We start from the raw sequence: 251,379 nt of genomic DNA on the forward strand, positions 1-251,379 counted from the left end.
GACTAATGGGATAGCACAGCAAGATGGGCAGAATGGCCTCCTCCTGTGCAGTTGGCTTCTATGATTCTCAAATCTCTCTTTGTAACTGTGGTCTTTCTCCTAGTGAATATGAACAGCTCCCTTCCCAGCCCCCGTCTATAAGAAAATGTCCCAAAGTGCACAAAATGAGCCTTTGTAGGTACTGTTTGTTTCGAGATTAAAATTTAGGGAAAAATTGCAGGTTAAAACGAGGACCGAATTTCTTCTGAAGTTAATGAAACGAATGTTGAGCTCCTTAGATTAAGCTTCTTTCTACATACAAGTTGTTCGATTGAGTCTTTGGTCCTAAAATTATCGAAGTTTAATAACAACAACTTGCATTTATATAGCACCTTTAACATAGTAAAAATAGCCTAAGGCACTTCACAGGAGCGTTATCAATCCAAATTTGACGCAGAGCCAGACAGAGAGATATTAGGACAGCTAATCAAGAACTTGCTCAAAGGGGACGTCTTCAATGAGGAGAGATTGGGAGAGAAATTTAGAGAGGGAATACCAGAGCTTGGGGCCCAGGCAGCTGAAGGCACGGCCTCCAGTTGTGGAGCGATTAAAATCGGGAACGCTCAAGAGGCCGGAATTGGAAGAGCGCAGAGATCTCGGAGGGTTGTGGGGGTGGAGGAGATGGCAGAGATAGGGAGGGACTGAGGCCCATGGAGGGATTTGAAAACAAGGATAAGAATTTTGAAATCGAGGCGTCGCTTAGCCGGGAGCCAGCGCAGGTCAGCGAGCACAGGGGCTCTGGTACAAATTAGGATACAGGCAGCCGTTTTGGCTCAGCTCAGGTGTAGAGAGGGCGGGGGATGGGAGGTCACCCAGTGAACATCGGAATAATTAGAGTCAACAAGGGCAGGACTGAAAGGCTCAGCAGTAGCGCTGAGGCAGTGGCAGAGACAGCACTAGAATCGAAGTATAAAGAGGGCGCTGTGAGACCGAAGCCCCCTTCAAATCCCTATCTTGCTCTCCCACAGAATGGTCCCTGTCTCATTCGAACACTCTCATGTTAAGTTGCTGTGTATCAGTTTACAAATTGCACATTAAGCACTTGTGACTGAAGGTGCTAAGAGATGAAGTTGCTTTGAACCAGGTGTTACTGCAACTGAAATTGGGTTGGAGAGTACTTGATTATTTTGCCAGTGTTAGCTCCGCTGTGTTGTGTGTGCCATTGCCTGCAATGTGTAACTGGTTTGTGTTTAAACTGGTTTGCTGCTGTTAACTTGCCGCTATCTCTTTCGTAAGGGCAGAGTGAGTTGTATATACATTTTTAAAAACATTTAGATCGATCGCAACATACCCTTTAAAAAGGGAGAGCTGAGGAGATCTCCCCTCATGCCTGTACTGGGCCTCTCTGAAATCACCAGCTCTTGGCCAGTTTTCTACTGAATTCCCATCCATCAGCTCAATAGAGCCAAATTAATTCACTCCCATGTGGTCAGATCTGAACTAGTCTGGCTGCCTCAGTCATCTTTCTACAACAAGCGGCTCTTGACATTTTATCCTGCCGGGTCTTCCTCTATCCCTTGTTCCACAGGGCTCTGTCTCTGTCTACAGGACCCAGGAGAAGTATTCCAGCTGTTCCCATCCTCCAACCGCCACACATCCTTCCTCGGATCCTCTGGATGAGCCTCTTTTCTTGTCTGAGCTATCTTGGATCTGGAGATCTCCTGGTAATTGTGTCACTGTCGCCCTGAACCCCACCCTCACCACACCCCACGCCCCAATGAGGGAGTGCTCGATTCCTGCATCTAGTCTTCAGTTGGCTGTTGCATATGAAGTCTCAAGTCTCAGGGCAATGCCCAGATGTTGAATTCACTCAGGCACCTGAAGGAGCCACTGGCTGGTGCTGTACCACATTTGGCTTTGACTTTCCCAATGTCTTCTCAATGAGTTGAGGAGAGGTTGGAAGTCAAAGACATTTGAGGGACAATAACCAATTTGGGGGCTTGATAGTTGTTGACCCCAGTGCTTACTTTGAGTTTTCAAAATTTTTTCATGGGATGTGGGTATCACTGATAAGGCCAGCATTTGTTGCCCATCCCTAATTGCCCTTGAACTGAGTGGCTTGCTAGGCCATTTCAGAGGGCAGTTAAGAGTCAACCACATTGCTGTGGGTCTGGAGTCACACAGGCCAGACTAGGTAAGGACAGCAGATTTCCTTCCCTAAAGGGCATTAGTGAACCAGATGTGTGGACAATACAACACCATTACTGAGACTAGCTTTATTTTTCAGATTTATTAGTTGAACTTAAACTCCACCACTGCCCTAGTGGGATTTGAACCCGTGTTCCCAGATCATTAGGCTGGCCTCTGGATTACTAGTCCAGCGACAACACCATTATCACTGTCTCCCACCCCTCATTAGCAGAGCAGTAATCTAATCTTAGCAGCCAGGAGGACATAGCCATGTTTTGTGGACCTAGTGAATTCAGGAGTGGGGTCTGTTATTAAGGGCTTGGGGCAAATCTAAGAGTCAGTTTGGGTCATTTTTTTCCCAGAGGAGTGCAAAGGACTGAGATCTCTCAACCCCACAATCAAGAGACAACCATAAGGAGGACAAAGTCACTTCAGTTCAATTCTAGGTAAGACTAGCGCAGGAGGTGAAGTAAGCCTCGTCAATTCCAACCCAACTCCGAGTGGGGGCTCCCTCCCTCTGGGGGAGGGAGCTTAAAGGACATCTGTGACGTTCTTAGGACAGCAACAGTTGTATATTTAGCCAGAGACATTTAGTATTAGACATGCATGAGCTGTTAAACAGGGATCCTTTTTTAATCCTTGTAGTTCAACCTTCATGCTTTTCACAATGTCCCAAGCCTCTTTATTAGAGAGTTAATCACTTTTGAAGCACAACCACTGTTGCACAGTCAAAGGCAGAGGGGTCAATGTGTGCACAGCAAGATCCCACAAAGAGTGACTGAGTCAGACGACCAATTTTTTTTTTCTCTCTGTGTTGGTTGAGGGAGGATCTTTGTTCAGCCCACACCAGGAAGACCCCCCACTGCTCCTCTCTGAAAGGTGCCTTGGAATCTCTCACACACAACAGCGCTCGATCTATTAAGCTCTCATCCAAAAAAAAAAGAATCGGAAGGGAATGTTGTGAGGCTGACTGGGTTAAGAATTCAAAGAGCCAATGAGAGAGATATGGACAATTTAACAGCAATTTTTAAAACATTAAAAACAAGAAGAGATGAGTAAATAATTGCTGTAAAAATGTTAATGTTGTAAAACCAATTTCAACTTTCTCTGTGGAAGAAAATATGTAAACTTTTCAGACATGAAATTATTCCTTTATTATTTTTTTTGATAAGCTCCAGGTGCCTGAAGCTACAATATGTTAGAGGCATGTTGCCAGAGGGGGGGTCAACCTCATGAATTAGGAGTGAGCCAGGTTTCAGAAGAGGGAGGGCCTATGTTTGGGGGAGAGGCAACGAGATGGTTGTGGGTTGCAACCATGCTTTTGGATGACAAGTAACCAACCTCTCCTCTGGGACAAATTACCTCGAATATTTGATGAAACCTCTCCCCCGCACCCCCACCGAAAAATTGATAGAAGCGTTTTCGTCCTTTGGTGAAGGGGAATCGCTGGCCCTGAGGTCAGTCGAAATGTTGGTCACCTGGTCGTGGGCCCTCCCGCTCCTCATGTTGACTGTTTGAACTCATTGAGTTTTGCCCGTGCTGTCCGTCTGCCCCCACAAGAGAGGCAAACACCCTCAGCTCCTCACAGCCGGGCCAACCTAGGACCCTCCTGGGGGCCCTCTTGGTTGTGGGTTCCAGGCAAAGTCTGGAATCCTGCATCCTGGGCATTTGGCGATGGAGCGAGAGATAGACTGGTCCGCCCAGTTGACATCCAGAATTAAATAAGTGACATTCCAGGATCCAACCAACCAGCCTCATCCAGTCAGAAGTGTTCTTGGTTCAAAAAAGTTCTCAAAATATAAAGCACAAATGTGGAAAGAATATTTTCCCCTGTGCTTTCACTTACCCATTGCTTTGTAAACCAATATCCAGATTTAATAATAGTCCTTTAAGCCACGGAGACCCCATGATGTAGCTTCCAGGCACATTCTACTCTCTACAAAAACCTGAGCACATGATATGAGCGGGGTTAAAATGCAGAGGAAGTGAATCAAGACACAGTGTGGAGTTAAGTCCACATTTGTATTTTAAAAACCCCATAGATTGATGGAATTATACAGAAAGGAGGGAGGCCATTCAGCCCATCCTACCTCATTCCAGCAGGAAGAGATGAGGAGGGTAGGTGCTGAGACCCTGGCTGGAGAGTCTAGATCATGGGGTCAGGGTCTCAGCAAAAGTGAGTGGGGGGGGTGGGGTGACTAAGATGAGGAGAAATTTCTTCACCCAAAGGGTTGGAATTCTCTACCCCAAAGAGCTATGGAAGCTCAGATGCATTTTTGGACACTAAGAGAATCGAGGGATATGGAGAGTGGACAGGAAAGTGGAGTTGAGATAGGAGATCAGCCATGACCTTATTGAATGACGGAGCAGGCTCGAGGGGCCGAATGGCCTTCCCTGCTCCTATTTCCTGTGGCTGGCGGAATGAGAACACAAGAACTTTTACTGAGAAAAACTTGCGAGGGCCAAAGTTGTCTTTTTCTGATTGGTCATCAGTCTCACCACTCCCTCCGAATCCCTCTCTCCACCAGGAATAAACAGCCAGCAAATCTCGGCAAACCCATATTCTGCCTCATGGCGAGGAGTGGGAACCAGGCTCCCTACGACCTTCCTACGATGAAAGCAAAATACTGCGGACGCCGGAAACCTGAAATAAAAACAGAAAATGCTGGAAAAAGCTCAGCAGGTCTGGCAGCGTCTGTGGAGAGAGAAACAGAGGTAACATTTCGAGTTCCGTCTGACTCTTCTTCAGAGCTCTGAGGAAAAATCACACGGACTCGAGACCTTAACTCAGTTTCTCTCTCCACCATTGCTGCCAGACCTGCTGAGTTTTTCCAGCATTTTCTGTTTTTATTCCCTACCTCTCGGGGAAAGGGTAGTTCCTGAGGCCGATCAGCACGCACTAGTAACTACTGTCGCCTACACAGCAGGGAACTGGGACATCCAAATTCTGCTGAGCTCGCGAGAGTCTCAGCGATCTACAGGTCCCATCCCGGTTAGGGGGTCAGGGGGGAGCATGTCGATTGATACTTTGCGCTCAGCTCATCTGTGAGACGTGGCAGCCCAATCCAGCTGTCGGCTTATCTCCCTTGGGCAGGAGGGGTTGTGGGGGGAGGTGTGAGCCAACGAAAGGAAATCATTTTCTCTTCATTGTCGTGTTAAACAAAAAAAGCCGTGATAACATGCTGTAGCTTCAAGTGATATTAGCAGGAGAATGACTGTACCAGTTTACTTGTCTTTGATAATGTTATTGCTGTACCTGTGTTGCGTAGGTGATGTGTCTGTTAAACTTCGGTGTGCCAGGCAAGTTGAAGAATAAAAATAAAATTTGGATTTGATTGTCACTGGGGAAGCAAGCCCCACAGGATGCCCTAGGTCTTGAGTCTGTGAGTCCTTATTTTAATCAAAGCAGGAAAACTTTGCCGAGGTGAAAGCAAAATACTGCGGGTGCTGGAAACCTGAGATGAAAACGGAAAGTGCTGGAAAAGCTCAGCAGGTCGGGCAGCGTCTGTGGAGAGAGAAACAGAGCCAGCGTTTCGAGTCCGTATGACTCTTCTTCAAGAAAACCTTGCATTTCTCTAGCGCCTTGTCAGCGCTTTAGGATGTCCCAAAGCCCTTTACCGCCAATGAGGTACTTTTAGAAATGTAATCACTGTTGTAATGAAGGAAAGGCAACAGCCAATTTGCACAGAGCAAGCTCCCGCAAACAGCAAAGTGATAATGGATTTGATGATCTGTTTTTGTGGTGTTGTTTGAGGGATGAATATTGGTCAGGACACCGGGGAGAACTCCCCCACCCCCACCTCCCCACCCCCCACCCACTCTCCTTCAAAATAGTGGCCATGGAATCTTTTCCATCCACATGGGAGGGCAGATGGGGCCTTGGGTTTAACACCTCACTCAAAAAACAGCACCTCCAACAGTGCAGCACTCCCTCAGTACTGCATGGGGAGTGGCAGCCTAGATATGGTGCTTAAGTTTCTGGAGTGAGGTTTCACACTCCAGGGTGCTCAGACTCAGCGGTGAGTGCGTTTACCTACTGAGATGCAGCTCTGATGTAACTGCTACAGTTAAAGCTCTGAGACCAGGGTTCGAATCTCGCCACAGGCAGATGGTGGAATTTGAATTCAATAAAAATCTGGAATTAAAAGTCTAATGATGACCTTGACAATTGTTGTAAAAACCCATCTGGTTCACTAATGTCCTTTAGGGAAGGAAATCTGCTGTCCTTACCTGGTCTGGCCTACATGTGACTCCAGACCCACAGCAATGTGGTTGACTCTTAAAATGCCCTCTGAACAGGGGGAATTAGGGATGGGTAATAAATGCTGGTCTAGCCAGTGACACCCACATCCCGTGAATGAATTTTTTAAAAATCCCGTTCTAATGTTAAGCACTCAGGGTGATTCTCAGCCATGGCACCAGGCGAGGAAAGGGTGTGAATCTCAGCCCAGGAATGATCTTCCAAAGGGCAGTGAGTGCGAGAAGGTCTCACACAGAACACCAGGACCCCTCCGCCTCCAATCCCTGGCCTGGGCTCAAGGTTCACTTTACCTCGCCTGGGAGGATGGCGTGGTAGGGATGCAGTTGGCCAGAGGGCAACCAATCACAACGTGTGGGGGTGGGAGGTGCCTCAGGTAAGCGTTAGGCCCCTGCTTCAGGCCTGTGCACCGCATGTCCACCTTATTGGGCCTTTACCAACACCAACGATTTCTGGTTCATAACAAGTGTGGCCTTCCGCCCCATCGTCTTGGAGGCTGAGTAGGCAGTTGCCTGAGAAACAGCCAAATTTACACATGGAGCCTGTTGATTTATTAACTACAAAATGGTAAAGCTTTAAATGTTGTAAATTTAAATCTTCCCCTCCCTCACTCTCCTCCCCTTCACTCCTCTCCCTCACTCTCCTCAGACACAGACTGTATACGAGTCACTTAGCAATGTCATAAAGATGAAATGAAATTCATTTTGATTGTTTCTTTAACCAACCGATAAGTGCTGCTTCCCATCCTGTATTAAGCTGATCTTAAAATAGAAAAAAGTTGACATATCTGGGAGGCTGCGACCTAACCAACCTGCTGGCAGGAATATGGGCTTTAAATTGATTCATTCACAGAGCGTGGGTGTCGCTGGCTGGGCCAGCATTTATTATCCATCCCTAATTGCCCTTGAGAAGGTGGTGGTGAGCTGCCTTCTTGAGCCGCTGCAGTCCATGTGGTGTAGGTACACCCACAGTGCTGTTAGGGAGGGAGTTCCAGGATTTTGTCCCAGCGACAGTGAAGGAACGGCGATATATTTCCAAGTCAGGATGGTGAGTGACTTGGAGGGGAACTTCCAGGTGGTGGTGTTCCCATCTACCTATCTGCTGCCCTTGTCTAGATGGTAGTGGTCGTGGGTTTGGGAAGTGCTGTCGAAGGAATAAATAAGAATTCCCTTCATATCTATGTCAACCCCCATCTGTAATCTTTGCCCCCTCATCACCATAGGGAAGGAGAGTTTCAGGAAATGTTACCCCCTATTTTATCACATAACGAAGTTGCTGATGAACACTGGGGTACAGGCCTCTGGGGCATTACCCCTTTTCACATGTCAGCCCACACAGCGAATGTCAGTAGGCTATTGCGCAATGAAGGCTTCACAGATGAACTTCCCCTTATTTCACACCCACACATGTGAAGGGGTCACAGGTCAGGGGTTTAATGCGGGATCAGTTTTTCATTGGCCAGGATGATCATGGGCAACACCAGGGGCCAATCCCCATTGCTGGTTGTGATCAGCTGACTCAGCGCCAAATGGGGATTTTAAAAAAATCACTCACAGTTGATGGGCATCATTGGCAAGGCCTACATTTAGTGCCCATTCCTAACTGCCCTTGAAGAGATGGTGCTGAGATGCTGGCTTGGTGGGTGGGTCTCTTGTTTCTGAGTCAGGAGGTTGAGGGTACTTGAGGCTGAGCACCAGACACTCCAGAGTAGCACTGAGGGAGTGCTACATTGAGGGAACACGGCACTGAGGGAACGCTGCACTGAGGGAGTGCTACATTGAGGGAACACGGCACTGAGGGAATGCTATACTGAGGGAGTGCTACAGTGAGGGAACACTGCACTGAGAGAACGCTATACTGAGGGAGTGCTACATTGAGGGAACACTGCACTGAGGGAACGCTATACTGAGGGAGTGCTGCGCTGAGGGAGCGCTGCACTGAGGGAGTACTAAACTGAGGGAGTGCTGCACTGAGGGAACGCTATACTGAGGGAGTGCTGCGCTGAGGGAGCGCTGCACTGAGGGAGTACTAAGCTGAGGGAGTGCTGCACTGAGGGAACGCTATACTGAGGGAGTGCTGCGCTGAGGGAGTGCTGCACTGAGGGAGCGCTGCACTGAGGGAGTGCTACATTGAGGGAACACTGCACTGAGGGAGCGCTGCACTGAGGGAGTGCTGCACTGAGGGAGTGCTGCACTGAGGGAGTGCTGCACTGAGGGAGTGCTACATTGAGGGAACACTGCACTGAGGGAACGCTATACTGAGGGAGTGCTGCGCTGAGGGAGTGCTATACTGAGGGAGTGCTGCGCTGAGGGAGTGCTAAGCTGAGGGAGCGCTGCACTGAGGGAGTGCTGCACTGAGGGAGTGCTACATTGAGGGAACACTGCACTGAGGGAACGCTATACTGAGGGAGTGCTGCGCTGAGGGAACGCTATACTGAGGGAGTGCTGCGCTGAGGGAACGCTATACTGAGGGAGTGCTGCGCTGAGGGAGTGCTAAGCTGAGGGAGTGCTGCACTGAGGGAGTGCTGCACTGCTGAAGGTGCTGAGTTTCAGAGGAGAGGTTAAACTGAGACCCTGTCTACCCTCTCAGGTGGATGGAAAAGTTCCCACGGCTACTGTTTTGAAGGAGAGCAGAGTTCTCCCCGCTGTCCCGGCCAATTTTTATCCCTTAACCAACATCACTGAAAGTAGCTTATCGAACAATTACCACATTTTTGGTTGTGGGGGCTTTCTGTGCACAAATTGGCTTTTGCATTTTCTACTTTACTACAGCAGCTACAAATAAACCCAAAGTCTGAAAATGCTGGAAAAGCTCAGCAGGTCTGACAGCCTGACTCTCCTTCAGAGTTCCCAGGCTCTGAAAAAGAGTCATACGGACTCGAAACGCTAACTCTGTTTCTCTACCCACAGAGGCTGTCAGACCTGCTGAGTTTTTTCCAGCATTTTCTGTTTCTGTTTCAGGTTTCCAGCATCTGCAGTATTTTGCTTTTATCTTAGTGAATAAATCCAAAGTACTTCGTTGTCTGAAAACTCATTGGGACCTGCTGAGGTCGTGCAAGGTGCTATAGAAATGCAAGTCTTTCTTTCTCTGCGGCAGTCTGTGGCTGTTTGCTAGTTGTGAGTGTCTTGCCCAGCCATTTCAGGGGGTAGTTAAGAGTCAATGACATTGCTGTGGGTCTGGAGTCACATGTAAACAAGACTGGGTAAGGATGGCAGATTTCCTTCCCTAAAGGACATTAGTGAACCAGATGGGTTTTTACAACAATTGATGAAATTTTCATGGTCCCTAATGCTGAGACTAGCTTTCAATTCCAGATTTTATTAATTGAATTTAAAATCCACCAGTTGCCATGGTGGGATTTGAACACGTATCTTTGAATCATTGTTCCAGGCCTCTGGATAATTAGCCCTGTAGCAGAATCATGATGCTTCCATATGCAACAACCTGAACTTGAAATCTTTCTTGCCTGTGTGGCTCATTATCACAATGAATAGTGCATTAACCCTCAGTATCGCAGTGAATGTACATTAACCCTCAGTATCACAGTGAATGTACATTAACCCTCAGTATCGCAGTGAATGTACATTAACCTTCAGTATCACAGTGAATGTACATTAACCCTCAGTATCACAGTGAATGTACATTAACCCTCAGTATCGCAGTGAATGTACATTAACCTTCAGTATCGCAGTGAATGTACATTAACCTTCAGTATCACAGTGAATGTACATTAACCCTCAGTATTACAGTGAATGTACATTAACCCTCAGTATTACAGTGAATGTACATTAACCCTCAGTATCACAGTGAATGTACATTAACCCTCAGTATCACAGTGGATGTACATTAACCCTCAGTATCACAGTGAATGTACATTAACCCTCAGTATCACAGTGGATGTACATTAACCCTCAGTATCACAGTGAATGTACATTAACCCTCAGTATTACAGTGAATGGTACATTAATCCTCAGTATCACAGTGGATGTACATTAACCCTCAGTATTACAGTGAATGGTGCATTAACCCTCAGTATCACAGTGGGTGTACATTAACCCTCAGTATCACAGTGAATGTACATTAACCCTCAGTATCACAGTGAATGTACATTAACCCTCAGTATCACAGTGAATGTACATTAACCCTCAGTATCACAGTGAATGTACATTAACCCTCAGTATCACAGTGAATGTACATTAACCCTCAGTATCACAGTGAATGTACATTACCCCTCAGTATCACAGTGAATGTACATTAACCCTCAGTATCACAGTGAATGTACATTAACCCTCAGTATCACAGTGAATGTACATTAACCCTCAGTATCACAGTGAATGTACATTAACCCTCAGTATCACAGTGAATGTACATTAACCCTCAGTATCACAGTGAATGTACATTAACCCTCAGTATCACAGTGAATGTACATTAACCCTCAGTATCACAGTGAATGTACATTAACCCTCAGTATCACAGTGAATGTACATTAACCCTCAGTATCACAGTGAATGTACATTAACCCTCAGTATCACAGTGGATGTACATTAACCCTCAGTATTACAGTGAATGGTACATTAATCCTCAGTATCACAGTGGATGTACATTAACCCTCAGTATCACAGTGAATGGTGCATTAACCCTCAGTATCACAGTGGGTGTACATTAACCCTCAGTATCACAGTGAATGTACATTAACCCTCAGTATCACAGTGAATGTACATTAACCCTCAGTATCACAGTGAATGTACATTAACCCTCAGTATCACAGTGAATGTACATTAACCCTCAGTATCACAGTGAATGTACATTAACCCTCAGTATCACAGTGAATGTACATTAACCCTCAGTATCACAGTGAATGTACATTAACCCTCAGTATCACAGTGAATGTACATTAACCCTCAGTATCACAGTGAATGTACATTAACCCTCAGTATCACAGTGAATGTACATTAACCCTCAGTATCACAGTGAATGTACATTAACCCTCAGTATCACAGTGGGTGTACATTAACCCTCAGTATCACAGTGAATGTACATTAACCCTCAGTATCACAGTGAATGTACATTAACCCTCAGTATCACAGTGAATGTACATTAACCCTCAGTATCACAGTGGGTGTACATTAACCCTCAGTATCACAGTGGGTGTACATTAACCCTCAGTATCACAGTGAATGTACATTAACCCTCAGTATCACAGTGAATGTACATTAACCCTCAGTATCACAGTGAATGTACATTAACCCTCAGTATCACAGTGAATGTACATTAACCCTCAGTATCACAGTGAATGTACATTAACCCTCAGTATCACAGTGAATGTACATTAACCCTCAGTATCACAGTGAATGTACATTAACCCTCAGTATCACAGTGGGTGTACATTAACCCTCAGTATCACAGTGAATGTACATTAACCCTCAGTATCACAGTGGGTGTACATTAACCCTCAGTGAGATCAGGAGGCTTCCCAGTCTTGAGGTTGAGCATTTGGGCTCCTCCTATGAAGGCATCAGCACAAGATCAACTTCCAGTCCAGTCCAGCATTTGAACACAACAGGTGATCTCCGAGTAAATTCCCCTGTTAAACAGCAATGATCAAAATCAGATCTTTCCGCGCTCTCTGCCTTTCTAAACCTGGGTACCATTATTCCCCAAGTTCATCCTGATCCTGCACCACCTCTGGAATCTCTTATTCCCCAACCACCATTTGTTATCCTTCAAAGTATCTCATTTTTTCCATATCCCTCAGCAGACTGGCCTTTCTATAGAGGACCAGAATACCAGAGGGTAGAAGTCAAGCTTCAGCCTATACAAAGCCCTGGTTAGGCTGCACCTGTGAGCAGTTCTGGGCCCCACACCTTAGGAAGTTTCTATTGGCTGTGGAGGGAGCACAGTGTAGATTTACCAGAATGAGTCCTGGACGCCAAGGATTTAATTACAAGGAGAGATTACACAAACTAGGATTGTATTCCCTGAAATTTAGATGATTAAGAGGTGATTTGGTTGCATTTTTCAAGATATAAAGGGGAACAGATGAGGTAAGTGGAGAGAAACTATTTCCGCTGGTTGGTGGAACCAGGACTAGGGGTCACAGTCTCAAAATTAGAACCAGACTTTTTGGGAGTGATGTTAGGAAAAGCTTCTAACACACAAATGGCGGGAGAAGATTGGAACTCTCTTCTGAAAATGGCAATTAATGCTCTATTGATTCATTTTAAAACTTGAGATCGAGAGATTTTTGTTAACCAAGAGTACTAAGGGATGTGGAGCAAGGGTGGGCATGTGGAGTTAGGTCACAGGTCAGCCATGGCAGTACAGGGTCAAGAGGTCAAACCACCTCCATGTTCCTATGTCTCCCTCGCCCCCAACTAACTCTTAGTTGCCCCTTTTTAAAGCTGGAATTAATATTCTCTTTATTAAAAGCCCTGAACATCATCCTCCCCACCGCCACCCATGGGAACAGCATTTCTTAGTGTCCTAGTTATCCTGGGACACTTTACCAAAGCCGGGTAAAATATTGCCAGGCAGAAGCGAGCGTTCTCGGAGTAGCTTCCTCGCTGTAAGAGGTGTGAATAAGTGTGAAGCAAGAGTGCTGAGGCAGCTAAACTCCTCTGCCAAGTCATTCTGCTCCCTGCTGGGCATGTGTGAAAGATCAGAAAAACCTACGCAGCCATCAAAAAGAGCAAGTGTTTAAATCCAATCCTGGGGTAAGGAGTTGGCCTATGAGCAGAGATTGAGTAACTAGGCCTATTTTCCCTGGGGTTTGAGGTGATCTCATTGAAACAAATAAAACTCCTGAAGGGGCTTCACAGGGGTGGACATAAGGAGGTTGTCTCCCGCCGGCCGGGGCGTCTACAACATGGGGTCCCAGTCTCAGAATAAGGGGTCGGCCATTTAGGGCCGAGATGAGGAGAAACTTCTTCACTCGAAGGATTGTGAATCTTTGAAAATTCTCTCAGTCATCGAGTATATTCGAGGTTAAGAATGACAGATCTTTGGGCACTAAGGGATGTAGGGAGTGGGCAGGAAAGTGGAGATGAGGTGGAAGATCAGCCAGGATTGTATTGAATAACAGGAGCAGGCTCAAAGGGCCAAATGGCCTCCTCTTGTTCCCTATTTCGTATGTTCTTATAATAAACATCTGTGTGCATCTGTCGGCCTGCCAGCTCTTTCAGGGCCTACCCCTCCTCCCTTTCTGAAGACCCTGACTCTCACTGGGTTAGGTCACAAGCCACTTTCGACCTCTGCAATCCTGAAGGAGACTCGCCCTGTCCTCGAACGTTGCCAGAGCAAAACTCATACTAACCCGTACCAGATCAGCCAAATATTCCACCTCCCACTTATGTTGAAGGACAGAATCTGGAATATGTTGAGCACTTCCCAAACCTTGGCAGCCGCCTCTCTCAAAAAGGCCACCATCGATGAGGAGGCCCAACACCAGATCAGCTGCTCCAGCTCAGCCCCCTGCAAAATACGACAGTGAATGTTTAACAACAAAGACCTCCGCAGGTCAACAAACGTTACCACACTCCCGTGCCTGGACTATGTATCAGCGACACATAAGAGGGCTGGAGAAATTCCATCAGCAATGCCTCCGCTGCATCCTCCGGACTGTTCAACAAATGCTGGCTGCCAGCCCCATAAGCGTTCAGGCAAAACTCCTGCAAAATCAACCACGATGGACGGGACATTGTGCCTGGGTGGCCAAGAAGCTTCTCCCCCTCCAGGTCCTGTTTTCTCAACTCTCAAATGGCCAGCGCTCCAGGGGAGGACAAAGAAAACGCTACAAAGACGCCCTGAAGCGCTCCTTGACGTGCAGCAGCATTGACATTAGTGACTGGGAGGAGCTCGCTACCAGCCATCCAAAATGGCGGCAACTCGTCCGTCAAGCTGCATCACCCTTCGAGTCCCAACCCCTTAACGATGAGGCGGAGAGGGAACGAGAAAGAACCCTGCAGGCTGGATCCCAATAACTCGTGGCCATCCTGCCCCACGCACCCAAGGCTCTGCAGGTCGAGAATTGGGCCTATTCAGTCACAGGAAGACCCTCAGCAGACAGTCGCAACCCTGATAGACGTCATCCTCAAACTGAGGGGCAGCTGAAGGTGATGACTCTCGCTGGGGTACACCCCTCCCTTCAGCGCCTCCCCCCACTCCGCAAGAGGCCTCCCCACATCGTTTGGCAGTCGAATCCTGACCGTGAAGGATGACACCACCTTTGGACAAGTCCAAAAGGAGAGAAGGCAGGATGAGGTTCATTTTTCTGAATAGAAACAGCAGCAGAGGTACCCAGTCGGTTTTAGTGATGAGGTGATCTTCCGATACTGACCATGGGATCTTCTGCCTCCACCTGAGAGGCAGCTGGGGCCTCGGAATAACATTTCTACGAAAGGCAACACCTCTGCACCCACTCTGTACTGCACTGAGAGTGGCAGCCTGGAGCTGGTGCTCAAGTCACTGGAGAGGGACTGAACCCACACCCTTCTGCCTTAGAGGCAAGAGAGCTACCCACTGAACCACCACGGGCCATTCCTTCACTGCCTGAGCCAAGGATCGCCAACCCTCCAGGATTGGCCTGGGGTCTCCAGGAATTGAAGATCCAATCTCCAGGACATAAGAACATAAGAAATAGGAGCAGGAGGAGGCCATTCGGCCCCTCAAGCCTGCCCCGCCATTCAATAAGATCCCGGCTGATCTGCCCCAGGCCTCAACTCCTCTTTTGTGTCAGATCCTCATAGCCCTCAATTCACCAATATTTTAAAAATCTAACCACCTCCTCTTTAAATACTTAGTGATCTAACCTCCACAACTCCCTGGGGTAGAGAATTCCAGACATTCACTACCCTCTGAGAGAAGAAATTCCTTCGCATCACAGTTTTAAATTAATGTCCCCTTATTCTGTAACTATGTCCCCTAGTTTGAGATTCCCCCACTGGTGGAAACATCTTCTCAACATCTACCCTGTCAAGCCCCCTCAGAACCTTGTACGTTTCAATAAGATCACCCCTCATTCTTCTGAACTCTAATGAATAAAGCCCTAACCTGTTAGCCATTTTTGATAAGTCAACCCCTTCACCCCAGGAATCAGCCTAGTGAATTTCTTTTGAACTGCCTCCAATGCCAGTATATCCTTTCTTGAATACGGGGACCAAAACTGTACACAGTACTCCAGGTGCAGCCTCACCAACACCCTGTACAGTTGTAACAAGACTTCCCTATTTTTAAACTCCAACCCCCTAGCAATACAGGCCAAAATTCCATTTGTCTTCTTAACTACTTGCTGCACCTGCATGCTAACTTTTTGTGTTTCAGGCACCAGGACACCCAGATCCCTCTGTGCTGCACTTTTTTGGAGTCCTTATCCATTTAAATAATAGTTTGTCTTTTGATTTTTCCTTACAAAGTGCATGAGCTCACACTTTCCTACATTAAACTCCATCTGCCAAGTTTTTGCCCACTCACTCAACCTGTCTATATCCCCTTGCAGATTCCTTATGTCCTCATCACAACATGTCCTCCCACCTATTGTTACATCATCAGCAAATTTGGATACATTACAGTCTGCCCCTTCTTCCGTCATTAATATAGATAGTAAATAATTGAGGCCCTAGGACTGATCCTTGTGGCACTCCACTAGCTACATCTTCCCAACCTGAAAAAGACCCATTAATCCTGACTCTCTGTCTTCTGTGTGTTAACCAGTCCTCAATCCATGCTAATACATTACCCCCAATACCGTGAGCTCTTATCTTGTGCAATAACCTTTTATGTGGCACCTTATTGAATGCCTTCTGGAAATCCAGATATACTACATCTACTGGTTCCCCCTTATCATCTCTGCATTTTCCCAACAACAGATGTTAGGCTGACTGGCCTATAGTTTCCTGCTTTTTGTCTCCCCCCCCCTTCATGAACAGGGGTGTCTCATAAGTGGTTTTCCAATCCACAGGGACCCTCCCAGAATCCAGGACATCGCTGTGTGCAACCCTGGAGAAAAATTCAAACCCTGGAGGGACATTCAAAAAGATAGTTTCCTTCTTGTCATTTTCTTTGAACATTTCTCTTTACCAGATATGAAAATATTGAAAATTGGGGAAATAAAGGCTGTTTGGCTGACAGTCAAGCATCATCCAATTGGGTAATGAGTCTTTTTGCTTTCCGATTGGCGTAGGAAGGCCATACGTCACAAGGATGGACGTGTTGGCCGACTAATGGCTGGAGCGTGGGGACGAGTCATGTGATGAAACCTCCAGGAACACATTTAATCAGATTTGGCAACCTGACTGGTCCCTAAGCTCTTGAATTCACTCCGCTTCTCTACCTCTCTCTCCCTCCTGTCCTATCTCCTTATGTCACCTGGTGTTGTTGATCTGATTACGCTTCTCTGAGACAATTTGGGACATTTCACTGCACTGACGGCGCTACGTCAATGCAGCTTATTTTTGATAAAAGCAGAAAACTGCAGATGCTGGAAATCCAAAGCAAAAACAGAAACAGAAATACCTGGAACAACTCAGCAGGTCTGGCAGCATCGGCGGAGAAGAGCACAGTTGACGTTTCGAGTCCTCATGACCCTTCAACAGAAGGGTCATGAGGACTCGAAATGTCAACTGTGCTCTTCTCCGCCGATGCTGCCAGACCTGCTGAGTTTTTCCAGCTTATTTTTGAACCAAGTTGACACCTAGCACTATTGTTGGAGAAACGGGTGATTTCCCTCTTAGTAAACAGGGATGTGAAAGAAATGTTTAATAAAATAGAGAGGGCAGCACTCTGGGGAGGGTAGAGTCCAGTGAACCTGAGGGAGGTGTTGGAGTGACCTGTACCTACTCTAGACTGGACTAGACCAATGTCTGACCACCTCTGGGGGCAGGCGTCCCACTTGACAAATTTCTGCATCGCACCAAACCCAGCAAAGGGTTAAAAACAAGAGAAGGCATGGTTGCACAGATTGGATTCCTGATAACTTCAAAATACTGCTGAGGGAGGGACTAAGGAATGGATTCCTCTGGTTTTAATTTGCGGAGGTACAAGGTACTGTTTATATAGAGAGAGAGAGAGAGAGAGGGAGCAAACCGCCGAGCCATTTATATTAACTCTCAACTTCACTGCCTGAAACCTTCCAACCAGCTTCGCTCGGAAGACAAACCACAACGACGAGAAAAAAAGAGGAAAAAAAAATCTCTATGGAAGTCGAGAAATAAATTATAACGGTTTCTCGCAGTAAATTCAGCTCACAGTAGGAAAGGGTTGTCATGGGAACCACACTCGAGCTCACAGTTGAGGCATGAATGATTGATGTGCACTGACACTATTACAGAACTCAATATGAAAATGGAAAGAGGCAGCAGGTATCGCAATTTAATTAGGCTTTGTCATATTGCACATGGTAAAAGATGAGCTTTTCCATTTTGATGGTTTCATTATCCTGGGCTGGGGCGAAATGAGTGTTCGCTGGGAGTGCGAACCGATGCCTCATTCTCTTGCAATGCCTTGATTGCTTACCTTTCCATTTCTCAATAAAAAAAACACACACACACTCGTCTTTCCCCTTTGCTGAATTCCATCAGTTGCCATTTGCATTTGACAATGAACTGGATCGAGGGTGTCAACGGATGGAGGTTCCTGGAGTTAGATTATGGATACACCTCCCTGTTTGGCACCCCCCCAACACACGCCCACTCCCTCCACAAACCCTGTTGCTACAATTATGCGCAGTGTCTCAGCAATTTAAGAAAAAACCTGCTCTGTCATAACAACCACCATCATCTCCGATTGTAACTGCTTAAGCCGTCATTTAACATCCAGGAAATGGAGAAGAAAGGTTTGCATTTCTCTAGCGCCTTTCACCACCAGGGGATGCCCCAAAGCGCTCTACGGCCAATGAAGCACTTTTTTGAAGTTGTATTGTAGGAAATGCAGCAGCCGGTTTGTGCACAGCAAGCTCCCAGACAGCAATGCGATAATGGCTTGATAATCTGTTTTTATTGATGTTGGTTGCAGGATAAATATTGGCTAGGGCACCAGGGAGAATTCCCTGCCCTTGTTTTTATTCGTTCATGGGTGTGAGCATCACTGACAAGGCCAGTATTTGTTGGAATAAAAACAGAAAATGCTGGAAAAACTCAGCAGATCAGGCAGCATCTGTGGAGAGAGAAACAGAGTTCACATTCGGAGTTGGTATGACTCTTCAGTATTTTACTTTTATCTCAGTATTCGTTGGAGATGGTCATTGCCTGGCACTTGTGGGGTGTGTGTGTGGGGTGAATGTTATTTGCCACTTGTCAGCCCAAGCCTGGATATTGTCCAGGTCTTGCTGCATTTGGACATGGGCTGCTTCAGTATCTATGGAATCACGAATGGTGCTGAACATTATGCAATCAGCAGTGAACATCCCCACTTCTGACCTTATGATGGAAGGAAGGTCATTGATGAAGCAGCTGAAGATGGTTGGGCTGAGGACAATACCCTGAGGAACTCCTGCTGTGATGTCTTGGAGCTGAGATGACTGACCTCCAACAACCATAACCATCTTCCTTTGTGCTAGGTATGACTCTAACCAGTGGAGAGTTTTCCCCCAATTCCCATTGACTCCAGTTTTGCTAGGGCTCCTTGATGCCACACTCGGTCAAATGCAGCCTTGATGTCAAGGGCAGTCGCTCTCATCTTTACTCTTTTTAAAATTGGTGCCATGGGATCTTTTACAACTGTCTGGGGCTTCACTTTAAGATATCATAGAAACATAGAAACTAGGAGCAGGAGTAGGTCATTCGGCCCTTCGAGCCTGCTCCGCCATTCAATATGATCATGACTGATCATCCAACTCAATAGCCTGCTCCCGTTTTCTCCCCATAGCCTTTGACCCCTTTTGCCCCAAGAGTTATATCTAACTCCTTCTGGAAAGCGTACAATGTTTTAGTCTCAACCACTTTCTGTGGTAACGAATTCCACAGGTTCACCACTCTCTGGGTGAAGAAATTTCTCCTCATCTCAGTCCTAAATGGTCTACCCCATATCCTCAGACTGTGACCCCTGGTTCTGGACTCCCCCACCATCGGGAACATCCTTCCTGCATCTACCCTGTCTGGTCCTGTTACAATTTTATAGATTTCTATGAGATCCTCCCTCATTCTTCTGAACTCCAGCGAATATAATCCTAATCGACTCAATCTCTCCTCATATGTCAGTCTCGCCAACCCAGGAATCAGTCGGGTAAATCTTCACTGCACTCCCTCTATAGCAAGTACATCCTTCCTCAGATAAGGAGACCAAAACTGCTCACAATATTCCAGGTGTGGTCTCACCAAGGCCTTGTACAATTGCAGCAAGACATCCCTGTTCCTGTACTTGAATCCTCTGGCTATGAAGACCAACATACCATTTGCCTTCTGTACCGCCTGCTGCACCTGCATGCTTACCTTCAGCGACTGGTGTACGAGGACACCCAGGTCTCGTTGCACATTCCCCTCTCTCAATTTATAGCCATTCAGATAATAATCTGCCTTCCTGTTTTTGCTACCAAAATGGATAACCTCACATTTATCCACATTATACTGCATCTGCCATGCATTTGCCCACTCACTCAGCTTGTCCAAATCACACTGAAGCATCTCTGCATCCTCCTCACAGCTCACCCTCCCACCCAGCTTTGTGTCATCTGCAAATTTGGAGATATTACGTTTAATTCCCTCATCTAAATCATTAATATATATTGTGAATAGCTGGGGTCCCAGCACCGATCCCTGCGGTACCCCACTAGTCACTGCCTGCCATTTGGAAAAAGACCCGTTTATTCCTACTCTTTGTTTCCTGCCAACCAGTTTTCTAGCCATCTCAATACACTACCCCCAATCCCATGCGCTTTAATTTTACACGCCAATCCCTTATGCGGGACTTTGTTGAAAGCCTTCTGAAAATCCAAATAAACCACATCCACTGGCTCCCTCTCATCAACTCTACTAGTTACATCCTCAAAAAATTCCAGTAGATTTGTCAAGCATGATTTCCCTTTCATAAATCCATGCTGACTCTGTCCGATTCTGCCACTGTTTTCCACGTGCTCAGCTATTAAATCTTTTATAAAGGACTCTAGAATTTTCCCCACTACCGACATCAGGCTGACTGGTCTATAAATTCCTGTTTTCTCTCTGCCTCCCTTTTTAAATAGTGGGGTTACATTAGCTACCCTCCAATCTCTAGGAATTGTTCCAGAGTCTATACAATCTCGGAAGATGACCACCAATGCATCCATTATTTCTAGGGCCACTTCCTTGTGTACTCTGGGATGTAGATTATTAGGCCCCGGGGATTTATTGGCCTTCAATCCCATCAATTTCCCCAATACCATTTCCCTACTAATACTGATTTCTTGCAGTTCCTCCCTCTCACTAAACCCTGTGTTCCCCAACATTTCTGGTATGTTATCAGTGTCCTCCTTTGTGAAGACAGAACCGAAGTATGTATTTAGTTGGTCAGCCATTTCTTTGTTCCCTATTATAAATTCCCCTGTTTCTGAATGTAAGGGACGTACATTTGTCTTCACCAATCTTTTTCTCTTCACGTAGCTATAGAAACTTTTACAGTCAGTTTTTATGTTCCCTGCAAGCTTACTCTCGTACTCTATTTTCCCCTTCTTAATCAATGCCTTGGTCCTCCTTTGCTGAATTCTAAACTGTTCCCAATTCTCAGGTCTGTTGTTTTTTCTGGCCAATTTGTATGCCTCTTCCTTGCATCTAATATCATCTGCATAGCAGCATCTCTGACAGTGCAGTGTCAAGAAGATATAATAATTCTCAATGTTATTGGAATTTATTGTAAAATAGAGTAATAGTGGGATGTGCTTATGGATATGTGTGTGTGTGTCTGTGTGTATGAGATTTAATTGAATTAGAGGCAGCTAGTTTGGGTGCTTTGATCTAAGAAGAGAGGTCAGGTTTGAAATGTTAATTAGGTAAACATGGGAAAGTTTAGAAACATGGAAGTCATGGGAACATTTGCATTTTGAAATAAGCCAGACTAGATTGTTTTCAAAGGAGGAGCTAGGCGAAGTTTAGAAACGTGTTTATTTTTCCCAAAGTTTACTGGTAAAACTTAGAGCCATGAGAGGGTTTTATTATCAGGGAGATAAAGTCCAAAGACATAGTGAAGCAATAGGTATTTGTATTCAAAGAGGAAGATATGTATAAAGAAGGAGCAAGGGCTGTATGTAAGGGAAGGCATTTTTAAGATCTTACATGTGTGTGAAAAAGCCTTCAGCATCTATCCCTCAAGCTACTGTCCTCAAAGGACTGGAGTTAAGAAAACTCATTTGGAAGCTAACTTTGTTTCTTTGCCTGAGTCTTTTAAAATTTATGTATCTTACTGTTGCCTTAACGAAAGCGTAACTGTGAGTTAGATTGATTAAGGGATTTAGAACTTATCATAATAGTAATATGTATTTAAAATCATTTCTTCCATTAATAAATATTTAATGTAGTTTTATAAAAACCTATAAGACTTGGTGGTCTTATTACTACTGAATTCATGGCACGCATCTCGAAATTTATACAAATTGCAAAACAAGTTGTGGCAGTTGTTTCAAGTTTCCCTTTGGGATTTGAACAACTCAGCTTTTGCCATCGGCTGTGCCATAACTTGCAGCACTCCCTCAGTACCGCACCGTGAGTGTCAGCCTCGATTTGTTTGCTTAAGTTGCTAGAGCGGGACTTGAAATCACAACTGTCTGACTTGAAGGCAACTGAGACAGGATTTGACAAAACTCTGTACGAGGGACTGAAAGGCCAAAAATACTTTGAAAAGGGGGATTGAACACTTACCTTTAAGGGCAGAGAGCGAGTGGGAGAGTGGGATCAGACCAGATAGATGATAGGGAGGAAAATATTGGCACGATGAGTCTGTTCCCTTTTGGGAATATTCCATGTGGGTGAAGCTGTCTGGTGTGTATGAAATATTCTGCCCTGAGAGGCAGCACCTTCGGGAGAGGTGGAGATGGGAGAGATTAAGGGCAAGAAAGAAAATCTCCATTTTGAACATTTTATTTTTGCTGAACTTAAGTGAATTTAAAGCAATTCTCTTGTAAAGAATACGGTGACAATACAGGTCAGATGTTGATGTCTAGTCCTGTCATATTTACTACAGCATCTTTTTTTATTCTTTCAGGGGTGTGGGCATCGCTGGCAAGACCAGCATTTATTGCCCATCCCTATTTGCCCTTGAGAAGGTGGTGGTGAGCTGCCTTCTTGAACCACTGCAGTCCATGTGGTGTAGGTACACCCACAGTGCTGTCAGGGAGGGAGTTCCAGGATTTTGATCCAGCGACAGTGAAGGAACGGCCGATATATTTCCAAGTCAGGATGGTGAGTGGCTCGGAGGGGAACTTGCAGGTGGTGGCGTTCCCATGTGTCTGCTGCCCTTGTCCTTCTAGCAGCCACGGGTTTGGAAGGTGCTGTCGAAGGAGACTCAATGAGTTACTGCAGTGCATCTTGTAGACGGTACACACTGCTGCCACTGTGCGGCAGTGGCGGAGGGAGTGAATGTTTAAGGTGGTGGATGGGGTACTGATCAAGTGAGCTGCATTGCCCTGGGATGGTGTTGAGCTTCTTGGGTGCTGTTGCAGCTGCATGCCAGGCAAATGGAGAGTATCCCATCACACTCCAGACTTGGATTATCACAAAGGCTGGGCCCTTCCTGACAGCTGCTGCTTTTATAAAACTTGCTCTATTACTAGAGTAAGGGAAGTAACTCTGCAACCTCCTCCATCCCGCAGAGATCCCAAAAAACCCTCACAGATCTCTGCACTCCTCCAATTCTGGCCTCTTGAGGATCCCCAGTATTAATTGCTCCACCAAGATGAAAGCAAAATACTGCGGATGCTGGAAATCTGAAACAAAAACAGAAAATGTTGGAAAAACTCAGCAGGTCTGACAGCATCTGGTGGAGAGAGAAACAGAGTCATACGGACTCGAAACATTAACTCTGTTTCTCTCTCTCCACAGATGCTGTCAGACCCACTGAGTTTTTCCAACATTTTCTGTTTTTGTTTAATTTCTCCACAATTGGCAACTGTGCCTGTAGCTGGCTGAACCCTAAACTCTGGAACTCCCTCCCTAAACCCCTCTGCCTCCCTCTCCTCGTCTAAGCTGCTCCTTAAAACTCTACCTCTGACCAAGCTTTTGGCTACTCACTCTAATATCTCCTCATGTATCTTGCTGACTAACCTTGCTTTAAAGCCACTCCTGTGGTGTCTTGGGACGTTTTATTACGCTAAAGGCGCTATAGAAATACAAAGTTACTGTTGTTGATCCCTGCCTCAGACGGGGATCTGTGCAGCTCCCTCTTGAAAGATTATCCTACAATGAATTACACGCTGGTGCAGTGATTCATCTTATAGACAGAGACGATTGCCAATTTATCCCAGTAAGACCCCAGAGAGAGTAATTAGATGAATGCAGCATCAAACGAGATTTTTGGCCGTGTTGTCTGAGGGAGGACCCTGGAGAGGGTCCAGAGGAGGTTCACGAAAACGATCCCAGGAATGAAAGGCTTAACATATGAGGAACGTTTGAGGACTCTGGGTCTATACTCGATGGAGTTTTGAAGGATGAGGGGGGATCTGATTGAAACTTACAGAATACTGAAAGGCCTGGATAGAGTGGACGTGGGGAAGATGTTTCCATTAGTAGGAGAGACTAGGACCCGAGGGCACAGCCTCAGAGTAAAGGGAAGACCTTTTAGAACAGAGATGAGGAGAAACTTCTTTAGACAAAGAGTGGTGAAACTATGGAATTCATTGCCACAGAAGGCTGTGGAGGCCAGGTCATTGAGTGTATTTAAGACCGAGATAGATAGGTTCTTGATTGGTAAGGGGATCAAAGGTTACGGGGAGAAGGCGGGAGAATGGGGTTGAGAAACTTATCAGCCATGATTGAATGGTGGAGCAGACTCGATGGGCCGAATGGCCTAATTTCTGCTCCTATGTCTTATGGTCTTATGGAGGGATGTTGCTTCTGGATTGTGATAGAACGCCCGCTTCTCGAATAGTATTATGAGATGCTTAACTATCCACTCAAACAAGCAGATTGAACATCTCAGGCAGATGACAAACAACTGAAAAAAGACATTAAAGCTGATCAGGACCAAGTTAAAACTTATCCCTGGGCCTTTGAGATGAGTCCCACCAAGGCCAGAACCCAACTTCATCAACTCAAACCTACTATCTCCCACCTCCAAAATGAGGGGACGGTTTGAGTGGTACACAGCTCCTCCAGATTTCCAATATCTGCAGCCTTTCCTTCCTGTGAAAAGAAAGTCCTGCACTTCTATAGCGCCTGAGATGTTAAACAGAGTCCCCACCAACTCTCCCTAGTGAATGTAAAAGAGCTGATGGCGCTATTTCAAAGAAGAGCAGGGAAGGGGGGTTGGTGGGTGGGGAGAGAGTTCTCCCCTGGTGTCCTGGGACCAATATTAATCCCTGAACCAGCATCACTAAAACAGGTTATATGGGTCATTATCACACCGCTATCTGTGGGAGCTTGCTGTGCGCAAACTGGCTGCTGCATTTGTCATGAGGACTCGAAACGTCAACTGTTTTCTTCTCCGCCGATGCTGCCAGACCTGCTGAGTTTTTTCAGGTAATTCTGTTTTTGTCACTGTTGTAATGTAGGAAACGCGGCAGCCAATTTGTGCACAGAAAGCTCCCACAAACAGCAATGAGGTAATGACTAAACAACCTGTTTTAGTGACCTTTGGCTGAGGGATAAATATTGGCCGGGACACTGGGGCGAACTCTCCTTTCCAATGATATCCCCGGGTGCAGTGACACCCCAGACTGTCCACCACGTCCATGATTTTGGTTTGAGAGGGCCCTGTCCACACAGGGATCTCACCCCTGAGGGGGGTCGTCCGCTGCCGAAATCCCAGATAGAATCGGGATTGCTTCCTTTCATCTCGGTGTGGACTGAATCAAAGAGTTGAAGCTTTCACTCTGATGGAGGAGGGAGAAATCTCTTTCATCTGAACCCAAGGTATGTTCGGACCGACCTGAAGGCCTGGGATAAAACATCTGCTCTCCATAAAGAGGGAAAAGTCTTATTTCTTGCTGCAGCCATTTATTATAAGAATTAACCGTCTGCTGCCGACATCATCATTCACTCTGATGTCGAGTGCATGAAACCAAATAAGCAGGTTCACTCACTGCAGCCGCTCAGAATGCTCTTTTCCAGAACTTTCTCTGGAGAAATGGGTGGAGAATGGAACACAGGAACAGGAGGAAGCCATTCAGCTCCTCAAGCCTGCACTGCCACTCGACTAGATCACCTGTATCTTAAGTCCATTCACCCGTCTTGGTTCCCTATCCCATAAACCCCTTACCCACAAAAATCTATCAGTCCCAATTCTGATATTTTTAACTAAACCCCAGCCTCAGCAGCTTTCTGAGGGGGGAGAGTTCCGGATTTCTGCTACACTTGAAGAAGTGCTTCCTGACCCCTTAACATCCTGGCTCTAATTTTAAGGTTCTGCCCCTTTATTCTGGACCCTTCCCCACCCCACCCCACCGACCTGCAGTGGAAATGGTTTCTCTCTATCGACCCTTTCATCATTTTAAACACCTCAGCTGGATCACCCCCTCAATCTTCTGTGCTTCAGGGAACACAAGCCTCGTCTAGGCCAAACTGTCCCCTTTTAGCCCTGAAATCATGGTCCCCCTCCAAGGATGATGTATCTTCCCTGAGGTGCAGTTCCCAGAACTGACTGCAGTGTTCCAGATGGGGGTCTGACCAGAATTTTATACAACAGAATTAGGTTAAAAGTACCTTTAAATTCTCAGGGTGTTGCGGGGGGGGGGGCGGTGGGGTCACTCAGTGCAGTCACTGTTGTAATGTAGGAAGCACAGCAGCCAACTTGTGCACAGCAAGATCCCACAAACAGCAATGTGATAAGGTCCAGTTAATCTGCTTTTGTGAGAGAGAAAATTTGGCCAGGACGTCAGGGAGAACTCCCTGCTCTTTTTTCCAAATAGTGGCTACTGGAATTGCTACACCCACCTGAGTGGATGGGCAGGGCCTCGGTTTAATATCTCATCTGGAAGACAACTTGTACACCAGTGCTGCACCCCATCAGTACTGCACTGGGAATGTCAGTCTACATTTGCGTGTTCAAGTCTCTGGAGTGGGACTTGAACCCACAACCTTCTGACTCACTGAGCCACTGTTAATCTCACATGCCCGCTGGTTATCTTAGGAGTTAGTGATAACTGGACCCTGTTTGAAAACGAAAAAAAAAGACATATACAGTAGCTGGCTGTACAAGGTTGTGGAGATGGTGGGGGTGGTATTGGAATTGGAAACAGGGGTGGAAAAGGAGTCAGCGGGAACAGTGCTGTTCTTTTGGTCTTTGCCCCTCCACATGGGTTTCTCCATGAATTCCATGGGAATCACTCCCCAGTTAGGAAAGCTCCCTCAATGTCCTTTCAAAACGAATGCAGCAAGAAACGCCCTCCCAAGGAAAGCCCAGAAGCAGCCGCAATGTCTCGCAGCCCCCACGCTGGCTCAACATTGAGTAACTGAGCCACACGCATCAGTAAGATTTCAGGTTGGTCTTGGGCTAAATTAGCTCCAGCTCTTTCTACCAACAAAGAGACGGCCGAAGGAGTGTCTTTAAGCTACAAACGGCTTTGATCGGATAAACAAAGAGAGGTTTCCACTTTTGTAGGGGCAGGGGAGGTCGTGTGGGACAGAGCACGGCATCCCTGCCATTAGAGCCAGAAGCTCCAGGTTCAAGTCCCACTCCAGGGGCTTGATGGCCAAGGAAGGTGCGTTCATAACGCAGCCAAAACAGGCTGAGTATCAACCTGCAGATCCTTCCAATACAGCTCTGGTAGGCGGTAAGGGTGGGAGAGTCTCCTGGTCAGCCACACTTGTTGGAACTTCTTCACTCAGAGAGTGGTGAGAGTGTGGATCGAGCTGCCATCTGACGTGGTAAATGCGGGCTCACTCTTAAGTTTTTAGAATAAATTGGATAGATACATGGATGGGAGAGGTCTGGAGGGTTATGGACTGGGTGCAGGTCATTGGGATTAGCGGAATAATGTTTCGGCACAGACTAGAAGGGCCGAATGGCCTGTTTTCTGTGCTGTAGTGTTCTATGGTTCTATGGTTCTAAAAGTGGGGCCTCTCTAAGCTTTGGCCTCTGGTGATAGGTTAGTTCCTGGAAAAAATGAGCTATAGAAAACTGACGCAAGCGTGTGTTTCGGTTGCCTCCTGCGTCTCCAGGTGTAGGAAGAGAAAGAAGGAAGAAAGCTAGGGGCTAATAAATCCACTCGGGAATTCAGGAGAAACTTCTTTTACCCAGAGAGGGAGGAGAATGTGGAACTCTCTCCCACAAGGAATAGAGAAAATCTGGGGGGGGGGAGTGAGAGCACTAATGATGGGCTGCGTGGGGAACAGGACTGAGGGATAGCACATTGTGATGGGCTGAATGGGGAAAGGCTGGGGTATGGGACAGATTTTACTGAACGCCCCCCCTCCCCCAAAACAAGAATGCATGCTATGTGCAAATTTAAACTATTTCTATGTGAACCTAAAATATAAGTCCCCAGCTTTGAGTTGAATATTTTGACAAATGCTTTGCCTCACTATATGCGTAGGAGTGTGTTAGCAACACAGACACCTCATTCCCACAGTCAACATAATGCAACATCAAAACACACAGCTCAGTTCTTAAAGGGGAGGTGTCTGACACTGAGTTCTCTCAGAATTCTACAGATCTGTCTCAAGGGCAATGAAATACCTAAGGAAAAATTACACTGCAGCCAGTAATGTTTCAAATTCTGTCAGTGCATCCTGCGACAGAAGAACATAGGAAATAGGAGTAGGCCATTCGGCCCCTCGAGCCTGTTCTGCCATTCAACTAGATCATGGCTGATCTCCTATCTCAACACCATTTTTACCCCACTATCCCCACATCCCTTCATATCTTTACCAACAAGAATTCTATCAATCTCTGTCCTGAACATTCTCAACGATTGAGCTCTCAGGTGTAGAGAATTCCAAGGATTCACCACCCTCTGAGTGAAGAAATTCCTTATCATCTCAGTCCTAAATGGCCTGCCCCTTATTCTTAGACTGTGTTGCCTCCACCAGCCAAGGGAACCTCCTTCCTAAATCTACCCTGTTGAGCCCTATAAGAATTATGTACGTCTCAATGAGGCCACCTCCTACTCTTCTAAAGTCTAGTGAATGCAGGCCCAGTGACACTGAACTCCTACTGCTACTGGGAAACTACAGCCAGTGACACACCTGTACCCACTAGTATTATACCCATTGTTAAAGAGTGACAGACCTGTCCCCACCAATACTGTACCCCAGTGTTATACAGTGACACTCCTATTCCCCCAGTACTCTACCCCAGTGTTACACAGTGATAGACCTGTCCCCACCTATACTGTACCCCAGTGTTATCCAGCAACAGAACTGTCCCCACCAATACTTTATCTGTGCTATAGAGCTTCAAACCTGTCCCCACCTACACCATTCCCCGGTGTATCAGTGACAGACCTGTCCCCACCAGTACTGTACCCCAGTGTTACACAGCAACAGACATTTCCCCACCAGTACTGTGCTCCAGTTTTATACAGTGACAGACCTGTCCCCACTAGTACCGTACCCCAGTGTCACACAGTGACAGACCTGTCCTCACCAGTACTGTACCCCAGTGTTATACAGTGACAGACCTGTCCCCACCAGTGCTGTACCCCAGTGTTATACAGTGACAGACCTGTCCCCACCAGTACTGTATCCCAGTGTTATACAGTGACAGACCTGTCCCCACCAGTACCATACCCCAGTATTATAGTGACAGACCTGTTCCCACCAGTACTGTACCCCAGTGTTACACAGCAACAGACATTTCCCCACCAGTACTGTGCTCCAGTTTTATACAGTGACAGACCTGTCCCCACTAGTACCGTACCCCAATGTTATAGTGACAGATCTGTCCCCACCAATACTGTACTCGTGTTATACATTGACAGACCTTTCCCCACCAGTACAGTACCCCAGTGTTATACAGTGACAAACCTGTACCCACCAGTACTGTACCCCAGTGTTATACAGTGACAGACCTGTCCCCACCAGTACTGTACCCCAGTGTTATAGTGACAGACCCGTCCCCACCAGTACTGTACCCCAGTGTTATACAATGACAGACCTGTCCCCACCAGTACTGTACCCCAGTGTTATACAGTGACAGACCTGTCCCCACCAGTGCTGTACCTCAGTGTTATACAGTGACAGACCTGTCCCCACCAGTGCTGTACCCCAGTGTTTACAGTGACAGACCTGTCCCCACCAGTACTGTACCCCAGTGTCACACAGTGACAGACCTGTCCTCACCAGTACTGTACCCCAGTGTTATACAGTGACAGACCTGTCCCCACCAGTGCTGTACCCCAGTGTTATACAGTGACAGACCTGTCCCCACCAGTACTGTATCCCAGTGTTATACAGTGACAGACCTGTCCCCACCAGTACTGTACCCCAGTGTTATACAGTGACAGACCTGTCCCCACCAGTACTGTACCCCAGTTATACAGTGACAGACCTGTCCCCACCAGTACTGTACCCCAGTGTTATACAGTGACAGACCTGTCCCCACCAGTACTGTATCCCAGTGTTATACAGTGACAGACCTGTCCCCACCAGTGCTGTACCCCAGTTATACAGTGACAGACCTGTCCCCACCAGTGCTGTACCCCAGTTATACAGTGACAGACCTGTCCCCACCAGTACTGTACCCCAGTGTTATACAATGGAAGACCTGTTCCCATCGGCTGAATGACTCAGGTTTGAGAGCAGCAAGGATTTGGCGGGGTGGGGAGGGGGTTAGTAATCTAGTACTATAGGCCTGTGCCAGCCTCCTTTCCTATTTCCAAGCTTATTAAATCTGGATTTCATCAGCCTTTCCTCGCAATCTGAGATTAGCATCAGCACTCACTGCTCCCTTGTGTATCATCCATCACTGAGCTCCCTCTCTCTCTCTCTCTCTCTCTCGCTCTCTGTTGAATCTCAAAGAGAATTTATGAAGCTTACCGAAGGAAAAGCAGAGTATGAAAAATTCAACATCTTGTTTTGGTGCACTGTGCTCATTAGTGTGTTTGGTGAGGGACAGAGAGATAGAATTCATTCTCAGTGGGGAAAATCCAAGCTGTAGTGAATATTGTGTGTCAGGTTGGAGTTCGCTGATCTTTAGCAGCAGGGCTTGTTTAAATAACGATGCATTCGATCCTCATTTTTACACTGTCAGTCTTTAACCAGTTCACTTGACAGCGACAGTGCCCAGGATTCGAAGTGCTGTCTGCATATTGTATGTAAATCTATGCATGCATACTTTAAGGAGGATAAGGTATTTACATAGATACCTGCCTACTTTGACTCAAAGAGGTTGGGGGAGGGGAATATGAGGAAGATAGGGAGCATGGGGGGAGGGGAGAAGAGGGGGAGTGGAGGGGGCAAGGAGAGGAAGAGAAGAGGGATGGAGAGGCACAAGGAGGGGAGGAGAGGAGAATCATTTCTACTCCATTTCCAACAATTTCCATCTGTTTCCACATAAATTGAGCTCTCTGCAACAACCAACCCTTTCCATTCCTCCAGATGTCTATATTTCATTATCCCTTCCCACAACTGCATCTAAATTAAGCCAGAAAGCTGTATAGCTTTTTAAAAAAAAAGATGTATTACAATACAACAATATTATAATTACAACTGGGTGGAGACTACCAGAGGTTCAGAGAATGGGTTTGACAATTCTCAGAAAGCCAATGCAATGGAGAGAACAAAGTCAGGAGCCTGATTCTGGGATATTTGTATCTTAATATTTTGCTGGGGATGGGAGTAGAGTGATTTAAATATGTTTCTGGTTCAGGATCAAGCACAATCTTGAGCTCTTAAATTTAACACGCGCTGTATCAATGAACATTTTAAAGTCGTGTTTCATGTTATCAATCCTCTGCTGTAATCCAGTTTAAACACACACAGGTGCCTCAGCAAGATGTTTCAGTCTGACCAGGAACTGTGGTGAGCAGGAAGATCCCAGGTTTCGGCTGTGGTCTGTTCTCCAATGGGTTCAGACCACAATTAGCCTCAGCATTCCATTTCATTCCTAATAAAGGGAAAGCTTCCCCAAGGACACTGTTCTCGTTACTAGCAGCGGCTAACGGAGAGCTAATGTGAAACCATGGAGTCAACTCTTACCCCGGAGTCAGACGGTCAGAGAATGGAGTCCTTGTCCAGAGACTCGAGCACTTAATCCGGGAGGTAGCTTCCAGTGCAGCACCGATGGAGTGCTGCATTGTTGGAAGTGCTGCTTTTAGATGACATGTTAAACCCTGTCTGCCCTTCCAAAATCCCACAGTCACTATCTAAAATAGCTCGAGAGAGTTCTCCCTGACCGCCCTGAAGCTAGGGTTGCCAATGCCCCAGGAATGGTAGATCAATCTCCAGGACACTGCTGTTTACAATCCTGGAGAAAAATCATCGGGACATTAAAAAATGGTTTGTTTTCGTCATTTTCTTTGAACATTTCTCTTTACCAGATATAAAAATTGGGGAAATAAAGGCTGTTTGGCTGAGTCAAGCACTACCCAGTTGGGTAATGAGTCTTTTGGCTTTTCAGTTGGTGTAGGAAGGCCGAACGTCACAAAGATGGACGCGTTGGCCGACCAATGGCTGGAGCGTGGGGGCGAGTCATGTGATGAAACCTCCAGGAATGCATTTGATCACAGTTGGCAACCCTACCTGAGGCTAGTCTTTATCCATTAATGGCTATCCAGTCATTATCTCTTTGCTGTTTGCATGACCTTGCTGTGTGCAAATTGACTATCTCGTTTCTTGTATGACGTTGGACAGAGATAGACAGAGGAAGAGAGAGGGACAGAGGCCTAGTGAAAGCTTTGTGAGGAGAGTGTTTGACATTTGAATCAAGTGCTTGCAGTCTTAAAAGTTTACATGGGCTGCCCCACACCCAATACTGTACTAAGGTGAATTAACCCTTTATTGGCCAGTGAGCTTGCAGGTGCCCCACTCATGGAATTTCCAGTATCTGGTGACTGGATGTAGGGGTGAGATAAATCCTGTCGGCAAATTCTCATCGACCCTGTGCAAGCATATTGGGAAACCACAAGAATCACCAATCCTGCTGCTGCTTTGACAGCCACCCTAGGGGAGAAGCTCCATCTCCCCACGGGAAGATGGGGTCATTGTGGGAACAAGGGGAGGCCAAGCCCAGATTTTACAAAACACTTGCCGCAGCGCAAAGGGTTAATACCATCCAAATGTTCCTGTCAGGAAGCAGCTAATGGACAGTGTGACTTTCTACAGGTCATTACCGGCAGCATAGTTTCCATTTATTGCCAGTGAGCAGGGTGAGCATCAATTCTCATTTATTCGAACCCCTCTCTTTCTCTTTGTTCCCCAAAAGAAAGCAGCTATGTGACCTATCGCAGGTGCCGTCCTGAATAAGCCATTGGGAGATAACCTGTAGCATTTATACGCTCTCACTCTGCCCATGTGCAGCTTGTTGGTCAGTCGCAGGCTGCTATCCCTGAAGCTGATGGGCCCTTTTCCATTGGCCTTTTTAGTCAGCCATAGCTCTCTCTCTCTCTCTCTGGCCTTGGAAACAGGAGGTTGTGGGTTCAAGTCCCACTATAGAGACTTGAAACCAAAATCTAGGCTGACACTCCCAGTTCAGCACTGAGGGAGTGCTGTCTTTCGGGTGAGACATTGAGCAGAGGTCCCATCTGCTCTCAGATGGATGTAAAACGGTCCCACAGGACTATTTCAAAGCAGGGGAGCTCTTCAGTTCTGAAGAAGGGTCATACGGACTCGAAACGTTACCTCTGGTCTTTCTCTCCACAGATGCTGTCAGACCTGCTGAGTTTTTCCAGCAAATTTTGCTTTTGCTGTAACAGGGGAGCTCTCCCTGGTGTACTGGCCAATATTCATTCCTCAGTCAACATCACTAAAGACAAACAGATTATCTGGGCATTATCAGGTTGCTTGTTTTTGGGAGCTTGCTGCATGGAAATTGGCTATTGGGTTTCCTCCATTACCACAGTGACTGCACTTCATTGGTTGTAAAGCACTTTGGCACATTGAGGTTGTGAAAGGTGCTCAAGAAATACAAGCTGCTTCCATCGAGCCACAGCTCAGGCTCAATTCAAGTTCGAAACCCTAAGGCACATCACAGTCCTGTGCACCAGGATGCACGGGTCGGGCAACAGCCATTAAAGCCTCCAGAACAAAGGCCATCTCCTTGCACCGCTGCAGTCCATGCGGTGTAGGTACACCCACAGTGCTGTTAGGGAGGGAGTTCCAGGGTTTTGACCCAGCGACAGTGAAGGAACGGTGATATCATTCCAAGTCTGGATGGTGTGTGATTTGGAGCGGAACTTGCAGGTGTTGGTGTTCCCATGTATCCGCTCCCCTTGTTGCTCGAGCTGGTAGAGGTTTCGGGTTTGGAAGGTGCTACTGGAGGAGGAGCACTGGCGGGTTGTGCTACACTTGTTATTGATGCAGCCTTTTAAACAGGAATTGAACATCTCTCCCCTACACTTAATGAAAGCACATATGAAATAATTAACAGCAGGGTAAGTTTGATGGATACAGAGTTGAATGTGAAACAGAAGCTACATTTCTGCTTAATTTTAGGTTTTACACTAAGCTTGGAGCGCCGCCTCTTGTTTAAAACCTGAATTGCAACTGGCTGTTGCATGCAAGTTTGGAGAGGCCATAAATTCTTTCACTGTGAACGTACCAGATCATTAGTACATAGTACAAAACAAATGGTTTCTGCTCTGTTCTTTTTGATATTGATTTTTTTTTTTTGAAAGATCAGCTGTTTTAAGGAGTCACTAACAGGAACAATACTCCCGAAATGGTATATTTTCACTTACATTCTCCCCAGGTTATTTTTCTATACGTCGTTTCTGTTCAGAAGGTAAGATGTTGTTAAGATCTCACACTGCCCTCTGGTACTCCACTTAAGTGGCCATTCTGCATGTGAGCCTTGGCAGAAAGCGTTGGGAGGTTATTTGACAGTAGGGGCAGCACACGACTGATCCTGAGCAGGTGTAAAAGGACAGATGCAGGAATTGCTGGATTAAAAAAAAGACCAAACTCCACATTCAATTGGCGTACTTCCCTCTGGGTAGCCTTGTGAAACAATAATGACGAAGTTGCTGACTAATCAGTGATCAATACTACAAAAGATTAGTCTACAAAGATAGAGACATAAAAGGTGAGGAAAAACCCTCAGTGGGGGACAACTTTGGGGCCCATAGTTAGCTGCTCCCCCCAAGCTACACCCTGCTCACCATACATCATGTCACAAATTACTCAGATATTGGATTGCAAAATATTATTCTCTGACCAGCAGGCCCATCGAGCCAGCTCTGTATCGTCATGTATAATTTCTGCACACATCTGGATAATATTTACCCCCTCAACCAACATTAAAAACAGGTTTCCTGACTATTAGTAATATTACTGTTTTTGGGAGCTTGCTGTGCACAAATTGGTTGCCATGCTTCCTACGTTACAACAATGACTTTGCTCCAAAAAGGCTGTAAAGGTGCTTTGGGACATTGAGGGTGTGAAAGGTGTTACATAAATGTTATGAACAAGGAGCAGGAGTAGGCCATTCAGCCCCTCAAGCCTGTTCCGCCATTTAATAAGATCATGGCTGATCTGATAGTCACCTCAAATCTGCATCCTGCCTACCCCTGATAACCTATTAACCCCTTGCTTACCAAGAATCTAACCAACTCTGCCTTAAAAATATTTAAAGACTCTGCTTCCACCGCCTTTTCAGGAAGAGCGTTCCAAAGACTCATGACCCTCAGAAAAAAATTGCGCTTCATCTCAATTTTAAATGGGCGACCCTTTATTTTTAAACAGTGACCCCTAGTTCTAGATTCTCCCACAAGAGGAAACATCCTCTCCACATCCGCCCTGTCAAATCCCCTCAAGATCTTATATGCTTCAATCAAGTTGCCTCTTGCTCATCTAAACTCAAGCAGATACAAGCCTAGCCTGCGCAACCTTTCCTCATAAGACAACCCACTCATTCCAGGTATTCGTCTGATAAACCTCCTCTGAACTGCTTCCAACGCATTTACATCCTTCCTCAAACAAGGTGACAAATACTCTGCACAGTACTCCAGATGTGGTCTCACTAGTGCTCTGTATAACTGAAGCATAACCTCCCTACTTTTGTATTCAATTCCGCTCGCAAGAAATGATAACATTCTATTAGCTTTCCTTATTACTTGCTGTACCTGCATACTAGCCTTTTGCGATTCATGCACAAGGACACCCAGATCCCTCTACATCTCAGAGCTCTGTAATCTCTCACCATTTGGATAATATGCCTCCCTTTTATTCAGCCTGCCAAAATGGACAATTTCACATTTTCCCACATTATACTCCATTTACCAGATCTTTGCCCACTCACCTATCTATATCTTTTTGTAGCCTCCTTATGTCCTCTTCACAAATTACTTTCCTACCTCTCGGTGTCATCATCAAATTTGGCAACCATCCCTTCATCCAAGTCATTTATATAAATTATAAACAGTTGAGGTCACAGCACTGATCCTTGTGGCACACCACTCGTTACATCCTGCCAACCTGAAAAGGACCTTTATGCCTACTCTCTGCTTCCTGTTAGCCAGCCAATCTTCTATGTCAATATGTTACCCCCTATACCATGAGCTGTTATTTTCCACAATAACTTTTGATGTGGCACTTTATCAAATGCCTTCTGGCATTTTTCTTTTAACTCTAAACTGGAGTGTGTGCGACACTGGGTATATAGAGTTGGAAAGGGATGAGCAAGAGAAAAACTTACAGTCCGAGTATTTGTTTAATTAGCAGGACATCAGGAATTAGCAGCAGAAACTTGAGTCTGACCATGACTGCAGTAAAAGATATTTGCACACTCCAAACTTTTAATATTGGGATCTATTGTCTTATTCCTGGGATATAGGAGCATGAATTGGTGTTTGGTCTCTGACATTCATTGCAATGGTGCCCGGTTGCTCTTAGTGTCAAGCAGATTTACTTCAGCAGGTGACCCTGAACCAAAAATAATCTTAAGAGAAACTATAGCAAACGAGGATATACAGCCCTTTTTACCCTTACTAGCTCCTCAACTGAACTTATCTTCTCCAAAGCTATCTGGGCAGCCATTTCCATGCCCTTTTTATTCAGATCTATTTGCAGGTGTATGCTGAAACCATAGACGACAATGTTCGTACACGAGGGCACTCAGTCCACAGAAGATGACTGAAAAAGAAATATTGCGGCCAGCATACTGGGAAAAATCCCCTGCTCCTCTTCGAATGCCACTGTAGGACCATTTTGCATCCATCCGAAAAGGCAAACGGAGCATCAGTTTAACTTCTCATCTGAAAGACAGTACCCCCGATAGTGCAGCACGCCCTCAGTACTGCACTGAAACGTCAGTCTAGATTGCGTTTTGATCCATATTGGATTTGAACCCATGACCTTTTGCCTCAAAAGGGCAGTGCCCCAAGCTGACATTTAAAACTCGCGGCATGAATTTGAAGCAACTGAGGATATCAGTACAGGTTTTCTCCATTTTCCAGGTACATAACCAGATTAGTTTGGGTCTAAAATTGTCTTTAGGCTTGATGGTACAGGTGCAAATAGGCATCGATTAAAAGGCCCAATTACTACCAAAGTGCTGAAACATAAAATTGCTGTGGTCATACCTTTGTCCAAAGCAACCCTCGAGTGGTCAAGCAGCAGATTCACTACCAATTCCATGAGCAGCAGCTACTTCCCATGTTCTACGCTATCAAACGGTGGTCCCGAACACACACTGAATGTAACCCCAAAGAGCTGCATTCCACCAGGGATAGGTACAAAGCAGCAAAACAGATTGCGTGTGTTTCATCTTTCTATGTGGCATTCTACGACACAGTTAAGAAAAATGAATAGGACAATAAATACTACAGAAGATACAGATCAAAATGTTACCTGCAAATTGGAGTCAGGTTTTGCTGACTGCAAAATAATTGAATTAAGATTTGTGATATCAGAATCTTAAAAGCATAGGCCATTCAGCCCAACCCAACTCTTTTGAAAGAACTATACCTTAGTCCCATTCCCCTTTCTCTTTCCCAACAGATTTTCAAAACTTTCCCTTGAAGTATTTTTCCAATTCCCTTTTGAAAGGGAGCTGCTCCCCCCAACCTTTCTAGCAGTGTATTCCAGATGATATAATGCTGTGAAAAATAATTTCTCATCTCCCCTCTGGTACCTTTGCCAATTACCTTAAATTGGTGTCCTCTGGTTAGCAACCCTACTTTGGTGGGAACAGTTTCTCCCCATCTCCTCTATCAGAACTCTATATAATTTGAATATTGCTTTTAAATCTTCTGTTAAACCTCTCTGCTCTAAGGAGAATGATCTCTCTTTTCTAATGGCCCCATATAACTGAAGTCCCTGATCGCTCATATAAAAAGTGTTCACCCAGTGGGAGGGAGGATTCTCTGCGATCTTGTTCATCAGATTTCTTCCCTGCTGAAGGGGCAGGCATACACACTGTGGAACTGTACATCAGCTGCCCTTCAGTTCTTTGCACGATCACTACTCACGTGAACACGATCCTGTTCACACACACTCACTGACATGAAACAACGTGTAGCCATCAGGAGTGGAAAACCTACCGCATTCGCTCCTTTTCACTCAGCGATGACGCTGACTGCAGTCGCACTTCTACTGTCCCAACTGGGAAATGAGCCCAAGCCCTTCCTGGTGGATGTAGCTCAGCTGCTCACCACAACAAGTAGCCCAGTCATAGGCGTGGAGCTTGGTGGAGGTGGGTTCACCTGAAAAGCAGCCATTTCACCAGGAGTTGAGAAATGAACCATGCGTTACGAGTTTATGAAAGATTTTATTCTCTTTTCCAGATACATGCCAAAAGAATGCAAAAAAAAAAGAACATAAGGTGATTCAATGGAATAGCTGAATCAAGAATGATTGATCACAAATTAAATACAAATCTCATCTGAAAGCTTGATGTCTTTATAAAATATGAAAAACAGATAAATTACACACTACTCAAAAAAGAGAATATATCCCCAAATCAATGAATCACAACAAACCTACACAGACAGAAATGTACATTGGAAAATCTGCACCACACAAAAACAATAAAATTTAAGACATTTTCACTCTTTATACACAAATATTACAGAGAATGATAAAATTCCAAGTAAACTTTTCTTTTTAAGACATTGATGGGTGCAGCTGCAATGCTTAGAACGTCTCCCTCTCGCTCAGCTCCAGGTTTATGTCATTTATATAAATGTCTTATAAAAAAGTTCTCTTTTGTAATCCAGTTTATACAAGAAATCGCAAACGCACATCAACTAACATGCTGTCAGCGTGCAGAGGCAGAGGGGGATTGCATTACCGGTGAGGGAACAGTCACAAGGGAGGAGAATTGTTTCTTTTGGTTTAGAATTTAAAATAAGATTGGCCAGTGTTGGCTCATGTCTTGCAGTTTAACCACAATGTGTGTTTTCTCCCCTCTTATCCTGGGCACACATGAACACACACTCATTCTAAAATACACTCCGCTTTATTTTGCAACGGCAACACTGGTCACACAGTGTCATAAATCATTCAGGTTTTCTTTCTGTATGCTCGATTACCCTTTGACCTCAGTCACACACTTCCTCTGTTCTCTATTCTCCTCTCTTCCCTCCCTCAATCACTCACTACTTTGCTTAACATAGTTAGCTGCAAGTTTGTTCGAGCTTGTAATTAAATCTCAGGGTGCCAACCACTCGAGACATTGTTCTGATGGCTTGTGTCATCCTTTCGCTTAGGCCCTTGAAACTCCCTGCCAATTATCCACTCCTCTCCATTTCTTAGCATGTAGTCAGAAGTAGCCCCACACTCTGCACATTTCAAATGAGGAAATGTCTGTTAACCCAGAATAGCTGTGAAGTGACATTGAATGTTAGTGCACAGATGCTTCATGTATTCAAAATACATGAAAGCATTAGCTTGTTTAAATCTGTTAACTCCCCCATTATAATACCCAGCAAAACAATTTCAGATGAATGCACGTCCAGCATTCCTGCACTAATTATTTGCCCAGCATCATTTCAAGGCCACTGGGTTGAGACAGTATTTGGATTGTATGTAGAAATGTATCAGGAGACAATAGGGCTTAAAATAATAACAATGAGAATGCTTCGATAGAATAGTTAACCAGTCAGCAAGTTTTAGTCTATTAATCTAGGTGCTGGCGAGCACAGATGCTGAAAACCCCATTGTTACTGACTGTAGTCACTGACCAGTGGCTAGGTACCTTGCCTGTTGATGAAGCCCATGGTTCTGTCCTGACCGTGGCACATGCCTTCAGTTACTTGCTCTCTATGTGATCCTGCACTTTGTACTAATCTGCAGTCCTACCAGCACAGGTGTCTTTTGTGTTTTATCCCCAGATCTTCAAACCACAGAGGGTATGAAGGAGAAAAGGAACCAGAGGGCAGGTAAAAGCTTGTTTTGTGACTGTTCCCCTTTCAAAAAGAAGAGATTTGAACAAAATACAAAATTGCAGTTTGACCAAATCCAGGCGACTGCATCAACTTGGCAGCATCTAGGTTAACATTCAGCTACTGGCTCTCTGATTAATTTAATCATTCCACATGATTTCCCCACAATCGTGTTTTCTGTAGTGTATAATCCCTAGAAAGGTAGGATCACAAAAATTCCAGAATATTCAGTAGTCAACGATTCGCCTCAGCAATTCCAATTTTGATTAAGATTTTGAATTAAAAAAAAAACCAAACCTAAAGCAATTTATACAAATATAATGTATACAACGAGCATTTACATTTATTAGATTAAATTTCCTGAGCCATCTTAAATGGAATTTTTCTAGAAAATAATTTAGTGTGTGAGAAAGTGCTTTAATAACTTCCTATATTAATGTTAGACCAGGGTGACTGCTCTTTTAAATATCGTCTGCAATATTACATTTTTTAAATATTGGAAACAAAACCTTTCAATTAAATTTTCAAATAAAATAAAATAGCTTACTGAAATCTATCAACTGTATTAAGGATCACCAAAGGACAGAGAAGCATGGTTTCACCATCGCAACCAGGTAGTTTTGATGATTCTTTCATAGTGGGTTTTTAAATGGCTCACTGCCCCCGTCCATACTGCTGTGTTTTTCACTCTCCTTCCCTCAAAGTTCCCAATCAAGAGGAGCATTGCACAGCCATCGTGTGGCTTGTTGACTATTTTTCATGTGCAGATCTAGAGGCTGAGCTGTTCAGCTACAGAAAGCATCACAGTTTGCCCCCACACGACGAATATTTTCCACTAAAAAGGGAAGAGGCGATGGGGTTGGGGGTGGTCATTGGTCAGCGATGAGGAATGGGAACCAGTTTTCTCCCAATCCATCCAAGGATTCAGGGGCCAGAGGCACCTCACCCTTCAGCTCCCTGAGCTCACTCAGCACAGACCGAAGATCAACTATGAACCTTCAGATCTTTAATATTTACATGAGATAGTGCCTTATCCCTCAGTATACTTGAAAAGTTGCAAAGCCACTTTATTTTTTCTTTTAACACACAAAAGGCTAAGGAGCCAAATTGTTGTGTACCAAGTTTGGGACAAAAGGAAATGGAGAATAACCTGGGATACACTGCTTTCTGATACCACTGGAGGGAAAAGTTCACCTCTCGACTACAATTTTGTTTTGTGCAGCTGGGATCCATCTTGCCACTTTATAGAAAGTGTTAAAAATAAAACCAATTAAAAAGGACGGCCAGTGTTTACTGAACTGTAAAAAAAAACTTTCTGGTAGAAATTAAATAATAAAGCTGCTACTCTCTGAACACAGACCAGCTTTAGGTAACTCGCCAAGTTCTGGAAGGAGACAGATGATCAAAGGCTTCTCGTTGGATAACAATGATTGGCTTACGGCAGTTAGCAGGAGGTGATGGGGGGGAGGGAGTTAGACTTGTGGATTTAATCATCAGATGTGATGAAATTACTGGCGGTGTTGAGAAAACATTCGTACCGACCTAGTTCCGTTCTAGCGTTGTGAAATGATGTACAGTGTACATCTTCACAGGGCCAAGCAGTCTGACTGAGTCCACTACCTGCTGGCCTTGTCAAAGCAAACAGCTCGCTCCCCTACACCTCCAGCATCAGCCCCAATGCTGTTGATAAAATGGCTACGATGGGGTTCTGCAAGTTCCGGAATGTTCCGGGCTGGGCCGTCACTCTGTGTTACAGTTGCTCCAAAAGGTACAATGACAGAAATAAAATGGGTTCCGATGCTTTGTGGGCGGGCTGGCTGCCGTTACTTCTTCTCTATTGTACTGGAAAATATTTCTGCAAATTTCCTCAGCTGCTCTGTGGCTGACAGGGACTCCTCTTGGAGGCGCTGATTGTTAACCCTCAGGTTTGCCACCTCTGCCTGGAGGACAATTTTATCCTCTTTCTCCTGTAGAGAGAGAGACAGAGAGAGAGAGAGAATGAGAGAGAGAGAGAGAGAGTGAATTTCCTCAGTTAGCATTTATAACATGGAAGGTGCGACACTCTCTAGTTTAGTGTTAAATCCCAACATCTTGTTGAGGGCCACGTTTCCGATCAATGTGTCACATGAATACCCCTCTCAGCAATATAGTACAAAGGCGGGATCTCTCCATCACTCTCAGATCCTGGTTTGAATCATGCCACTGGGGCCAACTGATTAGCAAAGGGTCAGGCATTTCAAACATAAGGGAAAGGATTCTACAAGTATCGATGGCGCAGCGTTCCCTCACTACTGTACAGGGAGTGTAGAACTGTCAGAGGTGCTGTCTTTCAAGGTGTTGTTAAACTGAGGCCCTGGCTGCCCCCTCGGGTGCGAAAAATCCCCTGGCCATTCTTAGCTGTTGTGGGAAAGGGGAAGAAACAAGAGAGAGTCTTGTCTTCTGAAGGTTTGGGTCAAGGCATATTTCTCCACTTCTGGTAATGTTTTACCCCACCCAGTGCTGTCACTGATTGGTGAAGCATTCACTTTTCCAAGTGACTTTCTTCAACAAAATAAAAACTATCAACTGGCAAAACTGCTGCATCATGTCGGAGTGTCTACAAGCAGAGTACACCAGGATGAGCTTTTCCTGCACAGTGAGTTACTGAGCTCCACTAGCATCACAAGATGGCAAGTGCATGGCAGAAACTATAAAACTTGGGAGAGTCAGTCAGCCTTTGTTGGCTGTACAAATATCCAGCACCTGGGGACATATTTCAACAGCAAAACCTGTTTATACAAGGCCTTTAATTAAAAAAAAAAATTAAAATACCCCCAAAGTATTTCACAAGCGGAAAACTTGTGCCGAATGGGGGAGAGAGAGATTAGGGTGGATGGCTAAAAGTTTTAATCAAAAAGACGGGAGAGGGCAGGTAGAGAGCAAAAGGGGTTAGGGAGGGAATTCGACGGAGTGTTGGACCCAACAGTGCTGGCAGAGGCCTGGGACCAAATCCTCAGTAAATCCTAGCCTTGTAAGAGGAGACCTGCGGTACAGACATTCAAAGAATGGTGCTGATTAAAAGGTTTTGACGAAAGACAGATTGCCAAGAGAGAGATGAAATATCTGGCCTAGCAGAGAGTAAGGATGTCAAATGGTTAATCTGAAGGGTTACTAATCCATCGTGCTGTGTAATTCTGGATGTTTGTGGCCAGCTCCCAGTCATATGCACCATCGCTCGAATAGGAACGGCTGGCGTTTAAACTCTATTCCCAAGCTTCCTACACTTCCAAGATTTTGACACTGGCTTTTGAATGTTTTCTTTGGGTCTTCTGAATGTCAAGAGAATACTTCAAGATAAGTTCCTGCAGATGACTGATGATTAGAAAAACATTCCCATGTCCCACAGAAGGATGTGTTGGAAACACTCCTCGGTTTTCTGATCTTGCTCCAGTTTTACAGCTGCCTCAAGCCATTAGTGACTCAGTTGGAAAAAAAACTGTTCCAAACTTCCCCATTATTTATCGTGGTGCTCTTACTGAGTTGTGCAAGTTCTGTGACTGTGTCCCCATAACGATGCCTATACGTGGCCATGCATCTGAGACACGGAGCAATTAAAGTTAACAGCACAGAACGAGGCCATTCAGCCCATCGTGTTACCTCTAAGTCAGTCAGTCAGTCAGTCAGAGGTTTCCCGATGGAGGCAGACACTGATTTAGTGATAGATGGCAACCCCAGTCACTGAGGGCCTGGGATTTTCATATGTGTGTGTTGATCTATAATATATGAACTTTAATAATTATATACCAAATAGGGTAAGAGGACCACCTTGGGACAGGCAGTCAGCAGCACCTAGAGGATCTAGCATCTAGTCTATACTCAAGTAGGAGTAAGGGTGAAATAAAAGCGTGGTGGATGACATGCTGGGCGGGCCTTAATTGGCCCGCCCTCGTAAAATGGGGGCGCACCCCCGATTGGGGGTGCCGATCAGAGACGCGCCTCCGCGTGCCCGCTCTTAAACTCTCTCTCTCCTCCCCACCCCCCCACCCACCCCCAACGGGGGGAAAATTCTGCCCTATGGAGCTGGCATCACACCAGCACTGATTAAATCTCTTTTTCTGCTTCTGTGGAAAAAGAGTTAGTTTCTAAGCCTCTCGTTAGAATTACTCACCCCGGTAGGTGCACAAGGTCATTGTGGCAGCATTTCACTTGTTTATCCAAACTACAAGAGAACGAAATCCAGGCCCCAATATCAAACTGCACTGAAATGCCAACAATCTAGTGTTCTTTCAGAAAGGGATCCTGTCATCTTTACCCAGTTCAGCCAAGGTATCTCCCCCACACCAATGAGGTTGATTCTTAACTGCCCCCTGAGGTGGCCTATCAAGGCACTCAACTGCACCACTGGCTTCTGAAGAGAAACTACGGATGGGTATTAAACGCTGCCCTTGCCAGTGACGCCCACATCCCAAGAATGAATTAAAAAAATTGTCGTGGCCGCATTCCTCACCTTCAGCAGATCGTCCTGAAGCTGCCTCAACTGGATCTCAAGCTGGTAGACTTTTCCCGTTAACGCCAACGCTGGCTCATCACTGTAACAGAGGATGCATTCACTGAGTTTAGAACAATGCGCCAGCCACTGTACAGTGGGTAGCTCCCGTAACATTTGAAACAGGAGGTTGTTCAAAGTCTCATTCCAAACACTTGAGCAGAATCCAGCCTGAGGGAGCTCTGCACTATCAGAGGGGACATCTTTAGGGTGAGGTATTAAACCAAGACCTTTCAGGTGGATGTAAAAGATCCCGTGACACTATTTCAAAAGAGAAGCACAGGGGTTCTCCTTGGTGTCCTAGCCAATATTTATCCCTCAAACAGCACAAAAAACAGTTGACCTAATCATTATTAAATTGCTGTTTGTGAGAGTTTCCTGTATGCCAATTGGCTGTTGTGTTTCAGTGAACACTTAAGTTGAACACTTCTTTGCTACTCGGGATTACAGCAGATGTCACTTATGAAATAAATACAACTGACTGCAATGGAGATTTTTTTTTAAACAAAAACCGCCCCAATCGTTTATAAAGTGAAAAGTTTATAAAATGCTTCCCAAGGCTCAGTTTGTATGTGGTAATGAGTATGGAGCCATTTGGATCAGGAATGCAAATTGCTAGTCTGTGTTAAGATGCTCGAAATTCTCTTAACATTAGTTCAGAGGGAATACGAAATGATGGGTGGAAGGTTTGGCCGTGTGACAGAGTGAGGTCTAGATGAAGCTGAGCTCTGAAGTAGAAGGGCTGCATTTTCTCTTTTTATTTCAAAGTTTCAATTGTATCTCAGCCCTGGCACCACTTTCTTTACAATTGATTTACAACAATAATTGCTCGTGTTTTTATACAGTGATTTTAACATAATAAAACGTCCCAAGATGCTTCTTAGCAACATTACAAAACAAAACATGATACTGAGCCACATAAGAATGCAACAGAAAAAATGATCAAAAGTTTGGTCAAAGAGGTAGGTTTCAAGGGAGCACCTTGAAGGCGGAGAACTAAAGGCGGAGAGATTTAGGGAGGGAATTCCAGAGCTTAGGGCCCAGGCAGTTGAAGACACAGCCATCAATGATGGAGCGATTAAAATCAGGGTTGCTCAATATTAGTATCTAGCAGGCTCTATTGATGGATGTTAAATAACGTTATTACCTTAAACTACTGGGTAACAGGTGTTGGGTATTGAATAGTTCATTATACTCAGATGTGTAAATAAAGAGTCAGCCAACACTGGGTGACTGGTGTTAGAGTGCAGAAGTAAGCTCTGCAATAAACAGTCTGCACCAAAGCATCCTAATCTTAATATCTTCTTCACAATCAATCAATGGGATATTTATCTAACAGTCAAGAGACCAGAATTAGAGGAGTGCAGAGATCTCAGAGGGTTGTGGGGCTAGAGGAGATTTCAGAAATAGGGAGGAGGAAGGCTATGGGGTGGTGGGATTTGAAAACAGGGATGAGAATTTTAAAATACGAGTTAATTAAAATTGTAGGTCTGGTGAGAAATCCATATCAAGCGCCTCAAGAATGGACTGAAGAAACGTGGTAGGAATTCAGGCAGATATGAATGCATCTTTGTACTGTGTGAAGGAGTGAGGGACAACTAATATACAGCAAGAGAAATAAGACTGCCCTGTCACACCTGGAGGCTATGCAGGATATATATTTTTTTTTAAAAAGAGTCAGTAGCACAGGACGATCACGAGAATAAAAAGCAGTTGCCTTAAAATATGTGGTGTTCGGGGCGAGGACTGTCGCTCCAGCGTACTGTGTGTATGTACAGGATTATAGGCTGGTCCAACCTCAGATCCAACGGAGGCGTCGTTCAGTGAGAAAAGGGAAACTGCTCTCTGGACTGGAATAAATAAAAAGAACAGAATTATCATTGGCAATTCCTTTAGGAGAACCCTCTCACGTTCCCTGCTCTCTTTCCAGATTTTCAGTCTTGGTTCCGTGCATAGCACTCGGCCCTTAGTCAGAAGCCAGTCGTTGAAACTGCTCTCCAGAGCCTTGAACCCACAATCTAGGCCGACATTCCCAGTGCAGCAGTGGGTAAGTAGTGCACTGTCAGGGCTGTCATCTTTTGGATGACATATTAAACCAAGTCTGCCCCCTCGGCTGAAAGAAAAATTTCCCACGGCATTACTCAAAGAGCAAGTATGTTTTCCAGGTTGTCCTGACCAATATTTAACTCCAAACAATATTACAAAAGATTGCTCATTTATCTCAATGCTGTTTGTGGGACCTTGCTATGTACAGATTGGCAGCTGCATTATAATACTGACTATATTTCAAAAGCATTCAAATGCATATAGCAGCTTTAACGTTATAAAGCACAACAAGGTGTTTCACATGAGCCTTAACAAGCAAATTTTGACACCAAGCTGAGTAAGGAGGTACCATGGCAGATAGCCAAAAGTTTGGTCAAAGAGGTAGGTTTTAAAAGCAGTGTCTTAAAGAGGGAGAGAGAGGTAAAGAAAGGCAGAGAGGTTTAGGGAGGGAATTCCCAAGATTAAGGCCCAGGCAGCTGAAGGTGTGGCCAACAATGGTGGAGTGATTAAAATTGGGGATGCTTAAGAGGCCAGAATTAGAGTAGTACAGATATTTTGAAGGGCTTTAAGGCTCAAAGAGAATACAGATATTGGAAGGGGCTAGGCCATGGATGAACGTAACAGAAAGGAAGAGGATTTTAATCAAGGTGTTGCTTAACCAGGGGCCATTGCAAGTTATTAAGCACAAGGGTGATGGGCAAACAGAATTTGTGGCGAGTTAGGACACGGGGAGCAGAGGTTTGGATGAATTGCAGAGTGCAGACACCTCAGAGGGTTTTGCATTTACATTGGGTTTTGTATTTACATAAAGCATATTGGACTTCCATTGACCCTTTCAGTGTGGAACTATTTTTTGGACTGCCTGCCTCTCTGCCCCAAGTATTTTATGACGAGTTCTGCACGGCCCACAAAATACAAACTAGAATCCTCGAGGAAACATCTGGCAACTGATTACAGGTTTTCATTGATGCAAGGACTGCACACATTTATTAGACACAGCTGCTCCACAATGCAGTGCTAGACAGAGAGCAGTTACAATTTAAGAGCACTCCCCCATGGGAACAATCAAATGAATAGTAAGGATCATCCTTGGTCAAGCTCATGCTAAGATGGGGGAGGGGGGAGAAATTCAATCACAAAACATAATTGTATGAAGACAGACAATATAGGGTAACACGATGTACAAATCTTAGCACAAAGTTAATTTTATTTCCCTTTATCTAGTGAAATAAATTAGCAAGTAAAAATCATTCCCCCATCCAGGCAGAAAGATAACCAACGGTAGATTACAACTTTTAGTTTTGCTTAAAAAAGTAATTTAATCCTGTTAAATTTTTGATAGGTTAAAACCACATTTTTATCACCTAGGTTGTACATTCCTTTCTGTGCCTTCCAGCTTTTATAAAAGAGCCAATTATTCTTGCAATGAAAGTTGATGGCAGCCACTATGGGGCATTATCTTCTACAAATACATTTCGAACCATAGAACAGTACAGCACAGAAAGGAAGCTATTTGGCCCATTGAATCTGTGCCAGCTCTTTCAAAGAGAAATTCAGTAGTCCCATTCCTCCACTCTTACCCTAAACCCCTGAATCTATGATTAATAGTCCAAAACCTTTTGAAAGCTTGTACTGAACCTGTTTCCATCAGTCGATCAGGCAGTGCATTCCAAATCTTAACCAATTTGTTCCATTAAAATATTTTACTTTGCGGCTTTTTTTTTTGCCAATTGTCTTGATTCTCCATCCCCGGTTACTGAACCTTCAACCACTGGAAAACAGTTTTATGTAGGATATGTGGCACAGAAATAGTCCATACAGGCATCGACACTGCTCTTGAGCCTCCTCCCATCTTTCCTTATCTAAATCTAAATCTACCATCATAACCCTCTATTCCCTTCTCCCTCATATTCTGATCTAGCTTCCCCATAAATGCATCTTTGACATGGGTTCGGGTGAATGGTCTGTTTCTGTGTTGTATATGTTATGTAATACTATTTGTGTCAACTACTCCCTGTGGGAGCAAGTTTCATATTCTCACCGTTCTTTTGGATAAAGAGGTTTCTTGTGAATTCCTTGCTGGATTTCTTGGTCACTATCTAATATTGGGTAGCCTGTAGTTATGCTCTTCTCCACAAATGGAAATGTTCTCTCTGTAAAGCTTCTCCTTAATTACTCTATCTAAACCCTTCATGATTTTGAACACCTCTATCAAATCTTCTCTTTGCCTGTGCTCCAAGGAGAGCAACCCAGTTTCTCCAATCTGACCACATAATCGTAATCCCTCATTTTAGGAATTGTTCTCATTAAAAAAAAGTTAATTTAACGCAGATTGGAACTGGCAAATTGAAACATGTATTTAAAATAGGAGCCTTCATCTGTGAAGATTGAAAGGATTGAGGGGGGATTATGGACCATTGTAGTACTTAGTTAAGTAACACTATTATTAATATGGCTAACTATGTTCTGCTGTGACCTCTTAGGGCTATGAGCTCTGACAGACTCTCAGAACTGAAACTGTTCTATTAAAGAATAATGAGGGGAGAGTTGATCCAACTCTATAATATTAAACACTAAGAGGAATGGATGATAATGACTTAAATTAGAAAGCAAGCGCTGAACTGAATGACCTGAATTAAGGTCTCAAGTAAGAACTAAGATTAAAAGGAATTCCTCCGCTTTCCACATGATATAGAGATCACATGAAACACTTTAAAAAAAAACAAGCAATGCCAGTTGAGCATTTGATTAGGAAAGTATACAGAAAGATTTTAGGACGTGTATAGAGATAAACTAAACACTGCTGGACAGGACAGTTCCTGAGATAATGGCAATGAGTTAATGCTGTACCATGAAAAACAACCGCTTCACAATGAGTAGGAATGTTGTGGGGAGACAGAGGTAGGTAATCAGGGATTGTTCTGAGTTCCTGGGTCAGCAATGAATCTCCCCCACCTTGGCAACTCATTCCCAGTCCCTCTCTAACCATTCCCTGAAGTACTATGGCAGGCTCATTTGAGCAAATCACTGACGGTTATGTAGATAAAATTACGCTTTTATTTAAAGTGGCCTCGGGAAGTTAAAGACGAACATGGAGGTGACCACATCCATGGAAGTAATGGATACACAGGCCACTTCCAGTATTGTGCATGCAGTATCAGACCCAATTCTCAAAAAGTTTTGAAGGTAACAAATGTTCTAAAGTAGTTTCCCTCCATTACTGGAGGCTGGGGCAATACAGAAAGTAAAAATCTCACATTGTGTTCCAGCAGTTTTGGGCTTTGTTGAAAACAATTTACTCTGCTGGCAAAGTCTGTTGCTTAATCCGTCTGCCGACCTCAAGCTCCTTTCACTGCGAGTCGGGCTTCAAGTTACTCCTGTAGGTAATGTTTGCTGTTATTGTTCAGCCAAGTGCTACTGAAAATCTATCCTTCAGCAGAACTGACATCAGTGTGCGGCCAACCAACACCAAACAATGCAGAGACCCACCTCAGCGCCAATCCAATGAGTTTTACCACTGGTGACTTGCTGGCAGGGAAATCTAGATTTCGTTTCTCACAGCCTTAAGTCCCAGGATATTCAGCTCAGAGGGGTTGATGTGATGCCACTATAGAGTTGCATTGTGTCAAGCACTCTCGGATTAGTTTCAGGTGACACTCTCCCAGAGGTTTCAGATTATCCCTCACTCATTCGGCTCACAATAGAGATATTATTCTAGACTCCTCTTCACACAGACACAGGTTTCCAAAAAGCACTGTGTATGCCTGTGTGTTTTTTTTCAAATTTGTAACACATTAACCAGGAATAGAACAAGGGTCTACAGAGAGAGAGATTTAACCTCATGAGGCTTGAATGTGGACTGCACCGGATTTCTCAGCAGGCTGGAAGCATTGAGAACAGTGCAAGTTTTTCAGAAATTCACTTTAATCACAGAAGCTACAGACAACATGTGTGAATGGTAATGCACATCAAGAGGACAGATGGCGCCAGAACCATTTATGTTTTGCTAGCTGAAGTGAGAGTGGATTCACATGTTAGAATTTTAAAACCTTCCAATATTAACATATGAGTCGCGTCAACTTTCCGGTGATTGAAAATAGGGGATAAGTTAGGGGGCCAGTTTTGTGCTATGAGGAACTGAACCGAAACTGGTCAAATGCATTTCACAGAGCCCCCACAAACCAATCACTCCAACAGCCTGAACAGGTCTGTAACCAGCTTCTGGAGGCGTAAGGAGTCTACTCCTCACTTTTACACAATAAGTAGTTAGGATTTGGAAAGCGCTGCTGGATAGGGGGGTGGATACAAACTCAATAGCAGTCTTCAAAAGGGATTTGGATAAATACCTGAAGGAGAAAAAAATTGCAGGGATAGGGGAAAGAGCCGAGGAGTGTGAGCTGTTCGAAAGAGCTGGCACAGACTCAGTGTGCAGAATGGCCTCCTGCATTGTACTAGTCTATGGCAATGCACTTCCCCCCCAAATGCAATAGTGATTTACTTGAAAATTAATTAGTTCCCTACATACCACAGTACGAGTTACGTAGCAGTTCAGCCAGTGAGCCCTGAAACGCACTAAATCTTCAGCCCTGACATTGACAGATTGGTTTTTAAATAATTGAGAGATGTAAAATGGGATTTTACTGTATAGTATTTAAGGGTAAGATAATCGGGGATGCCCTCCTGCAGCAGACTTTACAGAAGCTCTGACTATAGCTCAATTCTCTGACATCTATTGAAGCTCTATTCCACATGACAGAAATGCTCTATCGCATTTCCAAGGCCCAGCTCCATAGACGACTTGATCGGGATTAACTAAATTCAAATGTCGTGAAGGAAGCAGAAACATCGTAGATGCTGGAAATGGCGGACGGGGGGTTTTGAATTTCTGATGTGAAACTTTAAAATAATAATTTTGAGGTTTGTTTAAGATTGAATCATACCTTCGTATGCTTTGGCAACACTGACCAGACTGGACCATTCCAGCTCTGACTCTGTGTCCGGCAGAGGCATCAGTACCGGATCGTTACGACGCACAGGAATTCGGTCACGAACATCAGTCAAGGACAAGTCTGAAGCAGACATGTTAGCTGAGCAGAGACACAAAACAGGATTAAATGCCAAAGTTTGAGAAGGAGCCCCCGCAAGACTGTGAAACACAACTTATCCCATCAAAATAGTTTGTTTTCTTTTACACAAAGGAAAAGGGGGGTTACTTTTCAGTAACAGCTTTTTCAGCATTTCTTTGCCACGTGGTGAGATGTAGTCAAAAGGGGGAGAAATGAATAAAAGCAATGCTTGAGAACAGAGGCCACATTTCATCAGTGTGATAACGAAGGAGGGATTAAAAAGTGCAGCATGAGAGATATAGAGCATATGCAGGCTTGAGTTTACACACCCCTCAAGGATTTCACAGATCTCATCAATCTAGTTCATTCACTCTCTCTTCTACTCTCAAAACAACCAGCCCCATGCGAACATAAGCCAGTGAGAAAACAGTAATGCTATTCATTTGAGGGGTGAAATGCAGTAGTAATTTCAGATGACAAACTGCATTCCTGGCTCCGCTAACAGCCCACAGCCAAATGATAACACTATGGGAGTGTACAGGCGATGATGAACCTTCCCACTAAAAGATGAAGGCAACATCCCTGTTAGTCGTTTAACAAGGTGAAAACGAGAAAATGAATTGGGGAAAGGAAGGAGAGAACAAGAGAATAAATTGCTAAAAGCTACTGCGGATGCTGGAAATCCAAAACAAAAACAGAATTACCTGGAAAAACTCAGCAAGTCTAGCAGCATCGGCGGAGAAGAAATCAGTTAACGTTTCGAGCCTTCATGGCCCTTCGGCAGAACTGCAGCATAGTTTCAACAAGGGAGAAATATAAATTGGTTTAAGGTGGGTGGGGGGGTGGGGAAGAGACACATTGAGGGTGTGGTGTGAGCAGATAATCAAAAGATGTCACAGACAAAAGGGTCAAAGAGGTGTTGAAGGTGGTGGTCTTTGTCTGAGAAAAGTGCTAATTAAGAATGGAAAACAGGATATTCAAAGTACAGCTCTAGTGGGGGTGGGGTGGAAAGACTAAAGGTTTTAGTTTTAGATTTAAAAATAATGGAAATAGGTGGGGAAAGAAGAATCTATATAAATTATTGAAAAAAAAGCGGGTGGGGGGGGAAAAGAAACGGGGTGGGGATGGGGGGAGGGGGAGTTTAAGATCTAAAGTTGTTGAATTCAATATTCAGCCCAGAGGGCTGTAAAGTGCCTAGTCGGAAGATGAGGTGCTGTTCCTCCAGTTTGCGTTGGGCTTCACTGGAACAATGCAGCAAGCCAAGGACAGACATGTTGGCAAGAGAACAGGGTGGAGTGTTAAAATAGCAAGCGACAGGGAGGTTTGGGTCTTTCTTGCGGACAGACCGCAGGTGTTCCGCAAAACGGTCGCCCAGTTTGCGTTTGGTCTCTCTACATTTGAGAGACCAAACGCAAACTGGGCGACCGTTTTGCGGAACACCTGCGGTCTGTCCGCAAGAAAGACCCAAACCTCCCTGTCGCTTGCCATTTTAACACTCCACCCTGTTCTCTTGCCAACATGTCTGTCCTTGGCTTGCTGCATTGTTCCAGTGAAGCCCAACGCAAACTGGAGGAACAGCACCTCATCTTCCGACTAGGCACTTTACAGCCCTCTGGGCTGAATATTGAATTCAACAACTTTAGATCTTAAACTCCCCCTCCCCCCATCCCCACCCCGTTTCTTTTCCCCCCCCACCCGCTTTTTTTTCAATAATTTATATAGATTCTTCTTTCCCCACCTATTTCCATTATTTTTAAATCTAAAACTAAAACCTTTAGTCTTTCCACCCCACCCCCACTAGAGCTGTACTTTGAATATCCTGTTTTCCATTCTTAATTAGCACTTTTCTCAGACAAAGACCACCACCTTCAACACCTCTTTGACCCTTTTGTCTGTGACATCTTTTGATTATCTGCTCACACCACACCCTCAATGTGTCTCTTCCCCACCCCCCCACCCACCTTAAACCAATTTATATTTCTCCCTTGTTGAAACTATGCTGCAGTTCTGCCGAAGGGCCATGAAGGCTCGAAACGTTAACTGATTTCTTCTCCGCCGATGCTGCTAGACTTGCTGAGTTTTTCCAGGTAATTCTGTTTTGGTTTGAAGAGAATAAATTGCTATCTCTGCATGCTCACAATTATTTTATACATATGCACACAAATAGAATAAGTATAGAAGTTAAAATTCTAAAATCTACAAATAGAAAGTTCAGGGAATAGAAGAGCAGGTATTTTAGCCTATTTTATATCCTTACATTTCTTTTCAAGATTTATTGCTCCTGGAGGCTGGGTTAGTCTGCGGGTGGGCAGTGTTTGGGAAGGGTATGTGCTGGTGAAGATCACATCGTTTGGCAGTGCCTGGTCAAGAGCTGCAATCTGGGAATTAGAGAAACTGGCTTCCCTCCGTCCACTGCAGATACTTTCATCAGACAGAGTCCTCTGCAGTGTCTTTCGTGAAGAATGCTAGAGAGAAGCAGAGAGATTTCCTTTTTAAAAATGAGACAAAGGTGAAGATTTCACAAAGGCTGCAATGCTTGGAGAGTACGTGTGGTACCTCAAGACACGGTGAGGATTCCGGATCACTGACTGCAGGCAACCTTCCGGGATTGCACAACTTCAATGTGGCAGTGCAGCCAGGATGCTTGCCCTTAATTTTAGGATTCTGCATATATTCTCTGGGATCCTTGGATCATTCAAGAGACTTTTATTGTACAGACTCAGTGTTGCAAACATTCCCCATCAAACCACAGTCTAGGATTGTAACCCCTGGAAGTTAGACAGCTAAGGAGTGATTTGACTGAAGTTTACAAGATATTAAGGGTAAAGAGAGAGAGAGAGAAACAATTTCTGCTGTTTGGGGGAGTCTCGGACTAAGGGAACTTGGTTAAAAATTAGAGTCAAATCTTTCAGGAGTGAAGTTAGGAAATACTTCTACACACAAAAAGAGTGGTAGAGGTTTGGAACTCTCTTCCACGAACAACTGTTCATACTAGATCAATAGTTAATTTTAAATGGAAGATTGATAGGTGTTTGCTAATCAAAGGTATCAAGGGATATGGGACAAAGACAGACTATATGGAGTTAGGTCACAGATCAGCCTTAATCTCACTGAATGACAGCCTGAGAAGCTGCTCCTAAAGTTCAGATGGTGCCAATCTAGTCAGGAGGGTGGCCAAGGATGGCAGCCTCTGGTCAACTTTCCTTCATATCCGGTATACAAATTCACGGCACAGTCGGGAAGGGAGCTGGAACACGAATCCACATCCCCCCAATTCATGTCACAACAAACAGGTGTTGGAAAGTGCTAAGCTACTTTGCTCTCCAACTGATTTTCTTTCACACTTCCAGAGCAGACAGACCCACAAATTCCCAGTTTACCTTTCTGTACCTCACTGACAACAGGAAAACACTAACTTCAACCCTCACCCAACAACCCCTGCTACCCAAGGTAGAACTTACAAGCATTTCTTTATCTTGCTCTGGCAAAGGGCTGTCCAGCAAAATGAGCTTTTTTAAATCTTCTTCGAGGGTTGATTTGTGGGATCTGCGTGGTGATCGGAGGTCTCGGAGGGATGCTCGCAATCTGGGCTGCCCGAAGACATTTGTAGAGACAATGCTGGAATTTCTGGGAGAGGAAACAGAATGCAGATTTTAAGGAACAATGAATAAAAAATAATATCCTTGTGTCTGGGATATTGCAACTGCCCCTGGATTACAAACACCGTTTTTTTGAATACTCATGAAGAATGGGTCAAAAATACAGTGAGATGTGTAAACAGTGTACATTTTTTTTCTCTACTAAGAGGCAGTTTTCTAAATTGGGATTCTGCAAGGTCATGAGCTTTTGTCTGTATTGATCGACTTTGTTGTTTGCCTTTGGGTAGCTCACATTGTTTTTTGGAAGCTGGCTCCCCAGGACTATGTCAATGCTGTATGAGGGAAGAGGGGAGGGACACACCTGCCTTCATTTCCCTACTGCAGATTGTGTGATGGTGTAAACTCATGCCTCACCACAGGACCAAAAAAAAAAGCATGCTCAAGAACATGAAGCATGGAACCAAGTGAAAGGCCATTCAGCTGTCAAACCCGCTTCTGCCACAGACTACATACAACCTATCCTATCACGGACTCCACATTCTCTTAACTAATCTGCAAAAATTCTACTCAACCCACAAATGGTAGTCGAGAGAAAAGTATCTATTCAGCTTTACAACTGATTTTCAAACCCAGGTTAGTTGTTTGCAATATATTTTTAAAATGGCTTTCCAATCTCTCAGAATCCATTATGTTCCATCATCATTTGTGTCAATACTTATTCTCCAAACCTTCAATACCACTCCTAGGCAGCCATTCGGGAGAAGGATATACATTTAGAACCAACTAGGTTCTCAAATCTAGGTGACCAGTTGCCTCAATGCACTCTGCTCTTCTTTGTTGACCTAGAAAGAGATGCTCTTGAATAGCATTTCAATAGATCATTCTCCTCCCACCCCACCATAAGATGAAATTGTGTTAACTCTGCCTCAGTGGCAGCACGCTCACCTCTGAACCAGATGGTCACAGGTTCCAATCCCACTCAAGAGACTCCAGCACAAAATTTAGGCCCCATTTGCTCTCTCAGCTGGTACAAAAGGTCCCATGCACTTTATTATAGGGGACCAAAGGAGTTCTCCCTGGTTATCCTGGCCAATATTTATCCCTCAAGCAACATCACTGGGTCATTATCATATCACTGTTTGTGGGATCTTGCTGTGCGCAAATTGGCTGCTGCGCTACCTACATTAAAAGAGTGGCTACACCAAGAGTTCTTCATCGGCTGTAAAGAGCTTTGAGACATCCTGAGGTCATGAAAGGTGCTTAATATAAATGCAAGTCTTCCATTCTCTACGAAACATTAGCATAGGTTAACAGCTTAGCTAAAATAATAATAGGCAAAGGCATTTCATACAGCCCCATTAACGTGCTAACACAGTACAGCAGATAGTTATCACTCAAGACTGGCAAAAACTTTACCCTGCCGGTCAAGCATGAAGGATGCCGAGGGCACTGTTTTGTACTCTTTATCCACCCTCCCATAATATCCACCTCCATTCTTCTAGCAAAAGATGAGAAAGTAGAGGGCAGAAGTAAGTTGATTCATAACAATATCCTGGCACTAGCCAAATAATTTTACATATAAAAACCAACTCATACTTCAGATGTTTTGTGCTACTGCTCCTGCACTACACACATCAAATATAAAACACCAAAAAAGCTTGGAATCTTTTAAGAGCCAAACAACGTCTATAACTTTTCCTGTACACAAACTATATATTTTGTGTGAATTATTACTATTCAAATAAATTGCTTAATGGGTCATCTTTCTGTCTGGTTTACGAGTGAGTCACAGATCTCAAGTGCGAGGTCGTTGCTGTTCTCAGCTAAGATGGCTATAAAGGGAAAGGGAGCAGCTAGTCAGTATTCCCCCATTCCAAATCACGATCCTACAATTTATGCTGGGAAATGTGCAAGTGGGCACTTGGGAAGCACAGGATCAAGCCTGGCCATGAAGTTCCCACCCCACCCCTGGCAGCCCCCCCTAAGTGGTTTAAAACCAGCCTCTTTGACCAAGCTTTTGGTCACCTGTCCTCATTTCAAAATTTGTGAAGTATTTTGGGGCATTTTACTATGTTAAAGGATGCTCATCTTTTAGAAGCTCAAGCTGCTGTTGCGAGACAGCAAAGGAAGGCAAAACATCCACACAGGCGTCAAAACAAACATGTTTCTTCAGGATAGAAGAAATTGATGAGAAATAAAAGAGTGCACTGCATGAAACTCTTCATTTTGAGAGGGAGAAAACCTTTGATCGTACTAACAAACTTCTAATGCATGTTTGAAGGGATAAAGGTTTTGCCCAGCCAGTAAGTACTACTGTGTAACAAATACAGTTTTGAATGAGCACTATTTGCAATTCTCCCCACCAACCGTCTCCTAGCAAAAATATTTTAAACTCCTCAGATCTCAAGTGCCAGCACAAATTGGTTTTGATTTCTCCTGCTAAACCATTCTAGTCTCTGAAGGGAAACCACTAGCAGATTCGGAATGTAAATGCTGTTGAATTTCAGCCCCCATCTTGCCACATGTTGGTAATTAGACTCTGATCCTGTTGAGACAACAATGTGCAGCAGATGCCACTGACTGTGCCCATTTGGTGAGATCTCTTTACTCGCCTGGTGTGCGGCAAGCATCAGAATCTTTCCCGTGTTGTGCTTAAAATAATTGGTAATATTTTCACTTTATAAGCCCTGTGAGTTTTTTTTTTAAAAAAGGTCATGAAGAATCATTTATTTTAATCTTTTCAAAATGTTTATTTTTACTTGAATAGTTAAAAAAAATGGGAAGATCAAAGCCATTGGCTTCAGCGACCATCACAAACTCCATACCCATCATCAGGCAGTGCCTCAGGTTGAACTAAATTGTTTCGCAAACTCAATGTCCTATGTGACTCTGGGTTTCACTTTCAGCCCCATATTCTCTCCATCATAAAGATTGTCTTACTTCCACCTCCATTACATTCACCTCTGCTCCTGCCTTGACCCATCAACTACTGAAATCCTCATTCACACCGCTGTCATTTCCAAACTTAACATCTTCAATACTCCACTAGCCCATCAACTTTCCTCCATGCTTTCAAAACTCCAGCTCATCCAAAACTCTGCTGACAATGTCCTATCGCTCACCAATTCCGACTCCCCCATCACTGCTCCCCTTGCTGACCTACATTGGTTGCCATTCCCCCCGACTCCTCCAGTTAAAAATTCTCATTCAGGTCTTTAAATCCCTTAATGGCCATTCAGGTCTTTAAATCCCTTAATGGCCTTACCCACCCTTAACTCAATTACCTTATCCTGCCCGACAACACCCTCCCCACCACCATCAGCTAGAACATGCTTATTTTCCAAATCAAGCCTCATTTGCAGACCTTAACTCCTTTGCCCTACCGCTGGCTGCACATCAGCCATCTAGGCCTTGCTTTATGGAATTCTCTTTGCCTCACCACTGTCAAGACCCTCTCTTAAACAAACCTTTCTGACAAAACTATTGGTCACCCTTCTTCATATCTTCTTTATTCAGCATCTATTTTTGTCTGATAATGCTGCTGTAAAACCCTGGAGATGCTGTCCTACATTGAAGTGACTATATTAATGTAAGTTGTCATTGCTGACAATAAGCGACAATCATGTCAGGTAGCAAAGCTGAAAGAGCAGTGTTGCTTTATTAGACTTTGCATTAGTGTGGCTTATTGGATAGCACTCCCGCCTCAGAGTGAAAAAGTCATGGGCTTGAGTGCCACTTCAAGGCACACAACCTAGGCTGCCACTTCAGTGCAGCACTCTCTTAGTACTGCACTATTAGAGGTGCCATCTTTTGGTTGAGATGTTAAACTGTCGATTTACTTAGATAGGTGTAAGCGATGCATCAGTGACTACCCTTTAATTCCCTTTGGGATATCCTGAGGAGAGGCCTCAAACTTTATACAAGAAGAAATCTGAGCTCTTGTGGGGGATGAAGAAGATGGCAGGAAAGAAGGAACTTGAGGCAGCCCGGGATTTCGTGCACCTCGGGTCCCTCTCAAAGTCTCCAGTTCTATTCAGCTCATTATAATCCCATGTTGTTCATTTCCTTTTCCCAAAATACAATATTTTTCATTTGGTCGTATTAAATTTCACTTACCATTTTGAATAATCTAAATCCTTTTAGAAAATATCATCTGCACATATAAGCAGCTTACAAATTGTTTCTGCATTCAGATAATTTATGTAGATCAGGAAGAATGAGGGCCCAAGAACTGAAAGCTGCAGTAAAAGCTCACTATTGTACTTGAAAGTGGAATTTGCTAGTGGTTTATAAGTTTCCAGTAGATTACGGTACACATTACATTCAACCAAACATGAGTGTTCATGGATAGTAATTATAGTTTACATTTCTTGCCTCACAGGGCCCCACCTTTGCATAACTGAGGCTGTATTTTGATGCCACACCAGTGGGTTTTTCACTAGTTTACGTCTGCATTCACTCTGAAAACATTCATTTAATTATGATTACTCAGTTTCACCCTACCCCAAGTTACAGACTGCACCAATGTGAATGAGCTGAGCACAAATCAAGGCCACAAACCCCAACCCCTCCCACTGACCTCTAATGAACTGCTGCATTAGTGTAATCATCCATTAGTCTGCCCACTGCATTAGAACCACCAGAATTTCAGATTTTGACAGGGTGACACACAGGCACACCTGGCTACAGTCTCCAAAGTTTGGGGAAAAGGGTGAGATGGGTTGGGAGAGGGTAAAATTGACAAAAGCGGATAGGCAGCAGCAAAAGTTCCTGCTCCTGACTTTATTCATTCACGGGATGTGTGCATCACTGGCTAGGCCAGCATTTATTGCCCATCCCTAATTATCCTTGAGAAGATGGTGGTGAGCTGTCTTCTGGAACTGCTGCAGTCCGTGTACACCAGCAGTGCTGTTAGGGAGTTCCAGGATTTTGACCCAGTGACAGTGAAGGAACGACGATATAGTTCCAAGTCAGGATAGTGTGTGGCTTGGAGGGGAACTTCCAGGTGGTAATGTTCCCATGCGTCTGCTGCCCTTATCCTTCTAGATGGTAGTGGTCATGGGTTTGGAAGATGCTGTCTAAGGAGCCTTGGTGAATTGCTGCAGTGCCTCTTGTAATAGTACACAATGCTGCCATTGTACATCAGTGGTGACGGGAGTAAATATTTGTGGGTGGGGTGCTTATCAAGCAGGCTGCTTTGTCCTGGGTAGTGTCCAGCTTCTTTAGTGTTGTTGGAGCTGCACTCCTCCAGGCAAGGGGAGAGTATTCCATCACACTCTTGGCTTGTGCCTTGTGGATAGTGGACAGGCTTTGGGGAGTTGAGCTGAGTTGCTCACCGCAGGATTCCCAGCCTCTGACCTGCCCTTGTAGCCACAGTATTTATATGGCTAGTCCAGTTCAGTTTCTGGTCAATAGTAACCCCCAGGATATTGATAGTGGGGGATTCAGCCATTGAATGTCGAGGGTCAGTGATTAGATTCTCTTTTGTTGGAGATGGTCATTACCTGACACTTGTGTGGGGCAAGTTACTTGCCTCCTGCCAGCCCAAGCCTGGATATTGTCCAGGTCTTGCTGCATTTGGACATGGACTGCTTCAGTATCTGAGGAGCCACGGATGGTGCTGAACACAGTGTAATCATCAGCAAGCATCCCCATTTCTGACCTTATGATGGAAGGAAGGTCATTGAAGCAGCTGAAGATGTTTGGGCCTAGGACACTGCCCTGAGGAACTCCTGCAGTGATGTCTTGCAACTGAGATGATTGATCTCCAACCACCACAATCATCTTCCTTTGTGCTAGTTATGACTCCAAAGTGGAGAGATTTCCCCGATTCCCATCAACTCCAGTATCGTTAGGACTCCTTGATGCCACACTCGGTCAAATGCTGCCTTGATGTCAAGGGCAGTCACTCTCACCTCATCTCTGGAGTTCGGCTCTTTTGTCCATGTTTGAACCAAGGCTGTAATGAGGTCAGGAGCTGGGTGATCCTGGCAGAAGCCAAACTGAGCATCAGTGAGCAGGTTATTGCTGAGCAAGTGCTGCTTGATAGCCCTGTTGATGACTCCTTCCGTCACTTTACTGATGATCAAGAGTAGACTGATTGGGTGGTAATTGGTCAGGTTGGATTTGTCCTGCTGTGTGTGTACAGGACATACCTGGGCAATTCTCCACATTGCCAGATAGATGCCTGTGTTGTAGCTGTAGTGGAACAGCTTGGTTAGGAATGCGACAAGTTCTGGAGCACAAGTCTTCAGTATTATTGCTGAAATATTGTCAGGACCTTTACCTTTGCAGTATCCAGTGCCTTCAGCCATTTCTTGATAACACATGTAGTGAATTAAATTGCCTAAAGACTGGCATCTGTGATCCTGGGGAGGCGGAGATGGATCATCCACTCGTCATTTCTGGCAGAAGCTTGTTGCGAATGCTTCAGTCTTATCTTTTGCACTGATGTGTTGGGCTCTTGCATCATTGAGGATGGGGATATTTGTGGAACCTCCTCCTCCAGTGAGTTGTTTAATTGTCCACCATCATTCATGACTGGATGTGACAGGAATGCAGAGCTTAGATTTGATCCGTTGCTTGTAAGATCGCTTAGCTCTGTCTATTGCATGCTGCTTAGTGACAGCTGTATTAGATTGTTAGAAGTTTGTTTATCTTTCATCTCCACGGTTCCTGAAGTCTGCTTATGGTAGATATTGGATGAGTGGCAATGGAAGTGACATGGTGGGGCATGACGGTGCAGGGGGAGAGTGGGGGTTACTGAGTGGGCTAGCGGCCTAACAGCCTAACAGCTTCTAAAACAACTGGGAAGGAATTCCAAAGAACAGAGACAAGCCTTCCAATCAGCCCAATACGTCCACCCCCGTGGCTGCCTAGGATCTGCTTCAGGGGTCGGCAGACATTACCCCTGGTCCACACCCCTGTAGCAAAAATTGGGTCTAATGGGGCCCTTTAAACAGAGGCGGGTCTGCCAAGTCAGGAAATCTCCTGACTCAAGCTACCCGGATCAGTGGTGGAAATCCAGCCTTTTACTGTCTTTCACCGAGTAATGCAGCCAGTGATTCTGTTTTTGTTATGTCTGGTTCACCATAAATTATAAAAGAATATATTGTTCAGTACAGGGTGGGTGGTACAGGGTGGGTGGCACAGGGTGCTGTGGCCCAGAGTGGGAGGCCATAGGGTTGCATTTCCCCATTCAAGGAATGACAATAGGGAAGGGCTGGATGAACGCTGATTTATTACCCACAAGGATTAGTAGGAAAATTTGGCAAGTGACTCACTCCTACCACAGCTCTGTGCCTCCCAGGGGTCTTCCCAAGAACAGAGTTGGCAGAAACTGGGGTGTGATTGCTTGGCTGGAACATTTGACTTTGAGTGGTGCAAGTGTTAGAAAAGATGAAACAAGGGAATTGAAGGGGGAGTGCCTTCTGGCCCTACTCCGTCCCTTTCATTTTCTCTCTGGTAATTCATGCCTGGAAATGATTCCACAGGTGTCCACACCCTGTGTCTCATTGCCTGTTCTTGGATGGATGCATGGATAATTATTGCTGGGTTATCTATAAAGAGCTTCGTAAACTAGCCCCATCATATCTTCACCAAACATCCATACTCGAGCATGTTTTCATACAAGGTCACTCAATTGTCATAAAAACCCATCTGATTCACTAATGTCCTTCAGGGAAGGAAATCTGCTGTCTGACCTACATATGACTCCAGGTCCACAGCAATGTGGTTGACTCTTAAATGCCCTCTGACATGGCCTAGCAAGCCACTCAGTTGTATCAAACTGCTACAAAGTCTGTAAGGAATGGAAAAACTGGGTGGACCACTCAGCATCCACTTAGACACAAAAGCAACAGCTTGACATAGTCATACTCATGGAATCATACCTCACAGATAATGTCCCAGACACCACCATCACCATCCCTGGATATGTCCTGTCTCATCGGCAGGACCGACCGAGCAGAGGTGGCAGCACAGTGGTATACAGTCGGGTGGGAATTGTCCTAGGAGTCCTCAACATCGACTCCAGACCCAGGAAGTTGGGCATCATGGCATCAAGTCAAACATGGGCAAGTAAACTTTCTAATTAGCACATACCGCGCCGCACCCCACCCCCACCATCCCAGCTGAGGAATCAGTACTCCATGTTGAGCACCACTTGGAGGAAGCAGAGGTGGCAAGGATGCAGAATGTGCTCTGGCTGGGGCATTTCGATATCCATCACCTAGAGTGGCACGGTAGCACCATTACTGACCAAGCTGGCTGAGTCCTAAAGGGCATAGCTGCTAGACTGGGTCTGTGGCAGATAGTGAGGGAACTTTTAAATTTCCTCAAGTGTTCAATCTCTTGTAAAACCAAACTTATATTCAGACCCTACAAAGACAGCCAATCCTTTAATAGCCTCCTTAAATTGTCAAACTGTGAACTCAGAACCCCCTGCTGCAATAATTGTAACTTTGAAACTCAGCCAAACACTCAATGACATAGCAACCACCATTGGGAAATGTCAAAGAACTTTTTTGAAACTGTGGGAATAGATGGTGACCCACACCAGATGGCCTGTCAATCAAAGCAGAGCAGCAGACATTTCTTTTAAAAAAGTCTCACTGACAGTTTAAGCCTGTTTTCTCCTCCCAAGTTTAAAGAGCATGGAATTCAAAAAAAAACTTCAGATCATGACACTTATACAGGCCTTATCTGCCCTTCAAGAGTGTTTATGTCTACTCCATGAACTTGTGACTCCCACACTTTGGTTAAGGCCCTTGAAACAGCCAAAGTAAGGCTGAGTTCAAACAGACCCTAAGTTCAAATGACCCTGCTGAGGTTGGGTTTCCTGCTTGCGAGATTCATGCCCTGCCCCTTCGCCTGCCAACAAAAATTGGCTCAATCGGAAATGGACTTTAGCATCCAGGTCCCACCCACCATTTTTAAAGGTCCGTGGAGTCAATCCGGCCCCAAGTCTCTAGCTTTGGCATTACTGCACTGGACTGGAAAGCTGTAGTTCTGTGGCTTGCAACTGCACATTGGGAAAGTGGACAATATACCTGTGTTGGGTGGCAGCAGTTATTTGCTGCCAAATCAATGGTAATGTTTTCCAGACTTTGATTATCAGATAAGAAAAACATTTCAGGCAATTCAATTCCTAGCTTTATCTAGGGCTAATATGTTTTTGCATATCAGAGAAGTCCTTTCAGGGTTAACTGGGTTTAATTTATTTAAATCAAACAAATAACTTGTTGGCTTTTTGACAAAATGGTCATATTTTAATGACCTAAAATCTTAACACTCATTCAGCAGCCAGCTGGGAGGATAGAGGGGATCAGTAAGGGGCACACGAGGAGACCTGTAACTACGCTGAAGTGAGACGGAGACCAAGTGGGTAGCAAATTAGGTTCATGTGGTAAATTCTGGTAATCTATAGTTAAAACCTGAAAAGGACTTAAAAATCAAGACTGGATATAGTACTAATCTTCAAGTTAGTTAGGTTAGCTTGTTAAACAGTAATCTGCCTGGAGTGTCAGTTATCTGTCAGTCACCTGAAAGCAGTTGGTTCAAGTGGTGTTAATTACTGTAGCAGGAAGCTAAACTAGCTAGTGACTCATCAGAGGGTCGATAAAAGAGACCAGCTTTCCAAACTACACGATCAGTAAGGGGCATGTGAGGAGACAGGCAACTATGCTGGAGTGAGATGGAGACTGAGTGGGTGCGAATTAGGTTTGCATAGGAATTTGGTGAATGGGGGAAAAGAGGTGTAGTATACACAGGAATTATTCTAAATTAATCAAGTAATTAAATTAAGTTAACTAAATAATTTAAGTAATGATTTTAGGACAGGTGTTATGTTGCAGCTGTGGAACATGGATGCTTTTGGACACTGAGGCAATCCATGACAAACACATCTGCAGAAAGTGTAAGCAGCTAGAGGAATTCCGGCTCAGGATTATTGATCTGGAAACCAAATTGTAGTCACTGTGCAAGATAAGGGAGGGGGAGAAACACTTGGGACTCTTTGTTCCAGGAGATGGTCATGCATCTTAGGAGAGGGTTGTCTATTTTGGTCAGCTGTGAGGGACAGGAGGATATGACCGGGAGTGAGGTAGGTAATGGGACTGAGCAGACAGTAGTGGAGGAGCTTCAAACTTTTGCAAAATGTCAAACAGGCCTGAGGTGCAAACAACCTGTGTGGACAAAAGAGTGGTCTGCAAGGTGAATGAGCTGGCAGGCCATGGCAAGCAGGGTGAGCAAACAGTAATGTAGTGGTAGTAGGGAACAGTATAGTGAGGGGAAGTGACACTGTTCTCTATAGCAAAGTGCGAGAGTCCAGAAGGCAGTGTTGCCTGCCTAGTGCCAGAGTTTGGGACATCTGCCGAGGACTGGAGGGGAACTTGCTGTGGGAGGAGGAGGATCCAGTTGTCATGGTCCACGTAGGTACCAATGACATAGGCAGGACAAGGAAGGAGGTTCTGCATAGTCAGTACGTGAAGCTAGCTACCAAATTAAGCAGAACCTAAATTAATAATCTCTGGATTATTACCTCTGCCACATGCAAATTGGCATAGGGCAAATGAGATTAAAGGGATGAATGCATAGCTCAAAGACTGGGGTGGGAGAAATAGGTTCCAGTTTATGGGGCGCTGGCACCAGTACTGGGGAAAAAAAAAAAAAGGGGGGGGGGGGGGGTGGCTGTACCGTTGGGATGGTCTACACCTGAACTGTGCTGGTACGTGTGTTCTTGCGAATTGCATAACTAAGGAAGTAGAGAAGGCTTTAAACTAAACAAGCGGGGTGTGGTGAGGGATTATGCTTGGGTTGATGTTGCAAATCAAGGGTAGGTTCAAGGTCGGGCACCATAAAGTAATATGGGAAATGAGGGTCAGAGAGTAGCAGGAAGGGACATAGATAAAACCTAAGAATATACCAATAGTGAAGATTAGACGTTACAAAGATAACAAAAAGACAAAACTAAAGGCTCTGTATTTGAATGCACATAACAAAGTAAATGAATTGACAGTGCACATTGAAGTAAATAAATATGATCTGATAGCCATTAGGGAGACATGGCTCCAGGATGACAAGGATTAGGTCCTGAATATCGAGGGGTATTTGATATTCAAGAAGAACAGGAAGCTAGGTAAAGGTGGAGTGGTAGCAGTTTTGATCAAAGATGGTATTGGTGCAATAGTTAGGGATAACCTTGGTTCAGGAGATCAGGATGTAGAATCGGTTTGGGTGGAGATGAGGAACAGTAGGGGAAAGAAGTCACTAGTGGGAGTGGTCTACCGGTCCCCTAACAGTAACCACAATGTAGATCAAAGTATACAATAAGAAACATTGGGCGCTTGTGATAAAGGGTTAGCAATAATCATGGGTGATTTTAATCTACACATAAACTGGAAAAATCAGATTGGCGATAGCAGCCTGGATGAGGAGTTCATAGAATGCTTTTGAGATAGTTTCTTAGAGCAGCACGTTCTGGAACCAACCGAAAGGGCAGGTTATACTAGACTTGGTTTTGTGCAAGGTGACAGGATTAATTAAAGACCTCAGAGTGACCAAAGTAGCAGCAACCACAATATGATTGAATTTTACATCCAGTTTGAAAGGGAGAAGAGTGGGTCTAAGGTTTGTATTTTAAACTTAAATAAGGGCAACCGAATGGGCATGAAAGCTGAGCTAGCTGAAGTGAACTGGGATAGTAGGTTAGGAGATAGATCAATAGGGAAACAGTGGCAGACATTTAAGGGGATATTTCAGAATAAGTACATCCCTACTATTAAGAGAAATTCTTTGGGGAGGACCCACCATCTGTGGTTAACTATAGTAGTTAAGGAAGGCATCAAACTGTGCAAAGATGAGTGGCAGGTCAGATGATTGGTCAGAATATAAAGAATGGTAGAGACTGACTAAAAGGTTAATCAGGAGAAAGAAATTAGAGTATGAGAGGTAGCTAGCTAGAAATGCTAGCTAAAAACAGAGTTTCTACAGGTATTTAAAAAGGAAAAGCATAAGTAAAGTGAATGTTGGTCCTCTAGAAGTGACAGTGGGAGTTAATAGTAGATAATAAGGAAATGGTGGATGAAATGAATAAATATTTTGCTTCTGGCTTCACTACAGAGGATACAAAAAACATTCCAATAATAACTTTAAATCAGGAGGTGGAAGAGAGGGGGGAACTTGGGTGAAATTACAATCACTCGGGAGGTGGTACTGAGTAAACTGATGGAGCTGCAGGCTGACAAGTCTCCAGGTGCTGATGGATTTGATCCTCGGGTCTTAAAAGAGGTGGCTAATGAGATGGCGGATGCGTTGGTGTTAATTTTCCAAAATTTGCTAGATTCTGGAAAGATTCCATCAGACTGGAAACTAGCAAATGTAACCCCTCTACTCATGAAGGGAGGAAGGCAGAAAACAGGAAACTATAGGCCAGTTAGCTTAAAAGCAAAAAAACTGTGGATGCTGGAAATCCGAAACAAAAACAAAAATACCTGGAAAAACTCAGCAGATCTGACAGCATCTGCGGAGAGGAATACGGTTAACGTTTCGAGTCCGTATGACTCTTCACCAGAGCTAAGGAAAAATAGGACAGTTAGCTTGATGTCTGTTGTGTGGAAGGTGTTAGAATCGATCATTAAGGTGGTTATAGCTGGGCACTTGGTACTCAAGGTACCAAGGTACCTTGGTAATCAAGAAGAGTCAGCATGGTTCCGTGAAAGGGAAATAGTGTTTAACCAATTTATAAGCTTTCTTTGACAGTAACGTGCACTGTGGATAAAGGGGAGCCTGTAGATGTGCTGCACTTAGATTTCCAGAAGGCATTTGATAAGGTGCCACATCAAAGGTTATTACGGAAAATAAAAGCTCATGGTGTAGGGGGTAACATATTAGCATGGATAGAAAATTGACTGGCAGAAAACAGAGTATTTCTAAATGGGTCCTTTTCTGATTGGAAGGATGTGACAAGTGGACTCCCGCAGGGATCTGTGCTGAGACCTCAACTTTTACCAATTTATATCAATGACTTGGATGAGGGAGTGAAGGCATGGTAGCTAAATTTGCAGATGACATAGATAGGTAGGAAAGTAAATTATGAAGACGACATAGGGGGGTTGCAGACAGACATAGATAGGTTGATTGAGTGGGCAAAAATCTGGCAGATGGAGTATAATGTAGGAAAATGTGAAGTTGTTCACTTTGGCAGGAAGAATAAAAAAAGCTGAGTATTACTTAAATGGTGAACAGCTGCAGAATTCCAGGGTGCAGTGTGATCTAGGTGTTCTAGTGCATGAATCACAAAGTTAGTATGCAGCTACAGCATGTAATTAAGGTGGCTAATGGAATGCTATCCTTTATTACGAGATGAATTGAGCATCAAAGTAAGGATAGAAAATGCTGGAAAAACTCAGCAGGTCTGGCAGCATCTATGGAGATTTCAGATGCTGCCAGACCAGCTGAGCTTTTCTAGCATTTTCTGCTTTTGTTTCAGGTTTCCAGCATCTGCAGTATTTTGCTTTGATCAAAGTAAGGATGTTATGCTTCCGTTATGCAGGGCATTGGTGGGACGAGATCTTGAACAGTGTGAAACAAAAACAGAAATACCTGGAAAAACTCAGCAGGTCTGGCAGCATCGGCAGAGAAGAACAAAGTTGACGTTTCGTGTCCTCATGACCCTTCAACAGAACTAAGTAGAAAGTAATAGGTTCTGTTAAGTAGTAGGTTCTGTTGATGGGTCATGAGGACTCGAAACGTCAACTTTGTTCTTCTCCGCCGATGCTGCCAGACCTGCTGAGTTTTTCCAGGTATTTCTGTTTTTGTTTTGGATTTCCAGCATCTGCAGTTTTTCGTTTTTATCTTGAACAGTGTGCGCAGTTTTTGTTTCCTTATTTAAGGAAGGATGTAAATGTGTTGGAGGTGGTTCAGAGGAGGTTTACTAGATTAATAGCTAGAATGAGTGGGTTGTCTTATGGTGAAAGGTTAGACACACTGGGCTGGTTTCCACTGGCGTATATTGATTGAAGTATGTAAGATTCTGAATGGTATTGGCAAGGTGGACATGGAAAGGATGGTTCCTCTTGTGGGCGAGTCCAGAACTAGGGGTCATGGTATTAAAATTAGGGGTTGCCCTTTTAGGACAGAAATGAGGAGAATTTTTGAGGATTTTGTGACTTTGGACTCTGCCTCCGAAGGTAGTGGAGGCAGGGTCATTGAATATTTTTAAGGCAGAGGTGGATAGATTCTGGTTAGGCAAGGGAATCAAAAGGTTAAGTGGAATTCAAACCACAAACAGATCAGCCAGTTTCCAGGTCAGGTATAGAGAATGCTGTGATATGAGCTTATTAAGTTAGCAAGGACACACAGCCAGGTTGCAGGCTGGTCTGCTAATATGCGGCAATTTCCTTTAGGCGATCACGTTCAGAAATTTTAATAAAATTAACGTTTACATGGGTAGACATAAAAGATCCCTTGAGCACTATTTGAAGAGGAGCAGGGAAACTTTCTCCCAGTGTCCTGGCTAATATGTATCCCTCAAATCAACATCATTAAAACAGATTAATTTACCATCATAGTTGTTTGTGACAGCTTGCTGCAGAAAGGAGCCACAAAATTAGAATGACTGAGTCCAATCTGCAGTGAGGAAAATGAAACACCAAGCTGATATAACAAGCTTATTGAATTACTCTTAAGCTAATAATTTAGCCAGTCAAGTTACCTCACTCACGTGGCTGGCCACTAAGTTGTCTGTGGCGGTTACTGAAGTAATCACAATGAAAACTGACAAAAGCTAACTTTGCTTTCTTTCCCTGCCTTTTGAGGGGCACAAACAAGTCGTCACAACAGGGATGCAATTACAAACCAGCAACCATTACAAAATTCTTTCCTACACTGATTAAGGCTATCTCTGTTCAGAAATATTAGAGAACTAGCTCCTACAATACATTAAGTGGGTTCAATGGGCTGAATGACCTTGTTCCATGTTTTCATACACAGGCTGCAAAGTCCCTATCCTCTGAAGCTCCTGAGACAGAAACAGAACAATTTTAATGTTGTTTTAAAAAAAGGATTTATAATTAGGGTGCAACGGCTTGAGTTTCCAAGATCTGAAGATTAAAACCAAATGGGCAAATGCATTAAACTACACAACCTAGTCACCAGAAGGCAGCAGTAAAACCCTCCACACTGCCCAAAAAAGCTAGGGCAGAGAGACAGTGCTGATACAAACCTAGGTTCCTGCTCATAGGAAATCCTCTCAATTACCCAAAGAATACAGAGCAAGGTGAGAAGGAAGCACCCTTTTTTAAAATTCAAGAATGTAGACAAAAGACAAGGGCCCAAACTTCCGAATAGATTCGAATAGATATAACCATGTAACGTTGGATGCCAACGCTGGGTTTTAAAAGTCTCTAGATTGAAAGAGGAAGGGAAGTCTGAGGGAGACAAGAAATTCCACAGTTCTGGGTTCCAGGGAAGGAATGAATAAAGCAGGAGACTGCAATGATTCTGGTTTTCAACATAGTGACGAAGGAGGGGAGGACAAAAATTTGCAAGATGGTGCTCAGGAGGAACAAGTTCAGAGAAATAGTAACACAATAAATAGCAGTAAAGCAGAGAAACAAGTTTCCAACAAAGAGGTTTGAATGTTAAGAGGGGGTATGCCTATCAGATAATCTTTAATCTTCCTAACAGCACTGCGGGTGTACCTACACCACATGGTTCAAGAAGGCAGCTCACCACCATCTTCTCAAGGACAATTAGGGATGGGCAATAAATACTGTTCTAGCCAGTGACACCCACATCCGTGAAATTATGTTTTTTAAAAAAAATCTTGTCCAGGAGTCAGAGGACCAGCAGTAGCTTTCTTTCAGATCCAACTAGTATTCAAGACTTGGTGGGACATTAGCATTACAGAAAGTCAAAATTATGGAGCAGCACAAACAGAACCAAGATTCTTGGAGGTAGTTTTAGCAATGGAATAAGATGGGAACAGATTGAGGTTGGAAAAGGAGAGTGAAACCAGAAAATGTCAATTCATAAATGTTGACAGATGAAGTACTAAGGCTGGACCCTATTGTGGTTTTAGGTTGAACTTCAGAGACCAGTTCCAAGAGTAACCGTGTGGAGAATCTAAGGCATCAGCTTCACTTTGCCTTGTTAACTGCTGAGATGGCTCAGCGTGTATGTACACAGAGCAAAAAAGCCCAGAAAAATGGCACTATACACGTGTACTGTGAGCTCCTTATCTTAAAAAGGACAGGCCAAAATCCTGAAATTTGACCATTATGGTTTTTTAAAAGATTAAAAATTGCATTTAGAACTCATCTCTATTTATAAAAACTACTGTCAAGAACTGCAACTTAGAGGCCTAGTACAGCTATAGCAATGCAGTTCTGATATTTGTTCCGCATCCTGCTTGAAAGAGGAGCATCGTTCCTCCATTCTGTGCGATTGAGGGTTGCCCTGATTAGGTGCTGAACCTGTGAAGAATTTTCAGAAATTCATGGCCAGAGTACAGTGTGCTGATACATCTGGTTTCCATTTGTTGGGGTGGAAGAGACCAAAAAAAATAAGGGTCACTAATAAATCCAATACAAGAATTTGGGATAAGCCTTTTACTCAAAAGAGTGGTGACAACATACAACATGCCACCATAGTGAGTAGTTGGGGGTGAATAACATAGATGCATTTAAGAAGCTAGAGAAACACCAGGAGGAAGGAGGAAATGAATAGAAGGATATGCCGATAGGCTGAGATGAAGAGGAGGGGTGGGAGGATAATCGTGTGGAGCATAAACACCAGCGTGGACCAAGTGGGCTGAGCGGACTGTTTCTGTGCTGTACAATCTGTGTCATGTTTTAAAATGTGAAATACAGAATCAAAGAAGCCCTAAGCTGTACTCATTTTCATAAGATTGAGCTCCAATCTGCTCATGGCAAGACTCCTACGTTTTTGTTTCTGTGTATCCAGATGGTCGACTCGGGGTATTGGTTGGTTTTTTCCACCCAGTTGGGCACATATTCTTCACACTCTGATAGGAGTAGAAAGATTTGGGGGCAGAGGCCGAGAGCTGAGTATATGATGCCGGTGGCTTAGATACTTCCGAAGGTGGGGTCTTGTACATGTGAGGGGCCTGTCCCGGTCTGCAATTTAGAATGCTGGAAAAACAAAATTAAAAATAAATAAAAATGAGCAAACAACTTTTTAAAAAATCACATTATTCCATGTAATTTCCATATGGTTCCCCTTCTATCTTGTCTTCTCTCCTGAAGGTTTTGGCTTATTGAGGGAATGCTAGGAACTCTTATACCTTGTTAAAGTTGGCATCCTTCACATGTGTACATGGATATAGCCTGGAAGCCATTTGCCAGTGTGCCTTTTCCCCAACATCTGGGTTAAGACTGACCAAACTGATTTAATGTGCAGCCCATTTGTTGTTAGTCTTGCTCAGTTGGTAGCATACTTGCCAGAGTCAGGAAGTTGCACATTAAAGCCTTACTCCAAGGCTTAGCTTATAAACTACACTGCGCTGACTTTTTTCCCCCCTTATTCTTTCTTGGGATGTGGGCATTGCTGGCAAGGCCAGCAGTTGTTGCCCATCACTAATTGCCCTTGAACTGAGTGTCTTGCTAGGGCCATTTCAGAGGGCAGTTAAGAGTCAACCACATTGCTGTGGATCTGGAGTCACATGTAAACCAGACCAGGTAAGGATGGCAGGTTTCCTTCCCTAAAGAGGACTTAGTGAAGCAGATGGGCTTTTATAATAATCAATGATAACTGTCATGGTCACCATTCACTGAGATTAGCTTTATATTCCAGATTTATTAATTGAATTTAAATTCCATCAGTTGCTATGGTGGGATTTGAACTAGTGTCCCCAAAGCATTAACCTGGGCCCCTGGATTACTTGACATTACCACTACGGCACCATCTCCCCAACTGGCTTATGAGATGTTAAACTGAACATTTCCTGCCTGTTCTGACAATTCCAGCAGATGTTAAATATTCTGAAACACTACTCAGTGTACAGCGAGATCCTTTCACACCCTGGTCAACTATCAAAGAAAGATGCACCCCTGTGCATTCATCTAATCGTTGTTTTTAGTATTTTGCAATGTGCTTAACAGACAATGCACTTAAAATAATTCCCTGCACACAAAGCATTTTTGCGACCCTAAAAGAATACATGAATTTATGTTTTTTTTCAAATTGCTCTTCTTCCTCAAAGAAAATACATCACATTCTGACAAAAATGGCATTAGGTGCAAAAGCATTGCATAAGAATCTAATCAGAGCACAGTAATACATCATAAATGCACGCACTGGGTGGGTGAACTGATTGCCTGGGCAGAGATTGAGGCGCCACATAGAATGAGGGCCATTTGATATCTTGGAGAGAGAAGAGACGACCATCCCACCATCTGGACTGGATTCAAGCCCAGGTAAGACCTCCCAGCACACAGCTCTCGAACGGACAGGGTGCTTTGGTGCCAAGACAACATCAAAACTCATAACTGCAGCAAGTAGCAAATGCCCGAAAAATTCTCTCTGGAACCGAGCTGAGTGTTTTACAACAACTTTGGTTCATTTACCTCTGAGGAACATGGTTTAATTCGTCATTACTCAGTGATTTGAGTGGAAGTACCATTATTTAAGTTTAACCCCAAGGTAAACCTGTTCTTTATTGCTTTCTTTCAAAAGGGGTAGGTTTGCACCCCATTTTAAAGGGTATGCACTGTCACTTGTTGTAAAATCCCATTGCTAGGGAGCTGCCGAAACACTATAGACAAAAAAAAATGACATTATTAGCAGACAAAAGCTCAAGTTTGCAGAACATTCCTTTGTCTTGCTCTCTCGTCAAATATTAACTGGTTCATTTTAAATGGGTTAATGCCTTGATAGTAGGAAAAGAACCATAGAAACACATTAGCCATTTGTCTACCGCAATGAATAATTCCTAAGCTTAAATGGTTACAAGTTATAGTCAAATCTTTTTAGGAATTATAAGGCAAGCATGCCCGATTTCACTTAGCGTCAGCTTTCACATGAGGGTCTCATATTCGATTTCAAGCTTCAGCAGAAGATTATAGTGACAAGTTTGCAAGTCACTTAATCCTGGACAAAATCACAGTATTTGCCATTCTCCTTACAATGTTACCTCATTAAAATGAATGTTTTCATCAGCTCCTGATTTCAATCTACAGTAGTGGTAGATCTGGATTTTATACTAGTGCAGAGCCCAGATTGTTAGATACTTACCAACTGTATAACGTTTGTGATTATAAACACCAGAGTTGTAACGCCAATAATGGCAAGTGTGATCCATTAAGATTAAATGGAGAATCTGCATGAAGGGCACTGGTCATTGCAGGGTAAGCATAGCACATATCACATTCACTAAACAGTCAAGTCCCAGCACTGCTAAATTACTGATTCAATTACTCAGTCAGCAGTGATTTCAGCATCATACAATATAGATATATATATATAAATTAAACATAACAGTGAGTGTGTGAGAGGCATATAGCTGTGGGTAAAGTATTGATGGTGACAACAGGAATCTTTTCATTCGAGATGATTTAAGAGCATTACACAAGAAATGTATTGGTTCAATGCTGATGCACATTAGCTTTAATATGTTCCTCTCCCAGCTAAGAACACTGGTCATTGTTCAAAATCTCATGTCTGTTGTTTATCAGAAAATTCCCCCATTAGCCCAGTGGCTAATGCAAATCAGTCATATTCGTAGGGATTTATTCTAATAAATTGAGTTGCTGACTCCTTTGCAAATAGGTAACGGTGACAGCCAAGCCATATTTCACATTGAGTCCTGGCCAGAATAGAAGGTTTTCTTTTAAATCCTAGTGTCTAGGATTGGGACATCTACCATTTCATACATTGTATAATAAAAGGACATACAAAGGCTCATTTCCTCCCTATGTCAACAAAGCTAGTCTTCTTCATCCAGGATGGGCAATTTGGGGGAGTTTTAACAGGTTACTTTCCCACACTAAAAAGATCAAAAGCTCTTTTTAAAAAAAAAAACTGATCAGGGTGGGGTGGAAGCAGGGAGGAGGAAAAAGAGAGGGGAGATGAAAGAAGTTGCATTTTTCTAGCGCCTTTCACAACCTCAGGACATCCCAAGGTGCTTCACAGCTGATTAAGTATATTTGAGAGCAGTCACTGTCTCAGTGTGGGAAACACTGCAGTCAATTTGTGCACAGCAAGCTCCCACAAACAGCAATGTGATAAGGGTTGGATAATCTGTTTAAGCGATGTTGGTTTACGTATTAAGCGTTAGCCGGTACACCAGGGAGAACTCCCCGACTCTTCTCTGAAAAGATGCTGTGAGATCTTATGTCCAGCTGAGTGTGCAGACAGGGCCTTGGTATAAAGTTTCTTCCGAATAAAGGCAGCAGTCCCACAGTACTGCAGTGGGATTGTGTGTGGAGGTCTCTAGAATGGATTTGAAACTACAGCCTTATGACTGAGATGTGAGAACACTACCCACTGAGAAGCAGGTCACACAGTGATTTAATTAAAAAGGACTGACACCAGTTATGAGCATCGCAACAGACAGCAAGGAATCTCCAAAACATTCTTCCATATTTATTGCTCCATGTTAATTGAGAAAACTATAACTTTGATCTCTTGAGGGCACACAGAGGGTAGTACTCACAGGTACAAAGTCTCTAAAGGTGGGCGGAGGGAGCATCCCGATCAGGAAAGGGAGCCAGTGAGGGAAAATTAATTTTGGAGCAGATATTAATGCCTGCGTTAAGAAATGGAATGAATTGCCAAAAACAGCTAGGTACTGCAATGGGAAAACGGTAAGTTGGAATAAGATCAAATGGGCTGAAGGGCCTTCATGAAATTCAAATTGTGAAATTCTACTTGTAAGTGAAGCTAACAAAGCCACATCAACCAACTTCCAGATCCTAAAATTCACAAATTAAGCTCTAATTCTTTGAGGTAAACAATGTCTTCTTGTAAAACAACTCTTTGTAATTCCTGAAAAATGCAGAGAGAAAAAGGAACTGGAGCTTAAGTTAAAAGTTTGATCAAAGTTTTTTTTTCCCTATCCCATTAAAGATGAATTTCACAGCATAGGAACATTTCCAAAGGATTGATGCTGTGCCTGGATGGAATGCCTTTTGTGTAAGAAATTTGCCTCAACTACAGTTGGCTACAGTTCTAAAGGCTTCCCACAGCCTCTGTGCTCAGATGGATATCAAATAGACTAGTTACCATGCCTCTGGTGAAATTCTACAATAGTGCCATTCCTGAGTAGATGAAGGTGTATGCTCATATATCCAGGGGTTGCTAGGAGCTACAAAATTTGGCTTTTAATGTGAATTTACTTGGTTTTAATACTAACTACTCCCTTTTTTTCAAAAAAAGGTTTTACTTCAAACTGATTTTTTTTCAATGACATGTAATAGCTCTAATCGCAGTTTAGTTTTTCAACAAAACCGTTCACGTATCCAACATCTCTACACAACAATTCTCAGAATGAATACAACATTTCCTTTGAGGGTTTTAATCTTGTTTAAAGGAAAAAAAGTCACTGCCACGTGACTCAATAGCTGAGTACACATGGGGTGCTATTAAATCACCATTAAATTCAAGACATTGCACATTTTATAACTGAAGAATGGACGTGCGGGTAACAATGGCAGAAAATGTCCCTCAGACTTCTGGATGTTCAGAGTTTAAAAATCAAATTGCAGAGATATTATGAATATCATCCACCCAGGATCTCCAGTGAAGCTCGTTCAGACAACCTTCATTCAGTTTGAAAATGGATATTTTTGGAGCCCAAAGCTTCCATCAAATGCATTAAAAGTGTATAGCAGGCTTGGTTTTAGAAAACAAGGGAGGTCTTTTTCAACTGATCTCTTGTGACATAGTTCATGCAATGTCACTACAGAAGCAGATTAGCCCTTTGAAAAGTTTAAAAATATTTCCACTAAAAAAAGCTTCTTTCCTTACTGCAAGACCACCACCTCCACCCCACACAAAGCATTCTGGCCTTGCTGGAAAAGACCCAACATGCTGCTCAATAGAGAATAATCAACTGGGATTAACACATTCACTTCTCCCCTTCTGCAGAATATTCTGTAGAATATTTAGGGTGTTTTGTACTGCAGGTTTAGCATTGGTGTGAAGTGGTTTCAACTTTATACTAAATTTACTAGAGTACTGTAAATTGGGCTTTAAAGCCTGAGGTGACTCAATGGAATGGAACAGTGAGTCTCATTCTGCTTCACTCTGGTGTCAGGTCACATCCTGACTCCCAAATTCAAGCTAGATTTACATTGTAACTGCAGGATTGAAGCAAAAAAAACAAACAATTGTGTGAATTTGGGCTGTGTTACTCTCCATTCGTACAGCACCCAGGGGAACAATTTGCATTTTTATCATGCTTTTAATGTAAAAATTGTCATTTGATAATTCACCAAAACTAAATGGATGCTGAGCACCAGAAGATGACCAAAAGCTTGGTTGAAAAGACTGGTAAATGGCGAAGGAAATGGCAAAGTGGAGGGATTCATGCACAACATAGCCAAGGCAGTTGAATCCTCTACTACTGATTGTTAGACAGAGGACAAAGGGAAATGCACAGGAGATCAGAGCTGGAGGGTTAATTCCCCATTTACTCAAATATGGGTCAATGGTCCAGGCTTGGAAAACTCTTTTCAAAATAAAATTCTTACATAAATTGTTCATAAATTCTTTTTAAATATTGAACCCAAACTTTATATTTAAATATCCAAACAAAGGTGCTCCTCCCCAACTCCCTCAAGTGAATCACTGGATGAGATGTCAGAGTTAGTGAATAACCTGAAGAGATTCAATCTACAACAACATCACTGCAACAGTCCACTGAAGGCTGTGGAAGTGTGTGAATCCTTCAATGACTTTGGTCAATGCAGTCAATTTAGGGATTTAAAACTTGGGGTCATAGTGACTGTTAAAAAAAGTCGACAGGTCTGGCAACATCTGTGGAGAGAGAAACAGAGTTAATGTTTTGGGTCCATATGACTCTTCTTCGGAGCGTTTCAAGTCATACGGACTCAAAACATTAACTCTGCTTCTCTCTCCACAGATGCTGCTAGACCTGTTGAGTTTTTCCAGCATTTTCTGTTTTAATTTCAGATATCCCTCAGTATTTTGCTTTTATGTTAAAAGTCAACCGCTGGCAAAGTTACATAGTCCTTCTTCTTAAGCAGCCCTTCGGTATCGAGGATGGCTTGCTTCCACTCTGGTTCAATGGGGTCTGAGATGACTGGTAAGTGCAACCTGTAGACTCTGCCACATGCGGGAACATGGTGCTTGAAGGTTCGGGTAGATGAGACATTGGGAAGTTTGTGCATTCTCTCCGACTTCGCCTCTGCACGTTCCCAATGAAGTTGCTTGATGTGTCCAGTGCCTTCCCGAATGAACATTTTCCATTTTGATCAGTCACAAGCCAGGGACCCCCATGAGTTGGCAGGGATGTTTGATCTCTTCAGGGGTGTATTGAGGACATCCCTAAAGTGCTTCCATTGCGCCCCCCTGCCACAACCAAGTTCCAAGTAGAACATTTGCTTCAAGAGTCTGCATCAGGCATACAAACAAAATGTTCTGCCCAGTGGAACCGGTTTTGAGTGATTAGCATCTCGATACCGGACACATTGGCTTGGGAGAGGGCACCGTTGTCGGATCACCTTTCTTGCTACCAGATTTGGAGAACAACAGTTCAGGAGTGCTTCACTACATCGTACAGCCAAATTATTTTGTACCCACCTTTCTAAGCATAGCTTGTGCACATCTGATCTTGCAAGGTTACAGTCAAATTAGCTCACTGCAATTGCATTTTTCAGTCTCCATGTATTCAAGTTAATAAACTAAAGACTAACATTCATCAGGCCTTCCCACTTTTCGGCAGGATCGGATTTAAACATGTGCTGCACCACACCACTGGTAGATGGGCAAGGTTTGACCAATGTTTCTTGCTCAACCAATTATTTGATTATTTGACCATTATCTTACTGATGCTTGTAAAATGCTTTGGGGCATCTGGACGTCATGAAAAGCACAAAATAAATACACGTCGCAGCCAGGAAAGAAACTTTATAGGGATAAAACCGTGCCATGGTTCAAAGGACATATAAAAGGCAGTCATTTTGAGCTTTATACCTGTGGCCCAGACAATAGTCCGTGGTCACATAGGACAAGGGAAATATTGCTAACGTTCCATATGGGAGGTCACAGTTGGCATAGAACTGGTGAAAAGGTTGGATAAAATTCAGTTAAAACTGAAGCAATGCACATTATAAACAGACAGCGATAGCGAATTACAGGGCTGTAATCTGACCCCGTGGTTCAAAAAGTTTAACTAATCATTTAAATTAAACTCAGTCTCTTGATGAAGTCAAAAATAAAATACTGTGGATGCTGGAAATCTGAAATAAAAACAGAAAGTGTTGGAAAAACTCAGCAGGTCTGGCAGCATCTGTGGAGAGAGAAACCGAGTTAATGTTTCAAGTCCGTATGACTCTTCTGAAGTTGCTGTGATACTCGAGATTATTTTCCACAGAACATGCACTGGGCAATTGGTCTCTTTGCAGTTACAGAATTTTCTTTCCCCCATATCTCAAGGTATTAACACTCCTGCCAACTTCCTCAATCTTTAAGGATGTGCAGCCATCTGACCGCCACAGTCGCCAAAAGGGAAACGTGTATGAGAAATATATTCCACGTCACGGTACTACACCCGAGTGCGTAGCTACCTCAGCAGGGTAGCATCATTGTACCTTCTTAAGAAGACAGTTCGAGAGAAACTTGAACAACTGCAAATTTAGAGAATTTAAAGGGCTGTAATTTAGCCTTTGCACTCAGCTGACTGTTTATCAGGGCACACTCAAGGATCCTAAAGAACTTGAAGTTAGGAATGAGAAAAGACCATGTCCACACCTTGCACAGGGCAATGAGCACCCAAGATCTCCGTATTATTCTTACACCCACCCAGAGTCAAACATTTATTAAAAATTACTCACGAACAGGTCAGACAAGCTACCACTCTCTGTAGTGTTAGGAAATCCATTGATCGTCCCTGCGGAGACTGTAATATTTAAAAGGTACAGCATGCTCCAATGCAGTCACATTGGCTCCTGCCCGGTAACAATAGTGGGAGCCGCTGAAGTGTTTTGATTCGTTCCCCCAGGTCAGAAGAGCAGTTCAAGGGTAGACAATTTTAATCTGCCAATTAATCATGAGTAGGTGAAGGAAAAGGTGACTAGCTCCATGCACCTAAAGTGCTGCTGTTAGCCCTAGGAACCATTTGGTAAATATCTGTGCAGTCGGGGCTCAGACGAAGCCCCAGTAGCCATTTGCTTGTTTCGTGCTGCTGTGAGTTCAGCTTAGGGAGCCATTGATAGGTTGGTGCAGCCAAGAGTTGGGGCTCAAGAAATCCTACGTGACTGAGCGAGAAGAGGCCCTAGACGGCAGAGGTGTTTTGGTGAGCAGTCTCCAGGCAGTCAGGGCTCGGGAGAAATCCTGAGGAGCAAACCCTGGAAGTGAGGAGTAGTTGAGTCAGTCCGAGTTGGAGTGGCTTTGAGGGAGTTCTGAGGCTAGATCTTTGAAATTACAGAATTGGAATCCCTTGTGAAGGAGACAGTTTAATGAGGTTTGGTAACTCAGCGTCCCTGACGTCTGGGTGGGCTGCTGAGAAATTCGTGAATCTGTCTTGACTGCATCTGCCATTAGATGTGCATTGTGGGGTGCCTGACCACAGTTTGTCTGTTAATTCACGTGCACCTCATGTTAATTCGGAATGTTAGAGCATAAGGTATACTGTAGATTGTATAGTAACGTTCATTATGTTTGTTCAAAACCCGAGGAATTTTGTGGCTTTATACCAAAAGTAGGTATCTTGAATCTACTTTAAACAAAGCGTTACTGATCCCTAACCAGAACTCTACCCATCTCCCAGGGTCTGGCCAAGGATCATAACAGCAGACTGTGTGCAAACACAGGCTATTTGACCTGTGGAAAGCATCACAAGCAACCTTGATCTTATCTGTGCTTGACAACCATACACCATGGATGATTACAAAGCAATCAGAATTGTGTTGCTAATATTCTTCTCTCCAAACCCTGTATAACCCTCTTGACTGAGAACAGCAAACTCAGCACAGACTAAGACCTGACCCCTGAAGCTTCTGCTCAGCCTTCGGGCAGTGCTCTCCACTCACTTTCTAGCATCTTACACCTTTATTTCTTATGAAGACCGGGTTAGACGGAAGGTTCAGTTTACCTTGGATGCATGTTCTCGTTGCTGAAGCTGGCATTGCCGCTATTAGAAGAACCGCAGATTTTCATTCTGTACCCTTTACTTTGACCATTGGTGCTGAGTGTTGGCGACGAGTCTCTCCTCCTCTCCAAGTAAGGCGGTGTCCGGTCGAATAGCCGGCTGCTGTAGTCCTGCAACCCACAGTAGGTGACAGAGGTCTGCATCGGTTTCTGGGGTTTCTCTCTGCGAGGTGCTGGTCTCGCAGATTTAGCTGCGGCTGTGCCTGAAGCAAATGGACTAGGTGCATGGAGGGTGGTGTCAATGCCACTGTCACTGGATGCTCCTTTCGCCAAGGCCTCACGATCAACCTCCATATGCTCCATGTTGTCAAACCATCTTTCATCACTGTGGCTGCTGGAGGCATTGCTGGACAGAGTATTACTACTTGACTGGCTTGAGTAATGGGCATCGCCCTGTTAAGAAACAGACAAAAATAGAATCACAACTGCAGACTATGGAGGTCTCAGAGAAGGCTCAACTTAGAAAGCTCAACAGTCAACTATTTCAGCTTCGAGACAAGGGACAGGGATCTTCCATTTCTGTACTCTCCAGCTGCAACTTTCTGTGCATTGAAGTGAGTGGGTAGGAATCACGAGCTCAGAAGCCATTAAATGAATGCCCATGAATTTTTCTCAAACCCAGTTCTGGGAAAAAAGTGTTGAAGCGCAAAATCTAAATTAGGTCACTCAGATTTATGCTCTCTGATTAAATGAACCAGAAACTGCAATCAATGTACTGCACAGTATGGAACAAAGTCTATAGACCAAGAAGGTATTGGGCTGAATTGTGATCTCAGCTAAACCTGTAATAAAAGGTTATCACAATTAGCACCTGGGACTATCACAGGATTCCAAATGCTGACTGCTATCATGATAATAAAGCAGAATTATTGGTGCCCTCCAAATTCACAAAGACATTCCACACTCACGGTACAGGGTAAAGCACAAGCCCAGGGGAGCAAGGGGTAGGGAATAGATACTGAACAGCAGGGCCCTGTAGAATTAATGCTTTCACGAGAGAAGTAGGGGCAAATAAAACAAAAGAAAAATACAAAAGCTTTGCAGTTACATAGTACCATTGTCCCAAAGAGCTGTGCAACCAATGAGGTACTTTTGAAGTGTAGTCACTGTTGTAATGTAGGAAATGCTGCAATTAAATTTATGCACAGCAAGCTCCCACAAGTGTGATGACCAGACAATCTATTTTTGTGATGCCACTCGAGGGCTAAATTGTTGGCTAGGATACCAGGATTAACTCACCTTCTCTTCAAAATATTGACCGTGGGACCTTTTATGTCCAAGAGGGCAGACAGGGACCCGGTTTAATGCCTCATCTGAAAGATGGCACCTCCGACAGCACAGCATATCCTTAGTACTGCACTAAAATTATCAGCCTAGATCTTGTGCCCGAGCCTCTGGGGTGGGACTTGGACCCACAACCTTCTGACTGAGGCAAGAGTGCTACCAACTGAGCCATGCTGACACCTTGATCTTGTGAAATAGTCATCTTCTCTGTTAATAGGGTCACACCAAAGAGAACTTGTTACTTCTTAACTCAGTTGACAATGGCAACAGGTTTTGCAGAGCATGTCAGATAGGGCCACACACTGTTCCATAAGGATTAATTCATTTAAAAAATGGAATTATGATTTTATGATTATGGAATCATAAAAAAAGGGTCGAACCATCTTTACACACAAACAGATAAGACCTGATTTACCCGCAGCCAATAACACTCAACATGATACGAGCAGTTAGACTACAGAAATAAAGAGGCTTACTTTGGAATGTCTGTTGGGGGAATCCTTGCCTGCTAGCTCTTGTCTAGGGAGGCGCTTATTGATGTTGTTTCCGGAGGTTGAGTAAACTTTGGATGCAGTTGGCACATGCCACAAAGGCTCTGAAATTGAAGAGCCAAATTTTTAATTATAGTAACAATTTATTAACATAAATAGCTTGCAAAGATGACGGATCATTACCAGAAGGCTGCAATAGCTCCTCTTGCCCTTCCAAACTGAAGATGAATCAGTAGCACAGAGTAGCTAAGAACAAGTGGTGAATCTATTAGGCCCCCTGTGTTTTTTGTTTGGCCAATAACATCTTCTTTCTCCTCTCCTCATGAGTATGTAGGCTTCCACTAAGCAACGGCCCCACAGCTGCTGGTATCATTTGTATGGCAACATGGCAATTCTCGATGGGCTATTTAACCATGGAAGATCTCACAGGGGATTGGAAGTCAAATGAGAAGGCAACTTTTCAGTTGCACACATCCTTATCAGGCTCCTTCTGGAGAATTGCGCTCAGCTTCGGGCACTGACCACAAGAAAGATATATTGATCTTGGAGGAGGTACAGGGCAGATGCAGAGTGAGACTGGGGGTTAAAGTTAAATTACGAGGACTAGTTGAATTAACCTGGCTTGTATGCCCATGATTTTATAGGTTGAGGGTTGACCTAATTGGGGTTTTAAAAATTATAACAGGGGCTCATGAGGATTGATACAGAATTAACTATTTCCTCTGCTGTGGGAAATTGAGAAAAAGGAGGCACAATTTTAAAACTGAAGCTAGGCCTGTCAGGGGTGAAACCAGAAAGTACTTTCTCATACCAAAGTTAAGGGAAATCCAGAGCATTCGTCTCAAGAGACTGGGTTAAATGGGTTGAGGTATTGAATGATCGAACAGGCTTGAGGGGGTGAATGGCCTATTCCTGTCCCTACATTCTCATCCAACTCCACACACACAATTCTCTGACTGGCTTTCCTCTTTCTAATCCTTGGGGTACTAAGGTCAACTGTGGTATCCTTTCCACCTCTCAGGCTGAGATCGACCATGTCAGCACAGTCAGGCGATAGGTCCGCACAGCCCTTCCAGTTGAACAGCTGCCATCATTCAGAGTCTAGCATCCGCATCAAAGATGATTGTGGTGCTACAGGGTTGCCAGCACCAGCAGAGCATTATGTCTTGGTGAATTAGTGCTATCAAGGGGTGAACGAGGGGTTTTAACCTGCAGCAAAAAAAAACAGCTGCAATAGAATAAATAAGTATGATTGGGACTGGAAATTAAGGGGTTAAGGTGATTGCACAATAGGACTACTGCAGCTGGAGAGTGTTGAGAGCATTTCGACAGCTCCAACAGCATAAGCAGCTTTCCCAGACACCACAACACATGGCCCACACACAGTTCCATAAGGATTAATTCATTAAAAAAATTGAATCTGTTTTTTTTTAAAAAGAGGGCAAACCATCTTTACACACAGATGGATAAGAGTGATTTACCTGCAGCCAATAAACATGAGTCACAAGAGGTCTTCTGCAAGCTCTAATGTTCTGCAGTCATTACCAGTATAAACACAGCTGCCCTGGTCAGATGTTATTGTTTAATTAAACCTTGAGAAGAGCTGTAATCCAATACAAAACAAATCCTTCCTCACATCTAACTAGTTTACAATGCTTGCTTCAAGTAAAAAGCAGCAAGGAAGGGAGGTTGAAATTAAATGACTAAACACAACATTCTCTTGTGGTTGCTAATTCAAAAATGAGTAATGAAAAGATCCCAGCAGTGTGAGATCTTTTCAATAAAAGCTGCTGTTGACAGACTGGGCTAGGTTATCTCTGCAGTACCTCACAATTGTACTTGTTACAGCATTTCAAAATAGCACCTATATTTTATGCTCCCGCTCCACCACCAGCCCCCCTGTCCCCAGCAATCAGACAATCCTTTGAAAGATTGTCTGGCATTTGTAACTCATTCCACACTTCCTTTCATCAACGGGCCACTGACCTACATGCACCCAGTGTACCTTCTAATTGAAATGTCCCATTCAACACCCTGTGACTTTATGCAATGGCCATACAGACAGAGCTGTCAATATTGGACAAATCGTAGGTGTGAGTTTTTCTTTTAGTCGTTGGAGGCATTACTTTGCAACGAAAACAAGTGAATTAAAAATGCCATGCTGTAATAATCACGTACTCCGTTTCTCTCTCAACATCCCACTTTGCTGGGATTGCAAGTGAATGCTGTAGAGCAAGGATGCTATGAATGTGGGGCTATACCATTTCTACAGCAGCAGTGAGAGCCCTCTGTCCCAATGGTAGCACCACGCACAACTCGTAGCATACCAGATTAAAAGTACACCCAGGCTTTGTCAAATATTAGCAGCCTATGTAGCCTTGGGTCATTGTCAGAGGACTGAGCCGAGATTACTGAACTCATCCGTGTAGACGCTTTACAGAAAGCAAACGTAGGAACAAATTATACCATAAGTCTGATTCAAACCCAAGTTCCAGAGGTGAAAGAACAGTGCACTAATATAGTTAGCTAACCCACCTGCCCTAGAACACTACATTTAAAAGAATTTCACTTTCTTTTGTAAAGGCAAAATACCGCAGATGCTGAAAATTGGAAATAAAAACGAAGTGCTGGAAAAGCTCAGCAGGGCAGGCAGCATCTTTGGAGAGAGAAACAGAGTTAATGTTGAGCCTATCATGACTTTTCTTTGGAACTCAAAATGGTTTCTCTCTCCATAGATGCTGCCAGACCTAAGCTTTTGCAGCACTGTGCTTCACTTTTTGTTCCGACTGCGGTTTTTAAAAAGAATTTCTCAATTTTGATAAATCAGACAATTATCTTACGAGGAACTGATTTGTCCATATTAAATACAAGAGTCCTCTTGATGCAAATGGGTTGAAATTGTCCCATGTGATAGCAATAGTGAATCCATCAACGCGTTGGCACCCAATTCTTCTGGCAGTGGTAAAGGCATAAAGGGCTGCTGGTGTCCATGAACTGTACCCTGCACGAGTCAGCACCATTAAGGAAGGGGAGGGAGGGAGGGAGCACAAATTAAATAAATATTAATGCCCACCCAAACCCCAGAGATAAGACAGTGCACGAGCAGAAAATCTGCAGCATCAACTACAAACCATTACCATTCTTATTTCGCTCTATCGTACTGTCCTGGCTGGTTAATCCTCCAGACGAAGAATCGCCACTTGACATCACGTCATCTTTGTTGTGTTGCTCGTAGGGGGCAAGTGGACGTTGGCCTCCTCCTCCTCCATACCTGTCAGTGAAATAAGCACAGGACATGCTCCAGTTGAATGGGTCAAAGCATAAATATGGGTGCTGCAAAATTAAATGCTCCAAGTTTTATTTTATACACAAAACTGGTAATTCAAAAAAGCTGACTGCTTTTGCAGCAATAATTTTGAATAGACTGCAGTCTAAGGTTGCCCTTCATTTTAAGAGCCCATGTGACAAATCTAATGGGAAGGTTTAGCATCGAGACCAGCAGCCAGCCGAGGCTCGTGTGCAAATACTGCCTGGAGGATGAGGTCATCCTTTTGGGGAAGTTGGGGGGTGGGGGGGAAATATGGGGGAAGGGGAGAGAAAAGCACAACAGAAATAGGAATGAACTAAAGTATTAGAATGTTTTCAGTGCAGATGATTTCAAGGTTATTCCACTGCTTCGATGTAGTGTTATCTGTATAAAAATAGACTGTGATTAATTCCAGTTTTATGGTTGAGCAGTGATCAAACTATGTTTAACTGATAATGTTGGTAACCTTTAAAACCCTCTCAGCACAACAGCCATTAAAATAGTTTAATTTTGGTAACTGCCATCTTTATAGCTCTATTTTCTCCCCATTAAAGCCATTCAATCTCGACAATCCCTGGCAAATGCCAGCAGAGATAATAGATGTGTGATCTAAAGCAAAGAAACTACCAATGATGCATTATGACATGGCAAGTCTTGTACAATCACCAGATTGTTGTTTCGGAAGGTTAACTTGCAAATTTAAAACTACCCCCATCTCGATTTCTCTTCCTGGTCTCCCCTGGTCGTGCACTGACCACAATGGTCTGGTTCCAGAACTCTTTACACCACTCAATTTCGAGTTTCAGTAGTGCACTGAAGCCCAGGAGAATCTATTCATATAGTGAAGTGATTTGTCTCCATTTTCCCCTTCTTCACGTGTCTAAACCTGGCTGTAATGCAAGTGTCCCTGTACTCTGTAGATTGGTCTTTTGTTATAGGAATATCAGCACTTCCAAAATAGAGTCTGCATATAAGTTCAAGTATTGATGATGAAGGATCTCACTCAGTATGAACTGGTCTTTGCAGGTGCTGTGCATTTTCAGTATTTTTTTTTTTAAATAAAATAAATTTCTAACCTTCACAGCTTTGCTTTTCTTTATAATCTCAAGCTCCAAATAGGCAGGAGGCAACCCTATAATTCTGCGCAAAGGCAAAATACTGCAGATGTTGGAAATCGGAAACAGAAATAGAAAATGTTGAAAATACTCAGCCGGCCTGGCAGCGTCTGTAGAAAGTGAAACAGAGCTTCAGGCCAAAACAAAAACAGAAACAGAAATACCTGGAAAAACTCAGCAGGTCTGGCAGCATCGGCGGAGAAGAGCACAGTTGGCGTTTCGAGTCCTCATGACCCTTCAACAGAACTAAGTAAACATAGGAAAGGGGTGAAATATAAGCTGGTTTAAGGGGGAGGGGGGTTGTTGGGACAAGAAGCCAGTAATAGGTGGAGATAACCAAAAGATGTCACAGACAGAAGGACAAAGAGGTGTTGAAGGTGGTGATATTATCTGAGGAATGTGCTAATTAAGGGTAGAAAGCAGGACAAGCAAGGTACAGATAGCCCTAGTGGGGGTGGGGTGGGGTGAAGGAATACTAAAAAGGCTAAAAGGTAGAGATAAAACAATGGGTGGAAATATATTTAAAAATAATGGAAATAGGTGGGAAAAGAAAAATCTATATAAATTATTGGAAAAAACAAAGAGGGGGAAGAAACGGAAAGGGGGTGGGGATGGAGGAGAGAGTTCATGATCTGAAATTGTTGAACTCAATATTCAGTCCGAAAGGCAAACTGCTGCTTATGCTACATACATGGATTGGAATTTACGTTATCAAGTTATACGAGACAAACAGGAAAGGTTTTGTTTTTCTGGCTGTGCTTTTAATTCCTTGCACCACCTTGTGTGACGACAAAGGACATGACCTTTGTTGTTGTACTAGGAACACAAGAAAGAACATAATTCATGGCCATCTTGACATGAGGTAGCTCTTTCTTTCCACAAATGGTTTAACGAGAAAACTAACTTGCCTTTCAAGGTTCTGTTCCCAAAACAAGCCGAAGGGCTGTGCATCAGCATTTAATGCAAGACTAGGTCACCTTTTTGGGTAATTTATTCTCAAGTTGGGAGGACGTGAAAATTTTGGTGAATAGAACACTTTTCATAGAGGTTGCATCAACTAATTCCAGGTCAGTTATAGTGGTAGTTAGGGTTAGGAAAAATCTCAGACCTCACAATAAAAAGTATCCTCATAGTCTTTGTGGAAGGGACAGAGCTTTTGCTACTGAACTCGCACGGCTTGAAGAGATTAAAAGCAGTGCAACCACACTCATGCCAGTCAGGTTACATAAATGCCCTACACGATGAAAGGATGCCAAACTCATGCCAGCAGGTACAAGGGCAGTTTCAACATGTATTGAACTAATATGGATTTATTCCTAACAGGTTGCAGGACATATTCTGGGGAATAGATCCTGCAGATCAGTTTGAGAATCCCAAAATATAATAGTACATTCTATCACATGCTGCCTTTCATCTGCACACTGCTGCTCCACCATTAGACCAACTGATTTGTTAGTCGCCATAGATGAAGGGCATAAATGAATTAGAGACAGGCAGCCATTCCACAGTCAAAGTCTAAAATACCTTTTTAAAAAAACAAGCAACCAATAGCTGTAGGGCTAAGCCAGTAGTTTGATGTACCTCTATCAGGATGCTTGAAATCACATCCATAAATGGACAGAGCCAAAGTGGTTCGAGATTATTAAAGAAAAAAGTCACAAACCACAGGATCCCCTAAGTCGTGGCCAGGCACTCGCAGCTCATTACAGCTCATTTTAGCGTATAATGCTGCACCCACCCAAGCCTGGCACCAATAAATGAACAGGCAGATCCAAGCATATAAAAGGATCACACCATGTCCAAACCTGCTTTACAAACAAGTACCCTGCTTATACCAACTTCCTGAAGAATAACTGGTCTGCAACAAATAACACCGCCCACATTTAGAGCTGCCCAAGCTGCATTTCATACACATCAGAGCAAAGAGAATGGGATTGATTGTAGAACAGAGAGCCAATATGGACTTGATGGGCTCAATGGCCTCCTTCTGTGCCATAATGACTCTATGAAGGAGTTGATTAGTAATGTAATTTCCCGTCAGGCCCCCCTGTAGGTGTGAATATCACTGTTACACACCAGACAGGTTTGGCTTCTTTCATCATAACCTGAAAGTAAAAATTCCCTGAAATTTAGTTTGGAATCTGCAGCCACCCACAAACGTATTTTAGATTTCAGTTCAGATGCCTTAATGGCTCCCTCTCATTATCTGTATTGCTATACAGTTGGGTAAACAAAAACAAATCTGAACCAGTATGCAATCCAGGGTTAGAAATTCTTTTGTTCCTTGAAAAACCAGTTTGGTGTTTGAAGAGCTGTAATTTATAATGGGTGATTGTAGGCTTATAAGTGCTGAACAGTATCCAAAGATCCAATTAATCAACAACTCCCGTTTAACCCTGCTAAAGAAGTAACTGGCAGGAGGTTTTCACAGCACTTCTAAATGCAAATAAAAAAACTTACATATAATAAATGAATGATTCAGCTGTCTGAAATGTAAATTTGACAAGTCAATATCATACCTCACTGTCATTCAAAGGCAAAGTTCTAGCCTGTATGTGTTTCACAATTAACAGGCATAATGACAGATCTGTTCACACCTAAAGAGAAGGGCCAGTTAACAACTCAAGTGCAGACAGAGTCAGAAGTGACAAAGGGTCCAAAATTCAAAATTTAGCCCATCTTCTCTCATTTCAGGAGTTGATGGACATTCTTGCTTTTTCTATTACTTCAGGTTTCCAAGAATCATATTTTTGTTGACACAGTTAACACCTTACAAGGGTTTCCAATGCCAGGCATACAGGTGTAGTGCTAGCTGTAGCTCTGTTGCTAGCCTCTTGAGTCACAAGCTTGTGGGTTCAAGTCCCACTGACTTGAGCACAAAAATCTAGTCTGACACTCACAATACAGAGGGAGTGCTCCACTGTTAGAGATGAGTGGTCCGGATGAGACATTAAACCCAGGACCAGTCTGTGCTCTCAGGCAGGTGCAAAAAATTCCTCATAATTATTGTGAATAAGAGCATGGGAGCTCTCCCCATTGCTCTGGCCAATATTTATCCATCACCTAATATCACTTAAAAAAACAGATGATCTGGTCATTATCCCATTGCTGTCTGTGGGACTTTGCTGTACACATTTCCTACAGGACATCAGTGATTGGACTTCAAATGTACTTCATTAGCTGTAAAACACCAAGTTGCCCTGTGGTTGTGAAAGGCACGATAGAAATGTAAGTTGTTTTCTGTAACAGGAGCTGACAAATGATGGAATCTTACTGGAGTTTTTAAATAAAGGACTAAGATCTGGAATTCCACAGGATGTTTGGAGCTTATGCCCTCTGGTTGCACAGTACCTTGGATACGCCAGTGTGATGCGCACTCACTTCCATTCAATTTTTTAAATAAATGCTTTTTCATTTCCAAAATCAGGAGGCAACACAAAGTATACCTTAAATTTGATGCTATCTGGCACCAATGGATAAAGGCACCCCCTTCTCTAGTATAGCCACTAACTCAATTGAAAACACAAACACATCTTAAAACTAAAAGAATGGTCTCTCTCAAAAGCCTGATGAGAAAGAGAAAAATCTTAACACAACTGGGAATGTTATTTGGTGTAGAAACCAGATATGTACAATAGTCTTTCCTCTAGAGGATTGTCTCATTGAAAATAGTCAAAACTCTTATATCCAGCTCCAGTGATCTGAAGTTTCACTGGGACAATGGTGCACAGTTTCTTCAATCTGTGCTTGCTTCTTACCTGCATGTTATGTTTTAGACAAAATCGTACAGACTTTTTAATTTCTATGCACACATCGAGGCACAAGTGGTCAAGTGTAAAAGGTCTATACCATCTGCCCTTGTAGGAATGTGCTACTTGGGAGCTTTGTATATGCTGGGTAATGACAAAGGGAACAGTATGACAGGAGAACCATTAACCAAGATTCAAGTTACAGCAGCACATCCCCTGCATGAATTAAACTCAGCGGATGGCCACAATAGTTTCAGCCGGTTAACAGCCTTAAAATCTGTTTAGCAGACAAATGTACATAAAGCCATTTTAAGTTGGCGCAGATGATACAAATTTCAACCAGAAGTTAAACATTTGCTAACATATTTGATGACACGGACAGCCTGCGGTCAACACCTCACATTTTGGATATAATTTCAGCTGCACTATCATAAACACTGTTTGGAATACATTAGGTGAGAGAGAGGTTGTGTGGCACTGCACTAAACGTTACCCTAGCAACCACAAGCTTCATATGTTGAAAGCCATCACTGTAATGATTCAAAGTCTGCCAAATTTGAACAATGTCACATCACCTGGAGGCATAACACGTCCCATAATTTCTAATTTATGTTGTTAAATTTCAACAGCAATTCCCATTTTTTGTTGAAAATGGAAGTTTGACTATTTACACCTATGGTACCAGCATTTGGACGTTCTCTCACTGATGTTCATCAGGTAGGTTTGACCAGACCTCTACCAGATTCCTCACTCCATCATTTGTCCATTATTTATTCACTGTTGCCTGATGGATGTTACAGCCACATGATAGCCCTTTCCATGGTTCAGGTGTGATCAGGATTAAATGTAATTATTCTCAGCTCTAGTCTTTCCTCAGATAGCAGCAGTTAACTGATTCCTCTGTTATTAATCTGTTCGTGCACTTCTGATAGGATTTAAAATGCAGTGTACTTGCAAGTTCATCTCTTTTCCACAAAGGAATTAAACCTTAAATTTTGCATTCAAAATTTGAAATAAAAATCAAAAACGTTTTGCCACAGGCAGCACATCCATCAACATCTGTAAAGACAGGTGTGAATTTGCATCTTTCATCAGAACGTTACAAAGGCTCTAGACCTCTGCATCAATACTGGCAGAACCACGGAGAACTCCAAATGCCTTCTGCTTTTATTACAGAATAAATTAAGATAAAAAGCAAGGCTGGAAATGAAACCTTAGTAAAGTGACAACAGTACCAAATAATGGTTGATATGATCTGTAATAACTTGATTAAAATCTTTTATATACACAAGCTCGTGTGGATTTATGGCGCCTACAGAATCATGAAAATTTTTCATTAACTGCCTCATTCCTGCCATATACATTCCCATTTTAAATAAAAACCTATCAAATGAAGTGACACTCCAGTATCACGATGCTGCTTAGTCCAAGCGCAACAGAAGAGACAGAAAGCAAAATCCAGAGAGTGATCAGACAGCTTGCCAAAAAGGACATTTTAAAATTTCATAGCCATGCACTCCTTCTGTGCAATCCTGAGTTTGGGCTGTACAATATGCCCAAGGTTCACTTTAGCAGTTTGAAATAGAAGAAAGTGGAATGTCTTTCTAAAGTCAGCACAGTTGAAAGTTTGGACATTTGAATCAGAAAATTCTGGAAATTCACAGAATCTGAGACAAAACAAAGGCCCACCTCTCAAGGTTACATCTTGAATTCTGATGAAGGGCTGTCCATGAAATGTTAACTTTTTTTTTCGAGCAGCTGTGCATTTCCAGCAATTCCTGCTTTTCATCAATATTATTTTTTAAAACAAAAAATTCATTTATGGGATGTGGGCATCGCTGGCTAGGCCAAGATTTATTTCCCATCCCTAATTGTCCTTAAGGTGGTAGTGAGCTGCCTTCTTGAACTGCTGCAGACTCTGTGGTCTAGGTACACCCAGAATACAGTTAGGAAGGGAGTTCCAGGATTTTGACCCAGCGACAGTGAAGGAACGGTGATATATTTCCAAGTCAGAATGGTCAGTGACTTAGAGGGGAACTTCCAGGTGGTGGTGTTCCCATGCATCTGCTGCCCTCGTCCTTCCAGATGATAGCAGTCGTGGGTTTGGAAGGCGCAGTCTAAGGAGCCTTGGTGAGTTCCTGCAATGCATCTTGTAGATGGTACACTCTGCTACCACTGTGCGTCGATCGTGGAGGGAGTGAACGTTTGTGGATGGGGTGCCAATCAAGCGGACTGCTTTGCCCTGAACGGGGTCAAGCTTCTTGAGTGTTGTTGGAGCTGCACTCATCCAGGCAAGCGGAGAGTGTTCCACCACACTCCTGACTTGTGCCTTGTAGATGGTGGACAGGCTTTGGATAGTCAGGAAGTGAGTTACTAGCCTCTGACCTCTTGTAGCCACTATTTATATAGCTAGTCCAGTTCAGTTTCTGGTCAATGGTAACCCCCAGGATGTTGATAGTGGGGGATTCAGTGATGGTAATGCCATTGAACGTCAAGGGGCTATAGTTAGTCTCTCTTGTTGGAGATGGTCATTGCCCGACACTTGTGCGTGTGAATGTTACTTGCCACTTGTCAGCCCAAGCCTAGATATTGTCCAGGTCTTGCTGCATTAAGACATGGACTGCTTCATTATCATAGGAGTCACGAATGGTGTTGAACATTGTGCAATCATCAGTGAACATCCCCACTTCTGACCTTATGGTGGAAGGAAGATCATTGATGAAGCAGCTGAAGATGGTTGGGCCTAGGACACTATCCTGAGGGACTCCTGCAGTGATGCCCTGGAACAGAGATGATTGACCTCCAACAATCACAACCAGCGGAGAGATTTCCCCCCGATTTTCATCGTTTCCAGTTTTGCTAGGGCTCCTTGATGCCACACTTGGTCAAATACTGCCTTGATGTCAAGGGCAGTCACTTTCACCTCACCTCTGGAGTTCTGCTCTTTTGTCCTTGTTTGAACCAGGGCTGTTACAAAGTCAGGAGCCGAGTGGCCCTGGTGGAACCCAAATTGAGCTCACAGGGACAAAAGCAATAGATTTTGCATGACTCTCTTAGACAAAGTAAATTATATAAAAACACATGACATAACCAGCAGTAGATTCCAACAATGGCCACACGGCACCCCCCTACCCCCCTCAATTCCGAGTCAAACATAAAGGCAGCTCACCAACACCTTCGAGGACATTTAGGAATGGGCAAGAAATGCTGGCGCCAACATGCCATGAAGGAATTTTTTAAAAAATCAACCATTCCTCACAAGCCCAGTTGAAGCAAACAGAAGAGTTATAAAAGAATAATAAATTAAATACTTAGTGAGACACAGGGTGCTTAGAACCTGAAAGAAAATTTGGGCTTGGGACATTGAATCATTGAAATTTACAGCACAGGAGGCCATTCGGCCCACCTATGCTTGTGCCAACCGAAAAAGAGCTATCCAGCCGAATCTCACTTTCCAGTTCTTGATCTGTAGATTACCACACTTCAAGTACATAATCCAAGTTTTTTTTTAATTTGAGGATTTGTCACTTATTTCAAGCAGCAAATTCCAGACACCCACTGAGTGAAAACATTTCTCCTCAACGCCCCTCTAATTCTTCTACCAATTATTTTCAATCTTTGCCCCCTGGTTATTGACCTCTCTACGGGAAACAGCTCCTTCCTATCCACTCTATAAAGGCTCCTCAATTAAATCTCCCCTTAGCCACCTCTGTTCCAGAGGAAACAATCCTAGTCTATCCAATATTTTCTCATTGGTGAAAGTCTCCATTCCCAGTGAGCATCTGCAGGTTTCACTGCAGGAAAATACTGGAAACCAGAAACCTGCATACTGATGGCTGCACTCCACGGATCAGTATTATTGGAGATGGAAACCACACATGGTCCCCATACCAACCCACTTTTCCTGTACCACGGTATGAGATAACATAAAAGTGAGCTGCACTCCTACCTGTCATTAACAGCTTTTTGCCTACTGGACAGAATGCCTCCAGATCCTGGTGAAGAGAAGCTTCCGGAAGGGTTACGAAATGGCGGAGCTCTTTCAACCACAGCAGTGGAAGCTGTAGAGTACGTTTCTGGGTAGCTAACCGGTCTGCAAGATAAATGGAATGTTTGACAAACTCCAGTTTGACTAAGACAGGTGCTGCATATTTAATGACAATTTATTTACATCAATGGAAAATCCCTATTGTAGAATTTACACCTCCTACATGGCAATGCTGATGGACTTATTATATGGGAGTCCGTAACATTTCAACAACAGCAAGGTAGGTAACTACAGTAAGATACAAATTACATCACTGTGTTCAAAAGGGGATCATCAGTAGCATCTGAGCACAGCAGAAATCTTCTTGGAGCCCATCCAAACTGTGATCTAACACAATACAAGATCTTTTTTTCTCGATGAGAAAGAACATGCATTTACATAGCGCATTTTATAACCTCAGGATATGCCGAAGCATTTGACAATCAGTGAAAGATATATTTTTGGAGTGTTATCATTATTGTAATATAGGGGATGCAGCAGCTAATTTGTGCACAGCAAGATCCCACATATAGCAATGCAATAATGACCAGATCATTTTTTCTTTTAGGGGTTGATCGAGGGAGACAAATTGGCCTGGACAACTGGAGAGAATTCCTTCTGCTTTCCTTTAAATTGGATCCTTTACGCCTATCTGAGAGGGCAGATGGAGGTGTGTGTAATGTCTCATCCAAAATGCACCTATGACAGTGCAGCATTCTCTCAGTATTGCACTGGCGTGTCAGCCTACAGAATGTACTGAAGCCTCTGAAGTGGAATGTGAATTCACAACCTCAGATCCAGAGGAGCGAGTGCTTCCCACTGAGCCATGGCTGACACCTGAATTTACTGCACTAAGTATGTGTGCAGCAGGGCCTATGGCCTTGTCCCTCCAGTCTGCAATAATAACTGGATGCAATCTAGTCAGGTCATTATAGGGGTCTTTGCTCAAGGTCTGACATTGTGCCCTTGTGCTGAGGTCCTTTCACCCACATGAAGACAGGTGAGGTCGCCTTCCTGCCAAGTCTGGCAGGGAACACAAATGTCCAGTTTTGTAGCTTTTAAGGAATTAATCTAAGGCTAATGACAGGGACTCAACTGTCTGAAGCGGGTGAAAATCCTGAGCCAAATATTTTTAAAATGACCAAGTTGCATTACTGTACCAGGATACACCATTCATAACTAAAATCAAGACAATTCTCAGGAGGCTCACATTCAAACACAGCACAAAAGGAAATACCCCTTAGCAACTTAGAAGTTCCACATCCTTTCAAACAACTAGAATCTCAATGTGCCATCTTGTTCGACATGTTTGCGTAAACTTTAGTGGCTGGCTTTGTTCCTATCTCGGGAGCAATGTCTCTTCAATGCTCATCAACAGGTCTTTGTAGACTTGCTTGCCTTCCTTCATGTGATTTAGAAAGAACATATTGTTAAAAGGTTCCAGATCCTTAAGGATCAGCTCTGTAGATTTAGCTTGTTCTGATGTGGCTCAATTGGTAGCACTCTCACCTCTGTATCACCAAGTTGTGGGTTCAAGTCCCACTCCAGGACTTGAGCAAAACAAATCTAGACTAACACTCCTGCACAGTATTACAGGATTTCTGCACTGTTGGAGGTGCCGTCATTTGGATGACATGCAAAAATCGAGGTCAGCCTGCCCTGTGGATGTAAAAGATCCTAAGGCACTATTTCGAAGAACAGCAGGGGAACCCTGGCCAATATTTATCCCTCAATTATCACAAACAAATTATCTGTTGTGGAAACTTGCCCTGCACATATTGGCTACGGCATTACAACAGTGGCTACACTTCAAGTTTTAGTCGGCTGTAAAGTGCTTTTTAGGATATCCTGAGGTCATGAAAAGGCGCTTACAGAAATGTTGGCCTTTCTTTCTTAACCAGATAAGAAATTCATTCAGACTGCATTTGAGTGTGGAACTGGTCATTTACGTTTGAGTGAAGCCGATGAGAGGGTAAAAGCACTCCCCGAAGTATTTCATCCCGTTCTAACTGCTTAATGTATATAAATTTAGAAAGAGCTGCATAATATTGAGCGCTTACTTCACTTTAAGGGTGACTTGTACAGAAATCAGCTGATCAATTCATTTCTCTGGGGGTAAGGTAGTGGGAAGAGTCAAGAATTGAAGCAATAAAGCATTGATTACCTTCCAGTACTTGTATTCTTGAAGACAGGAAAGCAAGGAATACTTATTATCTTTCACCTCAGGGGCTTGATTTAAAATGCAGCCCAGTATGAGGTGCTCCTGGGACTACAGTGCAAAACTGCACCAGTTAAAGTACTAATTGACAATGTCACTCAGATAGTTGTGTGGGGGAAATGGAAAAAATGTCACTCATGGGAGGTTGTGCTGAACGTTGTAGGGACAGGATAAAGGCAGCTTTCCTCTGCATCAAGCTGTTCTATCCTTAACCCTCATCTCGATGCTGACAAGGGATGCTGGAAATGGGATGCATTCTATTCCTGAGCACCTGCACCTTGATAAGCAATAACAGAACAACTACACTGGAGGGACCTGATCGCAGTCAGGAGAATTGGAACAAAGATCTTTGGCAGTGAATACAAGAACGCCCAATTTCATGTTGGGAATAGAGCCAAGCCATCTTACTATCCTTCCTAATTCATTCAATAGGCTGAGATTTGGCAGACATCTCAGGACCAGAAAATCTGTGGCTGATGAACATTTTATATTGGGTACAGTAGTGCATAGTATTTACAGCACATGAACAGGCCATTTAACTCAACTGGTCAACACCAGCGCTTTTGCTCTACACAAGCTTCTTCCCATCCTACTTTTTCCTTAAATGCCTCAATGCTATTCATCTCAAACCATTCGATGTGTTTACAAGTTCCACATTCTAACCACCCTCCAAGTATAGAAGTTTCTCCTGAATTCACCATTGGATTTATTTGTGTTTTGTTATATTGATAGTCTCTCGTTGTGGATTCTCCCACAAGTGGAAACATTTTCTGAGTCTACCTTATCAAACCCCTTCATAAATTTTAAACGCCTCAATTAGGGCACCCCTCAGCCTTCTCTCTTCCACACAGCTCTGGATGAAAGAACTTGCCGTTTGCTGTTCTTGGCTTGTGAATCACTGTACGCAACTGGGACTCCCTGTTGTACGGAGGTCTGGTTCCAGTTTGATACTTGATTGGGAAGGGTCTGCACACATCGCTGTGACTGTGATGCACTGTGGATTGTGGGACTGCTCCACTGCAGAGTGTTGGTTCTATATGGTGGTCTCAATCCATATGGTGTACTTTCATTCTCAGCTTTCGTGTCCATGGTGTGCATTTCATACAATTCAGAGCAACCCCTGGAGCAAATGAAGGCAACATATTCATGTCAGAATTAGGCAATGATCTCGTGAATTGCTCAACTGACCTTTCATAACAGCAAATATTTAATAAGGACAAGAGTAAAACTCAAGATTGTTGCTGCTTATAATACATCAGCAATGTAGCTTCCCTGCAGATCACAAAGGAAAGAACACTTTGCACCACTGGCTCTGTTGAACAGCAAGTTCCTCAGATGATTCTGGGACATTGACACTCTGGTGCTTGAGTAACAGATAACTTATGTTCCAGCAAATTCAATGTTTGTGACATTACCATTCAAATGATAGTCTTGCCATGATGTATTGGCTGGGCTTTATAGAAGCCACTTGTTGATATTTGTATCTGCATGGTTACTTGAACAGATGGTGACTGGTTTAACCCCCAGTCTATGCTGACCTCAGCTGGGGAGGTTGGAAGGGTGTTCCAATCGGGTCTCAGCAACTCTGGTTGAGGGATACCACCACCAGCCAGGGCTCCAATTCTCCACTGCTATTCAATGAGCCCTGTGTGTACGTGCAGATGGAGTGAGTTTAGTTGCACGTCCTTTGCAGTTACAAAGTCTATCCGCCCACATTCAACCAAAGAAAAAGACACTGGAGAGAAACAGCAGTGAGCCTCTGACACCTGGGGAATTGTACCACAAAGGAAAATAGGAGCAGGAGTAGGCCTTTCGGCCCTTCCAGTCTGTTCCACCATTCAATAAGATCATAGCTGATCTGGTTGTGGTCTCAGCTCTGCTTTCCTGTCTGCACCCCATAACCCTCGACTCCCTTGTCTAACAAAAATGTAACTCAGCCCTGAATAAATTTAAGGGCCCAGCCTCCATTGCCTTCTGGGGAAGGGAATTCCACACTTTAACGACCCTCTGAGAAAAAAATTCTCCTCATCTTTGTTTTAAAAGGGAGACCTCTTATTCTCAAGATACGTCCCCGAGTTCTAGTTTTCCCCCACAAGAGGAAACATCCTCCTTGTATCCACCCTGTCAAGTCTCCTCAAAATCTTATATGTTTCAATAAGATCACCTCACATTCTTCTAAACTCCAATCGGTATAGGTCTAATCTGTTCAACCTTTCTCCATAAAATAAGCCCTTCATCCCAGGAATGAGCCGAGCGAACCTTCTCTGAACTGCTTTTAAAGCAATTATATACTTTTTTGAAATAAGAAGACCAAAACTGTACACAGTATTCCAGATGTGGTCTCACCAGGGCCTTGTACAGTTGCAGTAAAACTTTCCCACTTTTACATTCCATGCCTTTTACAACAAATGCCAACATTCCATTTGCCTTCCTAATCACTTGTTGTACCAGCATACTAACTTTTTGTGAATCATGCACCAGGACACCCAGGTCCCTCTGTACCACCAAGTTCTGCAATCTTCTCCATATAAATAGTATACTGCTTTTCAATTCTTCACGCCAAAGTGGACAAGTTCACATTTACCCACGTTATACCAAATCTGTCAAATTTTTGCCCAGTCACTTAACCCGTCTATATCCCTTTGCAGACTTTCTACCTCCTTTTGACAACTTACTTTCCTACCTGTCTTGGTGTCATTGGCAGATTTAGCTACCATACATTCAGTCCCTTCATCCAAGTCATTGATATAGATTGTAAACAGTTGACGGCTCAGCACTGAGCCCTGTGGCACACCATTAGTTTTGGCTTGCCAATCCAAAAAAGACCCATTTGTTCTGACTCTCCGCTTCCTGTTAACCTACCAGTCTTTTATCCATGCTAATATGTTACCCCTACACCACCTACTCTTAATCTTGTGTAGTAACCTTTGATTTGGTATCTTATCAAATGCCTTTTGTTAATCCAGTACACCACATCTACCGGTTCCTCTTTATCCATCTTGAGTGTTACTTCATCAAAAAACTCTAACAGATTAGTTAAACACTATTTCCCTTTCACAAAGCCATGTTGGTTCTGCCTGACCACATCCTGATTTTTTAAGCATCCTGCTATAGCCTCCTTAATAATGGATTCTAGCACTTTCCCAATGACAGAAGTTAGATTAACTGGCCTATAGTTTCCCGTTTTCTGCCTCCCTCCTTTCTTGAATAAAGGTGCTACACATTAGCTTTTTTCCAATCTGCTGGGACTCTTCCAGAATCTAAGGAATTTTGGAAGATTATAACCAACGCATCTACTATCTGTGCCATCACTTCTTTTTAAGATCCTAGAATGCAGGCCATCCGATCCTGAAGACTTGTCAGCCTTCAGGTCTCAGCCTTCAGGTCTAACAGTTTTCCTAGCACCTTTTCCCTGGTGATGACGATTGTTTTAAGTTCATCCCTCCCCATCACCTCTTAATTTTCAATTATCCTTGGGAAGTTTTCTAAGTCTTCTACCATGATGACAGACACAAACCTATTCAACTCCTCTGCCATTTCTTTGTTTTCCACTGGAGAGTGAGTCTGGGGAATTGATAGAGGACCAACACCAGCTTTAGTTGCTCTTTTCCTATTCAAATTCAACAGTAACAGTCTACACCTTGAGCAGGGGAAGAAACGGCAAAAAGAAAACCACAAGTGCCAAGCCAAACCACACCGTTCCGGTTAACTCTCCAAATAGCCAAATCATGGGTGCCATTGCAGACCAGTTACTTTGCTGCTTCAGTGGGCTGGAAAAAGTTGTTGTCTAGTATTCTAGCATCTGAAAAGAAAGCAAAGTCTAAGGACAGCAATTTATCTGCCAAAACTTTGTCAGAATCTAAATCAAATGGTTTTGTGAAAATGATCAACGCAACATTAGTGGCTGAGGATAGACTGTGCGCAGAAACCAACAGCTTGCAGTGAGCACCATTTCGCATGCAGATTGCAAGGAAGCCATTTATAAAACTTGGTGAGAAGCCAATTAAATAAACTTTGAATCCAACAGAGAAGACACTTCAGCCGTGCAGAAGGGCGAGACAAACCAGTCCAAGCACAGTCATATTTATGGAAGGAAACACTTCGTCCAAATGGAGTGAGTCACTTATAAAGTTTAGTTTAGAGAATGCAAGATTTGCCTTCAAGCATGATTGTGCTGCTTCCCAACAAATTTTCTCTTTTCCCTACAGGCAAGGTCTTGGCTGAAGCACCATAGACAATTTCAGGCACCACACTTCAGGGATGATGTAAACTCCTAAGGAATGATACAGAAGAGGTTTATCAGGGATGGAAGGCTTCAGCCACGAGGAGGGGTTGGAAAGGTTAAGACGGTTCTCCAAATAGCCTCCTTCTGTGCTGTAAGTTTCTATGATTCCTATCTGGAATGGTATACTTTTCAAAAGAACAGTCAGAAAACTAAACCAATAAATGGAAAGGGAGTTGGGGGGGTGGGGGCTGGTAAGACCGCCTAAAGAACCACTTACTTTTCAGGGCTATACTGGTGCAAGCTACCACAAGTCATTGAGATGAATAGCATAGATGCATTTAAGGGGCAGTTTAGATAAACACAGAAATGAAGGAGAAAGGAATGGCAGGACAAGTCCCTAAGGTTATAAGTGATAAACTGGCAGGAGGCCCGACAGGAGCATAAATACCAAGATGAACTTGTTGGGCTGAATGATGCAATTCTGAGCTGTACATTCTATGTAAAAGACATGTGTACATTTGCCTCAATGACCAACGTTATTAATTTAACATCAATGTTGATCTGGCAGTGCTTTCAATAGGCCCATTCTTTTAATGTATGCATGAAACCATTAATTTGACAGACTACAGAATACATACTGAGCCCCAACTTCTCTACTAATGTTCCACTGCTGCTGCTCCTCAACCATTTACTTTGAGTGCTGGAACTGATGTTCTGAGCCACAGACTCTTCGACAGGCACCACCAATGTTGCTCTGCCTCACTCGACAGATGAAGAGGACCGCCAATCTAACTGCTGCGCCCAAGAGAGTACCCCCTCCTCCAAATCCTTTCCCCCGGTTACTGACGCAGTCAATGGATTGTACAGAAATTCAGCAATTTCAGGCTCACTTGAGTGAAAAAAGTTTGCCCTGACTTTCAAGGGCGTAAATAGAATTTAAAAAAGAGTAGTTTGTAGCTTTACTAGGTAGAAATTGACTACTGCTAGCATTCCATTAACTTGGACAAGGGGATAAAATAAATATTATTCTTGACTACAAGGTTGATGCATGTTCTTAATCATTCTATTTTTGTACAAATTATCTAGTTTCTCAACAGCACTGACAAAGGGGTTTTGCTTGACATTTTCAGCACTTCTTTCAATAAGATACCAGTGGAGTAGCCTGAGAACTCAAGATTGAGGCTGTCAATCAAATTAGGCTCAGGGCTGCAAGTGGGATTCAGGTCTTATCCCAATGTTACTTGCTGTCCATTCTATTTCCCTGCATTCAAGGAATTAATATTGAAACAATAATTTGGATGGAATTGCATTATTTTCCAACGCACTATCTTGAAAATATTTCACAGACAGATCATGATGTCTATCTTGCATGGATAAACAACATAATTCCTCATTAATGGTAATCTTGGGCATGACCCTAGAAGGAGGTCAGTTAATTTAGTGTGTGTGGGGATCAAAAAGGATGTCAAAAATTATTTTGCACCTTTTCTAAAAAACAAGCACATTGGAAAAACAGCTGGCTGCACTGAAGATAACATTTCGATGGGTATTAGAGCATGTAAACAAAAGAAAAGATCTTGCATTTATACAGCACTTTTCATGACCTCAGGACATCCCAAAGCAGTTTACAGCCAATAAAATATGCCTTTTTAAAGGGTAGTTATGTTGCAATGTAATCAAGGAATACTACACTGCCACATGATATTAGCATACAGACTTTAAACAGATTAATATATAGGATCAGGAGGAGGCCATTATACCCCTCAAGTCTGTCCCATCATTCAAAGAGATCATGGCTGATCTGTGACCTTATTCCATACACTCATCATCAGAACAGTTCTGATGGAAGATCAACAACCTGAAACGTCAACTCTGTTTCTCCCTCCAAACATATTGTGTATTTCCAGCATTTTCTATTTTTATTTAAGATTTGTCGCATCTGCAGTATTTAGCTCTCAAAGTAAGTCTTGAAAACTTGCAGCCAAGTTTGGATTTTGTGTTCTCTTTTTTTCCCTCCCTTCTATCTTGCCCTCCTTCCCCCCCACCCCACAAGGATGTGCAGATACAGTGGACAGTTATCCTGCTGCAGGTCAGTCTAAGGGCTGGTTCTTTTTAGTTATAGGATTCGTTATTCATCTTTGGAGTTGGCAGCATGAAAAGGTTTTGTTTTGTGATTTTTTTTTTGAAACTGATTGGGGAGCAGGATGTTGGTGCTGGAGATGGGAATCATTTTCCAGCACTCCCAGGCTAGGTACGCAGTGACTGTGGAGAATAAATCTCTCTACTCCGTCCCAGTAATTTGCCCCAGCACAAAATCTAGGCACTTCGACTGCATCATTTTCCATTCCTTCCCAAAGCTATCTTGTACCTACTCAGCAATACTACTCCAAATTCTGGACACAGCCTAATGGGAATCAGATTGAGACACCCTCACCATACCGCACATTGACATTTTAAAAGACATGCACATTGCCACACTCTCCCCGCTGTAAGCACATCCAGTAAAGTCCCACACACTGGGCAGCATTAACAGCAACAAATCCCAATTGTTAAAAAAGAGCACAATGATTCACTGCATGATGCACACAAAGCAAACAGAATGCGTCCATATCAATCGGTTTATACAGGGCGTTGCCAAAACTTCAGCGAAACTGCACAACCTTTGACAACACTCCTCAACGTTAGGTTACCTGGAACTCCCTTTAATAAGCTGCTTACAGTCTCGAGGCCTTTCTGTATAGAAGAGAGGGAAGGTTATGGAATATTAGCACATTGTCAATCCACCACAAGGTCGCTATTGAGGAGTTTCATTTTGTGAAATGACGGCTTTGGTTTGTCAGCCTTGGCTCTCTCATACACAAGCTTAAAACGTATACCAAGTGTTTAAAAAATACACTGCCCAAACATGTTTTTGTAGTCATTCTGAAACCACAAAGCAGGCGTGGTCAGAATGATATGTACAGAGCTTTACATTAAAGCTGGATCATCCCACAACTTTGTTATAATGACTTGCTCAAATTGGAGGCCAACCGGAAAATTACTGAAATATTCTCCTTAAAAGCAGCAAAACATTTAAGTTTATCTTTGTGCTTCACTAGTAGGTTTATTCAGGAAGAGTTTCTAAGAAGTTAGTTAATCTTTGTTGAGGGAGCATTAGTGTCACTTGACCTCAGCCAAGCATCATCTGTTGGAAGCGGGTGTGCTTGTACTCTGGTGAGAAGACAACCTGACTTGGCTGTGGTCCCCCCACCCCTTTACCTCAGAGTCAGAAGTTCTCCCCATTTGCATCTTGCGGCCCCCACCGCCACCCACACCCCCCAACCCCTTTAAAGATTTACAGATGGGCAGTCATCCTGTTGCAGGTCAGACTAAGTTCTTTTCCAGTTATAGGTTTTGCTATTCATCTTCGGAGCTGGTAACAAGGTTTTATTTGTTTTTTTTTATATAAAACTGATTGGAAATGAGGATGTTGGTTCTGGGGATGGGTTGTTATTCACAATAAGAGCTTGTGGTGGAATAATTAATCCAGGCTGGTCTTTTGGTTCAAGCTGATTTATTTTCAAGACAACTCCTCAGTGATACTGACTTACAAATAGTTTCCACACAGTGTTCCAGCTATATCTTTTTATTCTATTTAGATGGAATAATCAATGCCCATCACCTGTTTAACTATAGCAATTGTCTTTAACAAGGTGATTGCCATGCAATGTGATTATTCATACACTGATCTGGGAATCATTTTCCAGCATTCCCAGGCTTAGTACATCACAACTGTGGAGAATAAATTTCTCTACTGTCCCAGTAATTTGCCCCAACACCAAACCTAGGCACTCCAAACATACTAACTAGGAGCAGGAGTAGGCCACTTGGCCCTTCAAGCCTGCTCCGCCATTCAATAAGATCATGGCTGATCTGACTGAGTTCCCACCTACCCCAGGTAACCCTTCATCCCCTTGTTTATCAAGAATTTATCTACCTCTGCCTTGAAAACATCCAAAGACTCTGCTTCCACTGCCTTTTGAGGAAGAGAATTCCAAAGACTCATTACGCTTCGAGAGAAAAAAATTTCTTCTCATCTGTCTTAAATGAGCAACCCCTTATTTTTAAACAGTGACCCCCTTGTTCCAGATTCACCCATAAGAAGAAACATCCTTTCCACATCCACTCTGTCAAGGCCCCTTAGGATCTTAAAGGTTTCAATTAAGTTGCCTCTTATTCTTCTCAACAACAGTGGATACAAGCCTAACCTGTCCAACCTTCCCTCACAAGATAACCTGCCCATTCCTGGTATTAGCTTAGTAAACCTTCTCTGAACTGCTTCTAATGCATTTACATCCTTCCTTAAATAACGAAACCAATACTGGACACCCAATACTGGACACAGTATTCCACATGTGGTCTCACCAGTGTCCTGTGCAACTGACGCATAAACCTGCCTATTTTTGTATTCAATTCCCCCTATAATAAACGATAACATTCTATTATCTTTCCTAATTACTTGCTGTACCTGCATGCTAGCCTGTTGCAATTCATGCACTAGGACACCCAGATCCCTCCAAACCTGAGCTCTGCAATTTCTCACCATTTAGATAATAAGCTTTTTTATTCTTCCTGCCAAAGTGACAATTTCACATTTTCCCATATTATCCTCCATTTGCCAGATCTTTGCCCACTCACTTAACCTATGTCCCTTTGTAGCCTCCTTATGTCTTCTTCACAACTTATTTTCCTACCTATCTTTATATCATCAGCAAATTTAGCAACCATATCTTCGATCCCTTCATCCAAGTCATGTATATAAATTGTACAAGGTTAAGGGCCCAGCACTGATCCCTGCGCCACACCACTTTTTCCATCCTGCCAACCAGAAAATGAGCCATTTGTGCCAACTCTAATTCCTGTTAGCCAGCCAATCTTCTATCCATGCCAATATGTTACCCTCTACACCATTAGCTTTTATTTTCCACAATAACCTTTGATGTGGCACCTTATCAGATGCCTTCTGAAAATCTAAGTATAGTACATCTAGCAGTTCCCCTTTATCCACAGCGCATGTGACTCCTTCAAAGAAGTCCAATAAATTGGTTAAACATTATTTCCCCTTCACAAAACCATGTTGACTCTGCCTGATTGCTTTGAATTTTTCTAGGTGTCCTGCCATAACATCTTTAATAGCAGCTTCCAACTCCAATTGCATCAATTTCCATTCCTTCCCAAAGCTATCTTGTACCCCTTTACCTCAGAGTTCAAGACTCACTCCAGGACTCGAGTACAAAGGCTGATGCTCCAATACAGAAATGAGGGAGTGCTGCACCATCAGGAGTGCCACCTTTCGAATGAGACATCACACCGAGGCCTTCTCTGCCCCCTTGGGTGGATGGAAAAGATTCAATGCACTATCTTGAAGAAAATCGGGAGAATTCTCCCTGGTGTCCTGGGGCCAGTATTTATCCCTTAACCGACATCACTAAAACATGATAAAGATATAAACATAAAAGATGATCTAGTCATTATCACACAACTGTTTGTGGGAGATTGCTGTGCACAATTGGGCTGTTGCAATTCATACATTACAACAGTGACTACACTTTCAAAGTACCACTTTGGCTGTAAAGTGCTTTTGGACATCTTGAAGTTGTGAAAGATGCAATTTCAATGCAAGTCTTGCATTTTTTTTCTTTTACTATGGTCAAATTCCTTGCTGATACACATTGTTGAGAGTAATGGCCACTGGACTGAGATGTAAGCAGGTACCCGTGGCACAGTACTCCAGCAAGGGGTTAACAGCTTCAGGGGAGCGAGGTGTAAAATAGTTGTAGCATCAAGTGCCCATTCACTTTTCTCAAAAATTTCCCCCAAGACCTAGCCTCTCTCCTAATAAGGTCAAACATTACAAAGATAACAGGGGGAAATTTTAACCCAAACTGTCCATCCAGAAACCCATGGGGTGGGGTGTATCTCAGGCTTTACACAACCCAACTTTTACTCTGTTGCAGTCAGGACATAATACAGGCTTTGCGTCTGACCCTGGACAATTCACTAAGATTTCCATCTCCAATATAATAGTACTCCATTATTCCCTGTGTAATGGTATTCTCCCTCTGATATATATCCCTGGTATAATAGCAGTCTCTCTCCGCTATATCACATAACTGACCTGCTGGTACACAAGCAACACAAACAAAAAAAAACTACAGCTCGTCATCAATTTAACAAAATTTTCAGGCATCAAACCGGTTTAAAATTTCTTAAATTAGCAGTGGTTTAGTAGCAGCTACAAATATCAGGGCAAGAAAAAAAACAATGGGTAGTGAAATGGTGCACTTTGCTTTACAGACACCCAGTGTCAGCATGGGTTCAATCCAGGCCGAAAATTTCCTCTATTTCTGCTCGACATGTCTGAGCCCCAAGCATAAGAACATCCACCACGGCACCAGACTGCCAATCTGCCAGAGCTACAATGAAAAGGACAGTATATTAAAATAAAATGGCCCTTGTTGGAGTGACCCACTTTGGGTGGAACAGTCTGCTTAAACAGCAGACATTATTCATTCAATCAGTTCAGTCATGCACCTTTTTTTTTAAAAAAAAAGCAAAACACAAAATGCAAGTCATGTGGAAGGCAAGTTGGTTAATGTGCAACAAATTGCAGACAACTACACTTTGAAGAATGTACTGAACAGACTGTAGGGTTTTACCATGCAGTTAACATGTGGACAATAAATGCGTGCTGTTCACCTTGATTAAGGAGAGAGAAAGATTCCCTTGTAACATTAAAGTGAAATAAAACAAGGTAAATTACATTTAAAGCACACTGGACTAAATAAGCCTCCGAAAAATGTTACGAAGCCATTTTATCTCCAGACAAATCATATGAGCAATTCATGCAACTGGCCTCGGAATTCAGCGATACGAATGGCATTCTCCTCGTGACTAATCAGTCTTTTTTTTTTTAAACGGCATGACTTGGCCAGTAATTTAAATTAAGCAACTTTAAATGATCAAGTGTAGGTTGCACTTAACTCTTACTCTTAAGTGTGTATTATTGAAGAGAAGGGCATCATAAAGTGAAACTAAAACTATATTTTACTGTTTCTAATTCTATTTTCTATGGTACAAACAGAATTCCCCACACTTGGCAGCAAAGTGGTGCAGCAGGTAAATGATCATCCATTTGCCACGTTAATAATTTGGTACATCATTAAGGCAGAGCTAGTCCATCACAATCCAGACTAATATATTAAAGAGATTACATTTTATAACAGCAAAGGTAAGCTCAAGTATACCGTGCACCTGCTAAAAATGGCTCCTGCATGACTGCATAGAAACTCAGTATGTCTTCCCTTTAACCTGTCCTTTTTATTCTTTCATTAATGTTTTGACCATTAAATTGCTTCATCTCTGCTCATGCACAAGTTATTCCCAAAGAGATGTCAGTGTTTTAACAGCTGAAAGCAAGCAAGCAAGCCAAATATCTCCACTGCTGAGTTCCTCCAAAAGAGGCAAGCTGGATCTCGACAGTCATCCATGAGCCGCTCTAATGGGATTCTTTGTGGTCTGTTTCAGATCAATATTTTTCCAATCATATTTTATGGGATTTTAAAACAGATATTTACAGCAGAGAGGTCAATAACCAGGGGGCAAATATTTAAAGTAATTGGGAGAAGGAATAAAGGAAATGGATGATAATTTTTTTCACACAGAGAATGGTGTGTGTGTGTGTGGCCATTCGGAACTCATTGTATTTAAAAAAAGCACTTGGGTGTGCACCTAAAGTGCCATAACCTGGGCAATGGACCAAGAGCTATAAAGTGGGGTTTGGCTGGATAACCCTTTTTCAGCCAGTTCAGGCATGGGCCAAGTGGCCTCTTCCTATTCTGTAAACTATAATGACTGTACAAGAGTACAAGACACCCTTGTTTTGAAAAGACAACCTAAATAAATGACTAAGTTAGGGCTCAAACCTAAATGTGAGTCAGTGTGATGTAGATACCCTGCAAGGCCCCTCCCCCTATTCAACAGGCATTTTACCTCCATTCAAAAGGAAACTTTTGCTGATTGGAGGAGTGATAAATGTCCCGGTTTGATGCTTTTCAGCAAGAGTTGCACTTGGATTCTGAAGCTGTGCTAATCAAAAGGCAAACTGTACTTTTTCCACATTGTGTTTCATTTCCCCTCCACCCCCATTGCTCAGGCAAGACAAAACTAGCCTGACTACAGAGCACAATAAAGGCTTGAAAAGGCAGCTGCGTGCTACAAAAAATACCAAAACTAGAACTAGTTATAATGGAAGGGAAAAAAACCCACAATCATCCACCATTCATTGGCCACATCTCAATACAGGGTCAGTTAAGCTGTGAACACTCCACACCTTGTCCTCTCAGCTTGCTGAAAGGCCCATCAGCTGGGCAACATCTTCAATTAAAAAGCACAAAAAAACCCCACCCTCTTGTATATTCGCGGCAGCCAAACAGTCCATAGCATAGTGAGCTGTATTATGAGGCCAATGACTTACACAGTATTAAGAAATAGGAGGAGTTTGCCATGCACTCTCTCAAGCCTGCTCCACCATTCAATACCATGGCCAATCTTCTAGCCCAACTCCGCTTTTCCACCCTATCCCCATATCCCCCATTCTCCTTAGTGTCCACAAATCTATTGATCTCAGTCTTGAATGTACTCAATGACTGAGCATCCAGTCCTCTGAAGTGGGAAATCCAAAGATTCACAACCCCGAGTGGAGAAATTTCTTCAGTCCTAAGTGGCAGCTTCCTTATCTGGAGACTTTGATGTTCTAGACTCCAGCCTGGCAAGACAACCTTTCAGCGACTGCATGTCAAGCCTTCTCAAGATTCTATACAATATACAATGAGATCACCTCTCAAACTTCTATACTCCAGAGGGTATAGGCCTATTCTACTCAACCCATCCTCACACTGCCCTCTCACCCCAAGAATCAGTCTAATTACAAAAACATTAAAATCAAAAAGATGTCTAAACATGTCAGAAGCCCAAGTCAAGTAAAATGGCAACAATCTTATAACCAAGGGTGGGGTTTGTAATAAAAAAGGGGAATATGATCATTGCTGCTTTATTTCAATACCTGGCAATAAGCATCCAATAATCTATTCCAATTTTACCCCTGTTCCTTTTCTTCATAAATAAGTAATTTGAATCACTTATTTCACTTACTTGATTGGTCTCTGAAGTCAGGTGAAGGTAGGTGCACAGCACATAGATCATATGGGATAGGACTAAAGAACCGAATTTTAAGGGTGGGCCGAGTCTTCAAAACCGCCACACACTACCACCTAGACTGGAGGGGAGACTTAAGGAGACGCAGGATTGACTCAATCAGCTTGTGGCTGATTTGAGAGAGCCTGGTGTAGTATGTAATGCCTGATCCTGAGGACTGGCATTATTATTTCCCAGCCTTCAGTCTTCTTTTGGAAGCTTTGGCTATGCGCCAGCTCTACGGGTTCGTATAAGGTCAAGCACATAATCTAGTGCAAAAATCTGAAGGGTGAGCTTGGGTTATTTGTACAATTAAGTTCAATCCTTGACATAACTTCTGAAACTGCAAAGATTACAAAGTACTCTCTGCCTTTGACAGTGAAGAAAATGCCTCTTATTTCCGTCAAGGCCTAAATGATTAGATCCTTCCTGTTGACTACCCTTCACTGTGGTCAAGTTTAGAGCAGGGTCATAATGACTTGGTGATGACACTCTTTTAAGTGTCCAAGAATTCACAGGAAAGACATCAGATGGATTATGCAGCTATGACTCAAGTTCTTCCAAGAAGAAAAAAGTGTATATTTATTTTAAATGAAAGCCTTGTGGGTTAAGGAGCTGCAGGATTGAATCACTGACTGAGGAGTCAGCGCACTTACAAGATTATTATTGCTGCCTGAGTCATGTAATGGCCACACACTACCCACGAAAAGCAAGGCAGGTACGTGGAGGTCAGATACACAAGCCTAGGCAAAATTAAGCAACAATTATGAGGAAAGTACCATCTAAGACAAGATCTACTGGCCAAGTATAGGGACTGATGAAAAAGAGGCAGGGAACACAGCTGAGAAGCAGCAGTGAAAACTGAGAGAAACGTCTGTGAATAATGTAAAAGTCTATATCAGGTCAACAGCAAGAGGCTCCAAATAAATACTAGCTGTTATTGTTGTAAACCAGCAGCACAGAGATATATGTTTGTCAGCACTCAGTGATGCAGACCAGAAAGCACAATTCCTGGCCTGTGCCAAGTTAACCAATTACAGTCTGGACAATAGTTCGGCAGCTACAGGAGGCTGCAGCATCCTTTAGTGTGGCGGGGTGTTTGGGTGGGGGGGTGTAAACAAACTAACCAGACGTGTAAAAATTTACAGTATTCGAAAAAGCTACTTTCTTCTTGTAATTGGTAAAAAATATTTGTATCTTTTTGCAAGTGCTTTTCAATTAAAGAACAGTTTGAGCATTTTCCTCTTACAGCTGATGAAAAGATTCCAGACTGCAGCTGAGTTTACACTAAAATGCAAGTCATGCCTGTCTTTCCCCAAGTGACTTAAAACAAAGCATGGTGAAAATACAAAGGTAGGACCTTTAGCTTCAAGCCAGAGTCTATTCACGTTCAATTCTAATGTTCCAGGTCACCATTGCAAATTCAGCCTGTGGAAGTTTTGTTACAAATGTTTGGCATTGACTAAAACATGTCTCAGCAGGAAACAATCTTACTGCTGGATCTTAAAATGAGAGAGTTGGAACAGGAGAGGGATGGGGGTGAATGGCCTTTTCCCAAATTATGAAGTTTGTTCATAATGGACCTTCACACAAAACTAAACAACTGATTGTTGTCACAAATCTATTAGGCAATGTGTAGAAAGTAGTTTTTTCCGTGCTTTTATTTTTTGCCTACGTATTCCCCCCATTTTCTCTCCAAAAGGTGTTGCCTTATGTCGGGCTCATTCTGTTACTTTGACTAACCATTATTCACAGGTGAGCAGTGAATAATGAGCATCAAAGATACAGCGGTGGAAACTAGCTTGGGGGAAAGTTATTAACTAAGGATTATGACAGAGCCAAATTAACATCCCTAACTTAAGCTAAAATGTCTGGGCTAATTACAGTAACTATTAGCTTAGCTTAATAGTCAAGATTAGTAATAGGCCTTGCCAATATCCGGGAAAAAAAAAGTCAGCAGTTTACTGTTTCAGCAAAAATTATTCCAAAACATTAATGAGAAGAATGATAACGGGCATCCACACTAATTCTGTACAAATTTCAATTTTTACACAAGATTTATCAAGAATATTTGCTCTAATAATATGGAGCAAAGGCATGGGAAACTATCTGAAAAGATCCAGTTTTTTGTGCTGAATAAACGTGGCTAGGGCATTGTTTCAATAGGTCCCATCAGTAACTAACCCTGAGTTTATAGATGCTTTAATATTAAAGCGATTATACCTGCGAGGGCTCCCATCTTCATGAGGTGGGATAATGACCACCTTCACAGTCACTGATGTCCTCAGAAGATCAATCATCTGGTCATGGGTCAGAGTTACTATAGCCACCTTGCAAATTTCCACCAGTCTGCTTCCCTGCCTCAGTCCAGCTTGCCAAGCGAATCCATATTCTTCCACCTCCGCCACTGTGCCATCGTATTTGACGTGAAATCCAAGTTGCCCGAGTCCGTTCCTCCTCAGAGTCATGTCAACAGTTTCACATCCTTCTGTCACAATCTGGGGGGGGCCAAAGGTGAATAAATAAGAACCTCAATTAAGACTAAGCACACTTGGCACTTAATTAAGGCAAATGAATAGCTGAGCCAAGGAGACCAGGAAAGCTCCAAGTTTGATCTCAGATCTAAGCTGCTAGCCAAACTCAGGTGAGGCCTGACATATTTGACTTCAAGATAAACTTCATAACATCTTAGCTTCCCCTTCGCCCCTGCCTCAGCTCATCTGCTGCTGAAAGGTCATCCATGCTTTACCTCTAGACTTCACTACTCTAATGTACAGCTGGATGGCCTCCTATGTTCTAGTCTCTAGGCTTCGGGTCATCCAAACCTCTGCTGGCCATGGACCAAATTGCACCAAGTCCCGTTTACCCATCACCCGTGTTCACAGACCAACTTTGGCTCCCAGTTAATCAACATCTTGATTTTAAAATTCTCATGACTGCTTTCAAATCCCTCCTTATTCCTATCTCTGCAATTGCCTCCAGTCCCACAACCCTCCAAATTATCTGCACTCCTAATTCTGGCCTCTTCGGCATCCCCAATTTTAATCCCTCACCATCAGGTGGCTGGACCCAAGCTCTGGAATTCCCTCCCTAAACTGTTCTGCCTCTCGATACCTCCTGAAAGCTTAACTCTTGCGTCAAGCTTTTGGTTATCCGCTCCAATATCTCCTTATGCGCCTCAAGTGTCAAAAATTGTTTTCTAACCTTCCTGTGGAGTGCTTTCGAACATTTTATCATGTTAAAGGCACTATATAAATAAAGTTGTTGCTGACTTACCTTCAACCTCTGAACAATTTCCTTAATGTCATCCATATTCTCCTCCAACACTTTTATAAATATGTAGTCACCTCTCCCATGGAAAATTTTGATTGTTGATGTATCAGGAGTCCAGCCTATTACATCCTCACTAAAGCAGTTGAACACCACCTCCTTGGTGCCTTGCTCAATAACAATGACAAATTCATTGGAGATCCCAAGAATGCACTCCACCTCAATTCCCTGGCTGTAATCCTGTGCATAAACCCGCCACGTAATGGCCCCGGCACTGTAGAGCTCAGCCCCCACCCGGGGCTTTGTCTTCTCCTTCTTTTTGGTGCTCAGTAATATGAGGTTAAATTTTCCAGCAGATTCCACAGGAGTGTTGGTGACGCTATTTTCCGCCAGATCCTTCAAGTATTCCTGCCGAGTCCGAGTCGCCATTGCGTGAAACTTCTCTGATTTGTGCGCCGCATTCTCTCCATTGATAACCTTGGCCAGCAGAAAGTCTCGGAAAACATCAGATTTGCTGAAAGTGAAGCCGTCTGGTATGGGTGGCCCAAAGAGCGGGACATCCTTGGACCTGGTTACTGCCACACTGTTGGAATAAAGCAACCTAAATTTTAGAACAATAAATATTTCTCCTTTATTTTCATTCCTCACAGGAGATGCTGACTCCTGGTGGGGTATGTTACCCAATCCTCAAGTACACTCACTTGAACGTCCTTTCTTTCCACACCTCATGCATGTGCCTAGGCTTTCAATGCTAGCAAGGTCTTCTGACTGTTGGCGTCACCCACCATATTTGAGCCCCATCATTTATTCACAAGGCCATTGAGGAGGAAATAACATTTTCTTTTTAAATAGTGAAAAGATTTTGCATATCATGCAACTACTTAGGCCCCAGCTGGAGTGTTGTGAATAATGCTGGGTGCCACTCTTCAGGAAAGATGCAAGGGCCTTAAAAAGGGTCCAGACGACGTAACCAGGGATGAAGGGCTTCAGCTGAAAGCAGAGGTTGGTAAAATTAGGACTGGACTGTTCTCCATGGAACAGAAGGATAAAAGGTGGCCTAATACAGGTTTTCAAGCTGATGAAAGGCTTTGACAAGAGTAGACAGAGAAAAAAAAATCCCTCTGGTAACTGGATCAATAACTAGAGGTCACAGATTCAAAATTATTGGCAAAAGATCTAGAGGGGAGACGAGGAGAAACAGAGACTGCCCCCCACCCCGCTCTCTCACTTGTACGACAATAATCCTGACATTATTTTGAAGGAGGGAAGGGGAGTTCTCTCCCTGGCTAATATGTATCACTTAAACAATGACATTACTTAGATTATCTGGTCTTTATCAGGTTACGGATTGTGGGATCTTGTGTGCAAGTTGGTTGCTATAATTCCTACTTTACAACAGTGACTACACTTCAAAAAGTACTTCAGTGGCTCCACGGGATATCTTGAGGTCGTGAAAGGTATCAAACAAATGCAAGTCTTTCTTTCCACCTGTATAAGCGCTCACCTGTAACACACGTTCTCAGTGCATGGATTGTGGACTCTGACAATGACAAACACATGCTGGAAATGAGAGCGTACACTCTTTGGTGTGAACGGCAGCGCGCCCGGTTCCTGAAAAATGATGGTAACAATATCGTTGCCAATGTGCCGTTTCCTGAGGAGCTGTGAACAGAAACATATGTATATCAACTCACTAAACTTCTGGCTGAAAATTGCTCATTTAGCAGAGATTTTCTGCACAGCTTATCATTTGAATCCGTGTCAGAGTCAAACCAGCAAAACGCAAATGAGTACAGCATCTCTGTCAACAATTTATAAAGTCTCAAGTATTTGCAACTTAGTTCTATCTATCTTACAAGAGCACACAAGCAATTATCACACGTTTCAGCATCTCAAATCTTCTGCAGTAATGGGATTTATTATTTCCTCACCAACTTTCACCCCTCCTGCCTTGAAGGTATCAAGTCAGTGTTCATTTTACATTCACCCAAGTGACCATTGTTCATTTGTGAGCCTCGAGTGGCCTGTGCAGGACATCACAGCAAAGCCTGACTGAGTCCTCATAAGATGTTAAGCATTAGCAATCAGAGAATTGACTCTCCAGTCAACTTTACTCCTCAATCCAGGAGCAGATGGCTATGTTAATTTATTGACTGATGCCCCGACCTTGATTTCCTAAATGAGAATAGGTCTTCCTGGCCTTTGGACTTGCTCACTAAACTCAGCAGTCAGGGAGGTGTCTACTCTATTGCGATACATGGCTTCTTAAACTTTCCCTTCATAAACAAAAGGGATTCACAGGCACAAGTGTTAACAGTGCCTTCAATAATTTCATCACACAATTATAGAAATGTAGAGCACAGGAGTTGGCCATTCCATCCACTGGGTCCAAGCCAGCTCTTTCAAAGAGGAATCCAGTTAGTCTCACTCCCAGGCTCTTGCACTGTAACACCGCAATTTTTTTTAAAAATGTATTTATCCAACTCCCTTTTGAAAGTCACTATTGGATTTGTATGTATCCACACTATCAGGCTGTGCATTCCAAATCCTAACCACTCGTATAAAAATAACTCTCTTCATGTCTCCTCTGGTTATTAAGCTTTCAGCCACTGGAAATAATTTTTCTTCATTTGCTTTATCCAAACCCTTCATAGTTGAAATATATTCTGTCCTGGTACATAGCTTACAGTAAACACCTAATGCATTCTTTAAACAGTTGAATGCAATTTGGACAATAATTAACCTATACAAAACCCACCCACAGTTTCAAAATTCGGCCAATTACCATTTACCCAGCTTTAATCTAAAACCATGAATATTTTATCATTTAATCAACTAATTCTACCCTATATACATAAATAGGCTTCTAATTTCATTATTGAAAAGATTGCTTTACCTATCGTTAGGAATGGATCAATTCCAATTACAGATAAGGGACAGATGGGTCAATTGGTATAAAGCGTGGCGTTATAAAACTCTGAGCAAGATTGAGAGAACAAATGGCAACTAAACTGATCTGCTTGAACAGTTTGAAGAGCTTGTGGTAAACGAATAACACCACCATCTTTCTCCTGACTGCCAGTACGAAAGAAGGTCAGAGAACAGCCCAACAAAAATTCAAGTCCATTTCGGATCATGAAATCTACCCACCACCCATTTAATCTCTCAAGGCAAGCTAAGAGTGATACTCATTTACATTAAGGAAAAATTTAATGAACAATCTCAGGAATAACTCCACATCAATAACTCCATGGCACAGTTTAACTGGAAGTCAGCTGGAGACACGTCATGGCTCCTTTGGCCTCTTTCGTTACCTATTGCTAACTGGGCAGATACAGGAAAACACTATTTTCAAAGATTTTAGACATCATCGCTTATCAACAGCAAAATCATTCAGTACCCACACACTCTGGTACAAACTATCATCTCCTGAATCTATGGCCAGCATTGGTATTCTGGTTGGTTGGAAGCCAGGTAGCTTCTTTGTATTTCAGATCTCGAGCCAGATCCTTATTTCTGTGCACTCACTGGAACAAATCTGCAATTGCAGCAGACTTGATCAACACAGTACACTGGTTACTGAAGCAGTAAAATCACTAAGAATTCTGCAGGGGTAAATAAGAGCCAGATTAATTAAGATTATAAACTGAACAAGCAAAGAATGTGACCAAAAATAATTTAAAATGGTTAAGTTTTAACCCAAGCCATATATCTCCACCGTACTTTTTGTACACATGGCAGAGAGAGATGAAAGTGGAGGGAATTGGAACACTTCCCACTGGTAACGGCATCAGGCAGTTTGAAATCAGAAAAGGTACATTTCAATATGGGAGAGTCGGGGGAACAGGGAGGGGGTAAATTTTGCCTTCACTTGGCCTCCTACCAAACTTGCCCCAAAATCTACGCTTTCGCTTTTCCTAAGCCGCATAGCCCTGTGATGCACTCCATGACTGACTCAGCACGTGAGAAACAGGCACTTGGGTGAGCTTTGAGGGCAACTTCTACCAATACACTCTTACCCCAGCATTAGTCAGCACCTTCTAGAGATGAAGGAAGAAAATTAGAGGTGAGGGGAGAAACATTGGCAAATTAACCCCAACATATTCCAAACTTAATAATCCTTAACCGACTAGAGACAGGGGACCATCATTCCAGCCATTTGGTTACATTTAAACTTGGATGAAAACGGAATGTTCGGACACATTTTCACCCAATGACTTACAGGAAAGACTAGTAAACGGATACTGCAAAGGTCAGCTAATGGTACAGTTTAGAAATCCCTGCAGACATTACCTACCTGCTGCCGATTGTTGGGGGTATATGGAAGCATGGTAGACACATGGAACATGATCTCATAGTCCTGGTAAGTCGTGTACAAAGAATGCATACCAGTCGAGCCAGCTAGGAATAGAAAATGTTTCAACGTCACATTTCACATGAGGTCTGTTGCAAACAATTACATCATCAGAACTAAAAACAAGCAATTACAGACATCTGTAAAAATTAAAAGGTGGATTGCCTTTTCCAATGGAACCTTTCATCAGAACTCTGGTGGACGCGGGTTCCTTTATACCAAGACTCATTTGTTTCTGCAATGTTTATCCTTGCTTGGCCAAGATAATAGTTTCACCCTTTTCCAGCTTTTCAATGAAAAATCTATTCATACCCTAATAAAATCCATTAAATTATCTGCGACAAAGACAATCACACGAGTCTTAAATTTCCCCATGTTGTCCTCCACTCCCTTCACTCTGTTTAGTACTATAAAAGAAGCTTACTCAACTCAGTTTCCAGTTCTGCCCAAGGGTCTATGCCTCAATCTCTTTCATAAAAAAAGGTCAACAGACCTGGGCATTCTGATTACTGGGTGGTTTTATTTCAGTTTCTATCATTTGCAGTACTTTTTATATCTACAAAATTATGAACAAGTATCTGATCGAGTGCTTGTAACAATTAAAAGCAAAATGCTTACTTTTTGTGTCCAGTTGAGCTGCATATTTCGTAAAGCCCTTAAGGGGCACTTTTTCCCCAAGCTGATCCAGGAATTCCTCAAAAGCAGGGCCTGCATCTTCATTGTTGTACATCTCCTCCTCAGTACCCTGGTCAGCCGTACAGTACAGAATGCCAACTTTGTGTTTTTTGCTTAGCTGCAGAGACATCAAAGCACAACAATCACCATCAATGAATGACAGCTTCAGATTTAAAATGATGTTTGTCATTTCCCCTATTATCCCATTAAGATCCTCTTCATCACCCTCTGCTCTACACAATCCCCATACCCATGTGCAACTGAGGAGATAGCGGGCAACGCATTTCCAGGCTTGTGCATGAGCCAGCAACAAGTAGGAATTTCCCTCCCTGGAATGATGCTGCAAATATGAGAAGTCTAGCAAAAGAGACACTAGCTAGCGACACAGGAAAATGGCAACATCGCTGGTAGGCCGGTGTGCGCCACTATGGCGATCAGTGGCTAGACATCAGACGCCAAGACTGAAAACAACCCACACCATCACCTGATAACTACTTCATGCAGTACGTGTGGCAGAACCTGCTTCGCACAGATTGGTTTCTTCTGCCATCAGCAAAGGTGCACCATATGAAGCTATCCATCCACAAAAGGATTTGATTTGCTTCATGTCCATTATCTTAGAGATGGAAGGACGCTGCAGAGCAGAATAGAAATTAAGCTGGCATCCTAACACGGTACCACTCTATTCTGCTGCAAGGAATACTTCCTTACAAACTGTTCACTTTCAGCATGAGGATGAGACATGTCAAAACGTTAGTCCCTTGATTTCAAACTTAGCAATTTGATTTGTAGGCACAATGAACTCCCTGGTAAGTTGCACATTGTTGGTTGTCTGATGAGTCTTTTGGTAACTGGTGGGGGAGGGAAGGATGGCTGCAAGGTACCAGCTAGAGATGCCCATTCTGTGTAATAACAGTACTACAGTGGGATAGATTCCTATGATCTACACAAAGATATTAATACCCCAAAAGATTTCAACTCACCCCTTGTTCATCCAGTTTCAGCAGCTGTTCTGTCACTTTAATGGTGCTGAATGCCAGCCGCAGGCACTGAATGTTCAGCTCTGGTATTACAGATTCCAGTACCTCTTTCAGCAGGAGCCCTCGCACTGTACCATGTTTTGATGTTGATGGAACTGCATCCTCCAGGATTGCTCCTCTAAGTGTAATGAGCTGCAAGGTACAATTTTCACATTTTCATGCGCTTCAGCTAAGACAAAATGTCACTCTTATGAAGCAGTGTTCAATAACACTTCACTTTTATAGGGCTGCCTCTAATGACAAGTCTAATGCCACAGACAACCCTGCAAGTTAAACAAAAATAGTAATGCTGTCAGAGGCATCACAACTACTCTTATGAGTTGTGACAGTTCCTGTAATTACTGAACCTAAACTTTCCTGTTCAAGCTAACAACAACTTCTATTTATACAGAGCTTTTAACAGAGTAAAAACGTCCAAAAATATGCTTTTGTATGAGTGGCTTATAACAATCTTCCTAGAACACCACATTACTTGAGAACGCTTTACTGATGGACACATTTGCTTTTAAGTAGTCACTTATGCAAGGCTGTTGAACCTACCCACTGTCTATAAGATCCAACAGTCAAAGTTCAGCATTTCCCAGGACAAAGCAACCCACTTGATATGCACCTCACTCACCACCTTAAACACTCACTCCCTCCCTCCGCCACCAGCACAGTATGGCTGCAGTGTGTGTTATCGACAAGATGCTGTATTTGACAAGATTTTTTCAGCAGCACCGCCCAAACTACGTCACCACTCCTTCGTTGCTGGGTCAAAATCCAGAATCTCCACAACATCACAGTGGGGCTCCCTTCGCCACATGAACTGTGCAGGTTCAAGTCAGTGGCTTATAGCTAACACCTCGTGGGCAACTAGCAATGGATAATAAATGCTGGCCTTGCCAGCAACACCCACATCTCATGAATGAATACATTTAAAAAGTATAAATGGTCAGCGAGTGAAGTTGTGTTATCAAGTTGCTTACAATGTTTATATTTTGTTTATGTCTTTCATATAGTATGCATTTCCTCTAAGTGCTACAGGAAGGAGTGTCACGTTGTTGATAACACACCTATTATTAGAAAACATTTCATTCATAAGCAATGCCACAGGAGGTCTCCTGTTTCGTCTTCAGCCAAGAGAGTCATTACATGACTAAACTGGGAATTCTCAATCCAAGTAAAGCCAAGACAACTGTCAGCATTTCCCAAGGTGGACTAGCACCATACCCGAGGGGCCCATTATATCTGTGGCAATATCAGACAGAACTGCCCCTCAAACTTTAGTGTTTCAAAGAAGCAATTTAGGTGATACAAATTTTATGGGTAGCTCTTAAACAGATGTTTGAGTTGCATGTGCCCCAATTTTTCCCACACTACTTTTTTGTTCCCGCTGGTTGAAGATCAGCAGATTCAGAATTAGGGGTCAAACTAGAGATATTTATCTGGGGAGTTCACCCCATGATTGTCAGGTTGTGAAAGTATTAACTAAAATAGGCCTGAAGGAGTAAGGGCTGGCGAAGGAATAAAGTAGCCAGGTTAGCTGCTCCAGATCTAGTGATCCCTGTGGAAAATGCTCATGTGTGGGTGAAGACAAAGAAGGGGCTCAACTCCAATGTCTTCCATCAGTGTTTAGCTCAGCACACTTAGTGTCTAAGCTCATGTTTCAAGAGCTCCTGTTGGTGAGGCGTTTGCATGAGGTGTCAGCAGTCACAGAACTACACCCCAGCAAGTCACAGCACATCCAGAAAACGAGGAAAGGAAGGACAAATAAATAAAATACAAATAGAACAAAGATTAAGGGGTTAAATAAATACTGCGTTACCTCATCAAAACTCACTGACAAAACAAAATCCTCTCAGTCTTGTAATCTGAGATCTTGAGGTCTGTGGTTTAGCAGATACTTGATAGTGTCTCTTCTTCAGAGATTCTTCTTCAGCTCTGAAGAAGTCATACGGACTCGAAACGTTAACTCTATCTTTCTATCCGCAGATGCTGTCAGACCTGCTGAGTTTTTCCAGCATCTGCAGTATTTTGCCTTTATCTTGGTAACGTCTTTATCCATTTCACCATTGAAAGAATTTCAAGTTATGTTCTAATTTAAAGAATTGAGTACCATCATTCTTTTTAAAAATATAAGCTCTGCATTAGATTGCGGTGAAACCAGAAACGAGCAACAATATAGTCTAACTTAGATCACGCTGTGTAATTAGACACCAGTTCCCACCTCGCTTGTCCTGAAGATTATTCGGTAGACATACTGAGGTCCGTGTTCTTTGCTCTCCTCCAGTTTCTCCCTCTTGACACTCACTGCCACTGGGCCCAGCTTTTCATCCACTCCAAAATAGTTCCAGTGCTCTGGGAGTAAAGCATAAAATAAAACATTTAAAAATAAAATAAAGATTCAGAGCTGTGAACTACATGACTGGGTAAGGCCACTTTAGGACCTTGACCCTGTTTAATAGAATCGGATTAAGAAAAAAAAAAACTTCAATTGTGATGAGACTGGGGCAAGGGGCAAAGGGCAAAGGGTGGCGTGGTCCTGAGCGGGCCAGAGATGGGGACAGGAGACACAGAAAAGTGGGGTAAAAGTGACATGAGCAGACAGTGGTAACCCTGGGGTTTATAAATTGTGCAGATGGTGGGAAGAAAGCAGCAGGAGGAGATTTTGATGCTGCTATTTAAGCTTATACTCAGCTTGAATTAGCAGTAACATACCAACAAATTATCAGCTTTTGGAAACCACAGGCTACTTGTATTGATGCAGTTTTAACAAATATCAATTCCAAATTTTAGAAACTCAAATGACTTCAAAAAATCCAAGTTACAAGCAGCCTAACCGGTCTTCAGTAAACCATAGCCCTTGTTGCTCCTCTCTTCTCCTATCTTTGAAACATTTTCAGAGGAACAGCCCTATTTCAAAAGAAAAATTAAACAAGCTGGCCCCTGTACCATCCCACTGCTACCCGCAGTAGTAGCCATTCTTTATGGGTGAGCCTAGATGTTGGCGAATATTCACCATGGAAGACGACAATAGCTAGATCCTCGTCCTATTGTCACGAGGGATATTTACAGATCCTTAAAAAAAGTTACCCTGGGTAATTTTTCCCTTTCCCCTACAGGTGCTAAAGGCAACTGCAGAATTCCAACTGCTTCCTTGGAGATCAGTGAACTCAAGAGATGAAACTAGAGACGTTCTGCTTTTCAGGATTTCTCGATTCACTTTACTTATTGGGACTAGGCCATCTGAGAAGCTGAATCAAAATCTCTCTCCTGGATCACAATCATGTCAGTCACAGCCAAATATGATGCATTCCAAATTTTTCTCAAGGACTTTATTAGAAATTCCATGCAGGATGATTTTTTGCTCACCAGTTTGACTCTACACTTTGCCTTTGCTTAGTTTTGACAATGATAATATCATTTTGGAACGGTACATAAAGCATTCCTGTTCATATATTGGAATGGATATAGTTGGTGCTACGAAATGGGAATTTAGAAAAGCTTAAATCCTGTTCCACCCAGTTTTTAATCTGGACACAGTATTGATGGGCTGATAAGTGGCACTTAATGTGGACCAAAAGTAAAAGTACTGAGGTCAGGGAAGTGGAGAGAATAAACAAATTCAATTATTCTAGGCTACAGGAGCCAGGAGTGTCTGTTAGATAGCTCAATGAAAGTCAATGGGGAGCCATTTTATGTCTTACAATTAAGGCCCGGAAGCACTCAGCACTACCTGTGCGGGTGGGGGTAGGAGGAGAAAGAGTTGGGGCCTGCGCTCTTTCACGCATGTGCACGAAAGAGCGCGGTAATCTCCAAGGCACGGAGCTGCCTCAGGGAGATTAAGTCATAAAAATATGAAAAATAAAAAATTATAATTCAGACGTGTCCCCTCTCATGTGATATTATCGCATGAGGTGGGACATGTTTATGAATTTACATGAAACATTTTATTAAATTAATAAATCCTTTGTGAAACCTCATCCCGCCCTGGAGGAGGTTCCATGAAAAATGCGAAGGCCGCTTGGGTTCTTTGCCTGCCTGCCAACGTTAAGGTTGGACGGGCAGTCCCGACAAGTGCCTCTATTAGTTGACTAATGGCCTTAATAGGCCTTTAACAGTTCGGAAGGCGCGCAGCTGAGCTGAAGATCAGGATGACATGCAGTGACGTCAGGACACATGCCCGACATCACTGCAAATCATTTTTTGCATCGGTGTGTGGGGCCCGACCTCGCCTGCTGAACGAAGATTCAGGCCCTAGAAACATTAATTGGGGCAAAATTAATAGCCTCATGGACAAATGCAGGTTAATTAAGGAAAGCCAGCATGGGTTTCTTAAGGGAAAATCACATTTAATTAACTTGGAGTTTTTTGAAGAGGTAACAGGGAGGGTTGACATGGGCAATGCTGCTGATGTGGTGTACATAGACTTTCAAAAGGCTAAAAGCAAAATACTGCGGATGCTGGAAAAACTCAGCAAGTCCAACAGCATCTGTGGAGAGAAAAACAGAGTTAACGTTTCGGGTCTGTATGACTCTTCTTCAGAGGTATCCCACAGATGCTGTTAGACTTGCTGAGTTTTTCCAGCATTTTCAGTTTTTTTTTTCAGGCTTTCAAAAGGCATTTGATACAGTGCCACACAACAAACGTGTGAACAAAGTTATAGCTCATGGAATAAAAGGGTAGGTAACAGCATGGATATGGAATTTGCTGAGTGACAGGAAACAGAGTGGTGGTTAATGGATGTTTTTCAGGCTGGAAGATTTATAATGGAGTTCCCAGGGAACAGTGTTGGGATCCTTGCTTTTACTGATATATATTAATGACCTAGACCTTGGGGTACAGGGCACAATTTCAAAGTTTACGGATGATACGAAACTTGGAAGCATCGTGAACTGCAAGGAGGATAGTTAAAGGGACATAGACAAGTTGGTGGAGTGGCTGGACAGGTGGCAGATGAAGCTCATGCAGAGAATTGTGAAGCAAATCATTTTCGTAGCAAGGACACATGAGAGACAATATAAAATAAAGGGTACAACTCTAAAGGGGTGCAAGAGCAGAGGGGCCTGAGTGCATATATGTATAAATCACTGAAGGTGGCAGGGCAGGTTGAGAGGCCAGTTAATAAAGCAAACAGTATCCTGGGCTTTATTAATATAGGCATAGAGTACAAGAGCAAGAAGGTTGTGTTGAATTTGTGCAAGTCACTAGTTCTGCCTCAGCTAGAATATTGCGTCCAGTTCTGGGCACCACACCTTAGGAAGGACATGAAGGTATTACAGAGAGTGCAGAATAGATTAACCAGAATGGTTCCAGGATAAGAAACTTTAGTTGTGAAGATAGATTGGAGAAGTTAGGGCTGTTCCCCTTCGAGAAAAAAAGGCTGAGAGGAGATTTGAAAAGTATTCAAAATTATAAAGGGGCTGGACAGAGTGGTGGGGAGAAACTGTTCCCACTCGTGAAAGGGTCAAAAATGAGGGGGCACAGATTTAAAGTAATTAGCAAAAGAAGTGATATGAGGAGAAACATTTTTACGCAGTAAATGGTTAGGGTTTGGAATGCACTGCCTGAGAGTGGTGGGGGCAGTTCAATTGAAGTATTCACAAGAGAATTAGACTTAACTGAAAAGGAAGGATATGCAGGGCTACAGGAAGGCGGCTAGGGAATGTTTCTAGGTGAGTTGCTCATTTGGAGAACCAGTGCAAATGTGATGGGTCAAATGGCCTCCTGCACCTTTTAGCAAGTCTGTGATTCCACAAAGGGAAGAGTGAGTGTAAAACAAAAACAGGAGGGGGAGAGGAGAGGGCAAAAAAACTGTTCCAATTTACTTAAATCCTGCATTAAGAACCACCACAGACAGAAAAGCAAATGTAGACAGATGGTTGGCCCCCCCACATTTGTTTACAAGCCTTTTTTTTTTCTTAATTAAAACAGGGCTTTATCCTGTCTATTGGGCTTCGGAGATCCTCAACATTTTCAGAGACTTAAATGAAAAGCCTCCTGGGTGCAATCTTGTTGGTTAATGCTTCTGCGATCAATATTTCCAATCGAACAAACAATTTCAGTACATATGTGACTGAAGCACAATTAAGTGAACTAGAATTACTGAAGGTTTGGACTTATTCATTTTACTCCAAAATTGGGCATCAAGGGATAAAATGCTTCAGGTAAATTACATCGTGCCTCCCTCCCCTCCCCAAACCACTGCTTTCCTTTGGTGAATTATTCGGTAATCGGAAGGCTAACAGATTTGCTAGGAGTTATTTTTTAAATGATCAAGTATTTAGATAGTGAGAGTGGGGAAAATACTGTTTTTTCTGATTGGGGAGTCTATGATGAGGGATCAAATGTTGGAAATTATCAAGAGTGAGGAGAGGTTAAGAAATGTCTCTCAATAAGGAGTTGTTGGAAAATGGAGCTTGATGTCAGAGGGTTCAATTGGGACAGAGACCACTTCATCTTTTAAGGTTGCGCTGGGGTTATTAATGTAGCAGTCCGCCAGTATGCTACCCAGATCTGCTACTCTGGCCAAATTTTTCACGTCAACACTTAGTTCACAAGTAGTCATACTCTGGAGAATTCTCTGATCTAAATCCACACAAACACACTCTCATACAGAAATCATTAGACAGCTATGAGGAATAAAAACCCTGCCTGACTTTCCTCTCCCTAATCATCAAGGCCCACAGCAGCACCGGTGTCTTGGCTGAGATCAGCAATCCAACAACAGACTTCTGTATTTTTCTACACAGTTTTGACACGAGAAAACTTTTAGTTAAAAAAGTCATTGAGGTGCTAGATGTCATCAACCAGCGGCAAGCACACGAGAGGATAAGCGTGTGGGAGAGAGGGATATGAACAGCATCACCATACAGATGGATTTTCAAACTGAATAAATAAGTTAGTTGAGCATTTTGTGGCACATATCAATGATTTAGACTTAAATGTAGGGTGGCATCATTGAAAAGTCTGCAGATTATACAAATATTGGCTATGTGGTTGATAGTGCAGAAGATAGCTGAAGATTGCTAGAAGGTATCAATGGGCTGGTCAGGTGGGCAGAAAATAGCAAATGGAATTCAGTTCTGAGAACAGCAAGGTGATATGTTGGGGAGGGCAGACAAGGGAATACCCCATATGGTATGAAACTGTGAAGTGCAGATAAACACTGGAATGCATGATTCACGGATCCTGAAGCTAGCAGGACAGGTAAATAAACTGATTAAGACGACTTATGGGATGCCTTTCCTTTATCAGCGAGGTACAGGAAATAAGAGCTGGATGAATGATCTTCCTTAGACTCAGGGGTTGTCCCAAAAGACTGGAGAATTGCAAACATTACACCCTTGTTCAAAAAAAGGGCATAAAGATAAGCCCAACAGCTACAGGCCAGTCAGCTTAACTTTGGTGGTGGGAAAACTTCTAGAAACAATTATTCAGTATAAAATTAATAGTCACATGGACAAACGTGGGTTAATTAAGGAAAGCCAGCAAAGATTTCTTAAGAGAAAATAGTGTTTAACCAACTTGCTGGAATTTTCTTTGAAGAGGTAACAGAGGTTGATGAGGGTAATGCTGTGGCTTGATGTGGTTTACACAGACTTCAAAGGCGTTTGATACAATGCCGCACAACAGAGCAAAGTTATAGCTCATGGAATAAAACGGACAGTAGCAACATGGATACAAAATTGGCTGAGTGACAGGAAACAGAGTGGTGGTTAATGGATGTTTTTCAGGCTGGAGGAAGGTTTGTAGTGGAGTTCCCCAGGGGTCAATGTTGGGACCCTTGCTTTTCCTAATATTTTTGATGATCTAGACCTTGATGTACCGGGCATAATTTCAAAGTTTGTGGATGATACAAAACTTGGAAGCCTTGTGAACTGCAAGGAGGATCGTGTAAAACTTCAGACAAACAGACAATTTGGTGGAATGGGTGGCGGATGAAGTTCAATGCAGAGAAGTGCGAAGGGGTTCCTTTTGGCAGGAAGAACGTGGAGAAACAATATAAAATAAAGGGTACAACTCTAAAGGAGGTGCAGGAGCAGAGGGGCCTGGGTGTATATGTGTATGTCATTGAAAGTGGCAGGACAGATTGAGAGAGCAGTTAATAAAGCATACAGTATGCTGCATGATAAAGCCCAGGATAGTGTACGAGAGCAAGGGGATCATGTTGAACTTGTACAAGTTACTAGTTTGGCCTCTGTCAGAGTATTGCGTCCAGTTCTGAGTGCTGCACTTTCAGAAGGATGGGAAGGCATTAGGGAGGGTGCAGAAAAGATTTATGAGAATGGTTCCATGATGAGGAACTTCAGTTATGAAGCTGCACTGGAGAAATTAGAACTGTTTTCTTTGGAGAAGAGAAAATTGAGAGGAGGCCATGAAGGGTCTAGACAGAGTAAATAGGGAGAAACTATACACTCGTGAAAGGATCAAGAACAAGGGGGCACAGATTTAAAGTAACTGGCAAAAGAAGCAAGAGTGATGAGGAAACACTTTCACGCAGTGAGTGGTTAGGGTCTTGAACGCACTGCCTCAGTGTGGTGGAGGCAGGTTCAATTGAAGCATTCAAAAGAGACCGAGACGGTTATCTGAAAAGGAAGAATGTGCAGAGTTATGGGGAGAAGGTGGGGAATGGCATGAGGCAAGCTGCTCATTTGGAGAGCCGGTGCAGACATGATGGGGCAAATGACCTCCTTCTGCGCCGTAACAATTCTGTGATTTGATTCTGTGGTTATGTTAGGGCCGGATAAAACAATAGTTAGGCCACGGCTACAGTGCTGCGCCCAGTCGACTCACCAATTTCCAGGAAGGGTGCTGTCCCCTTCCAGAGGGTACAGATGAAGTTTACGAGGATGTTGCCAGGAATGAAGAATTCTAGCAATGTGGAAAGGCTGGATCGGCTGGGGATGTTATCTTTGGAACAGAGCAGGCCGAGAGGAGATTTAATTGAGGCTTGAGAGACCTAGTTAAAATGAATAGGAGGGTCCTGTTTCCCTGAGCAGAGAGCTAAATAACCACAGAGCATAGATTTAAAGCAATTGTCAGAAAGAGTAGAGAGGAGTCGAGAAAATCTTTCACCCTTTCATGGGCTGGGGGGATGGAATTCACCACCAAAAAGGGTGGTAGAGGCAGAAACACTGATCACACTTAAATGCACTTGGATATGTACTTGAGCTTCAAGGCTACAGAGCAAGAGCTAGAATGTGGGATTAGGTTGGTTAGCTTTTTTTTTGATCAACACAGACAATGGGTCAAATGGCCTCCTGCTGTGTTGTAAATTTCTGTGAATCTATGATAGCAAAGGATAGGATCTAATGGAATTGGCAGAGGAGAGGTGCGATAAAAGTGTGTGGGACTTAATGCGGGAGAGGATTCTTGGGCTGCAGGGTTTTGGATTAAACTGGGAGTTTGTGGAATCAGGGAAGATGCTAAGAATGGCATTAGAATGTTGATGCCGGAGTTGATGGAGAACGTGAGAGATAGGGGTGTAAGTTAGTGGCGCTTAGCACCAGACTAAAGTGTGGGGCAGGACGGAACAAAACACAAGTCACATGACCTGGCCTGGCCGGACGGATCAGCTAGAAGTGCATTCGCTGGGTGCTGGCAAGGTCTGAACAGAATGGTTTCAGCTTCACTACAGGAAGCATGTCGATAATTCCAATCACAGGTCTATTTATTTATTTATTTTTCAGGATGAGAAAGGGGGAGGATCGACCATAAAATGACTGGTAAACTTGCCATCAGCCTCACCGGAGGACTGTGTATACCATCTTCAGCTCTTATGTCACTTTGATATGAGAAAAAGGTGGAGATCTCCAGCTGTAAGGCGCTACAGAACTATATGCCAAGGTCCAAAAGTAACCAATTTGTAAGGATTAAAAGCAGGACTACTTTGCTAAATTACCGTACCTTTCCCATGGAAGTAATCCTGATAATATCTGGCTCCCCGATCCACGTGCTCGATGCTGAAGTGCTTCAGCCTTTCCTGGCGGAGCTGCTTTTCTTTTGGGACCTCTAGTTCGGAAATACTAGCGTTTGTGCAGTATGGGTTCCAAACCACCTTTGGAAATCCACCTTCACAGCCAAGGCCCAGTCCAGCATTTACACTCGCCTTGGACAAGCTGATATTGCGTTCGCTGGCTCCACCCGTTTCGTTGCGGAAATGAGGACAGTTTAGGAGCAGGTCATTGCAGTTACTGTCACCGAGGTCCAGCTCCAGATTCTCTTTGCCGTTCACCTCCTCAGTGCTAGTGAAGTTTGAATCAAGGCCTCCCAAAGCAAGAGTCCGAGATACAGCAAGTGAAGCAGCTGATGCAGCTGAGGCACCGGTTGTGGTGTTTCTCCGGTGAGGCACAAAGTTTCTGTTGCTCACCACTTCATTGAGGTCAAAAAGTATACTCTGTACATCAAAATGCCCAAAGCTCTTCTGACAAACCCATGGCTTAGTGCTTTCCTGGGATCTACTGTCTTCATGGTCTGAGCTAGATCTCCCTGACTCGTGCTCACTTTTGCTGCTGCGTAGTTTCTTCAAGATGGATTCACCACTTTCGTTCCGAGACTGCTTTTTGCGCGATTTCTCTCTATCTTTATAAATGCTCTTCGGTTCATCCCTCTGAGATGATTCACTTCGACTGTCATCAGTCTTGCTGCTACCCGCAAGATTAAGGTTGGAGGCCATGCTCACATCAGCCCGAAGGAGTTTCTTCAGGCTCTCTGGTGCCGAGCTCCGTTGATCAATCTTCTCATTTTTGAACTCTTTCAGCATATCGAAGAAGCTTTCAGATGACACTCCATGAACATCAATGGATGAAGTGCTACCGTATTCCCTTAAGGGTAGCATTCCACTTCCTTTAAGCTCCAGGCCTCCTTCTGCATCATGTTCATTGAGAGTAATCTCACTGTTACTTCGAACTCTCAGTGGGACAAACATTCTGGCTGGGGACCTCAGCCAGTCATCTTGGAACTCCACTTCTTTTGACTTTCGAGGTATATGGTGTCGGCCTCGGACCCGAGAGGCATGGGGAGCATCTTCATAGCTTGGGCAATATTGCCTACTATGAAAACCTCTAAATTCAGTGTCCACCATGGATCCGTCCAAGTCCCTCACATGACTTAATACAGCATCTTTCGTTACATCTCGCTTCGGAGGCCAGTCAGCGATTCGAGCTCGGACTCCCATTTTTGGCATAGCAGGGGTTGAACTTGCACGGGGTGCATTTTCACCTGCAGAACAAACGTTCCCATTCTGGACTCTGAATGGAGATGCATAGTAATCACATGTGTTCGTACCTGCAAGAATGTCCACTCCACCTATGACAATCCCACCAACCTCCACCGTTTCATTTTGAACAGGCCGATAGCTTGTCATAGTCTATTAACACTCTGGCTCACTGGGAGTAACAGAAAAGTCCCAGTCATTTCTTTCACTGCTGGAAGCTGCTCATTCAAGCTTAAAACACAAGTAATTCCAACAAGCAGAAATGTAATTAAGGAGCAGCACTGCAATATATCTGGATCTGAAGTCTTTTTTTATAATTCCATGTTTCCTGCATGCCTAATTCTTTTACAGCATAAAAAATGTAACGTAGAACACCCAGAGTAGGAATAATGCAGTTGGATGAGGCTCAGTAATTCCAAATATACCCCTTGTGTGTTTCAACACATTTACAGAAGTGTTGCATTTGATACTTTAACCAGATGGTGATCATAGTCATCCTGCAATGAGAACAGAAAATATAAATTACTGATTTATGCTTAAACGCAACCATATATGGAAGACACAGAAATCCTACAGTAAAAAAAATTCCAATTCATTGTACCATTTATTAGCATTTAGGAATGACAAGGGAAATCGGGCAGTGGGGTTGGGGGGGGAGATCTTATTCCATCGGAAGAGAAGTTACCACAAAGATGTGGATGGATACAAGGGCAATGAGTTCACTTCTGAGAGATAAGAGATTGAAGGGCACAGCAATAATGAGTAGGTGTGGTTGATCCATCAAAACTAAATGAGGTTTCAGCCTTTGTCGGATCTAAAAACTCTTATCAGCAGGGATACCTAGTAGGTAACCATGCAGCTTCACTAAAGTACTGCTGGAAACTTTGTAAAGACCAACTTTCCCCAGTGTTTAAGGCTTTGTTTGGAAATGTCATTCCCACAATTGTTTGATTGGAGACGAAATGTTGACACAATCTTGACATTTTCTTTTGAATTTCTTGTGTTTTGGCCTTCACAAACTACAACTCACCTAAAACAAAGTTACCCGAATCCTATCCTTATTGCCCATGCATAGATATCAAAATCCTTCCATATTCATTACCTCTGCAACCATGAGCTCTAGTACACTTTCCCAAAACCCTTCTATTCATCACCACCCTTCCCTGCTCAAAGCCTACATTTTTTTTTGTTCATGAGATATGAGTATTGCTGATCCCTAATCACCCTCAAGACAGTGCTGGTGAGCAGATTTCTTGAACCTCTACAGTCCATGTGGTGTGGGTACACCCACCATGCTTTTGGGAGGGAGTACCAGGATTTTAACCCCATGACAGTGAAAGAACAGTGATATAATGCTAAGTCAGGTGGTGTGTGCCTTGGAGGGGAACTTGCATGTGGTGGTGTTCCATGCACCTGCTGCTTTTGTCCTTCTAGGTGGTAGAGGTCACAGGTTTGGAAGTTACTGTCGAAGGAGCCTAAGAAAATTGCTGCAGTGCATCTTGTAGATGGCACATACTGCTGCCACTGTGGGGCATTGGGAATGAGACTCAGACGTTTACAGCACAGGAGGCCGCCATTTGCTGCATCGTGTCCACGTCGGTAAACAAAGGTCTAACTATACTAATCCTATTTCCAGAGCTTGGCCCATAGCCCTGGAGGCTATGGCAATGCAAGTGAATATCTAAATACTTCTTAAATGTTACGAGAGTTTCTGACTCAACCACCCTTTCAGGCAGCGAGTTCCAGACTCCCACCACCCTCTGGGTGAAAAAATTTCTCCTCAACTCCTCTCTTATCCTTCTACCTCTTACCTTAAATCTATGCCCCCTGGTTATTGACCCCTCTACTACTGGAAAAAGCACCGCCCTATCCACGCCCCTCATAATCTTATACACCTCTATCAGGTCCCCTCTCAACCTTCACTGCTCCAAGGAAAACAACCCCAGCCTATTCAACCTTTCCTCATAGCTCAGACGCTCCAGCCCAGGCAGCATCCTAGTAAATCTCCTCTGCACCTTCTCCAGTGCAATCACATCCCTCCTATGATGTGGTGACCAGAACTGCATGCAGTTCTTTAGCGTTTTATATGGTTCCAGCATAACCACCCTGCTGTTGTATTCTATGCCTCGGCTAATAAGGGCAAGTATCCCATATGCCTGCTTAACCAACTTATCAACCTGCCCTACTACCTTCAGGGATCCGTGGATATGCACAAAGGTCCCTCTGATCTTCAGTACTTTATCTACCTGCCATTCATAGTGCAATCGCTTGCCTTGTTAGCCCTCCCCAAATGAAATGTTTAAAATGGTGGACGAGGTGCTAATCAAGTGGCTGCTTCATCTTGGATGGATCAAGCTTCTTGAATGTTTTTGGAGCTGCACTAATAAGAAGTGGAGACTATTCCACCACACTCCTAGACTTGTCCTTTGTAGTTGATGGACAGGCTTTGGGGAGTCAGGAAGTGAATTATTCGCCGCAGGATTCCCAACCTCTGACCTGATAATTCTGGTCAATGGTAACCCTAGGATGTTAATGATGAGGATTCAGCGATGGTAGTACTGTTGAACATTGAGGGGGGCAGGGGGGTGGCTAGATTGTCCCTTGTTCGAGATGGCCACTGCCTGGTAGTCGAGTGTGTCTTTGAGTAATGCCCCACTGAGCAACATCCAGTTATTCTTGCTTTTGTTAAATGCTTTGTTAAAGGCAAATGATGAGCAAAGCTTGGGCCGGTGTTGGAGGTATGAGAACAGGCTTTTGCAATAATACTGCCCATTCTGTTTACAACACTATAATAAAGGAAAAGTAATTAACTTCTTTATTGTAAAAACAAATTTAACATTGAACAGCTGCATTTCTACTGAATGCACCACACTATATAACCTAAATTTTAAATTAATACTTTCTTTCATCCATTTCCTATCTGTGTTGGAGCTGTGACATGCATGTTGAAATTAGGTCTTTTGTTGATGATTCTTTAGTCTAACAGGGAAGGAAATATCCCAGGAAGCCAGTTGTAGGGTTAAGGAGACCAGGCGGGGAACAGCCTTTGACTGAGTTGAACTGCACACATAGATAAAGATCAGGGTAATGTAGAAGCGACTCAAGTAGCAGTAGTGTTTGTCTAATACAGTATGCTTCACTTAATTCATTATAATAATGGCTCTTTCCACTCCCAAAGGGAGTAGTGTACGCTGAATCTGGAGATACCTTACCATGAGTACTGTCCATGACAAACGATTCTCTCACTGTTAATGACACTGACAAATTTAAAACTGCTGACCTCAAGACCCAACGGCATTAAAGATCCAGGAAAATGCAGATTATGTGAGCAGCCAATGATTAGACACTTCCTGTACTTGGCAGCTTTGTGTGTAAATTTGATTCTTTCATGATAGAAGCACACAGAACCAGCTCCTTGTCTATTCTCCAGCATGCACGGGACAATCACTGACTGAAAAATTAACTAATCTATTTGGAAATAAATTTAATTGCGATTCGTCATAGTAGCTCAGTGATGAGTACAATTTGTTACTGAAATCAATCTTTACAATAATGTTTGCACATGGCCCAATGCCTAATTCGGTCTCCAACTTAGAAAGTAGGCTCCAATAGGAGTGGGGCAAAAGTGACAGTAAGTTGCAAAGTAAAATCAGGAACAGTGGTACACTGACACTGTGATCTCTGAGTACTGCTCTCCTGCAACAAAAATAATAAGGCTGAAGTGAGTGTCTTGGGTCAAATCCAGGATTATAAACCAGGGGTTTCCTCCCCAAAGTACACAGGATGCAGACAGCTGTGCCAGTGGCTGGAAACTGAAGACCTAAAAGGTTACACCTTATTTAGACTGCTACATGCACTTCTGCAAAACTCCAAAATATCTCATGCCTCGGATTTGCCTGATCAGGCTGCAGTACATTCAGGGCATTGATAACTTGATGCTGTACAGAACAACTGCATACACAGAACTGGTGGGCAGGAAAAGACCAGCTAGTCCATCAAGCCTGCCCACATCACAATTCAAAGCACCATGACAAAATACCTCCTCCCTTCCTCTCCCAAGCGTAATCTCCTGGGAGAGTTTTTTTTTTAAAAAAAGCATTAAACAAAACACAGACATCAATCAGGAAGAGAAAAAGGAAAATTGAGGAGTGGGGGAAGAAAGCAAATGTTTTAGAGAAAAATCTTAAGGGAACGGTCCAGGGTAAGGAGGAAAGCGACAAGACTGAAGGAGTTAGGGAGAGGTCTAGAGTGCAAGACCAGAGTGAGTAAAGACACAGCCGTTGGAGAAAGCAGGAACAAGAGCCCAGGTGTGATAAGGGCCTGGTCAGAAATGGCTGGTGGAGATCAGCGAGGCCAGGATGAACAAGGCAACATGCTGAACACAACAAAGTTACATTTAAATAAGTATAAATTAATTTGTTTTTAAAATCAACAAAATTTAGAATTCTGGAGGCCTGAGAATGGGTTTCCCGATCTGTCTGCTAAGAGGAGAGGGGCTGAATGAAAGACCGCAACCCCGCCAAACCCAAGACAATGGAATAGAAATTAGAACACATTCAAACACAGAAAACGTGAGGCCTAAAGTTTTCTGCTTACATCATTTCTCATGACTGCCTTATCAAACTGCAGCTGAACAGATTTTGAGCAGATCTGATTTGAGATTGTTATAAAGTTCTCAACTGGGCAGGGTAGAAGATGAGAAAAGCATTTTATCTTTCAAAGCCTGGACTCAGTGGCTATAAGTTGGTTTCCTCAATTACAAACTGCCAATTACATACCACACTATTAGTCTGCTATCTGGCCAAATTTACATTTGTAATACTGCAATTGTAGACCAAACACTAGAATTCTTCCAAATGCACTCAGACCAGTATCATGTGTTGCAATAAACCTAGCATCCATTCACATTTGCCAAAAGTGCTTTTGGACTGCATCACTATAAAGATGGCCAGTCTTTTGAACACACATTTGGAGTTTTACGATAAGAAGCAGTTGAGGGAACAGCTATCTTCTGGGTCCCAGAATGTACCGACCCAGCATCAAAAACAAAAAAAATGTCGGAAATACTCAGCAGGTCAGGCAGCATCTGTGGAAAGAAGCAGAGTTAACGTTTTGGGTCATGATTACCTTTCATCGGAACTTTAAAAACTCTTGCATTTCTATCTTGCTTAAGTCAGTGCTTCTGCTAGCTTAAAAACTCCTACATTTTTATCTTTCTTCAGTTCTGATGAAAGGTCATCTCGACCTGAAACATTAACTTTGCTTCTCTCCACAGATGCCACCTGACCTGATCGATATTTCCAGCTCTGTTTTTATTTCTGATTTCCAGCATCCACAGTAGTTTGCTTTTGTGTTAAGGTCCAGCACCAATATTGCAAGTAACGTGTACTAGTTCATCACTCCTGTGTTACCTTATTTAACGATTATGTATTTTCTGAGTATTATTAGGAAGCTGCAAAGGGCTGCAGTACCTATACAGTGCAGGAGGCCATTCAGCCCATCGAGTCTGTACTGGCTCTCAAAGAGCATTCCACCTAGTCCTACTCCCTTGCCTTATCCCTGTAACCTCGCACATTCTCTCCTTTCAGGTAGAAATCCAATTCCCTTTTGAATACCCTCAATCAAACCTGCCTCCATCACCCTTTCAGGGAGTTTGTTCCAGACTCCAACCATCCTCTGGGTGAAGAAAATTTTTCCCTCACATCACATTTATAGTGGAACAACCACCAACTGGAGTTTACACAGTGGGGTCCAAGTCTTTCTCTCTGTAAAAGGATCCTGAATGAAGCACGTTAGGAAAAATGCAATTCAGTTTCTCGTGGGCAAAAACCAAAGTCCAAAACAGCCAAGGTCATTAGGACAGTAAGTGTGGGAATTGCAATGCTGCACTTGGTGCTGTCAATTGAAATATCATCAAGCATGCAACCAATGCTGTAACTGAATCAGACAGAATCAGTGAAGAACGTTCAGTCCCAATAAAGCTGACAAAAGCCAGCACTGGAATACAAAATCCAATATATACATAATGCAATTACTAAAAGTGTGCAAACAGAGCCACAGGAGCTTCAGAGAGTCAGAAATTAAATGCATCAGTAAATATCAGGATACTGTGTGCAGTTCCAGAGCTTTACGTACACTGTAGGAACACCCGGTTTCATTACAGAAAGCAGCACACTTTTCCCCACTGAAGACTTTTCAAATTGATTATAATTCCAGTGATAATCAAGAGCATCCATCCTCTGTGCCACATGGAACATAATTACCATGAAACCTGATGTATTAATTGCACCTGCAATTATTACACTGTCCAGAATAAACAATCGTACAGATGCCCTGGTTCACACAGGCAATTGGATCATATGGGACTAAAACATGGGCTTAAGATGCAAACCATAGCCTGGACCTTGTGGTAAATGGGAGTGGGGTGACAGAGCATATACTATGCAACAGTGATTCATTACCAAGTTTTGTATCAATACAATGAGATCTAAAATAAGATAAGATGTCTAAAATAAGATGTTGGCTTTATGGATGGATGGCAGCAGATATTGGTCATCATTTGAATATAATAATAATCTACAGAACTAATTCCAGCTTGGGGTCATAAAATTATTGCTTTTATATTAATAGATGCGGCGTAGAACACACATGGGCACCAAAAAGAGAGACAATAGGATAACACACTATACTACCCTAAATTGAATGCAATACTTACACCATACACATAACCCCAATTAAAAAATATATTTAAAAACGTGAGCCAGGGGACACATTAGGGATCTTGGGATACAAAGTTTAACTAACATACCTACCAAACATAATTTATCTGTCACTTCATAGACTTCTTACAATACAGAAACTGGTCTTTCAGCCCAACTGATCCATGCCAGTATTTATGTTCCACTGGAGCCTCCACCCATCAGTTCATCTAACTATCAATATTATATTATACACAGGAATTTCCTCAGGGGTCATTGTAACTTAGGCAGAAACTCTGTTTATGCAGTTTATGTAGGATTTTGGTCAATCTTCTGAAGTTGTGGTTGATTCAGAAAACCCCAATAAAAATTTTCTCCAGATTTAAATGGTGTACTATCGTAAGCCATGTAACTATCAGAAAAGGGTAAGTTCTTTCACAGACCATTCCACCTGGGAGTACTGCAGTGAAAATCGACTGAAAAGTTTACATATCACAAATACATGTTTCTTCTTGCTGTTTCTAACAAGGATGTGAACCACCCAGCCACATAATTGCCTTATTGTTAGGCACTGATTTTGGTAATCCTGCTTTCCCACAACTATTAGGCAACGACGGGTGCTGACAGATCTCTGGCGATCGGAGGTGGTGCAGTGTATAGTTATCTTTCTGGTACAGGCCAGTGCAGACCTGCTTTCAAAGTTGGACAATGTGAGTCAGTGGACTTCATCAGTTCAAGTTCGAAGGAGCAGACAATGTGTCGTGCCAATGCTCAACTATTTCCACGGGAATAAAATTCAGCGGCTTTTGTCTTTTTGTTGAAGTTAAAACTGTAACCCAATTCATTGAGATGGCAGCTTTACAAGCTCTGGTAAGGCTTTTAAAATATTCCTACATTATAACAGAAAAGGCAGTGTAGATTGAGACCAGCATTTATTCCACTTGGCCAACTTTCTCCTCCCATAGGTGCCTCAAACTTGGGTACAGTTCCACAGACCTTCTACCGTCTTGGTAGCTCAATATATTGGCTTTGCTACGTGTGTGAGCCCAGCAGTATACACTAGAATAGTCCAGCACAGAAAATCAGCCCATCAAGTCTGTGTTGGGATTTTTCTAAGAGTAATCTAGTTAGTCACACTTCCCCATATCCATGCAAGTTTTTCTGCTGCAAGTATTTGCCCAATTCCCTTTAGAAAGCTACCATTGATACTGGATCCACCATCCAATCCATTATCTGGTTATTCAACCACAGAGGTCATCATATTCAAGACCAATGTTGTTGACAATGACTAACGACACACATGCACACTCCAGCAGGAAAGCAATCTGGAACAGGAATTCCAGTTAAGATTTTGCCTCTAGGACACGGGCCAATTGGGGATTTATTTTTGCAGCCCAGTCTCCAGAGAATAACTTACCAGCCATCAGTCCTACACTGTGTCACACTTGCGGACAAAACAACCATTCCTACAGCTATAATTAACTAAGTTAAACCTTGATTGTCCTTTTACTGTATGAGGTACACCAGGAATCTCAGTTCACCCTGCAGTTGCTGACTGCCATGGAGCAAGGTCACAGAGAATCACAACTGCTCCTGCTGGCTGATCTGCCAAAGAAAACACTACTATGCTGTACACACACACACACACACACACACACACACACACACCTGTGGGTTCCATGAGAAACGTGTCTTTGATGGCATGACACCAAACTTCCTACCCTCGCATATGTCTGATATGTGGATGTTATATTTAAATCTGCAGCTGCATGTAATCATTTGTTTACATGTCTTTATGGGCTCCATCATGTGGTGGCATAGTGGTATTGTCATTGGACGAATATTCCAGAGCCCCAGGGTAATGCTAATTCGAATCCCACCATGGCAGATGGTGAAATTTGAATTCAATAAAAATCTGGAATTAAAAGTCTGACTGTCGTAAAAACCCACCTGGTTCACTAATGCCCTTTAGGGAAGGAAATCTGCCGTCCTTACCTGGTCTGGCCTACATGTGACTCCAGTCCCACAGCAATATGGTTGAGTCTTAACTGCCTTCTGAATAAGGACAATCAGGGATGGGCAATAAATGCTGGCCTAGCTAACAACGCCCACATCCCATGAACGAATAAAAAAAATTCACCTTTGAAATGCAGCAGTCAAATGAAATCCCCTTCCTTGATGTACTAGTTGAGAAATCTAGCAGGGGTTCTCTACCACAAGCCTATCTTCAATGGTCAATATACACGTTGGGAATCTTATAGTTCTACACGCTATAAGAATGGTCTCATCAGCAACCTTGTAAATAGGGCCCAAGCCATTTGCTCACTGTGCGGTTTGATGCTGAAATAGGGGCATCAAAGGCATCCTACAGGATAATGGCTATTCTGATCAGATCATTTCACGCTGATATCACGCAAACTCATGAACGGGCCTAAGGCCATCACTTTCAGCCCTGAAAACTTCCCAGTCTACCTCAGATTACCCTGGGAGGGTAAGGTATCTCAAAAATTTGAGCAACAGTTGAAGCTGGCTGCTTCAGGCTGCTACCATGCAGTAGCAACACGAGTGGTATTCATAACTAACAGGATGCTGCTGGCAATCCAGAAAGATGTTCTGCCTATCACACAAACAAGTAATGTGATATATGAATTTCAGTGCCAGTGTGATGCTAGGTACGTATGCCATACGTCCCAAAGACTGGCAGATCGTATCAAACAGTATATTTCAGCTGCTGTTCACAATGGGCAGGGTACAGATCGCATCCAACCAGCCTGTGCTTGCGAAACTCAAAACACTGTCCAACATTAGATGTGATTCCGCAATTGGACAACATTTGCTAAACAATCCTCAGTGTGCACAGAATTACGCTGACAACCAATTTAAGACTGTCAGTTGGGCTCAGTGTGGCATATCTGCATGCACTGGAAGCTACATTTATTAATAGACAGGGCCCAGTTATTTGCATACAGAAAGAACATGTACACACATTGCGCCTGCTTCAGCTAAACAAAATAAGTGACAGCCATTCGCTGACTCATTCCTCAGGGCAATGTCTTGACCAATCAGGGTCAAGCTGCCTCGTTTAAATTTCAAACAGTGCTTGGCAGTTAACTGTCAGTCACCATCACTGGTGCATTCTCCATTGCAACACCTCTACCACTTGCCACATTGCCACCAATCAGCATTCTCTTCACATATTGTATAAATTGTTCTTTTCCTCTTCTATTGGTATTCTTGTGAATGATAAGTGCAAGACAAAAAGCTTCGACATGTCTTTTTTCAGCAGTACTTATGTTATCCAGCAATTGTGTGTTCACGACATATTTATGGGTGATTTTTCAACATTTGATGTGCTGCAAAGAAAATACATAATGGAACTCATTGCTAACAGAAAGCCCCATAGTATTAAGCTGGCAGGGCCTGTATCACATGTTGGAATAATGATAGATGAACAGCGCAGTCAATTCTGCTCAGTGGTTTCTTTATCGATTAACCACCTTAGCCCTATTATATATGCAAAATTAACATTAGACCAAACCAGAATGCTGAAGAGCAGTCACATTACCCATTATTTACAGTTACTGCACTGCCTGCCTATAACACTACCATTGAAAAAGCAGTCAGCTCGCTATGCACGCCTGCAGTGCATCAAAGTCAAGGTCAATCATGCCACTGACCATTGCCTACATACATGGATAATGATAAGGAGAAAGAGCTCTTCATTCTCTCATCCAGGAACAATGAAACAAATATCACCCCCACTTGTTGCCCTGCTTGAAGCTTCCTGAAAGAAAAAGGTGATGTACATTGCCAGGCTTTCTTCAAAGACAAATCCTCCACACATGCTGGCTAGATTAGTCTTCCTAATTCTGGAAAAGCCCCAGAGGATTGGAGAACGGTCAATGTAACACCCCTATTCAAAAAGGGAGGGAGACAAAAAACAGGTAACTATAGACCAGTTAGTTTAACATCTTTCATTGGGAAAATGTTGGAGTCGATTATAAATGATGTAATAGCAGAGCCTTTAGAAATACATAATCTAATCAAGCAGAGTCAGCATGGCTTCATGAAGGAGAAATCATGCTTAACAAATTTATTAGAATTCTTTGAGGTAACAAGCAGGATAGATAACAGGGAACCAGTACATGTAATATATTTGGATTTCCAAAAGACGTTCAATAAGGTACTGCACATAAGGCTACTTAATAAGATAAGAGCCCATGGTGTTAGGAGTAGTATATTAACATGGATAGGGGATTGGCTCACTAACAGAAGGCAGAGAGTTGGGATAAGGGGGGAATTTTCGAGATGGCAACCTGTAAGTAGTGGAGTGCCACAGGGATCAGCGCGGGGGCCTCAATTATTTACAATATATATATTAATGGACTTGGATGAAGGAAGTGAATGTACTATTGCGAAGTTTGCAGATGACACAAAAATTGGTGGGAAGGCAAGTGGTGAGAATGACACAAGGAGTCATATTACAGAGGGATATAGACAGGTTAAGCGAGCGGCAAAAACTTGGCAGATGGAATATAATGTGAGGTTGTGCACTTTGGCAGAAAGAATAGAAGAGTTGAATATTATTTAAATGGAGAAAGACTGCAGAAGGCTGCTGCACAGAGGGATTTGGAAGTCCTTGTGCATGAATCCCAAAAAGCTAACATACAAGTTCAACAGGTAATAGGGAAGGCAAATAGAATGTTGGCCTTTATTCCAAAGGAATGGAGCGTAAAAATAGGGAAGTCTTGCTAAAACTATACAATGCACTAGTTAAACCACACCTAGAATACTGTGAACAATTTTGGTCCTCTTATCTAAAGAAAGATATAGTGGCATTGGAGGCAGTCCAGAGAAGGTTCACTAGGTTGATCCCGGGTATGGAGGGATTTTCTTATGAGAAGAGGTTGAGTAGGTTGGGCCTGTACTCATTGGAGTTTAGAAGAAAGAGAGGCAACCTTATTGAAACAAAGATTTTTAGGGGGCTTGACGGGGTAGATGCTGAGAGGTTGTTTCTCCTTGTGGGAGAGTCTAGGACCAGAGGCCATAATATCTCAGAGTAAGGGGGCGTCCATTTAAAACAAAGAGGAGGAATTTCTTCTCTCAGGGGGTATTCAATCTGTGGAATTCTTTACGCAGAGAGGCTGGGTCGTTAAGTATATTCAAGGCTGAGATAGACAGATTTTTAATCAGTAAGGGAATCAAGGGTTATGAGGAAAAGGCAGGAAAGTGGAGTTGAGGATTATCAGATCAGCCATGATCTCATTGAGTGATGGAGCAGACTTGATGGGCCGAATAGCATACTTCTGCACCTACGTCTTATGGTCTTATGGAGACAGCTGGCAGGAAGCATGGTATGTGGGTGATGCATAATCAAAGAATGAAAACTAACTAGGCCATTCATTTCTTTCTACTCTTCATTCAACATCCTCCATATCCTGCTAAGGGCTAACCCAGCAGTATTCAGAATGAGGGTTGAGGTTCTGGATGGGAAGAGTTGGGCATGGACTTAACACCTGGATAGATCCCAAAGGTTAAAATCGACAAAGCTGCCAAGTTGAAAACTGCAGCACTTGGTGAGTGTGTAAATATATTTCTATGGAACATCTTTGCAGATATTACTAAATCTCTTCAAAGGATTTCGGATAGCAAAAGAAGAGTCACAAAGCAGGTACTGGAACCACATATAGAACAGCTAAGTTTAAGTCAGAGGTGTGGCAAACAATAGAGACAGCACTCAACTAGTTATTCTGCAAGTCACTGTTTTGAGGCAGATTGAACTAGGATCATGAGTGGGCAACTGTTCTGCTTGACAAAGTAGTTTTATTCAAGACATGAGAGGCCAACATCCTTCTGGCACCCACTCAGCTGATGAACAACTACTTCTGTTGGAATCTTGGATGTGGCCCAAGAACTGCTTGGTCAGATTGCCAGATTCTGCAGGAGCGATTGTTAAACATGGCTTATATCTCTCCAGCTCAATAAGCTGGTACCAGAGTAGAGAGAAAGCAGTAGTGCAATCTTTGGTGACAAGTACTTGAGTTTGTAGACACTGAGTTCTAGGGTAGGATAAACAAATTAGTTCATGCAGAATTAAATTCAAATTCAAATTTGGAACAACCAGTGGAGCACTGAGATTTAGATTCCAAACTTTCTTTGTGAAAAAGTTACAAGCAGTTGCTTTTCTAATAAACCAGATTCAAGATTATGGCAGACTTAAATTAGTAGCCCCAATAGCTGATGGTGCAAGGACTAGGGGGACACAGATTCACAATTTTGGGCAATAGATGTGGGGGAATGTGCGGAAGAACTTTTTTCATGCAGCGAGTGGTAATGACCTAAAACTTGCTGCCCACAAAGGTAATGGCAGTGAAAACAATCAATGATTTCAAAAGGAAATTGGATGAGTACTTGAAAATAAACTTGTAGGGCTATGGAGATCGAGTGGAGCTGACTGGAGAGTTTTGCAGGGAGCCAGCATGGACTTGATGGGCCAAATGGCTTCCTTCTGTGCCGTATATGATTCTAAAATCATCAAAATTGCCACAAGGTGAACAGAGGGGGAGCTGGGTCTCAGCCAGAAGATAATGCAAGTATTCAAAGTCAAAGTCAGAGGTAGGTGACAGGAGAGGTGACTGATTTTTTGGGATGAGTCCCATTGAACAATTTCTTCCACTCATTGATTATAGACACTGTCTATATCTTATTAAAAAAAATCACCAAGGATGTTGCTAGAAAACAATTACACCTCACAAGGTAAGGCACAAAGTAAAGAACAGTATCCCTCATTGGGTAAAAGAAAACTGCTACTCTGAGGGATATAGGCGACTGATCCAAATGGGAGCTTGATACTGTGGACCAGTTACTGTACTCTTCTCCAGAATATGATCCAGGCTTGGCTCAATTCCTGTGGTGTGCTGGAATGCTGAATTAAAATGGTGGTCTTATTTCAGTTGGCCGCATCAGATATATTCCCACTTCTCTAAATAAAGCTCCTGTTAATGTGCCTTCAAAGCCAAGGGAAATGTACACCCTGCAAAACATTGAATATACTTGAGAAGTGTGAGCAATACTGAACATAAAACAATCACTCAACTCAGCTCTTGAACTAGGCTCTTGCAATTCACACAGACGTATCCAGTATGTTTGTACAAAGAATGCTGAATACAGAATTTCACAGCAATTCCCAGGTGATTATTTTTGTCCATAAACCTGTAATAATGTCACAAATCACTGATACCATTGTGTGAACATCGCACATTAAAGACATGGAGTCGTTAGCTCAAGTAGGTACCAATAACATGCAATTGAAACTGTATATACTTAAGTTTTGTTTTGTAATGGTGCATCTGAATCTCACAACCTAACTGATTGAATTTCATGATTCAAAAGTCACAGGTGCCAGTGGTCAGAGCTGAGCTGGTGGAGACAATGCAAGTGCCCCCAAAGAAAGCCATTTAGTTTTGCAACAGTGTTTTGCTGTCAGACACACCCTGGGAGCCCACCACACAAGGAGGGTTTCAGGCCGACTGACATGAGCTCATTTATTTCGATTATGCCCCAAAGAAATTATACTGTGATGTGAAAAGGTCATCAGGATTCAGGAAGAATCACCCTCTATTCTGTTTTCTGGCATTGCCTAGTGCACGCACACTCTAAACTAATCTGGTAGTGATGGGTGTGCTGACATGGCACAATCAAGCTTCAAGTTATCACATTGAGAAACTGGAAGCTTCAATTTCATGCGTTGGGTCATTAAATTACTGCCATGCTATATGTATCTGCCTGGAGAATTTCACAGCAACCAGCTAGAAACATTTCTTGGTAAAATGCTGTGCTGATATCACAAGTATTCGGACCACAGTGCAATGATCGCACACCAAGAACAGATAGTGCACTAACAACATCCACAACATGTCACTATAAAACAGATCACAAGATCTGGATAAGGAAGTCTAATCAGTTCATTTTGATTTACCCACCCAGAGAGATCCTAAAGTCACCATTGTAACATTCAGGGTTTTTGCCTCTACGATTCTGTCTACAAGCTCATTTCACATGTTGATCATTCTTTGTTTCAGATATCTATCCTAAAAAGTAACCTTCTCTATTTCGAACCAGTGTTCTCTTGTTCTTTATAATGCACTTTATAGTGCCTTGGGACGTTTTATTATGTTAATTGCGTGATGTACATACAAGTTGCTGCTGTTCTATTATTGCAATTTCATGTAATATTCCAGGTAATTTTTTCTCTATATACTCTCAATCTTCCATAATCTTGGCTCATTGCCAGCACTTCAACGTTCGCCTTGTTTCTTGACCAGAACTGGATGCAAATTCAAAGTCTGGTCGAACTAAAGCACGATATAAATTGATCGTGACCTCCTTCCACTGCTTTAGCTATCCAAAACCAGATTTCACAAACCGCATAAAATAGGAATTGCGCATATTTTAAAACAATAACCAATACCAAGGAAGGAATCCAAAGCTGCAATCTAATTTATACCGTCTCTTCCAGAAAGCACCTGAAAATGCTGGAAATGGACTGCTGGTGGATAATGCTTTCAGTGCAATTTTAACAGGGCTAATCAGTTCATAAGAGCTACACTCTACGCAGGGTCACAAACTACATGCTGACCTATTCAAAATACTTTCATACTTGGATTTGCTGTACTTTGGGCTGTGGGAAAGTAATGGTTTGTCATGACATTCTGCTAAAACTGGCTCCTTTACTTCAGCGGCAGAATTACAGACAGATGGGAATGTAAGTCTACGATTCTGCCGTCAGGATAAAGGAGTCAGTGTTAACAATGCAAACAAGAGCAGGTGACGAAGAAACGCCACTCTCCCATAACCCAAACTGCTTTCTCATCAAATATTTTTGGTTCATTTTGATGCCCATTTCATATTTCATTCCAGTAGTTACTCCACTTGCATACAACACTGGCGTCAACATGAGGGGGGAAAAAGAACATTGCACCAAAACCAATAAACTTTACAGGTTGGGATATTTCTACTACTTCACCTTAAGCGTTACCAAGCTCTCAAACTGGTCCAAGCACAACCCAAGTCTGAGAGAGAAATAAGAAAAATCTAAAAAAAAATGTTAAAAAGCTAGTTCAAATGGAAATAGCATAAAAATCTCAAATGCTTTAAGCCAGTTTTTTTTTCTTTTTCTGCATTACATTTTATCTCTACAGTTTAAGCACAGCAAAATGTCCCAATTCCATTAGCGTCTTGCGTACACTCAACAGGCTTTGATTACCACTCAGGGCTTTAATGTCAGATCGCAAAGTAATAGTTCTCAGAAAGGCAAGTTGTACAAAAATCAGCAACCTGAACTGTTTCAAAATGCCAAAGAGCAGGATCTCATTTCCCAGTCGGGGCTCTAGGACTTCTCCGTGCTATTAGTATATCTCATCGTTATTAATATTTATTACACATATACCCAACAGCCTAAGTCAAAAGACAATTTCAGTGCTTAATATCAATGGACCTGTATTTAATAGTTAGGAAATAACTGCCCGCAGCCAACCGAGGGGGACACATTTTTCCAGTGACTGGCGCCAGTCATGGTTCATTGAATGGATATTGTGCCCCTGGTCTAAGCTTTACGGTCCCAATAACTCAGGATTTGCACATAAACAGACAATCACTGGCACCAGTGGACAAATTCAGGCTATGATACTCATTGGTAATAATAGCTTGAATAGCAGGGCACCGTGTAATCACAAAGACAAGTTGTAAGATAAAAAGGCTTCAATCATGTGAAGTGGAGATTACAAGCACTCTCTCTACCTCAAAGATCAGAAGCTTTTGCTTCAGTTGGTTAGGAATGTGCCACAGCCTCTCAACACTTAACTCTCTGAATACTGGAGCAAGAATTGGACAAAAAGAAAACAAATCTACAATGCAACATCTCAATTTAATTTGTACAACTTGTTTAAATGGTTAATTCACTTAGAGATGCACAGCGTACGAAGGGCCAAGGAAATCGCTCTTTTAGCTCAACTTGCTTAATTAAATATCCCTCATGCAGAAACAAACTGGGATAATTAGCTGCCACTATTTCATCCGACATCCAATGGACAATTTTTTTTTAACCACCTTGTAACGTACAGTGCAAAAATTTAACACAAATTCATTCAAAAAGACTTGATGCTGGAAAAAATCAAAGTTTGTTAGTGAATTATCTGATCACAGCTGTTACACTGCACTGGTCTCAGGACCCCTGGGCTTGGCGGAGGGGGGTGGGTGTGGGTCTGAGAGAACCAAAATCAGGCAGAATTTCCAGCTTAATGTGCATGAATAAGAGAACGGGATTGAGCATGTCTGTTATGCCCTGTCTTGCTGTTTCAGCTCCTACATGACAAATGGCTCTTTGGGCAACATACCAGAAGGCTCCCACCAGCTATGGCCCAGTGCAAGCCATTTTCTTTTTGATAATTCAATAACAGGACGTGGACACCATTGGCAAGGCCAGCATTCATTCTCATCCCCAATTTCCCTCGAGAAGGTGGTGCTGAGAGAGCTTGTGAGAGGACAGTCAAAGAGTCAACTGGATTGCTGTGGTCTGGAGTCACCTATGGGCCCAGAGCTGTTAAGAATGGCAGGTGTCCTTCCCTAAAGGACATTGGTGAACCAGATGGGTTTGTATCACAATCTGACAGCTTCATGGTCACCATAACTGATACCAGTTTTTTTTTTAAATTCCAGGTTTATTTAATTGAATTTAAATTCCTCAGCTGTCCTGTTGGGATTTAATTTCTTGCCTCCAAATTAGTCCAGGCCACCAGGTTACAGTCCATTAACATAACCACTGTGCCACAGTAACTTTTCAGAATGAAAACTGGATTAAAACAAATACCCATTTTAAAATAGAGCTTTTTTTAAAAACTGGTAATATTTTTCTTACTTTCACTTTTATAGCCACATTCCAAGTACACCAATTATAATCTGTCAAGCATGGGGGTATATGGGAAATGTTTGCAAGAGCTAGTACCCTGATACCCTTGATCACCTGCCATATTGAAAGGGTGTGGGTAGGGGAGACCAGTGTCCCACAGTTGCCAGCTCTCACTTATGACTCAAAGTAGCTAGTTGTGCATACCAACGGTCATACCTTGGGACCTCGACTAGGCATTCGTGCAAAACTAAGTGAGGGGCCCATCAGTTTTAGTCACTGTGGGGATGTCATGCCTTCTAATGTACATTAAGTCTGGGAATAACAGAAGATCCTGACAAGTTAGTTAGATAATGGCTCAGAAGGTGGAGGCCAGCAAGATGTGTGACACACGCAAGGGTACAGTCATGACACCTCATGGTAAGGTAACGCAGTCAGTCACCTGTGAAGAGTCTGGGGCCTCACACAGGATGAGCGCCATGGCTGGTCATGGAAAGTCATAGTTGATGAATAAGAAATACGGAAGAGTTTGTGCCCCTGCAGCCAATTCTGTTGTAGTGACGGAGATGGAGAAGCCCTTGCCCAATGAAGTAACCAACAAATTTATGACTAAATTAATCTAAACTCACAAAAAAGGTAAACTTCTGAACCTGTTACACTCAACGGAAGACGATGCTTCTTGACAATAGAAACATGGAATGTAAGGACTTTATATCAGGCAAGAAAGCTTGATAACTGCAAGCAGGTAAGGGAAGGATGTTGTTTTGACTTACTGGGACTTACAGAATTAAGATGGTTAGAATCCGGTCAAATTGAAAAGGAATCATGCGCTTCATGTCTTGGGAGGTGAGAAACATTGGAACCTAGTCACCAAAAAAAGGTATGCAACCATTTAGACTTTGACATGTTGAAGGATCAGAACATCAGGAGCATCCACTCCAAGTAAAAAAGGAATATCAATGTCTCAAGATTGAGAAATCAGAACAAAGAGGTCTCAGAACAAGAAATAGAAAGCAAATGGAAAAGCTTGAAAGTGAGTTTTCAATATGCTGCAAAGGAAATATTACCAAAACGGAAAAAGAGAGTGACAAGGAATGGATGACAGATGAGATACTTACAATGATGAAAGAAAGGAGAAAGAAAAGAAACACACCCAAGTATGATGAAATTGAAAAGAAAAGAAAGAATGCATGTAGGAAGGCTAAAGAGAAATGACATAATGAGATGTGATGAAGTATTGGAGCTGGAAGGAAATCACAAAATAAGAGTTATGCACCAGAAGGTGAAATCTTTGACAGATAGAAAGGGATAACAACAAATAGTGGGTGCATAAAAGACTAAGATGGTAAAATATTGTTTGAAAGGGATGCAGTAGCAAAATGATAGACAGGTCTGGAACGCACTGCCTGGAAGTGTGTTGGAGGCAGGTTCAATCAAAGCATTCAAGGCAGCATGAGATGATTTTTTAAATAGAAACAATGTGCAGGGTTAAGAGAAAAAGGCAGGAGAATGGCACCAAGTCATAATGTTAATTTGGAGAGCCAGTGCAGACATGATGAACTGAATAGCCTCCTGCTGCGATTTTATGATATATGATGATCCAAAGTGAGGGAGTCCTCAAGACATAGAGGCAAATGAAGGACCAAACATGATGCCAGAGGTAAAGAATGCTTTGAAACGGAGGATTACAGGAAAAGCTCCAGGCATAGATGAAGTAACAACAGAACATCTAAAAGCCCCTGGAGAGACAGAAGTGATAACAGAAATTTATGATCAAAAATGTACCAAAGGATACATTCCAAGTGACTTGACACATTCATTATTCGTTAAAGTTACCTAAAAAACCTAAAGCAATGGAGTAGAATCACTTAAGAATCATAAGCTCAATGAGTCATCTAATTAAAGTGATCTTGAAAATCATACTAGAAAGAAATAACATATTTGAAGCAGAAATTGGTGAAATGCAGTCTGGGTTTAGACTGAAGCAGGAACAAGAGAGAATACTTAACCAAAGAAAAATCTTCGCTAAACATTGAAAAGTGAAGAACATTTACATATGCTTCATGGACTATGAAAAAGCAACTGATTGTTTTTAATCACCAAATGTTACTAGACATGTTGCTGAAATGTGACATTGACAGTAAATTTATCCAGAGCCTATATTAGGACCAAATAGCGCGCGCCAGGCTAGAAGATGAACAATCTGGCATGTTTCAAGTGAAGAGAGGAGTGCGACACAGCTGTGTATTGAAGCCAAAATAATTCAAATCGATACACAGAACAAATATTCGGAGAATTAGATGTACTTCCAGAGATAAAAATTGGAGACAGGAATCAGGAGAGGCCCTACAAAATATTGTAGATCAAGTAAAATCTAGAAGCTTAGAGTATGGATTGAGTATGAACACCAAAAAGACAAAAACAATGATAGTTAGAAGAAATACATTAGAAGAAACTAGAGTGAAGTTTGAAGTGGATGATGTCACACTGGGATAAGTAGATAAGTTTGTCTATTTAGGACTAGTGATAACAGATTACAGTATGGCAGATGTGATGCAGAAGTTAGGATCGAGATAGCCAGATGTAATTTTGTGATGAAGGATGTGTTAGCAACAAGAAAACTCAAGCTTGTAACAAGGGAAAAATTCCTAAGATGCTACATTCTATCCACTTTCCTGTCTGCCTCAGAAACCTGGCCAATAAATAAAGATCTGTGGAAGAAAGTAGAGGCCTTTGAAATGTGGATGCTAAGACAAGCTAAAAATTCTACATGCAGATTGGACAACATTTGCTAAATAATCCTCAGTGTGCTAAGGATTACACTGACAACCAATTTAAGATTGTCAGTTGGGCTCAGTGTGGCACATTTGCATGCACTGGAAGCTACATATATACTACCACACGGGGCCCTTTTCTTTGCAGACAAAGAACATGTACACACATTGCACATGTTTCAGCTATACAAAATAAGGTGACAGCCATTTGCGGACTCATTCCTCAGGGAAATGGCTTGACCAATCAGGTTTAAATGCCTGGTTTAAATTTCAAACAATACTTGGCAGTTAACTGCCAGTCACCCTCAACTGGTGCATTCTTCATGGCAACGCCGCAACCAGAGTCCACTTACAAACCAATCAGCACTCTCCTCTCATACAGTATAAATATGCTGTTTCCCCTGACATTGGTATTTTCTTGCGAATTGTCCTGGTGAGCGCAAGACAAAAAGCTTTAACAAAAGTGTCTCTTTTTTTCCAAGTAATACTCAAATAAAGGGGTGTTTGAAATTGCAAGAGTGAAAAAGAACTCTAAAAAAGTGATATCCAGAAAAGAAAATGTCAATATTTCGGCCATTTGATCAGAGCTGAAAAGCTACAGAGATCTATTCTAGAGGGCAAAGTGGTGGGCAGCAGATACAAGCGTTGACCTAGTTGGATGACAGATGTCAGAGTGGTTGCAGATGAGCTACAGTGGATGTATGAGGATGGCGTAAGGCAGACGAGTGTGACATACCATGACAGCAGATCTCCTGCCAGGAGTAGCTACAAGCAGCAGCAGAAGATCATGAGGCAGTTCCATGATGGTTAAAAATCACTGACTCCATGACAATCAATAAAAAAAGGCAAGTGTTCACTGGAAGTACTGAAATGGTGGAGCACATTAGGACTAGCTCACTCTCTGATAGGAATAAGGTGGGGGTTCTCAAGTCTACCACTTCAGTTACGCCATCATGGAGAATGGGTTAAAAATGAGGTGCCCAAAGGGAGGGAAGAAACCATCCTTTCAAAGGAGACTGCAAACCCAATTAACAACTTGGAAACTTTTGATCAGCTGAGGGACAGACTTTCCCACATAGATCAAAACTAAATCAGCTGCTTTGGGAATTGCCCCAGAGGCATGAGCCAGTTTGAACAGCAGTAGACAAACCTCACTTGCTGCATAACTTCATATCAGGATTAATATTTCTGCCAAGCACTTCCCAACATCAACCATATCAAAGGATTGGGGAGCAGAACTCTCATCAGTGCTTTAAGACTATAGTTTAATTGCCAAAACTTCCAATCAACAGCACTTTGTTTATATTGCCGTCCACAAGTCCAATATTCTTCTATCTAGAAAATAGCGATCTGCACTTTCAGCACTAACATGCTTGGATACAGCACCTTTGTAGCCAGTGAACATTAGAGGTGTCGAGAGCACAGACAAGAGTATCAACTCTCGAAAAACATTTAAAACTGTGCTCTGCTTCAATTTGTACAATGCTCAGGAGGTCCAACAGGACCCTCGAGCACTCCAGTTATACTATAGGCTGCGTCAAGTTGACCTCCTCCAGGATTCGGTATTCCAGAAGCTTTAAAATTGCTTCCCACTGGAGTCGATTGGCTCCAGTTACACTGCTAATGGCAATGAATGGGCGGTGGCAGTGTAACTTCCTCCAAAGGTCAAAACAAGATGCTGGCCTTAAAATTTCTGGTTTATTCACTCATTGCCATCCATATAAAAAGGAAGAAAAGAATCTTGTATCATCATATTCCCAGGGTGGCCCAAAGCCTTCAACAATGAATGAATTATGTTTTAAGTACAGTTACTAGCTTCCGGTTGGCAAATACTTCAGCCAAATTGACACAAGACACCCAAACAGAAAAGAAGGACCAGGCCATCTGTTGGCAGTACTGGATGAGCCACGAGTGTTGGTCAGGGTACCAGAGAATTGCCTGCTCCTCCTCAAACAATGACCAGGGATATTGCGCTTTCATTTCAACAGGCAGACAGCACCTCAGTTTATCTGAAAGATGGGCCCTCCATTAGGACTCCAGGAAACACAAACAAGAACTAGCAGTTTCCAAATAAGAAAACCTGAAATGTAACCAGATTCTTGCTGTTAAATCTTTTTTACATACCTTTGATACTTTATAGGAAATTAACAAGAGTCTACAATACAGGCCAATTGAGCAAACTGGTCAATGCCAGTATTCATGCTCCACACAGGCCTCGTCCCACCCGTCTCACCCCATCAGCATACCCTATTATCCTTTGCTCCCTCAAGTGCTCATCTATCTTCTATTTAAATGTATTTAGGCTGTTGGCCTTAACTACTCCTTATTCTACATTCTCGCCACTCTTATCCTTTCATGGGATGCGAATGTTGCCAGCATTTATTGCCATCCTAATTGCCCTTGAGGTGGTGTAGGCTTCTTGAACAGCTGCAGTCCATGTGGTGTTAGGGAGGGAGCTCCAGGTTTGGAACCCGTGACAGTGAAGGAACTGCAATATATTTCTAAGTCAAGATGGGCTGTGGTTTGGCAGGAAACTTGCAGGTGATGTACCTATTTGCCTGCAGCTCTTGTCTTCTAGGTGGTAGAGTTTGTGGGTTTGGAAGGTATTGTTGAAGGAGCCTTGGCAAGTTGCTGCAGTGCATCTTGTAGATGGTACACACTGCTGCCACTGTGCGGCAGTAGTGGAGGGAGTGAATGTTTAAGGTGGTGAATAGGGTGCCGATCAAGCAGGCTGCATCATCCTGAATGATGTCAAGCTTGAGTGTTATTGGAGCTGCACTCATCCAGGCAAGTGGGGAGTATTCCATCACACTCCTGACTTGTGCCTTGTAGATGGTGGACAGGCTTCGGGGAGTCAGGAGGCGAATTACTGACTGCAGAATTCCTAGCCAGTGACCTGCTCTTGTAGCCACAGTATTAATGTGGCTGGTCCAGTTCAGTTTCTAGTCAATGGTAACCTTCAGGATGTTGATGGTGGGGGATTCAGCAATTGTAATACTGTTGAATATCAAGGGGTGATGATTAGATTCTCCTTTTTGGGGATGGTCCCTTTTTGAGGGTTGTGTGGAGCGAATGCTACTTACCACTTACGAAAGCCTGAATGCTCTCTAGGTCTTGCTACACGCAGGCATGCTACAGTTCAAGTTGCTGTGAATGCTACTGAACATTGTGCAGAGAGCATCCTCACTTCTGACCTTTTGATGAGTAAGATCGATCTCTATACCATATATAATATAACCTCTTCTTTCTTACAGAACGTGCATTATCACAAAACTTAAAGGAATTCTATTTTTACAAACTTCTGCAGTTCTATAAGAATTCAAGTTACATATCTGTATATGAAACTGAGCAACTATCTACCTTATGGTTTCTGACCTACAGCAATTATTTTGAGATTGCTCAGTTGGACAGAGTGCATGGTGAATACATACATAAATATAGTGTATTATAACAATCCTTCTCTTTTCATTTAGTTTGCTGAAGGCTTGTTTATGGTTTTCACTGCAAGCAAATTCAGTGACTGGTGGTCTTGTGACATGTGAATGGAAGTCAGAGCTGCAGGCCCCTCGACACCATGCTGTGCCGCCAGCGCTCTGCTGCTCCTCCGTATTTAAAGTGTCCCTCTGCTCCTTTCATTATTTTGTTATTTGCTTTCGTCCAATTCCACTGCTTCCTCCACTTCCACTACCAATTGGTATAAAATGCAAAACAAGAGTACTTTTGAAAAGTAGCTGTATAGTTTTGGTTAACTTCTGCAAATTGTGAATCTTCCACAAAAGGGCCATGTCAGCAAGATAGAGTGAGTGTCCCCAATAATGTAAAAATGATAAATATAACTCCAAGATTTAGATCATTTAACTAAATCATTTAAGGTTTAGATTTAAATAATTGCATGCCAACTGCCACCTACAATCTCACTGCCCCTCACCTTGCTCCAGGTACACAGGCAGACGTGGGCAGGTCAGTGACAGGCAGCAAACGCTCTATTATTCCAGCAGATTGAGAGAGATATAATTCAGCTGCATGCTACCCAAGTTTCAGGATCATTCTTTAGAAGTAAAATAATTCACACTGTTGTTAAAATAGTTTAACTGCTGCATGGGAATTCAACATACTGAATGCTCAAATGAACATTGAAAATTCATGATTTGATTTTAATAGTTAGCTACCTAACTATTCAATCTTTGTGTATCTTGAATTTTGCCACTGAATAACAGGAACGATGAGCATAGCAGAGGCTCTGAAATTTAGGTATTAAAGGCAGAAAGCCTGAAAGGATACAGCATATCATGTTCAAGTACCACAGTACCACCTTTGTTCTAACACTGCTGCTGGCAAACGTGGTGCAAGGGAAAAAAAAAGAGACAGCATGAAGTTATATTTCAATAAAGGCAAAATACTGTGGATGCTAGAAATCTGAAACAAAAACAAAAAATGCTGGGAAAACTCAGCAGGTCTGACAGCATCTGTGGAGAGAAAGACACAGTTAACGTTTCGAGCCCGTATGACTATGGCTCTGAAAAAGAGTCATACGGACTCGAAACGTTAACTCTGTCTCTCTCTCCACAGATGCTGTCAGACCTGCTGAGTTTTTTCAGCATTTTGTTTGTTGTTGTTGTTGTTGTTGAAGTTATATTTCAGTGGTTAAAGAGTGTAGACCCTGCCCACTCACGTCAGCTGGTCACAGCAAGTAAAACGTCTGTCCTTGAACTGCCCTGGTTCAGGGGCATTAAGGCTTAAAAATAGGGAACAACAGTGGGTAGAAAACCGTGATATTAATCGCCCTATGTTATAATCCAGGTTTCAGATGTCTGTCTGCTTTATTGACTGCTGCCTGGCTAAATCAGAACTCTCTTGGTGGAAGCGGCAGTGCAGGCTGAAACGAGAGAGAAGATAATCTTAGTGAAAAGTCACTCTCACCCCAAGCATTAGAGCCAATTGGCACAGCTCCAAAGAAACAATTTTGCCTGCTCTTTTATGCTGGTGATTACGTTTTATCTAATCCCTTAAAACGTATATCCGCGATGAATGACCATCAGTTTAGCAATCCAAAACCTTCCACTTTCTCTTGACCTTGCAGTCAATTTGCTTTCCTTTTCTACAAAGTGCAGCGAATATTTAACAATAAAAACTAAGGTGCCCCTTGACGAATAACAGCTGGCAATGAAACAATACAAACTACTGATAGCCATAGGCAACCACCAGCTCATCCTTCACCCAGCAGATCAACTCTGGCCAAATACCAAGCTACATCATGGGCAGAAGGAGCTAATACACTGCAGAAAGACACCTAACGTTTCTAATAAACAGTGGCATGCCCAGGCCTGCATCGTATTTTAGCTGCAGGACCAGCAGTGTGAGCACTCTAGTACTGTGAAAAGTAGATGCAAACTGCTCAAAAAAAAATCTTAGGTTAATCATTGAATCAGTCACAGGTTTACAGAGGTACAGTTTGGGGATCAAAGGCAGATCTTAACCTGGCAAAGGTTCAAAAATGTTTTTTTTTAAATGGCATAACCTGTCAAATATATTTTAGGTTAAAAAAAAAAGTAAAGCATTGAACTGGTCTTGTTCAGTCGCAAACATCACCTGGAATATTTTTAAGAACTTTTTTTTTCCCCCCCACTGGCTGAAATATTCAGGAATGTGGGCACACGTGTAAATGTCACCTATCCCTAAGCTTATGCTCCCATAAAGGGGCATAAGCGAGTGAATAATGATGCACTAACCCTAACCCCTTTCTGCACCACTTTATAATCCCTTACAGATTGAAGAAGGCCTGGTGCTTGCTGATCAATCAGGACAGATAGACTCAAGGCCGTGCTTGTTCAAGTTGAAGCAACTGAATCACTTCAGTTGGCTCAACGCCCAGGTGTTAAATCATGGATATGGAGAAAATCAGGTAGGACCTGTACGTAATCTGTATACAGCAACCCCTATTGAAAATTCACATGCATGGACAGGACAGGATTTGGTAGCGATGCCCCTGCAGTTGAATAAAGTTGATAAGCAAGTTTGATTATAGGCCAGGATGAGGTGCCTTAAGGTGCTCAGGGAATTGAGACAGACAGAGATCCAACCTTCCCGTCATCCCATACCTGAACTGGTGCCTTTCCCGAGTACCTCTCCAATCTTCCTGTAGCATCTTGTCCAAAAGACCCATCTGTTGCTTCCTTAAGCCCCAACTTGTCTTCTTGACCCTATGCTAACTGATATTATTAATGCTTCCTTCTCCTCAGACAACTCGGGTTATCATCCACCCATTTGATAATTGTCAAATTCCCTTAGCCAACCTGCCATCTGCCAATAAATTTCAGGTCATCCAAAACTCTGCTGCCTGTATTCTTATCAGGACCAACTGGAGCTGTTGGGCCAAATAGAAACATAGAAAATAGGATCAAGAGTAGGCCATTGGAGCCTACGCCACCATTCAGTATGATCATGGTTGATCCTCTCTCTCAATGCCATGCTCCCGTTTTCTCACCCTTGATGCCTTTAGAGTATAGAAATCTATTTCCTTCTTAAATATATTCAGTGACTTGGCCTTCACAGTCTTCTGTGGTAGAGAATTCCATAGGTTCACTACCCTCTGAGTGAAGAAGTTTCTCATCTCAGTCCTAAATGGTCTACCCTGTATCCTGAGACTGTGACCCCTTGTTCTAGATCCCCCAGCCAGAGGAAGCATCGACCCTGCATCCAGTCTGTTCATCCCTGTCAGAATTTTATATGTTTCAATGAGATCCCCTCTCATTCTTCTAAACTCCAGTGAATACAGGCCTAGCCAAACGAATCTCTCCTCATACAACAATCCTGCCATCCCAGGAATGAGCCTGGTGAACCTTTCTTAGGTAAGGCTACCAAAACTGCACACAATACTCCAGGTGTGGTCTCACCAAGGCCCTGTACAGATGCAGCAAGAGGTCCTTGCTCCTGTACTCAAATCCTCTTGCAATGAAGGCCAACATACCATTTGCCTTCTTAACTGCTTGCTGCTCCTGCATGCTTGCTTTCAGTGATTGGTGTACAAGGATGCCCAGGTCCCTTTGTACATCAACATTTCTCAGTCTATCACCATTTAAATAATACCCTTCCATTCTGTTTTTCCTACCAAAGTGGATAACTTCACTTATCCACATTATACTGCATCTGCCATGTATTTGCCCACTCACCCAACCTGTTGAAATCATCTTGAAGCCTCTCAACACCCTCCTCACCGCTCACATTCCCACCAAGTTTTATGTCATCAGCAAACTTGGAAATATTACATTTGGTTCCCTCATCCAAATCATTGATATATATTGTGAATAACAAATGGCCTGTTCCTTTGCTGTAAATACCATGCAAGTCTCACTCACCAATCACTCCATGGTCCACATTGGCTTCAAACGCCCCAACGCCTCCAATTTAAAATTCTCAGTGTTTAAGTCCACGTGGTCTCACCTCTCCTCATCTCCACAACTTCCTTCAGCCCCAAACCCATCTGCTCTCAACAGTGTTTCTCAGTCTTCGATCTTTTATGCATCCTTCCCATTTACTCAACCTTTAGCAGCAGTGCTTTCAGCCACCTGCACCCTCACTGAGCCTCTCCCCCTGCCCTCACCACTTTCACCAAATTTCTAATCACCCCTTCCACTATCTTTCTTCGGTATGATTCCCACATTTGTGGATTACATTTCTGTGAACCTTTTCTATGCTAAAGGTGCTATTTAAATGCTTTTGAAGATGCAACAGTTCTCAGGCAACTCTTCACCCGATTTTCCCTCAACTCCTCTTTAGGAAATCAAATAGCTTCCACTCTGCACCTCAGCACCGTCGCAGCCGAGACTGAACCACTCGGCACCGTCACAGCCGAGGCTGAACCACTCAGCACCGTCACAGCCGAGGCTGAACCACTCGGCACCACGGCACTGTCACAGCCGGGACTGATATTGCGTTCGAAACCAGTGACCCAAACTTTGCTCCATGCTTTAGCACCTGGGCACCAATGAACTTCAGCATTTCAAAATTCTAACTGCAGTCTTAATTTCCACATTTTGTTAACACATGCACACCAGTTAGATGCAGTAGATAGGTGTCTGAAAAGACTGTGTCCAAATGATCAGTGAAATACAACTATAGTAGCTTACTATGGATCTTGATAGACTTTTGCAACTGTCAGCTTTAAAGCAAAAAAGTATATTACTTAGTGTCTCATAAGTCGTAGTAACAAACACTAAACATTGTTTATAACCAAATTATACTAGTAGGGTTAGGTTTAGGTGTAAGCACAGCAAGAGCCGTACAGCTTCATCCTGGCTAGTTAGGGGGAAAACAAACCCAGAGTACTTAACACACATTGACCGTCCAGTTACACCCCGAGTTTCAGTTGCCATGTGTAGCCCAGTGGTCAGCTATTAAGCATTTCCTCCCTTGGAGGAGCCTGATAATGTTCCAATATTAAATTTGTCCAGTTTTCCAGGAAACTATTAGAAACCCTCTATTTACCCTCACACCCAAAAAACCTTCCAGCAGACACCACAGTTACAGCATTACTCTTCAGCACAAGATCACAAAGCTAGCACCCCCATAGAATGATGCAAACAAAATTATACCTGGAAATATTTTCATAATTTGGTTAAATTTCACACTACACAGAATAACCAATAGTCAGTGGCTGTTTCAGGCACAATGCAATCTGAGGGGTGGCTACAAACCAGTTAAACTCTGCATTCAAAAGGGCTGTAACATCATCAAAACCACTTAACTGAGTTGTGCCATACGAAGTCACAGTCATTTATTATATCCTGTATACAGGGGTATGGGCTTCAGCTTCAGCAGACAGCTAAGAATGGGATCACTGAACTATGCATTTGATTTGTTTCTAAACCAGAAAACAATATCAAGAAAATTGCAGTAATTCTTTTAAATATTTGCTCATAAAATAATGCAACTTACTTTCCTGACATCAAATGCTCTTCCATAGTACAGAAGGATCCAGCGCATTATACTGTGAAATGGCTCTTACTGTCATTAATGAAGAGCACGTGTCTTACAACTCAGGGGGGAAAAAAGGGAAATGCAAGTGAATCACAGATGGAAAAATGTTGCATATCAAATGATGAGAGGATTTCATTAAAAGTGGCAGACAGATACTGTACTCTTCCTGTGTGTCAGCATCCCCAGGGCATTGTGTGTTCTCTCTTCTCCACGCATTAGCAATGAAGCTTTGCCAATACAACGCACAAGTAGATTTACTGAAGAAAAATACCAGTTTTCCCCAATCTATGATAGACGAGTTTAATACATCGCTTTCCAATATGTTTTCAAACCTCTTCCTCTACACCATAAACCCGACAAAAACCATATCATCTATTGTAATATTTAGTGTGGGATTTTAACTATGAATTTACCTTTTGATTTCTGTGATATTCCTTATTTTTAAAGCCAACATTAAGCACCTAAGTAGAGATGGTAGCAAACTTCATGACCTGTAGTCTATCTTAGTCCTCTTCAATCAGTTCCACCCCCACCCCCTGTTTCTGCTACACAACAGGTAAGCTCCCTGTTTATTAATGAGAGACCACCTTTCCTGCCTTAAATTTATAATATCCTCCTGTCTGGAGGCTCAGGGACACAACACCTATTTGAGGAGCCTGCAAAACCTCCATGTAGATGGCATTCAAAACTGCATTATTGCCATAACACCCACCATACAGATGACGATTCCTTATTAAATGTGTTACATATGCATTATTTAGGTCCACCACACTATCATGCCTTCAAGTAGCACCTCAATAGGATTGACTGTCCCATTATTAAGCAATCTATCATACTGCTACTGCACATGTCTACCACTAGATGGAACTTGAGCTCCTGATCCCCATGCCTCTACCTACATATGCGCTGATGTACTTGCAGGAAAGTTCACTTAATCCTGATTTTGTGTACACCACTGCCATAGATCAAATAACCATGCATCTACCCACACCAAATTCATACCATGCTGAAGTAAAATAAAAGAACATAGTAAAATACATCAAAATAGCCCAGTTTAAAATGCATAAAAGCAAAATACTGCAGATGCTGCAAATCTGAAATAAAAGCAGAAATTGTTGAAAATATTCAGCCTAACAGGCAACACACCTGTGGACATTTCAAGGTTTATAACCTTTGTTCTGCTGAAAGTCATGGACCTAGAGCATTAACTCTACACAGATGCTGCCTGACTGGCTCAGCATTTCCAGCTCTTGCTACTTTTATTACAGTTTATAAAGTATTGAGTGGTCTCTGCAGTTAGAGAAAGATTCTAAAACCACAAGGTTGCATGCAGCAGTTTCCACGTGTGCATCAAAACAGAAAATAGCTTTTAAATTTCTGTCATCAGCAAACACTGGGCTTATATACAGCCTCATTTTCTAACATCATCTATGTGGAAAACTGTCGAGTCCACAGGCAGACCCCAAAAATCCCCATCGAAAGGCTGCTCCAGCAATCTACAGAAGTCACGGGAAACAAACTTCAGGTCATTGCAGCAAAATGTAAATTCGCTGAATTTTACTCGCAAACACAGTAGAAATTGTTGGAGATTTTTTTTTGAATGGTGCAGATATTTGCTGGGAGGAGCTTTGCTCCTTAAGGGCATGAACTGTAAAGAAACAATGGTTCACTTGTGCTGTGGAGAACATATTGGCCCATTTATACACACACTGAAGGCAACTCTCACACGAGAAGGCTCCAATAAACCAACGACTGCATGACAACACTGGCTAACCTCAATTTTAAAAAGGCAGCTACGATCACGCAGCAAGAGGGACTCCTTCCCCTCCTTTGTCAAGCACAAAGATATAGTTTTAATGAATTAACTCTTTCAAATGCTTATCAGTTAATTATTCCCAAAACTGCGGACTTGAAACAATGCAGCCTTGAGAAGGAAATTAAAACTTTTATGCATCTTTTAAAAGATAAACCAGGGACAGGCTGATGTGGCACATTCCAACACCCGCGCCACAAACTGCTCGTCATCTCTAAAATTGGCGAGTTCCAGATGCCAGCCGCACAACTGAAGGGAGACATCATGCAGGGACCAGCTGCTGCCCCAGAGGGGCGGGTAGAGTAATGAAGCTGGAAGTGGCAGTTGTTCCACATAGCTCGCTCTCACCTTTTAGATGGAAGTTATTTTACCACTTTGTCATCAGACGCTGGCCGTCAATTTTTCAAGCTGCGGGCAAGGAGAGCTCTCAGCACAGTTGCACAAATTTCACAGCCCAGGGACCAATAAGAGTATTTACACTCTTAACATGTGAAGGCTTGACCATGTCCCCTCACAATCAGAAACTTAAAAAGGTGCATTAACTCATGCAAGCGTAGTTGCTACAGCACTGCCAGTGGCCACTTAATTCAACCCTGTAAAGTAAACGAGGTGAATCCACAATTTTTGCCAGTCTCATTAGCAGGCAGCTGTAGACCACGGCAACAGGAAGCACATCAAGCCCACCTGATCAGCTGGGAATAAAGCACGCCACAGGGTCACCGTCGAGAAAGGGTCAAAAACAACTGGAGCCGCAAGTTAACTTAAACACAAGGAATACTTTTAAAGAGAGTCTCTGAATTTTCCTTTGCTGCTTCCCCTCTGGTTTTGATCGCACCTCATGCAAACCTCAGGTAGGCTGGCAGCTCTCAGGACTTGGCACCAACATGACAGATGCAGAATTACCCCTGGGCAAATTGTCCTCCAGATTCTGCCAACCTCCCTCCAAGGGAGATGTCCCTGCCCCTCACTTCAGCCTGTGCAACTGTGTGGCTGAGATAAAGAACTCCCTATAAGAAGAATCACCTTCTACCCGGAACCACACAGCCAGCAGAGTAGAGCACCATTGCACCCACACAGATAATTAGAATTCACTCAAACATCTTTCATTTCACCTCGTCCCCCTCTGCCACCCCTATAAATTCTACCTTTGAAAATCAAAGACACGAGATCAGGCAGCCAGTATGCAGGAGTCACTCAGCGAGACCGTATGAGGGAGTTAACAGAGATAAAATCATTAGCCTTGGGTGCTCCGGCGATTGGGTCATTTCCGCTGTGTATGATAACTCAGCTTCCCATCAGCCAGATTCAATAACTCTTCCTCTCCAGTTCTCCTAATGAAGTCATCAATCTTTGCAATACAAAAAGACCCTTCATACCAGAGATTTTTTAAAAAAAAAAAGGACAGTAAATATATATACGCCAAGCCTTTATGTTGTTCTGTAAACAGTTACATAGGCTGGAACAGGAATAAAGTTTCAAAGCTTCAATGAGTCTCACCGACTTGTACAGTTCGAATTTCAAGCCCGAGCTCCACGATAATGAGGTTCCCATAATCTTGGCCTGTGATCAACTCATCTTTTAATATGCCTATAGAACTGCTGGCAAGGTCACCACCAAGTCAGCCAATACAAGTAGATGTTTAAATCAGAGGTGCCTGCTTGCGACTAAGTACTTACAAGCACTTCAGGATGCTGCAAGCTTTTCTTCAGAAATGCTCCATCACCTAGCCGTATTAAAACCTGTATGCATGAAGAGCAGCCCCAGGTCAACACGACGGATAGAGCATAACGCTGGGGAACTATTACCTCACTCCTGATTACTGCAGCTAGTTATTAACTATTGACTTTTTTTTTAAAAGAAATAGCGCAACAGTTGGGTGGTGTGTACACAGCAAGCTCCCACTAACAGCAACGAGGCAAACGACCAGATTCGTTTATTTTTTTAACTAATGTTTGGTTGAGGGATAAATATTGTTCTGGATAATGAAGGGTTCAACCCTTCAAATGAAAGACCAAGACCAATGAATTTGAACTTGAAACACAATTGAATGCTTAATTAAGAGTTACCAGCTTCAAATTACAAAGAGCCCGATAAACAAGTCCACTAATGAGACTTCTGGTGAGAATTTGGCTTCCGCTCAAATTGAACTAATGCAATGTTTAATTATTCCAAGTTGACTATACCACCATTCCGGGTCCCAGCTGCTTACATTTTTCCACTGGAAGCCAAGCTCATCTTCTGTAGGGGATAAATAAAATCTGGAGGTCTTCAGTCTCCTATAGTACCTCAACTCTGATTCCTGCAGTTATCAAGTCATAGAATTGGGACAGCACAGATGGAGGCAATATAATCTATCCTACTAAGACAACCTACACACGCCAATTCACTGTGGCCACTATGTTTATTTAGTGACAACAATGTTCTACACAAAAAAAGTTGTACTTAAAACTTAATACACTTTATGAAGTCCTCAATTCTTCACCTCAAAATGCTCCCCCAATGTTGAAACACTTCTATACATAGTCCAACGTCAGTACAAAAATTAATATTTGGTGTGTGTTTCCTACATGATTCAAGTAGACATGTGGACATTTCACATGCTCACGAGTAGCCTCGTGACAATTCCTCGACATCTCACAAGCCTCAGTACAGTCTCTACCCAAATCAGCTCCTTTATTTAATCATCCACCTCAACTCATTTAAAAAATATGATTAATGAAGCAAAACCTCAGCTGTAGAAGGAATTCTGGAGGGGAGATTGAAGGGTGGGGAGAAACGGGTAGGGATTGGTTGAAGCTGAAGATTTTAATGTGCGACTGAAGGGGGAAAGACAAAGGAATTTAGAAGGAGGCTTCCAGCATGTGGGGGAAAGAACACTGAACAAGCTGCAAAGAATGATAGAGTACATAAACCAGTGAACACTTAACAGACCGGAGTTAGATTGTGGCCAGAGTAGCAATAAATGACCATAGCTGCCCTTTGAATCCCTGCAGAAAGGGATTTAAAAAGTCCAATAACACATCCCATCATCATCAGTTTCAGGTTTGTACAAGCTTGGATTTGTCTCACTTTCCTGATGGATATTCACTAACAGGTGAAGAATAGAAAAACAAATGCCTTTTAAAGAGCTACAATGACTTAAGATCAACATCGACATGTTTGACTTTGTTCTGTTGTTTTTTGACGTAATCTTGATTTATTAGCATTGGCTGGTAATATCAAGACAACAGATCATGAAAGTTTGCCAAGCCCAGTCATGAGTGAGGTAAGCCTACAACTGACATTTTTAAAATATATTATTCATTCAAGGGATGTGGGCTTTGCTGGCTATTGCCCATCCCTAACTGTCCTCGAAAAGGTGGCGGTGAGCTGCCTTCTTGAATCGCTGCAGTCCATGTGGTGTAGGTACGCCCACAATGCTGTTAGGGAGGGAGTTCCAGGATTTTGACCTAGCAACAGTGAGGAAATGGTGATATATTTTCAAGTCAGGATGGTGAATGGCTTGGAGAGGAACTTGCAGGTGGTAGTGTTCCCATCTATCTGCTGCCCTTGTCCTTTCAGATGGAACTGGTTGTGAGTTTGGAAGGTGCTGCCTAAGGAGCCTTGGTGAGTTTCTGTAGGGCATCTTCTAGATGGTGCACACTGCTGCTAGTGTGTGGGTGGTAGAGGGAGTGAATGTTTGTGGATGTGGTGCCAATCAAGCAGGCTGCTTTGTCCTGGATGGTGTCGAGCTTCTTGAGTGTTGTGGGAGCTGCACTCATTCAGGCAAGTGGGGAGTATTCCATCACACTCCTGACTTGGGCCTTGTAGGCAGTGGACAGGCTTTGGGGAGTCAGGTGGTGAGTTACTCGCCAAGGATTCCTAGCCTCTGACCTCCTCTTGTAGCCACAGTATTTATATGGCTTGTCCAGTTCAGTTTCCAGTCAACAGTAACCCCCAGGTTGTTGATAGTAGGGGATTCAGCAATGGTCATGCCATTGAATGTCATGGGGAGATGGTTAGATTCTCTCTTGTTGAATATGGTCATGCCAGGCACTTGTGTGGCACTAATGTTGCTTGCCACTTGTCAGCCCAAACTTGGATGTTGTCTAGGTTTTGTTGCATTTGGACATGGACTGCTTCAGTATTTGAGTCGTCATGAATGGTGCTGAACATGATTGCGTAATCAGCGATCATCTCCTCTTCTGACCTTATGATGAAAGATGGTCATTGATGAAGCAGCTGAAGATGGTTGGGCTGAGGATGCTACCCTGAGGAACTCCTGCAGTGATGTCCTGGAGCTGAGATGACTGACCTCCAACAACCACAACCATCTTCCTTTGTGCTAGGTATGACTCCAACCAATGGAGAGAGATTTCCCCCTGATTCCCATCAACTCCAGTTTTGCTAGGGCTCCTTGATGCCACACTCGGTCAAATGCAGTCATTCTCACCTCACCTCAGGAGTTCACTTCTCAACTTATAACTTTGTGTTGACTTGAGTTTAAATTTCTCATCCTAGTTTCCAAATCTCTCCTCATCTCTAAAAGTCACCAGTCCCACAACATTCCAAGATATCGGCATTCCTCCAATTCTGGTCCCTCCAACATCCCTATTTTTCATTGCTCCACCACTAGCGGCTGTGACTTCAGCTCCCTCAACTCTAAGCTCTGAAATTCTCTCCTTAAACTTCTTTATACCTCTCCCTTCTCCTTTAAGGCGCTCCTTAAAATCTAGCTTTTCAACTGTACTTTTGGTTCACCTCTGTTGTAGGGTGGCTGAGTTGCACTATTAGTGATAGAGTTGATCTGCAGACATTTCTTGGGTGGAAACATTAAGGTTATTTACAATATACTGAGCAGCAACTAAACTTGTGCTTTTAACTCCAACTCTATCTCCACATTGACTGTTGAGGTAGCCCACCCTACTCTCCTATTGATTACTATAGATCATGTGTTCTTCCCTCAAGTATTATTCTTAAAAGTACATAACACACTAAATAAAATCGTAATTACTACACCCTCTTAATATTTCCTTATGAGGTTCATTAGACTCAAGTGCTACAAATTATATCAGCATTCACTCCTTGAAGCACAAATATTCAACTTCGAATGAAGAGAAAAATCAAAATGTTAAACACAATTGTAGATATTTCATTTTAAATGGGATTTTAAAATCGGGTCAAGATCCTAATTGTTTTCTCCCATATGTCAACTGGACAAAAGAATGGTGGTTGTCTTGGTTCATTTTCAGGATATGACTTCAGGACAAGAGCAGCAACATCGTCACTTTGTTGGGGCAACGAGGAATGAGCAATGGGCCTCCTTCTTAAACCGCAAATATTTTATACAACTTGAGTGGCTTGCTTGGCCATTTTGGAAAGAGGAGTCAACAACCTTGGTATGGGATTGGAGCCACATACACCTCAGACCAGATAAGGACAGGACTTGAGTGAACAATTTCAGATTCTCAAACTGCCATGTGGGTTTCAAACTCATGATCTCTGAATCATCAGTACAGGCCTCTAGATTACTAATGCAGTAACATAATGAGCTCACTGACATGCCTACTGAATCATTAGGCAACTGCAACCATTCTCTATGCTGCTCTTTCTCTGGTTTTCTCTTCAATGCCCTATGAATAATGCCCCAGGATTTCAATTTTTTATTCCCCTACAATTTAAAAAGTAATTTGGATTCTTGATGTTATCAGTGAATTTTTTATAATCTCCTTGAAGCACTGATGCCTACGAAGCAGCTGAAGATAAACTAGACTGCATACTGCCACAAACATCTCACCCTTACATACACACACCTAGTCCTTCAAATTTATTTTACCTTCCCTAACTTTTTTTTTTAAAAAAGAGAACCAGGCTTATTTCTTTACTTTGTCTTGTGCCATCCTCAATCCAGGTGGGCAGAAAGCAGCAGCATGCAAGTAGGACCGCTACCTATCTAGAGCTGGCCAACAGGAGAGGTGCAAGTGGCGCACAGGTCAGTCTGCTGTTTAATTTTCACTTTCTCTGAATACGAAAGGGAGCTCGAGTGTTTTCTGTGACCAACCCTCCTGTACTGAGAGAGCACGCGTGCGCGAGGGGAAAAGTGAGAGAGAGAGAGAGAGAGAGAGAGAGAGAGAGAGAGAAAAACAAAGTTACCTGAAGTTATTTGAACCACAACTGTATGAGGAACAGTGGAAAGAACAATAATTGTTCCAGACATTCACATTCTACTACTATATTGCTGGTCTCTTTAACAGATTAATAATAAACTCTTAAGATAAAAGCAAAATACTGTGGATGCTGGTAATCTGAAACAAAAACAGAAAAAATGCTGCTGGACCTGTTGAGTTTTTCCAGTATTTTCTGCTTTTGTTTTAATAATAAACTCAGCCTCTTTAGCTCTGAAGGAGTCATAACAACTTGAAATATAAACTCTGTTTCTTTCTCCACATCTGCTACCTGACCTACTGAGTTTTTCCAGCATTTTGAGTTTTTATTTCAGGTGCTACGTACATTGGAAAAGTGAAGACTTGGTTTCTCCAACAGCATATAATGCTGTTAGAACTCATCATACAAGATCCGTCTTTCAAATGAAACGTGAAACCCAGGACTCGTATGCCCTCCCAAACGAGTGCAAAAAATCCTATGGCGCTATTGTGAAGAGCAGTGGAGTTAATTCCAGTGTTCTGGCCGTTGTTTATCCCTCATTCAACAACGCTTTAAAAGATATAGGATATCTGGTCCTTATCGCACTACTGTTGATTACAACTGCATTGAGCAAATTGACACCCGTGTTTCCTGCTTTGTAACAATGACAACACTTCAAAAGTACTTCATTGGCTATAAAGCACTTTGGGACATCATGTGGTCATGAAAGGCACTATGTTAACGCATCTCTCTATGATTAATAAGAAAATCACATCAACGGCTGCATTGTTCTCCTCGCCCGTCAGTCTTAAAGACAAAAGCATTCCCATCACTTGCTGTAATGTCGAACTGAGTCACCATAATGCTGGGAGCGGAGATAAATCCGTGAGAAGTTAGAGAGATATAAAACTAAGACATTAAAAACAATTCTCTGGCAGAAGTGAAAAAATTAAGAAATAAATTGATAAAACATATTTGGTCTGCACTGTATCCTCTCTCGTCTGGGACCAGATCACATCTAACTCAAACTGGCGGAACGAAAGATAGTTTAATGCTGTTTGAGCCCAGCTGCAAGGGGTAAGTTCACCAGAGAGCAGTCTAGGATTCAACACCAACTGGCCATCTCACTCAGGGCACTAGCTCATGTAGTTTGCATTTATGTCTTTCACTCTGGTTTAGGGGAAGGTTGTCAGATGCCCTGAAATGAGCTTCATTACTATATCCAAACACATTGCATGTAATTTTGCAGTGACCCCTGAACAGGAGACCTTTAAAAGCAAAGTTAAAATTTAATTAATCCTGAAAACAAAACTCAGCTGCCATCATCTTATCCGTTTTTTCCCTTCCATTCCAATGGCTAGTGTAGAAAACAACGATCTGGCTTCCTGGTAGATCAATACACCCCAGGTGCTTATAAATCAAGTGAAGGCATTTTCACTACAAATGCTCAATTTTCTCCTCATTAATGGAGAGGATTTCAAAAATCAAAATCTTTGTAAACTTAAAAATCAGGAGTCGCGTTTACCTGATCCATTACTGGGAGTTTCCAGCCTTCTTGCTTTTTATTTACAAGTGAGATATAGGTTGCCAATTTGCCCTGTAGACAACAATCCAACACCGAATGCAGCATTAAAATAAAAAGAATGCATATTTATTACTGCAGCTTCATGGACAATCATTAGCCCTTCAACATTAATCAGATCCCAAATATCAATCATGCTCACTTCAGACAAAATAAATTTAAAAAGGGGTTAGAGGCATGCTCACACACCTGATTTAGAATAAATACCAAAGCTGTTTATTTTATATATGGTCTCCAACTGATTTCATGGATTTAAAAAAAAAGGACATGCACCAAAGGAGTGCACTACAGAGCATAGAATTCTGGCTCACAGCTTGATGCATTTTCTCAAACTGAGTTAAGTTGGGAATGGGAGCATTGCACAGGGGGATGAAATAATGAGACAAATGGAAGGGGAGAGGGTCCTTCTGTAGCTAGATGAAATAATACATCATCAATGTATTAATAACAATACATGAAACATCATCAGTAATGATGTTACCTCGTGTTGTCTTATACATGTCCCTCTAGCAAGCAATTCAGGGTTGCCTTTACAGAGATCCCAGGCAGTTTATGCCTGTATTAACTGGTGCACAAAAAAGTAGATGGAAGAAATGCAGAGGCAGGCAGCAGTGCATCTAAAAGCAAGATCCATGTTCTCCATCTCTCTTTCCCCCAGCCCTCTACCAAATTACAAAGAAAAATAATTTAAATAATGAATGCATATATTGATGTAACCCATGCAAGATAATCCCACTGACCTGTGTCCTCAAGGGCATTCGTGACCCCATCACTGTTGCAGCTTTTGGAATCGATCTAGCTTTTGTGAGACTAGGGACAATAGTATTGAAGTCCGGCTGTAGAGGTTGGTTGTTTCGGGGGTGATAGGGAGAAGAGGAGGTGGAGAATAGGAAATTAGTGCGGCAGCACAGGGAAAAAAAAATCAAAGTCACTGAATGCTTTCTCAAACCTTCCTAATGGCAGAACGAGACACTTTAAAGGCAGAGAATATGGTTCCCTTCTCTCAACAGGCTTGTCAAGCATTAGCACAATGGATCTTGCAACTATCAAGCACCATCAATCTAAGTCCTGTAGTAATCCCCCTTTGGGCATATCAAGTACCAATCGGCTGAACAAATCAATACTTTCACAATCATTACCAAATGGAACGCAGAACAAAGACAGGGACGGAGACTTTGATGCAGAACTCTCTTCAAAATGCACCTGAGGGATTTTTGGCATATTGATGTGTCAAAATTTTAACATCCACTTCTGTGGTGCTATTTTTTTTCTAAAGCAACAGTGAACAACACTGCACCATGATTTGCCATCCAGGGGCACAAGGCCCACATGGTCTTTCTCTTCAACCCAAATAGTTAAAGGAGTCACGGAGTCTCGGGAAGTAATTCTTCTACTGCCAATTTTTTTTTAAAAATCAGTTCACCTGCTCCTCGTCCCCCCTGCCACCACCCACCCTGCTCAGCTGCTGTTTGCACTGGACATGCTCTGGAATGTACAACAATGTCCCCTGCAACAGATGTCACTTGCATGCCGTCAAAGGGAAAGAGATGACTGTACACAGGGGTTTTTATCGTGGCAATAGGATCAACTTCAACAACACTCTTACTCCTATAAAAAGGGCAATTACCTTGAAGTGTAGTCTTTAGACTTCCCTATCCCTTAAAATTATTTTTTAAAAAACCACTGCAGTGGTTTTGAAATAACCCTTTTTTGTGTGTGTAAAATCTTATTTGTGTTTAGGGGACATAATTAACATGACAATAAAATCTTGGTGAAAACTTTGCTAATTCTTTGAATGATGCAGGGTAATGTTAATACTTAAGAGCTGCAAGACTGGTTGAAACTAATTCTTGATGGTTTGTGACCAAGGGGGAAAATTTTAAGCTACAACTTTTTGATCACTTTTAGAGGAATAGTGTTCCAGATGCTTGGTAGTGCCATCACTAACATTTGAAATCTACCATAAAACTCAATGTTGAAGGCTTCAAAATGGTTCTTTAGAGTCCCGGTTCTGCCATTTGGCTGTTTTCACAACGGTAACTGAGCACAATGTGCGCTCGTCCACATGAGGCTTCGCCCTGATTTATGTTCAGCCATTAATTTCCAATACTCTGCCCCAAAACCCTAGCAAAGTATTACTAGTAGCGCCCTGACTAACGCATACTTTCAGTAACTGCCTCAATGCATTTTCACAAATGCCTCAAGGTTCTTCAAATATCTTCAAGTTACATATTACAAATCTAGTTTTTGGACCCACAAGTGGACTTAAAGTCATAGTTAAACATGAAAAAAAAAAACTACATGGACATTTTACACCCTGATAAAGACGACAAAGAAAGAACGTGCAAAGAAGAGGCAAGTACTTTTGGAATCAAAAAGATTAAGACCAAAATAGTATCTGGGGGAAACATCCATCTAAAAGCAACACAATACTAAAGTGGAAGCCTATTTTCAATAAGTCCTTTCAGAGCAGATCCTAAATGGCATGCTGAATAACAGGAACAGTGACACACCTTGTGCGCACAGGTCAGCGAAGTCACCACAATCTGCAAAGCAAAACTGACAAAAACAACTGACACACGCTACATGAGTCAATGGCCTTCTTATTGGCTCTATAAGAGACATGCCTCTGAGTTGACACAAAAAAAAGGCTCCTCCCTTATTCTAATCCAGATCACTTCACAGCAAGGGAATATTATGGAATACCAGCACACTGCCAGTTATAATGTTGCTAGCTGACAGAAAGGAATTTGTGAAAAAATGCACTCTGCAGTTTACAGGAGGAATTTAAGTACCATCATTCGTAATACTGACAAGTTTGTTCTCCACAGAAATAAAATGCTGCTCATAAGAGTTTTAATTATTTGCAAGGGTTGGAGTGATGGGCAAGGGAATAAAGAAGTTGGGCTTATTACAGTATTACAAAGAGGCAGGCATAATATTAGAGTAAAGTACTTTTTTAAGTAAAGGAATATAGAATGGCTTCAATACATGAAGAATTGATATAATTAGTAAAATAAATTGGCTTTTATATTCACAGAATCAGTGGAAAGTCTAAAATCAGTTAGTTATTCAGAATGAACAGTGTGTGCACCCTCAAACAAAATATGGTGTGTGCACATGGAAGCAGACTCATTAACATTGAAAAGTTAGGCTGCTTAAATGAGCACTGATCACAGTCACAAGATAGGTTTATCAAGTGTGCATGATACTGACAGACCAGCAAAGCTGAAAAGCAATACACTGGCTGAACTGTAATATCAAATGTTAAAATGTTTTTCTAGGCTATTTTTTTTCATAACCTTTTCTAAATATAGCCTTTGCAATTATTAAACAGATGTCTGTGTTATTAGACGTTCAACACCTGCGAAGAGTTTCTGTCAACCTGGCGCCAGGGTCTGTCTGGAAGCTTCATTTTAAAATGTGAACTTTTCCAAACATACGTCAATAGCATCTGCCTTTGAGGATAATTTTGCTGCTAATTCTTATAAACACAATAAAACAAACCATGATTTTAATCCAACCTGCCTCACATGCACGGGATGGGAGTCGTACCAGTTACCTGCTCCTTACCACTTTTACAAAGCAGAGTTCAGACATATGAGGGGCTGCCCACCCCAGGCAGCCAAGGACCTACTTAACATGTTGAAGTCACAGCCCTCAACAATTGACATGCAACACAATTTTAACTCCAGAAATCAGGAAGGGACAACAAAGCCATCTGCAAAGCATGGAAGGCAGCAAAGTGGTCATAAGAGGGCAAAGTAAATAATTTTTTTTCCCCAAACGTTTGAGAAGATTCCTTGTGGGCTGGGGGCAGCATGCCCCATAAGGAATCCTTAGGCCTCTCCGGCACAAGCCCTTCCTCTTTTCCTCCCAGTATCATAGAGTCATAGAGATTACAGCACAGAAAAAAGCCCTTCGGCCCATCGAGTCTGCGCTGGCCAAACAAGTGCCTAACTATTCTAATCCCATTTTCCAGCACTAGGCCCAAAGCCTTGTATGCCATGGCATCGCAAGTGCACATCCAAATACTTAAATGTTATGAGGGTTTCTGGCTCTACCATCCTTTCAGGCAGAGTGTTCCAGATCCCCACCACCCTCTGGGTGAAAAAATTCTTCCTCACATCCTTTCTAAACCTCCTGCCCCTTACCTTAAATCTATGCCCCCTGGTTATTGATCCCTCCACCAAGGGGAAAAGTTCCTTCCTGTCTACCCTATTTCTGCCCCTCATAACTTTATACACCTCAATCACATCACCCCTCAATCTCCTCTGCTCCAAGGAAAATAACCCCAGTCTATCCAATCTCTCCTCATAGCTAAAACTCTCCAGTCCAGGCAACATCCTGGTAAATTTCCTCTGCGCTGTCTCTAGTGCAATCACATCCTTCCTATAATGCGGATTCCAGAACTGCACGCAATACTCTAGCTGTGACCTAACCAGCATTTTATTCAGTTCCAGCATAACCTTCCTGCTCCTATATTCTATGCCTGGCTAACAAAGGCTAGTATCCCATATGCCTTCTTAACCACTTTATCTACCTGTCCCGCTACCTTAAGGGACTGGTGGACATGCACACCAAGGTCCCTCTGATCCTCGGTACTTCCTAGGGTCCTACCTTTCATCGTGTATTCCCACTGTCCTGTCCAAGTGCATCACCTCACACTTATCCGGATTAAATTCCATTTGCTACTGATCAGCCCACCTGACCAGCCTGTCCATGTCCTCCTGTAATCTAAGGCTATCTTCCTCACTATTTACCACCCCACCAATTTCCGTGTCATCCGAGAACTTACTGATCAACCCTCCTACGTTCAAGTCTAAATCGTTTATATATACCACAAACAGCAAGGGACCCAACACCGATCCCTGTGGAATCCCACTGGACACAAGCATCCAGTCACAAAAACACCCCTCGACCATCACCCTCTGCTTCCTGCCACTCAGCCAATTCTGGATCCAATTTGCCAAATTGCCTTGGATCCCATAGGCTCTTAGCTTCGTTATCAGTCTCCCATGCGGGGCATTATGAAGAGCCTTGCTGAAGTCCAAGTTGACTACGTCAAATGCATTGCCCTCATCTACACACCTGGTCACCTCTTTGAAAAATTCAATCAAATTGGTCAGAAATGACCTCCCCTTAAAACCATGCTGACTGTCCTTGATTAGTCCCTGCCTCTCCAAGTGTAGATTAATTCTGTCCCTCAGAATTACTTCCAATAGTTTCCCCACCACGGAAGTTAGACTGACTGGCCTGTAGTCAGGCCTGTAGAAGGGTCATGAGGACTCGAAACGTCAACTCTTATCTTCTCCGCCGATGCTGCCAGACCTGCTGAGTTTTTCCAGGTAATTGTTTTTGTTTTGGATTTCCAGCATCCGCAGTAGTTTTTTGTTTTTATGGCCTGTAGTTCACTGGTTTATCTCTTCCTCCCTTAGTGAATAACGGTACCACATTGGCTCTCCTCCAGTCCTCTGGCACCTCTCCTGTAGCCAGAGAGATATTGAAAATTATTGCCAGCGCCCCTGCTATCTCCTCCCTTGCCTTACTCAACAGCCTGGGATACACTGTTGCACACTGTGTGCCCCTACCCTGCCACCCATCCCCAATACTAACTTTTACAACTGGGATCATTCCCTTGCTCCCATTGGTCCAGCTCCAAGCTCTGCTGCTACCCACTAGAGTTGATGTCACTACCACCAGCTTTGGTGGGAGATAGTTCAGCATTATTTATACAAGGGGCAGGAGTTAAAATAGTCCCGGGTCACTATGTGCAGGGGTTTCACACTTGCTGTGAATGTGCCCAGAGATAAAATCGGAGTGATAGCATATATGAAATAATTTTAAAAACATAGATGCTGGGAGTCAAACAAAACAAGCAAATGCTGGGAACATCCAGCAGCAATGATCCCTCCAAATTTTCTTTGTACTGGGTGAGCTACAAACTTCTCTGAACACTGAGTTTTTGTCCATGGGAAGCTTACATTTTAAAAATCAGAACTTTCACTATGTTGAGAGCGGTCTGTTTATTTCAACGTGCGTTACATTCCAGGCTACTGTACACCACGGCATGGGATCACCTTCAAGGGCACATTCAGCAGGTCAGGCAGTATCAGTAGAGAAAACAGACTAAAATAATCTTTTTGGTACAGACGCTTTGTTTTCTTGTAGGGTCCACAGTCAAAATGCTAAAAGCATGAAGATGAAGTTAAAATCATTTTTTGATGCATGTGTGTTCATTAATACAAATTATGTTACCTTTGTGGAATGAGACATTTTAACAATATTCACACTGGATGCCCAAGTTCTCCAAGGTCAGGTTTAGCACAGTTCAATGCAGAGTAAAGTTCCCTCCATTCTAGGCCAACAACCTCACCTTATTCCAACTTCAACAGCATCCTCTACAGCATCAACAAAGCTATTTCCCCCCATTCCTACACAAGGTACCTTGCAATCTCTCAAATCAGTAACTACATAAATTTGCAGCCAGCAGCACATATTGTGACCAGGAGGGAGGAGCTCTGTATATGCATTCACAGATGATCTCTCCCAGTCCTGATTTTCACAAAACATTTAATTAAGCTCTGCTTCAGTTTATAAAGTGGTTAATGGAATCCCTTAGCACATTAAACATGGTGTGACATCTACTGAGGATATATCACATGCAGTGCCAAACCAAAGCACTGCGAGACAGTTTCTCCACAGCCAGACACTTTGAAATCCGGCAATATAAAAAGCAACAATTTAACCACAGCAGTGCATTGTTAAATTAATGCCAGTTAGTGAATTAATTCAGGGCTATTATTTTTAAACACAGCAAAATCCCAATATTTCCTGCAAAGAGCCAGCAAGGGCACAGCACTGAATTGTAAGGTTGAAAGTGCAGTAATAATTCAAATGTTAAAACTGTGCAAACCTCAAGCTCACAATGGCAACCCTGTAGTCCTAGGCAGTCTTTTTGAAATTTCTTCTCGACAAGAACAAGCTCACCTTGCATTTCTTTTACATACCTGATTGAACTCACAGGTCAACTATGGAATACATGTGCCATTTCACATTCACCTTCACTGGGCTCTTGGTGGGTAATCTCAGGAAAGTCACAGCAAGTCACAGAACCTAGGAAGAGAAGGGGAAGAAAATCCAAAAGTAAAGTGAATGCAGATAACCAAGCACATTTAGAAACGCATTAAAAAAAATAAGATTGGTTGGAACTAATGTAAGCCACATCAGAGATGCCTTGAAATCCTATAGCAATGAATCTTGCTTTATTTAGTCACATGTAGGTGTAACTTGTTGAAAATAATATTATTTGACAAATAACTGTAAATATTGCAATTGTCCTTGTTAAACTTTTTCCCATCAATAAACTGAATGAAAGAATGGCTTTGATTTCCCTTTGACCTGTGTCATGATTTAGTTGAAGCAAAAGACCAGGGATGAAATCTGAAAATAGGCTGAAAAGGCTATTCGAATTTAAAACCCTGATTTACAGTACTTACGTTAACAATTTTAGCTAAAAGAATTTAAGTGAAAAAAAATGAAAGCTAAGAGTCAAAGTTCTCAGGTGAAAAGGGTATGTAGTGTTGAGATAAATTGGAGAGTTAAGGCACAAGGAGCTGCTCTCATCCACCTTTTAGCAGCTGGTTACAGAAAACATTGGCAAAGGCCATGGCACAGCCTGGCTGCTTTCACCATTCTTCCAGGCACTGCATTCCAGGTCATAAAAACTCACTGTGGAAGAAATATTTCTCTTCATTTCCTCCCCCTTGCCTTTTCCTTCTACCCCTACCCCACTGCCCTTTTGCCAATTATCTCAAACCTGTGTTCTCTGGTTATTGACCATCCTTTGGAAACAGTTTCTCCTTATCTACTTTTAGCAAACGCCTTCATAATTTTGAACATCTCCATGAAATCTCCCTGTGACCTTCTCTGCTCTAAGTAGTACAAACTCAGCTTCTTGCAAGTCTCCACCTAACTGAAGTTCCTGGTATGATTGAGGGGAGATTTGATAGATGTGTACAAAATTGACAGGTTTGGATATGGTAGACAAGGAAAACTGTTCCTGTTAACTGGTGGTACAAAGGCAAGGGGACACAGGTTGAAGGTTTTGGAAAAGAGATGCAGGGGGGCTGTGAGGAAGTATAAAAAAAACACAGCAAGTGGTAATGACCTGGAACTCGCTGCCCAGAAGAGTGATGGATGTGGAAACAATCAATGATTTCAAAAGGAAATCGGATGGGCACTTGAAGGAAACAAACTTGCAGGGCTAAGAGGTCAAGCAGGGGAGAAGGACCTACTGGGTTGCTCTGTGGAGAGCTGGCATGAACTTGATGAGTTGAATGGCCTCCTCCTGTGCAGTAACTGACTGAAATCTCACCTTCACTTAGGGCTCGCCATCCTTTCTAAAGTGTGATGCCTATAATTGGACACAATTCTCCAGCCGAGACCTAACCAGTGATTTATAAAGGTTTAGCAAAACTTTCTCTTATATTCTTTATTAGGATGTGGGTGTCATTTGTTGTCCATCCCTAATTGCCCATGAACTGAGTGGCTTGCTAGGCCATTTCAGAGAGCAGTTAAGAGTCAACCACATTGCTGAGAGTCTGGAGTCACATGTAGGCCAGACCAGGTGAGGACAGCAGATTACCTTCCCTAAAGGGCATTGTCATGGTAACCATTAAAACTAGGGTTCAATTCTAGATTTTTTTGTAATTAATTGAATTTAAATTCAACCAGCTGCTGTTGTGATGGAATTTGAACCCGTGTTTCCCAGGGCATTGGCATGGGCCTCTGGATTACTAGTCCAGTGACATTACCACTCCACCAGCATCTGCCCAACTTGGTGAACAAGAAAGTGCTGCAGGAATAGTTTCCCTTGCTCAGGGGGCATTCAAACCCTCCTATAGGTGTGCTCCTACACAATTATGAGGGGCATAGATAGGGTAGACAGGAAGGAACTTTTCCCCTTGGTGGAGGAATCAATAACCAGGGTACATAGATTTAAGCTAAGGGGCAGGAGGTTTAGAAGGGACGTGAGGAAGAATTTTTTCACCCAGAGGGTGGTGGGAATCCGGAGCTCACTGCCTGAAAGGGTGGTAGAGGCTGAAACCCTCATTTAAGTAGTATCTGGATGTCCACTTGCAATGCCATGGCATACAAGGCTATGGGCCTAGTGCTGGAAAATGGGATTAGAATAGTTAGGGACTTGTTTGGCCGGCGCAAACTCAATGGGCCGAAGGGCCTTTTTCTGTGCTGTAGACCTCTATGACTAATTCTTTAAGTTGCCTAAGCTTTCCCAAAAACATTTTGTCCACAAATTCTCTCCTGTTGACCACAACAATGAACTTCACAGTAGCCCTGTGCAATTTCAAAAGTATGCACAGACACACAGGAATGTATTTTTACAGCTCAGTTTGAGCAATATGCGATCCATTGTTTTGAGACCACCAATTACTGTAGCTCACTGGCTCCATTTTGTTTTGGTCACAGTAAAGACACCTCATGCTGTTAAGAGAATGGTGCAGTAACTTGCCATTCCACATGAAGCAATCATGGTTCATAATAGATTCCTGGGTTGGTTTTCTATTCCAAAAATGTCAACAGGCACGGGGACAACGGAAGTGTCAAAAACATGAGCTTTAAGTGGAATTATTTCTTGGGGCTAGGGGAAGGGTGAAGAAATATATTAAAGAGGACACTACTTATCATTTTGGTTAAAACAAATGTTCCACTCAATCTAGGAGGATATTACAATGTGACTTATCATTAAAGATGCTGGAATTCAGTTGGACAGGCAGTTTACTGGTGTGTCCTTTCTGGCTTTGCCGAAGGCAGCAGTAATGAAGACAGGACCAGAACTCCTGTAGAAGCACATCTTACTTCAGCAGCAGCAGTGTCACTCTTCCTTATATTCTGTTCGCACTACTTTTTAATTCCGCCCCAAATGCTTCCTTCATTTTATGAAATGCTTTAAAGCCTTGCTGTGGGAGTGTCCCTTGGAGGTTGCAAGTCCATTAACAATCACTAAATAACACAGAGAATGGCTAATATGAAGCTAGAGAAGACTATAGAAAACAGCATATTTGCAGATGCTGTTAGGCCAAACCTGATTAAAATTCCAACTTTGACTCCAGTTGGTCTCAATATTGTACTTTTGAAAGTTTAGGCTGAAGTGGATTCCAGAATCCTAATCTAGGTATAAGGTAGCTGCAGGGTCTCAGGCTATATAAACAAAGACATCCAACTGCTGCACAAGAGAGTAAGATAAGAGTGAAAACCTGAATATAGGCTTAAGTCCTCCAGGCATTTTCTAACGCAAGATTTATGTTAGTTAAAGGTTAACATCAAACTGTTTTGTACTAGATTCCTTATAGTGTAGTGCTGACGATTAAAAAACGCCATGCTGCATGTTTTTTTTAAAAACACCCGAGGGTGAAGGCATAAAAAAAGTCTTCGTTAAACAAAAAATTTAAAGGTTGAGGGGATCAAGTGTACTCATTAATAAACTAGATGAGGTAATATAGCAGAGTAAGAATAGGAAAGAATACACACTTCACAAACCCCTCTCAGCATTTCCAACACAAGATTAAGGAGATAAATTGGAAAAGAGAATGGTTTAGAGAATTATTCTACAATAAGGTCAGCTCCACATTACACTCAAACATACTAAATTGAATGGAGACACTGTCAAGTTTAATATAACATTCAAACCACTGGAAAGTAAAGTCTTCCATAGCTTCACATTAGTCATTCTACAAACTATTTAACATGGCTTCAAAAGCTGCTGAATCGGCCTGTTTTCATCTATTGGAGCAGATTCAGCAACAGAACTGCACGTGTGGAAACCTTTCACACACGGTTATTCTGAACTCATACTAGTAATCAGCAATCTATCCAGGCTTTCCCCAATGTCAGCATAGTCCTTATAGGCTAGATCTTTGTGGACTAAGACATCAGCCTGCCCCCACCTGTGCCAAAGTCACTTCCAACTGAAGTGCCGGTGATAACACAAGTGATTATCTTTATTGCCCGTAGTGAATAGGGGAACAAGCTTCTGAGGAGGGTTGGGAAGGTGGTGGGAATTTGGCGGGGGGGGGGGGGGGGGTGCGTCAGGGTGCTGAGTGGTGGTATGGAAAGGAGTGTTTGATACCCAATTCTTTATTCACCAAGATGAGGGCTCAGTGGTGGGCAAAATAATACTTCTCTAAAACACAGAGACTGTACTGGAATATAAGGATGGATTAGAAATATTTCTCCTGGAAAGCTCTACATTCCAACTTTAGTTTGTTGCATGGGCTATTGATATCAAGCACCAAAAATCCATTAGCAGCAGCGAACAGTAAAGTCAGGCATGAAGGACACCACTACTGCGAAGTTGGAATTATAACAAAGGCTTGTGTTACACAGTATAGCAAAATGAAACAGTGTGGGGGCGGGGGGAATATCCATATAAAAATAAAAGCCAGTCATGGCAAGCAGTTCTGAATAATTCATATCAGAAGATTAAATATAATTTGCGCAGAGCAGTCAGCATTACGAGACAGAATGATTTGTGCACAGTTGACCTCTTTTGGAGTTTCTGCTCATTGAGCGAGTGACAGAATATAATAGAATTACTTCAAGGCAGCAGATATGATGCGACAGAACTGACAGGCCTGCTCCAGCCTCCAGACTTCTTTAACAAACATACAGAGCTTCACTGTAACAATGCACTGTAGTAGCTCATTGCCTCGTGTCTTTCAGTCTTCCATATCTCGTGTCTTTCAGTCTAAGCCACGGTTTTGTTCTCTAATCATTGGTATGTGTTTGGTGCTGTGGCCAGCATAGTTTAAAAAAACGTTAAAGTTTTCGCACTTTTGGAGTGTCACACTCTCACCTTAAATGTTTGGCTCAAGTTGACCTGTGTCACTCGAAAGTGTTGAAAGCAACAGACAAGTAGGAGCAGAGTTTATTATTCCTATTGTGAAGATTACAGAAGTGCAAATGCACTATGAAGTATTAAAATAAAGACATACCATGGGACATATAGAATAATAAAATATTCTGCCTTATTTCAAAGCTTTTCTATGTGGGAGTAAGGGTGGGGAATACTCATACACACCCCAGGCAAATACTAATATATTCCTAAGGATCCACTGCCATCTCTTCAGACACCAAGAACAAAAGGAAAACACTACCATAATGACTAAAAAAAATTTTTGCAATGTAACTGAAGAAAAGTTAGGTTAGTCAACGAACAGAAAAATACTGAAATCTGATACTCTCAGCAGCATCCAGAGATCATCCCTAGGGTAGAGGAATCCATTATGAAAACATGAGCATATTGGTAGACAGTTCGAATCACTTTTACGATCAGAGAAAGGGGAAAGAAGTTCTTCATTTTTTGCTGGAAAAAAGGAATGGATTTAATTAATGCCAATTGCAGTTTGTTTAAATCTGAGACTTGAGCATCACAATTATACATTTAGCTACTAGATTACACTAGATGAAGTGTGACAAAACTACATGGGAATTCATTGGAGCATGCCCGAACACTGCAGAAAAGAAAATGAAGGTGCCTCACAGTTTTAAGGAGTGGTAGAGGGTTAATCTCAGTCCTAAATATACTATTCATCAAGATTTATTTGGGCTGGTGGGGAAGTCAACACACAATAATATGCCCTTAATCTCTGACCTATGCTGCCTTAGTAACCATCTTTTCATTCCCCTTGGGCAGTGATAGACCTACATTTCAACTGGCCAAATGTTGATATTGCAAGTAGATCAAAATTATTGCTGACCTTTGCTCCTTTTCTTCTATTCTCCAGCCAAGGAGCTGAGTAGGCAGCCTGCCCCCAGGAATCTGCCGCTCTATAGCAACTTTTATATTGACAGAGGTTGTACTATCAGTTATTCACCTCTGTCAGTATAATGGAATGCTCTCCACTTGCCAGGATGAGTGCAGCTCCTCAAACATTAAAGAAGCTTGACACCATTAAGGGCAAAACAGCCCATTTGACTTTATTCAATCCCCCATCTTAAACGTTCACTTCCTTCACCACTGGCACACTGTGGCTGCAGTGCGTACTACCTACAAGATGCACTACACCACCATGCCAAATCTTCTTCAACAGCACCTCCCAAACTCAACCACCACTTGGAAGGACAAGGGTAGCAGGTGCCATCAGTTCCAAGTTCCCTTCCAAGTCTCACACCATCCTGATTTGAAAATATATTGCCATTCCTTCTTTGTTGCTTGGTCAAAATCCTGGAACCCCCCCTACCTAATAGCACTGTAGGTGTACTTGCATTGTATGGGCTGCAGCAGCTCACCACCACCTTTGCAAGGACAGTTAGGAATGGGCAATAAATGTTGGTCTTTCCGGTGACAAGCACATCCCACGAATGAATAAAAAATGCAGCACTCCTCAATAAGGCACTGGAATGGCAGACTAGGTATTGGAACAGGGCTCAAAACCTCCAGAGAGAGCATGTTATGAACTGAGCCAAGCTGACACATAACTGATCTGCTGTTCTAACATCCCAGAGAACGTGACCCATAAACAAACAGTTTCTGGATCAGAGGATCAGAATATGCTGGGAAATATATAGATCTGTCTGAGAAACAACTGTTATTCAGAAACAATAGCTAACTATTTCTCTTTCACATTTGACTTGCTGTGAACTATCAGCATTTGTTGTTATTTCAGGAATTTACCCACAGCCGTCTTCTAGAACAGATGCAAAAGAAGGAAGAATGGGCCCAGGCCTGCGCAAGTGTAAATAGCTTATACATGGTACGATGAACAGAATGCAGGGAGAACCTCTCCAATCTCAACAAGAACTGTACTTTTTGTAAGAATTACATGATTACACCTTTTCAGAACATTATGCACTGTGATATTAAAAACTGTCAAAATAAATATTCACTTTTACTACATATATAAAATCCCCAGTAAAAAGTCACCAGGTTCATCATTCTCAACTGCATTTTAATGTCTCACACAAAATAACGATGGAACAGTACATCTTGTTACGGCATCCGTTTGAAATGCATTAATATTCACAGAATAAAGAAACTGGTTTTCCAACCTAGTGCGGACAGCTACAGAATATACCCGAGGCACAGCAAAGATGAAAAGCAGGTTTATCTACCCAATCTACTCAGGAAATTCCCCTCCCCCAACCCCCTACCAAATAATTTAACTCTGCTCGCTGCCTAATAGACTAACATCACAACAGTGACTACACTTCAATAGCACTTAATTGGCTGTAAAGTGTTTGGGACATCCTGGGATCATGAAAGACAATATAGCAATGCAGTCTCTGCTTCTTTCTCTATATAAAAGAGATGATTTTCACTTAAGGAGGCCCCAGGAATGGGAAATGGAAAAAATTCACAATGGACCGTGCTGTCGAAGTTCAGGCACATTGTTTTGGAGAGGGCACATTTTTTTATTTAACCCAGCCATTTGTGCTCAAGGGAGTTCCATTACCCATCTATAACCTTGGAGAGAATATTTTACACAAAACTGGAGAGAGAAAATCTTCCCCTTTTAAATTTATTCCTCAGCAAATTTTGTCTGTTTCCACTTGAAAATGAATTTCCCATTGAGAGTTCAGTCTGTGCCTCCTTTAGTTCTGATGCGAACTAGAGTTTTCAAAATTTTCTCCCTTACATCAAACTGCAAATGACAGATAGAAATTACACTAAGATGAAAGCAAAAAACTGCGGATGCTGGAAATCCAACACACAAATAAAAATAAAAATACCTGGAAAAACTCAGCAGCATCTGCGGAGAGGAACACAGTTAACGTTTCGAGTCCGTATGACTCTTCAACAGAACTTACACATTGTACTCACTGTCCAGCCATCAGGTTCCTTCCTTCACGAAACGAGACTTCCTTACTTCCCTGCAATCTGTCCCATTTCCCTCAATATCCTCAGTCTCCTTGCCTTGGTTAATATTCAGACAGCCTCCAGCACAAGTTTCTGGGCTCAAAACCTCTCTCCAGTTACAGTGACGGCTGCTGAAAACCTCATCAACAGCCGGCAGCACGAACAGGCTCGCTGAAGATGGTGCAGCAGTTGGTGTTACTGATACAGAAAGAACATGGTTCTTCTGCTCATGAACACCTCCAGGGTGAACAAACTCATTCATGGAGTTAATGCAGCATCAAAATCCAGGGCTTGTCCTGGAAGGATATTCTGACCAAAAGGTTGAAGTTGTGAAAAATCAGAAAAAATGTTAGCTTAAGAGTTCTGCAAGCACTCAATACACTTCAAACTGATCAAAGGAAAGTGGGTAGATAAGTATCTGAGAAGGCTACCCTACAGCAATTGGATGCTGCATAGTTACCGCTATTTAAAATTACTTCCATTTGTTTTACTGGGGTCCGTAGAAGGATTGAGATCTAGTTTTAACAAATATTTCTTTCGAGTTTGACGCAGCTGATCAGGCTGGCTTCCTCTGCATGATGCAGCTCAGTCGTGCGAGTCTTGAAACTATTTTCTAAGCCTCTCATCCTGATGCACAACTGCAGATGTCCTAGGAGAGGTGAAACTCCTCTTATTTTTGGTTGTCAAATTGAATCTTGAGAAATGTGTAGTATTCATTTAATGATTTTGTTTCAGATTATACAACCCATGCCACAGGAAGAAAAAGGTCATAAAAATTTTCAACTAGCACTTTTAAGTCAGTTTAGGAAAGACGTTTTATACAAGCAGATAAAGTGAATGCACATCCACCTAGCCAATTTTCATCCAAATTCAGTAAAAATACTGTAAAACTGTCTGTGCTTTAGTTTTTTTTAAAATTCAGCTTGATATACACATTTAAGGAGAGGGCTTTGTCACTACACTGCCTCTCGAAATCTTTATTGAAGAGCACATAGCTGTCCTAATTAATTAGGCAAAATTGTACCAAACAAGACTGGTTTACCATTACTTACAATGTGTTAGCACTAAATAAACTAGCCCTTTCTAACCTAGAACTAGCAGAGTTTCAGTGAAGTACAATTATTTGTGCATGAAATTGCCAATAAACTATAAAAAACACCCAGTAGTACATCTATGGGTTTTGAATTGCATTAAATTAGGGTGAAGTACTGTTGGCTACAAATCTGGCATTACAGTAATGACAACAGTGATTAAGGGCAGCACATAAAAAGCACATCTCAAAATACTGAAAGGCCATTTTTCTGGCAAATTATTTACCCCAAAAAGCCAAAAGTAAGTCCAATGGCAACATTGCAGGGTGCACCAACCTACACTTTTCAGTTAGGTGTTCAATGTTAATATCAAGCAATTTCAAACAGTAGTGGTTTCGTCACCAGACCAACATTAAAAACAGTCAGGTCATTTATCTTCAATTAGCAACAATTCTCTGGTGAAGTGTGATGGGTGCCTTGTGGTTTAATGGGTATAGTCACCTTCTAGGGTAGAATTAAATCATTATAGATCAGCAAATCTCCAGTCTATGTTGTACCCAGCAGCAATGGCAGTTTAACCATTGACCTCAGCACCCTAGGCTGGAGTTTAAAGCTCCTGATCTTAATACAGTGACATATGTCGGAACATAGGCATATACATGCACATCAGATGAGGACAGGAGAAGGGCCAAGTGCTTGCTGCGATGTCTCTCATAGCTGAATAGCCTGCAGATGCTCATTGTTCAGGCTCACAACTGAGGTCAGCACCTACATAAAACACACACGTCCCAACGTGAATCATCACTTTACAGATAAGAGGGGTAAAAAAAAAGGCAACTTGATCAACTTAGTTTAGTTCATTCAATTTTCTGGGATCTCTCAAATTCAAAAAGAGATCTGAATTTATACAGCATCTTTCACAACCTCAGGCTGCCCCAAAGTGTTTTACAGCCAAGAAAGTACTTTTGAAGTGTAGTCACTGTTGTAATGTAGGAAATAGCCAATTTGCACAGCAAGCTCCCACAAAGAGCAACGTGATAATGACCAGTTAATTTGTTTAAAAATAGGTTTTCATTGAGGGATAAACATTGGCCTTGACACAGTGCCACGGGATCTTTTACATTCACTTGAGAGGGTAGATGGGACATCAGTTCTCAATCTGAAAGACGACACTGCAACACTCAGTACCAGAGTCAAGTGTCAGCTAGATTTTTGTGCTCAAGTCTCTGCAGTGGGACTTGAACCCACTACCTCTTGACTCAGAGGCAGAGTGCTACCAACTGAGCCATGACTGATACAGCTGGCAAAGAACAATGTAGTGGTCAAATGGTGCTTTTTCATATATGAAATGCCAGTCTAATGTGAAAACTTAGGAGTTAGTACTGCCCAACAAATATTCCACTCCATAACTCTTCAATATAGGCAACTAAAGTGAATGTGCTGATAATCTAAATGGTAGTACATTGTTACTTTAAAACCTAATACCTCTAGCAAATGTCTGTCTGAATTACACATGCAAACACACTTTATATTGTCTAAACTTGCCATGGGATATCCAAAGGTTAATGCATCCAACAAAATCTTTACATTAGACACACACAGATTGAATATCTACATTGACAGCACAATTTAAAAATCTAATATGAAGGTTATTGCTGCAGATATGCATTCAAATCAAAATTATAAAGTATTTTCCTCATCAGTTGATACATTTGCTACAATTGTATTCACAGGTCACTTCTTCAACTTGTATCCAATTACCAACTGACCATTTCTCTCTTCCCTTCCCCCACTGCCCAGGTAAAAAAAAAGCTAAACTGACCACTAGATGGTGCACAACAGCACAAAGTCCTTCCATCAACACAAGGCAAGGAAGCACAATGCCATACAGTACAGGCAAGGTCAGGAACCCGGTCACGTGGGAATCACCGCACAAACTCCTGAATCCAAAGCATAACAGCTATAGTACAAGATTTTAAAAGAAAAAAAGCATGCATTTCTACACCATCTCCAGACCTCAGGATGTCCCCAGGTCCCTTGTAGCCCGTTATGTACTTTTCGAAGTGCAGTCACTGTTCTAATGTAGGAAGGTACTAGAGCCACATACAAATTAAGCTTTTTAAATAAGAAGGCCTCACAAAACAAAGACTTGGCAAACCTGGTTATGTACAATCAGGATTCCTTTCAATCAGGATTTCTGCATAATTGGAGCAAATCAGAGCTGCAGAATGAAATGTCATGCTTGAATCAGGATTATGCTTGGATTAGGTACAGTATGTGCAATACAGGCAGCACTATAGTGATTGCTACTGAATAGCAATGAGCGTTTATAGTCTAAGCAACACAGCAGGCAGTTTATTTACTGTAATAATTAGTCAGTTAAAACCCATGCTGCTACAGACAATGAGGTATCGCTCGTCTGGTTGCGCCTAAATTCAAATTGGATCAAATTCCTTTCTTCCCACTTGTCATGAAGGTCGCCAATGAGAGGAATTTGAGGTAGTCTCAACCCACCACAAGCCAACAGCTCAAAACAACCCATAATTTTCTGGTATGGAAAAGCCACATGAGTTCAATCTGCAGACCTCTAGACTGCATTGATCATAGGAGCGCTGACGGAGACTGGACAAAAAAAAAAGGTAATGTATTTTGTGGGAAGGTTTTGGGCATCCTACGTCCAGACACCTGCCAATGCTACAAGGTGCTGTGCAGAAATAGCATGGAGAGCACATTCCATTCCTCAACTTACCCTTTCACATCTCCCACCCCAACTGCAATTCAGTAATGAAGGAGCAATCCAACCTTCATCAAAATGGTATAGCCCCAGGTGATGCTGCCCCAGCAGTTTGCTGCATTTTTGAGAATAGCTAAACAAAAAAATTGCCTACGAAAATGTTCAATTGGAATGATCATTTAATTCAAACATGGCTGATGTGTTGTAATTGGAAAGGGAGAAACAGGTTCTGAATTCATAGTGAAAAATTTGCTTACCCATTGCACTATTCATTTAGGCAATAATTAATAAGAAACATTGAATTCTGATGAAATGCTGGGAGGCCAGAGGCTAATATACAGGTGCAGTGACAAAAAGGTCGATGTGCTCTGCTTAATCAGAGCATTATTTCAACCGCTTAACAGGTCAAAGTACTTCCCACTCCCACAACGAACCAATTCTTTTATATAGACTGCAAGGATGCATAATCACACAAAATGGTTTTTATGAGCCTTGCCTTTCCATTGTATATACCAGATGGCAACGAAAATATAAAAATGTACAAGTTCCCTTTCAATTCACTCCAAAATAAATTTCGAGCCATTTAAAAAAATCCTTTCATGTTTTAAGCTTTGTTCGAGTCACAGTTCCCAAAGCAACAATGACTGCCACAGAATTAATTTTTTGTATGGGAGGGGGATTTGAATACTTTATTAAAATCTGTTGTACAGTTGATACAGTCACATTGTACACAGTCTCTAAAGAATGCAGATTTGGAATGGTAAATATGCTTAAGGAAACAAAGGGAGTTAAATTAAAAAAAACTTAAACTTGGTAGCCTGCCAATCAATTCTCTTGTAAAGCCAGTGAGTAGCTGAACCACATCCCAGGTAGATAGTAAATTAAATTCCTAATCTGCATGGAGCTAACTGATCTCTCAGTATGGTTGTGGTAGAAGCATTACAACTAGACTCAGAACCTCGAGAACAGAACACAACTAGCTAGAGTTCCCAACTGCCATCCAATTACCTCTATTGCTACTGCATGTACACAGGCAGTGGTTGGCAACTCAGTAATGAAGCCTCAACAGTTCGACAGTAGCTCAACACCCACATTCCAGCATGAGAATTGCCAGGGAAAGGCGCCTGTCCTCCGGTCTCAGTAAAAGCTTGGGAACACTTGGGGAATAATGGGCAGAAAACTAAACCCCAAAACAACTTTTCCCAAATTGTTCCTACCACTGGCATGGTACAGTAGCAGGAAAACAGTAGGTTTTCCTTCATTAGAGATTCCACTGCAGTAGACGGCTATTGCCAAGTGTGGGACACATGACCTTGAAGAATTAAGCATTTTTGTGGGACCCCAACACCTTGTAAGAAATTTATTTTAACTTTCTGTGGAAGCTATTTTTGACAATGTGATGTCCTAATACCAGCCATTTCAATCATCCTTTTGCTCTCCCCACATTCCCATGTTGTCCTTCAAGAGAGAGGAAACAAGAAGATTATGCTCATGGACACAGACAATAAGCACCCCGAAAGGGATTTTTAAATTTTATTTATTCATTCATGGGGGTGTGGGCTTCGCTGGCTGGGCCAGCATTTATTGCCCATCCCTAATTGCACTCGAGAAGGTGGTGGTGAGCTGCCTTCTTGAACCGCTGCAGACCGTGTGGTGTAGGCACACCCACAGTGCTGTTAGGGAGGGAGTTCCAGGATTTTGACCCAAAGACAGTTGATGTTGAAGGTGTGTAGGGAAAAAGATATGCCCATTGCCCCACTGTTCTATTGACCGTCCAAGATTCTAAGTTGTCGAATACCCAACCTACACAAAGTTCAAATTCATTCCGGCCTCAGAAGAAAATGAATACAACAAGATTGCAGAGAGCAAAGTTCTTTCACTACCATAATAGAAGAGCGAAACAGGTGACCCGCCGGCAAAAATCAGCATAAATTATGCAGGCAGCAGCTAAAACAACCACTTGAGGGAGGAGACCTACCCATGGAACATCCACAATACCAGTCAAAATTCCAGCTACAAAAAAAAGGAAACCAGGAGCCATTTCTACCCTCTATTTCCAAGTGCACTGAATCACATTTCAAGTCCTGACAGCAGCTTATCAAATGAAGGTTTTCAATTTCCAACAGTGCAGCAGGTCAAAACACAGCACTTTGTGACGAGTGTAAAAACCTGCACCACTCCACAACACAGCTGCAGCCCGCGATAAACAAAGACACAGTTCCTTTCGCGCATTTTAAGCTTTATAGAATGGTAGCCGCGCAAAACCATTTCTATTTAGCCTTTGGTCAGACTTCCAATTGCGGAACAATTACTTTCTGTAGCATTTTACCGTCACAGACATACGCAATGCCACATTAAATGCCCGCTTTTCCCGTTTTGCTATTGATTTTTTTTACAATACTTGCTCTCCAAAGTAGATGGTACTGTTGTGCACCCAACTCTGAGACATGTCCACTGCCAGCCCAGATGGTACTACTGATACCAATTTAAGATATCTATTGGCTTCACGTATTACCAGGGTTCAGGAGAGGGAAGCGGCGAGTGGGATCATTTTTTTTCCACCCCAAAAGACACATGGATTGTAGCAGCCCCGGCTCGACACTAACTGCACCAGCGGGACTCACTCTTGCACAGGATCAGATCTGCATCGTGAACGGGAAGAGGGAAGCGGCGAGAACGTGGGTCGGGTCGGGTCGGGGGTGGGAGATCTTTTGCGACCAGAAGGATCAGGGAGAGGGAGGTTCGGGAATCAGTGTGGGCGGTGAGCAGGAGGTACGGTAAGTTACATTTCTTTTGAAATGTAGAAGAAGTGTAAAACAGAGCAACTTTGGAGGGTACAGTTTTAATACTTTTTTTTTCTGATAAGGAAGGTCCTACAGTTTTAACATGGGCTCCTATGGGAACGTTTCACTTACAGCAGTATTTTCAGGAACGCAGCCACAACTTACTGTAAATCCTGTCCATGCGATTCGAGTTTGCAGAAAGTTGGAAAGGATTACATTACCGTTTAATCACTGAATCTTCCTTTGACCAGAACCTCTACGTCTTCATTTCTCCAATGCCCTTTTGGCAGAGGTCTCGTGGTGCGGTGGATAATATCCCTCCTGAGCCAGAAGTTCCGGGTTCGAGACCCACTCGAGGACTCGATGGCCGAAGGTGTGTGTCCCTTCATAATGCAGCCCAACAGGTTGATTATCACTCTGTAAATCCTACCAATATGCCTGTGGTAGGCAACAAGAACCATGGTCAGCCAGAACCATGTGGTAGCGGCAGCGCAACAGCCTCCCCACATTAAAAGGCTCCATTCCAAAAGATTCTGGCCACGGGATTCTGGCCATAGGAAGCGTCCTCCTCGATTCCAGGGACTACCAGAGAGAGACCCCCACCCCCCATTTGACATTGCATACCAACAGTATGCAGCTTTACCTGCTTACCAACCAACATCATTAAACTGGCTCCAAATCAAAAACCAGTTGGACAGCAAAAATGCTTAAAAACAAAAATTTACCATTACCACCAGGCAGCTGTTTAATGTGCTAATCATTTTAATACTGCATCCTTGTCCGGGAGATTGCAATTCCTCTTCTGGTTTCTAATCTTAATCTCATGCATTGTGCATCCACATGGGAGGGGGATGATTCTTAATTCAAAGTATAGAGTCCTTATGATAAACCCATAAATGTTTTAAATACCAAAGGGACATTTTAATGTCAATAAATATGCTCAATCAGCATAGAGTATTATACATGCAGTTGTAATATTACTGTATTTTGACACTCCACTACTGGAATCACATCACTAATGTGAAGATCCACTAATTACCAATGAAAACCATCTCATGAGAAGCATTTGAACAAAAACAGAACATGGGCAGCAAATGTGTGACCTACTTGACCTACTCAATATTCAGGCCCGTGAGCCACTAACCCAAAGGTCTCTCAATGCTTCACACATTAACCAACTGTTTGCAATTAATTATTCAACCTCCATACTGCATCACCCACATTGTTGCAGTGGTTCATAACAGCACTGATTGTTACTTGGCTTATTCAAAGCATTACATGATAATACATAGTAGACACTTTCACACAAAGTAATATGCTTTAAAGGTATAATATTAAACATTAACCAAATTGTACCCACCACCACAAGGCTTGTAATCAACAGCAATTCACCCAGAACATTTTGTTGAGACTCATTTAGAAGTGCTCTTGTCTGACTCAGAGGTTGTAGATTTAAGCCCCCTTTTCAGGACTTCAGCACAAAAATCTAGGCTGACACTCCAGTGCAGTATGAGGGAGTGCCACACTGATGGGGGTGCTGAGTTTCAGATGAGGTATTAAACCAAAACCCCCGCTGCCCTCTCAGGTGAATGTAAATAACTCAGAGCACTACTTCAAAGAAAGGCAGGGTCTCCTCAGTGTCCTGGCCAATAATTATCCTTCAATAAACATCACAAAAACTGACTTTTTTTTTAGAATCACTCCACTATTTGTGGGATCTTGCTGCACAAATGGCTGCCATGTTTCCTACATTACAACAGCGATTACACTTCAAAAATACTTCATTGGTTGTAAACTGCTTTGGTGTGTCCGGTGGTTGTGAAAAGTGGCATATAAATGCAAGTTTTTAAAAAATTATCAATCCAATTTTGGAAGCCCAACTTCTAGAATCATACCAGAGAGTTTTGTTTTTGGGGAAAAAAAAAGTTGAATTCACACCCATGAGTACACTATCAAGAATCTGGTGACAACACTAGCCATACAGTGACAACTATCATATTTCCTAATTCCCTATCATTCCAAACCACTAGCAAAAACTCACAGGAGGGATTTGAGCACCACTGACCCTTTCATTTTAAAATCACTCTTCCCTATTCGTGATACTGCAACTAAATCTCATTCTGATGCAAACCCTCAACAAATGAACTAACGTCACACTTAAATTAAAACACTAACAGCAGTCTTTGATTAAACTAAACTGAATGTCCTGCACTAATAGACCACTGGGACACATGCCAGACTGTTCTCCTTGAACTTCATTTCATAAATGCACAGCTCCCAGAGATTTACCATTAAGTAAGGGATTTGTCATACTGTTGAACCACATTTCATTCCTTAGATATCATACATTAAGTGCATATACTCTTGACTTTAAAAACCCAGTATGTTTTGCGATTTCCAATCTTTAAGGCCTATTCTGAAAAAAAATGCTGCGTGAGTCTAAACCCCTGTAACAGAAATAACTGCTGCAGAGATGTTGTTATTTCTCAGTAAAACACGTACCGGATGCCTCCCCAAAGCAATGTGGCTAAGGTTGGGAACACAACATTATGGGGAATTAAGCCACTACTGAAATAATACCACGTGCACTCATTAAATTATGCTCAGAAAATAAAAGTGTCCAGCTTTGTCTTAACACAATGTGCATGTGACACTCATTACTGCTCTTGCATTTGTCCCATAATGTTCTTTGGGCCATTAAAGAATTCTCAATGCTCCAACTTTTCAGAGGTGGAGTTCAAGTTGTCTTGCAGGCACCGGTTCAATCTCCCAGGGTGTTGAGTTTCCAATTTCAGCCACACGGCTATAAGGAGAGAAAGACCAAGCTACGGCTGCCTCAAAGCTGTAAAACACTGTATATGCAAATTACATGTACACTCAACAAAAAATTGTTCAGTAGCCTGTGTTATGGTCTCATTAATCTCCAGAATTGTGGAATAGTTTCCTGACAGCAGAGACTCATCTAGGCTGTTCTTTGGTTAAAGTAAACCAAATGCATTACAGAACAAAGATCAGTTTGAATTCCTCTAAAGTAACTATAGATTACGCAATAGTTCACCACATTAGTGGTCTTGTAAAACTTGGGATTAAGTTCTTGATCCCTTCTCCAGTTTTCCATGTAAGTGAACTGGTGATCTCTCATGTTGCTTGTGGTGGGGGCCATTTATTTTTAAAGTGAGATCACAAGGAAAAGGAGCTAAGACCTATACTTACAAAACACCACCTTAAGCGAAAGAGAGTGGGAGAACACAGAGGATGAGTCTTGAATTAGTGGTTAGATGGCTCCAAACAGGTCAGAGGAATTGAATACTGAGGGAAGTAAGGAGCAGAGTTTGGGCTCATGGGAAAGCACAAGTTTGAGTAAGAGACATTGTGATGAGTCTTCATTTCAACAAACAGCGAGAATGCAGGGAGCTCTAGAGCAAAGAAACCCAAGAGGGCGAGACATTCAAGCCCAACTATTTGTGGACCGTTCAGAGGCACCATCAGTAAGTCACACATCTGTCTCCGTAGTGACTATTGCAGCAATCATGTACGGGAGTGGTGGGGTGAGGGGCAGTGTTGGAAAAATCAGGCAGTTGGAGGATGCCAGTATTCTGTCCAGAAGAACAGAAAGCCAAGTATCTAATATGCAAATTAAAGGAACCGCTTTATCAAATTTAGTTTGCCAAATGAAACTGTATCAGAGGGGTTGGAGTGGAAATCATTTACAATTACTACAACTGAATGTATGATAATAGGTGTGTGAGGGGGCTTAATGTGAACATTTCATCTCTACTAAATAAAGTTCCATTTCAGTACATGTATCATATTTTTTGGTGTATGGGTGGTCTTGATACTTCAAGCAGCTCCTTGCAAGTCACCTTCAATAGATTTCACGAAGCAATCACTAGAGTCTTATGTAGATAAGCCGTTAGCCTGAGCCCTCCTGCAGCTGTACATAACTATGCCTTTGGTGTGCTGTTATCATGCACGTTCCAAATTTATGAGCGTCCACCGAGGGTCTGGAAACTCTCAGCAGCAAAAACGGAGGAAACATTTAAAAAGTCCATTAGAAAATGTGCTTAAAATCTCCCATACAGTGCTTTAGCCCCTTCTGTGTAGCTGCAGTAATTAACATTAATGGTTACACACCATACTTCTGCCAAGTAGCAAAATTACTAAAGCAAAGAAAAATGTTCAATATAAACACCAGAATGAATGCACCAGCAATCATACAGGATGTATACAGTTCCTCAAATAAAGGCATTCCTTTTCCAACTTCCCCCCACAGTCAGTTATGGGTGCAGCATCACAGAGCAGACCTATTCAAAAGCAGAGGCCTCACCAAACAGGTTGACCACAGTTATGTAAAATTGTGGAAGATGGCTAAATCAAGCAGTTTTCAGGATGCCAGTATTCAGCGCCAGAGGGACAAAGTGATAAGCAGCCAAATGCATAGGTTGTGAAACCTGCGCATACAATTTAGTTCGTCAAAGTTTTAGATAACCCCCAGCAATTGATCATTAATATAGATGGATTGGAAAAAAAAACTTTGTATTTACATCGCACACCTCAAATTTCTAAAGCACTTCACAACCAAGGAATTACTTTTGAAGTACAATCATTATTATATAGACTAACAAGGTAGGCAATTTTCACACAGCAATGTCCAATAAAAAGCAAAATGATACATTTGACCAGTTAATCAGTTTTTGATAGTGTATTGGAAGATTAGGGTTGTCCAGCTAATTCGCAAGAACTCCTTGCTCTTCTTTGAATAGGTCTTTGATCTCCCCTTGAGCCATCAGAATCTCAGCTTACCTTGTGTTCTGATGAAAAGTCACTGAATTGAAACATTACTCTTGTTTCTCTCTCTACATTTGCTGCCAGATTGGATGAGTATTTCCAGAACTGTTTTTATCTCATCTTATCCTCCAATCTGAAAGCTTGCACTTCCAACAAAGTAGCACTCCCTCAGTATTGCACTGAGGTGTCAGCCTAGGCCAGGCATTGTAATAAAAGTCACAGATAGTCACCAAATGTCACCATATTCAACTCGATTACAATACACCAAGCCGGTTTTAACTTAAGTGAATAATTTTCTGATTTTACATCTTCGACAAGACTCACCCATTGATAACAAAAAGCAGTCATGAATTCAGACATTTAATCCTACAAGCTTTGAATTGAAAAATTATCCCCATGTTCCATCCATTCAGGTTCTTCTCTCATGAACCTTTATGAAGAGGCTCTAACACATTTCACAATTCAACACCACATATCCAAGCTTTTCTTTGACTGTTCTCTCTGTTCCTACCTCTTCATACCCACTTTAAAAAAAACTGATAAAATGTCTAATTTAAATCAACAATTTGAATATGCAAAATTGAAACTGTTCAACTGGTCAGACCTTTAGCAGCATGATGCTAGAACTGGGGATTACCAGAAATGGAAACCAAGTTTTGCCTATTCAGTTAAGTCAAATCTTACATGCAATAGAATAGAATCTCCGTTTTTATTTTATAGAAGTTAGTTTCCAAACAAATCAATCTCACCTTCTAAAACTTAGTCTGTAGTCTTGAGGTACAAAGCAGATGCTGAAATTTTATTTTATTCATTTATAAGATGTGGGCATCACTGGCTAGGCCAGCATTTATTATCCATCCCTAATTGCCCTGGAGGTGATGGTGGTGGTGAGCTGCCTTCTTGAACCACTGCAGTTCATGCGGTGTAGGTACACCCACACAGTGCTGTTAGGGAGGGTGTTCCAGGATTTTGACCCAGTGACAGTGAAGAAATGCCAATACATTTCCAAGTCAGGATGGCAAGTGGCTTGGAGGGGAATTTCCAGCTGGTGGTGTTCCCATGCATCTGCTGCCCTTGTGCTTCTAGATGATAGTGGTTGTGGATTTGGAAGGTGCTGCCTAAAGAGCCTTGGTGAGTTTCTGCAGTGCATCTTGTAGATGGTACACACACTGCTGCTACTGTTCATTGGTGGCAGAGGGAATGAATGTTTGTGGAATGGGTGCCAATCAAGCGGACTGCTTTGTCCTGGATGGTGTCAAGCTTCTTGAGTGTTGTTGGAGCTGCACTCATCCAGCCAAGTGGAGAGTATTCCACCACACTCCTGACTTGTGCCTTGTAGATGGTGGACAGGCTTTGGGGAGTCAGCAGGTGAGTTACTCATCACAGGATTTCTAGCCTCTGACCTGCTCTTGTAGTGGCAGTATTTTTGTGGCTAGTCCAGTTCAGTTTCTGATCAATGGTAATCCTCAAGATATTGATAGTGGGGGATTCAGCAATGGTAATGCAATTGAACGTCAAGGGACAATGGGTAGATTCTCTCTTGGAGATGGTCATTGCCTGGCACTTGTGTGGCATGAATATTACTTGCCACTTGTCAGCCCAAGCCTGGATATTGTCTAGGTCTTGCTGCAATTGGACATGGGCTGCTTCAGTATCTGAGGAGTCACGAATGGTGCTGAACATTGTACAATCATCAGCGAACATCCCCACTTCTGGCCTTATGGATGGAAGGAAGGTCATTGATTAAACAGCTGAAAATGGTTGGGCCCATGACAGTCCCCTGAGGAACTCCTGCAGTGAAGTCCCAGAATTGACCTCCAACAACCACAACCATCTTCCTCTGTACCTGGTATAACTCCAACCAGCAGACAGTTTTGCCCCAATTCCCATCCAGTTTTGCTAGGGCTCCTTGATGCCATACTTGGTCAAATGCAGCCTTGAACTTAAGGCCAACCACTCTCATTGCATTGGCGAGAGTCAAAGAACATCACCAGTCCTGCACAATAACCCATCTTATATCATGGACGCAGGACTATCTTTATGTATAAAACAATGATAAGTGCTCAAGCTATTGAGGTGCCCTAAACAGAAAGGCCTGAAACTTTTTCAGATCACATTGGGTACCAAAGTTTTATCAGCTATAATATAACATGAGCATGCTGTAGCCTTAATTTCAAACCCAGTTGTACAATTCAAAACACAGAACAAAAACAAAATGACTAGAAAAACAAAAATCAATTAGTGCCTGAGTTATGTTTACATTGAGAGAACTAAACTCCACCCTTCCAATTACTAAACAAAGGAGGGAGGACAGAGACCATCAAAATTACATACTTCAGCAGAGTGTTCAATCCATTCATAATTCCTCACAATGAAACAGTCCATGTCCATATGCAGCAAGATCTGGACAGCATAACTTGGAAATAGATTGTCATTCCTTCATCATTCTGAGCCAAATTCTGGAACTACTTCCCTAACAGCTCTGTGGGAGTATCTTCACCGCAGACTGAAGCAGTTCAAGGCAGCGGATCACCACTACTTTATGGACAATTTAGGATGGGGGAATAAATGCTGGCCTTGCCAGCAACACCCACATCCCACAAAAGAATAAATTTATAAAACTGGGAGAACATATGCTGCTCAGCAGGAAAGCTAATTTTTGGAGAAGGTCCAAACAAGTCTGCTCCTCAAAATAAGGTTCTCTTGAAGTTCAATGGTGTTGCTGCCTGGCAGGTCCCTCCCACATCCACAACAAAGTGTAGATTTCCTCCCCCTTTTGTAATGGTTTTAATTGCAACATGATCTGCTCTGTCAGCAACAGCTGGCTTTATAAACTTCAGATATGGGATACTAAACTGGCCAGTTACTTTGCCCTGAACTGCTTTCCAAGCCCCCTCAGCTTTTAAGGTTTTTCACCAAAACATTAGCACAGAATATAATAACTCAGACCATAAGCTTGTATCACATCTCTTGAGACAACCTGAAAAGGGATGGCAGCACATTGCATTAAATAGCTGATGAACTAAGTCTGACCATCATGAATTTCCTTGGGATGAACATGCAAAACACTTGATATTAGTTCTCTTAATTTGTTAGATATGCTTACACATACAAAAGTGACAATAATTTTATGAAAACTGAAGAAGCTACAGCAGCTCAAACTATCAGCAAGTATTTTTGAAAGCTGGAAATGTGCTCCCAGTAGAAAGGAGTCATTATGTCACTGATTAAGGCACAAAGTTCCAGTATCATGGAGTGATGTGCCAAATGCACAAGTCCCTTAGTCAGCTAAACTGTATTCCCACTTCCAAAGTCCAGGCACCGCTCCACAAGAGGGCAAACAAGCTGGCCCAAGCTGCTCTCATCACTAAAGTGTGACATTGGCAGAGGCTTGGGAGCAAGCCAGTCACCAGTACAACCATCAAGTGACCCTGGAAAAAACAAAATAGACTTTGCTCTCCTCCCTGATCTTACTCTCCCCAGACTGAAGTGAGGTACATTGAACTACTGCTAAACAAATGGCAGCAGGAAGCACTGCTGCACTTGACCATTAAAAGTGAGCTATGCAATACTTCAGAGTAAATCCCTCCACAATCGAGTACAACATTTTGCCTAGTGCACATTTCAAAAGGATGCTCACTAGAATCTCTCAAATATATTTATCACTGGAAAAGCAGGTTTCATAAGAGTTTGAAATCTGCACAAGGAACTGTATCAAGACTAGCCCTTAGACAAAAAAAATGTACATCACAACTCCTCCAATACAGCAATGGATAAATTCAAAGAGTGTGCAACGTGGTTTGTAGATCCTAACTTGAAATTTTGTTCTGTGCCAATCTTGCTGATCTCAGCCAGCAAAGGGAAGAGACAGATTGATCAATCATAATTCTTTCTCATTATTATCCATGGATCATGCTGGAACATTTGTATGCATGAAGTTAAATGATGGCAGGATTACACTTGGCTGCAATATTCGCCTGCTGATGTTCACTGCCTGTGCTCACAAGTGACGTCTGGATACTTCGGCACGTTACTGGAGGGTAGCAAGCACCAATGGAATCCTAACAGAGAAACTATATAGAGTTATTCTGGCAAACATCTCCTTGCAAAGTTGGCTAGCCTCTTCAGGAAATGAAGAGCAGGAATACAAATTTTAAAAGTTGTCACTCCATGCCAAACTACAGAGGATATTGCTTAGGTGAAGGCAGTGTTGTCAGTAACATTTCAGTAAAGCATAATGGAGGGCGTGTCAAATTTTCACAGTATTGAACTGAGAGGTTTCTAGCATTACAATTATAGGTTTTGTCTTACCATTATTAGATTGCATCTGGAGAGAACATACTGAATTGTATAATCGTACAAGTACTGGTGGTTACAAGGTCTATTACAGGTGGCAGTGGTGAATAGAAGCAGCAGTTTGAGAAAGTGACTCAGGAGAACATTCAAGCATTTGACATAAGCCATTTTTCCTATTGGTACCAATGCACTAAATAAGTCTCTGGATAATAGTCCATGTGATACCTTCATCCAAGGTCCCAAATCAAATAACTGGACATTCTTACCTTTCTGAAAAAAAAAAGTGCTAATTCCCACAGTAAAAACTAATTAAGATCAGCCAATCAGAAAAAGGAATCATGATTCATCAAAAATAAATATCCAAGGGACAGAGAAAATAGATTCTTATTCCATAAGAAATTCTTTTGTCCTCAATATCCCTTGATAAGTAGCTAATATTGGGAAGTGATTAAAATGGGGTAAATAGACTGGTGTGGAGGACAGACATGTATGACTTCAATACTGCAGGTCCAGTAAAGACACGGAAACTGTTTTCTCAAAGCACTATTTAAAATGTTACATTAAAATAACATTTAGTTGTTTTATAAAAAGATGGAATCAATGTGAAACAGAACACCCCAAAACGAGGAGGTTTTTTTCCTGATGGTTTGGATACAGATCCTAGGTATGTCAAGCTGGACCTCAGTCAAGGTAGGCAGGGAGAGTGTTACACAACACAAGGTACTCACCCTGCTGTATGTGCTGTGAAACTTTTAAGGTTAATAAGACCAGAATGATGCATACCACAAACCCCAGCTTACCCACAGGAAATAGTTCACTTGAACTTCACAACCACTCAATTAATCTGTTTGGGGTTAGAAAGAGGAAATAACTGAACACAGACTCTCACCACAGTTTTTTAAAAAATATATAGCAAGCAACTAGCAGCCTTCCCTACACTGTGATATCATCAGCCTGGTGATTGTTTAGGTTTTTTTTTCACAAGCTGTCATGAAAACATTACCTAAAGCCTGTGAGCTGGCGTGACACCAAATGGCATTCTCCTCCTTGAGGAAGCAGTCAGGATGAGGTAATAGGGAGTCTTTGTAGCCGTGGTGCATTCAATAAAATGCACCTGACAATGGAAGTTGAGAACCTTCTGCATTAGACTCGGTAATCTGATATTTTAACCAGTTTTATTACATGGTTCAAACCAATCTGGTTCACTTCTGGAACCTAGAGGGTTGGCCTGTCACTGGAGACTATGGTTCTTCTCACTGATAATTCAGCAGATCAGGGCTCTGATTGGTATAGTGGTCCTGACTGGAAAAGCAGCAGAGAGTTTAAAAGTCCCACATAATAGTTCAAATCAGCACAGTTTACCAGTAAATTACTGTTGCCAGTGCTTACAGGTCATTAGGCCTCAGCTTTACCAATGTAGACCATTTGACTATAACATAAAATAACTATAACATAACCTCTTGGGTGGAGGGAGGGAGCATGCAACATTAGGAAAACTAGTGCAGATTCTCTGCTTAAAGACTCTTAAATATACTGTTAAATATTTGTTCGAGTCAGTCAAACAGCCAGCCAAAAAAAGATGAAGGTCTCATTTACAGATAGTATGCAGATTTAAGAAATAAAAAACATTGTTTCTTTCATGGGGAAATGAAATAAAGACATTGCTGCAGCCTGACCAAAATGTTCTCGTCCACGCCCTTGCATCAGGAGAGAACAGTTTCAGAATCACAATGGAAGGTGAAACAGGACATTCATTTAATTCCAATTGTTACACAGATTAGCTAAGAGTCTCAGCATAACTTGCTTCACTATCAACACGCTCATCAAATTTTAGATTACAATATGCAAAGATATTTCAACCACAGTGAAATGACACAGACACTCAAGTATTTATGTCCCATGTCCAAATGCAAGTCAGTGAGTCAGTAATTATCATATCCGGGTTCTAGCTCACATTCCAATTGGTTCTGAACCAGCTTTTCATCCTTGGCAGTGAATGCTCTTACAACAGGGCTGTATCTCACACCACAGTTCCCAACAGTGCTTTTCTTTTTGGAAAAAAAGTACTTTTCAATCTTTCAAGTACAGAAACAGTACAGGCTGTGTTGTCAAGAAATACTCAAAGGTCAGCTCGTTGAATGATTCCACCAACCATCATTCAGTGCTTAATTTTATGTTATAGTACTGTGCTTGCATGCTGATTCTTTGAAATGTTATATACTGATTTTAAAAATTATAATAGGAGTCGGATTTACACCATCATGTTACAGCTATTATTTATTTGCTGCATTGCTATTTAAGAAATTTGCTTGCACTAAGCCCAAAACAAATTCCAGTGTTGCACTGTTGCATGAATGCAGTGTTGCGTGTATTCACCATACCCCCTGACCTTCCCCTCTCTGATGCTGAACATTCAGTGCTCAGCAAAGGGCTCAGTTTCATACCCTTACGCCCTCACCTCAATGAATTCCAGGCTCGGCACGATGCTGAACTCTTCTTCCGCCGCCTTCGTCTCCGTGCTCACTTCTTTGGGCAGCAGTCCTTCCCCCTGTTCTACGGATCCTTTTACCCACCTCCAGTATTCTCCCTCCACCTGGACCCCTCCCTCTGGCCTCTTACCTGCACAATCTTTTCATCGAGAACTGTCGGCGTGACATCAGCCATCTCAATTTCTCCACTCCTCTCACCCACTCTAACCTGTCTCCTTCTGAACTTGCCGCACTCCATTCTCTCAGGTCCAAACCTGACTTTGTTATCAAACCTGCTGACAAGGGCGGTGCTGTTGTTGTCTGGCGTACTGACCTCTATCTCACAGAGGCCGAGTGCCAACTCACAGACACTTCCTCCTACCTCCCCCTGGACCATGACCCCACCGCCGAACATCAAGCCATTGTTTCCAGGACCGTCACCGACCTAATCTCCTCTGGAGATCTTCCCTCCACAGCTTCCAGCCTCAGTCTCCAAGCCTAGACAGCCCGCTTCCAGCTCCTCCCCAAAATCCGCAAACAGGACTGTCCCGGTAGGCCGATGGTGTCAGCCTGTTCCCGTCTTACGGAACTCATTTCTTCCTATCTTGACTCTGTTCTCTCTCCCCTTGTCCAGTCTCTTCCCACCTACATCCGCGATTCCTCTGATGCCCTATGTCATATCAACAATTTCCAGTTCCCTGGCCCTAACCGCCTCCCCTTCACCATGGATGTCCAATCCCTCTACACCTCCATTCCCCACCAGGATGATCTGAGGGCTCTCCGCTTCTTCCTTGAACAGAGGCCCGAACAATCCCCATCCACCACCACTCTCCTCCGTCTGGCTGGACTTGTCCTCTCACTGAACAATTTCTCCTTTAAGTTGTCTCACTTCCTCCAAATAAAAGGTGTGGCTATGGATACCCACATGGGCCCCAGTTATGCCTGTTTCTTTATTGGGTATGTGGAACATTCCTTGTTCCAGTCCTACTCAGGCCCCCTCCCACAACTTTTTCTCCAGTACATCGATGACTGTTTCGATGCCACTTCATGCTCTTGTCTGGACCTTGAAAAATTTATCAATTTTGCTTCCAATTTCCACCCCTCCATCACCTTTACCTGGTCCATCTCTGACATTTCCCTTCCCTTCCTTGACCTCTCTGCCTCATTTTCTGGTGATAGACTGTCCACCAATATTCGCAACAAGCCCACCAACTCCCACAGCTACCTCGACTACTGCTCTTCACACCCCGCTTCCTGTAAGAATTCCATCCCATTCTCTCAGTTCCTTCGCCTCCATTGCATCTGTTCCAATGATGCCACTTTCCTAAATGGCGCTTCTGACATGTCTCCCTTCTTCCTTAACCGAGGTTTCCCATCCACTGTGGTTGACAGGATCCTCAACCATGTCCGACCCATCTCCCGCACCTCTACCCTCAAACCTTCCTCTCCCTCCCAGGACCATGATGGGGTCTCCCCTGTCATCACTTTTCATCCCACCATCCTCCACATAGAAAGGATCATCGTCCACCATTTCCGCCAACTCCAGCACGATGCCACCACCAAACACATCTTCCCTTCACACACACAGCCCCCCAGCCCCATATCCTCTACATCGGAGAGACCAAACGCAGACTGGGTGACCACTTTGCGGAACACCTTCAGTCTGTCTGCTTGCCATTTCAACACCCCATCCTGCTTTCGTGCCCACGTCTGTCCTTGGTCTGCTGCAACGTTCCAGTGAAGCCCAACACAAACTGGAGGAACAGCACCTCACCTTCCGATTAGGCACTTTACAGCCTTCCGGACTTAACATTGAGTTCAACAACTTCAGACCATGAACTCTCTCCTCCATCCTCACCTCTTTTTTTAAATCCCCTTTTCTCAATATTCATTCTCATTTCCTAATTTTCATTTTTTAATCCACTTATTTTTTATTTATTTTCTTTTTTTATTCATTGCTTTATCCCCGCCTTTATCTTATTTTCAATCTTTTTTTCCCACCACCATCCCCTCCCCCCACCCCACCCCCACAAGGACCATCTGTCACTTGTTCATGTTGTTATTTCCAGAGTGCTTAACCTTGTCCTGCCATTATCACATGTGGCTTTCTGACCTTAATGCCACCATCAGCACCTCCTCTAGCCAGTACCACTACCATTAACACCCCTTTGTCCATGACATCTCTGGCAATCTCTCCTTTGCCTCCACCTATCACCAGCCTTCTATCCAGCTTCACCTGCTCCACCCACTTAAATAGTATAAATTTCATTAAATTTTTACTTCTTTTTAGCTCTGAAGAAGGGTCATAAGGACTCAAAACATTAACTCTTTATTTTCTCTCCACAGATGCTGTTTGACCTGTTGAGCTTTTCCAGCATTTTCTGTTTATGTGGAGAAATGCAACACTGGAACAATCTTCAAAATCTAAGAGTAGGGAGGTTCTGCTAGTACTGGATTAAAACTTTAGTTAGGCCAGAATTTTGGTCACCATATTACAGGAAGTATGTGATTGTATTAGAGAGGGTACAGAAGAGATTTAGCATGTTGCCGGGAATGGACAATTTCAACTAATGAAGAAAGATTGGATAGGCTGGGGTTGTTTTCTTTGGAACAGGAGATTGAGGAGGGATCTTTTTCCACCCAAGTGGTGTTGGGGGCCTGGAAAATGTGATAGAGGAAGAAACCCCCACCACATTTTGTTTGGCTATGCACTTGAAGTACCAAAAGCCGGAAAGTGAGATCATGCTGGATAGCCCTTCTTCGCGCAGCACAGACATGATGGACTGAACGGTCTCCTTCTGTGCCCTAAACTTTCTATTTTTAATTAGCCGCTGAGATAACCCCGGAGTTCTGTGCATTATCCTGGATACACAATGAATTTTATCTAGGCATCAGAACAAATAAAAACTTTTGAGGATATCAGGAACTAAGGCTCACCTAAAAGAGTGGTCTAAAAAATGGATGACAAAAATGCAAAATAAAGAAGGATTTAAAAAACTAATAATGATCACCACAGGGTGCTATCTTGCTGGCCTGGGCTTGAACATAACTCACTCTGAATCATGGATGGACAATTACAATTTTAAAAAAAATTATTATACATTTCTCAGCACAGTTACAAAAAGACTGGGGGAAAACTAATAGTTTAACAATATATTAGGAGTTGCTCCGTTTCTTTAGTCTACACCTTAATTTTGCCAAATTTCTCCCCTCTAGTCATGAATGTGTTTGGTAACCTCTTGCTTGTTAAACCATTCCAAAGGAGCTGGGAGCCCTCCAGTAACTCTCAAATAACCATTATTGATGTATGGGCTTTGACAATGAATGTTAGAAGCCATTCAATCACAACTGAGCCAGATCCTATGCTGACGTTACCCCCTCCACACATTTTCTCAGCACAGGGTACTGCAGTGATAACACTAGCCAAACACATTTCCACTATCACTGGGGTGATCAGGCCAAAAATACCAACCAAGATTACATAACTCAGAGACTGGAGATCAAACCTCCAATCTTCCTGGTCTGTAGACTCATCTACAAAATGGATACACTTGGCAATTTGTTTACAAATAGCGACAATCCTGCAGTTATGTTGATTTTCAGTACAAGCTTTGACAATATATTAAATGTTCCCTTTCACACGATTACTCAGTTTCATTAAGCATTATTGACAAAGGGGTAGATCCAGTTGTTTTTATTTTTTACAAAGTGCATTGCAGAATTGAATATTCAATGCATACAGATTACAAACTCTGCTTCATCAGAAAACATCAGCCAGATTACAAAACTGTCTTCGATAATACCACTATTCATATCAGGTCCTTCAACAACAGTGGGTGCCAAATCTGATTTGCTCCTTGGCAAAAAAAAAATAGGCAAGGTAGGGCATTGAGCTTGAAAATAGGGAGGGCTGGGTTAAAAATGGAGACCCATGTCACGTTGCATTTCAGCTGAAAGCGCTCACTTCAAGGTCAGAAAGCCATGGGTTCCACTTCTACTCTAGAATGCAGTACATTCAGCTTCAGTGTTAAAGGCCTGGTTTTCTTACTGTCTCAAGTTAAGCCACTTTTTTTTAACCAAGAGCAAGAAATGCTCCCATTGGCTTAGCCAATATTCCTTACTCAACTACCACCATCAAAACAGGATTAACTAGTCTAGTAGCTTATTCATGGGATTTTGCTTTGTTTAAATTTGGCTGGTGCATTTGTCTATGTAATATCAGTCACATTGTGGAATGTTTTAGGGATTTGGTATGAAAAGGTACTATTTAAATGCGAGTGTTTCAATCAGACATTGCTGGTTGACATTCAATAGCCAAGAAAGAAATGTGCTATGCACATATATCACACTCTCACGATCAGGCATTGTCATGGCTATGTTACATTTTTGCTAACCTACTCATGATTTTTAAAACAGATTCCTATGCTGTTCTGCTCAGAACATATTGTGTGGCATTAAGACTGCTTCCTCATTCCATTAAGTGATAACTCACACAAATTCAGTATTTACATTGTTCTTTAGAAGAGAGGTTTCAGTATCCTGAAATTGCAACCCAATAACCAAATATTTACAGAAGTATGATGCAATTGTTCACCCAATACTAACAGGGCCCTGACAGAAAGGTCAATATTCTTGCACACTGCTCACAGCATAGAAACTACACAGAGACAAGTGTATAGTGCTTTTAGTCAAAGAATTTAGTTCATGAACAGCCTTCCCTAGCCACCCACGCTCACCCACCACTTAAAATATTCACGTGGCTGGGCTTCAAAGCAAGAATTCAAAGACCCTAAACCAGAGATTTGTGTAGTCACAAAGTCACGCATTCTTTTGTGAAAACTGAATCAGTTTGCATTTTAATAGGCACCAGGGCTGCACTCATTTAATAAAACAATGGCCATGGGGAATGGATGTAAAATTTAGAACCAACTACACTACAAGGGTCTATCCTCCAGAAAACCATTAAAATTCAGTCTTGGAAGGGGGAAAGAGAGGTTGGGGGAATAAAATGGAGAATCATGTCAAACAGGAATGTCTTAGATCTTAACATCAACAATGAAGAAGAACTTATTTTAACCTGGAATTTTATATAAACTTCTATTTGCTCTCTCCCGTAGGCTTAGTGCTAGCCAAAGCTGAAGTGAAAATAATAGTTTCTAAGGAACAAACAAGATAACAGTGTGCAATAAATATGTATTTCCAAGCAAAGATTTTCATAAATTCCTACAGGGATCAAGCTCTGTGGGAGGCAGTTTATTTACCTACACATCTGACCTCTGCCCATAAACCAGAGAATACATTTTGGAATCAAGCACATGTTCAGAAAATGACTGAGCTAGCAAATGCATTGTTTCAGTCCCCTTTCCCTAGCTGGGTTCTTTAGCCAGGGGCTTAAATATTTGGATGCAAGTAAACATTTACAAACAAACACATTTTTAAATAAAAACAGAAAATGCTGGAAAAACTCAGCATCTTACGGAGAGAGAAACAGTTAACGGTTAACAGTTAACAGGCCAATGATGACCCTGTAGAGTTCTGATAAGCAGGTCACAGACCTGAAACATTTCTCTTTCTCACAGATGCTGCCTGACCTACTGAGTATTACCAGCATTTTCTGTTTTTATTCCAATTTCCAGCATCCATGGTATTTTGCTTTTTGACATTTTTACTCTACCCCTTCAAGCCTCAACTGTAAAATATATTTGCATTGCCAAAATTGGATCTTTTAAAGGTAAGAATAAGACCATATTCATTGCTTTCTTCCATCCCTCATACTAATATCCAGACGAGAGAGGGGGGGAAAAAGGGCCAATAGCTGCCTCAGGGACTCAACAACTCTCCTTGTTCAGTAAATAGGCTATATGAAGCCTACAGTTTCTGCCTCACCTTCCACTGAGAAATACACAACCTCCTTTCAATACCACCAAAAATAAGGGAGAATCCAGCTGAGAGGCTGCTTTTAAGATTCTGTCGAGGGCTACGCACCCAGGTGGGAAACATTATTTCCAGGACTCAAAATTCAATCATGTTTCTAAACTGACTAACCATTCCAACCATTGGGGCATTGATATAGCAGGAATGGGCCATTTAGCCCATCAAACCTGCTCCTCCATTGAATAAGGTCATGGCTGATCTGATCGTGGTCTCAACGCCACTTTCTAGCCTGTCCCTCAATCCTTGACTCCAAACATCTGTCTAACTCAGCTTCGAATATATTCAATGACCCAGCCTCCACCAGTCTGTGGAATTCTCTTCCCCAGACTGCAATGACCCTCAGAAGAAATCCCTCCTCATCTCCATCTTATTTTGAAAGGGCGCTCCCTAGTTCTTGATTCCCCAAGGAGAGGAAACATCCTTAGCATCTACCCTGTCAAGCCCCCTCAGGATCTTCTCTGTTTCAATAAGGTCACCTCTCAGTCTTCTAAACTCCAATGAGTATAGGCCCAACCTTTCCTCATAAGACAAACCCCTTCATCCCAGGAATCAGCCAAGTGAACCTTCTCTGAACTGCTTCCAATGTAAGTACATCTTTCCTTAAGGGGACCAAAACTGCACACCAGGTGTGGTCTCATCAATATCCCGTACAGTTGTAGCAAGTCTTCCCTACTTTTATACTCCATTCCCCTGCAATAGAGGCCAACATTCCATTTGCCTTCCCAATTACAATGAAGGCAATCATACTGATTGGGTGGAGAGGGTGTAATGGAAAAATTAATGGCTCTCTGTAAAATAGCACTATTAATAAGACAATTATGTCAGAGCTTTATGTTGTGACAATTGTGTCTCATGCTCAATGTAGCATGCAGAATTTCTGTAAAGTGCTCCAACATGGAAACTGATTTAGTAGTGTTCAAAAAGGGACAAAAAATTGTGATGGCAGCGAGTTTATTTTGAAGTTAAAGTCTTAGTGGCCTACTTAGCTTGCTAAATGTTGCCATCTTCCTGCTGTTCCAGTCCCTTCACTGGACAACTAAGGATGGAGAATAAATGCATCCAAGCTTATGCTGAACAGGTACTTAATGACTTTAGTGAGTTGGCTTACAACTTCCACTAATGGGGAAGACAATTTAAAAATGTTTCTTACTTTGACTATCCAGTTTCACTTTATCGTTTCCCTCAAAATTCTCTCCTCAGACCCGTACTGAAATATGGTTCCAAAGGGACCATGTGCCTTCTGGTACTTCAGTCAAAAGAGGGCACTTTACACCTCAGTGCCTCGACATGTTTAACTTTTTGGAAGAGGCAATTTTGAGCAATGCATAGTTTGTGTACTCACACCCCTGACCTCTGATCTTAAACTTTTCTTCCCACTGCTCAGCATTCCTACCAGACAACTGGAACACACTCTTTGCAAAGCTCAGACCGGGAGGCAGCCATCGCGCCTGTCCTACTGCTAACTACTTTATGGGAACCTTCCCTAATTCTGTACCACTGGTCTGCTGTGTGCCTCAAATGTTTTTTTTTAAAAACAACTTTTTATATCGAATCCCCCATGAAGACTATGATTGACTTGGCTTCAATAAGCACAATTGATAATGGATTCCATCCTTTCTTAGTTCCTAGTTCTATTGGAATAAATCCTTTTGACCTACTCTGCTCACATGAATACAGCCCTGGCAATTTTTCTACAAATTTCAATATCCTTTCTATAATGGGCACCCAACACTGCGCAGAATAAACCAATCACAAAACTGATCATCTGGCCATTATCACATTGCTGTTTGTAGGAGCTCACTGTTCACAAATTTGCTGCTGTATTTCCTATAATGACTACACTTCAAAAAAGTGCTTCATTGGCTGTAAAGCACATTGGGACGTTCAGAAGTTGTGAAAGGCACCATATAAATGCAAGTTTACTTTCTGTGACCCAGCTAGATTTTGTACATTTTCTTCAGTACCTTAACTTTATATAGGGGGGCACGGAATAGAAAAGAAAGACTATCCTTTAGCCTTGTGGCTCTCTCTGCAATCCTACTTTAAAAGATGTTGGGGTTTAATCTACCATCGACAGTAGCAGGTAACATTAAGCACAAATTTTCATTTACAGGCTATGTCATAATTCAACATTTTCATAATTGGGCAAGCTACACAGTGCTGTATCAACCTCTTCAATTGATGACAGCTACACTCCTCACAACTTGCTGACTCAGCCTCCTCCACCCACTTCCATGTGGCGAGAGAAAAGTAGTCTTGCTTCACGTGGCAGTACACTTTAATTCATTTCATCTTTCACCTCCTCCCCACCACCAACTCTGGTGAGAATTTTATGACTAGTTCAGAAAAAAGCATGTTTGAGTTCAGTCTCACAGCTGAGATGTAGAGCTAAATATTTGAAACTAAACATGTGGTTAAGTTGGTCACATTTATTCTAGCCCATGAAATCTCCAGGGGGTCAGCTGTCAATCATTCCAAATCAGATCAACAATGGATCATCACGGTGCTGATATATTTATAACTTGTCCTAACTAAATTAATACCTTTAGGAGGCATAACAGGATGAGCCCTCTGCACAGCTCTGCAACTCTCTGATCTGACTTCAGACGATTCAGCTATCAGTTGACAGATATCCCAGCAGAGGATCCATAGCTTACTTTGCAGAGTTCAAAGCAAATCCTAGCAGCCATAGCTTCAATTTTAAAATCCAGCATCTTGACCCACTGCAGTTTGAATTAAAAGAAATGGAAATGAAACAGAGCAGATCTTCATTTCTACACAGTAATCACATGCTATTGTACTCCTTTCCTTTTAATTAAAGGGAATAAAACTGGAGGGGTGAGACGATCAGAGGAAACATTTCAATTATTGATGTAACAAGCAACCGTTCACAAAAGATGAGCCTAAATGTCCATTCCCTAATAGATATTAACATTAAGGGCAATGTAACTTTAAATAAAATCATTCAAACTTCACCAATTCCACTGAAATATTGTTCAACAGAATAAGACTGGTGATCTGAGCTAAGGACACCTCTTGTTCAAACAATCTTTCACCAAAGATTAACCCTTTTATTGAGTAAACTGTCTTAAAACAATGCTTGTTAATCACACATTCTTAACTGGAATTTTTCCATGAATTGAAGTCAGCCAGGGATACTATATCAGGGTGATTTTTAAAAAAATATTTCCAGATCTCATTTAATGCCTGGGTGCTGTGAAAACAGAGGTGCACATTAAATACTTCATGAGGTACCAATTCTTCCAATCCGAATATAGGTTTGTACTTGCAAGAGGCATAACAAGGTGCTCTAGTTTGGCTTCCAAGTAATCTCAGCTATAAGCTTCATTTTGGAAATACCTGGCATATCATGTGTAAACAACCAGCCATTAAAGGCGCCAGAAACTCTGGTTTGCCAAGACAGACACTTTTTGAAATTCTACACTGAACACTATCTCAAGAAAAGACACCCTTGGCTTGTTCTGAATGTTCTGTCTAGAAAATGTATTCATTAATAGGTGGACACTCTCATGGACTTACAAATCATAGTGACAATATTTTTCTACAAGTACTTAATCTTGCTGCAAAGCAGTTCAGGACGTCCAAAAGGTTGTGAAAGGCACCACTATATTCAGTAAACAGTAAAACTTTACCAACCAGAATTTCTGACGTTCCCTAATACGGACAGTCACTTTACCAATTGGAAGTAAGTATGAAGTTATCTGGAACCTGTACCTGTATAGTGTGATTTGTGTTTTAATGTAATGAAGATTAAAAGTAAAAAGAATACTGTTCTTTACTGTCTGACTACATGCATATTAGTTCATGCTACAAGTATTGCACTATATTCCATTGGTAAATAGAACTCTCCATTGACCTGCTTCACCCACTCCCTGCATGCTGGATAATAAAGATTTTACTGTATAAATACAAGTTGTTATTTTTGTTTTATTTTCATTGGTTCATTGGTCTTGATTACCATTTCGCTAATATTCACTCAATGCTGCTACTTCCCAATTTGCACAAAGAAATGCTTTCCATTTTAAATATCTATTATTACAATCGCACACATTTAGCTTTCAACAAATGGTGACTATTTGTAGCAACACAAAATTAATGGCTAAATGATCAGATTCTCTATTCCCCACAGACTTCACTATTTTTGGCCATATCACTGAAAGGGAGATATAAAACCGAGGCAAGGCAATCAGTCGAAAGTACAGAACAAGGGTTAATTACACTGCGCTACTTTGCACTTTTGAAGTTGCTTCTATGCTGTACTAAATGTGCCATTTGCCAACAAGCAGAGCTCGCGAAGCCAGCTGCAACCGAAAATAAACTTCTCACAACAACTTGTTAAAAATAGTTCTTTTCAATTTCAGGCTGTAACAAATCTTAGCACGTTTACTTGGAGAGTGAAGTGAAAGAACATACATTGAAAGCCAATGCCACAAACATAACTTGTACAGCAAAGACAATGCAGTTCTTGCTTCTAGCTTTGCAGTCACAGGGGCAATTATCTGGGAGCAAGTTAATCTGCAAAGCAGAAAGAAACTGAAAAAAAGAATCAAAAACAAAAAAGAAAACCTTATAAACAGAATTGCCAAAACAAAATTTCTGGCTAAGAATGAGGGTAGTGCACAAACACTGCTGTCTGACAAAAGGATTAAAATGACAACTGGTTACTAAAAGTAATGGCTCAATTTAGAAACTTATACACCAGTGCGGTATATACAGCAACAGTTCCTGTGACACCCAAATGCTGCTGAGAGTTATATTTTGTACCCAGTTGGTTCACGCCAATTAAAGTGCCTTCCTTTCCCTGCCATCCTATTAACATACGCTGTAGTGCACTTCACAAAACAGGTCTGAATTATGTGGAAAGCCCATTTTCATTATTTACATGCGGCAGCAAGAAAAGTAATTTAAAGGCCTGCAGTTTGATCAATATGTTTAATACGACACTGTACCATGCTAGCCAAAAGAACTATTACCACAGAAAATACCCTAAGTTAATTATGGTTTATTGAGCCTCCAGTCATGAAAGACATATGCAGAGAGAGAGAGAGAGAGAGCGCACCGAGAGAGGGAAAGCTAAAAAGGCAGTGTCAATAGAGAGAGAGAGAGAAAAACAGAGAGAGGGAAAAAAATAAAGATGAAAATATAGAAGGAAGCAAGAGCAAAAAAACTCAGGTATTGTTTTAACCATTATTTTGGGAAAAATGTTGGGTTTTGGTTGAAAAAGGCTGTAAATTGCCAGAAGTAGTTTCCCTCCACTAAGAGTTTTCCCAAGAGAAACTGGAAGAACTGCAGGTGAATTTTAAACACTCAATCTATTGCTTTTTTAAAAATTCATTCACCGGATGTGGGCTTCACTGGCTGGGCCAGCATTTATCGTCCATCCCTAGTTGCCCTTGAGGAGGTGGTGGTGAGCTGCCTTCTGTTCAAGAAGCCGTTCAGGCTGCAGTCCTGTGTTATGTAAATTACTTATTGTCCTCTATTAATTGAGAATGAACCTGGAAAACACTTTAATCTCACAATACGGGCTGAGTTGGAACACCATCTTCGAGTTAGTCAGAAGGTTGCTGTTGTCGCTCAATTCAAGGAACTGAGCATATAATTTAGGTTGGCACCAATGCATTGGCAGAGATGCCATCTTTCAGATGAGACATTACACTGAGGGCCCATCTGCCTGTTCATGGAGGCATAGAGATCCCCCTGCACAGTTTGAAGAGAGAGGGAATTTTCCCGAGTGCCCTGGTCAACATTTCATCTTTCTCTTCCACCAAAAGAGTTTAATAGGCCATTTGTCTCATTGTTGTTTGAGGGGCACTGCTATTTTTGCACATTGACAGTTGACCTATAAAACAATAAAACATTTCAAAAACACTCTCATTGGCTCTAAATGAAAGAGAGTGGAATTTATATAGCATTTTCCATAACCTCAAGGCACCCTGAGGAGCTTCACAGCCAATGAAGTACTTCTGAAGTGAAGTCACTGTTGTACTTTTGGAAACATGGTCAATTTACACACAGTAAACTCGCACAAGAGCAGGGCGATTAGATTAACTGAATAGTTCAGCCAAAGAGCAGGCGTAATGGGCTGAATGATGCAGCACAAGAGGAAGCCATTCTCAGATTCCACAAGCAGCCACTACTAAACTAAACAGGTTATCTGGTAATGTTGGTAAGGGATAAATATTTTCCACTACACCAGGGAAAACTCCCCTGCTCTTTTTCAAAATAGTGCCATGAGATCATTTATGTCCACCTAAGGGGGCAAACAGCCCCTCAGTTTAAGTCTCATCTGAAACTGAAGCACTTTGCAACACTCCAAGGACATGAAAAGGAGGTATATAAATGTTAGTTACTTTATTCATGAAGGCAATTAGGGAAGATATATTCACACCATTTTAAAACAGAGTGTTGGCAGATATAGCACTATCAGCAGAATATATAATTCTTAATGTTGCATTTTCACTTAACCTTGATAATGGTGTTTCAGAACGTGTTAATTCCTGAAAGCTTTTAAAAAATCATAAACTTTTATTTTTAAAACGCCAGTCTCCATCCTGTGAGATTTTGTTTTCTTTTAAATGTTCAGAGGGGTAAAGCTAAGGTAAAGAAGGCTACAAAGACGGACAGATAATCCAAGGCAAATCAAAATTTACTTGGATGACTCCAAGCTGGAGACTGAGGAAGACTCTCAGTTCCATCACTCCAAGTCCTAGGAAGGAATAAATTAAAGCAGGAGACTGCAGGGAATCTGGATTTCAATTCTGTAGGGGTGAAAAAAGGAGTTACAGCTTGACGAAGGGTATATTTGCAATTCAGGAGGAACAAGACAGAACAATTCACAAGGAAAGATTCCAAACAGAGTTTGTAGCTATGGCAGGGATTGCCGATCAGGCAAGAATCTCCTGCATCTTGTCGAAGAATAAGACAGTTGCTGTAAGGGCCTCTCCAGATATGGAAGGACCATTCAAGTATTGAACAGGTTTGGGATTTATAAAGAGCAAAGAAGCCGTTAAGTGGAAAAGTAGTGTCTGGCAGAGAACAGAAAATGAGCTCACTGGAGATACAGTTTTAGCAATGGAGGAGATATGGCAGGTCCATGATGTTGGATGAGGGAGGACCAAGGTTGGAGCCAAAGGCAAGATAGCTGTTAGTTACACTTGTAAGAGGCTGTAAAGAAAATGAAGGATTGAAACAGAGAGATTTCCCTCATGCTGATGAAGGGCACGGACAAAATTGCCTGGATTATGAACATTAATGAATGGAGCGTGGAAGCCTGAGCAAGTGAATATATTAGGGCTGGAAAATAGATGCAGTTCAGCGATATGAAGAAGGAACAGAGCGGCAGAGAAGATGGCACCTGTGAAACACGAGTTCATGTAAAGGAAGAGAATGAGGCATCAATTACAACAGAAACATAACCATTTCAAATAAAACTAGATAGACTATAATTTTGGTGGGAAGCAACGCCAGGTTCATTTGTTTGGAGATCCCAGTGGAAGACTGTCAAAATAATGGCAGATGATTATTTTGAAAAATAAATTGTAACCTCAGTAATAAAAGAATGCACTCCTCCCCGCCCAATGATGAGTTTTGTTTCAGTTTGAATCTCCTGTTTACTTTTACTGGCCTAGTCTTTGAATATTTTACATGAATCCTGGTCTAAAAATAGTATCAATGCCTCAGGCTAGCCAGGGTGCCTTCCATGACTTGAAAGCAACCACCCATTTTAAATATTTAAAGTTATATCTGTTACTCCCATTTTAGTAGCTGTTGAGTTTTAAAACACCTGCATCTCATACACTTTGCTGCAGTTTCACTGTGGTTTAGCAGGTTTCTGTTTCTTTCGATTCTATCACATGCATGAGCCTCAGAAAGGAACAGTCCCAAAAGATTCCAAAACATGTTTGCATATGGGTGTTTATGGATGTTCACTACTGGTTAACAACCAGAAAGAAATTGCTATACAAAAAGAGCATCATCGAATTGGTGGCTGGTTGACCAGCCGGGTGCAAATCAGAACCTCAAAACTTGATGGAATGATGCACTCTTCCAGCCTTGACATCAGGTAACAAAATCTACAAATATAATCTGAACGCCACACCTTCATATTTAATTCATTTACATAGTTTAAAAAGCTTTCACTTTCAGGAGATAATATAGTTCACATCCAACGTTAATAGAGGTCTCTCCATTTGCCCAGTAATTTATTCACTTTCGGCTAATTATTCCAGTATGGAGCATTCTCCCCCAATGGAGTAGGTTTAGAAGGGGAAGAACAGGTCAGACCTGTGGACTGTATAGCCTTGATGCAATCCATACAACAAGGTTTGCATTTATATAGCACCTTCTACATACTCAGGATGCATTAAAGTCCTTGACTGTTCCAATGCACTGCTGGCTGGCGTTCCAAATTCTACCCTCCACAAACATGAGATCAACCAAACCTCCGCCCGCCCTGCCCCCCGCCATGTCCTAACTCTCTCAGTCTCATTCATCTACCACTCCAGCCCTTGCTGACCCTACAATTGCTCAGAATGTAAAATGTGTCCTTGTTTTCAAATGCCTCCATGGCCTGGACCCTCCATAGCTCTATAATCTCCTCCAGCCCCACAACCTTCTGAGATAACTGCTCTCTTCTAATTCTGGCCCCTTGATCATCCCCGATTTTAAATGCTCCACCATTGTGGTCATGCCTTCGCCTTCAATTGTTAAGGCCCGAGGCTCTGGTTCTTTTACATCCAGATAAGGCCTTAGTTTAACATCTCATCTGAAAAATAGCATCTCTGACAGTGCTGTACTCCCTCAGTACCACACAGGGTGTGTCACACTAGATTTTTGTGCTCAACTCTCTAGAGTGGTACTTGAACTATAATCTTCTGTTTTAGGGCTATTCATGACTGGCATTCTTGTTATGCACAGAAAGCAAATTACTTTTGAAGTACAGTCAGTTACTAAATTAAAAACAAAATAGTGCGGATGCTAGAGATCTGAAATAAATACAGGAAGAGCTGAAAAACTCAGCAGGTCTGGCAGCATCTGTGGAAAGAGAAACAGTTAACATGACTCTGAAGAAGTGTCATATTGGACTTGAAACGTTAACTCTGTTTCGCTCTCCACAGATGCTGCCAGACCTGTTGAGTTTTACCAGCACTTTGGCTACAAATAAAAACAGTCACTTATGTAGACTTGTACTCCATCTTTCTACACATCATTTTATTAATTCATCACCAAGTGATTCATATTGTCTAAACATTGACAATGATGAGTCTACTATTACTCCCACATCCTGTCTACGGCTTAATGTGCTACTTGTGACAAATAATCTAGGCACTGAGGGAACTCTGCACTGTTAGAGATGCCATCTTTCAGACAAGACTAAGGCTTCATCTGTCCTCTCAGGTAGAAGTGAAAAATATCACAGCACTCTTTCAAGAAAGTTATGGGGAGTTCTCCTGTGCCCTGGTTAATATTTATCCTATAACCAACATCACTAAAGCGGATGCTCTGGTCATTGTTTTATTTCTGTTTTGTGGGAGTTTGCTGTGTGCAAATGATGATGCATTTCCTACATTACAACACTGACTACAATTCTAAACAACAACTTGCAATTATACTGCACTTTTAACACGGTACAAGAACTTCACTGACATTCAAAACACATGGCGATTGTGAAAGGTATGATATGTGAGCTTTTCATCTTCTACTTCTTATTAAAACCATTTTATATTTAGGTTGAACATTTTCTGTAATTTCCAACAGTAGATTTAAATCAGTGGGATAGAAACTACAAAAAAAACCGAGCTGTCCACACCCAGAAAGTAGCATATTAATTCTTGATCAGAGCTAGATAAGCTGACATCAACCAAGACAGCAGAGGAGAAGTGGAGGGGAAGATTGGAGATGAAAAAAAAATGTACTTGTCCTATTTCTGATTGCTGTCCAGCAAACTCTGCTAGGATATAAGTGGCCTCAACCTAGTCCCTTGTTGTTTGGGAGAAGAGTATTGCACTAACCTCTGGTGGAACAGAGTATATGCAGCTAAAAAAAAAGCAATGATCGGACTCTACTGTAATGCTCTATAACTGAATCATGCATCAGCACTTACCCCAAAACACAATTTTTACTGAGCACCCAAAGGGCAGGGCAGCCCAGTGAAGAGTCAATGCCTTCAAGTTAAGAGGAGCAGAAAAGTCAGAGAGCAAGAAAAATGCTCTGTTTCAGACAGCAGCAGAAATAGAGCACACAAAGTATCAGGTTCTCCACAACCAATACTTAGTATTTATAGAAAGACTTTTGTACAGATCAAGAAACAAGTAACCTCCTTCCTCTCACGCGCGTCAATAACATCAAGCTTAATCAAACGTTTCTGTCCAAACTTCAGAAAGGATAAGGTTTTTAAAATAACTCCCACAGGTACAGTTTGTCCTGGATTGCTTTTCCAAATACTGTATTTTAAAGCCAGCACAAAAGAAAGGACCATTACATGCAATCCACAGCAGGAAGTGCATTTCACTGTGGATTTAACATTGTCAAGTCCATCAAATAACAAGACAGTCAGTTTTATTATTCCCCACACACCAATACAAGGAAAGGAAGTTATCTGCGTCAATCCCAAAACATTGGGCCATCTACAAAATGTTCATCTGTTTCTCATATATGGAGTTATTTGCCATTTATTTTTAGCACCTTCTACATCTTTGCAAGATATTACCATTTCTACCCCCCCATCCCACCACAAACCCTTGCCAAAAATCAATGCCCCTCTTACCTCAGTCCTTTTAGGAGTATGGACAGGATATAAAGATGAAAAATGTGACACTGCGCAGGACTACCACCTCTGCAGGGCTCCTGTTAAATTTGCCAGCCGCCTACTTCCCTGCACAGAATACTGATGAGTGACAATAGCAAACCGTCATTGTCACTCAACTCCCACGCCAACACCTACAGCACTTAATCCAAGACAAGTGCTGCATCCTGACATTCCTGGGCTCAGTTTATTACCCCCAGCTTCTCCATATTTCAGTGGGATTGGAGAGAAATTAATTACCCCTCCCTCAGAGTGCTTGACATGATCATCACACAAACTATCCTGAGTCTAATAGCATAAGTGACATCTATTAAAACATTGGAGGTGGACAATGTGAATAAAAATGACATTTTGTAATGGGATATGGCACAAAGTATCAGGTTAATTATCAAGTGGCTCATAAACATTCCTGAAGAATATTTAAAAAACACCCAGGGGATCAGCACAATAAAATGTATATATTCAGTCATTTCTTTTTTTTAAATAGTAAGGGCATGAAAATCCTTGGATTTGCACTTGAATGCAGTAACCTGTAGGGCTACTAAGAGTTGGAAAATATGATTCGGCAGGATAGCTCTTTTTCAGCTAGCACAGGCATGGACTGAATGGCTTCCTTCTCTGCTGCCAATGTATTGCATTTTCCAAGCTTCCCTGGGCTATGAACATACAAATGAGATGGGGTAGGCCATTCAGCCCCTCAAGCCTACTGGCATGTTAAAAATCACAGCTGATCAGATTGTAGCCTCTACTTTCCTTTCTACCATAAGGCCATAAGATATAGGAGCAAAAATTAGGCCATTCAGCCCATCAAGTCTGCTCCGCCATTCAATCATGGCTGATAAGTTTCTCAACCCCATTCTCCCACCTTCTCCCGTAACCTTTGATCCCCTTACTAATCAAGAACCTATCTATCTCGGTCTTAAATACACTCAATGACCTGGCCTCCACAGCCTTCTGTGGCAATGAATTCCATAGATTCACCATTCTCTGGCTAAAGAAGTTTCTCCTCATCTCTGTTCTAAAAGGTCTTCCCTTTACTCTGAGGCTGTGCCCTCGGGTCCTAGTCTCTCCTACTAATGGAAACATCTTCCCCACGTCCATTCTATCCAGGCCTTTCAGTATTCTGTAAGTTTCAATCAGATCCCCCCTCATCCTTCTAAACTCCATCGAGTATAGACCCAGAGTCCTCAAACATTCCTCATATGTTAAGCCTTTCATTCCTGGGATCGTTTTCGTGAACCTCCTCTGGACCCTCTCCAGGGCCAGAACATCCTTCCTGAGATACAGGGCCCAAAATTGCTCACAATATTCTAAATGTGGTCTGACCAGAGCCTTATAAAGCCTCAGCAGCACATCCCTGCTTTTATATTCTAGTCCTCTCGAAATAAATGCCAACATTGCATTTGCCTTCCTAACTACCGACTCAACCTGCAAGTTAACCTTAAGAGAATCCTGGACTAGGACTCCTAAGTCCCTTTGCACTCCAGATTTCTGAATTCTCTCCCCATTTAGAAAATAATACCTTTACAACCTTTGGCTCCCTTGTCAATCAAGAAAGAATCTAACTCTGACCCAGCCTCCATTGCTCTCTGGTGAAGAGAATTCCACAGGCTAATAATCTCAGAGAAAAAAAAAATTCTCATCTCCATCTTAAATGGGAACCCCCCCCAACCGCTATTTATAAATTCTGTCTCCTGGTTTGAGTCTCTCCCACAAGAGGAAACATCTTTTTAACATCCACTCTGTCAAGTCCCCTCAGGATCTTACTGAAACATATAAGATCACCCTCTCATTCTTCTAAGCTCCCATGGATACAGACCCAACCTGCCCAACGTTTTCTCATAACATAATCCCTTCATCCCAGGAATCAGTTGAGTAAACCTTCTCTGTACTGCTTCTAATGCAATTATATCCACTCTTAATTAAGGAGATCAAAACTATACATTGTACTCCAGATGTCGTCTCACCAACATCCTGTACAACTGCAGGAAAACTTCCCTACTTTTATATTTAACTCCCCTTGCAATAAATTACAACAGCCCATTTGCCTTCCTAATCACTTGCTGTGCCTGCATCATAACTTTTTGCGATTCATGTACCAGGGCACCCAGATTTCTTTGTACCAGTGGACAAGTTCACATTTTCCCACATTTTACTCCATCTGCCAAATTTTTGCCCACTCACTTAACATATCTATATCCCTTCGTTGACCCCTTATGTCCTCTTCACAAATTACTTTCCTATCTCTTTGTCTTCAGCAAATTTTACAACTATACATTTGGCCCCTTCATCCAAATCATTGAAAAAGATTGCAAATAATTGGGGACCCGGCACGGATCCCTGTGGCACTCCACTCATTACATCTTGCCAATCTGAAAATGGCCCACTTAAGCCTACTCTGATTCCTGTGAACTAACCAATCTTCTATCCATGCTAATACGTTACCCACTACACCATGAGCTCTTCATTTTGTTTAGTATCTTCTCCTGGATTCTCTCTCTCACTGGAATGTATCTTTTCTGAGTACTCAGAGATATCTTAAATGCCTTGCACTGCATCTCTATTGACCTATCTCTTAACCTAATTTCCCAGTTCCCCTTAGCCAGCTCTGATTTCATGCCCTCATAATTGCCCCTTATTTAAGTTTAAAACACTAGTCTTAGGCCCACTCTTCTCTCCCTCAAACTGAATGCAAAACTCAATAATGTTATGATCACTGCTACCCAGGGGCTCCTTCACTGTGAAGTCACTAATTAATCCTGACTCATTGCACATTACCACATCTAGAATAGCCCGTTCTCGTTGGCTCTAGAGCATGCTGCTCTAAGAAACTGTCCTGAAAACACTATGAACTCATCATCCAGGCTACCTTAGCCAATCAGATTTGTCCAATATGTAGATTAAAATCGCCCATGGTCACTGCCATACCTTCCTCACAAGCCGCCATTATTTCTTTCTGTAAATCTTGTTCTACAGTGTGGTTACTGTTTGGGGACCTATAAACTACTCTTCTTACTTTTGCTATTTCTTTTCTCTACTCAAACTGGTTACACATCTTGAACTTTAGAACAAAGGTCACCCCTCACTACTGCACTGTCACCCTCAATTAAACAGAGCTACCCCCTCCACCTTTTCCTAGTTTACTGTCTTTCCAGAATGCCAACTACCCTTGAACATTCAGGTCCCAGCTTTCGTCACCTTGCAGCCACATCTCTGAAATGGCTCTCAGATGACACTTATTTTTATATAAGCTGACATTTCATCTGTTTTGTTATGAATGCTACACACATTCAGATACAGAGCTTTTAGTTCTGTTTTTTTAAAACAGCCTCTGGCCTTATCTGTTGTCACACACTTAGGTTTGTATGCTCTGTCCCTTCCTGTCATGCTCCGATTATCATGACCCTTACTGCTACCTTGCTCGCTTACTCTGTCCTCTCCCTTCAAGTTATCAGATCTTCCCTCACTTGATCCCTCGCTCCTCTATTGAGTTTGATGCCCTCTCCACCATGCTAGTTAGATGACTCACTAGAACACAGGTCCCAGCGCGGATTCCAGTGAAGACGGTCCCAACTGTGCAGCTTTCACTTTCTCCAGTACTGGTGCCAGTGTCCCAGCTCACTATTAAGAGAACAGATACCAGCTTGGTCCCAGACAAAAATTTAGGAAGAGGGTCATTTAGCATTGGAACCCATGTTGTATCAGGAACTACCCTAGAAGTCAAGAGGAAATACCACAGAACTTTACTTGGGTGGCGCATGCACATTAAACAAAGTTAAGCACTTTTGCCTAATGTTAACCAACAATTTAACTCTGGTATGTCTCAGCTTAATTTGGTAAATTGTTGCAATGATTGTAAATAAAGCAAGAGTAAGGGCATATGTACATGATGTTAGCAAAACCAGTACCCATAACTGACAAGAGGAGAAAACCAAATTAGCAAAATTTTGCTTAACATAGATGTAACAGGAAATAAGTAACTTGTTACAAAAAGCTGGTTAAGATGAACTACTGTTAAAAAAATGTTAATTATTGTAAAAAAATGTTTTTACATGTTTTAAATGCCATTTTGACTGTGTATTGCAAAGCGCATATGGGAATCAAGGCACAGCAGTATGAGTTGCAATCAAAGATGTTTGTGGGGGATTGGGAAGCAGTGAGAGGAATAAATGAACCTGCACCACTTCACAGCTACGGGACACTGTACTGGAGTCCTGTTGCTCTACACCACGTTGCCACCCTCCCTAAGAGGAAGGTGCCAAGTGAAGAGAAATAAAACCTAGTGGGAACAAGGGAGAAATTAAACTGGAGTAAAAAGGGATCATCATCATCATTTCAGAAACAGTATATAGCAAAAAATAATCTCTACTTAAAAGCCTCAACTTTTAAATCGGATTTCAAAATATTTTGACAAAGATAATAATTCTGTGAATTAGGAAAATGGATTTTTGAAGTTCTTATTTTTTCTGACCTAATTTTTTTTATATATATGCTGCTAACACTTCCCGATCCAGGAGTATCCAATTTGCATAACAGTCATTCTACCAGAGTAGGTGAACTAGGTTGGCTGCATTATAGATAATTATACACTCACATCCTCTAATCACTAGGGTCTCTAATTTCCTGTCTCAAACACACATACACACACACACTTTAACAAATAGAAAAATGGAAAAGCACTTGTCTGACTCTCAGTACTCTGATATTAAGACTCTTCTAAAGTGAAGTACCCCAGAGTCACCAGCACACCATAGCCATTGCTCCCTTGTTAACAACCTCCTTCATTACGGCAAACCTTTGAGTTAAAAATCTCTCAAAGTTACCAGACATGGCCCAAGAATGAAACAAACTAAATTATACAGCTGGATGCTTTTCACAGTTCAACTGGACACAGGAGAGCAAGACTTTGTACTCTTATCCTTTAATGACATCCTTACCAAAACTCCACAAGGGGAGCAGGAGACAAAGCTCAGAGCAGTTTTCCCTCCCTTCCAGGGGGGAACGATCCGGTTTCCACTCATCATTCTCGAACAGCATGGGCAAGAAAGTGGATGACAAGCACATAAAGGGACACTCTTACAAACACGGCCACCAATGAACTGATTGCCAGGTGCATAGTATTAAAAATGTGTACAAGTTATTTTCTGAACCCCTTTTCAAATCAGATGGAGCATTAGGTTTAAAAGTTCAAAATAATTCAAACTACAAGAGATGCTTCAAGAGAATGTAAAGGAACAGATTCCACCTGATAGTAGCACTGAATGACAATACATTCCTAAGGATCAGGCATTCTATATTTAGCTGGTACTCCTTTGAAGTTAAAGCAATGACAGCACCGCAGGCAAACGTTTTCATGTGGTGGCAACAAATAAATAAGTGGCACTTATGACCAATTAAGTTGATCGCACTTGCTCACATCAAGTGGTTGACTCTGAAACAGTTAAGTATAACACAACTGGTTATTATAAACACAAACTAACCAATACTGCCTGAGCACATGTAAGCAATGTTGCTTAGCACAATGTTTTCAAATCAGCCATTCCTTCTTCGTCCAACCTCTCAAATAAAAAGGTAACATCAGGGCAACCCTCCCCAGAATTTAGTCAGAAGTTTGGACAATCAACTCCCAAAATGTTTTGTACAAGTTTCTAAAAAAAAACTAATTCTAGACTTTAAAATTTGTACATTTTAAAACAAAGGGCAATAACTACAGATTTTGCTGGATGTAAAGAGTTACTTATCATAAGTTTACAAACTTATCACAATAAACAGCTACTGCCATTGTGTACCAGGAACATGTTTGCTGATTTTGAAACCTACATTCAATAAATATTCAGACAAGCCAAGTATCATTCATTTCTAGACAAAGTCAAAGTGGCCACAGTCACTCTCAGGTGATACGAAAGCTCCTTTGACCTTGAGCAGTATCAATAAAGACAAGACTGAACTTGGATCTTATTTTATTACACAGAGCAGCAAACAAATGCACTGTTGGGAGGTAAGAAGATGAAGGATGAAGAAGGTTTTTATGGTAGTTTACAAGGTGCTTTTTACAGTGCACTCTTTATGGACAGATACTACAAAAGCAGCTTGTACCACACAAACAACCAAACTACACTGTGGTTAGGGCTGCAGCAGTATTCAAAGCAACATACCAAACAACAAAATCAAATTAGTTTCAGGTGTCAGATCAACTGCAAAAAGAGCTCGTGGGGTGGTATGTCTGGAAACTGGCACCTGGCTTCGAAGCACCAAGGCAATTTCCACAATTTTGAAGTAATGTCAAGTTTCAGCAGGGTTTCTGCTGAAACTCCTCCAAGAGGGCACATTATAGAAGACACTAACCCTCAAAAAAAAACACATGGAGGATAATCTACCCCAGATAGCCTGTATGTCACTCTCACTGCAGTATTTAGAAATTGAATCAAGGTGGAGCATTAGCTGATAAGTCACTGGTCCATAGAGGAAATATAAAAGGGTGCTTGCTATATTCGAAGCACACCAGGGGCATCGCAAATTTGGGAATTGGACATATTCACTGGCCTGCTGGATCAGTCACACCCCTGCATTCCCATGGTCACTGTTCACTGCTAGATTTATTATTTCAATCTGCAGAAATCAATTTCTAGCTGCTTCACAAAGCAATGGTTCAAGCCCCAGCCAAAACATGCTTGAACCCATCACCCACAAGTGAAGAATTCTATTAATCCAGTCAGTCAAATCACAATGGCAAGCCAATGCACTTGAGAGGATGTCTCCTAACATCTTGCTGCCCACTACAAAATATACTATCTGCTCTGAGCTGGGAATGGAGGAGGAGCAGATATCATATCTGTCCAACCTCCGAGTGAAAGGAGGTCAGCATCTTTGATATTTTTCTGGAGGCAGGGAGAAAAATGCCATGCCCAACCAAATGTCACCAGTCACCTAATTCACAGCTATTCATCATTTACTGAGAAGTCATAACGAGCAATTAAAATCAGGAATTTTTTTTAAATTGCTGTTTTGTTGAGAATTGATGTACACTAAGTCTTCTTTAAAAAAAAAGACTAATTTCTCATGGGACAGTGTTAATGCATTACATAGCCTGAAACAGTCAACATTTGCTGGATTTTCTGGTTGTGTGTGGACCAGATGTCAGGAAGTTCCACAGCTTGAGAGGTTCATCAGCATGTCTTTTGTTAAAAACGATATGCATCACAGACTTGAACTTCAATTTTTCAGGGTAGAAAGGTTTGGTACTTTCAAAGTATGTTTTAAAAAGATAGCGGAGATTACTTCGTCATAGCCAGAAAATTCCCTGGGTCAGTCCCCTCCAGCTTGGGCTGAATTACCTCAGTTCGGCAAGTTGGTGAACAGCATGCGATAAGTGACCTCAGTGCTTTCGAGCTAGTTGTTGTGACCCCATGTGATTTTGGCAGAGCAGACAGAGAAAAAGATTCCCTCAGGTGAGCAAGTTAATAACTGGCGATCACAGGTTTAAAAATCATTGGCAAAAAAAATCTAGACAGGAGATGAAGAGAAACATTTTCACTCAGTGTTTGGAATGCTCAACTTGAAAAAAAGGTGCTGGCAGCGGATTCCATAAATAATTTTAAAAAGGGAGTTGGGCAAGAGGAGAAACTTACAGGCAAAAAGTGGGAGTGTGGGATTAAGCTATGACTGCTCTTTCAAAGACTCAGCACAGGCCGACGGCGGGGTGGGCAGTGTGTCTGAAAGCTCACTGCATTCTGATTTTTCACACCATAGCCACAAAAATTCTGGAACTTCGGTGGCACAATGACTGCAGCAGTTCAAGAAGAAAGTCCACTGCCATCTCAGGAGAACTATGGACAGGGAGCAACTGGCTTTGGCAGCAGTGCGCACGTGCCGAAAATAAATTTTAAAAACCGCTTGTAGAAAGCGTCTGCTATACACTAAGGCTCAACTTGCATTTTACACAGCTACAGTTTACAAAAAAGTCACAAACCATACAATCACCTTGGTGTAATTCCAGAAATCAAGAACAGGATTTAAACAAATGGCATTGTCATAGGGCCTCTTCAGTCAGCCCAGCTGGCTAATCCACTAACACAGCAAAGGCAGCTTGCAAACCAGGAACCTCTAGATTGTTTAAAAAAACAAATCAAGATACTATCAAACCCATCAGTTCTTAAGGGTCACAGTAAAAAAATATATATATTGTTTTAATGATGAACTTTTGGCTGAAAGGAAAGCAGATCAAGGTTGTTATTACATCCTATACAGTCTACAGTATTGTGTAAGAAGTCTGTTTGGTGCCAATCACTGCCACTCAATTATTCATGTAAAATCCCGACTGTGGCACCTTTCAATCAACGCCACGTGCAATGTTTTATTATTTTTGCTTTGTAAGAAGCAACCAATATAGAGCCATCAATCACCCAGCAGGTACCACAGGAATATGATAAACAAAGACCAAATCGAAACTCCTGAAGAATGCCAGCCAAGCGCTGCACAGCAGCCATGAAATTCCCTGCTGTGCAGCTTCTGTAAAACAGTTGGGTCAAATCCTCTTTAAATTACAGAACAGCACTGCTAGGCACCCCGACTGAGGGGTCATCATCTATACAAAGGTAAAATACTGCGGATGCTGGAAATGTCACCATTTCTGTTCGTAACTGCAGAGTAAGAAATGCTGTGCTGGCAGGTGGAACTGCACATACAGCATGCCATCTGTACTTGGATTTAAATATATCCCTTTAACTTCTTCATAATTCATCCACTGCCCCTTCCTGCTTCACCAGTCCTACCAGACCACAGGCTCTATAACAATTAAGAGGGATGCAAGGTCTTCAGTTCTCAAACCAGCACCAGTGCTGTCCTATCAAACATCTACAACCGCAGTCTGTGAACTCCCTGCTCCATCCCTACTCAGCACCTTCTGAGCAACCAGTGAATCAATCGTGTCATTAAAAGCTCTGACCACAGAACCGAAGCCTTGTGTACGAATTCATTTTTATAAATTACCCATCACTAACTTGAGGGATGGCAGAGCTTGGAATAAATACCACAATGTCAGCACTCCCTGTTTGTATATGGACATGGGTTAAATGCAGAGCAGAGCAAAGTCTTCTCACTTTGTCCTACAATGTGCCTTAACCCCAACACAAGTACAGCATTTGCTGCCCACAAATAGTTTCCAGTTCCCACACTAGCTACCCTTGGAGCATTTCTTGAGAGTGAACATAGGATGTGTCAATTGTGGAAAGCTATTGTGCTTACAGCTCAAAAGCCATCATGGTGATTACAAAGCTTGTCTCATATCGATGCTCTAAAAATGATCCTTTTCTAGAATGAACTGATTCTTTCCAAAGAGGCACGATAATGAACCAACTATACCAACTAACCCATGAAACAGGGTCCAATTGCAAGAAATCAGCTCAGCTTATCCACATTGAACACTAACCTCAACATGGTCGTGGCTAATTTTTTGTTTTGAAAGTATTCATGGGATGTATGATGTGGGCGTCATCACTGGCTAGGCCTGCATTTATTGCCCTCAAGAAGGTGGTGGTGAACTGCCTTCTTGAACCACTGTAGATACACCCACAGTGCTGTTAGGGAGGGAGTTCCAGGATTTTGACCCAGCGACAGTGAAGGAACGGTGATATAATCCCAAGTCAGGATAGTGTGGGGCTTGGAGGGGAACTTGCAGGTGGTGGTGTTCCCATGTGTCTGCTGCCCTTGTCCTTCTAGATGGTAGTGGTCGCAGGTTTGGAAGATGCTGTCCAAGGAGCCTTGGTGAGTTCTTGCAGTGCATCTTGCAATTGGTACACACTGCTGCCACTAAGCGTCAGTGGTGGAGGGAGTGAATGATCGTGGATGGGGTGCCAGTCAAGAGGAGAGTATTCCACCACACTCCTAACTTGTGCCTTGTAGATGGACAGGCTTTGGGGAGACAGGTGATGAGTTATTCACTGTACAATTCCTAGCCTCTGACCTGCTCTCGTAGCCACAGCATTTACGTGGCTAATCCAGTTCACTTTCTGGTCAATAGTAACCCCCAGGATGTTGAAATGGGGGATTCAGTGATGGTAATGCCATTGAATGCCAAGGGGTGATGGTTAGACTCCCTCTTGTTGGAGATGGTCATTGCTTGGCAATTGTGTGGCGCAAATGTTACCTAACATTTGTCAGCCCAAGCCTGGCTACTGTCCAAGTCTTGCTGCATGTGGACACAGGCTGCTTCAGTATCTGAGGGGTCACGAATGGTGCTGAACATTGTGCAATCATCAGCAAACATCCCCACTTCTGACCTTATGATGGAAGGTCATTGATTAAGCAGCTGAAAATGGTTGGGGTGAGGACACTACCCTGAGGAACTCCTGCAGTGATGTCCTGCAACTGAGACAATTGACCTCCAACAACCACAACCATCTTCCTTTGTGCCAGGTATGATTCCAATCCCGATTCCCATTGACTCCAGTTTTGCTAGGGCTTCTTGGTGTCGCACTGGGTCAAATGCTGCCTTGATGTCACTCTCACCTCACAAGTTCAGCTCTTTTGTCCACGTTTGAACCAAGGCTGTAACGAGGTCAAAAGCGGAGTGACCCTGGGAGAACCCAAACTGAGCATGAGTGGGCAGGTTATTGCTATGCAAGTGCCACTTGACAGCACTGTCGATGACCTCTTCCATCAGTTTACTGATGATTGAGAGTAGACTGATGAGGTAGTAATTGGCCGGGTTGGATTTGTCCTGCTTTTTGTGTACAGGACATACCTGGGCAATTTTCCACATTGCCAGGTAGATGCCAGTATTCTAGGTGTACTGGACAGCTTTGCTTGAGGCATGGCAAGTTCTGGAGCACTATTACGGGATACTGTCAGGGCTCATAGCCTTTGCAATATCCAGTGCCTTCAGCCGTTTCTTGATATCACGTGGAGTGAATCGAAATTGGCTGAAGACTGGCCATTGTGATGCTGGGTACCTCCAGAGGCTGAGATGGATCATCCACTCGGCATTTCTGGCTGAAGATTGTTGCAAATGCTTCAGCCTTATCTTTTGCACTGATGTGCTGGGCTCCCCCATCGTTGAGGATGGGGATATTTGTGTAGCCTCCTCCAGTGAGTTGTTTAATTCTCCAGCACCATTCACAACTGGCAAGAGCTGCAGAGCTTAGGTCTGACCTGTCGCTTATGAAATTGCTTAGCTCCATCTATCACTTGATGCTTACACTGTTTGACATGCAGATGGTCCTGTGTTGTAGCTTCACTAGGTTGACACCCCATTTTTAGATATGCCTGGTGCTGCTCCTGGCATGCCCTCCTGTATTTCCTTGGACAAGTTTGAATCCCCGGCTTAGTGGTAATGATAGTGTGAGGGACCTGCTAGGCCATGAGGTTACAGGTTGTGGCTGAGCACGATTGCGCTGCTGCTGATGGCCCACAGTGCCTCATAGTTGCCCAATCTTGAGTGGCTAGATCTTTTTGAAATCTACCCCACTTGGCAAGGTGTCACACAACATGATGGAGTGTATCCTCAACATGGAGATGGGACTTCGCCTCCACAAGGACTGCGTGGTGGTCATTCCTACCGATTCTGTCATGGACAGATGCATCTGCAGCAGGCAGGTTGGTGAGGATGAGGTCAAGTATGTTTTTCCCTCGTCGGTTCCCTCACCACCTACTGCAGACCCACTAGTAGCTACATCCTTTAGGACTCGGCCAGCTCGGTCTGCAGTGGTGCTACCAAGCCATTATTGGTGATGGACATTGAAGTCCCCCACCCAGAGCACCAATGCCACCCTCAGTGCTTCCAAGTGGTGTTCAACATGGAGGAGCACGGATTCATTAGCTGAAGGGTGGGGCAGTACATGGTAATCATCAGGAGGTTTCCTTGCCCATGTTTGCCCTGATGCCATGAGAATTCATGAGGTCCGGAGTCGATGTTGAGGACTCCCAGAGCAGCTCCCTCCTGATTGTGTACTATGATGTCGCCACTTCTGCTGGGTCTGTCCAGCCATTGGGACAGGACATCACCATCCCTGGGTGTGTCTGGGACACCATCTGTAAGGTATGATTCCGCGTGGATGACTATGTCAGGCTGTTGCTTGACTAGTTTTGGCACAAGCCCGCAGATGTTAGTAAGGAGCACTTTGCAGGGTCGACAGGGTTGAGTTTGGCATTGTCGTTTCTGATGCCTAAGTCGATGCTGGGTAGTCCACCTGGTTTCTTTCCTGATCCAATTTTCTGTTGTGATTTGATACAACCAAGTGGCTTGCTAAGCCATTTCAGAAGGCATTTAAGAGTCAACCAAAATGCTGTGGATCTGGAGTCATAAGTAGGCCAGAGCAGGTAAGGTCAACAGATTTCCTTCCCTAAAGGACATTAGTGAACCAGATGGGCTTTTACAACAAATCGACAATGGTTGCATGGCCATTATTAGGCTTTTAATTCCAGATTTTTATTGAATTTAAATCCCACCATCTGCCAAGGTGGGATTTGAACCCAGGTCCGCAGAGCATTACCCTGCATCTCTGGATTACTACTCCAGTGACAATACCACAATGTCATTGCCTCCCCCTAATTAAAAAAATTAAATCCTGGATTTTTAAATTTATCAAAGACTGTTTTCACTTATTCCTTGGACCAAAGCAGTAGTTGAATCCAACTAGGAGGAATCTCTCAGACCAAAGAACTTTCAGCACCCAGCAAGTGAAAGGGCTCACTGCATACCACCTTCAGGTATGCTAAGCAAAGACTCAGATTGTCTTGTGTCAACTAGCTCCCCTCTTTTAAATGCTCTGCTCCCTTGACCAATTAATGATTCACACAAGTCAAGAGACAAACGAGAGCCAGCAGGCTGTTTAAGGAGATTATAACGAAGCCAAAAAGCAGTCCTCACCCAATGCTCAGTTTCCAACATCGATCACTACACCTGGTTGACTTTTCCTCTACCTCGCCCAAAGGCTTGAGGGTTAATTGTAGCATTTCTATTGCTACCAAGATATGATGGGCTCTACTAGTCTGCAGGTCTTGTCAAAGCCTATTTGAACAACTTTCAAACTGTGGTCCCAACCTGCAAGGGTGAGCAAGAGGGTCCCATGAGACATACCCATCACCCAACTCTACCCACACCACCCACCCCCCCTACCAAAGTCATGAGCAAGTCATCCATCAGCAGTGTGCTACATTGATCAAGAGCCAATATCCTCCACCACCTACAATGCCTTGGATTTGAAATTCGCATCTGCATGTTTAAAATCCCTTCACTTCCTCTCCCTTGCACATCTCTAATCCCCTTTTGCATCACAAACCTCCTCCCAAGCCCCCTATCTAACACTCGCCTTTTGTGCATTCCCCTCAATTACCCCGCCACCAACAGCCACCCAGACTCTGCGTTCTAGAACTGCCGCCTTAAACCTGCCCACCCCGAGATATCCTCCTTGCTTCAATATTTGCAAGGATGCCTCCGAGAGTGCCATAGCTTAAAGCACAGCCCCACACAACATACTCAGCTTCAATGCTGGAGTGTCTCCACAAGGTAATGACAGCTGGAGAGGAATGGAAGAGTGATAGATCTTCAATGTTTTCAGCAACAGTGCAACTTACTCCAGTTCAAAACACAAACAGCTTGAGTTTTCAGGCGAATCCCTTGTGTTAATAATTTACCATAACAGCTCGAGTATACTGCTGAGAACTGGAGGAATCTTAAACTCGCAGTAATTCAGATAGTTCAGTCCAGCCTTCAGTAATAAAACATTGTCTTAAAAATTGGTGTAAGAAAGTGTTAGAAAATTATCCAACTACCTCCTTAGAATGGCTAGACAGCAAAACGTTTATTCTAAAATACAAAGAACAGGGCAAAAGATTGTCCTCCCATACCTCGTCAGCAGCCCCTGAAATAGTGTCCTAGACTGCCGGCTTTCCCGTTCAGACATGTCATCAAGCACAGATCCTTTGAAACATGAAAAGCTTCAGGATTTGAAATTACTTGAGTGTAGCACAGTGAAGCTCTTCTCGCATTTAACAATCCTATCAGATTATTGCACCTTTCCCTCCTTTTGAAAGCAAGTAACGGCTATTCAAATTCTCTGCATGTTTTAGTGGGTTATATACGCAATAGTTAAGGATTATACTTTTGCCTAAATGTATTACATGTCTATTCAAACAACTGTCTAATCCTCTTCTGGGATTTAAAACAGTTAAAATAGCTGAGCAAGAAGGCAGCAACAGGGCAATCCTGCACCTGAAGCAAAATTACAATGGAGGGTAAACCTGGATTCCCCAGCTCAGTTAGTAAAACCAGCAAGAATAGCTGAACTAAACAGAACACGAAGAAGGCATCTTGCTCAGTTCCCATTCTATTCTGAATGAAAGAGTAGTATTATAGCACCTTTCAGTCTCATGCCACCTCAAAGCACTTTACAGCCAACTAAGTACTTTTGAAGTGTAGTCACTGTGGCAATGCAGGGAAACGGAGCAGCCAATTTACACACAGCAAGGTCCCCATAAACAATGAGATAATGACCAGATAATCTATTTTAGCAATATCGATTGAGGGATAAATATGGTCCAGGATATCTGGGAGAACTCCCCTGATTTTCTACGAATAGTGCTACGAGATCTTGAATTCAGCTGTTGCTCCATTTGGGATTTGTGCATGAGGCTAGGAGGGAGGAAAATCAGGAATCCTTGCAATGATGTTGGAAATACAAAGTGGATGAGGACTGGATTCAACTCAACTAGGAGCTGTGATCAGAACAGATGAAAAGATCATTGGTCTGAAACATTAAAATGTGTTTCTCTCTTTCCACAGATGCTGCTGGCCTGGATAGTACTTCCAGCATTTTCTGTTTTTATTTAGGATCGCTATCAACTGTGTAGTAACATTTCTCACTGTCAGTTCAGCTCAATTGGTCACACTCTCGGCTTTAGTCAGAACAACTTGCGCATACAAATTTACACTGGCAGTACAAAACAAAGTGGGCCAAGTGGTTCATTCCTGCAAATGAAATGTCAGATCGTGACTCGCTATTCCAGTTTGCTCAGGTGAAGAATCTTATGGCATAATTACAAGAGCAAGGAATGCCCGGGAAAACATGCTTCTCTCAAACCAACGCCAAGAAAAACAGATTAAATTACATGCCTGTTTGTGGGATCTTGCTGTGCATAGAATGACTGCCGCTTCTGCCTACATTATAATCATTACTGCACTTCAAAAGAAATGTAAACAACATTAAAAAGCTGAGGCGCACTTTGGAGTCTTGATACAGCCTCATTTGTGCAAATATTTCTTTGAAACAAGACCTGCTCACATCGCTATCCAGGTGAATGAGAGGAGCATGGCTGACTTGCCCTCTTCAAGTTCTCTGTTTATGAGCCAAGCTCCTGTTTGGTGCTTCTCCCTAATGCTGTACATCTCAGATCAGGTACCTGTGTACGCTATCATGCAAACACATGCACTACTGCACTGTTGGTGCACACACCAGCACAAACTGAAAAATTACATTTTTTTTTTAAGCCAAGTGTAAGTCAATCGTTAAGTTTATAAACACTAAGTTCAATCTTTCAAATGCAGCACTGAACAAATAATATTCAAATATACATATGTAGGCAAAACTTTCATTGTTCCTACACCAAAATATACAAGTCTCAAAGTACTTCCATACACCTCATTTTTATTACGCAACTCTCAACAATAAAGCTGCAGCTTTTTAGTTCTCTGCCTTTTCATGTTAGATTACACAATAAGTGTGTTGCTGGAGCACGGCAACTTGATGAAACAAGCAAAGAGAAACATTTCAAACTGATACATTCCGACTTCAGTAAGGAAAATAGTTTGCAAGAACTAACCACATTCAGTGATCTCAGGCACACTTACTTTGTTTATTTCTTACATTACAACAGTGAGTACAGTTCAAAAATACTTAATTGGCTGTAAAGTGCTTTGAAACTCCTGAGGTTGACAGAACTGTTATAAATAAACAAAGAACTTGTATTTATATGCCAGTAAATATATCGCATTGAAATTTTCTAGCTTTTGAAGTGACTTCTAAAGTAAATTAATTTACTTGCTCAACTCTGTATAAAATCTTTGCAGCATAATAATGGAGAAGCTGAAGCTATCATTTACCCCAGCAGTCATAAGACCAGCAATCTAGCAGTGTTTATTAAATACAACAACAGCTCCAAATAGATAAGAAACAAGACAAACTACCCTAAAAGCAAACACACTTTTTCTCAAGTCTAAACCAACTAGGAAGTGGAATTTCAACATTATTTTCTTAGCAGTTTTACCCTAAAATTAATCTCAAGTGCCTATTAATTGTTTTCCACTGCTGCCAGAGCTATTCTCCAACAGATAAAGTATCCAAGTATATTCCTACAGTGGTTTTTAAAAAATAACTAAGCAGTTTTCAATTACCAGCCTTCAATGTATTCCAATTCTCCTTTGTCACACGAATTGCTTTTGTAAGAATGTTAACATTCAGACGACGAGTTCAATATTCCAGAGTTAAATGAACAGCCAGTTTATTAATTCTAACCACAATCTGTTCACTTTAAATTTTTACTACTCCGTACAGAAACTGAAACTACAATTGGCACCTCAATAACTTGCTGGGTGAAGCTAAAAACAAAAGAACTTAATTGCTTCCCCCCCCCCCACCCCCCTCCCTCTCACACCCCCCCCCTCACCCCCCCCCCTCACCTCCCCCCTCACCCCTCCCCACACCCCCCCCCTCACCCCTCCCCCCTCACCCCCCCCCCACAGTTTATGATGCTGGCCACACATCCCACTCATTCATTGGACACCATCTCGCAATCTTTTGCTATTTGTTAGAGGGGAGCAAAACTCTTTATGCTTAAAACATGTAAAAATGACGACAAATGCCTGGAAAATTAAACTGTTTCATCCTCGTTGCGGCAGCTTTGAAAAAGGGTTACCTTTCAGCAAAGTGAAAAATCACAAACCAAACACATGCAAACAAACTTTTAAGTGCAACAGTTCCTGGGTTGAATTCATTTTTTAACACAGATTCATTACGAATTAAAAGTTTTTTTTTAAAAAGGGTGAGTTTTTGTTGCACTGAGAGTTACCTGTGGGGTTATGGAGAGTTTTGCAGGGTGTTCCTGGGCTGGGCTGGGCTGGGGGTGGGGATGAAGGTTTCCCTTCTTACCTTCGCCTGTCACCACCCGGGACGACAATGACCACAGCCCCCGGACCAAAGGGAGCTGATCCCTTCACAGGCCGCAAACCAATGACTCCTACACCGCGCCGCCAAACATTGCAAAGTTAATTGGTGAAAGTTTTTTTTTCCCCCTCCCCTGTTCTGTTTCCCTCCCCCCACCCCCACTCTTCACACATTTTCAGATCTCTCTGCCTTACCTCAGCAACAGACCGCCTCCTCGCAATGTCACTCCTTTCGCCTCCAACTGAGCCCTGTTGTTCAATGGCTCCACCCCCACTCCTTTTTTTTTCCCCCCGGCTGCGTAAGGCATGCCGGTACACGTAGTCCATTGCGCCCCTCCCACCCATCAGTCCCGCCAGAAAAAGACTACAACGCCCGGCAGGCCACTGCGCCGCCGCACGGTCCTGGCACCGCCCACACCCGGAGGGTGTCGGGGGTTGTGGTCCGCCGACTGGTGGAGGCGCCACCCCGCTCCATTGGTTGGGACTACAACTCCCAATGCGCACAGCGCGTCGCCTGACGAATGCATGCGCACTCGCTGCTTGGCGACGACGGAAAGCTCGAGCGGGGGCTTTCAATATTTCCACATGAAGTGAAAACTCTTTGATCCGACCCAAAAAACCCTCTTTGAACCTAATGATCGCGGACAAGGATATAGCCATACCTTTTTTAGTTGCACCATGACACTGACAAGTAAGCGCCCAAATAAATGCGGAATTTCATTCACGTTCCCGGTTGATCTTCGAGGATTTAAGGTAAATCCCAATTTTTTTTTGGATGAGAAGCCCGAGCATGCGCGCGCAGCTTTTTAAATCCGTGGCCTGCGTTGGATGTTACGTCATCACGTTGCGGAACGCCCCTTTTCAAGCCCGCCCATTCGGTTGCTAACAATGCATTGGTTACCTAGCAACTAGGGCTGCGCGAGGCATTTGCGTATACCAGTGTATCCAATGTTGCAGCAGGAAGGACTCCCCAGGAGTCAATATTTACAGGAGATCCCCAGAGAGTGTGTCAGTATTTACAGGGGGTCCCTGGGAGTGTGTCAATATTTACAGGGGCCCCCCGGGGAGAGTGTCAGTATTTACAGGGGCCCCCCGGGGGAGAGTGTCAGTATTTACAGGGGGTCCCCGGGGAGTGTGTCAGTATTTACAGGGGGTCCCCGGGGAGTGTGTCAGTATTTACAGGGGGTCTCCCTGGGGAGTGTGTCAGTATTTACAGGGGGTCCCCGGGGAGTGTGTCAGTATTTACAGGGGGTCTCCCTGGGGAGTGTGTCAGTATTTACAGGGGGTCTCCCTGGGGAGTGTGTCAATATTTACAGGGGGTCCCCGGGGAGTGTGTCAGTATTTACAGGGGGGTCCCCGGGGAGTGTGTCAGTATTTACAGGGGGTCCCCGGGGAGTGTGTCAGTATTTACAGGAGATCCTCGGGGAGTGTGTCAGTATTTACAGGAGATCCTTGGGGAGTGTGTCAGTATTTACAAGGGGTCCCCGGGGAGTGTGTCAGTATTTACAGGGGGTCCCCGGGAGTGTGTCAGTATTTACAGGGGGGTCCCCGGGTGTCAGTGTCAGTATTTACAGGGGGTCCCTGGGGAGTGTGTCAGTATTTACAGAGGCCCCCCGGGGAGAGTATCAGTATTTACAGGGGGTCCCCGGGGAGTGTGTCAGTATTTACAGGGGGTCCCCGGGGAGTGTGTCAGTATTTACAGAGGCCCCCCGGGGAGAGTGTCAGTATTTACAGGGGGTCCCCGGGGAGAGTGTCAGTATTTACAGGGGGTCCCCGGGGAGTGTGTCAGTATTTACAGGGGGTCCCCGGGGAGTGTGTCAGTATTTACAGGGGGTCCCCGGGGAGTGTGTCAGTATTTACAGGGGGTCCCCGGGGAGTGTGTCAGTATTTACAGGGGGTCCCCGGGGAGAGTGTCAGTATTTACAGGGGGTCCCCGGGGAGTGTGTCAGTATTTACAGGGGGTCCCCGGGGAGTGTGTCAGTATTTACAGGGGGTCCCCGGGGAGTGTGTCAGTATTTACAGGGGGTCCCCGGGGAGTGTGTCAGTATTTACAGGGGGTCCCCGGGGAGTGTGTCAGTATTTACAGGGGGTCCCCGGGGAGTGTGTCAGTATTTACAGGGGCTCCCCGGGGAGTGTGTCAGTATTTACAGGGGGTCCCCGGGGAGTGTGTCACTATTTACAGGGGGTCCCCGGGGAGTGTGTCAGTATTTACAGGGGGGGGTCCCCGGGGGAGTGTGTCAGTATTTACAGGGGGAATCGGGGAGTGTGTCAGTATTTACAGGGGGTCCCCAGGGAGTGTGTCAGTATTTACAGGGGGTCCCCGGGGAGTGTGTCAGTATTTACAGAGGGTCACAGGGTGCGTGCCAGTATTTACAGTGGGCCCCCCGGGGAGTGTGTCAATATTTAAAGGGGGTCCTTGGGGAGCGTGTCAGTATTTACAGGGGGTCCCCAGGGAGTGTGTCAGTATTTACAGGGGGTCCCCGGGGAGTGTGTCAGTATTTACAGGGGGTCCCCGGGGAGTGTGTCAGTATTTACAGGGGGTCCCCGGGGAGTGTGTCAGTACTTGTGTGACAAAATACCCCCAAGTTGTTTCAGAAAATCATTCTGAATCAAAATTTGACACTGAGCCCCATGAGGAGATATTAGGACAGGTGACCAAAAGCTTGGTCAAAGGGGTGGATTTTAAGGAGGAGAGAGAGAGAGTGCAGCACAAGGAACTGAGAGTGCTTGCTCGTCCCCAGCACATTAGCTACACCACTGTCAAGGCCTTAGGAAGGGGAGATAGGATTCCTGCTGCTGAGCGCTATGAAAATGTCACCTATTGGAAAATGTAGCTGGCTGCATCAGATTCAGCTGCGATGCCCTATGTAGTCAGATAGCCTCCCGGCATTCAGCGTCTCCATTGATACAGGAGGAATGGCCACATGGATGAGAGGTTGGGGGACTGCGGGGTCAGAGGGCAGAAATTGAAGGGGGAAATGTTAAAATTACTCTGATCTCTTGCGTGTTGCTTGCAGTGACTGATCATTGCACCAGGAATCCAGCTGGTCACAGCCTGTCGACCGGGTTTAACTCACTTTGCTGGTCCAGTGTTAGCCTGGAACTGGAACATAAACATCAAACTCAGAAACGATGCCAGCCGCTTTGTGCTGGCTTGCTGTGCTACTGCAACACTAGGGAAAATATTCGACGGAGAGACATGAATGGAAACTTAAGTGTTAATTCACAAGTGTGGAAATCAAATCCTCTTACCTTCCGCCCAGAACGACAGTGATCATATCTGGGAGGGAGATTACACTCCTTCATTTTATGTCAAGGACAGCGAAACACTTTGGGAACTGCAGAGTTTGCACATCATGTTGGCTTTCCATTCACAAAATTAAGCAAAAAGTGTTAGTTCTAGGATATGAAGCCCTCGCTAGGGTTAGAAGCTCTGTGCCAAGGCTGAACACAATTAGCTCCCAGTGTCTGTGTAGTACAGGGGAAAGGGGGTTTGTCAAGAACATGTTTACGAGATTTCAAAGCTCCGAGGTATTTAAACTTGGAGTCGTTTCCAAAGAGCGAGACACAGAAAAGGTAGGCTGGATATTTTTGAGTAGGAAGGAGGGAGGGCATGGCAGGTTTGAGCATGTGTCCCAGACACAGCAATTGTAGCAATTAAGATTTTGAGTGGGCTTCCCGAGACATTGTGCTGCCAGGCTGTCAGACACGGGTAGAAATTGGGCGGGGGGGGATGGGCGTGACACATACCCAGTTAACAGTGGCAACATCCTGCACTCCATCTGCACAGGCATTGCTTAAGCCACTCATTACGACAAACTAGTTGCAATTTTACAAGGCTCCATTACTGAACTTAGAAAGGACACAAGTTGCAAAATCAGCCTGGTGCTCTGGTGTAACATTTCCAACCGTGCTCCCATCTAACATGGCTACACATGGAGAGCCTTGACTCATACCGGCCTTCAAGTGTAGCAGCATCGGGAAGGACCTGAGTAACACAGAGGCTCAGCTTTCATTCAACAGTGAACGAGGAGTCGTGCAGTGGGGTGACACAATCTTCAAATAGCAGACAAACCTGCAATTGCCAGGGTTACAGAGAAAGCTGCCCCACTCCTTTCCAGTTCCACTGATACTGGGAAGTTTTTCTCTCGTTTCAAGTGCTTCACTCAACACAACTATTAAGTGATTTTGATGGGATGGACGTTGAGAAAATATTTCCACTTGCAAGGGAGACCAGAACTGGAGACCATAAATATCTGTCCTCAGCGAATGCAGGATAAACTTCTTTACCCGGAGAGGGGTGAGAATGTGGAACTCACTACCACAGGGAGTGATTGAGGAGAATAGCGTAGACATATTTAAGGGTTAAATACATGAAAGAGAAAGAAACGGAAGGATATGCTGATAGGGTGAGATAAAGAGGGCTGGGAGTATAACCACTAGCAGGGACCAGGTGGGCTGAATGGCTGTTGCTGTGCTGTAAGGGATTAGTGGCAAAAAGGCAGAAGGGAGGAACTGAACTGAACTCTGGCCATAAGTTACAGAGTCAAAGAATTTGTTTCTTACAGGTTGTTTTTCCAACAATTCACACCTATGAAAACCACATGGCTTCAAATGTGGAAGGACAAAGTCAGTGGCTTCAAGAAGCAGCAGGTACATCCCAGAACAACAGAACCGGAGGACAGCCAAAGAGAGGGAAAATCTAATCAAGCTGAAATTCCCTGGCTCAGTGGGTAACGCTCTGTCCCCTCAGAGTCAGAATATTCTGGTTTCGAGTCCAACTTCAGCGGTTTAAATGCAAAAATCCAAGTTGACACTCCCGGAGCGGTACTGAGGGTGCGCAGCACTGTCAAAGGTGCCGTCTTTCCAGTGAGGCGTTAAAGCGCCTGTCCCTCTCGGGTGGGTGTAAAAAATCCCGTGACATTATCCTATCCAATAATTCCAAATGTGGAAGGACAAAGTCAGTAATCTGTTTGTGTTCCTCTGCGCTTTCCGCTGTTAAGGTGCATGTGATGCGAGGAGTCTGTGGAAGGAAAGGCATTAATGAGTCTCTCTCTCTCTCTCTCTCTCTTCCCCAAACCTTCTTGTCTTCTGTCATTAAGTGGTTCCATGAAAGAAAGTTTTGGAGCAAGTGTTACACCTGAAAGCAAACGATAAAAGAGATCAATCATGGCACAAAAGTAGTGTTGCATTCAGCCATCACCTGCCTTAGTAACGTGGAATGTGCTGTTTAATGAAACCAGATCTGGGTACAACTGACAGCATCTCCTTTAATCCTGTACTGTACAGGACAGTTACTGGTGCCGTGTGACATGCTGCCCTCTGGTGGCTCTCTTGCTAATTACTGGCACTTTTTTTTTCACTGGTGAGGAATAATATTCAATAAGAAAAATAAAATCATCTAAAAATTCAACATTCACACGGGGTCTTGTCTTTTCAGTCAGACCGCAGAGTGAGAAATGGCATCGACCCTCTTACTGATCGCCTCATGTTTATAAAAATTCCTTTAAACGTCAACAAGCATAGGAACAGGAGGAGGCCATTCAGCCCTTCAAGCCTGTTCTCTCATTCACTAAGATCATGGCCGATCTGTACCTTAACTCCATCTACCCACCTTGGTTCCATATCCCGTAATGTCCTTACCCAACAAAAATCTGTTAATCTCAGCCTTGAAATTTTCAACTGACCCCCCCCAGACTCAACCGCTTTTTGGGGGCAGACGACAGTTACAGCTTTTCACTACCCTTTATGCGAGGAAGTGCTTTCTGACATCAATCCCTGGATGGCTTAGCTCTGATTGTAAGGTCCTGTTCCCCCTCGTTGTGGAATCTCCCCTCAGAGAAAATAGTTTCTCTCCATTGGCCCTATCAAATCTTTTAATCATAAGCACCTTGACCCGATCACCCTTTGACCTTCTATATTGAAGGGCGTGCAAGCTCAGTGTATGCAACCCACCATCATCGCTCAAATGTTTCTGTTTGAAAGTAGGGCAGCAATTTCATGTGAAAACCGTCACCTCCTAACCAAACACCCTTCCCATTAGGAGGTTAGGATCCTAGAACTCTCCCCCTCCCTAACAGCATCTTCCCCATACATTATCCCAGCGTTTATTGCCCATCCCTAATTGCCCCTTGCAAAGATAAATGAGCTGCTTTTTATCACTGCAGTTTGACACCACTTGCTCAGCCGCTAGGGCGTGCAGTGAAGAGTCAACCACATCGCTGTGGGTCTAGACCAGGCTAGGTCAGCAGCTTTCCTTCCCGAAATGGTAATCTGGGAGTTTCACCGTCACCATTATTGATACCAGCTTTTTTATTGCCGATTTATTTAATCAGCTGAATTTAAATTCCCCAGCTGCCAGGGTGAGATTTGAACCCACTTCTACATGCATCCAAATCTCTGGATCACTAGTCCAGTAACATATAATCACTATGGTACTGCAGCAATCTCAATGTTCTGTGGTTATGTGGATTTGTGTGTGTGTGTCTGGGTGTGCATGCATGTGTGTGTGAATGTGTGAGTGCGTGTGTGGGCGTGTGTGTGAGTGTGCGCGTGTGTGTGAGTGCGTATGTGTGAATGTGTGTGCGCGTGTGTGAGTGCGTGTGTGTGAGTGTGTGTGTGTGGGCGTGTGAGTGCATGTGTGTGAATGTGGGCGTGTGAGTGCATGTGTGTGAATGTGTGCATGTGTGTGGGCGTGTGTGTGCATGTGTGTGAATGTGGGCGTGTGAGTGCATGTGTGTGAATGTGTGCATGTGTGTGGGCGTGTGTGTGCATGTGTGTGAATGTGGGCGTGTGAGTGCATGTGTGTGAATGTGTGCATGTGTGTGGGCGTGTGTGTGCATGTGTGTGAATGTGGGCGTGTGAGTGCATGTGTGTGAATGTGTGCATGTGTGTGTGTGAGTGGACGTTGTGTGTGCATGTATGTTAGTTGATGTCCTTCTTTCAGTCCTGATAGACCCTCCTTTTGCCAGGTTTAGCGATGACCTGAATCAGAGGGGAGCTTATTCTCTCAGCCAGAGGGGCTTCAGCAACAAGTTGAAGGGGCCGAGCGTCTATGTCGAATCTTTGCAGCTTTTCTGCGCACGTCATTCAGCTGGATGAAGCTCCAGGAATGGACTCGATGGGCTGAATGGCCTCTTTCGGTGTCACGATGACACTGGATGATTCTGTAAATCCTGCAGTGTTTGGGGGAGTCGGTGAAGTTGTTGCCTCTCAGTCCCATCCCATCCCTGCAGCTTGTGACCAGGCATCAGACATTCCCAGCTGGAACGCGGGGAGGGGATTGTGTGGGGAGGGGGTGGGTGTTGGCCCAGGTTTGTGGGGTGGGGGGGGTGGCCCGGGTTTGTTGGGGGGCGGGGTGCGGTGGGGGGGAGAGTGTTGACCCGGGTTTAGGTTCCCGTGCCTCAATGTGCAGCCTGATTGTGGCATTTCACTGGTTTCCTGGGACCCGGCAACTCTCTCACTGACATTTGCTGAATGACAGGAAATCATTGATGGAGGAAATGCTGTGCCCCACCCCCCGGCCCCACACAACCCTCCCCCCCACCCAGCACTGACCCCCCCCCCACACAACCCTCCCCCCCCACCCAGCACTGACCCCCCCCCCCCACCACACACACCCCCCCCCCACATACCCCACCCCCCCCCCACACAACCCTCCCCCCCACCCAGCACTGACCCCCCCCCCCCACACACCCCTCCCCCCCCACACACCCCTCCCCCCCCACACACCCCTCCCCCCCCACACACCCCTCCCCCCCCACACACCCCTCCCCCCCCACACACCCCTCCCCCCCCACACACCCCTCCCCCCCCACACACCCCGACCCCCCCTGCCCTCCGCACCCCGCACCCTCCCCCCACACTCCCCCACACTCTGACCCCCCTCCCCCACACACCCCGGACCCCCCACACCCAGCACTGACCCCCCCCCCCCCCCCAAGCACTGGCACCCCCACCACACACCCCGGCCCCGCCCCTCCTACTACCCCCCCCCCCCCCCCACCCCCAGACCCAGCACTGACCCCACCGGAACCCCTAACCCTGGGATCTCACCTTAACCACGGGCAGGTAATGAGGAGCCTTCACTGAAATTGCTCTTTTAATGCTGTAGCTGTGTTTCCTCCCCCCCCCCACCCCGCCCCACCCCAGTCTCCCCAGGGCCACTGGCTTCACTCCAGTTGACGGCTGTGATGTTACAGGGGCCTCGGCTTTGTCTCTGGCTCTGACCCGCTCCCCTATTGTTGTGTCATCAAATAAACAAACAAACCTTCAACACAAAAGGAAGCAGCAGCCAGACAGCCAGACAGACAGCCAGACAGACAGACAGACAGCCAGACAGCCTGGGCTGCGAACCTCATTCAGATTCTCTCTGCTTCAGCTCTGTGCCTGGATCAGACAGACTGGGATGAGCAACAAGTGGGTTTAATGGGGTCAGGTTCCTGATGCTGAATCTCCCCCTTTCCGAAAGATTTACTGGCTCCATCACCATGACAACATCCCCCACCCCACCCCACCCACAAGTGTCGGTCGGTCAGCATTTGTCAGTCATGGCTGTGCCAGTGCCACATGTTTTGTGTGGGGCCCTTATCAGCCCCAGTGACACCGTGGATGGGTATGGAGGCTGTAACTTGTCACGGATCTGGACTGGTTTTGACTGCCTAGTCGGTGTGTGTGTGGGGGTTGCGGGGTGGGGGGGGTGGGTGGTGGATTTTCCAGAGTCTTTTCCCGTGATTTTATTGCCTATCCCATGGGGTCACAAGACTGTGGAGCCGTGAGAGAGAGAGAGGGGGTGTTTTGTCGGGATGTTCCTGCTGTGGGGCAGGGTCGTACCTGCCTGCGAGTTTCACATGTGCGTTCGTATAGCACCGCCAGTCTACCCGCCAACAATCCCACTCAGCGCCTGAGCCTCCCACAGGGTCGCTGGGCAGTAGCGGACGCCGGGTTTGGTTTTACTGGTCAGATCCTGTCACAGGATGGGCCGAATGGTCTGTGTCTGTGTTGTACACCCTACTTAATTTACAGAAACGGGTCATTCAACCCTGAAAGCCTGTGTAGGTATTTACGCTCCACATGAGTTTAAGACAGGGGGGGTAGTTTATTCTGATTTCTGCTCCCTGCATTCGGTATCCCTGTCACGTCATGCTGTCTGGATTTTTTTCAGAGGTGGGTTTATGCTAAAGGTCATGTCGCAGGATCTGCCAGCTCGCACTGCAGCACTGAGGACGGAGAACCCTGGGGCCAGTGGAGGACAGGGGGACATGGTCAAGTTCATCCTGCTCACCGATAATCCAGTCACTTGCGCGGACCATGCAGCCTCCCCCGGAGAAACCAGCCACGCAGAACAGGGCGACAGTGTCAATACATCCTTGGCAAACAGCCCATCGTTTTCAGGTATTCAAGCAATAAACTCAAGCAACTTATCCTTAACAGATCATCAGTTGCTGTGCTACTTAAAAACTACACTGGATTAGAGATTAGAAAGTGAGTTGCGTTGTTTCTCTTTTATTTATTCTCTTATGGGATGTGGGTGTCGCTGGCAAGACCAGCACTTGTTGCCCATCCCTAATTACCCTTGATCTGAGTGGCTTGCTCAGCCATTTGCAGAGGGCAGTTAGGAGTCAACCCACATTGCTGTGGACCTGGAGTCTAGGCCAGACTGGGTAAGGACGGCAGATTTCCTTCCCTGAGGGACATTAGTGAACCAGATGGGTTTTTACAACAATCGTTGGTAGTTTCGTGGTCACCCTCACTGAGACCTGCCTTACATTCCAGATTTTATTCATTGAATGGTGTAAAAGGTCCCATGGCACTGTTTTGAAGAAATGTCCTGGGGTAATATTTATCCCTCAATCAACATCACAAAACCAGACTATCTGGTCATTAGCACATTGTGGGAGCTTGCTGTGTGTGAATTGACTGCTTTTTAAAAATTCTTTCATGGGCTGTAAGTGTCACTGGCAAAGCCAGCATTTGTTGCCCAACCCTAATTGCCCCTCATTCCTACATTATAACTGTGACTTCACTTCAAAAGTACTACATTGGCTGAAAAGCATTTTGGGATGTTCTGAGTTCATGGAAGGCGCTATATAAATGCAAGTCTGTCTTTCTCTCAATTTTTCTTGGATGGTGGAGCGGACTCGAAGAGCCAAATAGCCTTTACCTTTCCCCATCCCTTATGTTATTATTTGATTTGTGGTTTTGCAATTTTTTGAGCTACACATATTTCTCTCTGTGCCTGAACTAGTTCCATAACTTTCCAGTCTTCAATCTTATCTTTCCCAAAACGTATCATTCTCCAGAACGATTCTTGACACCATTTCATCAAACGCTGAGTTGAACGTGGGACAGGACTCACTGCAGACAGAGTTTATTTAAATAGGATCTCTGCAAATGACAGCAGACAGAACTCAGGCCTGAAACTGCAACAAAGTCTCCCAATAAAAGCAGGATTAGTTCTCCCATAAAATACAGTTAGTGGAGGACAGCTGCAGGCAAATTAAGTGTGTAACCTTGACCCTAGTCACTTAAAGTAGTGTGGTTTCCAGGTGTGATTGACAGAGGGAGTTACCCAATTATCTCTATTCTGCCTGGGATTGTAGAGTCTCACTAGGAAGCCAACTTTCTATAGTCTAAGAGTAGCTCCTTTTAAAGGGCTCTGGACCAGGAAAGTTAGTGGGATGAAAGAGTGTGACAGTTTATGCAGATATATTAGACCCTGAAAACATTCGTACTTACAATGTGATATTCCAGCATGGAATGTGCTGGATACATACATTATTTAATCCTTCTCTTCTTCCTTCAACTTCAAACTAAACTAGCTCAAAACATTCAGAAGACGACACCAGCCTACGAGAGTACAAAATTGCCCAAAGGCCAGGGGTTGAGGTGGTCTCCGGATGTAACCTTTGCCAGAAAGTCCTGTTCAGCTCCAGCGTTGCAGTCTGTGAAGAGTCCAGTAGAGCTTTCGAGAGATGGTCTGAGGAAGAATTTGAAGGAGAGATTAAGGACAGAAATACCAGATCATGAGCAGAAGCCAAGTGCGTTTTTACTTGGGAAAGGCAAAGTGCGCCATCTGGTTAGCCCAGTTAAGAAAGGATCTATTCCGTTTCTCACTGGTTCAAAGAAGATTGGCGGAAAGTGTGGGATTGGGCACGGAACAAGTCAGCAGAACCTCAGAGACTTTGACGTTTTCAGCCTGATTAATAAACCCCTTTCTAAGGAATATCAAGGACACACGATAAACATTGTCGATGGCCCAGTCGACAGGGACAAGGATTCAATTTGCCCTCTGGTGATTCCAAGCCAATGTTGTGGCGAAAGCCAAGGCAGCTGGAGAGAGTGTCTTTACGCCTTAATCAGATTTTACGGATTCAGGTCACCCAAAGAAAGTAAAGCAGCACAGAACGTGGCTGCTCAGAGACCCTGCGTCCCCTTCACAAGGCCCACCCAGAACCGTCTCCAAAGGATCTCATACGGGCAGCGGGTCCTGAACAAGATTGCTCTGCGGAGCCCCAGGAAAGCACCCGATGAGAAGTTTTGGCACGTATTCCCGATGCCATGGCAACAGAGCTTCCTCACCGTCACACAAGGTGGCATGAGCCAGTTTGGCGCTTTAGAGTTGAACTGGTTGTCTTCTGAAATAAGTAACGGGGGCCACGGCTCCCCGCACCGGGGCGATCAAAGTTCTCGCTACAGCCGCAGGAGAAACGGCGAGAAACAAAAATATTGTCAATAAAACATGTACGTTTAAGCCAAAATGTTCTGGTTAAAAATCGTGGTCCCGTTTGCAGGATTATGGTTTGAGGAATTGGGGAATCTCTCTTGTGTGGGAGACCATCTCCCTTCGTCTTAAACTTTCTTTGGCTTTCTGCCAAACAGCTGCAACTGACCGTGCCTTCCACAACCACAGCCACTCGCAGTTAGACAGGGCCTTTAACGTGGTAAGACGTCCCAAGGTGCTTCATAGAGCACGTCTTTTGACACCGAGCCACATGAGGAGATATTAGGGCAGGTGACCCAAAAGCTTAGTCAAAGAGGGCAAGTTTTTAGTGGTGTTTTAAAAGAGAGAGGGGGGGCGCTGGGGAGAGGTTTAGGGAGGGAATTCCAAGAGTTCAGGGCCCAGGCAGCTGAAGGTACAGCAGCCAGAAATGGAGCAATAGAAATCAAGGATGCACAAGAGGCCAGATTTAAAGGAGTGCAGATACCTCAGAGGGCTGTGGAGCTGCAGGAGATTACAGAGATAGGGAGGGCTGAGACCATAGAGCGATTTAAACATAAAAATGATCATTTTAAGATCAATGCATTGCCAGATTGGGAGCCAATCCAGGTCAACGAGCAAAAGCAGTGATGTCTGATATCACGGCCTTTGACCCCTTACCTGGCCTTCTTAATTTTAAAAAACAGTGAGATCATCAACATGCAGTCTGACATTCATATTACATTTCATATTCTATCCTCATAGGTGGCAGACAGAAGACATTCTCGTCTGTGTTGGATTCACGTCTCACAGAATCACACAGTGCAGAAGAGGCCCTTCGGCCCATCAAGTCTGCACCGACACGTGAGAAACACCTGGCCTACCTCCTTAATCCCATTTACCAGCACTTGGCCCATAGCCTTGAATATTATGACGTGCCAAGTGCTCATCCAGGTACTTTTTAAAGGATGTGAGGCAACCCGCCTACACCACCCTCTCAGGCAGTTCCTTCAAGTCCTATAGGTGTGAGTATACAGCTCTGATACATTCTGCCACCCTATCTCTTCGCACTACTGTCTATAACGGTCCTGTCAAGGAGCTAACACCTCACATTCTATATTTTTATAAATTCCTCAGGGCAATGCCTCGACCATTCAGGGTTAAGCTGCCTGGTTTAAATTTCAAAACACGCTTGGCAGTTAACTGTCAGTCACCATCAATTGGTGCACCCTCCATGGAAACACCTCTACCAATCAGCGTTCACTTGCCAACCAATCAGCACTCTCTTCTCATACAGTATAAATTGTTGTTTTATCCTTATATTGGTATTCTTATGGTGTCCTGATGAGTGCAAGACAAAAAGCTTTGACATTTCCCTTTTTTCAGCAGGACTCAAGTTCTGTACTACCAAATTACTACTTATAAAATATATGTAGATATCCTCATGGCTAATTTATAAAATTTTAAAAACTGGACAAAGACCCTTTTTAAAATGGCTGAAGCTCTGTCTGTCTGTGACCCTCAAACAATAAGAGTTAATATGGCAGTTTCACAGGAACTGACATCTCGTTATCTCTGAAGAGACCCTAACAATCCCCAGTGGGCTGCAGAGACCAAATTCAAAGGGAACCATACAAAGGCCATCTACATTTCATCAGCCAGACCTGGCCAACTGGAGCTGTTTCATCTGCTTGGACAAAGGACCCCGTAACCTCCCTTTAAGACTTAACGGTTGGGACATTAAAAATCTCAGGGACCTCGACAAAGGGATACACACCCTGTGTCAACACCTGAGTCAAGAGGTGGGAGTCATGTGACATGAACCCCTCACTGAAGAACTTCAGTCTGCCATTTTACCATCCACCTAGCAGCAGCACAAAAAAGGGGCACTGACCAGGCTAAATACTTGGCCCCATCAACACTGCTTCTACTGAAACCTCTGTACCAGCGCCTACAAGACAAATTCATCGCTGCCTGCCCATCTCAGTGTGGAAGCCAACTCTACTGGCAAAGTGAATTATCCAGCATCAGTTCAGCCTGCCGACCTCTGTGAAGGAATACACCAGTGGACTTTGATTCTGAACTCTGGACACACATGAAACAATAATTCTGTTCTCTGTGGTC

General features: G+C 42.9%; 2 protein-coding genes and 1 long non-coding RNA gene across 3 annotated transcripts; 2 read left to right on the forward strand and 1 right to left on the reverse strand.

The window, feature by feature from the left end:
• Positions 1-41,713: 41,713 nt before the first annotated feature.
• On the reverse strand, positions 41,714-192,392 carry sipa1l3 (signal-induced proliferation-associated 1 like 3). The gene is made up of 22 exons (XM_078533365.1): positions 192,313-192,392; positions 177,676-177,781; positions 130,488-132,293; positions 122,806-122,936; positions 120,540-120,728; positions 119,500-119,674; positions 118,825-118,928; positions 116,032-116,189; positions 114,534-115,110; positions 113,481-113,755; positions 98,670-98,918; positions 95,503-95,646; positions 86,520-86,653; positions 83,368-83,486; positions 81,552-82,000; positions 72,199-72,408; positions 55,118-55,283; positions 53,914-54,121; positions 51,531-51,677; positions 46,262-46,394; positions 44,506-44,587; positions 41,714-41,986 (listed from the first exon to the last, which is right to left on the reverse strand). Exons 3-22 carry the CDS (start codon positions 131,944-131,946, stop codon positions 41,843-41,845), a joined length of 5,253 nt encoding a protein of 1,750 aa, XP_078389491.1. The 5' UTR covers positions 131,947-132,293; positions 177,676-177,781; positions 192,313-192,392; the 3' UTR covers positions 41,714-41,842.
• On the forward strand, positions 139,269-161,220 carry LOC144671266 (uncharacterized). The gene is made up of 3 exons (XR_013573899.1): positions 139,269-139,364; positions 157,939-158,073; positions 161,134-161,220. It is a non-coding gene; the product is annotated as an uncharacterized LOC144671266 (long non-coding RNA).
• Positions 192,393-246,308: 53,916 nt separating the features above from the next.
• On the forward strand, positions 246,309-249,312 carry LOC144671484 (uncharacterized). The gene is made up of 2 exons (XM_078533426.1): positions 246,309-246,950; positions 248,378-249,312. The coding sequence occupies exons 1-2, from the start codon at positions 246,731-246,733 to the stop codon at positions 249,292-249,294; spliced, it is 1,137 nt and encodes a 378-aa protein (XP_078389552.1). The 5' UTR covers positions 246,309-246,730; the 3' UTR covers positions 249,295-249,312.
• Positions 249,313-251,379: the final 2,067 nt, after the last annotated feature.

This window comes from Cetorhinus maximus, chromosome 32 (genome assembly GCF_964194155.1).
Source record: "Cetorhinus maximus chromosome 32, sCetMax3.hap1.1, whole genome shotgun sequence".
Lineage (NCBI taxonomy): Eukaryota > Metazoa > Chordata > Chondrichthyes > Lamniformes > Cetorhinidae > Cetorhinus > Cetorhinus maximus.

Excerpts from the sequence above, each read along its gene's own strand:
- sipa1l3 (XM_078533365.1), bottom strand. The coding sequence starts at position 131,946 with ATGACAAGCTATCGGCCTGTTCAAAATGAAACGGTGGAGGTTGGTGGG. Across the intron at positions 118,929-119,499 it reads AGCTCAACTGGACACAAAAA|CTGGCTCGACTGGTATGCAT; the intron begins GTAAGCATTTTG and ends TTCTATTCCTAG. Across the intron at positions 82,001-83,367 it reads CCCCCAACAGACATTCCAAA|GGCGATGCCCATTACTCAAG; the intron begins GTAAGCCTCTTT and ends GTTTCTTAACAG.
- LOC144671484 (XM_078533426.1), top strand. The coding sequence starts at position 246,731 with ATGCTAAAGGTCATGTCGCAGGATCTGCCAGCTCGCACTGCAGCACTG. Across the intron at positions 246,951-248,377 it reads AAACAGCCCATCGTTTTCAG|CTCAAAACATTCAGAAGACG; the intron begins GTATTCAAGCAA and ends AAACTAAACTAG.